This window comes from Miniopterus schreibersii, assembly GCF_964146895.1.
Source record: "Miniopterus schreibersii genome assembly, chromosome: 6".
Taxonomy (NCBI): domain Eukaryota; kingdom Metazoa; phylum Chordata; class Mammalia; order Chiroptera; family Miniopteridae; genus Miniopterus; species Miniopterus schreibersii.
The window spans coordinates 18,079,239-18,367,596 of record NC_138107.1 but is presented as its reverse complement, the minus strand read 5'-3'; the positions used below and the strand labels follow the sequence as shown (position 1 = coordinate 18,367,596).

Sequence of the window (288,358 nt, the reverse complement as noted above, 5' to 3'; positions counted from 1 at the left end):
TGAGCACTTGTAACTGCTTACACAGGAAAAAAAATCATTATGAGGTTCAGGCTATAATTATTGAATTGACAGGACACTCAGTGAGCAAGAAGAGGCACAATTACTGGGGATAAAATCCCCAGGGACACCTGGAGGCCCAACTTGTGGCTGACACACATCTGAGGCAGTGCTGGGCACTTGAGCAGGAGCTCAGATGCAAGCTGCTGCTACCTGTGTGTTGAGACTTCAGGGTCATGAGCAGAGTCCTTTGCAGAAAAATCTTCTATCTCAGCTCCTGGGAGGCACCCCATTAATGGCAAAGCCCCAAGGAAAGTAACTAATGGACTCAGGAGGGGCCTGCCACGTAATCTGTGGTCGTTAAATATTTATACAAATGAATGAACGAACAAACGAACGAATGAATGAATGAATGAATGAATGAGTGTAAAATGTCACTGTTACAAATAATCTGTAGCAAATCTTTTATTAAAATATAGACAATAAATATTATAAAAGTAACATAACATTACATAATTAGAAAATGGATATATCAAATACCACCCCAATAAAGAGTAAGGAAAACAATTACTCTTAATATCACTAATATAATAGCTATAACATCGCTATTCATAATTTAAAAATGTAACCCCTCGGCATATATCTTTTATATACTTCTCACTATACTTTTCTTTCTCTTAAAAAGTGTTTTCTAACACCGATAAATATATTTTTCCCACCAAATATATTATGAACATCCTACTACGTCAATAAAATGTATTTTACCAAGAAGTATAACAGGAAAGGAATGGGGGTGGGCAGAATGACATGAGACACGCTGGTGCTCAAATGGAGAAGACAGAGCTGGGGGTTGAGAAGAGCGACCAGAACAAAGGAGCCAAAGAAAAGGCTCCTTCCCGGTCTTTGGCAAAGTCCTTCCTACGCGCAGTGGAGGACCTGTGCTGACTGTGATCAAGGTTGAGGTGCATGGAAGATTGGTCCTGGGTTCTTGGCCCCTCCCCATAAAGCACTAGCTAAAGTCAATGACACAAGTTGGTGTCAAAACAAATTCAGCCAGAGGCCCTTTCTCCTGCAGGCTCCATGTGGGTAACCCTTGAAGGCAGTGGTAAAAATGGGCACACGCTCACTTGACAAAGACCTATATGAGCCATCCGTAGGACCTCTAAGTTTTTAAAAATTGTCTCTCCTTGCTTACGCTTTGTCAGGCTTAACACTAAGAAATTTGACCCTTAGAGGTTGACTATCGCAGTGATTGCGGCTCATCTTTCTTTGACATTCTTTGTTAACTTTTTGGGCATTTCGTGGCTTTCCATGTTCTTTTGGGGACACCCATGGGTTACACTGCTTCCAGCTCTCTCCTCTGTGTCATGATTGTTACAACCTCTATCACACCCATTTTCAGCTCCACTGGCTGCTGCTTGGTGTCAAGTAACTAATTTCATGAACTCCTTCATTTCAAGTTTAATGGGTGCTGATAGATTCAAATCTTATGTTCTCACATAATATATATTGAGAAATAAATTTGGGGAAAATGATGCCTTAAGGTAAAAAATGCTAAGTTTCAGAGGCCACAGCAGGCCAATGAGAAAGCTCATTTTGGGCAGAACACCTTCAGACAGTTTGCATAAATAGCCATCCACAGTGTCCACAGTTTTCCCTAACTCCTGCCTTAAACCACTGAAAAGGTAGCACATCAAAGAGAAAATGTGTTGCCTAGTATTTTTTGAAGCTAATTTGAAGACTGGATAAAGTTGAACTGTATTAGACTGTCATTCTTGATACTAATTTATTGTGCTTATTTCCTCTTAGGAGGTGATACTTTGCCATTCTTTTCTTCACAGCTGATAAATAGCCATTTTTTAAGTCCATTCAATTTAGACATGTGAGGTCTTGGGTCTGGCTATACCTCAAATTACCCCTTAATTTTTATTGTGGAATCATAGAGGTTTTTTCTAAGGTTAATCCTAGTAACAAAAATATTTATAACTTTTATGGGTGGTGAGGGTGGGGATGTTTTCAGATTTTTCTGTAATAAGCTGTTATGAGAATAGTCTCAAATATTTTTCATGGTCAAAAGGACCATTAATTAGCACATGTGAGGGTAGTAGAGTGTATTTTGTTGCTTAAAGGATTATGCTAATGTGAGTAATGTGAATAATCACATGTAATTTATGCCAAGAGGTTTACTTTATATGTTTGCACAGAATCATAAATGCAAGAAGAATCTTGAGAAGTTGTTTATTTTACTCTCCACTTTTACACAGACTGTTTCTCTAACAACACCCTCAACATCTTTTCTGAAATATTAGACTCTCCAAAGAAGTGCTTCTGGTGGGATGCAGTGTTTTCCCAGCAACCAAAACCCTCATTTCAGTTTAAAGTTATTTTCTCTAGATGTGATATGCTTTTCCAGTTCCCAATCACAAATGTGTTATTTAAAGTGTTGATTCTTTAATACAGTTTTACCAAAGCAGTATTTCCCCACATATGCTTTTCTTCCGAGCACTGGTACCATGAAATACTGTGAAAGAAAAGAAAGTTTCCATGGTTACAAAATTTGTCAGATTCTGCATAGTAGGGGACCCTCTTGGAAATGATTTTTTTGTAGCTATCACAGTCTCTGAAAGTCATCCCCATGACTTTTGACACCACGGTAGCTAAAGAACAACTAGAACACAATCGACAACGAACATAAACAGCAAAACTAAGTGTACAGGTGACTTGGATGTACAGCTGGTCGAGAACCATTGGTTTTGATTGTAGGGTGCTGTCCTAGGGACTGGGGGCTGTGGTGACGAGGGTCCTGAGCACCTGGAGAGGTAGAAAGGGACACTGTGTGCCATAGGCAGTCTTCAAGCAGAGGCAATAAAACAGGGGAGCAAATAACCAAGCAGCCTTCTTTTATTTACACAGTAAGGTAACTCAGGTCCACTCAACAGTGAAAAGGGAATTCCCTAAAACAGATCTCTGAACAAATAGAATCAAGCCTGTATGTAGCATTCATTATTTTAGGGAGTGTAGTTAGTATTATTCTATAGAACCCCTTGCGAGGGTCACAAGCTACATCCTGCTTTAATCCCATTGAGAAAATGAAACATAATGGCCATAAAGTAATGATGGAGATGCCATGGCCAATGCTCCTTCTCTAAGCACTGGCACCTCCCCCCTTTCCTTTAGGGCTGAAAGCTATTCTGAGCATATATAGGTAAACAGGAGAGGAAACTAAGTAAACTAAGCAGGACTAGGTGCCCCTCAGACTATTTTAGGGAGTGGAGAGAAGAGAAACTCTTCTCTCAAGTAGCTATTGAAGGAGCCAGATTTATCTTCTGAAGGGTGTGGACTTTGGACAGGGGCCAGAAGGTCAAGTAGAACTTGAATAGACTAGGAAGAAAGGGAACAGACACTACCTGTAGGGGAAACAACCCTTATAAAGTGTAGAGTTGTAAATGAGCCTTAGGATTGGGGAAAAGGGAAGAGTCCCCAAATTCTCTTTATAGTTAGGACTCTTTACCAACTTCTCTCACTCTGCTCCAGGAAACTACCCAACTCATGTTTTTGAAAATAATTGAAAACTCCTGCCCTCAAATATTTTATTGCCAAGTTATTTTTAATAGCACCAATTTTGATCAGTAATTCTAGAAAAAACACACCCACACATGATATGTCAAAAACAACCCATGCCAGGCATTCTAGGCCCCATAGAACAGAATCCCATTTTCCAAGCCAAGGTGGCTGTCACTCCTCACCAGGGGGACTCTATGCCAGTGAAGCCAGCCTTCTTCCATTCCTACATGCTTTATGCTCATTTTTGCCTCCAAACATTTGCTCATGTTACTTCCCCACTGAAAATACCCTCCACAATTATGCCCTTTAAAGCCCCTCAAAGCTCAGCTGAAGTTTTACAATATCATTATCAATACCAACATATTGAGTCTTACTTTGGAGGTCCATGGGGACCTCCAGATATAGAAAGAACAATTTTTGATATTAAGACAAGCACACACACACACACACACACACTTAATCTACTTAATTTCTCAGATTATAAATATTTGTTATGTATATAACACAATTATTTTATTGCCTTAAAAATTATTGTCTAAAGCAAAATAAGGCATTTTATTGTTTTACATTCTTGTGTTATTATTTTCTGGCCTATGCATCTTGTTTCTGTCGAAAAAGAAAATTATACTCCTTAAGTCTAGATAGCATGATACACATCTCTTATCCCTTCTCATAGAGTTGGATTTATAGTAGGTGGTCAATAAATACTTCAATTGTTACACAGGCACACAATTACTTAGCACAGGTTCCTGAGGAAATTTGTGATATAGTTGCTCTGTCTTCATGGGTGGGAAAGTTTGGGAAAAGCAAATGTCCCAGCACGTAATAACTAGACAGGACTCTCCATTTACAGTGTGTACTTTCAAATCCAGTATCCTATTGTTCCTACAACAAGCATGAGTAGTAAGTAAAACCATTAATACCCATTTTACAGATGAAATGATTGTGATTCAGAGAGTTGAAATAATCTGCTCCAGATCAGAAGGTGGGTGTCACAGCTGGACTCAATTCTTCATCTTCTGATTCTGTATCTAAAGTAGAGGACAGGACTGGACAGCCAGTGGGCAGGGGAAATCTGCAGTGAGGAGAGAATTTACCAGAAGGAGGGTCAATCCAAGGGAAATGAGGAGTTCTGAAGATTAACTTGGACTTGAGGCAGGTCTTAAGATGGGGTGGGATTGGCAGCCAGAGGTTTCTCTTGGAAGCTTCACTTCCTACAGTTCCTATGAAGAAGGATTTTGAGTGACCGTCAACCACATGACTGCCCTCAAGCTGTGCGTGGAAGTAGACAGGAGCTTCAGCCAACTTGGCACGAAGAGGGTGAAGAGTGGGTTAGGAAGTCATATTTCAGCTGTAAATTGGCAATTAGCAAGGGGCTAGTTAATCCGTGTCTTTTGGAGAAGGTGATTGGCATCTGCTGATCAGCCTGTCACCAGTTGTGGGTGCACAACTCCGAGTTTCACTTGCAGGGTGAGGTTCTGCCCCACGTTGCTTCCTACAGGGCTGGACAGTGACATCTAGTGGTTGATTTTGAAATAAGCAAGTTCAGAACAGGGCGGGTCATCCACGTTGGTATCTCTCCCCATGACGTGCTGGGCAGTGGGCTTTATCTCAGGAATCACACAGCACTCCAACTTTCATTTTGGGGGTATCATGTGACATATGTTTGCACAGGGCCCACCAAAGACTTTTTGTAAACTTCTGAAATTCAAAATTTAATAGAAACACTTCAAAGGCTTGTGTGTTTTGGGAGTTCCTCATTGCTCAAGATTTCATCCTGGAATGAGCAAACTTAGAGAGTGAATTTGAAGGGGTGCTGATGGTAAACAATGAAGTTGCTTTCTGCTTTGGGAAACTTGAAACTGAAATATTCCTGTGAATGAATTGTGAGTTACAACCAAGATTGAATTATTTCCTAAATGGCCCCTTGAAAAGCCAGGCTTTAACTTCATTTAGTGAAGTTTCTATGTTCCTTTGTCCTTAATACCCTAATAACCAACCTGATAAAATATAAAATATACTAAACCTGATAGAGATTTTTTCTGGGCAATTTCAAAATACAATAATCTGGAAAATTTTAAAATATTTTATATATTTAAAATATTGATGGAGTGATCTATCTATATCTATCTATATATCTATCTATCATCGATCTACTGTCTACCTATTGTCTATTGTACACTTCATACAATAGCTTCTCTTAGTTTAGACCTTTACAAAAATTGCTAAGAAGTGAAATGGATGAGATTTGACCTTTAACTTTATTGTCATTTCACCCAAAAGGAAGAGTGAAGTAGCCCAAAGAGGGTAGGTAGCATGATGAAGAAATGAAATAATGTAGGCTTGGGTAATCTGCACACTGAATAATTAAATACTGACATACTCGGATCATCGAAGAAAAACATGAAAATGTTCTCCAGTTATTAATTGGACAATCGAGCCTGACTTTGGGAACTTGTTTTTCATTGACAGCTTGGCTATGAGATGGTTCCAATGGTCTTATTCCGGCCTGTTGAGGTCTCTCCCAATTTGCTTTTCAGACTCGTGGTCGCCTGAGAACAGCATGGCGCTAAACCACACGGCCCTGCCCCAGGATGAGGGCCTGCCACACTACCTTCGGGACGGGGATCCCTTTGCTTCCAAACTTTCCTGGGAAGCAGATCTGGTGGCTGGCTTTTATTTAATAATAATCGGTAAGCTTCCTTAATTTTTCTGTGCAAAAGTTGCATCTAGAAAATTCATAGGCTGATATGTTGATTTTGCACAAAGATTCCCACACTCACGTGGACATTCTGAGGGGAGGTGGAAAGCGGGAGGAAGGCAGAAGATGGGGTGGAATCTCCATTATCTTTCCTATGCCTTTACTATTATCTTTCCATTATATACTAATATCTCTCCATTGTATTTACTCTAAATACCCCCTTGATAATCCAAAAAGTTGTACAGCAAAATAATTTACTTTGAGACTACATTTCATTTTCATTGCTTTGGTAGTAAGTCCTCTGAATAAGATAATTAATGATAATGAGATCTTATTTAAATAGAGTGCTTTTGCTTGTTAAAAAATGCTTTGCTATAAACAAAATATTAATAGGCTTAGAATGGACCATGGTAAAGTAATTTGGGTGAGAGTTGAAAAGATGAACTGGTAATAAATGGGAGTCAGTCCAAGGTCAAAGGCTTTCGTGTATAATCCACATCAGCTCCCAGACTGTGTCATCCAAGGCGGTGGCCACGTGGATCCTGAGGACCTGTCTGAACTGTGACTTTTCCAAACTAAGATGTACTATAATGTAAATACGCACCAGATACTGAAGACTTAGTATCAGAAAAATAATAAAAAATAGCTCATTAATCATTTTTTAAAGAATGACATGTCATACCCATAACATTTTGGATATATTAGGTTAAATAAATATTAAAATTAATTTAGCACTATTTTTACTTTGTTTAATGTGACTACCAGAAAAAATTTAAATACATATATGGCTCACATTTCTAGTTTACTTTATATTTTTATTGGACAGCACTAGTCTAGGCACTTAGAATTCAGCCATAATACTTTTCTGAAATTTAAAAATTTTGTTTCAAATTTGGGTAACCAGTGTACAGGTGGGTTATGTCTTTAGATGTGTCTGCCTTTAATCTTTTCAGATGTTGGGTCAAGCTTTTTCTCTCTTTCTTTCCCTCTCTCCTTCCCTCCTCACTGACTTCCTCTCTCTCTTTCTCTCTTTCTCATCTATTTATTACTGAATAAGAATTTTATTTAAACTCCTGCAATTAGCAGAACTCACTAGAACTGTCTGGAGACCCCTCTATGGTCACTGCGTGAGACAAAAGAAATCAAGATTAATCAGAAATTCTGCTGCAAAGGGATTCCCTGGGTCCTTGGTTTTATTATATGTTATTATGAAACTGATTTAAATCCTGTATTTTGCGAATGGATCTCCACATCCTTTCAAACACAAATAGACACTGAATGCCCATTTGTCTCTACTGTGTAAGTTACTGGGAAAACAGCAGTGAATGAAGTGGACAAGTAGTCTCTGCCTGCACAGGGACTATCTATCTGGCAGTAAAATCCCCATGGCATTTTTATTAAGCATAAGTACTTTCAATGATCAGAAAAGACAGAAGAATAGACATCATATAAATTGAATTTGTCTCAATCAATTGCAAGGAATGAATTAAAAAGTAGCATCTTTGACCTGACAAATTCCCCCAGGCAACACAAAATAGGGAGGGAGAGCTGTCCATTCCCCACACTGGCATGAGGGGTCCAGGGAAGAGAGGCAACCAGGGTGGTGGTGGGTGGGGGAATCCAGAGGAGAATTTCTCACTTAATGCACATGGGGTTGGAGCTAGAAAAAGAAGTCCAAAAAGAGTCCCCAAAGGGATCATCAAGTGACTCAGGGAGCTGGGGATAAAGCCAAGACCTGTTACAGAACAGTCATCCAATCAAGTCAGGGTCAGGTGGAGGGGAGTGAGCTCATCCTAGATCCCAGTCTTGGGCTTGGTTCTGTGTCTGGTTTTCACCCCCTCATAGGACAGGTTTAAGGGATGTGCCAAGATTCCTTCTAAGGAACCAGGATGGAACGACATTCTTGGTGAACTTTGCTAAATCCTGGAAGTCTTAGGGAGAACTGGGAGATGAAGAGATAAAACCAGGATGGAGGAGAGATAAACCAGAGACCCATTTCCACCCTCCCCTCTTTTACTATAAATACTTAGTTTATTATCAGTCTATATATGAGAGTTTATATTTTTGTATTCACAGAGTCAGGATTTTGATCATCTAAAAATGCCCCCCCTTTAGTCTTTACCTTCTTAATTTTCTTTTAACTATCCTTAAAAATCAGTTTGCATTCTCTTGATTGCCCCCCTACAGCTAAGATTGCCTGTGGAATAATCTACATGCAACTCATAGAGAGTTGACTATTTATGGATAATGCTTTGGGCACTGGGTGAAGCCTTACGAATCAGGGTTAGTAAAGAAAATTTAAGAAAGGAAAAGAGAATATTCTCGAAAGAAATATAGAAAGACAAAGGGTGTTTATTTATATTATTATTTTTTAAGTATGTCTATTGATTTCAGAGAGAGGAAGAGAGAGAGAGAGAGAGAAACATCAATGATGAGTCATTGATAGGCTGCCTCTTGTACGCCCCCTACTGGGGATCAAGCAAGAAACCCGGGCATGTGCCCTCACTGGGAATCGAACTGCAGTCTCCTGGATCCTAGGTCGATTTTCAACCACTGAGCCACATCGGCCAAGCTGTTTATGATTTTTCAAGTCATGTTTTCACATTTTAATTTCCCAGCTAGCCTTGCTAGCTGGTTTCCTTTCATGAGACATCAGTTTCACTTTAGTTGGTTTTCTCCGAAACTCCACAATCCCTTCTATGTTTAACTCTTCTGCCTTAAGAAAGCTAAAGAGAGTTTGAGGGGCCATTAGGCAGCCCTGCTCCAGGTATCAGAACTTCCTCAGAGTGCAGGGCAGCAAGCTCCTGGTGGTTTTATACCATCAGCAGAGACTCACGTCCCTGTCCCTGCCCCTGGATGGACTTTAGTGGAGAGGGAGAGATTAAAACAGAAAGCTCTGGGTTTCTCCTGTTAATACTCTCCTTATTCCTTACTACTGAAGGCAGCTGTACCAGATTCTCATTTATACACAGCCACACTATGAAGCAAGACTTCCTGAAGAAATCTACTCTACATGTTAAGCTATGGAAGTAGGTGTATTCTTTTCTTAAAGTCAGTAGGGATTGGGTCATTTTTGGATTTAAACTGGGTTTGTAAGGACTTTGGAACAGTTTCATTGTAATGCCAAAACCAATTAGTCATTAATGAAAGGATATTTTTTTTTAAAAAAAGTGGGAATACATTGATACCATTGTTGGTAGGTTGGTGGGTTGAGGGTCACTTTCTCTCCCTTTGGTGGGAGGGGGAGAGTCCGTATCACCAATTGTCACCCACTTCCCCCATGATACCTACTCCAGTAGCAGCTACAGACACCCAGTGTCCACATGTCCTAGGGAGATTGCCCCCAGGAGATGACCCTTTCCTGGCCAGGGTTTATGCCAGCTTCATCTGGCCCCTGCCTCTCCTAAATCCCTTAGGAGTCCACAGCAGCTAGTTCGGTTTGGGTCACTTTATCTTCAGGATTTATCAAGAGCCAAAGGGGCTAACCCTTCTTAGCAGGGGAAGGGAGTTCTATAAAGTCAATACTCCATAAAAACGCCTGAAAAAAATACTTCACCCTGGGGACCAGTACAAGAACTGACTTAAGATGCCCACACCCTCCTACCTTCACTGGGAAGTTAGTGGTTGCTTTTTCTGGGTAAGTTCAGTTTTATAATCCCTAGTTCCTATACCTTTGGAGGCAACCCATCCCTCAACTGTCACTCACAACTCATTCTTTTTATTTCATTTTCTTAATTTAGATTTTATGTAGAGTCCTCTCACTACCCTCTAAATCTATGGTGTCCATTTTTGAAATTGAGAAGTGTTTTCGTATTCGAATGAACTCTAAGTCCTAATTTTAACGATGGGGGTTTATATTTTTCTTTGTAGGGATTCTGTCCACAGTTGGAAATGGGTATGTCCTTTATATGTCTTCTAGACGAAAGAAGAAGCTGAGGCCTGCGGAAATAATGACTGTCAATTTGGCAGTCTGTGACCTGGGGATTTCAGGTAATACTATCATGCTGTTTCACTTTTTGGGGTTGAATTATGCCCCATTCTAAAGTCCTCACTGACTCAGGTATCACCCCCACCCATCCCCTTTTGCTTCTCTCTTCTCAAGTCATCTTTACAGTTTGTGGTAAGTCAACGAAGTGTGGTCTTTGACACCTCCATATGTAATGGGGCCCAGTGGTTCAGAAAACAGACCCAGGCAGGCTATAGATCACTGTTTCGAGCTCCATTACACCCCCTTCCCCCATATGGAAATCTGTTAAAATAAGCATCAAGGGGGCAAGGTCTGAAGGGTAAATGATGAATGAAGAAAGCCTGAGGTGAGGATAGGAAGAGAAAAGAGCTGTCTCATTAATGACACATTGAAGTGTGGCTGAAGGACTGACTGCAGGTACAGGAAGCTCCTCGTTCATTGGTTCTCAAACTTGGCTGTACAAAAAGTCACTTGGGGAACTTAAAAAAAATTTATGCCTGGGTTTCATACCCAGCAACTTTCATTTAACTGGTTGAGAATGTCATTGGATATCAGAATATTTAAAATTAAGATTTCCAGATAAGTTTAGTGTGAAGACAAAATTCAAAACCACTTCTTTGGCCTCTGGTAAAAGTTAGAGTAAAATTTCTCTTTAACTGTAGTTCATTTTTACAAATACGAATGACTTTGGGTAGGCCACCTCCCTTTGCTTTCACATTCCAGGACTGTCTAGATACAGTTTAATGTGCCTGCGGAGCCCACATCCTGCTATTTAGCAGAGGATCTTAGGTTACCAGTGTTGGGGAAATCAAGTTTGAATAATTCACATCCACTCCATTGTCTGCTGGAATCCTTTCAATAGTTTCCCATCTAAAGCATTCCCTTCTAAACATATTTTCAGGTATTTGTTTCTCTCTTCACAAGTGGATAGTCCTGCCACTGCCAATCTCTGAAAACAAGGCTCAGTACTAAGCCTCTCCCTACCAAGTCGCTACTCATCACACAGCAGTGAGGTTGTTACCCTCTCACTGAGTTTGGATCCTGTAGGTTATTTGGAAAGACTTTACTCAGTATGGACAGACTTAAATAGCATGAACTCTTATGAAAAATACACACACACATTAAGAGAAACATAACATGTCAGGCCCCCCTTCTGTGAAAATAGTCAAGATGAACCCCAGGAATTTTCAAGGCTGCAAAGTAGCTGCCATTTTTGCTATTGCCACGCGATGGCATTGTCGCAGCAGGAATGACAGCTTTCCCGGTCAGCTCATCCTCCTGACCCCTGAGGGTTCTCTTTCAGTTAAAAAGTTCGGATGGAGCCTATTTCAGCCTCATCTTTCACCATGGACTCATACTTAACTGATGCTTACGGCTGAATTAGACTAGGCTTGAATAAAAATGTCCTTAATCATTTGGATACATTGAAAATGCTCCCAACCAAGCAAGTCTGCCCTAGAATTGCACACACCACCTCATTAGTCTGCACGTGTCTTTATATAATTCACCAGGAAATATTTTCTTCCATGCGATAGCTTTCTCTGATTAACTTGGATCACTTTTTCACCTTCTGAGTACTATCTCTAATACACTTTCCCCTTCCAATAAACCTTAAACGTTCTTATGTCTGCATTATTTTTTTCTTGGTCAACTATATTTCATTATAAGCACCTTGAGCAAGCACATCCCAGAGACCAGGTGCCTATACATCTATACAACTAATATTTGTTGTTTACGTACCAATGGCTTACAATTGTTTATATGTATTAGAATCACCTGGGGAGTTAAAAAAAAAAAAAAAAAAGAAGTATGTGGATGCCTGGGCTTATTCCAGATAAATCAAATCAGGCTACCTAGGGATTGGCTTCCTAGACGTTGATATTCAAAATAAATCAAAACAACGCAAAACAAAACATAGAACAATTCCTTCCTCATTCAGAACTGCCGCTTCATTACCATTCTACTAAGCCTAGAAGGGAGAGACATTCTACACGACATTGCAAAGGCTCATCAAAAGCTCGCTCCAGAAGGAACCTTAAAATAGTTTTTGCTAATGGATCCCAGACTCAACACACACAAAATCCACCCCATCCTAGTCACTGTCACTGGTCTTTTGCTGCCTTAAGCAGATACTTAGCTCAAGCTTTGAAGTGGCTGTTTCCTCTGCCTGGAATATTTTCCCTCTAGATATTTGCCTGAGCTCTTTAGGCATCTGCCTCAATATCACGTTCTCAGCGAGGTCTCCCGTGATCCCCTGATGTAAAACAACAATTGCTGTCTATCCCCTCCCTGGGCTTTATTATTCTTCACAGCACGAATCACTCCCTATTATTCTACCATGTCGTATCTCACACTACCAGTTATTTGTTTCTTTTGTCTGCTCTCTCTGTTAAAAAAAATGCATTTGTGAATCTTGATCTCCACTTTGTTCTCTAGCACCTTGCTCTGTGTTTGTTGCATAAGAGGCACTGAATAATTACTTGTTGATTACAAGCAATTCTTTTCCACTGAGTTTCCTCGAAGACAATGGGTTAGACTCACTCTGATTACGAAGCTGTAAGAATATGAGGTGTTTAGACGACTGGAGGAGGTGTGTGTCCAGCTTACAGAAGGCATTAAAAAATATGTGTTAAGTGATTAAACTAAATAGGAACTTCTGTATACCTATGTATACCAAGGAAAGGGCACACTCGGGAGGGGAGGGGTGGGGCAGGCCAGCACCTGTGGCTGCATATATTGGTTATTTGGTTTTCCTCATGCAGTAAGGTTAGAAAACCCTCTTTTGATAGATTTATCACATAGAGACTTTGAAGAGCTTCATGAACACATTCCCTTCAGGGAGGGCCAAGACTGAATACAAGGACTGAATAAGGGAGTGTGCAGGGTGTGAATTAAAGTACAGATGCTCCTCCACACACAATGGGGTTTCATCCAAATAAACCCATCCCATATTGAAAACATCGTAAATCAAAAATGCACGGAATACCCTAACAGACTGAACATCATAGCTTAGTCCATCCAGCCCACCTTGAACATGCTCAGAACACTTACATCAGCCTACAGGTGGGCATCATCTAAGAAAAAGCCTATTTTATAATAAGAGTGTTAACTATCTCATGTAATTTATTACACATATCACTTTCACAGCATCATAAAGTCTAAATATTCTTATACTGAGCAGTCATAAGCTGGATCATCTTTAGAAGAATATTTTCTAGAAAGTAAACAACAACAAAAAGCTAATGGAGGAAAAAATAGTTTAAATCCCAGAAATCTAGGTCTGATTATAAACAAATTGAACCTAACATTTACTAAAATAGCCATCTCTCATTTGAATGGGATATAACTCAACAGTGAGTTGAGGGAGGTGGGTAGATGTTAACTGGAGGGAACTTCCCTTCATCAACTGCTTGGCGCTCTAGTTGTAGGCAAACCGTTCACGATCATCTCTTGCTTCTGTCACCGCTGGGTGTTCGGCTGGATTGGCTGCCGCTGGTACGGATGGGCTGGATTTTTCTTTGGCTGTGGAAGTCTTATCACCATGACTGCTGTCAGCCTGGACCGATACCTGAAAATCTGCTATTTATCTTATGGTAAGTAGGAAAGTTTCTCACTCCCTGATAGTCAAAGCTAGGTGGCTTGGCACAGCGGTCCATATTTCACCCATAGGCAATAAACAAAGGTTATTAATAACCTCAAAGAGTATGTCTATTATAACCTATCTTATTCTAACATATATTTAAAAGTTTGAGCTTTTGTCAATGTGGGTTTCTTTTAATGCTACATTTATAGGAATGTCTGGTGTTTGCTTTGAAAAGTATCCTTTCCTGTAATAAAGTGTGTAAGCTTCTCCCATGTTTTGCCATGCAACCAAAGGAAACAAAATGCATGGGGAGGACGTTAGGTCCATGATGTTTAGCTCGTTCCCACATAGTAAGTGTAATTATGTGGAAAGATGTTTATGATTCTCCTTAAGCACTCAGGCTCCCTGTGGTTGCAGAGATGAGGAATTCCAATGGTCTGCCTGTAAGTTAAGAGAGCCTTGCAGCTGTGTCTGCAGGAAAGGACACACAGACAGAAATGTCACTCAACGTCCTCTTTGTGGTATTGGTAGGTAGGTAGAAAGATGAGGGACTAAGAGAATCGATGAGGACTGAAAGAGCAGTAAACAAGTTTTCAGGAGCAAGATATTTTTTTTTAATGATTAGACTATTAGACTATATTACACATGTTAAAATAAATTTTTATTACTTTTACTTCTTGGGGTCCTGGGAACTTATTAAACCCACAAGAGATGCATTTGGGCCCTTAAGGTCAGTATTGAGAACCAAGTGCAACCAGGTAATAATATTGGCTCCCTCTGGATTCAGCTGCTTTGTCTGTCAACCTGTCAATCAGAGCAATTGTGACCATGGGGACAGAGCGTGGCCTGGAGCCTGAGGTGGGAAAGGTCAAGTCAACGTGATACTCTCAGTGTGGTGATTTCCTTTATATTTTAAAAGTTTACCGTCCCCAAATCCAAGGAAACCATGCACAAGAAAGGGGAGGGTCATCACCCACCATCTTCACAACCCAGCACTCCTTCATTTTTTTTTTTTAAACTTTGCATCTCCTTTTGTAAGTAGTTTAAAGCTTCCAATAGAAATAGCTTATATCAATATTTCCAGTAAATAAAAAACATACAGTTATACATATTCTAAATAACTACAGAGTCAAATTCTTTCTATAAACTTATTTTTGGTCATATCAGTAATGGAAGGAGACTTGACTTGGGGTGGTGAACACACAATGCAATATATAGATGATGTATTATAAAATTGTACACCTGAAACCTATAGGATTTTATTAACCAATATCACCCCAATAAATTCAATAAAAAAGAAAAACGTGAAGAAGAAAAAATACACACACACACACACACACACACACACACACACATACAAGAAAGCAAATGTTAAACTTCCTGGGAATATTTGAGGGACATGAAGCCTTAATGTCTCTGCTTTTTAAATATTTTCTTAAACTGAGGCTTTGTGTTAATCAAGAGATGATCCTCTCCATCCCAGAATGATCCCAGGGCATAACTCCTATGGGAACTGGATATATTTCCCAGCTTCTTCTAAGGTTGAACTCCCACGGGATGGTTTCGTCATTTGATTTGACGCACTATTAAACCCTCCACACAGTGTCTCAGCATGTTGGAATTAGGAGATCATGTGGGGATGTGTAGACCTTTCTCCCATGTACTGTGATGAACTGTTTTAAGGCATCCCTGACAGACAGCCACTTGGCCTCTTCTTGGATTATTCCAGCGACCAGTGACGAGGAGCTTACTACTGCATCAGGCAGCCCATTCTCTGATTGGTCTGCTGTCATTGTTACAATGTTATTCCTTATATTAAGACAAAACTGCCTCCCAGTAACCTCCACCCATTGGTCCTAGTTCTGACTTCTGGAGCAACACAGAACCAACCTACTAATCTACTCCCTCCTGTACTTGACAGCCTTTCACCATACTCGAATGTAAGTATAAAACACCTCACCAAGTAACCCTAACCATAAACGCTTGTAAGTATGCCTCTGCACATTCCGTAAATATATGTGATTATCCGTGCCCATGTCTTATCCGTTAGAACAGATAACCAAGAGCTGACATAGATTGCAGCTACATAATTGTTATCCCCATCTGGTTGGGCTCAAGAAATTTGCATTTTATAATGTAAAATGTCATGTATTTGAAAAAAATAGAGACAATAGAGTATACAAACAATCTGTTATATTTCTTGTTAGCTCTAAATGAGACAAACCCAGGAGTACAAATGTATGTTAATTTTGTTAGTTCTTTATAACTTGCAAAACAGGCTTTGCATTATTTCATTTAACTCTTATCAAAACCTGTAAGCAGTGTAGTCTTACTTCCTCCATTTAACTCCTGAGAACACCAATATATAGAAAGGTCACATGAAGAAGGTCAAATATTAGAATTGAGAAGTAGGCCCCCCTGACTTCCCAAACCTCATATAGTACTAAGCAGAGGCAGCCCTGAGTCTATGCCAACAGAGTCATTCGGTTTTGCTTTGTTTTTCAATAGATTTTGATATTCCTTCTCTGCTACTGTAAAACCAAGGCAGTAAGGGGCCACTTCTCCAACCCCTGGGTTCGAGGGGATAGGTAGGGTGTGGAGATAATTTCCCGTGTAGGTAGCAGCACTAGGTAAAGCCAGCTTGTCTTCGGTGGCTGTGTTGAACTTTGGAAAATGCTCTCCGCTTTTCTAGATGACTGCAGTATTTCCTCTCCTAGAACTCTCTTTTGGTTAGCAGACACTAGTGCTGAAGGATGGAGCTCATTGTTTTCCTGAAAATATTTTCACAGAATTGCTTTTGCAGAACATGACACCATCTACCTAGGTTCTCTCCTTCATCCCCTAAGTCTGAGTGCTAATAAGGTTTAAAATTTCAAAACCTGCTCTCACCAAGCAGAGTCAACCATTTCAATGTCGCACCACGCAGCCCTGATCATGGCCCACCAACCCCCACTCAAGAAGTGCTTAGGAAGAAAAATGAAATGAGAGACACAAAAGCTTTTAGGGAGAAGGGCACACATTTTAAAGACATAGAAATGTCTTTTCATTTGATTTTACCTTGGATAACCCACTAATCCATGCCTTTTTGGGCTAGGTCTACCAGTTGGCCTCTTGCATTGGATAGGACCTCAGAGTTCATTCTTGATGCTTTTCCAAGCTCCTCCACTGTCTTCAGCATCCTTTCATCTTTTTACTGTCCTCTTTCCCCAGCCTTTCTCACTTCCCCCTCCCAAGGCTCCCAGATGGCTAGAGAAAACCTTCTCTGTGAAATCACTTACAATTTCATTCTCTTGGAAAAAGGCCCAGCTCTGGAACTTTCCTCCCTTCCCTTCACTCTCCCTCAGGCCTCAGTTATCTGACCACTTCTCCCAGAAGCCAATGGAATAACTCTTTGGATGTGGAATTAGACATGTCCAGGGGAGGTATTTGGGTGGAGGGCAGATTATATCTTGGTAATGGTTTTCTTCCGCCTCCAGGGGTTTGGCTGAAAAGAAAGCACACCTACATCTGCCTGGCAGTCATCTGGGCCTATGCTTCCTTCTGGACCACCATGCCCTTGGTAGGTCTAGGGGACTACGTACCGGAGCCCTTCGGAACCTCGTGCACCCTGGACTGGTGGCTGGCCCAGGCCTCAGTAGGGGGTCAGATTTTCATCCTGAACATACTCTTCTTCTGCCTCTTACTACCAACGGCTGTGATTGTGTTCTCCTACGTGAAGATCATTGCCAAGGTTAAGTCGTCCTCCAAAAAAGTAGCCCATTTTGACAGCCGGATCCATGGCAGCCATATGCTGGAAATGAAACTGACCAAGGTAACTGCGGTAATCATTTACAGAGCTGTTTTCTAATCATTTAAAACTTCAAAGGGCAGGAAGGATAGGGAATGTTGGAGACTCAGAGAATGTAGAATCTCCACTGCTTGTGTCCTTCTGAACTTTGTTATTATTTATCTACGCCTTTGTGGTACCTCTTTTCTCTGTCTCAGACTCTGTCTCTCTCTCATTTATGCTCACACACACGCACACACACATACACACTTACATTCACAGGCATACACACAAGCAACAATTCTAATATCTACCAGATTTGTGCAATGCCTCTACCAGAGGCCTATTCTCTCTACTGAAGTGAATATTACTGGTTCTTATAAATTATTTTGGTAGTATGAATAACAACTTTTATGAATTATAAAATGCCTCACAGTATTTACTGCTTTGTATGGACTTTGGTGGGTGTGACTGGGAACATTCTACCCTCTCACATTATTTATAGAGTAAGAACTAACCACATCTGCTTTTCTATGGAAAACTGAACACAAGAGCAATCTCTGCAGGTTTGAGTCCCCTGGTATATGCTAGTTTCAGAATTGGCAGCAATTTAGATATTGTGGTGTAAGGAGAACAGACAATTTGAAAACAAACTAGGGTTTTAATTTCATCCTTGACACTTGCCAGGTTTGTGACCCAGAGCTTGACACCTTTAAATCTCTATTTCTTCACTTGTATAACAGAAATAGTAACATCTATCTCATTGGGTTGTGGTAGAGATTTAATGAGATAAAGTATGTTATCCTGTTGCCTGGTGCATAGAAGGTGTTAAATAAACCATAACTCCTTTTTTTTCTTACACTTTCATCACATCTCACCCTTATGGTAAAAATACTTTTCAGCTCATACTATCACTATAAATGACATACAGGTAATATCAAACTGTATTTTAATATTAACCCACCCAACTTTCCATCTTATATTTTAAAGAAAAAAAATAAATGTAGATGGCCCTGGCCAGTGTGGCTCAATTGGTCTGGCATCATCCCATACACCTAGAGGTTGCCAATTTGATTTCCTCTCAGGGAACATGCCCAGGTTGTGGGTTGGATCCCCAGCAGGGGGCATGCAAGAGGAAACTGATAGATGTTTCTCTCCCTCTCACTCCCTCTTTCTCTAAAAATCAATAAAAACTTATTTTAAAAATATATAAATAAATAAATGTAGATGGAAGTTCTAGTAATTCCTCCTGCTATCCCAGTCAATAATGCTGATTAATATCCCAGCTTCAGGTGTCATCACAGCCTACTTTAAGAACCATAGGTGTCAAGGACCTATAGTTCCCTTACTAGTTCCTTCTTGACGAGAGATGGCTTCCTAACAACTCAGGGCATTCATCTTAGTAATATTCTTCTCTCCAAATTGCTGACTTTTTGAAATTGTGCTAAGATCTCTTGGTTGCACAGTCGAGCTAGAGATTCTTTTTTTAAAAATTAAAGTACAGTTGACATCCAATATTATATCAGTTTTAGGTGTACAATCTAGTGAGTCAACATTTATATTCCTTATGAGATTATCACAATAAGTCATGTAACTGTCTGTTGCCATACAAACTTATTAAGATAATATGACGATTTCTCCTATGCTGTACATTACAACCCATGACTTATTATTATTTATTTTATAACTGGAGGTTTATACCTTTTCTTCCCCTTCCCCTTTTTCATCCATTCCCCACTTTACTCCCCTCTGGCAACCATCAGTTTTTTCCAGTTGACTTTTACTCCCTAAACTCCACACACTGAGCAGGAGGAAGTTTGAGGGAAGTTTTCATCACTCCAAGTCTACAATGATAACCTAAATATAGAGCAGTTCTTCATGGACAAAAATGCAGAATCACAAATCCTGATCTACTTCTCTCGTGTAATTAGCTACAAAGTAAGAAAAATATTTCCATAAAATGTAGGATCATGAATTAATTTATTCATTTTCAGCTCTTCCTTGAGCTTCTATCTGTGTTTTAAAAAAAAAAAATAAATGAATCTATGTTAAATGTGGGCTACATTTAATCCAAATTCTATTCTATATCAAGAGTTGTTCTAGAGATTGGGTGAATGCAACAGTGATAATTTTCCTTTTCCATAGTTGGTGGAAGTATACCCAGGGAAACAATGTGATGTCTATCACGCTATAGATTGATGATTCTATTTTATTTGTTATCTTCTAACATGTATACTAAATGACATTATATTATATATGTCTATATTATAATACATCTTATTTTTACATTTCATTTACATATATGAAATCTATTTTAAAATAACTTAAATATATAATGTTTCTAATTATTAACATTTGTGCAAAAAGTTTAAGTCAAAATTGAACTCACATTGAAAAGTAAACATGATGTTCTATTGTGGTGGCCCCTTCTGTACTAAATTAAAACTACTTGAAGCTACTATTTATTTTTGACCTTGATTTTCTGTACTGAGTAAAAATAAGAAGAAACAACCTCACGCTGGGCCCTTTCATAGCCCTTTTCCTCCATTTATCTACCTCTCAGGATTGGCAATTTGCCTGTTCGCTTGGTGCTTCTGATCTTCAGAACAGATTGGTCTAAAAGCTTATTCCTTAAAGGCCACCCCCAGGATTCCAGAATCCAACTCATTTACTTTTTTGTGTACTCTAATTACTTTTAGGTGGGTTATTACCTGGGCCCTCGCTTTGCCAGTCTGGCTTTGTCAACCTAAAAATTGATGTTTTATTTATAACCCTGTCTCCCCATTCTGGCTTCCCTCTAATTTATTTTAAAAGATGGTTTTGCTAGACTTTTGTAGCAGGCTGAAATTTCACACACTACAGAAATTGGAGAGGTGTACAGAAAACCCCCACAAAAAGCAAACAACAACAATAACAAAAAAAACCCCTAAAGAAACCAAAAGGGGGGAAAAAAGCTCTCTTTATATCTATTTCTATGACTTAGCATAATCTCATTTTTATGCCTGCATTTGACCTTGTAAAACAAACAATGTTAAACAATCAGGATAAATTCAGTTGAATTAAGGGTTTCTCTCCTCTTCTCATAGCTACGTTCTAGGGATGTCTTTATAATTCCCTGGTGCCAATGGGTGGGAGCTCTGGGTCCGGTTGTTATTTATTGACCCTGGTATTGCTGAGATATTTAAGGTTCCCTCTGGTCTCAGCCATCAGTTGTCGTGGGTCACCTTCCATCCTTTTGTTTCAACTGTAAAGTCTCTTTGGTTTCATCAGCAGTTCCAACTATTCCCCCATCCCTCAACTGCAAACCATCTGGTGGCTGTTGGGGGCTTGGTTAAGACCCTGGAAAGTGAGGCATAAGTTCTCTCCTCTCCTATCCCCAAAGTATTGAGGATTGCTCCCCAACCCCATCCCTGCCCCCTGCTCCCGGCCCCCGGCCCCCTGGCCCCCGCCCCCTGCCCCCTGCCCCATGCTAGCTCAGTGGAGTAGCTTCAGGACAGCTTCTCAAGGTCAGCTACCAGCTCCTCTGATGCCCTCCCTGGCCTTCGGGCTATAGGCTCTTCACCCTCGCTGCAGTGGGAATACGCTCCTATATCCATATGCATCCCTTAAATTGTTCATATAATAATCTTAATGCCCCGAGTCCTTCAAATCTCTGGCTATGGATACTCAAAGTCATTTTAATCCCACTCAAAACCCTCTTCTCTCATCTACTTTCTCTCTTGCAAGTTTCAAATTTCTTTTTTGAAACTCAAAAGCTGAGAAATGAATGTTTTATTTCGGTATTTGGGCTTGTAAAAACCTTCATAGAAGGCAGTGAATGCTCTTGCTGCTGCTTTCATGAGGGGGATGGTGGAGTCACTGGAAGGAAACACCAGAAGCATAGATTAATTTTTCCAGTTATTATTATGCTAATTCTATTAGTACTTCATATTTATTTACTTAACAGACGTAGATCATCTATAATGTCCCAGACCTAAAGTTAGTATCCAGATCCTGTGGGCATCTGGCTTTCTCTTAAGTTTCCTATTTCCACCAAAGCCTCCCTGCCTAGTTCAAATCCCTCTGTCAGCCATCAGAACACTTGGCACATTTATTTTACTGAATCTCCTATTTGTCCCTTTTTTTTGCAAGATAGTAGCTAGGTGAGGGCAAGCACTGTGTGCTGCTGCCCCCCGTTGCCTGGTGCCCGCTAGATGCTCAATCAAGATTGCTGTAATGAACACGTAATTGAATAAACTGTTAGCCTAATTACCCTGATCAGTGTGAAGTGCTCCCTTGACCCCTGACTTGAGAGCCTCTTTCCCTTTCATTCCTGAGGAGGTGTTCTGCTTTGCTTTGTTCTTTCACTGTGATTGTGAATTCTTTTTAAAACTCATAACCATGAATGTCAGCTTCCCTCCAGTGACTCCTCTCCTTTATTGTTTGAGTGTTTTTTTATCACTGAGGATTCAGATTCAGGGAGCGCCCACACCCCTGAATTCTAAGGGTCATTTGTGAGAAGGCTGAACTGTTTTATTTTTTAACCTCATTAATGAACTTCTTTCCTCTGTTTCTTCTTAGCTTAAATGTCACTTCCCAGAGAAGCATTCCGCAACTGAATTTGTCTTCTTACGATGTTTCAATGCTGCCTTTACATGTTGTTCTTAGAACATGTCACAATATATAATTAATTTACAATTACATACTTATTTTTGTGATTATTTGCTCAATCTTTGGTTTTACCACTAGTAATAAGACCCATGGGGTTAACAACCATATCACTTTCTTTACTTTGTGGCTAGTTTTGCCACCAGCCCACTGAGAAGTCTCACATAGGTGGCATTTGTTACTAATTTTGGCTGCCAGTGGTTGAACCCTTTTTAGTGTCTAGAATTTTTGGGTTGAGAAATTTCCAACATTTTGTGACTTGCTGAGGAGTGCAAGGAGAGCAGGGGGCAGGGGAACAAAGATTGCCTCTTAATTTAAAAGATACAGAAAGACCAGCTATTAATGTTCCAAGATTCCCTTGCAGTTAGAGTGCAGCTATGACCCTAGGCTCCAGCCACATCAGCCTGTCTCAGGATCTAGTGGCATCAGATAAAGGTGTAGGAAGGTCTCTCTCCAGGCCATGGCTGCAGCAGTAATGGTTTTGCATAAGGACAAGTCTGGGTCATAGTTTTGGTTATTATTTCTGTCTACTTGGCCTCAGTTCTAAGTCCAGCATTCCCAGTGAGGCTGTGTTCTTACCAACACATTCCTTTTCTGTCTCACTCAGCCAAAGTCAATTTCTGTTGCTTGCAACTCAGAATCTTGACTGATTCGCGTTAAGCCAAGAACTTTACCTCTCTGGGCTTTATTTTTCTCATCTCTGAAAGGAGGTATGGGAGGGGAATTAAATGATAACTAAGTTACCTTCTAAGAGTCTGAAATTCTAAGAAAATGATTGGATTGGTTGGATTGTTTAAGAAAATGATTGGATTGGTTGGATTGTTATGTGGTAATAGCTCTTATTTCTAAAACCACCTGGCCTCTCCACCTGAGTATTTGCCCCCCTCAAAATAGCAGTATCCCCATCTCAAGGACCTTGGTTCATCTGTAATGAATAGTGAACTTTCCCTGGTTCAACCAGATACTTATAAATTTATATTTTCTATTCTGTACGCCAGCCACTGACTAGTTTGGGAATACTGTGTTCAGTTTTAGACAAAAACTCTGAAACACAGATGCATGGAGTGACATGACCTAATTTGCATCCTATCCTTTTAAGCACAGCTTTTGCTTGTTTAGAGAGTAGTGGTATTTTAAGATTTGAGAAAACTGCAACTGGGAAGTGTGGAATTCTTCTTCTGCTTCTTTTTTTAAAAGTATGAATTAATATTCTCTACTTGGATCACAACCAGGGCCAACATATGGCCGACACACCAAAGCTCTGAAAAGTTTTTTCTATGTAAGTGTATGAAGGAGGGTCTGGGACAGTTGGCTTTATCATCATTCTGCTGATAACATAGAAGGAAGGAAGAAAGTGAAACGATATTCTTAGAGTTGTTGAAATACTTAATTTCTTGAAGGTGGTGTGAACGATGAATATTACCACCCTTGCTTTTATACAGATGAGGGGACTGGTGGGGAAAGCAGGTAGGTCATGACTATCGAGTTCTCTGCTTTCCTCCCTGCCATTGGATGTATCGCTCAGTGACAGGCAGCCCCTGCAGGTGGAAGGCAGGAGTCTTATAACTGCCGTTTACTATTGCATTACTGTCTTTTAATATCATTTCCCCCCTCCAGTTGGGAGCAAATCCATAAACTTGCTAGCTAGACCCAAGAAAGAAAAACCAGATCTTATTTCTATGCTCCTGTCAATTGTTCAGTCTCCTGAAGCAGGTAAGGACGCCCTCTCCCCCCCCGCCCCCCCAGCCCCATTCTCTCACCACAGATGTGGTGTTCTCTCTCCTACTGACAATATTAATTATGTGACACTGAAATGTATTTCTTAAGGGTAGTCTAGCTGCTTCTGTGATGTGATCTAATCTTGTTATTGGTGGGGAATTTATTCCATCTCTTTGGTCCTCCTGTTAAGCTTTCACTTCTCCACCAATTCCATGCCCTCTTCTCACCTGTTTCATTATTCCAGGTGGCCTTCAGCTTCCAAAGTTGGCTGAAGTCTTACTCATATCTGGGCAAAGGAGCCTGGTGGAAGGAACTGACATGGTAGTTGTTAGAGGGTCAGAGATTCTGTCTCATTCACATTGGCTGGTGGAGCTGAACCATGATTGGAATCCAAATCCCAGGGTATCTGCGTATCAGTGACTGTCCCACGATTCTACACTACCCTAGCACACAGAGAGGACAGGACATCCCTTCTTGGAAATCTTATCTGCTGGATGGTTCAGTTGTATTGGGTCCAAAGGCAGAGCCTATATAACTTTTTTACTTTCAGTCTTATTGTTCTATTATTGCTTTAATCAGTTAAATCACTGGACTTGATCAATATGGACAATATTAATTATGTGACACTTAATGCCAGTCTGGACTGAAGCTGAAACACACTGATATCCCTTGGTCTCTGAAGCAAGATGTATTTGAAAGGAACTGGGTTGCAGATGTGTGATTCTTTTGTAGAAGCTAAACACCTATTCTGTGATTTTCCTCCCACAAAAACTGCCTGATTTAAGAATATAAAGTCATACGGCTTTTCCAGTAAAGAAAAAGCAGTGCTGAAAGTGAAGCAATTCAAAACTAAACAACTTGGGGAAAGTAGACAAGTACAGGTGCTTATGTTAGAAGGGGCTTAAAGATACCTGGGAGAGAGAGTCTGGAAAACAGAAACAAAGACCTAGAAATGGGGAAAGTGAAGAACAGACTGAGGACACAAACACATTCCAAGTTGAGAGAAAGTTCTGAGAAACTGAACACAATATGAGAGTTTCATAAATTTTTGTAGAGTATATATAAAAATAGTTTTAATATTTTAATGTTTAATATTCTATGGAATATATTTTCACATGAGAAGACTATAAGTAATGAACGTGCCTCCTTTTAGCTTTGTATTCACTTCAAAAACATAAGTAACATCCTTCAATACCTTTAAATACAGGACTCCTTCACTTTTTTTGCTCTAAACTTGCTTTCTTATCATTTACTCTCAAGTATTTAGCTTTATCCCAACCTCAGAAAAGCCACTCTGATTTATTTGCTGTGTTTAAAAACACAGTACTTTAATTCTCCTATGCCCTTTTAAAAGGGATTACATAATGCGAATGTTTTAAGTCTTTCCTGTTGCCCATTGCACACTCCCATAAAAGTAGAAAATATGTAAAGTGTGGAAAATATTATGGACTAAGTGCCAATCTATTTTTCGTCAATGACTTTGGCAGCCAGACAGAAAACAGCTTTTAATTAAGATACTGTGAAATCATCACATGACTCACCGAAGGAGAAAGGATGGTGCTATGCTAAGTTCCCAGACATCTGCTAAAACAAGCTTTATTGATATAGTTATTGTTTATTTGGGGATTGAGGAAAAATACCCCCAGTGTGAGCCTGGAGGCCCCCATTCCATTTACAAACAGGATTCACACAGACCAAACCAAAGACAATCTCTCCTGGGTAACCTTCTGCAGAAAAATGGAAAATCAAACAAGCAGGAGACCTGTGCTTGTGCTGTGCACCTCATTTACAATGGTTCTAGCTCAGGACCTTAACGCAAGGCTGCGGGACCCCAAGGACAGGCTTCAGGACACACGGGAAGTCTGGGCAAATTTGATTCATCTCCTTGGGATTAGATTTTCTATTTGTAAAATGTTGTAAAATTCAATATCGTTGAGGTTTTTTTTGTTGTTGTTTTGTTTTGTTTCTGCTGCAGTTAAGTTTAGAGATGAGACTTGAACTTTCTGGGGGGAATTTCAGAACCTGGGACTTAAGGGTAGATTTACTTCTTTTTTGACACGTCCCATACATGTGGGGTTCCCAGGGCAAACACACACTATTGACAGACTGTTCACAGGTCAAGCAGACTGAGGGGTGTGGACCATTCATGCATCCAATACTCTGCTCCCACAAAAGCACATTGAAATGCACGTGTGCACAGATGACTTTGCTGTAAAAAACTTATCTAACTGGATTTCTATTATTATTATTATTATTATTATTATTATTATTATTATTATTATCTTCACTTGAGGATAGGTTTTATTGACTTTTTGAGAGGAAGGGAGAGAGAAACAGATGTGAGAGAGATACATCGATTGGTTGCCTCCCATATTGGCGCCCAGACTGCAGATCGAACCGGAACCCTAGTTATGTGCCCTGACCAGAATTGAACCCACAACCCTTGGTGTGTACGGGATGACACTCCAACCAACTGAGCTACCTTGCCAGGGATCCAATTGTGTTTCTAAAACAAAAAAGGGTGCATAAATATTGTTGCTTTAACTTTATTAATAAAACATTTTGTGTCTCATTACTCATCATTAATCTTCTACACCAGTTTGTCATGAACTTGATGTGGGAATTGTTATTTTACTTCTTAACTAAGAGGGTGGGGGAAAGAAGAAGTGGCCCCTGGCCTCAGGTAGTTCCATCCTTACCTCTTCCCAGGGCTTTAGGGAACTCAAAGGTAAAGGGAAGGTCCTTTTTCCCCAGAGCTCCCAAGATGGGTTTGATGATGTTCTTTCTAGTCATGTGCCCATTGCTGTTCCTACTACTGTAGCCAGGGGCATGCAGTCCTCTAGTCAACTTGGGTCACGTGGTGCCTGTTATACAAAGTCCATAAAACAGCACAGGGGCAGGAAGGGAGGCTGGCAATGCTAAGGTACAGGATATATTGAGAAGAGGAAAATAAACCCAAACAAACAAAGCCAGATGTCCCCTACACACAGGACTAATTTGAATATATATAGTTTCATTATAGCAGGTCCTTGAGTAGTGTTTTTTTCAATGTCATTTTGTTATAATGTTGATGAGGTGCCTCCGGTACTTAACTCTTATTTATATCCATTAGCCTATAGTAGCTATTTTTGTTGTAAGTAGTTTCCTTAAAGTTGCAGAACCTATTGACAATGTTAAGTGAGGACTTAGAGTATTTATCTTACAGAAAGAATATTCTAGTAGATAATAGTCTCAGCATACTTTGAAGCTAGTGTACTTTCTCTCAACTAGGGCCTGGAATCGCTCAAGTTTAAAATTAAAACCAAAGCTTGGACTTCACTTGCTAGTGTCAGTTCTCTAACTAAAATCCCTCTTTTTTTAAAAAAATAAAAAAATATATCTTTATTGATTTCAGAGAGAGGAAGGGAGAGAGAGAGAGATAGAAACATCAATGATGAGAGAGTCATTGATCGGCTGGCTGCCTCCTGCACACCCTCTACAGGGTATATGCCCTGACCTGGAATCGAACCTCTATCTCCTGGATCCTAGGTCAATGCTCAACCGCTGAGCCACACTGGGCCAGGCAAGACTCCTCTTAATTCTCATGTAGACTGTAAACAAACCTGCCAGGAGTAAAAATTCTATGTAGACAGGGATTGTGTCTGCTTCATTTATTGCTTTATCCTCAATACAAAACATACAAGAGATGCGGAATAATACTTATTGATCAGCTGGATAAACAATGACCTTTCTACCTCCTGGTTTCCTCCCCCTCCATTTCATTTTACAGGTTAATCTTCCTAAGCACAGCTCTCATTATCTCTCCTGCTCAAAACCTACTAGTGCCTCCGAGCATATGGAATTAGGTGCAAGCTCGGTTATTTTTTCTACAAAACCCTGCATACATGGATGTTATCTTTTTTCCAGCTTTATCTTCCTTTGTTGCTTTCTCATATGGAAAGTGAGTTGCTCACCAGTTCCTACACCAACCTCATATGTACCTGTCTGTGTCTTTGCTCACACTGTTCTCACTACTATTCCTTTATTTCCACTTGCCAACATACAGGTTAATGCTACATCCTTCATGAAACTCAGTGTGTCCCATAGCATGAAATTTTGTTCCCCCAGCACTTAATTCCCATTCAGCCTTGTTCTGTAGTTATTTGTATCCTAGAAGGATACAGTTCAGGCACAAGCTGTAAGGGTATATCCCCCCCCACCCCCCATCCCCGGGACTTGCTGGTGTCTTGCCCAAAGCACTTTCTGAAAAGGGTTTTGCTGAATCAACGTGAGATGATCTATACCAGGGGTGGGGAACTTCCGGCCCAAGCCTAAATCATTTGGTCTGGCCCTGCCAAGGTAACTGCAGGTGGGATGTGAAATTCAATAAATCTAGGAGCTTTTCTCATAGCTAATTTTTAAGTTGATAATTTTGTATGGCCGTTGAATAATGTTATGAGTATCCAAATGGCCCTTAGCAGGAAAAAAGTTCCCCTTCCCTGATCTATAGGTTTAAGTAAATAGTTACAGGGCACTAATTAGAACACATTACTAAAGGGACAGAATTGCAGATGGTGAGAAACTAAAGAGGATGTTTTAAATCCTATTTCTAATTATTCTTTGGTCTGAAAGTTAATATGCCTCTAAAGTAAATATAATTTTGTGTGAGAGAAGAGTGCTTTCTGGAAAAGTCTCATTTTATACAACTGTGTCACTTTGGTTGAAGCTCAGTGATTCTCTTTTACTTTGTAGCTAGTGAATTTCCATGATCTGAGCCTCAAACGTAAGAAAGACTTGAGCCAAAAGAAATAACATTTAATAGAAATCTCTAAAGAAGATTCATATTAGAATTTCAAACAAGGGCAGAGTTTCTAAGTTTCCCGAGGCAAATGTAGGTGATTTAAAATTTCATCGAGGTGAACACATTTTCCATCTAGTTTGTAACTGAATGTGGGCTGAGAAGTCTGGAAATTGCAGAAGCACCGATGTCTTTTTAGCATGATTTCCTGCCCAATGTAGGCACAATGGAGCAGTGTTTATAGGGTTAAACTTTGGGCCTTTGGGTACATTCAAAGTCTGGAGTGGAGAATAAATGAGGTGTAGTAAGTGGGGTAAAGAATTGTAATAACTTCTTCTGGCCTCACTTTTCAGAAGTTCATATGAAATGATTCATACAGACAAGAGAAATGGGAAGATAATAGACTTTCTTTGGTGTAAATAAGCTACCTGCCTTCGGCCACACCCATCATTCCCACCAGTGGTCTGGATTTCATTGTCTGCTGCTCTCTCTCACCAGGTGGCGATGTTGATTTGTGCTGGCTTCCTGATTGCCTGGATTCCCTATGCAGTGGTCTCTGTGTGGTCAGCTTTGGGAAGGCCAGACTCCATCCCCATACAACTTTCTGTGGTACCAACCCTACTTGCAAAATCATCAGCAATGTACAACCCCATCATTTACCAGGTCATCGATTACAAATTGGCCTGTTGCCAAACTGGTGGTTTGAGAGCAACCAAGAAGAAATCTTTGGAAGGCTTCAGGTAAAATTTCGGAAGCCGGAAATGAGTGATACTCTTTTGTTTCAGAGTCCCCTGGTGTTCAAGCCACTCTGATATGATATTCTGTCTTCTTAGAGTTAGTGCTTATCACTTAGGAGTAGCATAAGGAGGGCTTTGTCTTCTGTTCATCAAAATTCCTGAAATCAGGTATTGAGATATGTAGGAGAGGATGACATGAGAGTGAGAAAAGTAATTCTGGTTTTTCTTTTTTGGTATTTTGTTTTTCAGTTGCAGTTTACATTAATATTATTCTGTGTTAGTTTCAGATGTACAGCATAGTGTTTAGAAAATCATGTACTTTAGAGAGCAGTCCCCCGATGATGATTCTAGTACCCACATGGCCCCATACATAGTTATCACAATATTACTGGCTATATTTCTTATGCTCTAATCTACATCATGGTGACTATTCTGTAACTACCAATCTGTACTGCTTAATTCTTTCACCTTTTTCTGTTTTTGATTGTAGAGCAACTAAGATATGAAGCTACGTTCATTTGAAAAACCATTACGTTTCACTCTTCCTAATCTGGGACCAAGCCCATTTAACTCCAAGACTACTGTTGCACATAGCATTGATCCAAAATTATGTTCTCACAACAGAAAAGATTCTCCTATTTGGGACATTTCTACCACTAGCTAAGAGTCTGAGATTTGGGCAGGCAAAGATATAGGAAAGATGGAAGATGTCAGGTTCTTTATTTTATTTTCACAAGAGCCCCATGTTATTTCTTCTCTTATCTTTGTCAGATAAGGAAACTGAGGTTCCAGTAAGGTTAAGGGTAAGTGAGCCGCCCATGTTTACAAAGCCGGGAAGTAGCAGAGCAAGGACTTAAATTCAGGTCTATTGGGTTTCAAAGCTCGTTCTCATTCATCTACGCTGTTTCTCCTACACAATGAACAAGTGAATTTGAGATCCAGTACCATTTTTCCTAAAGGCTCAGGGTAGGTAAAGAGTTGAGGACTACAGGTGGTCTTCTGTGTCCACTCAGGGCCAGCCTGGACAGTAGAACGTGGAATACCTACCTGAATTCATGGTCTGTGGTGAGGGCTGTTGAGAAGACCCCAGGTTCCCTGAGCCCACTTTTTTCTTGCTCACCTGAGGTCTAGTTATTTTTCAAAACTATTTTCCTCAAGTAAGTGGAAAACAGAAAGGGGGGTGAAAGGTAGAACTAGCTATGAAAAGATTTCAGTTTTTGTCTTGTTCTTTCACTGTGCTTAAGTGACCAATCTTTTGACCTTTTGTTTCCTTACCGTGTAGGTAGAGGATCAAATGAAAAAGATAAAAGTACAAATAAAATGTGGTGTTTTCATTGTTGCTATGGTACAGGGGAAGGAACACACAATTTGGAGGTAGAAGACCAGCATTTAAGATCTGTTTTGCTATTTACAATAGCTCTATATTGCCGGGCTGGCGTGGCTCAGCGGTTGAGCGTTGGCCTAGGATCCAGAAGATCTCGGTTCAATTCTCGGTCAGGGCACATGCCAGGGTTGTGGGCTCGATCCCCAGTGGGGGCCATGCAGGAGGCAGCCGACCAATGACTCTCTCTCATCATTGGTGTTTCTATCTCTCTCCCTCTTTCTTCCTCTCTCTGAAATTAATAGACATATTTAAACACACGCACACACACAAACAAAACAAAAAAACAATAGCTCTACATTTTGTGGCAAATTAACTACTTAGAGCCCAGGATTGGGATGAGCTGATGGCTGTACTCTTCCTAAATTGTAAGAATTACACAAAATGCATGTGTGAAAAGGGCTAGGCAACAACTATTACTCCCGACCCCTCACATTATTGGTGGTTAATGCCTTCTCTGTTGAAATGAAAAAATTCAAATGCTAAACCAAAATGCATCTATTTTGGAAGTAATAACATTTTGCCCTTATCAACTTTTAATACTCTATTATGAATACAGGTAGAGAGAATACTTTTAGTAGAGCAGTTGTGAGAGAAAATAATGAGGCACCTTTTCCTCTGAAGGAGAAGGGAATTTAACAGGAATGGCTGAAGGCAAATTTCACCTACCTCATAATTATGCCTCAGACTGACTCTGTGTTCTGCACATTTACTCACAAACGTGAGCAGCACATACATATTCAACACTCAACAATGAAAAGAGAGAAATTTATGTGGAGGAAGTGACTTAAGGCTACAAACCTTTAGAGAAATCAACCAGGAAAGAGCTCAGTACACCTGCTGCCATTAGCCATTTGCAGGAATCATGGCCATTGCTCTGCTGCAGGAAGACAGCAGCTGCTTCCTTAGTGCAGAGTTTCAGCTTTGGGTGGAAGCAGCAGGCAGTCACGCTGAAACAGGGAGGAGCCCTTAGGTTCGGGAGGCCGAAGCATCTTCAAGGGAGGCCTGCTAAAGTGATATGATGAGTTGCAGATTTTAGAAGGATCTGCTTCAGACAAGAGGAGAAGAATGAGGAATGACCACCAGAGGTTTCTTTATAACTTTCCAAAGAAGAAAAACAAATTCTGTTTGTCTTCGTTGTTATTAAGAAGCTAAGAAAGTGGGTATCATGGAGGCCCACAGAGGGAGGTGAAGTGATATGAAGCCAGTCTAGAATGAGTAATGTCTCACCAAAACAATTAAATCAAATTACTCTGAATTAATTGATATCTGTGTTCTTTCCTTTCCTGAGTCTGAAATGTATTTGCTTTTAATGGGGACCCACTTGGGACATAGCTTGATTTCAAAGAAAAGAGCTAATGTATTGAATGAGTGACTGTAACAGTTACATAAGAGTTAACTCCCCCCCACACCCATGGAGTCCTTGAGATTTTGGTAGAAGCTAACAAAGTAATGGGGAAAATGTGACCAAGAGCCATTTCTGAAATTGTATTATTCACACAACTGACCCCAAGTACCCAGATGCAGTCTCCTGTATTTTGTAAATAGCATTTCTTCACCTCGCTGTGTGTAAGAGACCCCTGGGAAATTTCGAAAGCCTACTGCTGCCTGGACCTCACCAGCAGAGATTTGGTTTTAATTGGCCTTGATTGGGGCTGAGCTTCATTTGTTTGATTGTTTAACTCCCCCCAGGGTGATTCTCATTTACAGGCACTGTTGAAAGCCCGTGAACCAGAGCCTGGGAGAGGAAAGCATTAGTGCAGCTCATGGAGTCATAGGCCTTTCACCTGCCTGCATAGATGCCAGTGGTGATGGATTGCCAGGGACAGATGAACCAGACAGCAGATGCGAGGCGACTCTTGGAACAGAAAAGTTCAGGACATACGGGGGGAAGTATATGGTCAAGAACAAAAACATTTTACATTCCTAGGGTTTTAGTAAAGATAAAGAACAAAGAACAAAGCCCAAAATGTCACTATTATAACCAAGATTCCCCTGACCACCTTAGTTTTAATACAGTCTCAACAAAGAACGTTCTTTCACTGGGTGAGTCCCAGGGCCCCGCTGAATGGCAGAGAAGATGCAGTGAATTTTTTCCTGGAGGACAGCAAAATCACTAGGGCACCCAAAATGTGCCCTGAACAAGTGGCTTGTTTTTTGAAAGCTCTACCCAAGGGAATTTTTTACTTTGAAAATTCTAAATTGAATTATTACTTGGTGGTGGGTGGAGGTGGAAGAGGGCTTGAGGGGCTACATGGTAATAAAATAAAATAAAATTTAAAAAAATAATTTAACTCTTGTGCATATAATATTCATGGTAGTCAATGTTGACATGATATATATATATATATGTGTGTATGTATATACAGGGTGTCCCCCAAAAATGTGTATACGCTGTAACAGCTGGTAGCTCAATTTTGAAAATGAAAACATATTTTAATAAACACTGCCTTTATAATTATTCAAAGTGTATGTATACATTTTTGGGGACACCCTATGTATGCAAATAAAATACATATTGAGTTGTGTTTTCCCTTTCTGTCTAGGCTGCACACTATAACCACAGTCAGGGAGGCGTCTGCTGTGCTGGAAATTCACCAGGAGGTATGAAGACGGACACAGCATCACTTGGATACTATTATTCACATCTTTGCCTCTTCACTGCTGTTAATGTTTGATGGCAAACATACTCTTCTCTTTATTATATTTTTATATTTTGTACACTTTTTCCTTCATCCAGGATTTACTGGGGAAAATTCCAATGGTCATAAGGAATCTAGATGATAGGATGCTACTTTAAGAGTATTATTAGGAAGTCTCCCTAGAATTCTCTTTTTATTATTACTATAAAACCTATTGTGTTGCCAAACTGTGTTAAGCCTCAGATATTAAGAAAAATGTGTAAAAGCTTTATTTATTAGGGTGTTGTTTAATTCCATTGTATCATCATTGTTATTTCTTAAGGTAGGGCTGGGAGGCAGTTTCTGGGGTTCACTGAGGTGGGTCATCACTGGGACCCTGTGCTGGACCATGGCTTTGACTGGTAGAAGTTTTCATTCTCACAGCCATTCTCTTCTCATGCGCGCAGAGGGTCCCAGTCTAAGGTTAGAGATTCCACAAAGTCGTCCCCTAGGGAAATCTGTTTTGCCTTAAATCCCTTAAAAGCTCTTTGGTATTTCAGAATTTGAGGACTAAAATAATTCCAGCTGATGATAATTTTACCCACATGGGTTTTTCTCATTAAGTTCTACGTGCTAATATAGTGGGTGTAATAGGCCATTAGCAACTGTAATTATTCAAGGAACAAATTTAGAGAAAATAACAATATATGTGTTGTTTCTTTGTTTGTAACTATATTTTTTCTTGTGTTTGTTTTTTCTTTTCAACAAACACCTGTGAGGTTTACAGGTAAAGAGATAACAGATAAGAATGAGATAGAATAATTTCTTTTTTTATATATAATTTATCTTTATCTTTGGAAGTATTACAGATGATCCCCTTTTTCCCCATTAACCCCTTTGATAGAATGATTTCAAAGGCAGATAGATCCCTGTTCTTTAAGAGCTAATGAAAAGGCAGGCATGTAAATACTACTAGGTCCAAATTGGTCTTCAAGTCAATGTCTATCTAATCTTCTTTCCCAGTCCAAGGAGTATTTTGTAGTTGTTTTAACTCAAGCTCTAGGCTGGTGTTCTCCATTTTCTCCTGTTCCATATACCTCTACATTCTGCTATGAATCTAAGCCCTGATCACCAGTTCTGGATGGGACCTTTCTGATAACAGCTGGTGAGATAAGTGAGAAAGGGAAGTGCCAGTGATCAATGATAATCTCTCCAATCCTTGCATTCAGGTGTTTATAGAGAATGGGACTCTCTTCCAAGGTTCAGCCCTTGGTATAAGGACCTTCAGTTTCTTCTTTTAGTTTTCTCCAGAGTTGAGGTGGGGGTGAGGAATGAGCTGGTGTGTAGCAGTGGTTTAAGATCAGTGCTGAATAGATGCGTGTATAAAACAGATTTTATGATTACAGCCATAGGAGGGACAATTCTGCCGGGAGCTTGAGGCTACTTACCAATGTGTGGAGAAAAGAGGTCGAATTGTCATGAGAATAGAGAGGCAAGGGACTTTCAGGTGGACTGTAAAGTACAGAGGTGTGAAAACATGTGGTTCCAGAGGTGGAGGGGACACAGGTGTAGAGCAGAGTCCCTGTCTGTGTCAGCACCCACCTTGGTGCCCTTAGGCAAGCCTGTAAAATAGGGAGAGTAACAACAGTTCATTTACAGAATCATGAGGCTTAGATAAAAAAAAAAAAATCCATAAGTCACTTAGCACCGTGACTAAGGAAGCACCCCCTGCATGTCAGCAATTGCTATAATTATTATTAAGGTGGGTGCTGGTGGTCAGGCAAGGCCAGATTAGACACAAGGGGCTTTGTTTATGCTGTTACAAGAATTTTACCTTGAACATAATGGAGAGACCCTGCAGCATTTTAGGCAGGAGAAGGAAGTAATGAGATTTATCATTTTGGGAAAGACCAGTCTGATGGCAGTGTGGAGGGTGAATTGTCCTAGGTGGGGGTGGGGTTCAAGATTAGAGGTTGGGAGACCAGTTAGGTGGCTTTGTCAAGAAATTACAATTTATAAAGGCCTGAATTAAGGAATGGCAATAAAATGGAGATAAGAATATAGGTTTACAATATTTTCAGAAGTAGAAGATCATAGCCATTGATTACATGTGAGGTGGAGGAGTGAAGGGTGACAAGGGGATATCTTAGGAAATAGTGGCGATAGTGGTGTCTACAGAGGGGAAAGTGTAGGCAGAGGAGTGGGATAGGGCAGACAATTCATTATATTTGGGATTTGTTCAACACAGAGTATCCACAAACCAGGTGAAGCTATTTAAAATAGGTAGTTAAAAATAATCTAAAGTTATACCCTGTGATACAGGAAGGATAGGGTTCGGGAGTTAGGCCAGTAAGACAAGACTGTGAAAGGAGACATTGTCGTTTCAGAAGACCTGAAGGAGATAAGAAGGCCTGTTTGTTTATTTCTTTGTTCTGTTTTTGAGGAAGTGAATGATAGAAGGAAGAAGTATGAAGGGACATTCAGAGCAGTGTCACTTTGTCTGGAAGGTAGAATTTAACAGATATCCCACAGAAGTCTCTGAAGGTAGACCATACCCTGTCTTTTATTAGCTGTTTAACTAGCACGTGTTCTTTAACATACCTTTAAAAAGTATGCTTAAGAAAGGACTAGCATAGTTATGAGATGTTGTGAGGAGTAGTGTTTAAATACTAGGAGCTTTGGGGAAGATCCAAAAATTAACTTCTGTTTTCAATTTGAAAAACATGATTTAAAAAGTGATCCTTCATGCTCTGGTTCCACATTTTTTGGTAATATTCTGTGAGCTGGGAGGTACCAGAATAAGTAGGGAAGGAGAGAGCTGATCCTTTGGGTAGATGGAGAAAGAAAAGATTGGTTCTTGAGGGTGGCTTGTATGCACCAGGCTGTCCTTATTCAGGGGCTTCCAATGATTTGAGGAAGCTCTGTGTAGTTCCCAGACATGTCTACAAATTCAATTTAAGTTTACTTTACCTTTAAAAAAATGATATTTTACCTTTGCTGTGCTCATAGGGTCATGTGTGAGATAGACTCTGAAACCTTGAGCAGACACTATGCCTGGTTTCCTTTAGGTTCTTGTAATGGGCCCGGTGCCTCGCATGGGAAGGGTACTCAGAAATTGAATGGCTGAAATCAAAAGAGTAGCTGCAGGGTGTGATTCGAGAGGGAGTTAGAAGCATGTGATAGAGTATTAAATAGAGAATGTAAAATGCTAGATCCCTGATTTATCCTGTATTTTAAATTCACTTGCTTCTATCCACCTTTGTTTAAATATGACCTGTCTTATTAATGAACGAATAAATATATAAATTTGTGAAATGGGAGTTAAGAATAGAAATGCCCTATTAACTTGAAAGGTTAGGTTTCAGAATTACAATAAAATCCAAATATATTTTTATTTTTTTCCAAGTAGAGTGAACCAATAGGGATATATTATATAGGAAAAGCCAGTTATTTGAGTCTTAGAAATGCAGTTGCCTCAGGATTCAAGCTTTATACTTATTTGAACTAAAATGGTAACTAAAGTTTTTGTCTCATTTATTTTTCCCTTGAAAAACACCATACCACCTTTAATGAGCTTTAGAAATATGAACCCCAAATCCACAAGTGGGAATGCTTCTCCATTCAGTTATGGCAAATGAGGGAGAAAAAGGGAGGAGAGAGGAACAAAGGAGAGGAAGCTGACAAATGTTGAAGGAGTCACTGACATCTGCATAACCAAATGTCTTAAAGACTGCAGAAAATCCCAGGATGTTTTACACAGAGTGAGGGTGTTTGTCATTATAGAAGGAAAATAGAAGGTTAGTGAAGGTAGCATCAGCTTTTGATTCAATATCTAATTTTGTTGAAAGAGAGGCAGGCCTATTGCCCAGAAGACCAAAGAATTGATTCTTCTGCACTCCTCTCATGAAAAGGGGGCAGATGAGAAGAAATATAAGAGCTATAGGGGATTTGGTGAGAAAATACATTGGAGGGCATCCCCAGTCTTGAGACATTAGCCTCCACCACAGAGCAAAACCACTGGTCACCACTGTGACCTTGGATGATTTTTCGAAGATTGTACAACTTTCAACATGTATCTTTATTAGGTTATGAAACTTTGTGGAATATATTCTGAAAATAATTTTATCCAATAGATTTAAATCAAAACAAGCACTGGTTTTTAAAGTACTTTTCTCAATTCTTTGAATGAGTTTTCCTTAATGCCCAACAAATGAGACATGCTAGCAATTATATGTAAAGACTGGTTTGATGATAGACTATATAAAAATATACACATACACATACTACATTGTATATGTTATACATACATACAGATGCATCGTTGGTTTTGTTTTATTTTAGTTATAAGAGTCAAATATATATAGGCACATACTGCATACACTCATTAAGCTTTGAATTCAGGAAGCTTTTATTAAGTGCCTATAGTCTACCCTGTTCTCAGGAGATGTAAAAGAAGGGTAGGATGTGCTTTCAGTTCTTTAAGAATTTGGGGATTTGGCAAAGTCTTGACCTCTCTCTACAGTGTAAATGGCTTTAATAGCAGTGATTTTTAGATGGGGATCTACAGATATCAATAGGGTTTACTTTGATAGGATACTTTGAGAAACTGCAAAATTTCAGGACAGATCCTAGGAACTGATTTGCATATTGGCTTCCATGTCCCAGGTGAGGAGAGAAATATGGGGCTTCTGCCAACTTTTCTAAAGTGGAATTCATTCAGGTATAACAATCCCCTATAGTCTCTGGACGATTGAAGGCTTAGTTTTAGTGAAGGAAAAGTTCATGAATCTATTCTTCGCCAAGATACAACAAAATTGGACTGGCTGAGTGATTTAGGGCACTGAGGATTACACATTTCCTCCCAAACAAAGACAAGGGCATCAGGGTGGCAGCAGAGAATAGAAGTACAGAGTAGTTGCTGAGTCAGCCAGACCTGATCTCAAACTCAGGCTCTGTCATTTACCATCTTGGCTGGAGTGGATACATTACTTGATCACTCAGTCCTCAGTTGTCCTAGTTGTGAAATAGCAACAGCCTTACAACATTAGGATTTATTGTGAGCAATTAGAATAAAGTGTGTAAGTTTCTTAGGGCAGTGCTAGCTCATTGAAAGTATGCCATAAATGAAAGTAACCATCAATGAAAGTATACCATAAAGCTACCATTATCATCTTATTAGAAGAATCATATAATTATTCCAAGTGGGTCTGTGAACTCTTTTCTAAAGTGGTAGGAGCATGTTCTTTAAGATGTCTGGTTGCTATAGATCTGGGAGATGTCCCAGCTATTTCAGAAGGTAAGAAACATGACACAAAGCTTCTATGGGAGAGGCCAGTGGTATCTCTGCCACCCGGAGCTGCCAGTGTCAGGAACTGTCACCTTGGGAAGAGGCTTGCCCCTTTGAGCCAAGTTGGGGACAGAGGGACGTGCATGAGGCCAAGAGAGTAGAGATTCACTGTATTACAATGGAAGTTTTCCTGGGAGGAGAAGGGAGCCAGAGTACCTCGCCTGTTTAGCTCTAATGGAAGGATCAAGATGATCAACCTTTTGTAGACACTTCGTTGAGAACCCTATAATTTCCCACCATGAACCTCTGTGGGGGCAGAGGCAGAATCATAAATTACCTCTGGAGTTCAAGCTAGCTATAGAAATTTTCCAGTAGTTACCTGGCCCTCTGGTTCCTACCTAGAGAATACATTTAAAGCAGAGAAGATTCCATTTTGAAGGCTTCTGTAGGATTTTTAACCTGCTACTGTCTCTGTAGGGTGTTGTAGAAAGTGTGGTCTAAATCCTTCTTGCCCAGAGTATAGACCTAGAGCCTGGGTACTTCTCTGGAGCCGTTTAGATACACAGAACTTGGGCCTCATCCCCTGACCTACTGAATCCAAATCTGCAATTTAACAAGGTGATTTGCTTGTCCGTTAAAGTTAGCTAAGTCAGTGGATGTTAAGACTAAGGGGGTTATGGGTCTTTTCACAATTGGTTGTGGTAAGAATCCGAACTTGCCTGAGTACAGCACCCCAGCCAATGGGCAGCTGGCATAAGAGCAGGGAATTGGTCACTTGAAACTATTATATATATATATAATATATAATATATATATATTATAAACAATGAACAAACTGGGAAGGTCTCTGTATATAATTATTATAGTGTCTCATTCCTGTGGCATGGTTAAGGAAAGCTGGTTCAAAGCAAGTGAGAAAGTGCTTTAAAATATGAGTTTTCTATGAGAAGAACGCTCTCTAAGCTGTGTGCCACTCTCAGAGAGAACACCGTATGGTACCAGCTGTCTCAGGGGGAGACCTCAGATAGACGGACTCCTGGGGAATGCTGGAGACAAGGCCCCATCCTCTCCAAGAAACCCGGGGAGGGGAACCAGAGGCCGTTGGATGAAACAGCACACTCCTCACATACAGCATCAAGGGTTGATTGCTCAAGGATTGATCACTTGTTCAGAAAGGAGGATATTTTTTTCTTGATATCGTGTTACACTTTGGTAATTATTTTCTATTTTGAAAGAGTCATCCATTTGTAACACCCACCCTCCCCACATAGCACACAGACCCAAATGAACAAAATCTAATTTTGAAAAATCAGCCAAATTTGGCAGCAAGTGTGTGGGATTTATCCAAACCGCCTAGGACTGAATCTGAAGCTACAAATTTTGACATTTCATCCATGTAGAAGCAAAGCCACGTGTGAGCGCAGACTTATAAAAAGCTTTAAAGCTTTGGAAGTGAGGAACAACAGCATCAGGCAGCAAGTCAATTCCAGCACTCCCAGGGAGTGGAGAAACTGGCACCCTTCTCTAAATATAGGACCAGCACTGTACAAACACTTCTACGCTCGTGTTTTGCAGTCACTTGTGTTTTGCAGTCACTTGCTGCCGGTGGGAAACTGGCAAGGCCTTCATCCAAGAGATAATCTAATTCTGCAGTTCAGCCTGAATGTGGGGCATGGAGGAGGTCCTTAGTTTAGGGTGGAGATGAAACCAGACACTGTCCAAAGATGATACCTCTCCGAAGAAGGGGAAGATGCTCCAAGGTGAGAGAAACCCCTACCCACTTCTTTTGAGACTTTTCCTGTTATTGTTAGCTGAGACAGCTGGACAGGCACCCATGAGGAGCTTGCAATGGACGGTGTGGGCAGGGCGCATGAAAGCCTGGAAATCAGCTTGGGAGTCAGGAGACCAGGTAGGCGCTGTAAGAATCTACCAGCGCAAAGTAGTTTGCAGCAAGAGTCAAAGCCGAGGGAGTATATTATTTAGACCCAGAGCCTGGGTATTTCTCTGGAGCTGGTTAGAGACACAGAACTTGGGCCTCAACCCCAACCTACTGAATCAGAATCTGCAGTTTGACAAGGTGATTTGCATGTTCATTAAACTTGGCTAAGTCAGTGATTATGTTAAGACTAATGTGGTTATGAGTCTTTTCCCAATTGGATGTGGTAACAATTAGCACCCCAGCCAATGGGCAGCTGGTGTAAGAGCAGGGAGCTGGGGTTGAGTGGGTAAGGCAGAAATAAGAGGGAGAGCGGAGGTATACAGAGAGCAGAGGAGCATGGAAATTTCCTGTCTCATGCTGGATTGAAGCAGCCACTTCTGGTCCAGGCCCTGCAGGTGGGCACAGCCACTTGGGGGATCTAATAAGCTGGGGGGACTATGTGAGCAGAGGAGAATAATAACTTCTTCTTGGGAAACTCTACAAAAAGTATTTGCTTGCAAAAGTGGATATAAAAAGAAGGCAGATATAGCTTTTAAAAATTCATTAAAAAATATATTTATTTATATTTAGCTCCTGGAGAAAACACTAGAGGTGCTTAAATCATTGTACTCACAGTTGAGCAATACAAGCAACTCAATTAGAACACCTAGCTGTTGCCTCACCCTTCGGTGACCCTAAATTTCCTAGATCACAACATGAATGCCATGACTTGCTAATCAGAAATACCTGAATATTTCTGAAGGTTTTATATATATTTTTACTATAAATATGAATGTGATTCTGGAGGGAAAGAAGGGAGTGATTTATTCCATACTCAGCAGTTTAGTGGCTTGGTTTCATTCAGTGTCACCTTGGTTTAATTTAGCACAATTATTAATTAATGTAGTTTATCATTCAACACTAATGATTTTCCAATGAACAAAATCATTCACATCAGTCAGGCAGCTTCCATTGGTGTGTGTTTCCCATTATAGTATTTTTCATTGTTTTTCAAATTACGTTTTGTGTTTTGGAATGATTGGAATTACAGGGGGAGCTATATTATCCCAGAAAATATTCTATTGGTTTTACTTCTGATGATCAAGTAAATGAGGAGAGGTGGGAAATCATTTGACATCACTAGTCACAGACTCGGGCGCATTTTGTATTAATTCCAATTAATACAAATAGGTGATATGTATTCTTGTTATAGCGGGAGTCACATGATCAAAAGGTTGTATAAAAGGTCAAAACTCGAGTCATGTGCCAGGTAGTAAATTTCTTGAAAGAAAAATAATAACAGCTGCAATGATATTAAGTTTAACCTGGGCAAACATTGCTCTAGTGCACAGGTCAGCAAACTCCAGTCTTCAGGTCAAATTAGGCCCACTGCCTGTTTTTGTAAATAAAGTTTTATTGGAACACATTCATTGGTTTACGTATTGTCTATGGCTGCTTCCCCTTTTGAGTACTTAAGAAAGAAGGCTTACCAGAGCCTAAAATATGTAATTTCTGGTACATTACTGAAAAAGTTTGCCAAAATATTTTCTATATGTCTTAACAACTCTAGGGATATTCCTTGTCCCCAAAGAGGAAACTGAGGTACAGAGAATTTATGCATCCTGCTCAAAATCATACAGCTTGCCAATGGAAGAGCTGGGATTCAATCCTTCTCTGGCTGCCTTCAAAGCCTGTGCTTCTTACTACTGTAGGGGTTAACAGAGATTTATTCTGTACTTAGATTTTCTCCTTTACTCTTGCTTGCTTTAGCATCCTGCTCTAGGTTTCTTAGAGTTGTTCTAATTCCACGCCTGATTTATATGTGGAATGGTGAATTCAGGACTGATTTCTATTCCATTTGTGTTATAAGGGGACCAGTTGTACGGGTGCGTGTTGAGGTGATGCAGGTGAGAGCAAAGTCAAGCAAACATTATTTAACAAGTGCTTCCTATAGAGGAGGCTAGGCAAAAATAATGCCTCTCCTTGTATGAAAGGAGGTTATGGTCTGGTGGAAAAGCAGAGGAGTTAACATGATTTTAACACATCATAAGGAGTACTGTGTTAGAGGTTGCACAAGGAACTCTAAGAGCATACAAGGCCTCTCCTAAACCAGATTTGTAAGTAAAGGAGATGGGACCCAAGACATTCCTGGAGGAGGAAATCCCTGATAGGAGTTGGGCAGAAGGAATTGCTGGAGGGTCTTCAAAACCAGGAGGGCTTTGTGAGGAAGAGACACCAAATGTCATGGCACAGCAGGTTGGTTGTGGAGGCCCTAAGGACTTGGGTGGGAGGCCTGGAAGAAGTCATCTGTTCCCGATAGACTTTGGTCATCATGACCTCCTCATTTTCAGTCGACTGTGGGAAACTATATACGTGTTTTTAGTACATGTAAGTTGTTTTCAGATTTCCATTTTGGGTCATATATTTGAGGTGAGTGTAGTCCACATTCTCACCAAAACGTGGCAATTGGGACACCTGCATCAGAGTTGCCGGAGACGGTTGTTTAAAATGGAAATTGTTGGGCCTCTCTCCACACCTCCTCCATGACTCTCTGCGGAGGGGCATCTATTTAAATCTGTGTGGTGTTTAAATCTGGTGGTATTTTAAAAGATCTGTATTTAAATAAACATGCCTGGTGATTCTTAAACAGCCCACAGTTTGAGAAGCATTGAGAGATGGTTTTAAGGAAGAGTAGGGGAAATAATTAATCTTGATGAAGGCTGGTGGTCTGAGCCTGTGCTGCGGAGGGAAGGATGAATTTTAGAAATATTTTGGAAATAAAAATAAACAAGTGTTGGTAATTAGTTGCATATGGGCAATGGGTAGCAAAGGAAAAGGAAATGCCCTTCTTGCTTTAAAAAGTTCTGGCTTCGGTTATTGAAATGAGGTAGAGAATATTTTTCTCCCAACTGAAACTGCTCCTCCTCTTGCCTTCTCTCCCAGATTAAATCAGAAACTTGCTCAATAACTTCTGTGGCTTTTCACTCTGTAAATGAGCACTCAGCTTAGCTCCCTAGAAACTCAAGACTATGTCTGGAGTAGTTGGTTGGAATGTATATTTATTGGAATGAAGATCCTGATACATAATATGTTATATTTTTGAAATTGTCATGCCAAATGTGAAAAAATCTGGCAAGAAGAGCAATTCGGTTCAAGTAAGGAGCCTGTTCTGTAGACAGATGGGCCACTAGAGAGCTAATGAAGACTTGTTTATGAATGAATATCATAATAATTTTTCTCTCTGAGAAAATGTTATTTGGTTATTGTTTTTATCATTCCACTTGTCTGTTGATCAGACCCTCCAAATGAATCCTTGGACTCTACAAATCCACAAACTAGTTTGTCATAGAGAACCCAGAAGTGAGATAAGAGGTCACTCCCATGAATTTGATGGAGACACTTATGAGGGCACAGTTTGCATTGCCTGTTCTGAATAGCATGAAAGAATAGCACAAAACCCTGTTGTGATTCCAGCAAAGTCCCAAGCAAAATGCTTGCTGGGAAGAACAAGGGTAAGGGAGTTATCAGAACTAGGTTAGTTGTGGAACGTTGGCCCAGGATGTGACCGGTCAGTGATGTTGAATAAGATACTAATTTAGTCTTCGAAAAGCTTATTTTCCAGCAGGAAAGATAGTCAGGGATGGATATATGGTTGAGCTTCATGGGGAAAGTACCATGTGAACTAAAAATTAGGGGATAGATTAGGTTTTCAAGCATAGGGGGAGGTGGAGGGGTTGGCCCCTTCAGAGGCAGGACTAGAGAATATAGAGTGGTTTGTACTGGATGGATCAAAAAGTATGTAGGAGAAAATGAAACTGTACAGATGATAGGGAGCAGATCCTAGAGGGCCTCCTAGGTTAGTCTTAGGAGGTTGCATTTCATTCTAGGTAACGCACAGGAATAAAGACGAGGACATGAGTTGGGAGACTATTGCAGGTGTGGTAGATAAGAAAGGAGGTCTGGACTAGAATAGTGGCCATTAGAATATCCACAAGGTACAGGATGAGCTGCATCTGGAAAGTTCAAATTCACATGACTTAACTGCATCTGGAAAAAGGGAGAAAGGAATTCACAGGGAAACCGTGCTCAGCGACAATGTTCATCCCAATCCCTAATCCCTGTCCTTCTGGCCTATGTTTGTGTGGTATGATTAGGATCTAAATTTAGTTTGGGAATCTCTCCACTTACAGGTAGTTTGCTTCTCCCTGAAGCTCATTTTTTCTTCTTCTCTGCAACCTGAACAGCAGAGTCACTGGTTGAGAAGAGGGCCTCTAAGTGCTCATGTAGTATCTGGCACATGCAGGGAAGGTAGCTTACAAATGTTAGCTCTCACCTCCCACCCACGCCCTATATACCCTGCCAGGAGAAAAGTCATTAAGAAGGGCTATCAAAATAATGACGTGCCCTAGGAATATTGAAGTCAGGTATGTTAGCCAAATATTCCATTCTAGGATAATGGTAGAGCTACCAACTACAGTGTTAGAAACCTGTACTTTTAACATCCTCCAACGCACACCTCAGTCTAGTGCGTAAGGGACTCGCTTTCTGCAGAGCTGGGGCCTGTGAAAGCTGGTCTGGACGTGGTGGTGTTGGTTTAAGGACATCAGTCTGCGTCTCCACCTGGGGCAGCTTCACCCCATGTCTGTACTGTAATTTGGCTTGTTCTCTCACAGGTGAGTTGCTGGGCAGAGGTGAGTGTGTGTTGGTGAAAAGACATTTTTATATAACTGACAAAGCAATGCAAAGGATTCTTCTACTAAGAAGGGTCACCTGATTAGGGGGGCAAGGTTTGGTCCTGACGCCTTGACCACAGTACTTGAGCACCTCTCTGGGGTTTCAGGCCAACCCCAGCCTGAGGATAGTGTGGGCTCCCTATGCCCAGAAGGTGCCCGCTCAGTACAGTTCACGCACAGGTGATTGCCGTGTCCCAGCTGCAGGTGCCCGGGTGTGGGTCCCTTGTAGTCTGAAACGGCCCAATTCTTGCAGTTGAATTACTGCTCCTCCCTTTTCCTTGATTAAGCACCTCGGTAATGCCCCTGTTAGAAGTCATCGGAGAGTAAGTAGTCAAGCCAGGGCAACCTGAACCCAGTTTTTATAAAAAGGAGCATGGAAACCCATTATTATTATAATGCAACAGAATAGCTTTTCCTCCTTTCTTTTTTTCCTCTTATTTGGACTATACAATAGAGACAAAATAAGAAGCATTACCTTAATTTCAGGGCTACCTATTAGGAGAAGAAGGTCATTATGTGTGACCAGAGGGAGAGTGGGAGCAGGAAACTTAGAGGGTAGAAACAAACGTAAGCACCTTATAAATTTTGGATGGACTGTAAACACATAAGAGATAAGTAAAATCAGTCCACTAGGAGACTATTAAATGGTCTTCTTGGGAAATGAGTAATGCATGAACACAAATCTTGGTGACAGGTGGGTTAGCTATCGGTGAACTTTCTAAAGGTTAAGCGAATAATAATAGAATTTTGTTACTGCTCCAGAGTGAGTTTGAATCATTAAATACGTGAGGCAAATATGCAAGTACCTTTAATTGGGCATAATTAAAAAATAAGGAGGTATGCTTAAAATAATGACATTTAGACCAAGAGCAGTTAAGAAAAATTTGCCTATAAAGCCAAAAAGTAATATTTGTTTGGTGACTTCATTGTTATCAGTAAAGATAAAGCTCTTAATGTAACAAATCGGGCCCTTTGGCACGTGAAATCGGTTCTAGGTCAATTGCAAGTCCCTTGGATTCCCTGGCAGCTGGAAACCTTGGATTCTTGGTTGAAAGGAAAGATGTGCATCAGTCTTCAAGTCCAGCCTATTACTATTGCAGCAGCTCAACTGAATCTTTGATGCGCTCAGTTCCGTTTCTCAGGGGCTGATTCTGTTTTTCCTCCTGCCAAACCTTTGGTTGGTTTTTACTGTAGTAGCTTATCTTGAAGGCATATGAGAAAAAAAATGAAGTCAGCAGGGTTCTCTTTGACTCCTATCACTTCAGTGACCTCTTCAGGTACTTTCAGGTATGTGAAGAGCTTCATGTTCAAGTTAGTGAGAAAAGTAGCTAATTTGCCTTTGCTGGAGGGGGCTGTGAACCTCAGGAGATTAGCCATTCCTCTTAGACTTTGTGTGTGTTTTCTGGTTTGCTTAATATCTTTTCAAAAATTTTTATGGAATTTTTCAAACATATACAAAGGAGAAAGAACAGTATAATGAACTCCTGTCTATCCATTACCCAATTTCAACAATGATCTACACATGCCTTATGTTATTGCATGTATATATACCTCCTTCTTTTCCCTCCCCTCTGATTATTTTGAAGCAAATAACACCCTCTGATTTCACCACAATTTTATGAATATCTGATTCATGAGAACAAGATTTTCCAAAATAAAATCGACATAAATCCTGTCCTGCAAAGCTATTGCAATTATAAAGGGTTCTAAACAAATACTTTGAGCAAATGCTAGACACCATCTCTTCTTTGTGAAGAGTTGCCCTGTACATTAACACATGAATGGTTCTGAGAAGTATGCTTCTTAGAACTCATTTGAACCAGTATTTTCAAACTTAACTGGCTCTGGAACTCTTTATTTTCAGGAGATTTTCAGGAAAGCTATACCTGATGATATGAGCATCCTCTAGTGGCCTTGATATACTCCTGTTTTCTTTCAGTGACAAGGGAAACAAAAGTGTAGAACACCTTGTAAGAATCACCTGGCTAATGATTTTGTTTAATAATATATTTTTTATTTCGATTGTGCTGTGTATTTTTTAGATTATTCTCACATCTATTGTTTTAGGTAAACTTCCTAATGCCTTGGGGAAAGTGTAGGATCGGCATTATTTCTATTGAGCCAACAAGGCACGGAGAAGGTACAGGTCTTGACCAAGGTCACAAGTTCATTACAGAGCAGGAATTAGAACGCAGGTATTTATATCCAGTGCATTGACGAATGGGGCATGCCCCTAACTCCTGGCTATATGGTTGAGGTAGATTGGGAGGCAAAGAAAAGGGAGGTGGGGAGACTGCCTTAATCTAGAATTACTTGAGAGTAGAGAGTCCACAAGTGGTAATGCTCTTTTCAAAATATTCTAGAGGCAAAGCCTGGTGATTCCCTCAGCATCTAAATCATGTTTCTCATGTGTTATGGTAAGTAGGGCGGTATCTACAGATTTAGTCTTCATAGGACAACCTATGAATACCATTGTATCCCTCTGCTCTTTTGGAGCAGGGCAAACTACCAATGCTCATTATGATTCCAGCCCACCCCCAGCCCCTAACCTGTTTCGGAAGCTCTGGTCCATGCCTGCCAGGGATGGGAGGGGCTCTGTGGAGCCCCACAGTAGTTCTTTAGAGGAGGTGTCCATGATTTAGCCGGGGAAAGCAATGAGCAGCTTATTTATCATCTATCTCACTTTCCTTCTCAAGGTCAAAGTATTGCCTCCTAGAATACATGTTTGGTGTATTCTCTCCCGGTACAAATTTATGCAGGAAACAAAAAATTGTGCAATTATCTTCAAATGTATCATGTATATAAGAAGGACAGTTGTGTAATAGCTTCAGAAAATTAAGCACCAGCATTATTAGAGCTTTATTCTAATAGAGCAAAACACTTCTGATTACATGGACATTTATTCTGGCTCAGACACTCTTGCATGGAGATAGAGAACATTTTGATGTGCAGCTGAAAATAATGAACATTATCCCTTCATTAAGGTAGGTCAAGGTAAGCAAATGTGATAGGTTTTTTCCACATGCTATAATTACCAAGGGCAATTCAGTAGGTTTTAGTCCTGTATATATCTTGACCTTAAATTATATAATAAACAATCATTCACTGTAGGTGATTAAAATACTTGCCTCTGGATAGATTACAAGAGGAATGATTTCAGAGTAAAGCACCGTGATCTCATTATATATTATATTCCCTCTCATAATTAAGGAAGGTATAAATTTAAAACTTATTAACAATGTGGAGGCACCATGATATAACTAAAAGAGCTTTGGTCCTTAGATTAGACAACCAGGGTTAAGAAATTAATTGTACTTCTCACGATGTGGCATTGGGAAAATAATTTAATTTCTCTGAGCTTTGGTTTGCTTATTTAAAAATAAAAATGATAATAATAAACATTTAAAATGCTTTTCTGTGGATAAAATAACATGATATATGGACCTGCACTATCCTAAACAAATTATTAATAATAATGGCTTTTAAAATGGGAGCAATAAAGCCGGAGCTGGAAGGCAGCAACAAATGACAACAGAGTCCCCTGTAAGAGGTGGTGTATGTGGGTGTGCAAACATGAAACCTGCTCCCCTGAAACAGGGGTGCATAATGCTGCCTCTGAGCTCATTTATGAAAGGAAGGTTGGCCAGCCCAAGAGCAGTGATCAGGGCAGAAAAGAAGAGCCAGTCACACACTAAGCACCAGCCTGAGACATGCAGTGCATAATGACCTTGAGACCTGTGACACTAAGAACAAAGGTACTTTTTTTGGTTTTCTTCCTGGTCTGGCCACCTGGTTCATTATCCAAGTATGTGTTGTGGTAGTCAATGGTCACTGTCATGTGAGAGTATAAATCTTGTTTATTTTCTGGTTGGTTTATTTAGGTTGTGATAATCTAGAATGAAAAATGCCATTTTCATGCTCCTCGGGAGTTCCCACTCACACCAAACTTTCAAATCAAGGAACGTTTAAAATACTCCCTTGCCCTAGGAAGTCAGTCAGCCTTCAGCATTTGCTTCTGGAGGTGTTAGGCGCAGAGAGCTAGGCCCAAAGGTTCCCAGAAAGCGCGGAAAGCTAGTGACAGATCTAGAGGAGCCTGTGTGGTTCAAGGCTCTTCCACCTGCTCTATCTGCTGGAAGTTACATGAGTGTTTTGTAAAACATCCTGAGCATGACTGTTACTGCACAAAGAGAGTATCATTAAGAAAAAACATTGCAAGGGTGGGTAGACGTTTCTGGATTATGCTGAGGGTAGCTTTCAGAGGGATTTGTGGAGATCTGGTAAAGGAAATTAGAAGGTCTGTGGTAAATGCTTTCTAAATAAGCAGGTAGGATACATAATCTTTCCAAATTGAAAAGGAATGATGCCTCGCTGGAAACCCCAGGGGCCACACAAGGTTAGCGGTGGGAGAATGCATCTTATAATTTGGTGGGAAGGTGGAAAGGGTAGGTCAGTGGAAGGTGAGTTAGTTAGCACTGTGGGACATTTCATCTTAAGGCAGAGGAGAAAGAAGGTCTTTGTGGTTTTGGAATAGGCTCTAGCATTTCCCTCACCAGTAACTGTTCTTTTGTTGTTCTCATACTATTTAGGATAAGTTTGCCGTTTGAGACTCCCCCATTGCTAAATACTCAAAGGGAAATTCTCCAGTTGTTTTTCAGAGCATGCCTTGTATAGATTACAAATATTTTGAGTGGCAAGTTGAGTTGTTGGGAGAAAATTATTTCCTCTGTAATTAAGTTTGCCTCTTATGTTATAATGTCAAAATGGCAGACAACGTGGATAGATTTCAGTTCATGCTAAAGAGACAACGAAAAATGTTAAGAACAATTTTTAAAAGTTTTCATTTGTATTTTAAAATTAAAATAGCAATGCAGTCTCATTGGAACAATTGAAAAAGATTGCACAAAGACGTATAAACGCAAAGAAAAGGGATCGCCTCTCTTCCCGTGTTATGTTAACACTGAGGTGTTAACAGTGTGATATCCATCCTCAATCATGAATATGCAAAATAATTTTTAAAAGACAAAATCTTAGCACTAGAGAATCTCAAAGAGCTTGAGACTTTTCAGCAAGATCAGAGACAACTAGAACTACCTTCTTTGGGTTGAATCTTCTTATGAAAGTTGCTAGACTGAAGGCTTTGGTTCTAGAATCAGGCAGAGGTCACATAAGGGCACCGAGAGACCCAGAAGAAGTTATTTCTAGAACATTAGCCCTGAGCAGAATCCTAGATACTAGACTCCTCCCCTCAACCCTTAACCCCCATTTCCTTAACTAAGCTTCAGAGAAAGAAGTATCTGATGACATGGCAATTGGTGATTGTCCAGTATCCTTAGAAGAGCTCTCATCACCAAACTGCATTTAATATGCATCTTTGTGTGCATGTGAAGATTCAGTGTGAAGGTTAGAAAATCAACCTAAAGAAACATGTTCCTGACTTTCAGAGCACAGAAAGAGAAACCTAGAGAAACCAAGGGCCTAGGGAGAGAGGAACAAGTAAAGTCAGTAGCGGAATGAACCAAGGCCTTGATACATTTGCTGTGTGTGGTTTGCAATTAGTGGAATGGTGAGCGAGGAGGATCTGGAGCAGGTATATATTTGGACAAGATGGGTCTGGAAAGAAGTAGCTGCTTCAGTTCCAGACATGCATCTACCCTGCCTACTGAATATAAGGCAGGGAACTGTTGGAATGAAAAGTAATTTTCTCGTGCAGAGATAAAACTTCAATCTGAATCTAATGGAGCATAACCCCATAATGCCTGAGTTATCTCTTTAAGGCATTTGACTTGCAGTGTGTTATCCAAATTGTAAGATAATAAATACCATTATAGCTACACAATGTTTTGGTCCACTCCATGGGAGAATTTGAGGAAACAACCCATCTATCTGTCTGTCTATCTATCTGTAATACTTGTGGTGAGTAATAACTGCATTATTTCTGGAATTCTTTGAAATGGGGAAATTACATATTTCTTACTCTTGTGACAACTGGTTTGATTTACAGAAAGCTTTGCAGTAATTTCTTAGCTTAGAAATTTTACACATTTCTTAGTGGGACAGAATGCAATGGGCCATCCTGGTTTTAAGTTCAACTGGATTTGGACACTATTCATGGAGCTCTCTCTGTTTTTCATTCTTACGACCTACCTGAAGTTACTTAAGGCAAGCATGAAACTTGCTGCTTTGGAAAAAAAAAAATCAAACAACTCTTCATCTCCACCCCAGTGTCCATGGCTGAGATGTGTGTAAATAAATAGGCAAACAAAAGTCTGGCCTCAGAGAATATAGCACAAAGATTGTAGTGTCTGTATCGTCCTGCCCTCTGTGAATAGGTGTGAAAATCGCTTGAATAAATAAAAATCAATAGATATGTCAAAACTCGGAAATGTGCCGTTCCCTATATTGAGCAGGCACACATGTACTAGTGCTAGTGAACTGATGGAGAGAGTCCTGGTAACAATGGTGACTAAGACAAGAAGTAGGAAGCTGTATTCGGAGGCCAAGAAACCCTACATTCTTTAGTAGAGCTTCAGAAAAATGACCAAGTTCTAGCATATTTTTTGAAATTAAAAAATAGTGTGTTATTTGTATTAATTTTTTAAGCTTGAGATAATACAGGGCCGATGCTAGCTGAAGTGTTGTTACTGAAGTTTAGTCACCAGTATGTTACATATACTGTTAAATACTCTTCAGTCTTCACAGATGACCAAAAAATAATGACCCAAGATAGAAGGGACATTCTAAGCAATAGGAAGGCAACGGGTAGCTTTAGCTTTTCATTCATTGTGATAGCAATTGAGCTTCTTGATGCATTTATTATTGTAAAAATGTCCTTGAAACCACCAATGATTTCTTCCTGTAGATGGTTAGAATTCTGAATATTTATCTGGGAAACTTCTAGAAGCATATCTGTCAAGCCAGCTTGTACAAAGCATTTGTAAGTACTCTCTATGAGAATATGCAGAAAATGTTACAGCTTCTGACTCATTATCTCTAGCCCAGTTGTGTGTTGAACTGAAGGGTTCATTTGGCTACCGCACTGGGGAAAATGGATTAATTCTTTTCATCTCTGTCAGTTTCTCTCTACCCATACATTTAAAATAATTTATCTCTCTTTTCTTTTTAAGCCACATCTGTGTTATTCAGTGCATTTTTTTTTTCAATAAAGAAAATATATTGCGTTGACATTCTGAATCATTTTGGCTTTGTTGGTATTGTTTATTTTAAATCTAAAGATTCAGCAGCATAGTGGGTAACAAATGAGTGGCTTTGACAGAACTAAAATAAGGGTACCTTACATTAAAGGGACCAGCCAAATTGCACAATTCAGTAACTCTCTATTTGCTCATTATGGTGATTTGTGTAGACTTCTCTAAAACTACAAGGTTTTAGCAAAAATGCTCACTGGTTAGAAATATTTCCGAACATTTAGTCGCACTGGTAGTTATCCAAGCACCTTAAAACATTTCTAAGTTATATCACTGATTGCCTTGTCTAAACAAAAGCAGTTCCCCCAAGGTGATACTCTAAAAATTGGAAAATTAAATAAATGGTCTATTATAACCTTTCTGCTTTCATCTTAGGAGGTGACATTGTCTAGTTAGAAAAGCTGGTTCTTCAACTGACTGTAAGTAGAGCAGTCATTGCATATTGCAACAGAGGCCCCAGAAATTTAGAGAGACATGCTATCCAATAAACCCAACACCACAGCAAACATCTCAATCCTATATTATGGACATTTAAGAAAAACAAAAATATAAAAATGGGAAGTAATATTGAAAAAAAGAAATAAAAAGAGAAAACAGGATATGTGGGTAAGAGAGAGAAATAAGAGGGATTAACACAGACGAAAATAAGCTTTTGTGTAGTGACAGTCACATTTTAAAACCTTTTAAAATATTAAAGGTAAAGGAATTAATAAGTATAGATTGGTAGCTACAAAACAGTCATGGGGATGTAAAGCACAGCATAGAAAAGATAGTCAATAATATTGTAATCACTATGTATAGTGCCTGGTGGGTACTAGAAATATCAGGGGAACACTGTGAAGTATATGATTATCTAACCACTATGCTGTATACCTGAAATTAATACAATATAATATTGAATGTAAGTTGTAATTGAAAAAAAATTTTTAAAAATGAAATCTTCTAAAATATTGCTACTGATAAATTTTATTAAAACCAAGGCTATGCTCTAGTAATGACACACATGCAAAAAATCCCCCTAATCTCAGCAGCTTAACACAATAAAATTTTATTCTTGTTCAAGTCACAATCCAATGCCAATGGGCAGAGGCAATCTGCTCCACACAGTCCTTCAGGGTTAGGGTCCTTCCATTTTATGACATATCCGTCTTCAACATGCAGCCTCCAAGGTCACCACAGAAGGAGGAAGTAAGAAGGGAAAGTCAAGGGGTGAGATGTTATGGGTTTTCCCAGGAAGGGTTAACGCATCACTTCCACCCACTTTCCATTGGCCAGAACTGAGTCACATGGCCCAACCCAACTGCAACAGGCCTGGAAGAATGATTCCTCCTGCGTGCCCAAGAGGAAAATGAAATGGTTTTGTTGAACACAGGGCTCAAGTGGTGGTAGTTGTTTTGTTTTATTGGTCAGCACCAGTGAAGATAGCAACTCTTAAAATTACTGCAAGTCTCGTTTAGTCCTTGAGAAAATGTAGTAGGGGATAAACAATATCATCTATGTTGTAGGCCATTAGAAATAGTCACCAACTTGTCTCACAACATTTCCCTTAGAGCACCTAAAATAAAAACTACAAATAATAGTGGTTCAAATAAGTGACACATTTATTTATCCGGTAGGTGGTCTGGTGTTGCTCTGATGCATGGATTCACTCTAATCAGGGACCTTGGGCTCCCTCTGCCTTATTGCTGTGTCATTCTCAATGTGTAGTGTCCGTGCCAATGACCACAATGGCTCCTCTCACTCAGAAAAGTGTGAGATGGGAAATATCCCATCACAGAGCCATAACACTTATCAAATCCAACTACAAACATAGTGCCTTAAAACAACACAATTTAGTGTCTTATAGTTCTGGAGGTCAAAGATCTGAAATGGGCTAAAACCAAGGTATCAGCAGGGCTGCATTCCTTTCTAGAGGCTGTAGGGGAGAATGTTCTCTTGCCTTTCCAGCTTCTCGAGGCCGACCATAGTCCCTGTTTCATGGACCCCTTCCTCAGCAGTGGATGGCTGAGTCTTCCTCATGACACCATCGCTCTAGTTCTACGGCTCCTGTCTTCCTCTTTCCCATTTAATCCTCTTGTGATACTGGGCTCATCTGAACAAGTCAGGATGATTTCTTTATCTTTAGGTCAGCTTAATGATTAGCAAGCTTAATTCCATCTGTGAGGTTAATCCCCCACCCCTTGCCATATAACATAGCATAGTCATTGGTTCTGGAGATTGAGAATCATGGGGCCATAATTCTCCCTCTCACAGATACCAGGAGAGGAAGCTGGCAGGTGACAGCTCTTTAGGTCTTAGATAATGAAATTATTTAGTCCATTTACTCATTTATTCATTTAGGAAATATGAATTGTGTGCCTGCTGTGAATTTGGTATGTACCCAGGCCTTAAGGATAAATGTACGGTTAAACACACACACACACACACACACACACGCACACGCACATGCACACACACAAACCAAAAAAAAACCAAGCCTCTTCCCTTCCCTCGTGAGCCTTAGAATCTATGTGGGTAAACAGGCAGTGAGCAAGTCTGCAGCACAGGTTGGAACATCCTACTACAGGGGCGGCACAAAAGCTACAGGGGCAAAAAGGAGCAGACTCACCCCCAGGCATGTGGGGTGGGGGAACTGGGAAAGTTAGCCTAGGGATGGGAGCCTGGAGTGAAAGGTTGGGGGGAGCGGGATGTACCAGGAAGAGAGAAAATAACTGACTGACAACTCAGTGTACAAAAGTAACTGGAAGGAGAAGTTTAGGATTGTGGAACACAGAAACAGAATTTGGGAGGTGGAGAAGTAGATCAAGCTGGGCATGGAATTGGAGGCCTTACTATGGCCTTTGTAAGTGCTTTTGAGGTGCTGGCACTTTATTCTTAGTGATGGGAAAGGGCTAAAGGCTCAGAAAGTCTATGCAAGGTCACTGCATAGAGAAGTGCCAGGAAAAGGGTAGTTAAATTGGAAATGAGAGTGAAAAGGTAGGTTTGAGGCATGTTTAAAAAAATATGATGGGACCAGAGGGCTGACTAGATCTATGGATTAAAGGAGAAAATAGAGTCAGTGGCTTGGAGACATTGTCCTTGGTGACTAATGTAAAAGAAAATGAGTTTGAAGTGAGCTGCTATGTGTAAAATGCGGGGGGTCCCAAAAGATGATCAGAAACATTTAGCTCTCTACAGAGGGATCTTAGACAGACTTTGACAAATCCTAAATGAAAATGCTTCTTTTAAAAAAATTGCAACTATCTGTGGCCAATAAAATTGCCACTTTCTTGCATTTGTATTATAAAATGTCAGTAATATGGATTTCCTGTGATTTGAAGATCAAGTTGAAGGTGAACTGTAATAACAAGCTTCCCTTATGAAAAGATCCAGGCATTTTCTCTCTTTCCTCTTATGTCCAATCTAAATATTCAGTGATGAGGAAATTACTTTATCTCACTAGGCAAAGTGACAAGGGATGTCTTATGAAAATCTATTTACAGTAGTACATTTTCAGCCCCGTAAAGGTAAAGCAGCGGTACACCTCCGGAGGATTTCGCACTTTAGTAATTCATTATGTCACAAGTTTCTCTTGGTGTGGAATTCCTCTGATCAAGAAAAGCTGGTAGAGGCAGGAGAATGAAGTAATTCTCTTCTCCTCCCCTAAACAAGTCATACTCAGTATTTCTTCAAGGTCAAGTTCAATTGAAAATAGGACAGGGTGATAGCTCCTTGGATTTGTACTAATAGCTGGGTGTTCTCAGAAGAAGCCTTTTGGCAGGAGAGCAAAGTTAACTTATCAAAATGCTTAAGAAAGCAAAATTGCCTGCCAGATAGCAGATCCAAAAGTTTCAGGGCCCATCGTAACTAGATTTCTCTTTTCTACTAAGAAGAATGAGCCTAATGCATGAGCCTAATGCCTCTGTAAGTCTGATCTCAGATGCAAAGCACAGTGTTCTTCCTAGGGTTTTGTTTGCAATTTTATTTTAGGTGTTACCTTCCAACTGGCTTTAAAATATATTAGAGCCTGGCCGGGCGTGGCTCAGCGGTTGAGCATCAACCTAGGATCCAGGCAATCGGGGTTCGATTCCCAGTCAGGGCACATGCCCAGGTTGCGGGCTCAATCCCCAGTTGGGGGAGTGCAGGAGGCAGCCGATCAATGACTCTCTCATCATTGATGTTTCTATCTCTCTCTCTCCCTTCCTCTCTCTGAAAGCAATAAAGATATATTTTTTAAAAAATGCCCCACCTTTAAAAAAAATTATATATATATTAGAAAAATTGTGACAGGGACCAATGCCCTTCATCATGGGTGTGATTTTTTTGAGTGATGCCTTGCAGCATATATTAAAAGACTGAATGGCCCCTCCATTAACTTACCTTAACTCACCCTTCATCATTCTTTGTTGTGACCTGTTACTCAAAGCCTCAAATATCTGGAAAGTTGACCTTGGTTGCCTGTGGATTCAAGAGCATGTATGTATAGTCACTTTAACTCATAGCTGTCCAATAGGAGTTGATATTTTCACCACTGATACCAAATTTCTCAAACAGTATAGCATGGTTAAGAGGATAGATAGGCTTGGGTGTCAGCTCTAGGTTTAAGCCTCATGCCTACCTCTTCCCAGCTGTGTGATCTTGGCAAGTTACTTAACCTCTCTGAACCAATTTCTTAACCAGGAAAATTGGGGTAAGAATAGTACTTACCTCATGGTATGTTTGTGAAGATTAAAGGAGATGAGCTGTGGACAGCATTTCCATCACTGGTTGTTACTTAGTGAGCTCTAACCAGGAGGTAGTTATGTTTTTATTTAATCATGAGTTACAAGGAGAGAAAAGTGAAAAGAGACTCTCAAGTTTTGTTTTGTTTTCTTTTTTAATCCTCACACATGGATATTTTTTTCCATTGCTTTTCAGAGAGAGAGAGAGAAAGGGAGGGAGAAACATCAGTGTGAGAGAGACATGTCGATTGGTTGCCTCTAGCTTGCACCCTGACCAGGGCAGGGGATTGAGCCTGCAACCGAGGTACATGTGCCCCTGGCAGGAATTGAACCCAGGACTTTTCAGTCTGTGCACCAACGCTCTAACTACTGAGCCAGACTGGCTAGGGCAAGACTCAAGTTTTGAAAGAAATATTTTAAGATTTTCTTTTGCCTTTATAGTCGCTGATTGTTTTACAATTTGGAACCAAATATCCATCTACAATAAAGTGAATATGAAATTCTCTTAATGCATCAATAGTAAGTTTATATCTAAAGGGAAATCAATGAAGAGAGGGGATGTGAATGAAAAAATTATGTGTGAAAGAGAAATTTCCTGGTAGATGTTTGGATGTTCAAAGAGAACACAGAGTCAAGCCTTTGTGGCTTTGAAGTGCTGAACTAATTAGATCTGGAGGCAGATCCAGAGAAAACGCTGGAAGGAGAAAGGAGCCATGATTCTGAGATATTCAGAGCAAGAACCACCTATAAGAGGGCCCAACAGGGTAACTGGGGAGTGACAAAGAGGAGTGACAAAGAGGGGGGGAAATGGAAGATTAGTGTGCCTGGAATGTTCCCTTGTCTCTCTCTCCATCCTAATTGTTCCCATTTCCCAGGCCAAGGGAGTTCCTCTCTCACACAGGAACCCTCACACAGCACACACCAGCTCTCCCCTCCTGCTCTGCCCCCTGGAGGTCCACTGCTCTTGAACATCTGAGATCTGATTGGATACTTAATTCCATATTAACATTTGTTCCAGGTTGTTTTGATTTGGGTGATTGGGGTGACCATGTATGATTCTATGCCCCTTCTCATGGGCTTGAGCATACAAATGTTTTCCAACACTTTTATTTAATTTTTATATCTACTCGATGTGTAGTGGAATGCATATATACAATTCACTTTCCACAGAAGTAATTCAGGCTCAAGGAGTTTAAGGAATCTGGGAAGGCTGTACATCTCTGCCTTCCCTGTCATCTGTTATTGACTGCTTCTAACTACTGAACTAGTATAACTTTAATAATGTAATTCTTGGATCAAAGACTTTTCTTTCTGATTTTCAGGGGAAGGTGTTAGCTACTTTCTGGAGTGGGGGTAGTTGAAAGAACTGGACTCAAAGTCTCTAGCTTGGTGTTCTTTGCTTTTCAGTCCTGCTTCTTCCCTAGTAATTTCCCGTGTGTGGGCCACTATCTGTGTGACAGCTACAGAGCTGTGCGGTTAATGAGCCGCTCCCATCGACCCAATAAAATTTATCACTGGACCCCAGTGGAGGTTTAATAAACTGTTTTACCTCATGGTTCAAGCTAATGTCTTAAAACACTACAAAATCAAAGGCCCGGGTATTGTGCTGGTATATCTAACACACTACATTTTCACAGAAGAAGTAGTATGTTACTTCCTTGCCAAGAAGGTTTTTGGAGTGTATCTGACATGAATCCTCTGTCCTTCCCTCCTTCTGTGTCCTTTCCTGGCAATTTTCTTCTCAGTTCTCATGGCTCCCCTACAGTCCTATCTGATATCCTTTGCCATCTGTTCCCACCTTCCTATCTGTTCCCACCTCCCACGGCCTTCTTTCTCACAGTACAAAAAGTCTCTCATCCCAGCCTGGGACCCTGCAAACTCTCATCTGTTACAGCTCCGGTTGACTCCATAGGGAGGGGAGAACTCTCGTCATTTGGAGAATGACTGGGTGGGTGTGGGTGAAAATTTCAACCCTTGCTTTTAGACCCACTCACACCACCAGCTTGCATATTACCTGCTCTTCAATCCTGAGCTATCTAGAGTTCTGTGCTGAAAATCAGTTTTCTTCTTGTTAATTGCCTCCGTTATAGTCTTAGCTTTCCACCTCATTTTGTTGTTTAGATCAGCCATTAAATTTCCATCTGTTTGCAAGTTTTGTTGACATCTATCTGATGTTCTTGCCTGTCTGGGCTTGTGGGTATGTGCCTTCTTTAGACCTCAATATCTTGTTTGTTTTTAGGTTCCATGGGGAGAATTAATAAACCAGTATGATAAACATGCTATGTTTAATCCGAAATGTGGTCTTTTATTTTCTCTAATCTTCTTAGTGAGTTCATGCCTCACTGTAAAGTAGACTATATTGACTCATTATGTCAGTCTTTTCTGGTTGATACAGCTTACTATGGTCAAATGTTTATTAAATTTAACTTCCTATCAGTGTCAGTTTAAATAATCTCTTTTGAATCATATATATATATATATATATATATATATATATAAACACACACTCAGTTTTTAAGGTGTTTCCCTTTCTCCTTTCTGGCATATGGCCTCTGAGTGCATAATGGGGGCCTTGGGGTTTATATAGTATCCTCTGGACCCTCTTGGGCTTTTCCTGTGGGATGGTTGGTCTGGTTTGGCTCTTGGACTAATGACTGCAGAGATCTAAATTGTTCCATTTCACACTGACTGCTGAAGGCTGCGGCCCTGGACATTTTCTGCCCACAATGAATATTCTGTCATTTGGGCCCAATTTCCAGGTCCCATCAGACCACTGGCTCCCTCAACATCTCTTCATTCCATCCCAAGGCACTCAGGAGCTTGTCTGTCTCCACATGCCAAGGGCAGGCTATGCAGAATGCAGAAGTCATTTCTCTAGACATTTCTGTGAGCCGCTCTATTGTGCTCTAGTGCCTCATATTGGCTTTGAGCCAATCATCCCAGCAAGCAAGCTATTCCCAAGGTTTCAAAGTAGAACAAGAAAAAAAACTCCGTGGCTTTCAGCTTTCCCTAAGCCTCTATAAAATGCTTTTCCCAATTGGAATTTTGGCAAAGAGAAGGGAAGGTAGGACACATGTTTCCCATGACCTTCCTCTACCTTTGCCTCTCTCTACACTCCAATTAACCTAGAAAAGACAGGCTTTTCCTGCTTCTCGATTTCTGGCAAGGTATTTCCTCTTTGTTGTAATTCCATCTTGAGAACATTGTCATGGCTTTGCCTTGAGGGTGAGAAACTATTGACTTGAAACTATGTAAAAAAAACTTTCCTCTGCCAGTTTTGGCTTTGATATACAAGATACAGAACAAACAGGTTATAACTATGGATCACCAAATTTAAAAAAAAAATACATATACCAAGTATACAGGTTGGGGCAAAAGTAAATTTACAGTTGTGAGTATGCAAAACACAGAGTTTATTCTTATATTATTACTTATTATTGTATCATTTCCCATAAGAACAACTGTAAGCTTACTCTTACCCCACCCTGCATTATTCCTTTTACAAATGTTTGACTGGAATCAAAATATATCATGAATTATTTTGGGGGAAAGAAGATTTTAAATAAGTGAAATTTACTCCAGAAAAACCAGAGATGATATGAACCATGGAGACAGCCAAAAAAAGTTCCTAAATAATTTTAAAAAGGGAGGAAATCATATATTTTCTAGTTGTATAAGTTCTATTTCCTTGATAATAGGCAAGCCACTTAACTTCTTTGAGCCTAGTAATGCAGTTTATGAAAAGAAGTCTACCTTGATAGCCTCCAGAATTTCTAATCCTGATATTCTGCTTTGTATGATTTTAGATATTAGAGTGTAATGGTGTTCTGGTTATCTATTATTGCATAACAATCACCTTAAAATTTAGTGGTTTAAAACAACAATAATTTATTTTTCTCATGAATCATGAGGAAAACTAATCTTGGCTCCAACCAGCATCATCTGGTTTGGCTTGAAGGGGTGTAATAGAAAGATTAAGTTAAGGGGAAGGCAAATTCAAACTGAATTTTTGGAATTATTTAAATCATTGCTCATCACAACAACTGATAAAATATTTTACTTCCTGATAAATATGGACAATAAAATCAGTTTATCTGTAATTTTATTAACTAGATACCTCAACTTTCATGTTTCTACAAGATAGTGATAACTGGAGTTCCACTTAAGACTTCAAGGTACTAAAAAAGATTGCTCTATAATTAGTAGAGTGCTGTGGTGAAATGAGGGTTATTATCTCTTAACTCTATGATAGCATAAGAAGAATTGTCAAGTTCAAGCAGTCAAAAAGTTTAATATACCTGGTTTTCTCAAGATTGGGGCTACGATGAACAGAAGAGAAAAAACAGAAGGCAAATTGATCATATGGATACATGTTCAATGATCATTGGAGAGAGGTTTTCAAAGTAATGGAAATTTTTGTAGGCCTTTTCTCAATGGGAGTAACAATAATAGTAACAAGGACAATGGCTTACTCAACACCTATGTGATAAAGTCTGAATTAAGAGTTTTTCATTAATTACTTCACACAAGCTCATGAACACCAACAAGAATATATGGAATTAATGTTTAATGAATTAATAAGTAGATAAACAAATGGTAGATAGTGATCTCTCAACATATATTTGTTGAATCAATACATTCCCACTTAAGGAGATTAGCAAACTAAAGCAACAAGAAGTAAAATATCTCTCCCAAGGTCACACTCAAGCAGGTGAGTGGTCAATGTGAGATTTGAAATGAATCCGGATTCCAAACTCCGTGCACTTAATCTCTAAGCTACACTTCATAGTGACATACTACAGTGATGTAAAAGAATTAAAATTTGAAATTTGGAAATATGCAAATCCCTTCTCTTTGACAAAATTTCTGGCAGGGTATTTCCCCTCTGTCACCATTCCATCTTGAGAACACTGTCATGGCTTTGCCTTGAGAGCGAGAAACTACTGACTTGAAACTATGTAAAAAAAAACTTTCTTCTGCTGGTTTTGGCTTTGATATACATGATACAGAAAAAACAGGCTGTAAAAGGAAAGCTTTATCAAGGAAATTTTCATTCTTATTCAGTAGCATACGATGAAATAATCGCACATTTCTTATGAATGCTATTTATAATGTCCTATTGCCTTCTAAAATGGGTGTTCTGCTAGCCAGAAGGTTCTTTTTAGGTTTTTGATGGGATTAGAGTTGGTAAATTTGGAGGATAAGGCAGGGAGATTTTAAGAAAGCAAAGGATTGAAAGGTAGTGGAAGAAGAGTAAAGAGTAAGGAGGTCAGATATGTGGTGATGGAAGATGATTTGACTTTGGGTGGTGGGCCCACAGCGCACTATACAGATGATGTATTATAGAATTGTACACTTGCAACCTGTATAATATTATTAACCAATGTCACCTCAATAATTTTTTAAAAAGGCCTGAGCTACCAGAATTTGGGATTGGAGCCCCCTTGGAGAGTGGCTGAGAAAGAAACTCCAGGTGGACAGCACTAACTAACAGGACTTGGAAGAAAAGACATATTTCTCAGGGTTATAGGCTATGGAATTTTGAGCATAAACTGTCTTCCTCTCCTTTTTTCAATCTCCCCTCAATGCTGGAGCACATGCTCATGTTTTAGATATATACATATTTTCTTCTGAGGAATGAAAGATGTGCTGACTCTACTTCAGACTTGGCCAGGTCAGAACAAAGGACACATGCAGGGGCAGTTGACATCCAGGTGATACTTTGCTTTACTTTGAGGGACAGATGATGGCCTACAGGATTCTCTCATAGCCTGAGGAAAATATGCTTCCGATCAGACGGTTTCCTTACTTTTGAATCCATGCTCATCAAAGAAAACTTGTGTTCCTGAGGCAGCCCTCCCTGGCAGGGGGCAGGGTGATAGGGGTCGGGGGTGAAATCAGTGTCGGGGCTACACTAGGTCTATTCTAAAGAGACCTTCCTTGATGACAGTCAGTTTCCCAGGCTCTCCCTGTGAGAAGAGTCACACACTCCATGCCTACTGGTTAGAGTCTTTGTTTCTCTTTCCTTATAACTTTGCTTAGAACTGTAGACACACTTTATGTCTCAATCTCCTTTGGGACCTCAACCCTCTGCTAGGCTCCAGGGGGAACAATAGCAAACTAGACCATACATTCCCTGCTCACAGAATGTATGGTCTAGTTGAGAAACCTTTTCTGTGAAGCCTTACTCACCCTCACTCCACACCTCCAATCACGTAGAATTAAACATTCTTTCCTTTGTGCTTTTCCATACTTCGTACAGACTTCAACCAAGTAATATATTATTCCTTTTAGCACTTTTGGAAACCATGTTAGACTCCCCCTGCTACCATGTGTGGCTACTTAGACAGAGTGTTCATATCTCCAGAGCTTCTCCCAGAGCCTAGCATGGAGCAGGTGCTCAGTGAATGATTGCTGAGTGTAGATAACAAAATGAGAAACCGAGCAAAGATTTCAACACGGCAGTTCCATGGACCAGGAAAAGAACCAGTGGTCCTAGAAGCTGGCCTCCGGTCACTGTAGTGTTTCTCCACATTGTGGAGCCTGTCTGTGGCCAGGAGAGGCTGCAGCGGGGCTGTGATGGAAACATCTGACATTACATTACAATGCCTTTAGGCCATGAAGCTTGTAATGACATATGTACATCAGCTGATTAAATTTTACTGAGAGGTCAAATTCCAGGTAGCAGAAATGAAGCAAGAAGCAAGAGAACATTGAGTTCTAGGTACATAATTATTAAAAACCTATTTTGTTAGGCAATTTGCCAAACACAGCATGTTTTGCAAAGAGTCAGGATGCGCATGGAGGTCTGGGAGACTCAGAAGGCCAACTTGATTTTCAGAAATCCAATGCGGTTATGGGCAAGGTTCCCTAAGGAGCTTTTCACATGTAAGATAGAAGATGACTTCCTTTCCTATCTTAGAACAAGTACTTCAGAACCCCCTCTTATGTTTCAGATGCAGTAGGCACGATGTGTAGTAACTATTCCTATGAAAAGGATGGGAATAGGTGCATACCGTAGCGCTTTAAAGAGAACTAGTTGAATGTACTGTGATTTTGTGAACATAAAATTAAAATAAAAGGTGGGCTCTGGCTGGTGTGGCTCAGTGGTTAGAGCATTGGCCCACCCATCGAAGGGTAGCAGATTTGATTCCCAGTCAAGTCTCTCTCTCTCTCTTTTTTTCTCTGTCTTTTCCTCCCTTCCACTCTCTCTAAAAATCAATGGAAAAAACATCCTCAGGTGACGATTAACAACAACAACAAAAAAGTAGAAGGTGGGATTGTTCTAGTGCTCCTTTTGTCCTAGAAGTTATGAAGTATTCGTTCAACTCAGGAATTAACATTCTGATTATGAAAGAATGGGGATGATACACAATAAACATTGGTTGCCTGAGTAAAAGACTTGCTCCTGATAGAGCTATGGGCACTGAAATTGCTCTCAGATCAATCTGTGAAGGACATTACACAGTGTCTGAGTCAGGAAAGCTGGCAGGGAATGGCTTCTCTCCTGTGGCTGGCTTTGGCTTCTCAAGAAATTAGGAGCTAACTGCAATACGGCAGTGCAGGGCTTTTCTTGTCTCCTTTCCTACCAGTAAATCACAGAGGAGCGGGTCCCCAGAGGCCACTCAGTAAGTAGATAGCGGAAGAGCTTCTGAGATGCAAAAGCGCTCTACTTGTGTAATAATGGACCAACAGTGTGATTTGGCCACTGAGACAGATAATATGACCGTAGGCTGCACGCACGGGGTCATAAAGGTTCCCACTCACTGTGCAACAGTCAGACTGCAGCTGTGGCTCCAAGTCCAGTTCTGGGCAAGGTGCTTCCAGAGTGTCACTGGTGAGCAGGAGCATGTTCAAACAGGAAATCCTGCAAAAGGGGCTGGAAAACTGTGTCATCCGGGCAATAGTTGAAGGAGTTGGTGATTTTATCTTTTCTTATTTTCTGGAAGGTGATAGTCCTCAGGGGAACAAGAGTGACCTCATCAAATATTTGAAGATCCGAATGTGAAAGCTGAGCTAGATTTATTCTGCACGGGCCAAAGGGTAGACCTAGATATCAGATCAACGTAAAGAGGAACTGTCTAACCATTAACTGAAGATGGAAGGTGTTGCTTCACAAGGGAGTGAGCCTCCCATATGAGATGCGTGGGAGCAGAAGCTACATGTTTGCAGGGAGGATTTCAACCATGGGTAGGAAGTTAGGCTATAAATACTGGGTAGTGCAGAGTACAAGCTCACTCAGGGAAAAGGTCTCCATTTCTGGCATAGTACACATTGAGATAGGATATGAGAGTTTTCATTTGCTAAATTTGCAGAGGCTACACCTGTAGTGACAAGAGAAAGATGGAAGAGACCTTAGACACCATTAATGTAATTCGTTCATTCTATAGGCTAGGCTAACGGTTGTCACTCGGTCATTTAGAGGCAGAGATAAAGGAAATTTTCTTTGTGTGTTTTTTGTTTGTTTTTTTCACTTACCAGTGGTTTCCAATTTTTTTCTAGGTAGCTTGAAGAGTTGGAAATGGAGCTCCTGATCTCAGAAATGCTGTGCTTATCTGCTCTACACATGCAGTTTTGCATTGATTTTTGCTTGAAAAGAGAATTCTACAACTAAAAGGTCAGAAACTCTCATTTATACCTAATACCATCTCCTCTATCTCCTGCAATTCCCATAGTAGAGATAATGAAACTCCCTCCCTGCCCCTTAAAATGCTATCAGCTGCTTTTTCCAGCACCTATCACCATAAAAACCCAACTGAGAGTGAACAAGTTGTACATATTTTGGGATTTACTGGCTCAGATCTATTATTCCCTTCTGACTGGCTTTGCCACTGTGTGTCACTGCTCTATTTTTCCTGAGCCATGGCGTATTTTCATGAGTGCATTCATCTTGCCGCTTCTAATCTTTTCTCCCTCTATGGATCTTTTCAATTTGTCCCAAACATTTTGGGATTGAAAAAGGCAAATTCCCTCATTTTAGCAGTATATAAAAACTATTTCCATCTCTCAGTATCATACTACATGTCACCCCAAATGGCACTGGCCTCTTTATTTCTTATAAATCCTATAGATGCATTCTCAGCTTGCTTTCTCATATATTCGTTGAGCTCTGTTGGCTTAACTAGGTGTGTGTCTGTGTGTTTCTCCTAACCCCACCTCCAAACCCAGGTTTCTGGTACATTCCCTGTGTGTTTCTCAGCCAGATTCACTAGGTTCTTCAATGCTTGCATCTTTAACATCTTTATGCCTGTATTTCTTGATTGTCTCCCTTTGTGACATTTAGGAACACCAACTGCTTTATTATCAGTTGTACACTTGCTTTATCTTTGTTCTGAATCAATCATGAAGATATAAAACAACGTTTGACTCTAGGGGCTACAGATGACACCTCCCTTCAGCAAGATTCATTTCTATTCATTTGCTGATTCTGTCAGCCTTCCAACTCTGGGAATGTGCAGAGCCCAAGCAATTTGCAAGTAAGATTTTTGGAATATTATCCAAAATGTTTTCTGAAAGTCTGACTACATGGGCATATTGCTTATATATTCATTTTCTCTTCTGCTTGATTTGAATGATTTTTTTTTTATCAATATGGGGTCCTCACAGCTCTTTTTGAGAATGCCTAGAAATTTATTGATTTTCTCTTTACTACTAGATTCTTTTTTTTTTTTAACCGAACTTTAATTGCTACTTTACCAAATAGCAATTATCAGGATCTTTTTGCCCAATAAGCCACTTTTTTTTTTTTTTTCCTGTGCTACCTACTTTCTAAGGGAAAAATTCCATTCATTCTAAATATTAGTATACTGTGGGCCCCATTTAGCTTAGCTAAACACTCACTGTTGGTGACATGTGGACAATTTAATGTACAAGTGTTACCATAGTTAGCTAAATATTAATAAGAAGTGAGCGAAAGGAATAGGACACTGAGCCTGTTTGCGTCACTAGGATGCTACAACTTCATACCCTGAAGGGGATCAGAGCATCTTCCTGCTAAGGATTAGCACCTCTCCCTATCCCTTTCTGGTACTGGGTGGTTTGGGGGAGCAGGGAGAAGTAAGGACATACACAAAAGAAGTAAAAATGGCATAGGGGGAGGGGTTTGACCATAGAGTCCTTTCAGTTTAACCTGGGAAAGGAATCATTGCCTAGGGGGTGGACCCTTCAGAAGCCCACAAAAGCTTGGGTAGTTGATTGGTTATTTTGAAAAAGCTTCTGGTTGCAATCCCAGGTGAACAAAGGAGCTTTCACTCCCTTTCTGTCTTTCTCAGAGACTTGCACTCACCCAGTGTATTGGGGCATTCTCTCTCGCCTGGGAGCACACAACCATATGGGTCTATCAGCTACCAGGCCCTTGACAGACCCTATGGGCTCCAAAGGAGTAAATTTTAATATGAAACAGAAACTCTGGACACTGGCTTTTGTTCTGGCCTTGCTGAAGACATGGTGTGGGACATTTTCCATGGTGGGATGGACAAAGATGGGACATTGGGAACCCAGGAGGGGCGTTCTTCTATTTCTACCTGAATAAATCATCTTGCCACACCACAATCTCCCACTTGTGGGCCCCTGGAATTATTTCCTCACTGTCCCCTGAAAGAGCCTGATTTCAACCAGCAACACAAGGAATGATGTAGAGACCCAGAGGTTATAAGTTCTTAAACATGATGACTAATAGTGGCTAATAGCTTGCATAGTGTTTTCTCTATTAAATATCTACCTGGCAGCCAGTTGTACCATCTAACTAAGCAGCTTTGGTTATTTTGAGATTAGTGACCCTTGTGCTGAAAATACTTACAATTAATTGATTTTCAAAAAAGAAATTCTAAACTATGGTAAGTAAAGGAAGTGAAATTTAACTCACTTTAAACTTTCCTTTTCTTCCAGTTAGAAACTTTGACACACCATGATCCTTCAGCAAAAAAGAGACTCCCATTTTTGATAACCCATGCTAAGATGTTAATGAACAAATGTATAACTAAGCTGTAATGTTTGCCACCACTCCCAGAGACTTTCATGTTTTGATGGAGAACCCTTAAGAATGGTAAACTTTCAAGATCAAAGGAGTGAAATTGCAGTGATACATGGCCCTGAAATTCACATTTTTGGAGATGGTTTTCTTGCTTGTCAATCTTACAATTTATCTCGTAGAATCTGCTTCCAGAAAACTGGTAACACAGGCTCCTTGGAGCAGAAAACTTTTGACTAAAAGCTGTATCTTACAGCACTTTTCTTTTTACTTATCTGTTTCATGGGAAGTCTGGCAATGGCAGTGTCACTGTGTGTGATTTAGTGCCTGTCCTCACAGTTGCTCTTGTCATTATTTCCTAGAATATTCTGAGATTTAGTGATTACATTTCTGGCAATAGTAAAGTTTGTTTTCATTTGGGGTTTGGAATGGAATAACTAAGGCTTACAAGATGTAGAATTTGACAGCTTCGAGGGAAGGCTAATGCTCAGGAAATCATGTTAGTGTTTTCCCCGGACTGGGAGTAAATGGGAAGGGTGGCTTCTAAATAAGAGTGATTAGGCCTCCGCTGTGAAGAGCATAGACTTCCCAGTTTTAGCTTGTTCTAATGATATTCAGATACGCATAAGAGTTTTTTGGTTTATTTTCCCCCAGTAATGGGAATTGAAAATAGCCCCAAGTCCAGGTACGTTGGCTGCATACGATTTCATTTGCTTACCACATAGAAGAGGAGAGGAAGCCTGGACAGTATTTTGGGGATTTTAATAACATGCCTCCAAGGCAAGAAAGAGCCACACAATTCATTTTCTTGGACAAAACTTTAATTAGAAAACCAGACGCCTCTGATTATAAAAATTACACAAGCTGATAAATCTTGGTAAGTTATATAGAGAATAATTTTATGAACATTTTATACCTAATAAAAAAGTTAAAATAATTAACAGCATTCATAAGATTAATTTTGTTTTCACACAATTTTCTAATATAAAAAAAGCATATAGTCATCAACCTTTATATAAATCCATATATGTTTGTAGTAGCTTTTCATACTGGAAAGGGACAATATTCATATTTAAATAATGATCTTAGTAATAGGCAATGAATCAAACCTGCCGAAAGCTGAAGCATGATAGGATGTGTGATCGGAGTTGCTCAGGGAACCCGTGGTCTTCATCTGTATCCAGAAAAAAACATCTTTTGGAGAAAACCTAGACCCAAGAACTCACACTGTGATCGTATTGCCCCGCTTGAAAAAAAAACCTACATATGATCACTGTCGCTTTACATGTTTTCAGAAGAATCACTCTTTCTTTTCTTTCAACAGTTTCGTACCAGAGCAGGGATAACCATGTGCTGGTGTGTTGTGCTGCCTACAGAAAGTGGTGTCAGGTCAACAGTAAACCGGGAATCAGACTAGTAAGAACAGGTGCACGTCCACAACACAGTTTCATCTGAATATGCGGCGTCCTGCGAGGGCAGGCCTCTGTCCTGGAATGCTACTACATCATTCAAAAACATCTTCCTTCCTAAAACTTCCATCCTGGAGCCTCCTGACAATTGCCTCTTGGAGGGGTGAAAGAATGCCTCTTGTGTCCAAACGGGCAATGAGGAGTGTGGGCAGCATGGCACAGGCCTGTGTAATATCTACATTTCTTCTCTGCGCTCTCATTTTTCTCACATCGCATTGGAATGCCGACCCAGTTGCACACCATCGGCGAACCATTTTAACCTGTAGCATTGCAGTTCAAAGTGCTGCTGTGTCCTTGAGCTGGCATTCAGGTAGAAACGCTGTAAACGCTCATTTTTGCTGGCGACTGGCAGCAGAGCCGTCCTGAAGAAACCGCCTGGTCAAGGCACGCTGCATGGGCCCGTGGGTGTCAAACGCCCTGATGGCTCTTGTTGAGAATTCCTTTACAGGCAGGAACTTTAACTTACATCTCAAAGTTAATTTCATTACAACCGTCTCCTAGCAAACTGTAATTAGAACTAATTCCATATGGGTACCTGGAGGACTGAGGAGAATACATTTAAGGAAGGCCTTCATTTCATATCTCAGACTCAAATCCAAACACCAACATTTCTGAAATGTCTCGGTTGTTTTAGCTTGTAAGCCTGAACGGTAGAACCAGACCACCGATGACATTTAAACTTGAGTATTGTCCATGCAGCTTCTCGCTGTACCTTCCCTAGGAAGGGTTTTGCTAGAAATTATATACCAGGTGAGAGCCCAGAATAAATTCCCAGTGATTATAGGAGAAGGAAGGTTCTCAGATATACTTAGTTTTGTAGCAGGTGCCCACAATTTTAAACTGAGTCAGACAGAAGAAAATCTGATTTAGTGTATAATATTTATCACCTTGCTCCATGAATAAATTCTTTATATAGGACAAAGTAATATGTATGAAAGAAAATTGGATCAATTTATCTTACCTCAGCTTCAAGATTCAAGTGGATAAAAATACATATAAGTAGCATTTTCAGCTGAGAACAAGGCAGAGATGAAAACATTAATGGAAATAAAAGAGCTATCGCGTCAACTATCATGCCCAGCAACAATCATCTATAAAACTTAGAGAAAACTTTGCAGATGTCGAAACCTATTGGTATAACTAATAAACTGTTTTCTGCCTCAAACAGTGCAACGTTGCTTCATACACATAAGTTACATTATATTGGAGAAATTCTGACATGGATAGCCTAAGGCATACAGCCGAAAGCAAGAACATTCGAGCAAGCAACAAGGCTACACTCAGATAGCCATCTAATTCAGAATTTCTGTGGATGGCATCAAATAATCAGCCTGCTGATGTTAAAGAAACACAAGTTCTATACTAATAAAAGTTTAGAAAATGAGATATTTCTACCAGAAAGGAAAACACAGCAAATATCACAATTGTACAGAAAATGCTTTCTATATGTCTTCCTGAATTGATGAATTTAAACTATGAAATTTCTCCTTAATTTTTCTAGCCATTAGAGGACTAGCTAATGATCTTACAGAACCTGTGATTTAATTACAAGCATCTGTGTCTGAGACTAATTAGTGAATCATTAATGTGAGCTTGGAAACAGCAGATAGAATACCAATAAATAATTCATTTCGTGGGCAGAAGAAAATGTTCCTGAGCATATGATGATATATTGTACTTATGCTTATGTCAGGCTGGCTCTGGGTACTTATGTACATCATCCTAAAATTCTAGCTGAAAATGGCTTGGGAGAGTATCTTCGAGTTCCTTAGCCCAGTAGAAGTAGCACACAATTGCCATGATAATCTTTCACTTTTTCAACTGGATTCCTTTTTTGTTTTTCCATTGACAAGCTAGGATATGAACACAATTCCTGCTGTGTCAATGAAAACCATGGCTTTTGTTAAAATTTAAGCTACTAATAAATACTTAATAAAATGAAAGGCTAGATATCAATATTATCTGGCAAGGAATTCACAGGCAAGAAACTTTCAAATGTATTACTAAGTCTACCTTGAATTACTTAATAGACAACAAGATACATCTAATGGCTTTAACTCTATAACTGAAACACTTGGAGCTCTCAAGGTCCTCCTGAAATTGTTCCACACTTTGCTCTTATTTCTCCCTTCCCTCTCTCCCCACTTCCTACTTTCCATCTCCTCTTTCCCCCAAATACTTACTGAATGCCTCATGTGTGCCTGGCACCATTCTAGGGTACCAGGGTTACAGTAGTTTATAGAACAACAACAAAAATATCTGCCATCATAAAGGTTTCAATCTATTGGGAATAGACAGACAATAAACAAATACCATGATAAGGAGGCAAGGAAGCTGACTGTATTTTTAAATGGTGATGAAGGCCTTTCTCATGACATGATATTTAAATGGAAACCAAAATAAAAAGTGAAGAATGCCTATGGCTATCTGGGAAAGAGAAGCATTCAGGTTGGTGAGAAGAGCAAACACAAAGACCCATGGGAGTGGGGACATGGCTGGTTCAAATCGGACAAAGTGGCTGGGGGACACAGATTGGGTAGGGCTTCCCTCTAGTATACATCTTGCACCAGAATTAACAGCTTTGGAGAACTAACTCCTTTGCTTAGCAAAATCAATGCATCTTCAAGGTCTGCTGGAGGTAGCATTTCCTTTATGCTGGGTTTCCCTTTAATGTCAATAGACTCGGACACCCAGAATCTCTTAACTCTAAAGTATGAACCATGTAAATCATCATCAACCTTTTTCTGTGTTTTATCACTAATAGCTGTTTCCTCTTTTAACATCTTCAAATAGATCTCAAGCAACTTAAAGGTAGAAACCACATAATACATTTTCTCTATCCCTTATAGTGTAGAAAACTAAGCTCAAGGTAATTAAATGAAAGAAATACATAAAATTATGTGTTAGTTCAGGAAAAAAAAAACAAAGAAACCCACAATTCAAAATAAGAAATTCAAGGAATTTTGAGAATGTTGCCATGAAAACAGAAAGAATATACAGTAGGTTAGAACTCAGTTGATAAGACATATCTTCTGATCTCCCTGAAAAATCTATGTCACTGTCCATCCTAATCTAAAGATTATATCTATATATTTATAGACTCCTTCTTCTTCCCCTGCAGAAAATGGGACCCATTTTTCTTCTTTATAATATTATTACTACCCATTCCCCTTAATGACTGCCTTCATTTATGATTTATTTTCTCTGAATGTATATCTCCAGCTTCCCAGGGTATTGTTACTCAGCAGGATCAGGGCTTTCCATGGAGCAGAGAATTACAAATATGTCAGAGAGGAAAGCTACAGGGTAAAAATGCAGCAGGTCACTAGTTTATTTGAACCATTTACTTGTGATACACCTCTTTAAGCAGGGTAATTAGGTCACGGATTAACAGGAGTGATAAGATACTTCCATAAAAATTATTTCTCCTTGGGTAAGGTCTTTGTAATTTCCAGACTTGAGAAAACTTTATATACATTTTTCATCAGTTTTCTATTGAGGAATAAATGTCGATGGGCCCCATGCTAAATTGAACAAAGAAGAAAGAAGGTGCCACTTGATGCCTCTCAAACTATTGCTTTGGTGAAATATGTCAATCTCCGTGCAGAGCTTGAGATCTCACAATCCTTCCAGGGCTAAATGTCCAACACTTTGGAACCTAGCACTGAGAAGAAGCAAGACTGCTTTCTTCCACCCATAGGTGAACTCTTCTTCCCCAAATTAGTCATGACTTTTCCTTTCTTTAAGTCATCCTTTTGAATACGCCTATTAGTCATTGCCACACTTAGAAGTAAAAAGTGAGTGGAGGTGGCAAGAAGGCAGGAAATGACTCCTTCTTGGCTGATGTTCTCTCATAAAACAAGTTTTTCTGTTCGTGTCAGTATTTCTTCCACTGGGTCAAATTATGAGCTTTGGAAGTTGCTTATACTTATGGCTACTAACTTGTTTTAGTGTATTAATAACAAGCAAAAGGATTTATACCCTCAAGGTTTTACCTTCTGTATTGTTAATAACACTAATCCATCCCTTGCCTGTCCTTGCCTTCCTACCTTATCATTTTATTCAAAACACATCTAGCACTCATTGACACACATTTCCAACAAACAAAAGAATTAACAGAATAACTGCTATTTATCATGGCAAACAAATATTAGCCAAAATGTTGAACAACATTTGATTAGGCTAACAGCAGGTGAATAACTCTGCTCTTGCCGATGTTTCATAACACAATTGTTTCCATTAAAACAAATAGCCACTTTCATCTTTTTATAAGAGGCTAAGGTGTTCCTCAGAATTATCTGAACATTGCTTTGTCCCTAGCACAGCCCTTGGCCCATTACTTGGCACACGATAAGTACTTAATAAATGTTTGCTGGAGGATTAGTGAATGAATGGTATGGCTGGTTCATTCTGCCATTTACTTTCATAGTTTCCAGGTAACTGCTAATATTTCCAGTTGTTGAAAAATTTTTTCCAATCAAAAATTATTCTCTATCATTGGCAAATTACACTTGTGGCTTCCTATTATTGAAAAACAAACAAACAAATGAACAAACAAAATGAGTGCTCTAAGTATTAAGATAAAATACATTAAAAAAAAAAGATTGGCACATTTGCTAAGAAATCTTTTGCCTTTAGAGGCATTTTGAGTGTGACTCTGTTTCAATGGATTCTTTATTCTATCTGTATAACCATGGTGGGCTTTTGGGGATCTAGTAATGGTAGATTGTTTTAAAAAACAAATGATGGGTTTTTCAATTATTGCTTTTGCTAGACAATGGCTTAAAAAAATATCCCCAGTCTGGTGTACATCACAGTTCAATAGCTGCAATGTCGAAACCAAAGATCTGCTTAGAGCCATTTTCAACACACTATACTTTATTTCTTGGCAGATATTTTTCCTTTTTACTTTATAAAGTTCTCAGAGAAATAACCTTACTCAAGTGCTTTATTTATGACCAAAATTTCCCAATTATCCTAGAATGCCATAGCATTTTTCAGAAGGATGAAAAATAAAATACCAACCCCCTTTTTCCCAGACCATTTTGGCATGTATTTCTTCATATTTTACTCTTTTGGGTCTACTTCAACTTGCTTTCAACTTATTTACTTCCAATTTTCTACTGGAACCAAAGGGCAAAATCAGCTCTGTATTGTTTTTAACAGAAACCAGACTCTTGATAAAGTTACCCATGTTGATGAGTCATTTTCCCTCAAGGATTCTACTCTCTTGTAAGGACATAAATCACTTGATTATCTAGAAAGCAGCAATATTATTTAGGAAATGAGAACTAATTTCTACACAGGCCTGTTCAGACTGTTTCCCTTAGAAATTTAATAAATGTTCATCTGCACATCAGTATTAGAAATGAGCTTCTCTATCATGACATTTCCTAGTTTGCTCTACAGAACACGAGTTCTTTAAGAGCATGCAATCCCATGAACATAGAATCCCATGGTCAAATATATTTGGGAAGTGGAATTTTCTCTCCCCTTCACTGGGAAATTAATTGTACCCATCTAGGTTAATTTGAAGAGTAGGCTTCATTTTGCCAGTGTTGAAGCCCTTTGGACTTTTAGTAGCTCCTCTTAATGAGACAGGGAGAAAAAGACCTTCAAATGGTCTGGGCTTTGATGTACTTAATACTATAACCTTAGAGTTAGTGTATATCAATATCCTTTGTATGTTTTATCTGATACTGATAGTCCCACATACAGAGGCACATCAAAATTTTGCAGGCCCTGAAGCATATAAAATCTGGAGTCCCTTTGTACAAAAAAACCCCACAAAATTATCTTACATTTGCAAATTTTATATAAATCTATGGCAATGTGAACAAAGGGCCCTGAAACTTAAGTCTCATTAGTTACATGCTGAATCTGTATCACCCTCCTTGGAAATAATATTATATTATCATTTAATATGATATTATATGGTAAATGTTAATATAATATTGTTTCAGTTTCATCCCTTCTGGTTTCTTCCCACGTGACACAAATCCTACATTCTTAGAGTTGACAGATTCAGCAAATAAAAATGTAGAATGCCCAGTTCAATTTGAATTTCAAATACACAACTTTTATTTTTTTTTAGTTTGTCCCAAATGTTTCATGGGACATATTATACTAAAAACAAACAAACAAACAAATAAAAAACCAATTCATTGTTTATCTGAAATTCAAACTTAACTGATGTCCTGTATTTAACTGGCAACCTATGTGTTCTAGTCACAGATGAGTTAACACACACCCCCCCCCCCCGTCCAACAAATAAAATTCTATGTCAAGACTTCTCTGAAAATGATATATTCTTTCATACTTCATGCCTTGATTCAATGTTTCCTAAATTTTCTTCATAAGAAGATGCTCTTGGGGGATCTGTAACAAATACAGACTCCTCAGGCCCACCCCTAGTGAATTTAACAAGCTTTCCTGGTGAGTTTATGAACAGGCCGACTTGGCAAGCATGACTTATTTCAGGTAGTTTCATTTCCTCAGCCTGGAATGCCCTTTGGGTACTTTGATCCAGCCTTTCAAGCCTCTCGAGGAGAAGCTGTTCCTCATCGTCACCCCCTCGCCTGGGCAGATTTAATCCAACTGCTCTCAGGATGTCACTGCTGTTTACAGGCTTCTACTGCAACGGTCTGCACAGTGAAAGTGTGCTTCCCGGACCAGCAGCATTAGCACCTGAGAACTTGTTAGAAATATAAATCTTCAGGCCTCATCCCAGATCTACTGAATCAGCCGCTCCAGAGGCAGGACCCAGCAATCCTTGTTCTAACAAGCCTTCCAGGTGATTTGGATGCACGCTCAAGTTTGAGAATAAATCCTTTCTATTAACGCCCATTACCCTTGTTATAGTTATGTGTAGCTGTTGCACTTTTCCTTTGCTGGTCTAAATTCTCTGAGTGGTAGTAGCTGCACTGTGGTTTTGTTTTGTTTTTTGTTTTTCATTCTTTCTCTGTGCCTGGCACATAGAGGATATTTAAAACTATTTTTTTGAATGAAAACTTTGGTGACTAAACGGGCGAACAGATAATTGTGGAGTTTTTTGCAGTAAGCTATCTAGTAAAAGCTGTGACCAAGAGGGTATACCATAAAGCTAGTGCATGACTGAGCTGCTCTGGGATCCTATGGTGCGACATCGTGGCTCCAAGATCTAAATGATTTTACATTTTTCTCAATTTGCCACTTGCTCCCGCTTCCCTTAAACATTTTTGTTGTTCAATAAAATTGTAGGATATAAAGAATTCGTATGGGTTATTATCTCTCATAGTTTTAATGCTAATGTTAAAAAGCATGTATCTATAAAGGTGAAGTGTTTGCAGGACAATTACTCCATAGAAACAGTTTGAAATTAGAGACAGGCCATCTACAGAATTACATAACTGTGTGTAAGAACATGTTGTAAAAATTACACTTTATATACATATCCAACATTAACCAATGGTGATGGTTAAAAATGACAAGACCTTATCTTTACGATGGAATAAAAGTATTTGCCTTACACAAAGCTTTCAGAGAAGATGACTGAAAACCAGCTCTCTAATTGGGGGAGAAACAGTGATCTTGTTTTAAGCATAAATCACCTGAAATATTAAATCCCCTAAAATACAAACAAATTTCAAGAATTAAGTGCTAGTTGTTTTGATGTTTCTATCTGTAGATTAATCTAGATATTGTGAATTATTTAGGCATGATACATAGATACAGAAAATACCATACACTTGTGCAATCTAGCATGGAGAAAAGCACAAAGGATTAGAGGTCCCTATCTATTTTCCTAAAAATCTTCTTTCTTCCTCTTTGACTCATCTTTTTCTTTTCTTTTACTCTACTGAAAAGATGTCAATTAAGATGAACCAATTAAATCAATTTTTCCCCCAAGCTAGATAGTGGAGGGCCAAATCAACCACTCTGTGAAGAGCAACTTCCTGTTATTTTGTGGTAACAATAGGCAATGTTGCATATGAAAGCCGCAGGAACATGAATTTTAAACTGTGAGTTAGAGTATTAGAGTGAATAAATCATTCAAAGAGTAAGTGATGGATTACTGCAATACCCTATCACACCCACTAACATATTCAGTTAGAGTAACATAGGCTGGTGCTTTGGACACTCGAAAATTCTTGGGCATCCAGGCTACATTATGGACGTAGGGTTTTGTGCTATAGTATTGATTGCATTCGTTTCTTCCTTTTTATCTTCACTGCTACAACCCAGTTTCATGCATTATGATCATTATCCTTGGTGAGTAAAGTATCCTCCTAATATTTCTTTGGTCTAGGTCTCCCACCTCCAATCTCTTCTATGCTTATGTCATTACAGACTAATATTTCTTCTAAATCCTGACACTAATAATATTCTTTTAAAAAGTTATTCCAAATTCCATCAAAACAAACGTGAATTCTTTAGCATGACATTCATGGGTCCCTATACCAAACTTTTCCGCTTGTGCAGAATTCAACGCCCCCTCTGGAAACATGTACTCAAGCTAAATTTGAGCTCATTGATCCAGGAACACCTTCTGTGCTTTTGTTTCCTCGTGACTTTGCTAAGGCTATTCACAGCACATGGGATGCTCAGGTAAAAAAATCTGACCCCATCATAAGTGCTCTTAAATGCAATGTATTTCTACTAAGTTTGGCTCTACTAGAAATAATCTCTCTACACTGTAGGTACTCCCTTTGGCACTTTATAAATTCTTGCTTGGCACAGGTGCCTTTCTATTGTGACCTTTATATCTTCACTCAACATAAGGCTCTATCAGTATTTATTGGACTGAATTTATTGACTTGGCGGTCTAAGCCACTGGCTTTGAAATTTGGCTCCACATTGAACTCACTGAGGGAACTTACAAAAGTACTGAGACCAAAGTCCCACTGGTAGAGATACTAATTTAAATGGCCTGGAATGCAGTCTGGGTATTGAGACTTTAAAAATTTCTGTAGAAGGTGCTGCCAATTCTGGGAATACCCAAAATGTCTTTTGGAGTGTCTGTGGTTTCCACAGTCTCCTATGGCTACTTGGCTGGTGGGTTTATGTCCATTCCAACTCTGTGAACATGTAACTCTTGAACAGCTATAAAATGTGGCTTCCCTACAACTTCAACCTTATCTTTAACTCCCAGCAGCATTATAAAGAAATGCTTATCCCAGGCTTAAAGATTAAAATATGCTCCTCCAAACTTCCTTATAGTCCTGCTTGCTGGTTTTGGGGAACACTAATTATTATAATTCAGACTCTAATTATAAAAAAGAAAAAGGTTAGTGTATAAACTGATTAGTTTAAAACTATGTACATATATTATATCCCACTGTGATCTCCAAAGAAAGTAAAAGTGACTCTTAAGTATATGACTTAAAAAATAGTTTTAAGCATTTTAACTAAAGCATTGTCTTAAACTTTGCATTTAGAAAAGGGCATAGAGAAAAATCTATGCACATATTTTCATCACATATAATTTGCATTTGTATCCTTCTATACAGGCACCGTTCGTATTGATTTATGATGAAAAGATGATGTATTGCACCATAGGCATGTAGTACTGTTTACAATGTTTTCTTTCCTAAAGTAATCTATAAAGCAGGGATAACAATACCTATCCTATGAGGCAGATGTTATTTGAATCACTGCCAAAACTGAATAATATTAACTGAGATGATTAGTTTGAATTGCTTTCTGGGAAGGTTTGAATTCCAGTTGATCCATGTCAATCTCTCACTCTTGCACATTGAGGGGCACCAGGTGTATATGTGGTGACCAAGTGGCCACAGGCATCTATGACAGAATATGGTGTGCCATGAACAGGAGAATCAAACTCATGCCCTACAGTGGTTCTTGTAAATGCTATATTCTAAGCAATTAAGATTATAAATTTAAGTGTTGTTGCTTAATTTTTGGATCCTTCACTTTAACAGATAAAACAGTATCAAGATGTATATAGCTGTTGGTTCTAGCATTTCAACTTATTGGAAAGGACAGTTAGTTTCAACATACCTGAAATTTATCCTTTATATGGAGCCTTATTCCTGTGTAACTCATTATCAAGGAGAATTCCAGAAAATAAAATGAAACAACAGCCAAAACACCCACATTTAGGCCTTCACTCAGATTATTAAGTAACTCACTTTTCATTAGGTCACAGGCAGACAGGAGAGTTCTTTCACTTATTTCTTCACTGACTATATAATCAGCAAGTGTCTGCTAAGCAGATGGACCTGTTCTATATACTGTTTGCCTTGCCAGCTGCCATTATTAAAAGCAGTAGGGAATTTCAGATTGGAGCACATATAAATAACAATGGATAATTCTTTTCTCAAACTTTGGTGTTTGCAAATATGTTCACCTGGCCAGTTTAGTTTTCTAAGTCCTTATTTCACTCCTTTCTAGTCATGCTCATTCTTACCTAAAAGAAAAACATGTTTCAATTACTCTAAGAAAAATCATTTTAGAAATTTAAAAAAAAATTGAACATATTTAAGCAAAAAACAAAACAAAATAAATTAATGATTAAATTATTAAATTTAGACAGGAAAATGGCTATTGAATAAATCTAGACATTTCTATACAAAATTCTTGGCATCCTTGTTTAAAAAAATATGAAAAACAATATAAAATGAAATGTTATTAGACAGAGTTCTCGATTTAGTCATGCAAATGATGAAGATGACTTTGCAATGACAAAAGCTCCTACAATGGGTTGCCGATTATTACATTGCTTCAGTGTAATTTTGGCACCAGGCGCACGTAAATCCTGGGAATGTTGGTTATATGCACGCCTTGCAATGCCAACACATTTTTCATGAGAAAACAGTGGACTTGGGCATTTGAAGATTTGACATTCTTGATTTTAATATTTAGAAGTTGTGATGACAGCTCATGACTAGTTTCACCCAGACTTGGAACTGTCTCACATGCAGACTAAGGGATGTGCTTTTTGAGTGTGCCCCTGGACTGCTCAAGAGCCACCAGTCTATTATTGTTTCATCTCTGTAACTCTCACAGAGTAAAAAATCACTGGTTCAAGCACTTTACAGTCAATGTTCCTGCAGTTATACAATGTAATGCAGTGAGAAGATTTGAGCAGAGTTTTTGTTTTTGTTTTGAACTAACTATAAATTGCTTTAGAGTTGAAGTTAGTACAATTATTAGGGATCTTAAAGGGTCATCTAAATATTTCAATAACACTTTAATAATTTATGTTATAAAGATATTTGTGAACTTAGAGATTTATAAAAATATACCTCAGGAATGCCAAGCTAGTTTGAATTTGCCTTATCTTAACCATGTAGGAATAATTGATATATATTATCATGATACTACTTTTAATGCATTTATTCTTGAATTTTTAAGGGACAAAATTTATAAATATTAGAACTTGTGATTCAATAAAGGGCCTAAGAAGTATAGATTGTTACATTACATTGTGATGTCATGAGATGTTATGTTTAAGAAGTTAAATTCCTTGTTAGAAGAATCCCTAAAGGAGAGGAGGCCCAAAGATCCCACTCAGTATAGATGAAGAAGTCATGTATTGTGACATTCTGTGGGGCATTTCATACTAACAATAAGAAATGAAGAAGGGCCCTGGCTGCTGTGGCTCAGTTGATTGAGCATCGCCCAAGGCACCAAAAGGTCATCTGTTCGATTCCTGGTCAGGGTGCCTGCGGGATGCAAGTGATTGAGGTTTCTCTTTCACATCCATGTTTCTCTTTCTCTCCCTCTCCCTTCTTCTCTCTCTAGAATCAATAAAAACATATCTTTAAAAAAAAGAAAAAGAAATGAAGGAGAGTACAGTGAATGCATGGACAGACCAGCTTGCAGCATTTGGAATAGCGATTTAGAAAGAATTGGTGAAGTCAACTGACCCTGGGAACTAAAGAGTAAACACCTGTATCATCTATCACTATTTTAATATGCTAACTATTCCTTGTTATGACTAATGGTCCTAATTTTTTGTTGCTGTTAAAATAAAAGGACAAAATAGTCAGAAATACTGTAAATACCTTTGCCTAGTGGCATTATAGTAAATATACTGAGATGACATTTTTGTAAGTAGCTAAGACTTTGTTATTTTTCTTATGTTTTTACCTTTAGGCTTTAGACCATAGATTTCATAAACAGAGTAATCCTGAGGAATTTGATAAAATTATTATAGCTCTGTGTATCCAAAGGAGGAAAATAATAATGAAATACACAAGGAAATATTTGCAACATGATTCCCCTGGATTGAGTTATGAGATTATTGTGATCATTAAATGTATGTTTACATGTGCAAACCTATGAGGAATAATTTATTTTTATTTTTATTATAGTTAGGAAAATCTCATTTATAAACTGTATTTTCAGTTATAGAGAATGGAGGTAAATTTTGATAATGAACCAAATGCAGGCAATTTTGAGATTTTGAAGGGCTCATATGAGAATATTTGCTTCTTAGAAAGATCTAAAATGGGCACTCGGGCATTTCCCTACTTTGAAGATATTTTGGAATGAAAATATAACATGTAATATTTTTTATATTGACATTTTTGGTCAAAAAATTTTAAAACTTTCTTCAATAAGTAACTTTAGTTTTAGAGCCCTAAATACAGAGTGGTAAAGCAGAGAGACTTAAATGGCTTTTTAGTTTATTTGTATATTTTAGGAGTGATAAGTGAGGCTGTTTTCATAAATGAGATGTGGTAAGAACCAATATGTCATTGAATATTTAAAAAATAATGTTCTTAGAAGGAAAGACACCTGAAAATGACGGTTTGCTATTGGATTGGATTGATAAGACACTGAAGTCTTATAATTTCATACTTTTAAATCATTCTTTATTTTGTTAGAGAAATTAGCATTTTGTTTAGCCAGGATCAGGAAAAGAAATGAAAATACTCAAGGTTTACTTTCATTCCTGCAACTTGTCTATGTATGGGACAAGAGAGTTTCTTTTCTTCTTAGTAGTTTTCTTCTCACTGATTGTAACCCTTCCAAAAGTGACCCATGTTTCAGAACTCCAATTTAGCCAAAAATAACAGTAATGATATCCAGTGGAAAAGAAAACTTAAGTAAAATGCCAACTATTGGTAGCTTTGTTTCTTTCTATTTGTTTAGGGTAAAGAAGCAAATTGAATTTTCCTTCCATGAATAAGAAGTTCACTTGGGATTATTCACAGGTTATTTGAATATTGTGCACCTCACTCAATAGGCTCTGCCTCAAAGTCAATGTCAGGTTAATTATTCTTCTGAACCAAGTTTTGTGCTCTGGGACGTCTGTAGAGAGACAACCAAACAACTGCCCTGAGAGATTTCATATTAATGAATGTTATATTAACCAGAATGCACAAATAGGACTGCACATACGGGTATTTCTTTTACATTTAGCTTGGTCTCAACTTATAAAGTGAAAGAGCATCCAAGAGAGGTGATAAATAATATTGCTTTGTGGCTTTAATATATTGCCATTTAATCAAAGGTTGCATGCCATTTTGTCTTTAAATACCCTTATGAGGTAGCTTAGAGAGATCTCTGCCCTTTACAATCTGCAACAGATTTCCTATTTAAGAGCAAGAAAGTCTATTGCTGGAAAATATGCATAACTAACAAGAAAGTATAATAAGGTTGGTACTTAAACTCTGCTAAACTTTGAGCTATTTGCATTGATAAATTTAAGGTATAATTTATCAGTACCCAGCACTATTCTGTTTAAGAAGAAAATATGCCAGAATTTCTTGATTATACCTCAAAATGGATGCTGCATACTGCCACAGGGCTTGCGAGAATATAACAGTTTGGTCTTTTTCCAGCTCTCTTACTGTGGCTACCAATTGCCAGCAAATCAGTCAAATGGAATGATGAAAGATATTTCAGTTTCCAGAGGGAAATTCTCTTGGACATCTTACATTAGATAACTTAGATGCTCCCCACAACATAGTGTAGGCAATCTCTGCCAATATCCAAGGTCATAAATTTATCCAGGACTGGAAAGCAGCACACTTACACTAATCTCCACTTTTCTTTTACCCATGACAGTCTCTCTTAGTTATTCCTAAGGAGTTCTTCAAGGAACTCTTTCCCAAGTTCTTCCTGTGGGCAATAGGGCTGCTCTAATAACCATGAAGACAGAGGAAAAGGAAACCATTCTGCTCCTCTATCTGGCCCTGCCGTTAGCCATGTTGGAACCTAGAACACACTTAGAAATGACTCCTAAAAATCCCAGTTCAAACATGTGACATGAAGCAGGCACCACACATAACCAGTAGATGTTTCTCCTCCTCTGTTTCTAACATTTCCTTCTGATTTTTAAGACTTCATAATTAACATGACCCATGAGAACTGGGAAAAATAGTAGGGACTGGATTTCTATCATTTAAAAAAGTACAAATTTAGCAATGATTTTTATAAATACGCAATACATTAAAATTATGTACATTATAGAGGTTCTCAGTTTAGGGGATAAACCCATTTAATTTTGACAACATATTTAGAGGTGCAGAAGAGATATGATGTTACCTGTAGATTAGTCATCTGTCTTATTCTTGACCCTATATATTTCTTTCTTTGAATAGGTTTTCAATTTATAAGAAAAGCAAGTGACTTTTCTATGAGCAATAGAGAGGTCCTCATTAAGAACAGAGAAACATCAAAAAAGTATTAATTATGTTTCAAGGATGTACAAAATCAGATCAATGCCAACAGCCATCCCTGGGAATGAATAATGCTTATCTGGGAGCTTGCTTGAGGTTTCTGTTCAAGGAGTATTCCTAGTAACCCACTTTCACCCATAAAATGATCTAGGGCTCATGCTTGGAAATTCAGGTGCACTTTCCCTGCAAAGAACAGATTAGGAATCTGACAAATGAGAAAAAAACCTTCAAGTGGGATATATTTGCATATAATCAATTTGTTAGCAGTTAAGAATCTATAGTTTTGAGGCACCATGCAATTCTCTGTGCTGTATCCTAAACTGGAAAATATGTGGAATTTTCCCACCTGTCCATCACACCTCCTTATAGACATCCTAATTTCTAAGCATGTGGGCTCATTTCTCAACATCCTTTCAATCTTATTCCAAACATTGTCTGATCTGACTCCACAAAACTTCCAACAGAACACTATCTCTTGTCCTTCTAATGAAAACATGATGGTGACTCAAATCTTGGCCATGTAGCTTAGAAATTAAAGTAATTTATTGCTGCTATGCCTACATACAGTCCCTCCCATGCTGGACCCAATGCAAAGAGGCTTTGTTGCTTTCATTTGTGAATTTTATGCTTTCATTTGGGTAAATATATTTGTAGTCATGATTTTGGAGATAAATCAATGAAAAAATTAGCTCATTTTTTCTCTACACAATATATTGGCAGGTCATTGCTTACAAAGGGTTGGTGTAAATGCCTGCACCACAGTAATGATGCTGAGTTTTATGTTTAGATTCAAGGTAGGGAGATTTCAAGGGCATAACAATTCAGCTATAGATGGGTTTGGAATCAATGTCATAAAATTGGTCACAAAACTTTTTTGTAACACAGAAAAAGCTAAACATATATTTTTTTTCTTTTTTTCTTTTTTTTAAAGGAATAAAAGTTCTTCTAGATCTCTTTTGAAATAAGTTACAGGTTTCAGGTTCACATTTGAAAGGATTATCAATACCATTTGCAAACACCAACAAAATAGACTGAATAGAGAGATCTCTCTAGAAAGAGGTTAAGCAAATCACTGAGTTCTCCAATCCACAGGAGACAACATCTAAATTTCAGTTTCAAGGCATTGTATTCTCTGGATCACCATGAGATTAGCTAACACAGGACATTAAAGTATGCTTAATTACTGACTGACACAGAATCTGGTATGTCCTCTACCTGGAAGCCAGATTTAGCCTCTAGGATTTTCCAGAAGATACTCTAGAAGAGGTTGCTGCCATTGACACCCAAGGAAGTCAATTTTTAAATTGTTCCCCTTGGGATAGAACTTCCTATGGAATTTAGGCCCTTGGGACCAAAACCTACAAGGCATTTATTACTAGGTGATATGATAATTTTAATAAAAGTTGCAATAACCATGAAAATAGTGTCTTTAAAAATCTATGTACTATTTAGTAACAATGCATGCATAGTGTCAGGCATTCATAACTATTTGGTCATAAAAATATGTGACTGTAATTTTGATATTTTCAGTCAACTTATAAAAATACATGTAATTCTGAATGGCAATAGTTAATCCCTAGCTCTATCAACAAGCCTAGAAGGATTAGCTTATTATGAGACTGTGTAATGGGTAATTACAAATGGACAAAACTCTCACCCTCTTGAAATCAACATTCAAGAATGGTTATTCTAGCATCATGGAAGCTTCATTTGTCACAATTCTTCTTCTAAGCTCACAAGGTAAAACCAAAATTCTGTGGAAATAAATAGGAATGAAATGGGAAAGGAATACTCACACGATACAACCACAGTGAATAATTCTTTCATGGAATATTCATGCACAACTTTCAAAGAGGTTCACAGTCCCTAGAAGAATTAATGGGTTGACCTTTAAGTACACCCTTTCAAAAGAAGTCAGCATGGTGGAAGTCAGCACATGATGACCTTTAACTATAAGAGATTAAGAATTTAACTTGTAGTCAAATTTCTTTCTACAATTTAAGTGAGTACCTCTTTGAAGTTTTATTAACCATCATGGAGAGTAAGCTCTTATGGTCTTTCTAATTTAAATATAAATTCTGATGGGGAAAAAAACACAAATCCACATTTCAGTTTAGATTCAGAAAAGGTATGGTTATTACAAACTTGAAACCTCTCACTTTAAGGGGAAAAAAAACAGGTGCAACAAAATAAAATGTTCTACATATCTGAGACATTTCTTGCAGGTTTCTTCTCTCCTAGGACTTGACTGGCCATCTTCTAGCAGTAGATAAGTTCCTAATTCGAACACCATCAGTATTTCACAAGTGGACAAAACAACAAGAGTAAACTTGAAAAACCAGGGAGAGCTGCACACAAGCTATTGAAAAAGGCAGAGGTTGGGTGTTACGTGCAAATCATGATCTCATATTTTAGGATGTGTTTTGGCATTCAGTAAGCGGAATTCTTGGAAATATCTGTTTCAGAGGGAGGTTGGGAGGGCAAGTGATGCTATTAGATTCTTCCTGGGCTTCAGTTGCTTCCTGGGACTGAGTTAGGGCATTTTGAGTGGTATATTAACTCTTCCAGAACAAGAAATTCCATTTCAATAAATTATTGCTACAGTTCACTAAAGAGTACCATGGTGTCCTGGAAAAGATAATGTCCCTTCCAAAATTCCACACCTCTAGTCACTTTGTTACAACTTGAGCCATAAGAAATTCATATTTATCTTAGTCACTTTAACCCTTGAAGATATAAACCCCAAAAGAATGTTTTTTTCTTTTCCAAATAGACACTATGTAGATTAAGGAATTAGAACTACCCTAGGGGTTTGACAATATACCCCACTATCCCCATATGCATTTGGCGACGGGCATGCTTGATTCTATATAAATTACTCTGCAACTTTCTCTACATGTGAAATTGGAGGTAATTAAGGTACTTAAGGAAAAAAAGACCCAAGTAGGCAAGCTTTTTAAAAATTGGTAAGTGCTTGGGGGTATGGCATGTCTTGGAAAGAAGTAGAGTGATATAGTTAGTAGAATTTCTCAGGTGATTACTTCTCACCTTTTGAAAGGGATGTAAAACATATCTTCACAAATAATGAGTAAACTGTGAAAGAAGAATCCCCCTCGTCCCCAAGAAACACCCAACTCCTCAGAAACGTCTACTTCAGATATGAGATCATGGTCTGCATGGCTACTAATGCCAAACACCGGTTCATCCTAGCAGAGCAGTTCAAGAGGTAAAAGGCTAGGGTTATCTTTGACGAGACTTTACAAATAAGGTAAGACCAATAACCCTATGTTTATGGCAATTATTTTCCATACTCGATCCACTGATATTGTGCCCCAGTGAACACAATTGAAAAGACATGGATCATTCCTAACAGGAACTCAATTACCTCAAGGTAGGACAAAACAAACTCCACTTAATAAAATAAAATTTGGTTAAATGTTTTTATTTTAGAGACAGTTCCCCTTTCCCTTAATATTGTGGTAAACTCTTAATTTGTAATAGGTACACTTGTTACTTCATTAATCTATAAAATTCATTTCCAAAGACTACATCTACTGTATCACTTTTCTAAACTTAACTAAGTCCAGGAGATTAGTTTTTTAAAAAAATATTTTAATATTTTAAATTCAATTAAAATATACAACCAAAGTTGGTGGGAAACAGTTGCTCTTTTCCAAGGAAAAAGAGCTAACAGATGTTATGAGCGTTGGACATTTGTTCAGTCCTACCTGAAAATTAACATATTCTACTACTTGGCATGGGAAAAGGCATTTTCTAATAATTTTCTGTGACAGAAAGCACAGCATTAATCCAAGTGAGCACCCAACAGACTGAGTCTATCTGCTGGGGAGCAGTTTTAAACTTTAGCTCAATGAAAACATTTACCTCGGTACTTTTTTTGAGAGAGAATTCAGCAGCAGTTACAATTCATTGCCACCTGTGGAAAGCTACTATCACCCTAGAAGGTGGGCCAAGTGAGGAGCACTTCTCAGGTAACAAGAACAATGATACAGCAAGGAGCTAAAAGAACGGTATTGCTGTAGTTACAGTGACTACTACGACAGTGACTGTGGCCTGGGGTAATGTTCCAAATATCAACGCAAGGAACAAAATAGACTTTATAGGATTAGAATATTTTCTTCACACTGAGAACTTGTCGATGGCACATGATGAGTGATAATGGTCCATTTACTCTATTTCATTCTACAAGTTTCCTAGTTATGTCTCCTTTCTTTCATGGTAATTATCTCTATCCCATGGCAGTATATTTTCACCGTCTAAAATGAGAACACTATAACTATTGAATGCCCCAGTTCTCACACACACACACACACACACACACACACACACGACAAAAGCACACACTTATTTACCCTTATACACACATGAACAGGCAATATGTATTAAGTGCTCATTTGCAGTGGGTGAGCTTTCTGAAAGAAGCCAAATAAGTCTTTTCAAATACAGAAAACCATTAAAAGCCAATAAAAAGCCATGTCAAGTATTTAGCTCTGACATGAGATTTTTAAACTTTGACCAGGTGGTAATTAATTCAAATGCCTTTTGTGGGGTTTTTTGTAAACCATCCAAAGCAAGAATCTCAAAGATTAACACACGATATATAGAATCTAGTAGATTCACATCTCTGATTATTTTGCCTACCACAGTTGAATAAAACTGCTGCTGAAACACTTGAGTTGATTTTGAATGGCCATGAATGCTCCTGTATTTGGCTAAGTTTGACTTGACTTTCTAGAGAAAGGCCGGCTTATCTGCAAACGGACATCTCCCTCCACACACGTCAATGCACACTAAAGACAAATCTAAGTATATGTATATATAACACATATACAAATATATGTACACATAAAATGGATTGGGAAGTCCTTTGGTTTAGATGGGATTAAATATATACTTCCCAAGTGCATAGGTTTCCTTTGACCAACCTGTTCAAGAAACAAATATGAAAAGTGCCATGGCAACTTTGACATTTTCTATGTCTTCCCTATTTGGAGGCCCCCTTCCCTCTCTTCTCCATCTCTCTTAAGCATTTTATTTTTGAAAGCAGTTGGTTCTTTTAACCTTCTAACACTTCACTGATTCATCCATTCCTTGGAAGAGCTCTAAGGTCACATCCAGAAACTGATCCTTAGTAGAGAAGATGGTTCAAAGAATTTCCCCCCTTCTTCGATTCCCTCTTCCCCCCAAGAAGCGGACACCTTGATGTGCCATGAATAATTCACTCTTGATCTGACTTGCCTAGTTACCCCTGGCCAGCTCAAGCAGCTGAGGTCTGAGCTTTACTCGCCCTGCATCATTGTGCAATACTGGAAAAGAAGAGCAATCCGTTAGTCTACGCCTTCAGACTGTGGTGACGTGATCAGGGTTCTCTTGAATTTCTATGCATTCAATTTCCTCTCTCTCCTTTCGTTTGGCGCGTTTCTTTTTCTTGTGGTGCTTTTTGGAAGGGGGGAAAAAGGTTAGGAACACAGGTAAGATAACAAAACAGTGCAGAAGTGTGCAACCCCCGGTGAGCAGCAAGCATTTGAACAGTGTGAAGGTCAGGTTTGAAGGCACAAAGAGGAGGGGAACCAACCCAATAAGAAAAGAAGTAATATTTTGCAAAATGGCTGTCCCATGCTCTTGCAGGGAGTTTTTTATACACTGTGTTCGGGTGTGCTCAGTTGCTAATACAAATGTGTAAAGCAGTGGTGCACAGTGGTCAATGGCAAAATTTAAAGTGTAGATAAGGCACAAGATAGAAATGCAATCCATGTCGACGTTCCATAATGTCATTAAGCCCAGGACGCCCAGCTCGATTGAGGTGACGCTAAGAATTAGCCAGAAGTTTCCCAGAGGGTGGATCACTAGGAAAAAAGTCAGGATTAACACCAGGAGGACACCAAAGCCTGCGATCAGAACAGGCACTGTGACAGACAAGCCATAATGGTCCATGAACACAAAGGAGGGGTTGAACACTATGAACCGGATGCTCTTGGAGAGGGACAGGGGCCTGAGCTTTTCCAACACTTCGATGACTTCCTTCTGCTTGTCTCTGCTGGTCCTGGCCACCAGGTACAAGCGAGAAGCAATGATGTTGCTCTCATCGCCTGCCTTGGAGAAGATGATGTCATTGCGAAAGTGCTGGAACTCTGGCTTTTTTAAAAATGAGCCCTGCAGGACGCCGATGAAGTCGCTCTTGTTGTTGGCGCTGATGTTGCTGCCTTTCAGAAACTGGTAGTACTGCTCCACCCAGGACATGGCCGTGAAGCCACCGCAGAGCCTCCGGAGGTCCTCCTGGACGCTGCTGTTCCAGTACTCGAGGGGCTCATAGACATAGAAGCCAATCACGGGGCTGTAGTTGCTGAAGTATTTCTGCTGCACCGCCGCGTAGGAGACGCTCGGCGACTCGCTGGCCAGCAGGTTGACCACGTTGGCTCTGTCGCTGATCTGCAGGCACCCCATGAACGAGAAGGACGCGTAGATGAGATAGAGGATGACAACGAAGGGCTTCACGTAGATGTTGGTCACCCACTCGTTGTAATGCTCGCGCAGGAAGTGCTGGATGAAGTGGTGCTGGTAGGGGCTCGCGTCGTGGTGGGCTGCCTGCTGGTGGCCGTCGCTCATCACCGTCTGGAACCACACGGGCTTGCGCTCCAGGTACTCCGCAGAGGGGATTTTACAGCAGAAGACGCTGTGGTAGCGGTTCTGCTCCAGCTGGCCAGCGAAGACCAGGCAGGAGCCGAAGAAGGAAAGAATGTAGAAGTAGTTTAAGAGGATGGACACGCACATGTTCTGGCAGAAGACCTTGACAGCCTCGATGTTCGTGAAGGGGCTGGCGCCCATGCCGAAGGTGATGAGGTACAGGGCGCTGGTCATGGTGTAGGTGACCATCACGTCCGAGTAGGCGTCTGCCACCCTGTCTTTGAAGGGCAGATTTTCTCTGGTCCTCCGCCATCCAGACAGAAGCTCAAACACTCCTTTAGTTCCATGACCTAGTTTAAGAAAAGAAGAAAAATAATTGTTTTTGATTCCTCCTCTGTGAGTTCAAGTGAATTCCTGATAGGTTATTAAGGCTGAACAGTACTGTAAACACTAATCCTCCGATCAGGGTCCCAAATTTTGAGTTGCATACCAGGCCATAGTTGCTCTATGTTTCCACTTTAGGAAAGTCCAGATTTATTGGTAGGGTTGAGAAAAATGAAGCTTTGTTGTCTGTTCTATTAATTTGACAAGTTGTAATATAATGTGACATTATCTGCACACACATTGTCTCACTAAATGGATTATAAATTGGTGAGGGCAGGGGCTGTTATTTGTGCATTTTCAAAAGCCCCTTGACACCAATTCAGTGCTTGATCAACTGATATATTAGCTGATAATCCCTAACCTCCATTTCAGACTGATTTACATGCTGATTTAGGAAATTTTAAGATAATTTTAAACAATTAAAAATGGTCTTAAATTGATTTTACAACGTTAATTATCTGCGTGGTGGCCAAATGGCTTAGAAACCAATTCCTATAGGTTTAATTAATTAACGTTGGATGTGAGTAAAAAAATTTTTTTTAATGCCAGGTCACATAAAAGACAGGGCAAGACCTTTGGGGCAAAAATCACAGCAAGCATTTCCTCCGGGCTCCTCCCAAAGACTTTATTTACAGAGGTGTATGCTGACTAAATGTTTGACCGCCTCATTAAAATGCATAGAGAGTGCTTCTTTTTATAACCAACCCCTGTGCGCACTTTGAAAATGGTAGACAAAAAGTTTATTTGACAAATACTCCTTGAGCACTTACGTGTCAGAAACCATTAGACCTGAGATGTTTTATTTCAAGAACTTGACAGCTCTTAAGATACCACCACTTGCTTCTCTTTAACAAAATCAGAAATCATAGCCCTAGCCAGTTTTGCTAAGTGGTTAGAGCATCGGCCCACAGACTGAAGGGTTCTGGATTCGATTCCGACTAAGGGCCTGTACCTCATTTGTAGGCTCAATCCCCGGCATGTGCAGGAGGCAACCAATCAATGTTTCTCTCTCTCTTTCCCTTCCACTCTCTCTGAAAAGCAATGGAAAAAAATATCCTCAGGTGAGGATTTAAAAAAAAGAAAGAAGTCATAATGTTATCATACTATACCTGCCATTTCTCTTCTTTTCACTTGCCTGAATTAGCTCTGTCAGTTACCATCCACGATATATCAGTTGATAACTGTCTGAATGGGAATCTTCATAGGTCAATCTTGCCCTTGTAGCCACAGCAGTACCATACACAAACCTTGTCTATGAATGGACAGAAGCTGTGCTTGGGCTATTTTCCAAGAAATCCATTGGACAAAAATGTAGCATAAAGGTAACAAATGAACTAGTTTAAGAAAACCTGATAAATGGACTTTGTGTCGCGCCTAGATATTGGAGTTCTGGGTTACAAAAGTTTTTCCAATTTACTTAGTAGTGCTTTAAAGAACATATTATCATGGCTGGGGTCTCACTATAATCACTGATTTTGTGCTGTTGATAGAGTTTGCTAATTGGCCTACATAATTCCTTCCCTTTATTGTCACTTTTATTTGGGACAACAATGTTCACAATTTAAAACTATTTCTCAGCCTACCTTTCAACTAAGGGTGGTTCATGTGATATATTTTTGGATAATGTGATGTAACTGGAAGTCATTTAAGGATACTTATTAGAAAACCAGAAGGAGTTTTGTCCTAATTGACATCATGGAGCCACCACCAAGAGCCCTGGCCTACCTTCCTCTTGGATTCTCTTTAAAGAAAATCAAATCTCCGTTTGTCTAAGTAAGGCTGTTTTCTGCAGGTGAATCTACTCTTAACCAAAAAAGTTTTGTAGGCGAGTTAACATCTACCCAAACCTCTTTTATGGGGATCTAAGAATTCTTGCTTTATATAGTTGGACCATGGAATTTACAGATTTAAATGTATATAATGCTGATCTTTGATTTTAAAGTCACATTGGTCCACCTATTACTATTAACTATTATTGTTATTACATTGGAGTTCTTCTTATTCCAAATATAAAGCCCATTTATTTTCCAAAGTTCTCTCTTGTGGGTCTCCAGTCAGGGAAGGTCCTTTAACATAACAAGTAGAAATGGTTCTGAGAGCAATCCCTCTTCTGGGTATCTACCCAAGAACAAAAACATTTATTTACAAATATATATGCACCCCGATGTTCATTGCAGCATTATTCACAGTGGTCGAGACATGGAAACAACCAAAGCGTCCATCGATAGAGGACTGGATAAAGAAGATGTGGCACATACATACTATGGAATACTGCACAGCCGCAAGAAAAGATGAAATACTGCCATTTGCAACAACATGGATGGACCTTAAGATTATTATGCTAAGCAAAATAAGTCAGTCTGGAAAAGCTAATAACCATATGACTTTACTCATACGTGTGATACACAACTGAAACTCATAGATACAGACAAAGTACAGCGGTTACCAGAGGGAAGGGGTAGGAGGTGATAAAGGGAAAAGGGGCCAAATATATGCTGCTGATTTGACTGTGAGTGGTGGGCACACAATGCAATATACAGATCAAGTATCATAGAAATGTGCAGTAGAAACTTATATGATTCTATTAACCAGTGTTACCCCAGTAAATTTAATAAAAAATTACCAACCCAACATATATGTACACTGAGTTAAGTCTAATGATTCTTAACATCAGTTGTTCATTTCTATCTTCTGCAAGACTCCTTGACCAAACAGGATACTTGTTCTCATTCCCTTGACAAAAAAGGTAATATTAGGATATTCTTTAAGGTAATTAAAATCCTTAATTAGAGCACTTGTCTTTTGAAATGAGGACTTTTGCTATCTTTAGTAGTCACAAGGGGGGAAAGGCTACATGGAGCTATAGCTAAATGCAGCTTGCCTTTGCTAATGGTCACTCTATGGAGTATTAGGTACGCTATGTAGGCTAGAGTGCTGCTCTAAATAGCACGAAGGTCTGAATGCGTAGGAAGATGTGCTGAACTATATTAGGTTAGGTAACCCCTTTAAGTGTGATAAAGACTGAAAACGCAATTTCCAAACACTGTTTGGAGATGGCATGTTTTATCTCATCCATAGATTTAGGTATTTTACAAGGTATTCCTATCAATATTCACTCGTTAGAGTCTCATCATAATTAGGCAACTTCCTAGCAGTTTGGATCTCTTACCTTCTTCAAGCCAGGCTTATCTTCTCTCCCCCCATGAGCCTGCCCATGAATAGCCTTATCTACTTAGTTTTGTTCATGCAGTTTTCTCTGCCTTATAACATCTTCTCCTTTCTCATTGCTGGTTGTTTAATTGAAATTCTATCTATTGGACTGTTAAGGGTCAGCTCAGTTCTCACCTTTGCCAAGAAGCTATCTCTGACAATTCCAGACATATTGATTTTTTCTGTTCCTTCAACTCTATTGCAACTAATTAGTTACTCGTTTTGACATCCAACCATGTGCTGTTTTGCTCTGGAACAAAAAATGGCTTTCTTCAGATATGTTCTATCTCTTTGGTTAGATTGAAAATTCTTCAAGGTCAGAGAATGCATTTCATATTACTTTTATACTCTTCAGAACATCTGGCAAAGTGATAGATGCCCAGAAGATGCCCACTAACCTCTTATTGAATTAAATCAACTGTAATTCTTGATTCTAGATGGAATCAGGAAATATATGTATCTTTTAATTACTTATTCTTAATTATAAAAATAATATACTTGAAGCATATTTATTTGTGTCAAGAAGAGCTATATATTTATAGAAATTAATTTATTTTCCAATTATTATTGACATACAATCTTATATTAGTTTCAGTTGTACAACATAGTTATTAAACAATTATATACCTTATGAAGTGATCACCCAGGCACATCTAGTACGCATATGACATTATACATGGCTATTGAAGTATTACTGACTATATTATGTATGCTGTACTTTACATCTCCATTACTATTTTTATGACTGACAACTTGTACTTCTTAATCCCTTTAACCTTTTTTGCCAACTCCCAGCTTCCCTCCCATCTGGCAGCTATCTATTACTTTGTTTGTTTTGCTTATTCATTTATTTTGTTTTATAGATTCCACATATAAGTGAAATCATATGGCATTTGTCTTTCTCTGTCCAACTTATTTCACTTAGCATAACACCCCCTAGGTCCACCCATGTTGTTGCAAATGGTAGGGTTTCATTATCTTTAATGGCTGAGTAATATTCCATTGTATATACTATGTACCATATCTTCTTTATCCATTAATTCAATTTAACCCAATATATACTTATTTAGAGTTTGTTACACATGAAGACCTATTAGTCAATAGATTAAACACAAAGATCAATAAGAAACACAATCTTTCCAACATCTGTCAGTATAGAAATTCATTTTTACTTGGGTAGTTATGAGACAGAGTTCAGATCTAATAAGTATGAGTTTCAGATGCTGTCCTGTACATTTTTGATGTTTAAAAGCATTTCTCATCTCTATCCCCTGTGCCAGTAGCACACTCTATAGTTGTGACAATATAAAATATTGTCAGACATTGGAAAATGCTACTGTCTTAGGGACAAATTTCACTTGATAGAGAATTACTGGTTTATTCAAAATAAAAAGAAATAGCACCCACACACATCATAGACATATTTAATCACCTTTTCCTGATTATAAACACAGGACATATTTATCCATCCTTCCAGCCATCCAGATAGATAACTACTTAAATAATTAATTTACAGAACTAGGCTCCTACTAAGAAGAAATTAAAATTAGAGGTTACTCTTTTTTAAAAAAAAAAAATATTTACTTTTTAATTAAGTAATTAATTATTTCCATCACCATTTATCCCCTCTATGCCCTCTTTACATCAATGTCTTTCTCTCTTTATTTCTCTCTCTCTCTCCCTTCCCCTCTCTAAAAATCAATGAACATGTTCTCTGATGAGGATTTAAAAAAACGATTAAAAATCAAACTCCTTATGACCTGCTCCAGAGAAAGCTTTCTAATTTAGCTGAGGAGTTATATTTCTGCTTTGGTTAGCTATGTTTTCAATAGCTGTGTTTGTGGAAATCACCACTGGGCTCAGGTGGAAAAAAACATTTTGACTTACTATTGGGCTCTTAAGCTATGTGACTTCTGAATGCCAATCAAATGAATGAATAATAAATGAAAAAACAAAGTCCCAATCAGCAGAACCAGTGCAGCAGCTGACAAAAAAATCTGGGTACTGAATCAGCACTTCTGTTATTGTTCACTTTGGCGTTATATGGGATCCTTACCCATTGCTCCTTCTCTTTAGTTGACTAATTCTTACTGAGATTTTTAAAGATACCACTCAAACAAGACCTCATTTATTCTTTGAAGATTTTTTTTTTTTTTTACCCTCACCTGGGACATGTTTTTATTGATTTGAGAGAGAGAAGGAGAGATTAGAGTGAGAAACATCTATCGGTTGTCTCCCATATGCACCCCCACTGGGGATGGAACTCAAAACCTAGGGATGTGCCCTGACCAGAAATTGAACCTGCAACCTTTTGGTGCACAGGCAAGAAGCTCCAACCACCCAAGCCACCTGGCCAAGGCAAATAAATGGGCCATAATCTGTGTATAGTTTTTAATTTTAATTTTTTCTTGCAGTGTTTATTATTAACAGATCTTTATTCAGTATAAGATTTTGTGATATAGATAGAGTAGTTTGCCTCATTTCAATGAGAAGGACACCTGCTGAGTGTTACTCAATGATTCTGTGGCAGAGGTGGTGATATATATCAGTGATGTTCAATTGCAAAATTAGCATATAATTCATTAATTTGACTGGTTCAGCATTATAAATGTCTATAGGGAATGGAATGTAAAATTAAGGAATTTGCTTTAAGATGCCATTTGGCAGAGTATAAATGGGTCCATAGAGTACTCATGCTTCCTAAGATATGATAAATTTTTTAGACATTTTCTAATCCCCATGACGTCTAACCTAAAAGTGATGAATAGTGCATATTTGTAGAATGCCTGTTTTTAATTAACTCTCATCTAGGATAAATAGATGAGCTTCATGCATAAAGAATGGCCAAGGCTTTGGCCTCTTGGTACCTATAGAGCTCAAAAAGACATAGGATAGGAAATTATTCAACAGAATTTTCCAAGCTGCTGTTGCCAGGTGTGTTTGATGGTTTTGCCTGGAAATCTGTGTTGCTGCTGTGCAATGAGTGAGAGCCAAGCTTCATACTACCCTTAAGCAGGAGGTGGCTTCTCTTGAGATGCCCCATCCCATTGCAGAATGAGGCAGGCTGAAACATGGAGAGAGCGTAGTGTATGGAAAAGAGGAATTCAGAATGAACCTGAAAAAACACTTGCACCTTAGCACTTAGCAGAAGGTTAGAGGATTTTATTAGGTTCCTTATTTTAAAAGTGGAATTTAGCAACAGATTCTCATTGTATGGTTTTCAGAGGTGTTCTATATTTTATACATATTTTAATGCATAGGAAAGAGCATATATTCTTATTCAGAGTTTGCATTCCATCATTTTTGTAATTCTACATAAAGCTGAAATTTTAAAAATACATTTTATATGTGTTTGTTCATATATGTGTGTATATATATGTATATATATGTATATATATACATATGTGTATATATAGGTTGTTTTAAAATCTAATAACTATTACAATAAAAGTTTTAATACTCAAAATGGGCACAACTAGGAAAGTAACACTATTTGATATTGGTTAATAACACATTCCCCAGAGCCAGACAGCCTGAATTAAAATCCCAGGTCTTGCACTTCCTAGCTCTGTTATCATGGGCAGGTTGTTTTATAATCTCTCCATAACTGTTTCCTCAACTGTAAAATGAAATAACAATGGAGCCTACCTCATAGGATTGTGGTGTGTTTTAGAGAAGTTAGCACATGTATTGAGTACCCAGTAAGGACTGCAGGGTGCCTCGGTTTCCCAATGTGCTCCATTCCTGAAGCCCGTTCGAGCCCGAAACGCTCTAAAACCGAGGGATCCCCAGCTGACAGCTGGGCCTTGGGATCCTGCCCCCAGCGGAAGCCGCCTGGCATGTTCCACTTCCGAAGTGTGTTCGAAAACCGAAGCATTTCCTCCCGGCTTTACTGCGTTCCTAACCCCAAATGTTCGTCCACGGAGACGTTCGAAAACCGAGGCACCGCTGCATATTGAATGGAAAGGCCGGGCTGCCAGCTGCAGGCTGTCTGCCTGGAGGACGTCCCAAACCATTTGACTTTAAAGCCACCTTCTGAATGCAGCCGGCTTATTGCTCTTTCCCGCCACAGCTGAGCCGGCTTCGGGGTGCTCTCTTTTCAGCTCTCCCCGCTGCAGGCCTGGGAGCTGCCAACGGCTGAAGCACCCCCAAAGCGCCAGCTCACACATGGCAACGTGCTTTCTTGTTCTCTCCCTCTCCCTGGGGAAAGCACGACTACCAGGAAGCTTTCCATTTTCTTCTCAATGCTTTCCGCATCTCTTAAGTTTCATGAAAAAAATATACATTGTTTTTCAGAAAGAGAAATGCAGTCCTGACAGCTGAGTGCTGCCAAGTAGGTGTTGGTCCTGCCAGAGCTGGTCTGGCACTCCCAGCTTGAGTCCTCTTCCCTGGGGTCCTGTTGAGCAGCATCAGACAAGACCATTCTGAGACTGCGATGGACTGAGAGACCGCTCCATGATCATGACCGGGGACAAAGGAAGCAAAACATTGTCTAAAAGAGAAAATGGACCAAATATCCCCTTGTCGAAAATAGTAGGAGTGATTTCTGCTTCTTTACCAATCACCGTTTAGTCTTTATCTGGCCCTCTCACCTTCTAGGTATAAAAATTATTAGGATAACTGATCATAGAATTATACTCTCTTCTTGACAGTAATCAATCAGGCTGCCTTGAGCCCTCTTCCAAATCTACCTAACACTTGCAAAAATCATATAGGATGTCCATTCTAATACCTGCTTCTGGAAGTTCTCCATAGTTCACAATAAAGTGTGTTCTTCCTCATCGTAATGAGTCAACAATCCTAAATTTCTTCAATCATAGTAGTGTTCCTTTAGTCTTTGGCTTGAAGACACTGACATTATAAAAAAGTGTTTTGGGAAACAAAATTAAATAAAACTTTTGTTATTATTGTTGACTTTATAACTTGATTTCTTTGAGTATAGGTGTCAAAATAGCAGTATTGAGTAAAAGTTAATTGCTGGAGGATTTGAATTTCTAGACCATGTCACTCGTAAAAGGGATGGCTTCCTGGTGGAAGTAATGTTTTACTTGTATCCTCACTGAAAAGAGAATGCCATTTGGGCATATGGGAAGTGGAAAATGTTTTGAGAGGAAGGTAACATAGATATTAATGTAGGAGAGGGGAGGGGGGGCCATGTAGAACTAAAAAGCCATTGCTTTAAGCAGAGAAGAGCAATGAATGAAAGAATGGGTCATTGGGCATAAAATCTTTACAGTTGTCAAGAGAAGTAGATTGCTAGTTTATAAGCTAAACACAAGCATATGTTTAAAAAAATATCAAGACCTAGACTAAGAGATCATATAAAACGATAATAAATGCAAGAATTTATAGGAACAAAAATTAAGATTATCCTAATGTTTATTGAGGTAAATGCATTTAAATAACAAAAAATTAGTCAGAAAAATTAATTTATTCATATGAAAATATTTCCTGAATGCCTCCCATTATGAAATACGGTAAAATGTCATCCCTTTGAAGTTAATAACTCCCATTTGTCCCTCTTGAAAACCACATCACATCTATATGTCTGAATTTAGCAGTTCATTAGTTACAAGATTTGGGGTTCTTCAGTCCTATAAAGAGTCAAAGCAGTGATGACTTAGGATTTGTGCAACACCAAGATCTGGAAAATACTTTTTAAATGTCTGATTCAATCATTCAGTAACATGTTTGAAATTGAAGGAATCTTAGCAAATTAAAACTATGCAGTTTTGGTTTCTAATAAATATTATCAAGAGAAAAATCTTCAAAGTGGTAGCACAAATGCTTGATAAAAGCATAATGTTTCAAAGGGCAAGTTTTCTGGGAGTACCCAAGTTTTTTGGGTGGGTGGCTGCCTTTCTTACCAATGAAGATGAAATAAAAACATCCCATGGCTGGAATTCTCTCTGAACAGGATAGCCTGACGCCTGTGGAAATTTAATTAACCAGAAAGCTCAGGAATTGAATCATCTGAGTAGTCATTAAATCCAGCAACCAGAACTTCCTTTTTGATTCAACTTTTGTTGGTTGATTAACTTTATTGAATAAGAATTCTAAAATGCATTAGATTTGCACTTCTCTTCTGTGCTGTATCAAATCCTAATAAATGAAGGAAGAGGGAGGGAGGGAGGGAGGGAGGGAGGGAGGGAGGGAGGGAGGGAGGGAGGGAGGGAGGGAGGGAGGGAGGGAGGGAGGGAGAAGAAAAAGACAAGGCAGCATGAACAGCAATTAAAAGAATGTGCTCTGGAGTAACACATTTGGTTCCAGCTCTGCCATCACTGTGTGATGTGCGAGGTGGAGAGGATTAGTTTAAACTCTATGTGCCTTACTTTCTTAGTCTGGAAAATGGGGATAAAAATAGTACCTATTTTAAGGGATTAAATGAAGTTTAAATAAGATAATAGTTATAATGTTCTTAGAACAGTGCCTGGCACACAGGAAACACCCAATGAAATAACTACTATTATTTATTGAATAATACATTCCAGGTCATCATTTTCTCATGCACCAATAATCAGGAGGCAATGTGGCATACTGGTCAAAGCACTGAGCTCTGTGGGTTTATGCTTCCTTAATCCCATTTGTTAGATGTGTGATCTTGGGCAAACTAACAACTCCACGGCTGGATTTGACCACCTGTAAAATGAAGAGAATGACAAAACCTGCTTGAAGGATTGCTGCATTAAAGGTAACCTAGACACATGAATCCCGTAGCACAAATATCTGGCCCACAATTAGAGCTCTCTCAAATGTTTGGTATTATTGACTAGTATTACATAGTTGTGGGAGTGTAGGAATTTAGGTTGAATGTGTACCAGACCTAGAACACAAAGTTTAAAAGTTTTCTTCTCTGATTAAGATGCTGATTAATAAAGGGTTTTAGTTAACTGGATTCAACTAATTGCAGCATTCTGTACCTGTGTGTTCTTATTCAGAATAAGCTAATAGAATCGCTCTCATTTAGCAGGAGAGAAGCTGAAAGGGAGCTTTGCAGCCACTGATTTCTGTGTTCTACAACTCACAGGGCAAACCAGAGTCCCTTCCAGAAGGAGAGCGCAGCAGCGATGCTGGGCAGCGGGCTGAGCTCCACCAGCCCCAGGGCAAGGAGACCTTTTTCCAGAGGGTACCCTGAAAGTGACTGAATTGGTATCATTTCAATATGCCCCTGATGAGTACAGACTTCCTTTTCAGTTGAAAAGGCTCTTTCTTGACATATTTTCCTGTAACCTGTCCCCTTTCAGCAGCTCACACCTTAGCTTAGTCTTATGGCAACACAAATTTCTAGAAAGGAGTTATCTCAGAAAATGTTAGGTATTAATGTCCAAAGGCAAAAGACAGAGGACAGTGGGTGGGGCAGACAGTATCCTGGAAGAGGGGTCCCATAATCACGCTTCTGTGTTTCATTCTTGAAGATGTCCATAAAAATGCTAGCTTATCATGATGATATGCCAGGCCACCAAACAGTGTCAGTGAATGAAAATTGTAGGAAACTCATTACCCTCTTATGATAAATCTATCCCTTCTCTCCATCTTAATAACGCTTATGGACTTTGTCCAGCCCATTTCCATGAGTCAAAAATTAATCAAGAAACAACATAGCATCACTAATCATCAGGAAAATGCAAACCAAAACCAGAGTGAGATATCACCTCCCACGTGTCAGAATGGCTATTAACTAAGATCTGGAAACAGCCCAAGTGCCCATCAGTAAATGAATAGATAAAAAAGCTGTGGTACATTTACACAATGGAATACTATGCAGCTGTAAAGAAGAAGGAACTCTTTCTTACCTTTTGTGACAGCATGGATGGACCTGGAGATTATTGTGCTAAGCAAAATAAGCCAGACAGAGAAAGACTAATATCACATGATCTCACTTACATGTGAAATCTAATGAACAAAATAAACTGATGAAGGAAATAGGTCCAGAGGCATGGATGCAAGAACAGACTGACAAATCTCAGAGACGGGAAGAAATTAACCAAAGAGCATATGTGCATAGCCTGTGGACACAGACAATAGTGTGGTGAAGGCCTGGGGTAGGGTGGGGGCTAGGTGGAGGGGGGCAAACGGGAGGGAAATGGAGGACATCTGTAATACTGACAACAATAAATTTTTTAAAGAGACAAAAAACCCCCACAAGTGTTCCTTAGGATGCGGAGAAAAAGGACCCTGTGCTCTGTTGGCGGTAATATAAATTGGTGCAGTCACTATGGAAAACAGTATAGAGGCTCCAAAAAATTTAAAAATAAAACTACCATATGGCCCAGCAATTCCACTATTGGGTATTTTCCCCAAGGAAATTAAGATGCTAACTTGAAAAGATATCTACACCCCCATGTACATTGCAGCATTATTTACAATAAACAAGAAATGGAAACAACCTAAGTGTCCATTGATGGATCAATGAGGAATGGATTAAAAAAATTTAAAAGCCACAAAAATAAATGAATAAAATTCTGCAATTTGTGACAATATGGAAGGACTTGAGAGCATTATACTAAGTGAAATAGGTGAGACAGAGAAAGATAGTGTATAATCTCACCGAGAGAAGTGGAATCTAAAAACAAAACAAAACAAAACAAAAAACTCATAGATACAGAGAATACATTGGTGGTTGCCAGAGATGGGGAATGAAGAATGGGAGAAATGGGAAAAGGTGATCAAAAGATACAGACTGGTAATTATAAAATAAATAAGTCCTGGTGATGTAATGTACAGCATAGTGACTATAATTAATAATACTGCATTGTGTATTTGAATGTTGCTAAGAGAATAAATCCTAAAAGTTCTCATTACACACAAAAAAATGTAACTGTGTGATGATTTTAACTAGATTTATTGTGGTGATCACTTTGCAATATATACAAATATCAAATTATTTTATTGTATACCTTAAACTAATATTAATATGACATAATGCTATATGTTAATTATATCTCAATTAAAAAAAATAATAATCCTTCCAGATAGCTATGACTACAGAACAACCAACTGGATTCTAGGGTAGAATGATTTTTGGCCAAGTGACCATCAGGAAGTTGAGGCAAATGATCTGAAGGTTTCTAATCCTTAGAGATATAAGAAAACTCTAGGGCAATTTCTGAAATTAAAAAATTTGAAAACATGTCCTCATTATTTATTTTCAGAACATTTTTACTTATAATTAACTGATAACAACCCAGGGCACAGAAATGTTGAACAAAGAGCTAGTAAAAGAATGTCAGCAGCTTTTAAGATTTATTATCTCTCTGATACCTGAGGTTTCTCAAGGAGTAGACTGTATTAACAGTAACATGGGAATCTTCAATAAAAAAGCACACCTCTTAAAAAAATCAATCTATTAATCAGCAGATTAAGCACCTACCATATGCAAATCATGGTGCTACATGAGAGCACATTCAGCTCCCTCCGTGATGGGTACACTCTTTCCATATGCTCAAGGGTACATCCTGCCCAGGTACTTTCTGAATTTGGAAAGTTTTCCCATATTTAGTGTTAAAATTAATTACCTAAAATTTCTAAAATTTGCTTTCAATTCTATTGTCTGGAATATATGCCAATTTTCTGCCACATACCCTTAATTCACATATTGGCAACAGTAGCATAGTACCTCCCATCTTCTTGAGGCCAATCATCTCATTACTTTCACTGTTTCTCTGATGATATCTGCAGAGAATTCCATATAAGTATATAGCAATGAGAGTGCCTTGAAACCAAGGACCATGTGTTCATTTTTTTGTCTGTTACCTAGCAGTGTCATGGTGTAGAAGGTATTAAAGTAATACTTTCTGAGTCTAGTTTTGATAAAAAATTTATAGCTAAACTTGCTAAGCTTAGAAGTTGATTGCAGTATTACAGAGAGTAGCAGATGATAAGGCCTGCGGTCATCTCTGAGTTACAGTTAGGAAACCCAGCAGATGGACTCATATTTACATCATGTGAATTGTTATGCTCCTTCCCTCTTCTCCTGTACTTTAGTGGCTGATGGCAGTCTCTTCAAATTTGATGGTTGGGGTGAATTCTGAGACAGATGCAGTCAAGTTAGCGTTGCAGAAAGCATGTCCTCAACAACTGTGGCGGACCACAAAGGAAGCACCCATTTCTTTCTCATGAGGCAGAATATCCTAAGAGTACTTCTGGGTAGATTTATAAAATCTGTAAATAAACTAATACAGTGCATGAAAAAATAAAAATAAAAAGGAGAGAGACAGGTTTTCTATACTAGCTCTCCATGCAGCAGAGCTGGCCGGACTTGTCAGGAGAGTTGCCTACCCTTTTAGAATAATGCTAAGAAAAAATGTTACTGTGTGGAAAGCTACAAGTGGAAATTATTTCAGTATGCAATTTAAGGAATTAGTCTTCCATGAAAATGGAAATACTCCTGGGAAGATCCACCTTGTAAGCATAGTAATTTATTCCTTTGGATGAATGAGTTTTTCATATCCTTTCCTAAAATGAATATATGTTGACAAAGTAGGCTGGGCACAAAGGAAGGACCCACTAATGAGGACATACTCACAAAGAAGATCTTGAGGAATATCACTGCATATGAACCTCATGAACTCCTCCTGAAGCAGACATACCACCACTGTCCCTTATTTAATAGTCAGAAAACGGAAATGCAGGGACATGTGGCTTTTACAGAGTCATTTGGTGCTCAGGACCAGCTCCCACATCTTCAGCCTCTTACCCCAGTATAAATAGATCTTGAGGACAGTGGCTGTGTCTTGCTTTGATTTTTATATAGCCGTATCCTAAGGTAGTGCTCAGCACTCAGTAATTATTTATTGTGAAGAATGGATGTGTGCCTCTGAGTTTCCAAGATTTCTGGTGTTCTAGTATTTGGGGGGGGGGGGGGGTCTTGTTTCGCACTTCTCATGTTTCCATGAAGAGGGGGCTTCTACTCTACTCTCACTTTGATAGCCTTAGAGCACACACTTCCATTCCTTGCTTGATCTCTGTAACCTCTCTTCCAAGCACTGGTGGTGATAACCTGAAGACACTGTGACAATTTATCAGTGGGTCACCTACTATTCCTCTAAAACAGTAAGCTGACCCCCACTTCTCCGGTCTGCACTACCTGTATAATGGGTAAGTAAGAAGGGTCAGAGCTTGCCCTCCGCTTTCCCAGCCCCTGCAGGAGGCACTCCTAGCAGTGTTTCCATCCCTTAACCATGGAATTCTCTTCTGACAGCAACTGGATTCATGAGGCAAACAGTCTTTCAGGCAGTTGGCTGCTAAGAAAATCTTAGGGGAATTGCCTTGAAGACCTGACTCTCCATACAGGTAAGGGGCAGGAACCTAGATTTTGGTTTTGTTAGGTGGAGATTCCTACATTGGTCTCTGGCCCCTATTAAGGTCACCTCTCCATCTTTATTCGAGACTTTGGGAAATACCATATCTCCATTTATAAGGTTGAAAATTTGACTCTCATTTAGCTTTTGGGTGTATGTTCTCCACCTCATAGAAGCCAGAAAGGTGGATTGATTGAATGACTGATTTCCAGACACTCCCTGTGAGGTGACTAGTGAAAGAGCATCTCTAATCTAATAGTCTCGTGGTAGATTTAGAGTAGGCATGTCATAAGCACATATATTAAAGCTGCAGTTTTCTTTTCCTATAGTTATTTTCTCCCTCCCAAACATCATTTTACATTTTTAAACTGCATTTTTAACTATCATAACCCTGTGTCTAAAATTTTTGGTAACTTCCAGAGCCTTTTTGACTAATATCAATTTTCAAATATCTGCTTAAAGAGTACCATTTCTTTTATTACACCTGACCCTATAGGGAGAAATTAGGGAAATCTAGTTTAAAAGACCTATAAGACATATATTGTGTTTAAGGAATTTACCTCATTGGACAAGAATGGAAGCCTGAGGTTGGCAGAAGAAAGTCTCCTTCACAGTGCCGAGTTCAGGGTCAGTTTAAAGTGCACATGCTACCACCAAATTTCTTCTCAAGAGCTCTTGTAAATAGATTAAACAAAGACCTGAGCTAAGCAGCAATGGATTTACCAGGTTTTTTGTGGTAAAACTAGATGAGAGGACACTGGAGCCTGATACCCCCCCAACCTGGTATAAACATACTTTCAGTTAAAGACAGAGTCACTTCAGAAAGACATGCAACCTTTGCAAGGGAGGAGAGGGCATGCCACTGTGGGAAATAAAGAGAAATGCCAACAAGAGAAAGAAAGAAGGGAAGGAAGAAGGGAAACAAGTTTGCTTTTTAGGTCCCTTGTGGTCTTGGGGCCACTGGATGTTAGATTCTCCCTATTTCTCCAATTAAAGAGGATGTCCTCTTTACCCTGGAAAACAACCCAATGGAGGACTTGCATGGATAAATGGAAAGCTTTATGCCTTAGTTTCTTCCTGCAGAAGAATACTAGAAATATGCATAAGTGGAAGACTATTTGCTCCTACAGAGTTAAGAGGTAAAATACTAAAGCAGAACATCAAAGTAGATACAGGTCTAGGAGGGACTTTCCCCTTCATAGTGGAACTATAAAATAATACCATATATGCCACAAATCCTGGGATTCTCACAAGAATTTCTCACATATAATATGCACCTAATTAAATACTTTTTTATTGCTCCTCTATTGTTCTTGTTATTCTGCTAACTCCACAAAGTAATAGTCTATGTTGCTTTGCTCCCAAACACCTGAGCTTCCACTGTACTATTATTATCATAGATGCTTAAGAAATGCTTTTGATAAATTTAATAAAACATTTCCCCCAACTGCCACCAAATGGGATGGTATTTGTGAAATGGCTGTGGGAACAATAATACTCTATTGTGCTGCATAACTGTAATATGGCTTAATGTTTTACAGATGTTACAGATTTCTGAGTTTGAATTCATTTTATTGGTTACAGAAAATGAGTCCGGAGATCAAATATTTGCTGAAATAACTTTACATGTTGTCTTAATAGGGTTTTCAAATTAAATAGAAAAAAATATATGAAAGGTGAACCCCTTCCTTTTGTTTTTAACAACTTTACTGAGATACTGTATGTGCTATACAATTCATCCATTTAAAGAGTATAATTCAATAATTTTTAGTATATTAAAGAGTTGTGTAACCATCACCACAATTTTAGAACATTTCATTACTCCCTCCCCCAAAAAGAACATATCCATTAGCAGTCACTCCTTATTGCCCAAATCCATCCATTAATCCACCAGTCCTAGGTAACCAATAATCTCCTCTCTGCCTCTGTAGATTTGTCAGTTTTCTGGACATTACATATAAATGGAGTCATACCATAAGTAGTCTTTTGAAACTAGTTCCTTTTACTTAGCACATTTTCAAGGTTCATCCATACTGTAGTATATATCAATACTTCATTTGTTTTTATGGCCAAATATTACCCCATTGTATGAATATACCATATTTTATTTGCATAATTTTTACTTTTGGCTATTATGAATAATGCTGCTATGAACATTTGCATACAAGTTTTCTGTACAGACACGTTTTCATTTCTCTCAAGTATACACCCATGAGTAGAATTGTTGGGTCATATAATAAGTCTACATTTAGTATTTTTAGGAATTGTCAGATTGTTTTCTAAAGAGCTGTCCCATTTTACACTTCTAGTAATGTATGGAAGGTTCTAATCTTCCACAATCTCTTCAACACTTGTTATTGTCTGACTTTTTAATTTTAGCCATCTTAATAGATACAATGTGCCCCCTGAGGTTTTGATTTGCATTTATCTAATGACTAGTGATGTTGAGCATAGTTCATGCCTTCTGGCCATTTATCTTAAAATAAATATATATTCAATTTTTTGCTCACTTTTTAATTGGGCTATTCATCTTTTTGCTATTAAGTTGTAAGAGTTCTGTATATGTTCTGGATACAGTCTCTTATTAGACATATGATTTGCAAGTATTTTCTCCCATTCTGTCAGTTGTCTTTTCACTTTCTCTATGGTGTCTTTTGAAGCACAAAAGTTTTTAATTTTGAGAAAGCTCCATTTATCAACCTTTTTTTTTGTTGCTTTTACATTTGGTATCATGTCTAAGAAGGCTTTGTTTAACTAGGGTCATTAGGAGTTACTCCTATATTTTCTTTGAAGAGATTTATAGTTTTAGCTCTTTCTTTTAGGTCTATCATTCATTTTGAGTGAAATTTTACTTAGGGTGTGAGGAAGAAGTCCAACTTCATTCTTTTTCAGTGGATATCCAATTGTCCCAGTATCATCGGTTGAAAAGACTATTCTTGTCCCATTGAGTTATCTAGGCACCTTTGTCAAAACTCAATTGACCATAAATGTAAGAATTTATTTCTGAAGTCTCAATTCTATTTCACTGATTTCTCTATCTATCTTTGTGTAAGTGCCGCTATGTCTTTATTCCAGTAGCTTTATTGTAAGTCTTCTGATCTATGAACATAGAACATCTTTCCATTTACCCAGGGTCTTTTAAAGTTTTTTCCCCAACAGTGTTGTGTAGTTTTCAGAATACAGTTTTACACTTCTTTGGATACATGTACTCCTTAGGATTTTATTCTTTTTAATACTATTGTAAATGTAATTTTTTAGTATGTCTTTATTGATTCTAGAGAGAGGTAGGGAGAGGGACAGGGATAGAAACATCAATAATTAGAGAGTGATTTATCAGCTGCCTCCTGCATGCTCCCCACTGGGTCCGAGCCCTCAACCCGAGCATGTGCCCTGACCAGGAATCCAATCGAGATCTCCTGGATCATAGGTAGATGTTCAATCGCTGAGCCACACCAGCTGGGCCAAATTATTTTCTTAATTCTGTATAATTGATTTTTATATATTGATCTTGTATCCTGTAACCTTGCTGAACTTGTCTATTAATTCTTATCATTTTTGTGGGTGTGAATCTTGGGATTTTCTATAATAAGATCGTATCACCCCAAATAGAGATTTTTGCTGTATCCTTTCAATATGAACATCATTTTGTTGCCTAATTATCCTGGTTAAAAGTTCCAGTACAATGTTGAATAGAAGTGGTGAGGGCAGACATCCTTGTTGTTCCTGATCTCAAGGGAAAAGTGTTCACCATTAAATATGATGTTAGCTTTGTGTTTTTCATAGATGCTTTCATCAGGTTAAGAAAGTTCTATTCTTAGTTTTTTGTGTTGTTTTTTTTTTTTTTTATCATAAAAGTGTACCAAAGTTTGTCAAATGCTTTTTCTGTATCTATGAGATGATCATGTAGTTTTTTTTATCTTCATCATATTGATATGTTGTGTTATATTAATTGGTTTTTAGATACTAAACCACATTTGCATTTAGTCTACTTGATTATGGTATATAATTTTTTTTAAGTGTTGTTGGATTTGGTTTGCTAATATTTTATCAAGAATTTTTTGTTTTGCCCACCAGCATAGCTCAGTGGTTGAACATGGACCTATGAACCAAAAGGTCGCAGTTCAATTCCTGGTCAGGGCACATGCCCAGGGCTTGGGCTCGATTCCCAGTAGGGAGTGTGCAGGAGGCAGCCGATCAATGACTCTCTCACCATCGATGTTTCAATCTCTCTCTCTCCCTCTCCCTTCCTCTCTCTGAAATCAATACAGACATATTTTAAAAAATAAAAATAAATTTAAAAAAATTTGTTGTGTTTATATCCATAAGAATTATTGGTCTATAGTTTTCTTTCCTCCTGATGTCTTTGCTTGGTTTTGGAATCCGGATATACCGGCCTCATAGAATGATTTGGAAAGTGTTCCTTTCTCTGTGCTTTAAATTTATTAAACATAAAAATTGTCCCTACCTCTCACATCTTGCGAAGTAGCCCCCTTCGTTTTGTTTATAAATTACACGTAGCTAAATGCCCTCATCAGTCAGTACTTAGGAAGGTGCCTATGTGATTTGAACCGATTTATTCTCATCACAAAACAGTATTTATAATGCTCCCACATGATTTAAACTCATTTAGTTTTCCCCTGAGAGAAGTCAGGTGGGAGATAAAGAGAGACGGTGTGTGTTGCAGAAATGCAGCGGTTAAGCACAAGGAAGGAAGGAAGGCCTGGGGGACGCTTAACTTCTGAGGAGCAGAGAGCTAGGTTCTTAGACCAGAATAAAATCTCAGTATTTCACAGACCATTCTGATGATGATGATGATGATGATGATATTGTACCCTACCTTTTAGATTCTAGGAAAGGAGTCTTCATGTCTAATCTTTCAAATCTTTTTCCTCTTTCCCACCAGGATTTTTCCACCTCCCTTCCTCCCTCCATCCCTCCCTCCGCCCCTCTTTCCTTCCTCCTTCCTTCCTTTTTTCCTTCCATCCTTTCCTTTTTAGAAGTAAATTTGCTACTAGCTTGAGGTAAACACAGTGGGGATAGTTCATTGACACCTTAGAAATAAAATGAGTAAGTTAGTATCTAAAATTAAGAATAACTGTTATTTTCTTAGCTTAACTCCTATTTCTGGCTTATTGTTGTGAAAACACTGGATAATTAAATATTTTAAAAATAAAAAACAACAACAAAAATAGCAACAACAGAATAACCTACCTGATTATGGATGAATGAACACCTTCTGGCTCCCTTCACAACACTACTTTTACTTAAATGCTATAAAATTATAATCCTTTCATTCCTAATGTACATAAGTGTTTCTTTAAAAAAACAGAGTGCAGCAGGTATTTATTCAGTAACTAGTATGTTATAGGTATTAGAGATTAGAGGGGAAAGGAGGTTCAGATATTTTTTACTTTGAGAGGTTCACAGTCTCATTGAGGAAATGCATGTAGACCTGCCCAGTGTGGCTCGCTTGGTTGAGCATCCCCCGTGCACCTAAAGGTCACTGGTTCAATTCCAGGTCAGAGCACATACCCAGGTTGCAGGTTCGATCCCCAGCAGGGGTGGGTACCGGAGGCAACCTATTGGTGATTCTCTTGCACACTGATGTTTCTCTCTCTCTCCCCCTGTCCCTTCCTCTGTCTCTAAAAATCAATAAAAGCATTAAAAAACAAACAACAAAATGAGAGAACACATGTATTTAAGAAATACTTAAATAAGAATCCAAGATACTTTAATCCAGGGCAACAGGCACTTGTTTACCTAAGGTGTTCAAGGCACTGCATGTCTCTCGGTGGTGAAACCGTAAGAGCTGAGGGTAACAAACAAATGGGAGCGTTGAAAAGAAGGAAATGATGCTGGACTCAGAAAGATGATGAGAATACAGGGTGCTAAAGAAATGGGAGGCATTAAGGGTGATTTCACATGCAGATTCATTAGCAATCGTTTCTCTTCCATTTCAAACAAAGCAGCCAATTTAAAATCTGTCAAGTAATTTTCCTTACTCTGATTTCCTTTTAATCACATATAAATAAATCCAAATTCGAATCTTTCTCTTCTCTTTTGATGGGATAATTGTGAAAGATGTCTTACCTTGAGCCAATTTCATACGCTCATAAGTAATCTATGCACATTTGCGAATCTTAAAAGAACATGATGTTTCCCTTTGTTCTAAAGTACAAAGGAAACCTATATCCACACAGCACTTTCCATTTAAAGTTATGAAACTGAATGATTGTTCTTAGAGCTCTCTAAGGAAAGTTTTTCTGGCATTTTCATGACCCATAGACTAAAGGTCTGGTCTGCAAATTCACAAATACCCAGAGAATTTTTAAAAAACTTCTCAATAACTCATTCCTGTGCAAGCATTTAATTAAGAAACAAGGTGCATCTTTTTGAGTTTTGCAACTTAATTTCCCTCCTACTAGGTCCATCCGATCAATGGAGAGAGTCTGTTCAGAAGAAAAGAAGCAGTTAAAAACTTGTCTAGGTTTCTTGAATATTAAAAGGAAAGGAAAAAATTAACTGTGATAGTATCTTGGTTCAGCCACAGAAAGGGAGAGGACTGACATCCATTTACCCTTTCATCTAAGATGTACTTATAAAGTGTATACTAAGTGCTAAGCACTATTAGAGCTAATAGGAACACATCAGTGATCAAGGCAGAAGAGGTCCCTGCTCTCGTGGGATCGACATTTAGTGAAGAAAATAATAAGTAAGATAAATAAGCACAATATATAATGTGTTGTGTATTGGTGAATTAGGAAAATCTTATGCAGAAAAGAGGCTGGAAGCATCTGGCGTGGGGGATTTTAAATAGGGTGGCTAAGAAAGACCTTGCCATAAAAATGACTATAAAGATATCCAGAAAGAAGTGAAAATGCCAGCTGTGATATCTTCAGGAGAAGAGTATTCCAGGCAAAGGCACTGAGGCAGGGACCTGCCTGACATGTTCAAGGAGCACCCCAAGGCCAGCCAGTGTGGCTAAAGGGGACCGAAGAAGGGAAGGTTGATAGGAGATGAGCTCAGAGAGAAAATGGTGAGGAACAGAGAGAGGCTGGTAGCTCACAGTGAGGACTCGGGCTCTCATGTTGAGCAAGGTGGGAGGCCATTGGACAAGATCACCTGGGTTGCTATAATGAAAACAGAAAGCAGGGATGCAAGGGATAAATTATCAGTACCAGTTAGGAGGCTTTTGCAATAACCCGGCTATATAGATGTGTTATCTAAAGCTCTTCACTGATCACGTAGAGCAGGGCTTGGCAAATTACAGCCTGTAGGCTCAAGTCAGCTTGCTGCTTGTTTTGGAAATAAATTTTATTGGAACACAGACATGCTCATTCATTTACATATTGCATATCGCTGCTCTACCCCTACAACAGCTGAGACCATATGGCTAGCAAAGTCAAAAATATTTATAGTATTTGACCTTTTTTATAAAAAGCCTGCCCACCTCTGACTTAGAATCTCCTTGAAGGGGGATTACAGCAATGAAACTGCCTCCTGGATATGCAAAACCGCATAGGCACAAACATTGTTTCTCTTCATTACCATTCTATATACTCTGTGCACTTTGCAGAAGGTGGAGAAAATTATATCTGGGTTTTAGTGAAAGGAACAGTATGAAAATAAGATTTAGACTTTCAAAAAGAGATAATAAAGAATAGCATTCATTCAGTCAGTCAAGAAATATTCCTTGAAAATGACATTTATCAGTCACAAAATTTAATGAGTTAGAGAGACATCAAATAAACACACAAGTAAACATATAATTACAAAAACACTAAGTGCCATGAAGGAAAGAATTGGGTTCAAAGGAGAGAACAACAAGGGACATACTTTATATTAAGGAGGTTCAAGGAAATTCCATTTGTGCTGAGACCTGAAAGATACGTGGGAGTGAAAGATGGAGGAAGCATCTCATGTACAAAGAACAAAGTGTACAATGGTGGTAAACTGGAAACAGAAGAGCCAGGAAGAAAACACAGACACCCTCCCCCCCATGCACATGCACGTCCATGAATGGCTGGACATCAATGAGGAAAGCCATGGAATGGGTTGGACACATGGTCTGGATTGGAAAACACTGGGCTTTGTATATCATGCAAAGGAGTTTTGATTTTATTGTAAGTTCAATAGGGAGCCACTGAATGATGTAAGGCAAAAAAAAAAAGTCATGATAAGTTTTACCTTTTATATACAACTCTGGTTCCAAGAGGAATGTAGATTGAAGGGGGCTAAGAATTGAAGTCCAGCAACCAGTGAGGAGCTGATTTGCAGCGGCTCAGGAGAGAAATGATGATGGTAGCTTACATTAAGTTTCTGTGTGTATAGTTTAGTTCAACAGACATTTATTGTATTGTTATCATAAATAAAATAATATTCTTGGTTCTGTTTTGGGAGGGCAAGGATAAATGGGAGGCTGTCTCCGCCTTTAACAGGAATGTAGCTCTGAAGAGTAAGAAAATTATGCAAATATTTGTTACATGTAGTCAACTATGATAAATTCTAAATTCTGTAGGACGGCTTCAAGGGTACCATTTGAGCCCAAGGTGGAGAAGATTTCTACTGGCTTGATCAGTGAAAGAATCTTAGTCACCACCGTACTCCAATGCTAAGCACAATATCTCAGTACCTCCCATATCATCGAAGCTTGGGAGATATTGGGAGAATGACATGAATTATGTCTCTGCACTCTTGTCTTGTTCATTGTTTCCAGACACACTAATTTCAGTCCCTGATGTGCCAATTTCAACTCCTGTCTACACTGCTTTGTTGTTATCAGTCGGCCTGTTCCTTGGCACCAGACCTATATACCACAATCGGACATCCTGCCAGGATACCTATGCCCCTCCCTGAGCTGCCAGCTTGTTTGCTTTTATTCTGCCTATAGCCAGTTGGTTGTGTCTGGCTTCACAGTATAAAGGGGAGCCAAGAATCAGAAGTGACTGTGCCAAATGAAGTTGAAAAAGTTCACGGAAGTCCAGGGTCCAACAAGCTCATCTTGTACTGTGGCCAAGAGTTATGTGATTCATTTAGCCTCTGCAGAAGGGTTGGAGGGTCCTGTATCTCTTGCCTTGCACACCCTAGGTATTTAATAAACTTTAGTTGAATCAAAAAATACAAAGTAAGCTGCGATGAAGTTTCCATTAAGCCAGTTCATAATCATAGCAGTCATTCCACATAGTGAAGAATGTTCCAGTGTTTTCCTGCTGCTACTCAGAGAGTCTGCCAAACCCATTCTTTCCTTAGCCCTCCAAGCTGGTCTCATTTCCACTTGTGGGATCCATGTCCCCCAGCATGAACCAACTCAGGCGGAGAGTGTATTGCAAACCTCAATCTCACCAAGAGATGGAGCCTGAATTAGGCCTGGGATCATAGGATATGGGTCTTTGGGGGACAGGATAGACTACTGATTAAAGCCAAGTATTTGGAGCCTAGATTCTCCCATTCTTTCTCCTATATTCAGGCTGCGTAACTTTGGGCGAGTTTCTGAACTTTTCTGAATCCCAATTACTTCATTTATAGAAGGAGAAAAATGACATCTTCCATACAGGATAAAGCCCTTATTGTAAGCCTTGACATGAGATTGGTGTTAGAGCAGTGGTAGCTGTTGTGACATTCCTATGGCGATGGGTCATTCTGGAAATTTTGGATATAAGAAGATTGGAAGTTTCCCATATTAGGCTCATGCTCATGACTTCATTAACATTACAGTAGTGTGACTTGACGTTTTTGGACCCTACTTATAGACTTGTGATGGTTTTTACTCTTTTATTATCTATCGTGCTATGATATTATTACTCATGCAGAAACCTGATAATCATACGTCAGTATAGAAAAGAGAAAAACAAATTTCAACTCTTGCATATTTCCCCCCACTTTTGTTTTCTAAAGCAGGACCACTTTGATTGGCATACACTGTTATAATGCTTGTATTTTATTCTTTCCACCTAGAACACCCCTTGAAACAAACACACCTTCCAATGTAGAATGTAGTTACAGGTCTCTAGTAGCCAAGTGGAACTGGTGGGAAGGGATTTTGGAAATGACTGTACCATGAAATTGAGAAACTTTTCTCAGTAGAGGACTGTTTGCCTCCCTATGGTGTTAATAAAATTGCCTAAGATTTTGTCAGCCAAATGGTCTTTCTCTTATTTTACACTAGTTTGAGTTCCCAAAAGCACAGCCACAGGACAGAAAGTGTTTTGTTAAGGATTATAACGATTAATGTTGTTATTAAAGTGAACCTTCTAATTTTGGACAATATGGAGGATTCGTTTCTTGCTCTATCTCCTGTGAAGTGTAATTATAAAACCCTTGGACACAATTCAAAAGACAAATGTAAGTAGGCTCCGTGGGCGGAATGAAGAGAGTTACACTAACTAGAGACCTTGGGACTTCAGCAACATGGGATGAGCTCCCCACCCTTCCTTTTTTCTCCCTCACATCCCAGGCTGGGTGCTGGAGAAGCTCTTAACTTGCAAGTACCAGGAGGCACAGCCAAAAATATCCTCCCAAAGTCTGCTCTCTTAAACCAGAAGACCAGAAAGTGGTAGGTCCATCAGGATGGCAATACCTTAGAAAATATTCACCCTACCTCAGCCAAACATCATGAAAAAGAAAAAGAAGAAAAAAAAAAAAGCCTTCTTTCCCCACTCCCCTCTGGTGCTGGCGGAGGCTGAGTGGGGAGCCTGTACTTCTGATTATCCCGGGGAGCACCACGTGGCAAGGCCGGGGGCTGCTCCCTGACTCTCTGAAGCCAAGATGGTGTCAGCAGAGACTGGGGAAACCTGCACTCCCTGACATCATCCCAAATTGGACTCCCCCCACCACCAATTAGAGAGCAGGAAGGGGTGGAGGGATAATGGAAAGGAAGAGCTAGATAAACATTTATATAGACAGATTCCCAGCAACCCACACATGAAACTGATTAGAATTAGCACTGAAAAAAGTTTAAGGCAGTCAGTGTAGAATACTGTCCGAGTTATAGATTTTCCTCTGAGTAGCCACATAGAAAGCAGACTAAAACATCACTGCACAGGCTGTGAAGGCTAAGTTGTCATCGGAACCACATCCCACAAAGTAGGTCAGGGCCTGCATGATGATCCTAAAGAGAAACTCTGCTTTGAAAAGATTAGGATCCAGAATCTGATAACACGATGCCCCAAATATTCGGTTACTGTTTACTGGAGTTATCTCTGGACACTCTGATGGCCGTGAACCAGTTCTCCACATTCCCCCCACTCTTTAGCTCTTGCTCATTTGTCATGATCTATGAGATGGAATTTTGTCTTTCTTTTCCTGCCTAGAGCTCAGAGCCCTGATTCCAACCTCAGCCTGTGGGACAGTGACTAACATTCCCAGAAAAAGGAGCTGACTCTGTTCCTCATGTTCCTATCAGTGAATAAACTCTATGACTAGATCAACAGAATAGAAATATGATGCTGCCCCATTTACTTGCCCCATTCTGGGCACTGGGTGAGGGCTCTATGGACATATGCTCAAAGTTGCCCTGGAGCTGAGTCAGTTTCCCTGATGCCACTCTTTGCCAACTCAGTCTGGGCTGGGATTACGGCATCTCTTCACTAACCCATGATCTTGAGATCTCGCCATGGTTTCTGCCATGAGGAAATGTCATGGTTTCTATCAGAAATAAAAATGTAGCCCACAAAATTTTTTCATATCTAATTATGCCATGATTCTATAAATTCAGCCACTTATGACCCATATCTTTCTTACTAACCTCAATTTATGAAAGACCCATTTTAATAAACTTTTTCCCTACGAGTAAATGTAAAACTGTAGGTGGCTAATAGTCTGTTTGAGGAGGGTATAATATGTGAATAATGAAATAATAATAGCGATGTAAATGGCAAAGGCATGATGGTTTCCTTATTTTCAAAATCTCTCTCAGGACTGCAACATGAATTGAATGTCAAACTACCCAGCAGGGTGCCTGGTATACACAGTGGGTGCTATAAATGTTTACTGAAATTAAAACCATAAGTTATGTTTTGAATGATTTGTTCACACTAATGGATAGTTAGAATGCTGTTTCGATCATGATGGCCAAAACAAATCTAGAAGCAAACTATAATCCTGAGGTTTGAAATTATCATTGCAGTTTGAGACCAGGACCTTATGATGAAATTGTTTTAATATCAGAGAGAATACATATTAGACATCTAAAAACACAGATGCTGCAAAGCCATCCAGGTTCTATAATCTCAGGGAATCATTTACTTAAATTATTTTTGTTCTCATCTGAAGTAGCATCAAATGCTAACCTAATGGGGAGATGGAAAGTGTTTGCTCACATGATACTATTCTAATTAAGAATGGAGGGCACATTTCCTTAACGTGTTTACATTAAAGACAACTATCATATTTTGAAAATATTATTACCGTTACATATAACTTTAAATATTTTAATGTTTTCTATTGTTAAAATATAGTATTCTTTGTTTAGAGGTCAAGGTTTTAAAGCTAAGAAAATAGTTCCTATAAGCCAAATGACATAATTTTGCTATCCTCAAGCATCTGTCTAATGATGATATATGAGCTCATAGTTCAAAGCCAATTACTCTGCCATTTTTACTCTTCATTATTTCATCTCTAGGGCTCTTTGAAGTGAGCCAGTAATATAATCCCCCTCTGTTACAGATGACTAGCAAGCACTAACAATTAACTGATTGGGCCATGAGGTTAGCAATGGAGATGGAGATGAATAATTGGACTGTACATCTTACCCCTGCTAGGGCCTGGTGTCTGAGGCCAGTGACACTGGAAAGCCTTGCATGAGTGTCACATAAGAACAAAAAATAGAAATGGATCTTCAGAATATATGGGGTAAGCCATCTCTCCACGTGAGAGACATCCTCCTAGACCAGGAAAAATTGTTCTACCCCTTTCCGGATAAGTGAGATTGAAGTAGTCACTGAACATTTGTTCACACCTAGAATTTTGCACTAGGTGGTTTGTAAGATCACACCTGATACTCAATTCTCTGAAATAGCCTCAGAAGACAATAGCTTTCTCTGTTCTGAGGGTCTCTTCCTTTGAATGGAGGGAACTATTGAGACATTGACATTGAGGCTAGAAGAGTAGCTGAAAAGTCAAGGTGAGGTCTAGTGCATGGTGCAGGCATGGATGTACACATGCACACGCAGACACACACACATGCACACATACACACACTCATTCTAAACTTTAGTCAGTCTCTTGGAATTTGGTTGGGAGGAAGAGGTATATGTTCTATTTTGTTCAAAAACTAGAACATATAATAATTTTGCCTTTTACGTTCATCAGGTTTTCATTTATTTGTGAACTACCACTTTATCTTTCCATCAAAGCATGCCTTCGGTTTGAAGCTAGGTCCTTGAAACTGAGAACAAAGGAAACAAACAGCACCTGGTTTTCTGGTCCTAAACATTTGTGACATATTTTTCTTTAGGATGGGCTGTTCCACGATCACCTCAGAAAAACAACAAACAGCACTGCCGGGTGTGGCTCAGCGGTTGAGCGTGGGCCTAGGATCCAGGAGATCGTGGTTCGATTCCGGGTCAGGGCACATGCCCGGGTTGCGGGCTAGGCAGCCAATCAGTGATTCTCACATCATTGATGTTTCTGTCTCTCTCTCTCCCTCTCCTTTCCTCTCTCTGAAATCAGTATAGATATAGATTTTTTTTTTTTTTTTCAAAAAAAGAAAGAAAACAACAAAGAAACAAAAATAGAGGCATGGGGACTCATTTCTGGCTTCCTTTGGATTAGAAGCAACTGGAATTGCCAGTGACAAACTCATTCTGTCACACCTACATGCAGTCATGGTGTTTAAGGACTTTAGCAGAAAAGGAACAACCACAGACATTCTACCACCCACACCATCAACCTACTGCAGGTGAACTCAGATATCTCAGTCTCATGTTTTTCTTTCTCCGTTGGTCTGATTTCCCTCTGCAATCCACTTCATACTGCCATCTCTTCCCAATTTTATTTTTTCTTGGTTTTGCCCTTTTTAGATTTTCTTGGCAAAAATTGTTCTTCCTTTCTTCCTCCTTTCTCCCTTCCCTTTCTTCCTTCTCTTCTAAAGCATGACATTAGGTCATGACCTGTTGTGATAGATAATCTATGTGTCAACTTGACTGGGACACAGGGATACCCCGGTAGCTGGGAAAACATCATTTCTGGGTGTATCTGTGAGGATAAATCCAGAAGACATTAGCATTTGACTGAGTAAACAAGATCGCCTTCACCAATGCACGTGGGCATGGTCCAACCCCCTGAGGGCTTGAGAACACAAAGGCAAATTCACTCTCTCTGCTCGAACTAAGACAACCATCTTCACCTGCCCTCAGACACCTAGGCTCTGGGACTTGGGGACTTTTGACTCAGAACAGGATTTACACAAGTGGCCCTTCAACTGTAGGGGCTTTGGATTTGGATTCAGTCACACCACCAGCTTTCCTGGCTCTTGGCAGGTCATGGGAATTCTCAGCCTCCGTAATCACGTGAGCTAATACCTATAATAATTATCCTAAAGATTCTATTAGTTCTGTTGAATCTATCTATCATCTATTTATCTATATCTATCTATCTATCTATCTATCTATCTATCTATCTATCATCTATCATCTATCTATCTATCTATCTATCTATCTATCTATCTATCTATCTATCTATCCATCCCCTATATCTACATATAGCTTATGGCTCTGTTTCTCTGGAGACCCCTGACTAATACACATGTCACAGCCCTCGCTCTGACTTGGCTTGGGAAATGTCAGGTTCAATATCTTGAGTTTATGTATCCCGTGTTTTGGGAGAGCACTCTGAATGTTGCCATTAAAACTTAAATAAATGTTTTGTATCTTGCTGCTTTTAGGAGTTCATTAATAGCTAATCAATATTTGTGAAATCTGGCGAGAAGCTGTGAGCCCTGAGTGGGGGGCCATTAAGATGTTGTTACTATTGCTCTTTACTGAATGTGTAAAGCACCTCTAGGACCTTCCTGGTTGCCAACTTTGGTAGTATGTCATCTGGCCCAATTAACTAAATGTTGGTGTTTTTCTTTTACTATTTATTCACTTTATGATATTGTGGGTCAGCAGAGGGAACACTGTTTACCTCCTGCCTTACCCACCCATGATGTCTGTTGCCAGCAGGAGCTACTCAGAGCTCCCACCGTAGGATGGTGACTGGATCAGTTCACACCTGTGTTCGCCAACTCTCTGTAGTGTAGACAACCACAGCACAGAGGCAGGACACATTGCTTGTGAATGTTTATGTTCTTAAAAGCAAAGCTTTATTTTTCATTTGTTGGACTGTTTATTTTCTTTCTTATTTCTCCATAAAAAATTGAAATCAAGCTTTTTACTTTTAAAAAAAATCCTTAAAAAAAATCTTTTCAGTCCAAGTTAATTTCCTCTTCTTACATGTTTCTATATAAATAATAAAAAGAATGCATTCAAAAATACATTCTTTTAGCTGTACTAGAAACTCCTCTGATTCTCTAAACCAAGTTATCCCTTGTGAGCAATAAACTCATCACCAGTCCACACCTTTTCTACTTTCTGGTATGGCTTTATTCACAGTCCTCGCTCCCAACCCTGAGCATCCCTTTCTTAAATATCCTTTATTCAAAGAGACAGGTAGTCTAATCTTTTGGTCAAAATAATCATATGCTTCAAGATATTAAGTGGTTTTGAAGAAAGATAAGATCTTCATTGACATTTTGGATAGAAGGACGTGTCTTAAAAGTTTTGAGTTAAAAAGAACCATACATAGTGCAGTGTTCCAGGCACTGTTCTAGGCACAAGAGATATAAGATATATAAGAGGTAACAAAACACATCTACTTGAGAAGCTTACATTCTAATGGGGGAGCAGACGTTTAACAACAGCAACAACAAAAAAGTCTCTGAATCTACAAACAAAATCAAGATGTGATTAGTACTCATGGTGGTCACTTGCTTACTGCTCTTGGATCCATTTCTAGCCCTTCCTTCTGGAAAATATATTTTGAAGTTCCCTTGTCCTCTGGTTTCCAGCAAGTTTGGGCCAAAGGGATGCACTAAATGGTAGACTAGAGGGCAAGAGGAAGGGAAAATCTAGGGCATTTGTCCTTCTTTGTGTTTCAGGCAGTGTACCATATAGTAACTGCATCCCCTCTATATAAGCCACCTCCCCTCTCTATAATAGCCACTTTGAATCCACCCCTCACCCTCCTCCAAGGATAGCACTTGAGCTCTGGTGTTATCACCTCCTCACTTTCTCCTTGTAGTTCTAAGGGTCATAGCAGCTTCCCATTCTCCCTAATCTTTGAGCTGCCTCTCCCAACAACTTTGTTCCTATCTCCTTACATTATAGCTCTTCTTTTGGACCACTTAATGTGGGCTCTTATTTCCATATTGAACCTTGCCTGACGGTGCCATGAAGTATAACTGACAAGAGAACAGAGAGGGACGGGGATGCTGTTTTTGATAAGGTGGCTGGGAAAGAACGCTCAGGAAGGTGGCTTTGGGACAGACACCCAGATAAAGTGAGGATATGAGCCATGATTACATCCCAGGGGAGAATGTTCTGGGCTGAGGGCATTGCAGTTGTGTAGGACTTGAGGTGGGAACATGCTTGGCATGTGAGAGTAACAGCAAAAAGACAAGTGCTATTAGAGGGTAATATGAAAAGAAAGAGCTATAGGGAAATGTCAGATCAGGCAGGTCTGGTAGAAGTAATAAGGATAATTGGGGAGAGAAGAGTAAACTGAACTGATGACTCTGGAAAAAGTGTGTATAAAGAGACCAATTAGGAGGCCAAAGCAGCAGTCAGCCCAGGTGGGATATGATAGAACTTCAGGTGAGGGAGGTACAGATGGTGAGATACAGCATATATAGGGTGTATCTTAAAGATAGAGCCAAGAAAATTGGCTCATAGATTGGGTGTGGATTGTGAAAGAAAGAAGTCAGGAACGACTTCAAGATTTTGAGCCTTATCAACCACATGCACAGTGATGACATTGGCTGAGTTGGAGAAGACTTGATGAGGAGCAGTCCTGGAGGGGGGTCAGGATTGAAAGTTTGATTTTGGACATGTTAAATTTGAGATGCCTGATAGGCATCTAAGTCCAGGTGCCAGGTAGACACATGGATATGTGCATCTAGAGAAGACTGGGAGAGAGGACTGGGTTAGAAATAAATTCTGGGAATCACTAAGATATTGAGGAAGGTCAGGGGACTGGATGAGACCTAAAGAATAAATGTAGAAAAACACCAAAGAGCCTGGCTGGGCATGGCTCTGTGGTTGAGCGTTGACCTAGGATCCAGGCAATCAGGGTTCGATTCCCGGTCAGGGCACATGCCCGGGTTGCGGGCTCGATTCCCAGTCGGGGGCATGCAGGAGGCAGCCGATTAATGACTCTTCATCATTGATGTTTCTCTCTCTCTCTCTCCCTCTCTTTTCTTCTCTCTGAAATCAATAAAGATATATTGAAGAAAAAAAAAAAAAAGAAAAACACCAAACAGATCTTTGACTGAAACATTGAGGGCAATTCAACATTTAGAAATCAAACATTGAAGAAAAATCCAACAAAATAGACTGAGAAGAAACAGCCAAGGAGGTAGGGGGAAAATCAGAAGAAGGTTGTATCCAAAAAGCTCACAGAAAACAGCATGGTGATTAGCAGAGGGAAAGGGCGGTAAGGGGAAGTAGAAGAGAGTAAAGGGGGGGTAAAGGGTGATAAAAGGAGACTTGACTTGGGGTAGTGAACACTCAATACAATATATAGATGATGCATTATAGAATGGTACACCTGAAACCTATATAATTTTATTAACCGATGTCACCCCAATAAATTCAACTAAAAAAAAAAAGAGCCAGATGAAGCAAGTGTTTCAAGTGGGTGGCATGTTCAATTGTGCCAAATGTTGCTCTGAGGTTGATAAGAAGGTAGAGACTCTGCCATTAGATTAATTACTAATAATCTATAGCACGTGGTTAAGGGGCTGCGTCTTGCCCACCAGGGATTAGGCAGTAGTAGGCCTGGGGACCAAGGGGGAAAGCTGAGCCTTTGCTCTACTGGAAAACAGACATGTCTATTATTTGGAAAAGAAACAAATCCACCCCCACAGTCAGTGGAGAGTACCCTTCTGGAACTGGAAAAACTTACCGTGCCTTGTCTTATAATTCTAGGTTGAAATTCCTCAGTTGGGTTTTTCATACCATTCTGAGTAGGAACTTTCTTCACAGTGTGAAATGGGCCTGTGCATTTCAGAACATTAAGTATCCTTGACCCCTCTCTCCTCCCTTTTCTCTGACACTAAGTGCTAAGGCAGTTAAACTTACTGTGAGGCTCTCCTCTCTACCTGCTTTTCATTGCTGCCAACAGCATTTCCATTTCCTTAGTATAACTGATCATAATTGACCTTTCAAAGGAAAGTTCTGATTAATTCACACTAAGGATATGAATAATTGATCACTTTCCTTCATGCCTTCTTGGAATGTTTTCTTCTTCAGAAACAATAATTAAAAAAATTAGTGACATTATGTTTGGTATAAATAAGTGAAGAATTGCAGCAATGGTAAGGAGACATTCTGGGGTAAAATAAGCTTTTCTTCAGTTTCAAGTAACAAATGCAATTTTAAATAATAATAATAATAATAACAATAAATACCTACTGTCTGCAAGGCTTTGTTTCAGGTACAGCACAGAACATAAAGAAGGAAGTTTCGGTGACTAGTTTTCCTGGGTGTGGTCAATGGAAATGCCCAGCAACTCCTGGTTTCCCCACCCTTTGCTTTCAACCTTTGGCCTTGCTTCTCCATCCTATTGCTCAAGATGAAAATAAAGCCTCTCTTATATCCTAAGAACTCTGAAACATCAGTCAGAAAGAATATATACACCCCTATGTACATTGCAGTGTTATTTACAACAGCCAAGATCTGGAAACAGCTCAAGTGGCCATCAGGAGATGAGTGGATAAAAAAGCCATGGTACATTTACACCATGGAGTACTATGCAGCTGTGAAAAAAGAAGGGCCTCTTACCCTTTGATACAGCATGGATGGACCTGGAGAGTATTATGCTAAGTAAACTAAGCTTGTCAGAGAAAGACAAATATCACATGATCTCACTTATATGTGGAATCTAATGAATGAAAGAAACTGATAAACAGATCCAGAGACATGGAAGCATGGAACAGACTAAGGATTCTCAGAGGAAAAGGGGGAAGAGGGGAGAAGAGATCAACCGAAGAACTTCTATGCATATCTGCATAACCCATGGACACAGACCTTGAAGCCCTGGGGAGGGGGCCAGAGTGGGGAAGAGGAGGTCAATGGGGAATAAAAAAAAGGGGGAAATTTGTATTACTTTCAACAATAAAGATTTAAAAAGTCAGTTGTAGATAAATCACCTGCAGCTGAGTGACCAACACTGCTAAAAACTAAATTATCCTTACTTTTAGTTTGGATTTGTTAAAAGCCCAGGTTTCCTTCATTCTAACTGGGACCTAAGTCCAGCCCTGACTTTACATCTTACTGATTATGTCATCTTGTGCTTTGTACTTAACTGTGATTCATTTATTTTTTTTTTCATCTGTAAAATGGGAACCCAATAGTAGTACCTACCTCATGGTATTTTTATGAGCATTAAATAAGACCCCACTTTTAATGACTATGATATGTGATTTTCCATATGACCTGGTTTTGTAAAAATTTTTAACAAATTAATCCTTTTAAAACAGTCCTTATAGGAAAAGGCCTTGTTTATATACAGACATGTGTTAAAAAGACATCTGTAGGTCTTTTGCCCAGGTTATACGGTTCATAAATTTCTTGAAGGCACAGATAAGACTGTGTTTCATACCCAGCACCAGAAAATGGCACTCCCTAAGGTTGTAAATTGTGATAGCTTTGCCTGGAGCAAAATATGTGCTCAAAATGAGTTATTAAATTAACAAACTTCATGATAATTTCCAGAAAGTCTCAAAGCCAAAATATACCTGTCATTTAGAAGCAAAATTACTTGCCCAAAGCTCCCACATTAATTGCCATCACATTCAAGATGAATACATAAATAATTTAGCTTAATTTTTACTTGGTCTCTGTCTACCACTTATTTTTATACCCTCACAAGGGTGGTTTCTGTACCACACCGTGCTGACAGTGATTTGCCTCTTTGCTCTCAGCCCCCATTCCTTTGCATTCTACAGTGTATTTTAGCAGGTTGGTAGCCTGCAAAGTCTATTTTCCAGGCTCTCTTGCCAGATGGCTTCTGGCTGTGCTTTACCATGGGCACCGGTGGAAGGATGAAAGGCGGAAGGAGGAAAGGGAGAAAGGGGAGAAGTGGCTTCCTTATCCCTTGTGGTTTCTGATGTTTTTTTTGTGGTTGTTTTTTGTTGGGTTTTTTTTTGCTACCAGCAGCAGAGTTGACAATGACAGAAATGACAGCTACAAGAGTGGCTTCAGTCAGTGGTTTCAGTCCTGATCAAGGTGGCAATTCTGGTAGATCTAAAACCAGCTGTGGGAGCATCACCAAAGGTACAACAGGAAATGTGAGCTGTGGCTATAGCCCAACAATAGCAGCGTCTCATCTCTGGGTATCATGCCTGTCTCCTTTTTGCTCTTCTAGGTCCTTCCTTCTGCTTTTTTTCCTTTTTATTAAATGTATTGGGATGACGCTGGTTAAAAAATTCTATAGGTTTCAGGTGCACAATTTCACAACACATCATCTGTGCACTGTATTGTGTGTTCACCACCCCAAGTCAAGTCTCTTTGCATCACCATTTACCCATTTATCCCCTCATACCCTCTTCCACCTCCCCCACCTCCAACAATCCCCACACTGTTGTCTGTGTCCATAGTTTGTTTCTTTTTTTTCTCAATCCCTCCACCACCACCCTCCAAGGTCCTCAACCCTGTCCCCATTGAAAGCTGTCAGCCTGCTCTTTGTTTATGGGTCTGTCCTGATTTTGTTTCTTAGTACATTTTGTTCCTTAGATTACACATATGAGTGAAATCATTTAGTACTTGTCTTTCTCTGACTGGCTTATTTCACTTGGCATAAAGTTCTCCAGGTCTATTCATGCTGTCACAAAGGATAAGATTTTCTTCTTTTTTACAGCTGAGTAGTCTTCTATTGTGTAAATGTACCACAGTTTTTTTATCCACTCATTTACTGATGGACACGCTACTTCCAAATCTTGACTATTGCAAATAACACTGCAATGTACATAGGGGCGCATATATTCTTTTGAAGTAGTGTTTTGGGTTTCTTCAGAAATATTCCCAAAAGTGGAATGACTGGGTCATAAGGCAGTTCCATTTTTAATTCTTTGAGATAACTCCATAATTCTTTCCACAGTGACTGCACCAATCTACATTCCCACCAACAGTGTAAGAGGGTTCCCTTTTCCCCACATCCTTGCCAACACTTGTTTGTTGGTTTATTGATGATAGCCATTCTGACAGGTGTGAGGTATATGTTATTGTAGTTTTAATTTGCATTTCTCTCATTTCTCTGATGATAAAACCACATAATCATATCAATAGATGCAGAAAAAAAGCATTTGATAAAATCCAGCACCCATTTATGATAAAAATGCTCAGCAAAGTGGGAATAGAGGTAATATACTTCAATGTAATAAAGGCCATACATGACAAACCCCTCAGCCAACATCATACTCAGTGGCAAAAACTACAAGCATTTTCTTTAAGATCAGGAACAAAACAAGGATGTCAGCTTTAACCACTCTTATTCAACATTGTACTGGAAGTCCTAGCCACAGCGATCAGACAAGAAGATGAAATAAAAGGCGCCCAAATTGAAAAAGAAGAAAAACTGTCATTATTTGCATATGACATGATATTGTATGTAGAGAACCCTAAATATTCTACCAAAGAATTACTAGAACTGATAAATGAATTCAGTAAAGTAGCAGGTTACAAAATAAGTGTCCATAAATCAGTTGCATTTTTATACACCAACAATAAACTATCAGAAAGGGAAACTAAGAAAACAATCCCATTTATAATTGCTTCATAAAGAACAAAATATCTAGGAATAAATTTAACCAAGAATGTAAAAGACCTGTACTTAGAAAATTATAAGACACTAAAGAAAAGAAATTGAAGAAACACATAAGTGGAAGCATATACAGTGTTCATGGATAAGAAGAATGAACATCATTAAAATGTCCATACTACCCAAAGCAATCCATAAATTCAGCACAATCCCTATTAAGATACCATTGGCAATCCTGGCTAGTGTGGCCCAGTTGATTGGGCATGTCTGGTGCACCAAAAGGGCCCATGCCCAGGTTGCTGGTTTGATCCCTGGTAGGGGGCATGCAGGAGGCAGCCAATTAATGGCCTGCTCTCACTTTCATGTTTTTCTCTCTCTCCCTCTCTCTCTAAAAATCAATAACAGTAAAAAAAAAAAAAATACCAATGACATATTTCACAGAACTAAAACAAATATTCCAAAAATTTATATGGAACCACAAAAGACCCTGAATAGCCTCAGCAATCTTGAGAAAGAAGAACAAAGTTGGAAGAATCACACTACCTGGTATCAAATTATATTACAAGGCCATAGTAATGAAAACATCATGGTACTGGCATAAAAACAGACATAGAGATTAATGGAAAAGAATAGAGAGCCCGGAAATAAACCTATGCTTTTATAGGTAATTAATATTTGACAAAGGAGGCAAGAACATACAATGGGCTAAAGATAGTCTATTCAATAAATGGTGTTGGGAAAATTGGACAGATACCTGCAAAGAAAGACTACTTTCTTACACCATACACAAGCATATACTCAAGATGGATTAAAGACTTAACTATTAGGCCGGAAATCCTAAAAATCCTAGAAGAAAACATAGGCAGTAATATCTCCGACAATTTTCATGGACATTTTTTTTTCTGATATATCACCCTGGGAATGGAAACATTAAAATCGCTCTTTGAGATATGTATAGTTTGTCCCAAAAAATTATACACACACTTTGAATAATTACAAAGGCAGTGTTTATTAAAATACATTTCATTTTCAAAATTGAGCTATCAGTTGTTAAAGTGTGTATACATTTTTTGGGACACCATATATAGGTGATATGAATGGGGAATGTCTCAAATTCAATAACATGTTTCTATTTAGAAAATATTGCTCACATCTATCAAGAATTTGCAGGCATGGCCTTTGGTTATATTTAAATTCTTATATTTTATCATCAAGTGCTATAATTTGGGATGCCTCTGTCCTGCAAATTTTCAAAAGAAAGGCAAATCGTTTTGCCCAGCAGTGAACCAAACCCCAGACTCAGCAAGCGCAGTTTTGCAAAACAATGGCTTCACCAGGAAGCAATAATAAACTCAGCTCCTGTCTGTTTCAATATGATTCCTTTCTTCTTCTTGGCACAAGTAGATTTTATTATTAGTGGAGGATCCTGGTGGTATATGTTCAGCAAACTTCATTTTATGGTGCTCCCCACAGAGATAGTGTTTCTTATGACTTTTCCCACCAAGAAAAATTTTCTTCATTATCTTAATGAGGACAAGTATTTCACACTATTTAATTTCTTTTCGGTCTGGGTGACCTGTAATCTCAATTCTCATTTCCCAAAACTGAAACGATGTTCTGCTCTTTTTTTTTGTTACAACTTTTTTTTTCACTCTAGTAGTCAGAGAAAGAGAAGAATAGAGAAAAAGCTTTGCACTCTCCTGGTGAACTGGTGCTTGGTAAAATGAAATCGTGAACTCATTGTGAGGAATATATTGAAAATCCTGGACCAGGCTGGTGAAGAGAAAAACAGGACATCCCTTTGTAAAGTACTTTCCCCATTACTTAGTGGGCCCAGAGTTTAAGAACAAAGAGCATCCCAATTCTTTCTGCATCTCAATTCTTTCTGCACTGCTTCCCAGTTTTGGTTTCCAGTTACTTCAGATTATTAAAAAAAAAAGAGAGAGAGAGAGACTATGAGCAGAGATTCAAACCTTAGTGTGCTTGAGGCAATTGATGCTGCAGATGTAGCTCTTAAAATGTAGCTCTTAATGCTCTTTCCCAGACATTTTTCTACAGATTGAGCTGGAGTTCAGGAGTTCAGCTCAATACTTGTGTTTTTTTTGTTTGTTTGTTTGTTTTAACATATCTTTATTGATCTCAGAGAGAGGAAAGGAGAGGGAGAGAGAGAGAGAAACATCAATGATGAGAGAGTCATTGATCGAGCCCACACCCCGGGCATGTGCCCTGACCAGGAATCGAACCCCGACTGCCTGGATCCTAGGTCGATGGTCAACCACTGAGCCACGCCCAGCTGGGCAATACTTGTGTTTTTAACAAGTACCCCGGAAATTCTGATACAGACCATCTCTGGATGAGATTTTTAAAAGCTCTCTATCTAGAGTGCTGGTCTCAGATTATCTCAGAATATCCCATGTTTGCAAGTGTTTACATGATATTGATTTTTTTCTCTCCTATTTGCTCATAGCCAGTTTTTTGGCTATGCTGTACCCAAAATACGGACAACAATAAATAAATTTAGTTAATTTTCTAAATACTTGAAAATATCTGAATGTTTGGTATTGTGTACACAAAACATCTGTATGGATGACAGATCTTTTATGTTTCTTCACTAGTATGTCCCGTGTTTGATGCAGAGGCCACTGAAACATCTTACTGGCATCACTCTGATGGTTAATTTTACCCATACCATCGCATGGGGCGCCAAGATATTTGCAAACATTATTCAGAGTGTAGGTGAGGATGCTTCTGGATGAAATTAACATTTAAGCCAGTACACTGAGTACAATTGATTGCTCATTCCAATGTGGGTGGACCTCATCCAATCAATTGGAGGCCTGAGTAGAACAAAAGGGGATGTTCACTCTCTGCCCGGCTGTTTTCAGGCTGGAACTTAAGTCTTCTGCATTCAGACAGGAACTTACACCACTGGCTCACCTGGTTTTCAGGGATACAGACTTGAACTGGAATCACTACCAGCTCCCCTGGGTTCCAGCTTACACACAGTGGGCCATCTCAGCCTCCATAATCATGTGAAACAATTCCTTATTATTTCCCTAGACATACACTGGCTCTGTTTCCCTAGGGAACCCTGACTAATGCAGTCACATAAATCAACAAGGGAAAGAAATGAAGGGAAAAAGGGACAAATACGGCACAAACCCATCTAAGGAATGCATGGAGATGATTCATTATTTACCACGGGGTTCTCTCTCCTCTCCTCTTTCATCAACCTTGTCAAAATCCCCAAAGCTACCCCTTAAACCTTTATTAAAATTCATTTCAGATTTGGGGCAATAAAATATGTCTGACTAAGGTAGTGATTAACTGTCCATATTTAAAGGTCTACAATGGTAATTCCAGGAAAGGGAAACCTAATTAAATGTCATAGACTTTACTATCTCTCTGATTAAAAAGTAAAGCCGTGAAGAAGGTTACCTCAGGTTCTCCAAAATGCTTGTCAATATGGATTATAAAAGCTGATGCTAAATCTTTACACTCTTATTTGTTTAAGAAAATGATATATTTAGTCCGTTGTCATTCCTTTACATGACTAGGTGTGTTGATATACGTTTTAGGTTTATATTGTAATATTTACTGTCATTGAGGAGCAGTCAGAATTTAAGTATATGCCAAAATAGAAAAAAATTGTTTACGGAGGTCACTTTGTAATGATGAAAATGCCTGCTTATAGAGGGGAATAATCTATGGGTATTGAAAATCCTAAGCAGCTTTCATAGGGGCATAATAGCTACATCATGTCTGAACTAATTTTATAAAAAGGTTCCAGAAGTTTCTGAGTGTGTAGAACAGACTCATAGAAGATAGAAGGAAGATTCATTTTTGCTTATAAGAAAGCTGAAGCCAAAAAAAGAGTGAAAACTCAAAGGTACACACTAGAAGTTGGGCTCCCCATTATGCTGTTCTGTTTGTAATGAATTTGATAATAAATTGCAGTGCTTGGCATTGATAATTACTGTGTTTGTTAGAAACGGCTGGGACTTTTCCCATTGCCTCAGAATTGCTCTGTACTGGGAAGAAACACAACGTTCTTGAGGAACACCCTTAACTGGCACAAAATCAGTAACAGAATCTGAAAGAAAGCTTTGAGTATCGAAATGTGAAAAAAAGACAGGCAGGGATTTGGGGGCAGGGCTGGCTGGGGATGCTCCTGGAGAAGCCTTCACACGTGGCAGCTGGAAGGTGTCTGAGCTGCACGGTCTGCAGGCCATGCTCCCGCTGTCCCCCAGTGCAAGGGAGGGTTGCCTGGGAACGTGATGTGTGTGCGCCCCACAGTTGGGAGAGTGAACAAAGAGACTGGTGGCCGCTTCTGGTCTGCCAGTTCCAGAAAGTGCTGGGAGGCTGTGGAGTTGCTCACATCAGCAAAATGACCAGGGACTGGAGAGTAGTGCGGCTTGGGAGAGAGGGGTAATGCTGTCCTCTGTGTCCTTTGGCTCTCTGAAAAGGTGGAAGGAGACCTTAGCAGTTCCTCTAGTTCCACTGAAGGGGCGGGAAGGTTAATAAAGGAGGCAGGACATAGGCAATCAGAGCATAAACTGGCCAGTGGAGATTATTCCCCACCCAGGAGCCTACGTGCTGTAAAATGGAAGGGACCCCCTGTGAACCCACTTTGAGGCGATCCTCAAGCCACCCTCATCATCTCTGTGGAGGTTACCACAGCCGCAGATGCTTTCAGCAGCAGGTGGGACCATTCTGAGCCAGAGAAGTCTTCCTTCCTCCTACTTATATGTAAGCAATTGCTTAATAAGGTCTACCCTTCCTATGTCCTCACTTCCATTCCCAAATTTAGAAGCTAGACCTAGAAAAGGGAGCAGAAGCAGATATCTCCGAACCGAACCTTCCTACCCACCCCTCATCACCACCCCCACACACATACCCTCCAAGGGGTTAGAAGGAAAGGGGTTAGTTGGTGGCTAATGGGACAGGAAATTGAACATTTATAGTGAAACAGGCTGAATTGTAATGCCTAAAAATGACCTGAAATTATGGAATCTGTCTGAAATATTAGGGCTTATGTTGAAGGCAGTTATTGCAGAAAAATAAAACCACTCTGTGTTTACATCCTCTTTGGTTTGCACCCCCTCAACATATTTAAAGAAATTCTCTGACTTAAAAAATCTGAATTTAAATAAGCTCCAGTTGTTTGTCTTATAATGACCCTCTGAACTAAAACTCCAATATAAAGTAACATACAGTGAGCATTTCTGCCTTTAAAGCATGGTATTTTTCACATTTTAATTTATACTGATTTTTTCAATAATACATTTGTGTAAAAAGAGTACTATGTTTTTAAAGAATCAGAATAAAAGAATTAATCATTCCTTCCAAATTCTTACTCCACAAAGAAATTAAGTAAATTGCTCAAGGTCACATTTTAAAGCTGGTTTAGGGTTGAATACATCAGCAGTCAGCCTGCACAGCAGTTCAAATAACAAAAGCCAGGCTGATGAAAATGTATCAGTGAAACAGACAAAGACGCTCACATACCCAGATCCCAGGTTATACATATTATCAAGTAGGCAGATGCATAAGAGCACATGGACTCTTTAAACTGCAATGTGCTAGGCTTAAAAGTTTTTCTTTTTAGCCATCCATCTTGAAGGATGCCATAAATCTTTTATTTATTTGTTTATTTATTTTTACTGTTTTTATTGATTTCAGAGAGAAGAAGGGAGAGGAAGAGAGAGAGAGAGAAACATCAATGATGAGAGTCATCGATCAGCTGCCCACTGCACATTCCCTACTGGGGATCGAGCCAGCAACCCAGGCAGGTGCCCTGACCAGGAATTGAACTGCAGTCTCCCAGTTCATAGGTCAACACTCTAACACAGCCATGCTGACCTGGCTGCACAACTCTTTTTTTAAAAAATATATTTTTTTATTGATGTTTTAGAGAGATAGGAAAGGAGAGAGAGACAGAGAAGCATCTATGTGAGAGTGAGACACTGATGGACTGCCTCCTGCATGCCTCTACTGGGGATCCATCTTGTAACCCTGGCATGTGCCTTGACCTGGAATTGAACTGGCAACCTCTTGGTGCATAGGGTGATGTTCTACCAACTGAGCCACACTGGCCAGGGCAGGATGCCATAACTCTTTTAGAGTTATCATCAACCTATATTGAAGAAAACACTTGATTTTACTATATACATATTCTTTTGTAAATTTTCTCAAACTTAAATACATTGAAACATTTGCTTGAGAAAGAGATTTAAAGGCCCACAGTGCCAAATAAATGTACAGTATATATGTTTTAAATGTAGAGTTATTGGAAATTTGAAATATTTATCTCCAGGGATCTTATCTTACATTTTTTGGAGATAGAAGTTCCTGAAAATTTATTTCTATCTGAGTGCTGAGGGGACTTACAGAAAAAGAAAAAATGTAAGTCCAAGTGGCAAGATGCTAATACAGTTAAATGGTAATACCATTAAAAATGTACACGAAATAGAAAAATTAAAACCCCAGTTGAGCAGAATTTTATCTCAAGGAATAACTTTTAACTTAAGTTGCTGAAATAGTAAAGACAAATGGTAACTGGGGATGGCTGGGGCTACAGAGATGATTTGCCAAGAGGAGACAGGAAAAACTCTAGAGGAAAAAGATTTACAGTATGCTTTTCCTATACTAAACTTCTCCTAGAATTTACCTTTTCCATACAAAGTCCAGGGAAGCCTCTTCAGTGCCCTCCAATCCCAGCTGCAGAGGGCTTTCACATACCTTGGGAGTTGAGAAAGTTTATATTTGTATCAGAAAACCACTCTTTCAAATTTTCAACTTGCACAAATTAGTGCATTTCTAAGGGGGGGGGGGGGGGAAGCTAGCTAAAGCAATGGAAAGACGATTGACAAAGTCAAGGTAGTAAAGACACAATGCCTTTGCATTTTAAAGATTCAACCTGAAATCAGAGTTCTTTGCAATTAATCCATTAGCTCTAAATCAGAAAGAATCCAGATCAAGCTGGGGAAATCACACAGAGTGCAATATAGGAGAGACAAGAACCAGGACAACCAAATGCCAGAGAAGTTGAATCCAAACTAGGACAGAGATTGCCCTATACTATTTTTGCTAAGATATTACAGATAATTAAATGAAAGGGGATTGGTAGTTAATGTTAGAACAGTTGCTGGTCTTGTACTTGGCCAGCTATAAATATACTTAAGTTAATGCTGCAAATACAATAGAGGTCATTCCATACTGAAGGTTCAGTGCTTTTCAATGGAGTTTTTTCCCTTCTAAAATTCTAATTGGGAAAAAAAAAAAATCACTTCAATTATTATGGTAGAAATTTTTTCTTTTCTTTTTGTTTTCAGTATATCACCTCCGCTTTTATAATAACAGCACTCTGATTTTTAATCTTGAACCATAGCTACACAGATTAAGTTTGAATTTTTCATCAACTCCTACAACTAAGTGTGACTATGTGGCTAAGTTCTGGGCAATGGAATTTAAGAAGAAGAGGTGTCTTCAGCTTCTGAGTTTTAGATATAACAGGTTGGACCCTATATTCTCCCACCTGCTGGCTGGAATGTGAATGAGGCATGAGCCATGGTGAGCCAGTCAGGTCAAATCCTTAGTGCTAGCAGAACAAGAAAGAAGGGATGTGACGCTTTGACTCTGTGAAGCTGATATATTAGCCTTAATGTGCTTAAATCTGGGCTGCTTATATCAGAATTATTTACTTATGAGGGAAATAAGCTTCAATCATATTTAAGCTTCATTATTTTGGATCCCTTTTATGACAGCTAAACCCAAACTCATATCCAACTGTAACTGGTTACTTATTCATTCATTCATTCAACAAATTGATATTTTATGCATATGTTATATAGGTCTAATGATAGATTTGACAGTGAACACATTTTATACCAGGTCCTTGCTCTTAATAGAGTGAGGGATTTCAGGCAATAAAGAAATAAAATTACACATAAGGTAATATCTCATAATTGCAAATGCTATAATCAAAATAGCTCATAGTAATCTATTAGTAAGATATATTAGATGTGTAAGGGATGCTACTTTTAATGAGTTAATTATGGCAGCCTCTGTGAGGAGGTGACAATTAAGATAAGGTCAGAATGATATGCAGGGTTTAAATATCTAAATATATGGAAGAAGAGTATTTCACCAGAGGGGGCCAGCGTGTGCCAAAGCCCCAATCTAAGAGTGAGCTTAGAGTTGATAAGGGGAATCAGAAAATAATAAAGTACCTGTATAAACATCTAAGGTCAGAGAGACACACAGGTATTTGATCATATGTGATTTTGCAAACAGCTAAGAAGTTGGCATTTTTGTGTAATTACAGTGGGCAACTATTAAAAAGCTTCAAAGAGAATGGTGATGTACTCCGATTTTTAATCTATTTGAAAAGATGATCTAACTACTGTAGAAGCATGAAATAAGTGTGAAATAAAACACTAAAGAATGCTATGTGTTCACCAAAGCATGTTTCTCCCCTCCTGCCATACAGGAAGACTATATTACATAGTATTCCTTGCAGGTAGGTGAGCAACTTCTGGCCAATGGGATGTGAGTGAAAATGATACAGGCCACTTTAAGGCCAAAACACTAAAATTTCTCCTCTGAGGTGGTGGTGAAGCCACTACTCTAAGAAACTGAGGCCCCGAATGACTGCATGGAGCACAGCCTCCCTGGTAGAAATAATCCTTTATTAGGGTAAGCCACTAAAGTTTGGGAATTGTTTGCTGAAGTAGTCAGCCTAGCCTGATTGATACAGACAGCTAAATTGGTAGTGTGAACAAGAAGTGATAGTGGCTTGGACCAAAGGTAGGACTGGAGGTAGTGCGAAGTGATTGGGTTAGGGATATAATTAAAGAGTGGAATAAATGGGGCATACTGATGGCTAGAATAGAAATAACAAGAATATGAGCAAAATAATAAGTGGCTATTTAGGATTCTAATCTGAGCAATTGTTTGACTTGTGATTTCATTAGGTGAGGGGTTGGGTGAGAAGACTTGGGATGGGGCAAGGGTCTGCACGACAAGGGGAATCAAGCATTCTATTCTGGCTAGGATACATTTTTATATACTTAATTAGACACTGAAATAAAAATGTTGGATGTATAAATCTGATCCTAGAGGAGCAGGAAGGGCTAAAGACAAATTTTGGAATCATCACCCAATAGATGATGTGAATTCGACCAACATTTGCATTCACAGCACTTGTTCACAGAACAGACTGTTTCTTATAAGCATGTCTACTCCTCACCAATGTCTTAGAAAGACCCACTTACTACTTATAAAGATGCACATACACACATCATATTAGGAACGTTAGAAAGGTGTGAGCTTGGACACACAAGTTCACACAGTGTGAGGAATTAGACCAGGGAAAGACACATAGATTTTTATCTAAAATTCTATTCCTAAGAGAATAATGGCTATCACCCAAATGTCAAAGAAAAGAACAAGACAAGAGGACTTGGAACCTCCTAAGTATAGCTAAATAGATCGTCCAGATTGTTTTTGAGATTGTAAGAAGAGAAAAGAAGGAAAAATGACCACTCGACTGTAATTCCATTTACCATACTGTCAGTTTAGGTCACTAAGAAAGAATTAAGTCAGCTGCAAAAGTTAAATGAAGAGGCATAAGCAGAAACAAAAACAACAACTGGCTAACATTTAAAGAAAAGGTTATTATTGTCACTACTTTAAATTTAAGACAAGCTCTTTTGAAAAAAAATCATTTGTAGTTCCACTAAATCCAAGATAACTATTGTTAACCATGATGCTTTTCTATAAACTATTCAGCAAATTTCATTTCTTTTGAGGGGTTTAATTTGGTAAGAAAAAGTGCCATCTCTCTGCTTTAATTTACATTCCTATAAATAATAGTACATTACACATTTATGCTCCTATTTTCTACCCAGTTATATTTAGCTTTTGTAATTAACTGGGCATATCCTTGGACTTTGTTTTCAAATATCAACTTTTGTCTCTGTGTTAGAGACTACTATTTTCCTACCCAAATATCCATTTTCCCTCTTAGAACCACTAGTTATTAGCTGTGCTTAAGGCCACAATTTCCCAGCCTCCATTGTAGCTAGACATGGCCAAGTGACTAAGTTATAGCCCATGGTATACTAGTGTGTATAGCAGCTTCTGGAAAAATTCTTTATGAGACAATGGTATGCTTCTTTTTTTTATAGCTGCATAGTATCCCACAGTGTAAATGTACCATGGCTTTTTTATCCACTCATCTACCGATGGGCACTTGGGCTGTTTCCAGATCTTAGCTATTGTAAATTGTGCTGCTATAAACATAGAGGCACATAAGTTCTTTCTGATTGGTATTTCGGGTTTCTTAGGATATATTCCTAGAAGTGGGATCACTGGGTCAAATGGCAGGTCAATTTTTAATTTTTTGAGGAAACTCCATACTGCTTTCCATAGTGGCTGCACCAGTCTGCACTCCCATCAGCTGCACTAGGGTCCCCTTTCTCCACACCCTTGCCAGCACTTGTCATTAGTTGATCTGTTGATGGCAGCCATTCTGACAGGTGGGAAGTGATACCTCATTGTGGCTTTAATTTGCATCTCTCTGATGATCAGTGACTTTGAGTATTTTTCATATGTCTCTTAGCTATCCATATGTCCTCTTTGGAGAAGTGTCTATTTTGGTCCTTTGCCTAATTTTTAATAGGATTGTCTTCCTTTTGTTAAGTTGTATGAGTTCCTTATATATTTTGGATATTAACCCTTTATCAGATGTGTCACTGGCAAATATTTTCTCTCATATCATGGGCTCCCTTTTCATTTTGTTGATGGTTTCTTTTGCTGTGCAGAAGCTTTTTGATGTCTCATTTGTCTATTTTCTCCTGTTTCTGTTGCCCTAGGAGATGTATCAGCAAACATGTTGCTACTAGAGATGCCTGAGATTTTGCTGCCTCCGTTTTCTTCTAGGATTTTTATGGTTTCACGTCTTACATTTAAGTCCTTTATCCATTTTGAGTTTATTTTTGTGTATAGTGTAAGTTGGTGATCTAGTTTCTTTTTTTTGCATGTACCTGTCCAATTTTCCCAACACCATTTATTGAAGAGACTGTCTTTACTCCATTGTATGTTCTTGCCTCCTTTGTCAAATATTAATTGACCATAATGGTGTGGGTCAATTTCTGGGTTCTCTGTTCTGTTCCAGTGATCAATATGTCTGTTCTTGTGCCAGTACCAGGCTGTTTTGATTACAGTGGCTTTGTAGTATAACTTGATAGCTGGAGAGTATTATGCTAAGTGAAATAAGCCAGTCATAGAAGAAAAGTACTACATAATCTCACTCATATGTGGGATGCAATAAATAAAATAAACTGATGATCAAAATAGATCCAGAAATATAGAAGCATGGAACAGACTGAAGGATCTCAGAGGGAAGGTAGGGATAAGGGAGTGGGTGGGGAGAGATTAATCAAATAATTTATATGTTTATAAGCATAACCCATGAACACAGACATTGGTATGGTGAAGGCCTGGGGATGGGGTGGATACGGGGTGGAGGGTATCAATGGGGGGGAAGGAGATATCTGTAATACTTTCAACAATAAAAATAAATAAATAAATAAAAACAAATAACACAAAAAAACACAATAGAAATGCAAAAAAAAAAAAGAGAGAGAGAGAGACAGTGGTAGGGACTCTTTACCTACTTCTTCCATCTTGATGCTTAAAACATGGATGTGATGCATGAATCTCCATCTTGGACCATAAGACCAAGGGAACCCTATGTTGCCGGCTGCCAAGAAGCACATTGGGTTCCAGATGGCAGGACAGTCACTATGCCAGACCTGGACTGTCCACCTCCAAACTTTTATGTGAGAGAATAGATTTTTATTTTGTTTAAGTTGATAGTTTACAGATTTCTGTCACTCAAAGCTAAGCCAAATCTTAATTAATATAGGCACTGAATTCAGCTTTTCATTTTCAAATGAATGTTAGTTTTGAGAGACTCCTTGAATGCAAGATAGTTGTCAGAAAAAATTATGAAATAAACTTATTTTTCAAAAATTCCAGATTGAATCTTGACCTGATCCTGTCCCTCTGACTCTTCTTTTTCCATTATTTTCCATCCTACCCCTCCCCATTTTTCCCTTTCTTCCCCACCACTTTCCCATTCTGGATGTGTGCACCTGCTTTCCTTCACCAGGGCCTCTGCAAGCCCAGGTGGCCCCTTTCAAGGAATTAGAAGGAGACCATCTTCAGGGAGGCTGCAGTTCCACTGGTTCATAACTTGGCAAGAAGTGCTATTGTGGGAATCAGAAAAAGGTCCCCCTTCTTCCAGGTGGATCCATTGCACACAGAGCATATGGTTTGGCAGGCAGAACCTGGGCTGGATTTCAATCCCTAGTCACTCACTTGGCTGGGTTCCCTTGTGCAATGAACTATATGCCCATGTTTGCAGCCGACCAGTCCTTCATTAGCAGGCTCAGCTCATCTGCAACAAGACTCTGATACAAAGAAGTATATGAGCCCCCTTGTTTCATAGCACAGTTACTTGGACTTTATATCATATGTCATCTCTGTTATTGGTTTTCCAGGCCTAAGAAAGGACTCTCTTTGCTTATCTCATTCCCAATTACATTACAGTCAAGAGTCCTCCTGAGATTCATTTGTTGCCTGCATATATCTCTAATTACTGACAATGTTTCTGGTACTCCTGTTACCTGTGATGGCCTATCCTGTTATTTATTTTGTTTTTCCGAGCCCTGAGTATATATTTGGTTCTTATCATCTCTACTCTCAGCTTCCTTTGTGCTAATGTCTTATAGACATGTGTTGGCCAAAGCTGTAGAAGGAAACAGACACCAACCAAAGTAGCTGGAAAATTAATCAAATTGACTGACTATACCATCAGCCATTCGTTAAATATTTTAGTCATGGAAATGACATTTAAAAACACTCTTCAAATTTATACTGTAAGGGAGAAAAATGGGAATATTTGAAACAGGGATTCTTCTATGTGCTGTAGGGAGTGAGGTCTCATTTTCTTTACAGACCTCCTTCCTCCTGATTTCTGGGACTCGGGGTGCAGGGGGGGATTAGCACATTACACGCTATATTTTATTAGAAATTCTAGTTGTCATACTACCCTTCCCACCAACGTAACAGAAGACCTCTTGTCCTTACCCAAGTCACAGCCTTGAGACTTTCGATGTCTTCTTTTTCCAGAGTGCTCGCATATAAATTTAAACTTGCACAGATCATAATATGAAATCTAAAAACCAAAGCTCGACTTCTCTGTCATTTCCAACCAGATGCCTTGGTGTTAACAAGGGGACTCATGCTATCATTCTCCCCCTCTTGGCATAGACACGCGGGGTTGTTTCTGTGCCCTTCACTTGATTTTTTTTCTTGCCCTAAATGCAAAGAACATAGATGATGTCAAGTTTGAGATTGATGTTTCACATTAAAGATAATAGTGGCTATAAAACCACTGTTAATGGTATAGGCTCCTTGTTAGGTTTTCCTTGTCTTAACTTTTGTTTGCTGGATGGAAAAATTGGGTTTGAACAAGGAAGGATGCTTGATTGCAAAGTTAAAGAGGCTCCCTGGAGTTTGCTCAGGGGAACAATGTCACCTCAGTACTCTTGGCACATGCTCCATGTCCTAGCCAAGGGCAGTGATATATGGCAATTTCCTGACTTCTGAGTGACACTTCACAGTGCTGGGCCGAAGGCTAACATCACTAACAAAGTGTGAATGGAGAGCAAAAATCTATCTTTGGATGGCCAGCTCTCTCTCTGACATTTCCAGTTTTGATTTACACTGCCTTAAATATTTCTATTTCTGTCTACCTAGGCTCTGCATCCTACGGAATCCTTCAATTCCTGACTGATTTCTACATGAAATTCAATCTCTTGGTCAGTGTCACTAGCCTGTCCTTTGAGGCATGTCCTGCCCCTGAGCTGCTATCTCACCTGCTCAGCCAGGTGGTTGGTCCAGGCCACTCCTGGTCAGTATTGTCATCTGTTGCCCAGTATGATGGAGTCCTCACTGTGTGGAAAAGCCCAGAGAGAGGAGACTTATTTCAAAACAAGCATGAGGAGGAGGAGGGTGTCTAATCCTCTGTCTCAGCTTATCACCAAAATGAAGATTAAGATGGCTTTGAAACTCGGTGGCACAGAGGCTAAAATGAGGAAGGCTGTGTGGAGGGTAAGTCCAGTAGGTGGACCCAGGAGTGACTCTTAGCCTGCCACTTGCCTTTGAGTACCTTGGGCTGGCTTCTTAACCCTGTGAGTCTCAATTATCTTATTTTTAAAATGAGAAACATGATATCTCCCTTATAGCCTTGTTAGGATTACAAGAGATGAGGTCTGTGACCCACTTAGCACAGCGCCTGGCCATCGGCATGCATTCTGTAAGTGGCAGCTTGAAAGAACAGGTTCAAAAATCCTGGTCTTGGGCTCCCAGGAATTTTCATTGAGGTTTTGTTCAAAAGCAGCTGAGAGCAGATTGTTATATGTCTTCAAGTACAGAGCACAAATACAGTCCTTTGCCTCTGAGCGTTTTCTTTTCCTGTACTCACTTAATTCAAACCTCTGCTCAAATGTTGCCTCCTCAAAGCAAACTCTTCTGGTCACCTCCTATAAAGTGGCACTTCCCATCTGTTCCTTTCCTCTTGATTTATTTATCTTTGAATCACTTATAACCAGACATTGTATCATATGCAGTAGTTTCTCAGTAACATCATTAATAGGAAACTGTGGCTTTAAGAAATCACATAAAACAAAACAAATTTACTCTAGGCTAATGGATATATACAAGAGTCAAGTTCCTACAGCATATCGCTGGTCACAAAAATCACCAACTTCTAAATAAAGACCCCCAAACACTTCTAATATCAAACATTGAAATAAATGTGAGCTGAACATACATTTAAGAAAGATAAATAGAAACAAGTAAGATCTTATTTTCCAACCTGCTTATTCTAGATCAGGGTCACGGGAGACCAGATCCCATCCTGGCAGCTTAGGGTGCCAGGCGGGAATCCACCCTGGACAGGCTGTCCTTCCATTGCAGGGACCTCACCCCCCACACTCACTCAGACTGGGACAATACACATGTCACATGTCAGTTCAAACGCACGTGCACACCTTTGGGATGTGGGGGGAAACTGGAGTCTCCGGAGAAAGCCCACGCAGACATGGGGAGAACAAGCGAACTCAGACCGTGACCCTAGCTGAGAACCGATTTTTTTCGTCGATGTTATCAAGAAAACGACATTATTGGAGAACCTGCTGTGTACGTCTTTTGTTACTGGCAGTGGTGATCTTCACCAGTGTCTTCATGAAGGAAGAGACTTTGGTTTATTGCTGTGTGTATAGTACCCATAAAAATGTCTGAAGTGAAAGCATCTATAAATATGTGTTGATTAAACTCTGCTGAATATTTATGTCCTCCTTCATGTTTATTAATATAGTTAATATCTGTGGCCACAGACAGGTTGATGTATAGGGATGACTGGCAGGGTATTTTCCTGATACTCTTAGTTCTTCTCTAATATGTGGCACCAACTGATACAAACAAAGCAAAGAGTTTGTCCTCAGAGGACCTGACCTGTCCCTTTCAGACTGGCTGCAAACTTAAAAGTCCAGAAGCATCAGAGCTCCTTAATTGTTTCCAGTTCCACCTCTCAGAGCCCATGACCTGTGTCCACATCAACAAAGTTGGGAATTCACAAGACTGTGTGACTCTCTGTTGGCTTGCTCCTAGCCATTCCTTCCTTCCCAGCAAATCCATGCAGCTCTTCCTTCCTGTCACCTGCGCTGCTTTTTGTGCTTTCAGGCTCAGAGCAACTTCCCAGGGCTCGGCTCCCACCTCACTCCCAGGCGCACATGCCTCCCTCTTTGATTTCTCTGTTCTTCACCTGAGCAAACAACAGTTCCGAGGATTGGTGACCAGCCGTGCTTCCTGCACTACTGAGCACCTTGCTGGGCAGAGGCTGTGGTTCCAGGGGGGGCTGGCAGGAAAGGCGTCCAGCAGTCATGCAGATGACTCCTGCCCAGTCCCCTTTCCTCCTTCTGGAAAGCCCAATGAACACCAAATACCACGCTGCATTCAAAAGTGCTGGGGTTCAAGTCATCTGTGCCAGGAAAGGACACGTGAAGGAAATCCTCACCTCAGTACTGCAACTAAAATAGTGTACAATCCTTGACAGGGCATTGGGTTGAAAGTCACTCCCAGAGGAAAGGAGGGAAGGTGAGTGTTCCAGGGTGACAGTGGCCAATGAGCAGATTCCTCCCTTCCTTTATTCTTGGAACCTTCAGTATTTACAATGAAGTCTATAAACTATATATACAAATATGTAAGTAAGTATACATATAATGTTTTCTTCAAAGGGCTTAATGGTGCACAGATATATTATTCTAACAGAATATGACTGCTTTTGAAAAATGCAATTTATTTGATAAAAAAATGAGATATAACTATTCTTTATTTCTTAATGATAGTATCTCTGATTTTCTTTAACCTAAATCCCATAGAATGAGTGAGTTAGACTAGATTGTCCATAAGATAACTTTATGTGTTTGTAGTCAAAGTGTGATTCTTGGACAAACAGCATCAGCTTGACCTGGGATCTTATTTGAAGAGACTCAGGCCCCATTCAAGGTGTACTGATCAGAACTTGCATTTTTATCTGCGCCTACATGATTCATGTGCACGTTACAGGTTGTGCAGCACTGGTCTTCAGTGCTAATATTTGGAGATTCTATGGTTATATTTCATAGGTTAAATAATATAATTATTTAAATGTAGACAATAGCATGTAGAAAGAACATGTGTACAAAGAATGTGTGGAAAGAACATAGATCTGAATTTGGATTTCAGCTCCATCAATAATTATCTTTGGGAAAATAACTTCAGTTTTCTAATTTGTATTGTGGAGAAAGTAATATCTGTGTTCAGGGTAGGCTAGCACATGCAGTATCTGGCACCAAAACCTGATAATTATGATTATTAGGTCATTAAAATCTATGCAATTAGAGGATTCTTGAAACTTTCATTCAAAGTTCCGTTTGTGGAAGGCCAGCTCATTGTCCGATGAGTTTCCTCTAAGATCACCTTTCATTGAGCTACTGGAACTGGAGAGCCCTTTACCTCTTAGAGGGGAGGCTACACCCAATTTGATTTCTTATGGGACCGGGGATCTCCAAGGTCTCCAGGTGTTGGAAGCCATCATTTCTCAGAATGCTCCTAAGGAGCTGGCACTTAAACTCAACTACTTAGATCCTGAGACCAATAGGCTTATGTGCCCTCTACCCCTACCTCATACCTTCCCTATCATAAAAGGGGAACTATAGGGTGGCAAGAGCTCTCCATGGGGACAAGTAGCTTCTCTGAGGCCTTTCTGAAGAATGAAGATGTAACCACAGGGCACCCGTACACCGCTCGTCCTTTTGTCCTTGAGTCCTGGCTTGCTCCAAGTGATGTTACTCCCATTTACCTGAACCCTTTGCCCAGTATTATTTGGGCAAAGAATGAAGGGTGACAAACAACACAACTGCTTTTTAATCTGCATGTATAAGAGGTTGTGATGTAGGGATCAGAACTGGTTGTTATATAAAAAACTGAGCAGGAGAATGAACACTGTACTAAAAGTCGAGACCTGGGTCTAAGTCCATCTATACAGATCTGGCTCATCTCTTCTAGTGCATTTTAGAAATCCTGGCCTTGGGATTTCCATTTGTTAAGTGAGAATACTGGATTAAATGATATTTCCAGTATTTTTTTAAATCTCGTATGCATTGAGATGAATAATCTGAAGACTTTGGTGAAAATTTACAGATTTCAACATCATCTTTTCTATGATAAAACCATAAACCACTCCAACTAAAAGGCTTCTAATCTTTTTTATTTTATTTTGCTTTGTCTGCCATTCTTCATATAAAAATTTTATGCCCCATGTGAGGTTAAGGGAATCCCTCACTTGGTGGCTCTGTTTTTCCAGGAGATCGCACACACAGACTTGAAGATTTCCAGGTGACTGAGTTTTAAAACAATTGCTCCTGTGGCAGGGGAGGGAAGAAAAAAAAAAAGCGTATCCAAATCATTTTGCAAGGATCATTCCTAATACAAGATGAGCAAAAGATTTTCATTTAAACTTTACCAAGAAATAGTTTCTACGACTGGCTCTGGCAATTATTTTCATAAATAGGAAAGTCAGTGAGAGAGAAACAAATCTAAAGAAATGCTGAATTAGAGTAGATTTTAAGGCAGGGAACTAGGACTGGGGATGAAATTCCACAAAGTTCTTTCTAAGCTACTGAGGAAAAATGTCCAAAAGTACTTTTAGCATTTTCTTTAGTCTTCATTGATTTGGATTAAATCATACCAATGGATTAAGGTGTACCATTTAATTCAGTTCTCCCCTTTTAAGAATGCACCTTGAACGATATGATGTCCCTGTGTACTCCCAATCATGAAGAACCAATTCCTTCTATCTTCGTTTATAGCACTATGCTGTGTATATGACTATATGCTACTACGTAAAGTTACATATCACCTCATAGTGCCCCTCCTATTGCATAGCTATTCCTACTGGCATTTCTGCTTACACCACTTGGTTGTGAGTTCCTTGAGGACAGGGATCATGTCTTAATCATCTTTGCCCTTCCAGGGACTCAGGCAGTTCTTGTTGCACATGATAATAAATGTGCTTCTAATGCTGAATGAGTGCATTAATGTGCAATGTACTAATTTAAGGAACTTATAATGGTGCTTGAGGGGAGAAGCATTACAAGCAATCACGGGCTTTCCACTTTAGAGAGGAAATTTCTAAATGAAAACAAGACTTGAGCTGAATCCAGTCACATCTGGGGTATAGAGTGTTTTTAAATAGTAGGGCTCTAAATAGAGCTGCATTTAGAATGAGGCCCTTGTTAAAATTATGAATTGGTTCCAAACACTTGCTTTTAATAGCTAGACAATTTTAATATAGATTACGATCAAATGCTATGTAAGCACCTTGATATGCAACATCTTCTTTATAAACAGTACAAAAGGAAGAAAAAGAAGTTGGCAAAGCAAGGAAAGTGGTCCACAAAGAAAAGAAAATTTACATATCAAAATGAAAATGCTCATTGGAACTAAGGATTTTCACTAGGGAAGAAGATTTAGCAGAAGTAAAAAGATACATAAAAATACACTCAAACAAGCCACTGGACATCAAGAACCTACCTGCACCCAGGTAGTAAGTTGTTATTATAATCTTTACATTTATAATTAATACAAGCAGAATAGAAAGAGTATCTGATAAGCCCAAGGGAATGATTCTGAAGCAATGCATTGTGAATTCTCTTTCCTTGGACCTGCCAGCATTTTAAGTCCCTGCCTACTTTGAAGAAAACACAACTTTCTCCCTCTTCATTTTGCAGTAGGTAAAAAGGTTGTAAACTCTGACAAATGGCCACTGCGTTTTAGTTTACAACACCCCGGTGCCATATATGTCCGTAAATGTGAAACTGAATTTCCAGAGAGGAACTCCAGGCTGCTGTGAGGGGCTTGAATCACTGCCTGGGAAATGGGGCCCCGCACGCCCTGGCGCTGCAGCCGAGGTGATGCATGGACACTCAGAGTACAACTGTGTGCCAACGGCAGCCACCGGGACAGTCTTACTGCCTGGTGTTTGTGGGCGCTTGAGTGTGGCCCCTTTCTGGTCCCTTTCACTTTTCATTCCGCTCTGCTGGGTGTGGGTGTGCGCCTTACAGATCAGGGACTCACTCAGGGGCCAAGGCCAACAGAAGCCAGGCCTCCCGCTCCTCGCTCTGCAGCTCCTTAGGTTGCCTTTTCGGTGACAGAATGCATAGGCCCAGGCAAGGAACGTGTTTTGATTAATTCCATCCAGCTCCACACCTTGTGCTAGAAGCTGGGTCAGTGTCCTTTACTCAGATGTCAGAAAATAGTGTGATTTTTCTCAGGGGGATGGAAAAGAAAGAAAAGAGAAAAGTAGCAGTGAGTGGGAAGAGAGGTAGCACATGGGCGTCAGCACAGAGCAGCTCTTTGAAAAGGCAAAAAGGGCAGATGTTTCCCTGACATCCACCAATATTTTATACCTTGACATTCAATTCTATTAAATAATTCTAAAGATCCATTTGAAGCACATCCAGGGACCTGGGTGCACATTTTGCTTTGTGCCAGATATTTGGAATCTGACAGAAAGTCTGTAAAAGGGACATGGATTTTTAAAGTAAAATTGCCCCAAGTAAGGTTATTTTTCATCTCCACAACATCACTCCTTAAAGCAAAACTTGAGCTATCACTGTCTACTCTATTACTGTAGCTCTACGTATTCCCAGCACATATTCCCAGGAGCCTATGGCATACATTAAAAAATTATTTTTAGGAGATTTTCTTTGCAGAAAACCCAAAATGAACCACTCACAAGAGCTGTGTGCTTAGAAGGTATGCACAGTCCTATCAAAACACACTCTGAACAACGGCACATCATCAGCTCAGAATGCAAGTAAGTTAAGAACTTCACATGACGTAGGCAAGCTCTTGGAAAGATTTCTGCCTTCATATTATAAACATGGGTATTATAGAGAAGTTAGTGCACCTGTGACATGTAATATTATATCTTTCCTTTTAGCTACTGTGGGAGAGCAGGGGGTGCAGAGGGCTCCGATACCCTGTTTGCAATAAAAAACAAACAAACCCAAAGAATTGTATCAAAATCTGGATTTTCCATATTGTTTTTTATCTACTTGATTAAAAATGGTTGAAGATTCAGAAACCTCGAGGGGCAAGTACTTGGGTAACTGAGGACACACTCTGCTCAGCTTTGCATCATTCAGAGAAGTTAGGTTGGAGCGATTGCAATTTGACCTTTGTTTGTTTATTTGTTTCAAAGTATAATGACACTGTGCTTCCTGTCTCTTTAATGGAGCATGTTACTGAAGATAACTGACACACAATGGTGTGTCATGTGTGGTGGACTGAGCAGCCCTTTTAAAACAATTTTAAAGAAAAGAACCTGGCCTTTTATCTATCTGGGGGCCCACCACAGAGCTAGACACAACTGCTGAATAAATATAATAATGGGGATATTATTATAATACTCCTATTCAGCAAGACATTACTCCTTGAGGGACACTTTCTCTTATAAACTTCCTTAAAATGGGTGGATATGAAATGTAGATATCATTATGATGTATTTCTTATTACCAGAGAGAGGGAGTTCGGATCCCAAAACACAAACAGCAATATGTCAAATGTGTGAGATTAAAAGCATTTATATCCATGAAAAGTTGACACAGGAGAGCACAGATCCCATTTTATGGGGGGAGAGGTTAAGCTCTTCTTTTAAAGAAGAGAGCCTGGGAGGAGGTGTGACCCCAAACTATGGATAAGGCAGGAAGCGGTTCTAATAGAGGCGGTGACAAATGGACAGGGTAGGATCTTTTGTCCTTAGTAATTCCTCCTCAGTTGGAGGAGGCTGGACAGGATTCCTGGGCGAGCACCAGACTTCTGCACTCCAACTTCTCAAGACCTCTATCTCTTTGATAGTACCAAGAAAAAATACCTTTAAGGTGTGTGTGTGTGTGTGTGTGTGTGTTACACAGAAAGATTTCATAATGGGGCTTAAGTTGAAGTTGAGATAACAGTGGTGTGAATTGATTTTAGTCAAAATTTAATTGGGTCTGTCAATAGTAGATGACAGGTCACCAGGTCCTTCACAGTGTGGATACTCGGGAGGAAGTTAGGACTAGTAATTTTTATCCAGAAGAAACACCAAAGGGACCAGAAACAAGAGACTGGGGGCGGGGGTGGAAGAGAGAAAGAGAGAGACAGCTTTAATATTTTGCCCTGGGGAGTCCTTGTTTCTCTTTGCTGCAGCAAGACAGCTGATGTGCATCACGGGAATTTTGTCTTGCTACGAGAAATGAAATGGCAGCAACCCAACTTCACATGATTTAGGAAGTATATCCTGGTTTATTTGACACTGACTTTACATAAGAGAGCATCTCTCCTGCAAAATTCATTAATCAAATCCTGCGGTCCCTGAGTGAGATCTGACCTTGTCCTGCTTAGCCGTCTCTATTCATTGTCAGTTAGGGCCAGGACGCCCTTCTACAATGGTCACCAGCCCGGCCGGGCGCGGCTCAGCGGTTGAGCATCGACCTAGGATCCAGGCGATCGGGGTTCGATTCCCGGTCAGGGCACATGCCCGGGTTGCGGGCTCAATCAGTGACTCTCTCATCACTGATGTTTCTATCTCTCTCTCTCCCTCTCCTTTCCTCTCTCTGAAATCAATAAAGATATATTTAAAAAAAAAAAATGGTCACTAGTCTGACTCCTGTCAGCCACCCTGTTCCCAGTCACTCAGTAGCTTCTTGGTCTTACCATTAAGCATGCAAATATCACCAGAGTCCAATGAAAGTTATATATGTACTTGGCACTTTTTCTTTGATGAGTTTTTCCGTATTTGGAAAGAGAATTATTTCTAGATGGAGGAACATGGTGTTGAAGATGTATGGCTAACGCCAAGCGTTTCAAATGGCAGCTGAAAGGTTACGAATTAAATGCATCAATAAATGAGCACATTCATAGTGCTGATTTCAGATGGAGAAAGACAGGTAATTGTGTAATCATTACTGCTTCAAGAGCGATGAAATGCCTCCTTTACTTATGTAGTTAATATGCTCTTCACTTTTTAAAAAATGTTTATTGAATTTATTGGGGTGGCACTGTTTCATAAAACCATACAAGTTTCAAGTGTACGACTCTATAACACAACATCTGCATGCTGCACTGTGTGTTCACCACCCAAAGTCAGTCTCTTTCCACCATTTATCCTGCCCTTTCTCTCTTCCACCCTCCCCCAGCCCCTTTCCCTCCGGCAATACTATACTGTCGTTTCCGTCTAGAGTTTTGGTGCTTATTTGTTTTTGTGTTTTTGTTTAATCCCTTCACATTTTTTCACCAATCCTCCCAAAGCCCCGCCTATGAGAGCTGTCAGTCTGTTCTCTATGAGTTTGTTTCTCTTCTGTTTGTTAGTTTATTTTGTTCATTAGATTCCACATATAAGTGAAATCATATGGTATTTGTCTTTCTCTGGCTGGCTTATTTTACTTAGCATAAGGCTCTCCATGTCCATCCATGCTGTTGCAAATAAGATTTCCTTCTTTTTTACAGCTGAGTAGTATAACACTGTGTAAATGTCCCACAGCTTTTTATCCAGTCATCTGCTGATGGACACTTGGGCTGCTTCCAAATCTTGACTATTGTAAATAACGCTGCAATGAACATAAGGGTGCATATATTCTTTCAAATTAGTGTTTTGGGTTTCTCCAGATATATTTCCAGAAATGGAATCACTGGGTCATTAAGCAAATACTCCAAGTAGGATATAAAGAAACAATAAGTTCTTGTGTTCATTCAGGTTTGTATAAACAAACAGATTCCTCTTTGGTCTGCAGCTGATAAAAGTCACCATTAGCATAATACTGGCATAACAGCAGCAGGAATAAAAACAATGCTCATCTCTAAGGGGCCAGGGAATTTTCCTAGGTGGTGCTTCATGAATCCTTCCCCTGTGGGGAAGATAAAGGGCAGCCAGTATCCTAGTGATTTTACCAGTGGGGAAACTGAGGTCCAAAGGTGAAGTGATACAGGGACTAAAGGGCTTCTCTGGGACACACTGGGCACTTTCAAAGTCCATGTAATGCGGCAAAACCCGAGAGTGGGCTTCAGATTCCATGCAGCTTCCATCTAGCCCTCTGGCATTGATCTCTACCCTGAATCTCTCTCCTTCAGGAAACAGTCTCCTGCCCCCCTCCCCCCCAGCTCTGGTCTCCTATCTCTCTATTGCAGAAGGTGTGGGGGATGGTAGTTAAGAACATCAGCTCTGGAGACTGGCTGACTGGGCGGCTTTGCTCACTGTGAGACCTCCACAAGGGGCCTATTCTCCTGTAATCTCCATCTCCTCATCTGTAAAAGGGGATTAGAATCAAAGTCACTGCAGGGACTGTTGGGAGGAGTCAACGTTGATCTGTGTGAGATACCTGGAACAGTGCCCGGTCCATGCCAAACTTTATATGTTTGTTAAATGAAAAAAACCACTCATCACCTTTTGCTTTCCCTCACTTTTATCTCCAACAAAAGCAATTCTCTACAAAGTAGGTTTGCCTGCATGCCTTTGCTCCCGGTGTTTTCTCTTTCTGGAATATTTTCCCCTTGTAGACAACACCTTTTCCTTCTGTGGCCCCCACAGCTGACTCAGCCCACAGTACCTACAGGCATTCCTAGGAGAGCATTACTTATGTTGTGTTGAAAGTCCAGGTAGAATGAAGCCGGGTCACAGCTGGCACACCCTGGTCCCTCACGTCCATTACTCCTCTCCCCATTTTCTCCCCTCTTCCCGGCCCAGTTCACCTCTGCTGCCTTTTTGGATGCCTCTTCTCTACTCCCTACATCCCTTCCTCTTCTCACTAAATGTACTCTCTCCTAGATGCTCTCTTTCATTCCCTTGACTGCATATTTTTAAACTGAGTGTTTCTAAACCTATTTCCAGATCTTTCTTTGGAGTTTCTGACCCATAATATCAATAGTTACCACAGTCTCTTTACACACATGTTCCAAAGGCACCAAAAACTCAATGTGTTTGGAATAGCACTCAGTACTTTTCTCCTGTAACAAACCCCCTAGTCAAGTTGTCCCTCACCCTAGCATTTCTTTGAGGTGTCCCAAGCTCACAAATTACCCCATGTTCCTCTCATTCTTTCACTCAAAACTCTGATCCCCTAGCTAATCTCCCCAAAGTCTTAGGAAAGCTGACTTTCTTTAGTTGATAGGATCATATAATAGTCCTCCTAAAAATGTTTTCTTATTGGTCAAAATGAATCTCCAATATTGGGATAGTACTGGGAGAGGCATTTTGGAGTTACTTCTCTTAAATTATATAATTCAGTTGACTCCGGCCCAAACTGGATGGCTTGTTTCAAGATTTCTTTATGTATTATTAATTATGATTATGAGTTAGAAACCAGAATTTCACCCTTTTCTTTCATCTCTCTGCTTCCAGAGCGCCTTCCTACCACTATGGTCTTGGAAGGGGCTCTGTTCTATTTCATTCCTTTCCAGGCCAGATTGGGCTTGACTGTCAAATTTCCCCATTTCCCTTCAACTTTGAATGCAAGCTTGGTCTCCCGAACACCTCTACTGAGGAAGAGCAAATCTGGGTGGTACGAACTCAGAGGTGAAGTGCAGTGAGCAGTTACCAGACGTTCACTGTCCCTTAAACGCTTGTTGACCAAACACAAATGTTGATAACATTTCACATGCACTGGAATAGTGCATCTCTTTTTAGAGAACCATTCAATCATGGCCACACAAATAAATGAAAGTTTCCATCTTTACCGAATCTATTAGTAATAATTATAATGTGTTCTCATGCTTGCTCTGAAAAATGCATTTGAAGTTATGTAAAGAGGCACACATAAGAGAACAAGGGAGATAATTGTGGGAAAATAAGGCAGAATAAAAGGTGGGGTTAGTGCACAAAATACAAAGGGGCAAAGAGGAGAAATAGAGATGAAGGAAAATTTTGCTTGGAGGTTTTCAGTGGCTGGAATAAAGGGGTAAACACAGTAAGTTATGAGAATGAAATGAATGGTATTCACATGCTAAAAGAACAACAGTTTTGATTTGTTTGTTCTGATACCTGAGAGAAATGTCTTTTTTTAAAAGGATATGTGGTATCATGGAGTGAACTACGTTCAGAGCAATGTTTTTCAGTAAGTCCAATGGTGAGTTTCATAAGGCTGCTTATTAAGATGGCCCTCGATACAAAAGGTGGCTCAATGCCAAAGCAAAGCTAAAGAAAGGCACAGTTTTAGGTGCCCATGTACTCTGGTATAAATGCATAGCTAGCTGTGCATGGTACAATATACAGGTTAAGAACACAGGCTCTAGAAAGAAATTGCCAAAGTTTGGAACTCAACTTTGGCACTTCCTGGCTATGTGTCATTGAATGGATTATCTCTCAGTTTCAGTGTCGTCATCTGTTAAGTAGAGATGATTATGTAATATAGCTCATAGGTGTGGTTTTTTTGTTTGTTTGTTTTTTTCCTGAGGGTTAAATTAGTTGATATGTATAAAGGGCTGAAAACAGCACCTTGGAACAAAGCTTAAGTTATTACTAATCAGAGGAAAATGTGTAGAATATCTAGAAGGAAGACTACACACAGTAAAGACCCTCACAATAAGTACGATTTCTTACTGTGGCACTTCTGATCAGTTAGGAGGTGAGAGTTTGAGATTATACTTTCTGACAAGAACCTAGCCTGCAGAAATTCTATATGGCTAAAAGAGAAGCCGTATGCCCTGATAATCCACCAAGTGGAAGGCTGAATTGACATCTGAAATGTAAGATCAGGAGCCCAATTGAACACATGGTGAATAAAAGGCCATCCCTGCGCTGTTGAACAGGCAGGGCTACCTGTGAAGAAATCCAAATGTTTCACAGAAAAGAGTTCTGGGTCCACTAAGCTACACATAGATCTTCAAGGGCCTGAACTCTGTGCAATAGAGAGAGAGAGGCTGAAATTATTTTAGTCTGGAGAATTTTCAATGTGAGTATAAATATTTAACCATCCTGACCATGTATCTCTATAAAAACCTAGAAAACATTTTAAGTGCTTGCAAATTCCTAATGAATCCTGCAAGGTACACTGGATTCAGCTACGCTATCTCTAGATAACTGAGTTTGGCTTACTATAGAGGGCAATAAGACACAAGTCAATCAAGTGCTGGAAAATCATAGTTTTAGTGTTCGAGAAGTAATAAAAGGTCATTTTTTTTAAAGTCGTCAGTATCAGTTATTTATTGAGACCAATTCTCATTTGTGAAGAAAAATGTCTTATCTATAAATATAAAACTAATGAGACTTCCTTCATTCTCTGTTTTGAACAAAAACTTAGCTGGTGATTATATTCTTTTCTTGAACTATTTACCATTTATTTTGACTACCATGCATTATAAAACAAATGATGACTTATTCATAAAACATGTCAAATGATTAAATTGTTATGTTTCATTTGATTATTGCAGTAAACACTTAGGGCGTTGTCTTTATAAATTCTTTGTAGAATAGCATGGTTATCTGCTCATAACTTAAAATATTTATTTGTACATTATGTACACATACATCCATGTAGTCAAATTCCTCATAAAATGATTAGAGTGAATCCTATTACATACACGATCTTTCTGGATATTAAGCTAAGAAAAAAAGAAAGATTAATAGAATGCTTGATTTCCAGCATATTTTTAAAGATCCAAAACTAGTAACTTAATCTAGTAGCATAAAAATACATGAGTGACTTAGTTTGTTAAAGAACATATGAATAGTTAAGCTTGACCGGTATGACTTTTAGGTCACTTTTCAAAATTATTTCTTCTTAACTATTTTCCTTAAGCGCCTTCTAAGCTGTACCTTCTTCATAAAGTATTTGGGAATGAAATGAACCGGAGTGGCAGCTCTTCACTCCATCACTACCCCCAAAACCCCAAATTTACATTTTCATTCATTTTCTTCCTCACCCATTTTGATTGTTAACTTCATCTTTTGCTGAGAGATATTTGTGCTTGATTCTAAAACTTCCATCAACTTTGAGAAGAGAGATTTTAAATAAATTCTCTTATGTCTAAGTCTTTATAAAACAATTTAAATTATTGGGTATGCACAGTATTATTTACCTAAGTTTCTAAATACTCATTTGACTAAAATTAAAGAAGATTGTGTTCATGCAGCAAAGTAAATCCACTTGAAAAAATATCATATAACTGATAATTTAGTATTTTTTACAATGAATATTTCATTTCTAGTAAGTTGTTTTTGTGTGATAGTGTCACAGATTTACATATCAGATCTTTTAAGGAATCTTTTGTCACAGAATGAAAGCCATTCTCTTTTATGTTGTTCTCATTTACTGCACACAGCTTTACAGTGTGAGGTTGTTCTTAGGTTAAATACATAAATTAAACTACAAAAGCAACTGTGAAGTATATCATCCCTATGCTACTCTTCATTTGTAGCTTTAAATTGTATGTAGAGATTTATTCTTATGGTGAGTCCAATTTAGGGAAATAATTCATATGTTGGATTCTATTAAAAAGAGAATATGCTGGGGGCACTTTGCATTGTTCAGCTGTCTGCATGAACTCAAGTGGAGTAACATCAGTGGGCACACCCTGTGCTTTCTGTCACCTCTCGTTTACATCACCACCAACACTGTCTTAATATTCCCTTCCTCACACACCAAACCACATCAAGGGAGGCCTCAGACACTGTAAAAGCATTTTGAGAGGAATTCATCACAACCAATGCATTTGCATATCCTCACTTGCTTATTACTGCTTTACGCAATTTGACTTATATTTGACTTGCATTCAATCATGCCTCTAATTTCTTTCATCCATTCATTTATTCAACAAATATATCAATAGCTGATTAGGTGCCAGATATTGTTTTAGATGCTGGGTTATAGCAACAGAAAAAGAAGAGTTTTCACTCTTATGGATATTACATTTAAATGAGGGAGACAGAAAATAAATACGTATATACAAAGCATGTAGTGTTAGGTGATGACAAATGTTATGGAGAAAAATAAAGCTAATAAAGCAGACAAGGAGAGATAAAAGTACCAGTGGCAGTGGATTCAGAGGAAGGGCTTGCCATTTTATTACATGGGTAATAAAGTGAAATTTAAGCAGAGAGGTGAGCAGCATTGAGACATACGACTATGCAGGGGTAGGGAATTTCAGGAGGAGAAAAAAGTAAGTGCAAAGGCCCTGAGGTAGGCACATGCTTAGAAATTGGAGGAATAGCCAGGACCTTCAGTGGAGCAAGTATGGAAAGAAGTCATAGGAGAAAGGTCAGAGATGTAATGGCTCCTGTCGGTCATACTAAGTAGTTGAGTCTTTCCATGAGTGAGAGGCAGGGCCCCTGGATCATTTGAAGCAGAGGAGTGACTTGATCTGATTTACATTTAATAGCATTATTCAGGGTGATCTGGGAAGTTCACCTTAAAGGTAACCAAAGAGGACAAGGCAGGAGGCTATTGCAGTGACCAGGTGAAAAAAAAATGCTGGCTTGAATTAGGATAGTGGTGATGGTGGTGATAAGGATTATGAGAGTTCTAGATATATCTAGGTAAATCCAACAGGATTTGATATAAGATGACCATGTTCTAGTTTACATAGGACACTCCAGTTATAATTATCAAGAGTGCCCTCTTTCACCCTCAAAAATATCCCAGTTTGGATTAAATTATATGATCCACTATTTATAAAGCACTTTATATGTCCCAAGTATTTCCTCAAACATTATCTCAAAAACCCTGATAAGAGAGAGTCCATGATTCTTGTTGAAAGACACGGAATCTGAAGCTAAGAAAGGTTTAGTGACTTGTCACGGAGGCTGATGAAGAGTTGTTCAGTGCAATAATGGGCCTTGAGATTCTGTGTCTCACCAGCTCTCAGGTGATGCCAGTGCTGCTGGTTGAGGGACCACACCTGGAGAAATAACACTCTAGTGAAGAAGGGGAGGGACTGGCTTAGATAGGCCCAAGGGGAGGAAAAGGAGAACATGTGGCTACAGATGTTAAAAGGTTGGTTGTCTATCAGCTCTGTGACCTTGGACCAGTTGATTATCTCTTTATTTCTCTGTTTCCTCATCTATAAAGTAAGGCTAATAAATAAATGTACTTTCCTGTCTCAGTTGTTGGGAGAATAAATGGGTTAACAAATGTTCTAGAACTTTAGGGTGGTATTGATGCATGGTGAGCACAAACTCATCACAGTGGTACTTAGTATTTCTTCATTTCTTCATGTTCTTTGTTTAAGTGAGTTCTCTGGAAATTCCTTATCTGGCTTTGAAACTGATCTTTTGTCTCCAGTTTCATGTTGAACTCTATACTTTCCTTAATATTATTTGGAATTTCAATGAACTGGAGGAAGTTCCTTCTGAATGTTTCTATTTTCTCAATGAAATATAAAACAAAGTAATCTGATGAAAGTGCAGATGGGGGAGAAAACATTGGGTTTTTGAGCAAAGAGGAGAAGATGTTCCACAGTCATCTAGGTGAGTGAGGCAGTGAGTGAACTGGGGGTGATTAGCATGGTTGCCAGGCATCGTCAGGGCCAACTTCAGGTGTTCCACAATGAATTTAAAGTGAGAATAGTCACTGTGCTTGTGTGGGTTTGTTTTTTGTTTGTTAGTTTGTTTTTTGAGTATGTTCTGCTACACAGGTACAGGTGTAGAGTTGGCAGAATTAGATTTAACCATGATTATAGTTTTATAGGTGATGCCGGTAAAATGAGAGAGGGCCAGGAAGTTCAGCGTCTTCCCAAAAGAATGATTATAATAATTAACTATGGAATTTAAGCCAAGTAAAGAAGAAAGAGGGTGAGAGACAGTGCAAGTTAGTAGAATCAATGTACAGGAGATCCCAGTGGGGTAGAAAGAGAGTTCAGGGTACAAGAAGGAGTGAGTTGGAAGGATACAGGTGGTGTTCAGGCAGTGAACACATGACATTGAGATTATGGAGAAATGCACTGGGAAAGGCCTAGGTGATGGCCACAGGCCAGTGCCTGAGGCTGGGTGAAGGAAACTCACTGGAGAAGAGTTCGGGAAACTGAGACCAAGGAGGTGGATCACCCACAGCAGTGCTTCTCAAATTTCAGCTGTATCAGAATCCCATGGAAGGGTCATTAAAACTCAGATTGCTGGTCCCAACTCAGAAATTTTCATTCAGTTGGTCTGGGGTGGGTGGAACCTGAGAATTAGGTGGTGTTGATATCAATAGTTGGGGGACTATATTTGCAAAATATGTCCTACATGTGCACTGAAATCAAGGATTAAGAGAAAAATAACTTGGGAGAGAGCAACACTGAGTCTGGAGCTAAAACTGCCGAAACAAGGGGAGGGAGAATGACCCAGAATTTGGTAGCGAACAGTCTCCATGATGGGATTACAATGCAGTGCGAATGCTTGTTTTAGCCTCCTGCTCTTTATCAGTGACTTAAACTGAGGCTTCTGGAGTCAGGCTGGCTGTTTATTAGCTCTGTGACCTTGGACCAGATGATTACATCGTTATATCTGTTTCCTCATCTATAAAGTAGGGCTAATAAATAAATGCACCTACCTGTCTCGGATGTTGGGGTAATAAATGAGTTAGTAAATGTTCTAGTACTTGGGGCCGTAGTGATTCATGGTCATCACCAACTCAACACAATTGTACCTGTTATGTCTTCATTTCTTCGTGTTCTTTGTTTAAATGAGCTCTCCTGAAATCCTCTATTTGCTTTGAAACTAATCTTTTGTCCCTGGTTTGATGTAGAACTCTATACTTTCCTTAATATTATTTGGCATTTAAAAATCTGACTCCCTATAACAAATGACACTTGGTGATTTAGACATTCATTCCTTTGAACTAGAAATGTAGTAAAGGATGTGAGCATAGAATGAAAGCACCGTTCTTATACAGACATAATCTATAATTAGAATCATAATTGTTTTATTTCTGTAAAGGTCTTTCACCAAGTGTAGAAATAGATTTGACCACAGCTCTTTGGGAATCTTTTTGTCTTGGATCCCAAGTATGGCCACAAAGAAAATCATAAATAAAATTATAGAGAAATATATAGAAACATTTCAACTCCATGTATAATGTCATTATATAATCTCAGTGGACAGTGTAACAATGGTAACTAGTCTGTATATTGAGTTTAAATTACCTATATCATGTTTCCTGCACAATGCCCCATGCAATGTATTTAGGAAGAAGTATTAGGTGTCTGCTTAGCAAGCTTGGGGTCCACATTGCTCATGTATTTTCCCCCCAGTGGATGATTTTTAAAGATAAAATACGAGTGAGTGAGAGAGAGAGAGAGAAGCAATTTAACAAATGATTTCTTTTCATCTCCAAAGGGAGTTCCCCAGAGGCATTCAGCTGAACATTTTTCAAACTTTATACCATAAAGCATTAGCCTTTCTAGGTCACTGTATTGCATCCGAGCCATCTGAGCCTAAATTAAAACCATAAATACTTAAAGCCTTAACTTCCACGCTTTTTAAAAGCTGATGGAAAACAGGCATTTCCATCAGGCATAAGCACTTTACTGTGTTTATCTATATGGGAAAGAGCATTCTGAAAAATATGGCATAAAAGCAGTCACACAGAAAATAAGGGAATAGAAAAACCAATTTACATGTTTCCATTTTTCTTTCCCTTCTATTTATTCACTCCTGTCCCTGTGATTCTATATCCACTTTAAAGAGGGAGGAACTGGCCATCTCAAGCTAATAGTCAAATCAATACTAGAACATGGAAGGTGACTGTAAGTCTAATATCTCCCATTGCCGGTCCACAACAGAGAACTAGTGAATATTGATTCTCAGACTCTGAGTCTAATGTATAGACCTTTCATTATCTGGGCTGCCTAGGGAGCCACAATACCAGTTGTTTTGGAACAAACCTTCCCTGACTTCCAGTGTGCCTGCTGGCAACTCAGCATCTTTGTCCCCATTTGGTTCTCTCCTCGGAAGACAGGAAGCTATGTGCAAGGGGACTATGCTTTTCGGAATCTTTACAAGAGCAGGGTTGCTGATCGGAGCCTCTCAATCAGAGACACTTACAAGGTATCTGGGAGGTGAAAGAAAAGCAAGACAGCCCAGCCAGTGTGGCTCAGATGGTTGAGTGTCATCCCATGCACCAAGAGGTTGTCGGTTCCATTCCCGGTCAGGGCACATGCCCGGGTTGCAGGCTCAATCCCCAGTAGGGGGTGTGCAGGAGACAGCCAATCCGTGTTTCTTTCTCATCAATGTTCTATCTCCCCCTCTCTGTCTAAAACTCAATAAAAATTATTTTTTAAAAAGTGAAAAAAGCAAACAAATACCAAAAGACATCCTTGTGTTCTTCCAGCAGAAGTAAGACCTGTGTTCTTTGGCAGATGTGATATATCCATTGTGGAGGTAGCTGAGAACGCTGCTGGCATATCCTGCAGTCCTGATTCCCTAAAAGCTAGTGAAATGCTTCCTTCTAATGGTTTTGAAGCTCCTGATTCCTTTCTGGCTCGAAGTACCCATTTTCTTGATGGAACCTATCTGATATACTCAGATTGGAGGAAGGAGAGACATTGAGAGATGGAGGTTCCCCACAGCAATCCACGCTCTGTAGGTAAGTCTACTGGAGGACCTGGCCATAAAGCAGTAAAACTAATGCCATGTAGAAACATATTGAGTGGGAGATAATAAAAATAAAACTAGCTGTGTGACCTTGTATAACTTATGACCTCAGTTTTCTCATCCGTAAAATGTAGGATTATCTGCTTTAGTGAATGAACATTTGCAAAATTCATAGGACAAGGAATGGGACCTGGGTAGTGCTATATAACTTTTTGTTGAAGGACAAGTGAATTAAAAAATGCACACATCGACATTTCCTTAAACCCAGTCTCCTGGGGAAGTTCAGCACCAATTTCAATGTTCAAAGCATTCCTGGAATGTGGGCATTTTGGAAACTGTGTAGACACTGTCTAGCCGCCACATGAGGAAACTAATTCCTGACTCTGACCTATTCTGCTTCCTAGGGTGGGACACTCCCAAGTCAGTCTCTCTAACAGGCCATTTCAGTTTTGGCTGAGACATTGTGCTGCGACTTGGCGATTCACCTTGTTCATGCGCTGTAGTTCTGAATAATGTAGGGCTGCTCATACGAAATCGAGGGCACTCCCAAAGGAGGAAGCACTGCTACCTTCAAAAAGGCTCAAAACTGTGTTGCAGAAAACCCGAAGGGATTCCAACTGAGCCGCTGCAAATGCGTCCCAGACGATGGCACTGCCCTGGCCCAAGCTCACCGCCTCTCGGAATAACTTGGACAGAACTCTGGCTGATATATTTAAAGAAAAAAATCATTTTTCTGCTTTATAATAGTCCATGAGTATGTGACGGTTGTTCTTCATACATTTCCAGGGTTTGCAGTGAGAATCGAGAATAGCAAAGCACAACAGCAATGATAACAGAAACCCAAAATAATAGCACAAAACAGCTTCAAGGGCAGAAAACGTAAGCTACAGGGTCACGGCGGCCTTTCTCTGTTGCTCTTACCGCAGCTGGCAAAGGTTGCCACGGCTGCCCTGTTAGGCACAGAATTATACCTAAAAGTTCCAGTTGGGGGAAATGTCATTTCAAAAAGCAGGACTCCTTATTACCTAGCAAATCGGTGTTTGCCCTTGGATGCTTTTCCTGGCAGACACTGTTCAGTTTTGCAACGTTGAGACACACTTTTTGTTGCTGGCAGATGCCACCCAGGGGAGAAACAGGAAAAAATAATTTGTCTTGTCTTTTTTCTCTTAGATGCAAAAATTTTCCCTCTCGTTCCTTAGTGTTTCAGTAATCAGGTGAGAAATTCAGCAAGAATATGTCAGAAAACCTGAAAAATATTTTTCCAGGTGTTTATATTAACGTAGAATGAAAGCTTTCTGTTGTTAAACCAAAGCCTGTAATGGCAGTTTACAACTTGCTTGTGGATTAATCCCTTTGACATAGAGTTTCAGGAGAGAAATGATCTGGTTAATTAGTCCACTGCAATCCAGCCAAATAGGGATATCAGGGGTAGGTTTATCAGTGTATCAGCCTTCGGGTCAAATCCAATCTGCTGCTTGTTTTTGTAAATGAAATTTTATTGGAACACAGCCAGGCTCATTCATTTATGTGTTGTCTGTGGTTACTTTCCGGGACAAAGACAGAACTAAGTAGTTGCTAAAGAGAGGAGTTGCAAAACCTTAGAGTCTCAATTAGATCCTTTAGAGAAATTTGCCTCCCGCTGGTTTAGGTGATAATAATGGCAGATCAGGTGTCTGAACCCACCCCTTTAACCTTATCTTGTCAAACTTTGAGAATCACAAATATCTTAAAGTGTTCTCTAGTAAGTTTTTATTAGTAGTAAATATTGTCTATAAATTTCTTTTAAAAAAATGTTTGCAAGGTTAGACTAAAAATCCCCACCCCCAGAAATGATCAACCTTCAGAAGCAAATTCTGCTTTTGCACGTTCTCAGTTCATAAAGGGAATGGCAGAGCTGGGTAGCAATAAGTAAAATGAGACAATAGGATTATATTACCTCAAAAAACCTTCCAATTCCAATATCCCATAGCTCTGGGTCCCTGTAATAGTAATTTCATGGGTTAAAATTAAATAGAGCAGCTGGAGCAAACACAGAGAATGATAGTTTATCGAAATCAATTAAGGATTGAGAAAAAAACTGACTGCAATAGCACCATTAAAAATCCAAGTCCTCCAAATTTTATTTCGCAACAATAAGGATAACCCCTGGCCAACAACACATTATTTGGAGAACTTTGAAAAAAATCAATGAAAATAATTTGGTAGCATTCCCAATCCATCTCTGACATACATCAGATTCTACCAGGCAACTATGATGTGAAAAAATGCCCTTGAGGAGTAAAAGAAAAAAACCAACAGCAGGTCTGATGGCAATAATCATTTCTTCAAAGTACATGGTCTTGTGACTCATTAAGACACACAGTTAGTTTTAATGTGGGCTCTTGAGAACTGCCTGGAAGACTTGCATTTCAACAACAAGTATAGTCCTAAGGGCAGAAGAGAGACTGGAGAGGGCAGAGAGAATAGTCCTGGAGCCCTTCTTTAGCCTGCTGCAACCTGGAGCCCCTCTTTAGCCTGCTGCAACCTGGAGCCCCTCTTTAGCCTGCTGCAACCTGGAGCCCCTCTTTAGCCTGCTGCAACCTGGAGCCCCTCTTTAGCCTGCTGCAACCTGGAGCCCCTCTTTAGCCTGCTGCAACCTGGAGTCCCTCTTTAGCCTGCTGCAACCTGGAGTCCTTTAGCCTGCTGCAACCTGGAGTCCCTCTTTAGCCTGCTGCAACCTGGAGTCCCTCTTTAGCCTGCTGCAACTTGGAGTCCCTCTTTAGCCTGCTGCAACCTGGAGTCCCTCTTTAGCCTGCTGCAACCTGGAGTCCCTCTTTAGCCTGCTGCAACCTGGAGTTCCTCTTTTGCCTGCTGCAACTACGTGGATGTCTGCTGAGGAAAGTGAATGCCTGCTAAGGAAAGGGAAGCATCTGTCGTGCTTGTCATCCACTCAGCAAGCATTTATTGAAGTCCTGCTTTTTGCCTAGCACTGAGCTCGGTGCAGGAAGTACAACAGAGGATAAGGCAAGCTCGCTCCTCACTTAATGCTGCCTGTGGCTGAGTGAGGACAGGCGCTGAGCACTTGGAATAAAATGTGATGCGCCGGAGGGTGTAGGGGAAGGTCGAGGCCTGCCAGAACATGCGGGCCCTCCGCCTTGGCCTAGGGTATCAGAGTCCTTCCTGGTGAGTCACCTCAGAGCTGAAGAGAAGCGGGGATTTGCTGACTCTCCTCCCCTCCTTCCCTCTTTCTACATTGTATTGTTTACATCTCTTCAAAGTCTGAAAAAGGAAATTGGCCCAGGAGACATTTGAGAATGTGGTGAGCGTAGGGTCATGTATCCAGCAGGACTCATCAGTACAAGTAAACGATACGCAGGTAAAACAAATGGAATGACAAACCCGAAGGCGGCAGAATGAATTCACTTCTTCAAGGCAATGAGGTACAGTTGACTCTTGAACAACACATGGGTTAGGGACACTGAAACAGCCCAGTCAAAAATCTGCATAGAACTTTTGATTCTACAGTTGCTACTTTGCATCCACAGAGTCAATCAACTGCAGGTGGAATTTTTTTCTGGGATCATGATTAAATATTTGCTAAATGTTCTCATACCACTATGTATGTTCCTTTTTATCATAATTTTCGTCTCTGTCTCTTAGCACAGTATTCTGAAATCTCTTCAGCTCTATATTCCAGCTCACCTTCTCTCTAGCTCCCACCACAGACTTTTAAATTTAATTACTATATTGATTTTTTTTTTTTTTTTAATTTCTAGAAGCTCTGTTTGGTTCTTTCTCAAATCTGCCTCATCGATTTGTAAAATCTTGAAACCCTAAATCATTCTTTTAATATTCTCTTTTATTTTTTCAAACACGTGCAAAATGCTTAGTTTATTTCTTATACGGAATAATATGAAGACTGTAATCTCTAGGTCTGACTCTGCAGTCTGTTCCTTCTGTAACTCTCCTCCATCATTGTTTGTCATCATGAGCTTTATTTGAAACTTCAGTTTTTGGAATTATTTGAAGATAGCACTTAAAGTATATATTTTTAAAAGAGCATCTATGTTTGTTTCTGAGCACAGTATTAGAGAAAGGGATTCTCTCTCTTTTTTTTTTCCATTTTGTGCAGCACCAAGAGCAAAAGAGATATGTACTCCCCACTGTTTCTCTCTTGCAGAACCTGCTTTTCCCAGTTCAACCTAAAAGATGTCACTCTCCCAGGTGACATCTCACATCATGTGTGAGATCCCAATTTTGTCTTTTACCCCCCTCACTTGCCAGGCTTTTCCTCCTGTCTTACTCAGGCCTGACCCATTAAAACCCAAGCCGTGGCCATGGGGTCATCAGTTCCCCTTAGAGCAAAGGCTGACTTCAAGGCACAGTTACATCTCTGGATCTGAGCTTCCCCGCCATCTAAACTCTGATTCTTTTCCTTACTTTACTGCCAGGTCAGCTTTGATATAAAAAAATATTTTACAAAATGTTTTATCTAATATTTTTAGGTATTGATTCTGGATGTTTTCTTGAACATCTAAAATGCCATATTTCTGAAGAAAAGAAATGGACTAGTATAATTTTCTTTCTTACTCACCACAGGACAATACCTGAAGGAAATTACTGTGATGCTAATAGTGGTTATTGCTTATGTTGGACTTTTTTTTCTTAGTTACATTATTTATCTACATATCTTGACTACACATTACTTTGGTGATAAAGGGGGAAATGTTATTTTAAACAAATGCTAAATTCACTCTGAATTTCCTGATAGTAGTTGTATAAAATAAACTCCAAACTTGCTGCTGTAGATGGCATCTTTGGCAATTAAAAAAAAAAAAAAGCAATGTGCTCAAATAGATAAACTGAAATAGAAGAAATAATCAAAGTGGTAACAGAGACAAAATATAATACAAAGAGGTAAGACTGGTGTGTTGAACAGTGAGAATTCTTAGAATAAGCTGTGGGAGAGAAAGTGATGTAAGAAGTTAGCATTTGGGGATTAGGAAATGAGCACAAGCAAGAGGCTGACTCTGCAGATCTGATGCCAGTTTTCCTAGAGTTTTGATGGGAAAATCTGCTTTGGGGACCTAAAGAGCAACTGGACTCATTCAGAAGGCAGATCACACATCTGTCACCAGAACAAGGAGTGTGAGGAATGATTAATGAAGCACTGTTTTATGGGTTACTTCCCCTCCCCCCTTTCAACATTATAAGACAGAAAGCAATATCCTTGGAGAAAATGCATGTTGGGCTGGAAGACAGGTGAGATGGGGTGAACAAAGGGTTCTCAAATCAAAAAAGAGCTAAATCTATAAAAGGATAAAGAAGGAGATTAAAAAACATCGCAGGGGTGCTATCTTTCAATGGCAGCTGACTGGAGTTCAGCAGGACTGCCTGGGCTGGATAAGAACACTTCTCTCTAAGAAATAATTGCGCATGTGTTTCCTACAGCCAGCTTCTCAGGGCTCTCTGCCAGGTGTCTTTAAAATTCAGCTTTGACCACAGACTTTACTGGCCCCAGGAACTTGCTGCTGTTTCTGCTTTTACTCACCCATCAAATATTTTAAATAGGTGTATTTTTGAGAGACAATTCTGCCAGGTTGTGTGAAGCCTGGGGCACAGTGTGGAAGTGTTCCCACTATTCCTAGTATTAGGAAGCTCAAAGTCTATTTGGGAGAGATAAGAATCGAGCAAATACTTGAAAACCTGCTTTTATGACAATTATGAGAAGCACTCTAAAAGGAAACAAACTCCAAACCCGAGGGCAGAGATATGAGCCCTCGCTAGCCATTTGCCGTCATCTTCATTCACTCAGGATACTGCCCACTTCTGAAGCTCTTTTCTATGGTCTTCTTCTTATTTTTTTTTCTTTTAATATGCTGCATTTGTTATCTATTACTGTGTAGTTATATAACGATAAATGTGGAGGCTTGAAACACCACACATTCATTATAGCATCATTTCTGGGGGTCCCGAGTCTGGGGACTGCATAGCTGGCCCCTCTGCTTCAGAACCTCCGGAGGCTACAGCTGAGGTGTTGGCGGGGGCTGAGGTCTCATCTCGAAGCTGACCTGGGGAAGGCTCTACTTCTAAGATCACAGGGTTGTAGGACTGGGCCTCAGCCGGCAAGGTAGAAAGAGCCTCTCTACTAGACAGGACACACACCTATGTAACGTAATCAGAGTAGCGCATCCCATTAGCCTTGCTGAATTCCATTGGTGTAAAGCAAGCCACAGGTCCAGGAGCCGCCTGGAAGCAGGGGATACACAAGAGCATGGATATTCAGACTTGGGTAACACAGGGTTACTGTACAGTTAGTTTGCCCACTACATACGTTGTCTTAGTTTATTTTGTTTTACTACTATATATGTTTGTGTACAATTTAAATTTAAAACAGGAAACAGAAAGCATCAACCTAAGAAAGGGAGCTAGACCTGTTTTTCTCTTTCCATTCCTTTGTCTTTTGCCAAAATATCTGTAAAATTCTCCTAGCTGGCCTCTTGCTTTCAGTCTGGCCCCCCTCTAACCCAGTCTCTACACTGCAACCCCTGTGATATCTCAGCCTTGTATATCTAAGTAAGGAGTAGCTCTGCTTGTATCCTTTCAGTGGCTCCACACAGCCTGAGTATCAAGTCCACACCCCAGGTCTTGCCTTGCCTGTTCCTAGAACTTTATACGTCTTGGGCTGCATGTCTCATCATTCTCCCTTGTTTAACTGGAGTCCATACTCACTGAATTCATTACAGGTCATGTATTCAACAAAAAATTATTGAGTCTATACTTCAAAGCTCTAGGAATCAGGAGGAAACTAACAGGTGAAATACCTTCACACTTGGAAATGCCATTCTGGTCAGGGAGACGGACAATAAACAGATAAGTTAGGAAAATAAATAAACAGCCAAATAAACAAGTAACTCTGTTTCTCAGATCAAGAAAATTATATGAGGATAATGCAGAGGCTAAGGGTTTCGCGGTGGTGAGATGGGTTGGCCTTTGACTGATTTAATCAACTAATATAGATTCATGTATATTGAGAATTCTGAACGACTATAATGATTGTGGTGATGATGAGAATGGTAATGACGGTGGTGGTGGTGGTGATGTTAATGGGAATGTCAATGATAAAATATACCCTCTAGAACAAAGGAGTCCACACCTTAACTTCTGGATAATGGATGTTCTGCTGAGAGCTTGTGACAGCTTTGGCAACTGTATGCAGAAAAGAAATATGACTGTAACAATGTGCATGTGTTTGTGTGTTTTTACTGTGAGGTCCTTATCTTTCATCAGCATTTCTAATAGTTCCTATTAAAAAGAAAGAGTTAAGAATTCTGCTGCGTGGGGAAAATTCTGCTGTGTGGGGAAAAAATGCACCACTTGCATGTTAGTGTGAGATTTATCTCCAAGTTTGGATGAGATTTTAATTAAGAAGTAATATTTGTAACTGTGGTACCTTATTTGGAATATAAATAAAATTACTCCTCACTATATATCTCAGAAAGAATTCCACTAGGTTAAATGCTTTGAGATGTCCCTACAGGAAAGTTTCTAGTATAAACACAAAATGGCATTATATTGATTTTTATTAAAATCAGGGTGGTCATTGAAATATTGGAATCAGAATGTGAAGCATAAAGCACATAAAATGTGTTAGTGGAAAAGTAGAACGAGGCCAAGTAAATCTTGTCCAAAGTGCTTTGCATGTAAAAATATTCCATTAAGAAAAGGAGTATGTGAGTGATATATTTATGTAACTAGGACTATGAAATAATTTCCCAGGAAAACACTGACTGCTTAAATGGTATCATTATGCAACACACTATCTGGTCTCAATTGAAACCTTCCTTCAATGTTGAATGCTATCTGCCGAAATGGATAACAGGAGCAGAAACTAAGCATCACAGTATCTTCTAAATGTATAATTTTCTCCCTAACATCTCCTGAGGGATGCTTTTCATCCTAATTCAATATTTTTATACTAATTCAATATTTAAGAATAGCTCTACCCTTTTAAACCTCTTCAGTGTTTCCTAGTTCAACATAATCCTTTCACTTTGCCATTGAAGGATAACTAGTTTATTAATGAATTAGAATTGTTTTAGAAAGACATAGTATATTATCTTGCTTTGTTTTAGTTGCGATGATTCTAACTTTTCACTCATGCAGTAAACATGTATTAAGAGCCTGTTCTGCACTAAATCTTGTGCTAGGTTTTGAAATAAAATATGACTAAGACACAAATCCTGTTTTCAGGGAGTCTGTGTCCAGTCAGAGAAAACCAGAGAGTACACCAGGCAGTTACCACCAGAGGAGTATATTAAGTATTGCAGGATTAGTATTGATATACTTTTAATAAATGACAATACTAGTATTTTGTAGCACTAGCCATATTGCTAGAGTATTAATGTGGTAGAGAGCCAAAAATGGTCCCAGCACCATTTCTGGTCCTACATGTGTTTCCAGTTCTTGCTACTCCCACAGTTTTAGAACCATCTCCCACTTTCTCACACCTTTTATCTAAATTAAATTTTGTTTAAATAATTTATGGGGAAATACTTTTATTTTAATTAAAATATAATGAAGTTTTTATTATATATTAGTTTCATTATATATTAGTTCTCAACATCTGAGAATGTAAATCTAGCTCTTCTTTTTATGTTACTTCTGCTCCCATTCATGTTGTTTCTGGATGAATAAGTGCAGCATTAGAATACATTCTTTTCATCAAGAGGGAAATTATTATACATGGATGGAGAGAGAGCTTATCAATCTATGATATAAGCATTCAAGCTCTTAAGATTTTAAAGTTATTTTTCAACCTACCATCTGCTTTAGGTTGATCATCAAAGAAAATGCCAGTTATTTTTTTCAAAGAATTAGTAATTCAAGAAACCAACCGTATTTTGATACAGCCCTTTTGGCAAAGAGTATCACATACAAACAATTTTACACAGTTACCCCACTCTGATATACAATTCAACAGAATCAGAGATACGTATATGATTTTTTTGTAGCATTATCTATTATGGCATTTAAAAATAACTTGAATAAAAATTAGGAATTATTTCAGTAAGTTACAGACCTTAAAAATGATAAAATGTGGCTCTGAAATAAACATTTATGAAGAATCTATAGAAACAACTATCTATAACAATAGCTAATATTAAGTGAGTGCTTATTATGTGCCACTCTCTATTTTAAGTACTTTATAAATGTTACTCCATTAGATCCTCCAAACATCCTCATGAGGTAGTTAATGTTCTCCACATTATACAGAGAAGGCACAGAAATATAAATAACTTGGCCAGAGTCAAAGAACTAGGCAGTGACAGAGCAAGGATTTGAAGCCAGAGAGGACGGTGCAGATCTCAAGTTCTTGAAATACTATATACTATGCTATGCTATGTACTTTCGTTGTTGTTTTTGTTTATCTTTTCAAAGAAACAGTTCTTGGTTTCATTTATATTTTGTATTTTCTAAACTCTATTTCATTTGTTTTTGCTCTGATCTTCATTATTTTTTTCCTTCTACACACTTTGTACTTTATCTTCTTTTATTAGCTCCTTTAGGGATAAAGTTAGGTTGTTTATTGGAGGTTTTTCTTGTTTCTGAGGTAGGCCTTCATTGCTATGAATTTCCCTCTTAGAACTGCTCATAGATTTTGCACGAGTGTGTTTTCTTTTTTATATTTCTCAAGGTATATTTTAATTTTTTCCTTGATCTCCTTATTAACCCATTCATTGTTAGTAGTATGTTATTTAGGTTCCAAGTGTTTGTATGTTTTTCAGTTTTCTTCTTTTAGTAATTGATTTCTATTTTCATACCATGGTGATTAGAGAAGATGCTTGATATGATTTCAATCTTCTTAAACTTATTAAGACTTGTTTTGGTGCCTAACAAGTGGTCTATCCTGGAAAAGGTTTCATGTGCACTTGTAAAGAATGTATATGATGCTGCTTTGGGGTAAAATGCTCTTAAAGTATCAATGAAATCCATACAGTCTAATGTATTATTTAAGGCTGTTGTTTCCTTATTGATTTTGTGTCTGGGTGATCCATACATTGGTGTCAATGGGGTGCTCCAGTTCCCTGCTATGACTGCATTCCTGTTGTTCTCTCTGCTATGTACTTTTTGGTTTAAACTGTTACACACACACACTCACACACACACAAGAGTAAGGATTGAAAGATAATAAAAATATTTTTAAATGATTGTTTTAGGGCAGTGAGAATATGAATACATTTTACCATCTTTTCTAAATTGCCTATAACAGATTAAATGATTTTTAAACAAAGAGAAGAAAACAAAATTTAAAGAACGTAATGGCCAAGAGTGAAAGCAAGCAGAGTTTCATTCAAGAAAGACAGTTATTGCATAGGATGTGAATTCTCAAATTCCTCTTTGAGCCATTACTTAAGCTACATCTGTTATTGCAGGTCAAATTTCCATTATTTATGAGGCCATGCAGAAATATTATTGCTAAAGCTGTGCATTCTATTCCTGCTATGAATTTTCAAAACAAGTAACATATGGTGCATCTCTTACAAAGTTTAATCTGAATTACTTATTTATCTTCTCACCCCACTGCCTCCATCCCAAGGAATACTGTAAATGTATTTGTACTATTCAACTTTAGGAATAGATCCATATACTCCATGTACTCCAATGCTAAGCAGTTCTGTCCACTGGGGGTTGGCGAGAACCAAATTCACATTATTTTCCAAAAGTGTATTATGGAGAATTCTCAGAATTTGAGACAGTCCTCTCCCTACTAATAAAAAATCCGGTGTCCTTCTATAAGAAGAATGTTAAAGATGTTTTAAATCACTGTGGATTTTGTTTTTCAAATCAAATGACACTTTGATAACAGTCTTTCTAATTTGGTAATAATGTATATGTATTAGTCAAGATAGACTAGAGTATGTGGTGATAACAAATTAATCTTAAAATCCCAGTGCAAGCCACTTGACTTCCCTTTTGGCTGACGTAGAGTTACAGAGACCAGATTTATCATCTCTCACCCCACCTGAAACAACCAAAAACACTGGAGAAATGGTATGAAATAATAGTTTCAAGACAATTGTACATTAGACAATTAAAGACAGTAATCCCTGAGAAACAGGCAAAAATTTAAGCAGTAATATAGAATGTAAAAATGACCAAATTCTAAATTCTAGAAACAATAGCTATAATTTCTGAAATGAAAAATATACTGTATGGGATTAAGAGCAGTTAGACATAATGGAAGAAAAGGTTAGTAAATTCAAGACCTACAAATAGAAACTATCCACAACGAATCTAATTGAGAAAAAAAGGCTTAATAAATGGACAGAGTACCAGTGAGCAGTGAGGCACCTCTAAGCAGTAGGATATATATGGAATTAGAGTCCCTAAGGGGGAAAGAAGGGCAAAATAATTAAAGAAATGGCCAACACTTTTCCAAATCTGATGAAAAAAATAAACCCAACATCCAAGAAGTTCAGTGCAAGAAATATGACAAAAACTAAATTAAGGCACATCTTCATCAAATTGTACAAAACAAGGTTTTGTTCAAAACCAGATTTTCTTAAAAGAAAAGTTTTCTTAAGAGAAAATTTTAGGAGCAAAATGATATATACAGAGGAACAAAGATAAAGGTGACAGGAAATGTCTCATTGGGGAAATGAGAAGATAGTGGACCAACATCCTTAAAATACTGAAAGAAGCCCTGGCCAGGTGGCTCAATTGGTTGGAGCGTCGTCCAGAACACCAAAAGGGTGCAAGTTCAATTCCTGGTCAGGGCACATACCTAGGTTGCAGGTTCGATCCCTGGCCAAGGCGTGTATGGGAGGGAACTAATCGATGTCCCTCTCTCTCTCCCCCACCCCTCTCTCTCTCTCTCCCCCTTCCTCTCTCCTACAATCAATAAAAAACAAAGCAAAAAAAAAAAAAACCCACCCAAAAACATATCCTCTGGTGAGGGTTAAAAATATATATACTGAAAGAAAAAAAATCTGCCAATCTCAAATTTTATTATCTAGGAAAAATACCTTTCAGAAATGAGGCAAAATAAACACTTTATGGAAAATGTAAAAGGAAGTCCTTCAAAGGAACAAAAATGATAATAGATGAAAGTAAGAAACTGTATATTAGAACAAAAGACAATGTAAATTGTAGTTATATGGGCAAATATACACTTTTTTCTTATTTTAATATTTTTATAAGGTAATTGACTTTAAAAATAATAACAATGTAGCATAGGCTTTATAACATATGTAAAACACATGACAGAAATAATATAGGTTGTCCCAAAAAGTGTATACACACACATTGAATAATTATAAAGGCAGTGTTTATTAAAATACATTTCATTTTCAAAATTGAGCTATCAGCTGTTAAAGTGTGTATACATGAAAATGTTGTGAAGGGAGAAATGGAAGTATACTATTATTTTATTTGTGAAGTGGTATATCACTTAAAGGCAGACTTTGATGTTAAAGATGTTTACTATAGCCCTGGCCAGTGTGGCTCAGTTGATTGGAGCGTCCTCCCATATACCAAAGGGTCACAGGTTCAATTCCTGGCTGGGGTACAGGCCTGGGTTTAAGGTTTGGTCCCTGGTTGAGGCATGTGAGGGAGGTAACCAATTGGCTTCTCTTACATCTCTCTCTCTCTCTTTCCTTCTCTCCCTTCCTTCCTTTCTAAAATCAGTAAAACATATCCTCAGGTGATGATAAAAATAAAAATAAAAGATGTATACTATAAACTTTAGAGCAGCCGCTGAAATAATAATAAAGAAAACACAAAGAGGTATAGCTAATAAATTAACAGAGGAGGTAAGATGGAATAATTAAAACACCCAATAAAAAACACCAAATAAAGACAGGAAAAAAATATGAAAAAGGGAACAAAAGACAGGCAAATGATAGACTTAACTTAAACTATCAAAATGGCATGAAATATAAATGCTCTAAATGCCTAATTAAAAGAGAGTGATTGTCACATGGGATAAAAAAAAAATTAAAAAGATCAGACTTATAATGTCTACAAGAAACTCACTTAGAATGTAAACACACAAATCAGATTAAAGAAAAAGAACAGAAAAAGACATATGCTGACACTCACCAAATGAAAGCTGGAGTGACTACTTTAATATCTAACAATGTAAATTTAAATATAAACATTACTACCAACATAATAAAGATCATTTCATAATTATTCCTGGGTCAATACATCAGAGGGAAATAATAATCCTAAATGTTCATGTACCTAATGACAGAGCTTCAGAATGCATTAAATAGAAATTGAACTGCAAGAATAGAGATAGATTCATAATTATAGTCAGAGATTTTAGTAACCCTCTTTCAATAATTGCAGGAACAAGGTAGATGAAAAAATCAGTAAGCTGATAAATGACTGAAAGAATGCTACCAACCATCTCGACATAGCTGATATTTATGGAGCAGCTCACGATTGCAGGGAAACTTTATCAAGATAGACCATATTCTGGGCCATCAAAAGAGTCTCAATAAATCTTAAAAATTTCAAGTCAGGGAAAGTATGTTCTCTAACCAAAATATAATTAAATTAGAATCAATAGTAGAAGAACCTCTGGAGTACCCTTAAAAACTTGGAAACTAAATAATATACGTAGCTCATGGGTCAAAGAAAAAAAATTGGAAAGCAGTTTGAACTGAATAAAAATTAAACACACTACCAAAATATGTGCCACTAAATCAATACTTAGGGGAAGATTTATTGCACTAACTAAACACCTATGTCAGAAAAGAAGAAAGATCTCAAATTAATGATCTCTGTTTCTACTGTAAGAAAATAGAAAAAGATGAAATTAAACTTACGGTAAGCAGAAGAAAGAAAATAGTACATGAGAGTACAAATCAACTACATAGAAAATTTAAAACAAGTAGAAAAATCAACAAAAAACAAAATAGTGTTTGTAGAGAAGCCCAAAAAATCAATTAACCTCTAGCTGGACTTAACAGGAAAGTGAGAAGACAAAAATCAACCATTCTCAGGAGTGAGAGGGGTTATATCACCACAGAGTCTACAGATATTGAAGTGATAATATTTATTATTAAAATTTTCATGCCACTGGATCAGATAATCTGTATGACACGAACAAATTTCTTGATAGATACAAACTACAAAAAAAAAAATATGCCAGTGACTGGACACAGCCACAGTTCCCTTCTTATTCATGCTCTATGTGCTTTGCCAGTTAACAGAGACTTTGCTCCACTCGGTCACTCAGGCACCCAGGCTGCGGAAGCTCTAAGATTTGAAAGCTGCATTATGGCACTAAGGACTCCCTATTTGCTGCAGCGAAACAAGTGCAAGACTGTAAAACCACAGAGGGGTTTCCACAGCCTCAGCTCAGAAGTGACACACAGAATCCTTATGGGATTTAACTGGCCAGGTCTACTCACATAGGCTTTAACTGCATGGGGAGCATAAATTTCTCTGCCATAGACTGACAATAATACATCCAGTGTTACTACTAGAGAGAATTTTTTTTCTTTTGGAGCAAATGCAGATTGATAATTTTAAATATCTCAAATGTATTTCCAGATATGCATATGCTATCTAACTTTGGATACCTACAACAATCCTTTTAAAGTAGTTTCACCTTGGGAATGAATGGTTTAATCCTAACACAGTGTGCCAACACCATACATCCCACATTGCATTTAATAGTTTGAGAGCTGCAATAACTTTGCAATAATTAGCAGAATATACTCTACTCCAATACTAAAGTTTAGTTTGAAATGATAATTTTTCCCTATTTAGTATGTCATCACTGTGTTGAAGAGCACTGTGAAGACTGGGTAGAGGTGGAAGAGGGCATAGAGAAGATACATGGTGATGGAAAAAATTAAATTAAATCTTAAAAAAAGAAAAGCCTATGATAAAAATAAAAATAGCACACAGAGTGGATCTTTTTTGCAATGAACTTACCTTCTTGGGCATAGCAGTACTATATTGATAATTGTGGTTACACATTTCTATTTTTAATAGAGCCCTTCCCAGTCATTAGTTGGAAAATACTTGGTCATCATTACTGCATCTATTCATCATTATTCCTCTTATTATTTGGGCCTTTTGGATGGGGTACTAATGAGAAAATATTTTTAAATAAAAAACACCCCTGGTGTAATTCCCCTGCAGTCTGAGTGCTTTGATAAGCAAATCAGAATGCCCTGAACATGTGTTAAATTGGGTTGAATTTTAATTGAAACCCATTAGAATACTATATTTGTGGATAAATAATTTTTCATAAAGACCAGTTACAAAGGTGTGATATCATTTGTAGATATCACAGGCTTGAAATTACACTCATAGCCCTGCTGTTCTAGAAGTCTTAAAAGCAAAGCTGTACCTTCTTAAAAATCTGGAGAAAGAAGTATTTCTGTATTACTCTCCTTATAAAGGTTTCCTAATAACTCAAAATATTACAGATGTGTGAGCCCCTTGTTTTAATAGGGACTTGATTATTTTAAGTACAAAAAGAAATGTAAAGAAAAAAATCAGTGATCTTATTTGTAAATATGTCTGCCACCCTGCTGCCTAATAAACTGGGTGCTTCTCTGAATTCCTTTTCAGACAGCAATTTTAGGACCAAATGGAAATGGGCTCAAACAGCACCTTTTCGATATGTTTGAGATGGCAGGAAGATGGACAGAAAACACTGTTTTGGAAACCTGAAGGAAAGAAGAAAAAAACCTCTTATATAAATACAAACTAGAGTCTAAGACCTAATCCGGGAAAATGTAAGAAACTCAGAGAGAAGGGGTAGGGAGAAAAAATGACATATGTTATATTAAAGTACCCAATCAATTCATTCCTAACAATGGGCTGCATATGCACTGATCTCTGTGGTTCTTGTTCTGATCTCCAGTGATTTGATTTATTTCTCTGTTAGATTCCCCTCTTCTGATTAACATGCAAGGTTCCTATTGGTAAAAAGACAAATGCATTGCATAAACTTTGTAAGAACCCAGAGCTGTTTATCTCTCACGGTTTGAATTCCATTTCATATTGGCAACACTTCTTGCTTCATAAAAATTCACTGAATCGTGAAGAAACAAAACAAACCAAAGACAGGACTACATGTTAAATTTAGGCAAAATGAAAGAAACTAGGGCCACTGATCACCTATTTATCCCTTAAACTTCAGGATTTCAGGAGCACAGAGAGAGCCTGTTTTATTTTCACATACTTGTATTTTCCTCTTGAATGCTTCTACTAGTGTCTTACTTATGGTGACAGAAGCAAAAATGGGGCATGAAATCTGACAAGTATGACAGCATTTGATGGGATCCATTTTTGCACTCATTGGTTCAGATAATATCTTTGGGCATCTACTACCATCAGGCATCACAGCAGAAAATCTGAAAAAATATATGTGTTATATCATTATTGACTCTTCCTTAAGAAGATTTTTAAAAAATTACACTGCCTACCATAGATAAAGTTTTATGTAAAGTTGAAAAAAATCTACTTAAACTCAAGAATTAGTAAACATAAGTATTAAAGTTGTACAGTAAACACTTCAGGTTAAATTTTGCCAAAATATATTTTTTTTAAAAAAATAAATAAGAAACATAATAAAACTACATAGCCATTAGAAGGAGATTATTTTCAGGAAACTTGAAGAATTTACTGATAGGATAGGTAGTTTTGTTTTTATCTCAAGCTAGGATACACAAAACTTCAAGGTATTTAAAATTCTCAGTAATGGGAATTTCAACTAAGATGGAAGAATGCAATTTTCTAATCCAATCTCTTTCCTTGAAATTTACCAGTATTAACAGAAAATGAAAATTATGGAAACCCTGTTTATCCCAAGAACATACCTGCAACTCAACTTTATCCAAAGACATGCTTAGAGAGAGGAGATGGAGCGGGGAGAAACATCGATGTGACACTTGGTTGCCTTTACTAGGTGCCTCATGTGCCCTGACCGAGAATCAAACCGGCCACCTTTCGGTGCACAGGACTATGCTCAACCAACTGAGCCACTCCAGCTGGGCACACACAACCCCTTTTAAAACCTTGAATAGGTCACATTGGTTCCTAAAAGTAAAAACACCATCTGAACACATATAAGAATGCTAATGTGTTCAGGTAAGATAACAGAGAACTGCTCTCATAAAAGAGAAGCTATATGCTTATGGTTATGTCCATTATTTATGACTTAGCTTTCATTCTAACCTAAGAAAACTACCTGGTGGGAAGGTAAAGAAGGAAAAGGAGATTTCTAACATGGTCACGTGCAGCTTAGCAATGAGGATATATTCTGAGAAATGTTTCGTTAGGCAATTTTATCACTGTGCGAATGTCAGAGTCACTTACACAAACCTAAAATGGTATAACTGACTACACACCCAGGCTATATGGTGTAGCCTATTGCTCCTAAGCTACAAGCCTGCACAGCAGGTTACTGTACAAAACAACAAGAGATTAAATCAAGCACAAAAGAAAATGATGTAATCAAGAGACACAGTAAAGGAGATGTATGAATCTGCTCCTGGCATAGTAAGGCATATTGTTTTACAGAAAACTTATTTTTACAGGTAGAAAGAGTACACTCTAAAATAATGATAGTAAGCATAGTATAGTACATACATGAGCCACTAACAGTCATTTATTTCATTATCAAGTATAATGTACTGTACATATTTGCATGTGCTATATTTTTGTATGACTGGCAGCGCACAGGTTTACACCAGCATCACCACAAACTTGTGAGTAATATGTTGCATTATGATGTTTCAATAGCTATGACATCGTTAGGTGATAGGAATTTTTCAGGTCCTTTGTAAATTTTATGGGACCACCATCCTATACGTGGTCCATTGCTGACCGAAATGCCATTATTTGGACAGTAACTGTAAAACATAGTAGATTGAACACATGCATTTATATGTGTTCCCTCCTGGAGCCCAACTAAATGACAGTTTTAAAACAGGAATAGATACAATAATGGATGAAATGTTAACAAATGGGGGGAAATGGAAAACATGTGGAAGAATGGTCATTAACTAAACGTGGGGAAAGGTGAACCCTATGTGCCTGAACAGAAGGATACCAGTGAAGACTTAAGCTGTAGAGACCTTAGAAAGATTTGGGAATTGGAGGCCAGCAGTACCTCAGGGGGTAGGGATGGGAGGTTGGGCTGAAAAGATGAGGTCTCTTTGAAATCTTTAATAAAAAAGAGCTAGATTTCTGGGTAGGGTGAGGTTTAGTCTCTGATGAAAGTATTAGAGGGACTGTAGCTTGCAAGACGCTAGGTAAAATGAAGGTCTAGATTGGGACCTTTCCTAAAACAGAAGGTTTTAGAGAATGTTCAGTACTAAAGAGTGAGATTCCCAGTCTGATTCCTTGGTTCTGCTCTGGGTCACAGATGTATCCCTACTGGGTGGGGAAATTGGATTGAGCTGAGTTTTCCCTAAACCAGTGGGTCTTTGATTGTAGGCCCAGGATCAGCAATGCAGCATTACCTAATTTTTTTTTACAACTCTAAATTCTCAGACTCTACCTACTAAATAAAAAATATCTGAGGGTGGTGCCTAGCAGTCTGCATTTTAGCAAGCCTTCCAGGTGATTCTGAAGCACTCGGGTTTGAGTCTCAAACTCAGATTTGAGAACCACTGCTCTGGAGTGTTGAGGTGCCACTCAGATCACTCTATCCAGAAGCATGCCAGTTGGCTCCACCCAAGCATGCCGACAGAGCTTCCAACATGCTTTCTAAATACCTGACATGCAAGAGATCACAAGATATTTGAGGAGAGCCTTGAAGGGGAAACACAGAAATAAAAAAACAAGAAAAAGGACATATAAGTATGATATTGAAGAGAGCAGGAAAAACTTCCAAAATTATGAATGATAACTTCAGAAAGTTAAGAAAAATTGAATTCAAGAAACCAGATAAAATAAGTAAAATAATAATAATAATAATAATAATAATAATAATAATAATAGAAAACAAGAAAGAACTATTTGGAAATTGAAAGCGTGATTGCTAAAATTTAAAAAAAGAAAACCTCCTGGAGGAGTTAGTTGTGAAGGTTACCCAAACAGAAATGACCCACTGTGTATCCAGCCCAATAATGGGAAAAAAGTACCTCCACTGATTCAGAACCTGAAATTTCAGGACCATAGGGCGCAAGAGGGTGAAGAAAAGTTATATATGAAGCCTGTGGAATCAAAATGGCATCTGGTAACTGTAGCAGCCACAGTGGAGAACCTAGGAGACAGTGGAGAAATGCCTCCAAATTTCAGAAAGGAGTTTCTACCTGTTGCCCAGCCTAATTCCTTTTAAGGTGTAAGGATAGAATAAGAACACTTTCACATACACAATTATTTCAAAAATTCACCTCCCAAGCTCCCTTACTCAGAAGGTACTCTCTGTATGTAAGAAGACAAGATTTGGAAAATAGGGCCCATGTCATAGGACATGGAAGAAAGGGATCACATCCAACCAGAGGTGACAGTAGTTGCAGTGAATTTAAGAGAGTAATCAGTTGACTGGCTCAGGGGAACAGAAGGCTGCAGAAGCAACTTCTCTACCTATCTTATCTATCGAAACATCCATCCGTCCACCCACCCATCATGTCTGCCTAAGTACATTAAGCAACGTATACATCAAGGTTCATCATCAGTTGTTAATGAGAATTGTTCTGAGCGGTGAAACTTGGAATTATTTTGGACTCTTGTCTGTGTACTTTTTGTATCGATTGGACTTACGAAAATAATAATGACATTATTATTAAAATATCTTTAATTTTTGAAATTCAAGAGATATCTTTTAATAGATTTTAGTGCTTGAAGTTGAATGATGTCATTCCCTATTTATCATGCTGGTTTATTAAATCTCTCCTATGGGTTTAGGACTCTTATAATTAAACCACTTATTTCATGTTGCTCATTTCCTCATTTACTATTTTTTTCTCCACGTAAACATCATTGTTATACTTTTTACCCTTAGGAGTCAGAAATTGTGCTTAATTTATACCATTATTTAGAATTCTCTAGGTATTTCACATTTGAAATGAATATGAACGGAATAATCACATTTTTGCCCTGGATTTTTTTTACTATAATTAATTTTTTGCACAAAAACATAGGTACAGTATATATATCTTGGAACTTAAAGAAAGATACTGTGGAAGATCGAACTTTGGTTCATATCTGAGGTTTCCTATTTTCCTTGAAAACATTTAAACAAATACCTAGATATCAAGGAAAAGAAGCTTTCGCCCTTCATTTACTTATTGGCATCTAAGGAGATAAGCACCACCTCCACCAATAATAATGACAGAACAACTTGGCAAGAGTTGTAGCTGGTGATATAATCAAAACACTATTCAAAGTATTTAACAACTTGGGGGGGGGGGGAGGTGTTGGAATCAGCCATTCAGAGCAGAAGTGGGAGAGCTCCTACTGGGCAGTTATTGACCCTGTAGTTGAACTATAGGGAGATGAGGAAGGGTCCTGGGGAGGGGTCACTGGAGATGATGGTGAGCTTTCAGGGGGCCTAGAGCAGAAGCTCTGTATCAGTGTAGAAACTGTTTTAGTACTTTATCCACTGCCAGTGGTTAACTACCACCAGTACTGCAGCCAAGAATGAAGACCAACCTTGGCTAAAGATTCTTGCACTTACAGATTTAGAGTTTACATACAAACTCAATCCAAAAGAACAAAGGCAAAGTGTTCTAGTAAGTGAGTGCTTGAAATTCCACCACTATTTATCAAGAACTTTGGATAAAGCATTAATATCTTTCTTTAAAAAATGAAAATACAGTGATCTTGTTTTCTAGAAAGAAAACAAGAAAAAAATGTTTGCTCCAATATTTTATCTCATTTTAGCAGCAGGGAAATGGCGAACTCTTCCATGCATACTTTGTTCAAAAGCCAAAATCCATTTTCTCATCCATGCCTTCTACTACATTTTGTTCAGTTAAAGAGCCAAATAGATTTACTGTAATAAAAACACAGACTTTAAGAGCTAGAAGAGTGCTAAGCATTCAAAGATAAAACCATCTTTGATAATCTGTGCCAAATAAGTAGAGACCCTGATTTAAAATACCCAGGATTTCTCAACCTTAATGTTATTGACATTTTGGGCAGGATATTTCTTTGTCGTGAGGGCCATACTGTGCACTGTAGTATGTTTATCAGCATCTTGGTCTCTACCCTCCACATGCCAGTAGCATTCATCCTGTCCTGACAGTCAAAAATGTCTCCAGACACTGCTGAAGACCACTTGGGGAGGTGTGTGTGGGGGGATATATTGTCCCTGGTGGAAATCACTGCAATAATCTAAGAAAAAGATTTGATTTTAGAAGGCATAATGTTTTCATTTCTTGCAGATTTTCTTGCTAATTGTGTTTAATGTAGACTGATACTAACATTGATTTTTACTTACTGATTACAAATCACTGGCGAACAGGGAAGTGGGCCATTAAATGCAAAAATATCAGCCAAAAACAATTTGGAATTTAAAACATTTCGTAATAAACTATATGTTTATAATCAAGTTGTGGTAGCATCATTCATTCCTTTACTTTCCATCAACAAATATTTATTTACTAGGTATCATCCCAGATACTGGAGATTCAATGGCTGGAGAAAACAGTTGAGTCTGGTCTCTCATGGAACTTACATTTCTGTGGCTGTGCACAAATATTTCAGTAAAATGTGAACATTCTCAATATGTTCTAGCCAATCACTGACTCTGATTTCTCACTGTATTCACAACAATTTAAAATAGCATTCAAGAAGTGTACTTATTTTAGTTCGTGCCACTATGGATACAATTGTTGGTTAAAAACTTTTAAAATCCAATCAGTTACAACCTGCTTCCCTTGTAGGTTCCAGGTTGTATTCACACCAAAATACATGAGGTTTCCTGAGTGAGTCCTCCAAACTCTTTCTCAATTCCATATTGTGGTGCATTCTTGCTGCCCCTTTCAGGAATTTACTCTCCAACTCTCCTGCCTCAGCTCAAACAGCCATTTATCACAATTGCCCTATTTTTTCATCTTCTCTGGGAAGCCTTCACCACCTGGGTTAGTCTTTTCCTTTGAAACTCCTTTAAAACCTCTTATTCCATCATGGCCTTTATGTTGTATTGTGTTTGCTTCTGAAGTTTAGGACGTACCCTATTCACCATCATATGCCCAGTGAGTAGCATATTCTGGCACATGATGAGTGCTCAATGTACAGTTACTGAGTGAGTAAATGAATGACTGATCCACTTGGAAAATGTATCCTGCTATAGATCCCAACATATATGACCCATCCTGGCTGAGGCAGGTGTTCATCCCAATATCAAAATAGCCCTTTGCTGTTTCCTAATATCTGCATTCCCAATCGTCTTGGCTTGCATCGATTGCTCAGTTTTCAAGCCTGTCTACTAACCTTGCCTTGCCTTTGGCATATCCTTCTTACTTTGTGAGGTTCGCCTTGATAACCACAGTGCACCCCCAATCATTACTTTCCATTCCTCTATTTTTCCAAGCATCATGCATCATTGCTGTACCCTCTTAGGCCTTTCCTAATTGTTCTACTACATCTATTTTTTCGTTAAACTAGTAATATTTCCTGTGTACCTATTATGAATTTGACATTATGCTTTGTGTTCTGCATAGAAAGATAAACATGGAAACGTCTGTTCTTGGAAAGTGCATAGTGAGCCATATACTGCTTCAACTTTACACAGAAATCCTGGGTTATTGGTAGACAAGACAAGTGCCGTAAGGGATAGAGCTTATTTTTAAGATTAGTCCCCAAACAAGTCTTCAACTCCTCTATTGTCTGATCTCATGTTTGCCCTCTTGCAGTCACTGTTCAACTCTCAGATGTCTTGTCTGTCTTGTCCTTCCAACTTGGCAATACCATTTGGGGCTTTTACAAGACACATCGCTCTCCAATTTATGTTCTTTACTTTGATAAAGCACTTCCTGAAACTGCTATCCCATTTTACACACTCCACTCAGCTTATTGCTGGAGTCCCATAACCTTAAAAAGCCCTTAATAGGTATGGTTTGGCACCTAGAAAATAAATGCTTTCCTGGCTGTCTTCCAAGAGCAGGGTCAAACACACAATTCTACCTTCGCAGAGAGAAATGATGACTTCCTCAGAGCCTTCTCACCTCCCTGCTCCTAGGTGGGAAGTGAATTCTGTCTGGCTGCAAGTCTGCTCAAATCTTGATGCATCAATACTTCCAGAGGCATTTATGTTATGAAAGTAGATAATTGCAAATTAATAATTCAAGTAATATATCCCACTTTGAAATGAAAAAATAATATAAAATATAATTCACACACACAAAAAATGTATATTGTCAATAAGGAGATTTAAAAAGTTCAGCGTCTGATCCAGCAATCTCACTTTTGGGTATTTACCCAAAGACAATGAAACAAACACTAGTTCAAAAAGCTATATGTACCCCATGTTCATTGCAGTATTATTTACAATAGTCATGATATGGAAACAACCTAAATGTCCATTGACAGATGAATAAAGAAAATTTGTATAGATATTTACAATGAAATATTATTCAACATAAAATGAATGAAATCTTGCCATTTTCGACAACATGGACAGACCTAGAAAGATTATGCTAAGTGAAATTAGTCAGACAAAGACAAATACTCCATGTCTCACTTATATGTGGAATCTAAAAAACAAACAAACAAAACAAAAAAACTAACACCCATACCGAGAATATATTGGCGGCTGCTAGAGACTGGGAATAGAGGAATGAGCTAAATAGGCGAAGGAAGTCAAAAGGTACAAACTTCCAGTTACAAAATGAATACGTCATGGGGATGTAATATACAGCATAGCAACTATAGCTAATAATATTCTATTGAATATTTGAAGATTGCTAAGAGAGCAAACCTTGAAAGTTCTCATCAAAAGAAAAAAAAAAATTCTGTAACTATGTATAGTAATGAATATTTTTAAAATTATTTTTATTGTTGAAAGTATTATGGATGTCTCCCTTTTCCCCCCCATTAACCCCCTTCACCTCACTCCCACCCTCTCCCCAGGCCTCCACCCCACTATGGTAATGGATATTAACTAGACTTATTGTGGTGATCATTTCCCAATACACACACATATCAAATCATTATGTTGTATGAAGTATGTTCTGAAACTAATATAATATTCTACATCAATTACACCTATTTTTTTTAAAAGGTCAGCCTTAATAATAAAAAGCACAAATTAAAATGAAAATATAATAGCATTTCTTGCTTTTTAAGTTCTCATCAGTTATTAAGAAGAAATTACCCAGAATTGGTGAGAGTTGGAGGAAACAGACACTGACTGTCACGCCCTGCTGAGAAGATAAATTAATATAACCTTGTTAGAAAGTAATTTGCCAATGTTATTAAAAGTGCACATATTTTTTGACTTAGCAATTTCACTTTTAGGAATTTGTCATAAGGGAAATAATTAGAGAGGTGAATAAAACTGTGTGTCCAATATTGTCACATCAGCATTTTAATAACTGAAATAATAGTGATAATGATGATGACAATAATAATGATAACACTCACTGAGTGCTAAGTATGTGTCAGGCACTGTTCTCAACTCTATGAGGTAGTATTATTGTTAGCTCCTTTTTATCAATAAAGAAATTAAGTTTTAAAGAAGTTAAGTAAGTGCCCAAAGACTCACAAATACTAAATGGTGGGACCAAGATTCCAACCCAATCAACCCAGCTCTCGATTCTATGTTCATAATCACTAAGAATAAGTGGTAGACACACACAACCATATGATACTGCACAACCATATGATAAAATGTTATACAAGCTTTACAAATTTTTTAAATATCTGAGTGCACTGGATAATATCCACAGTATATTTTTGAGTGAATAAAGAAGGTTAGGAAAACAAGTTTTATAGACTGGTATCCGTTTTGTTAAGATTTGGGTGTATCTATTGTCATAGGCAGACTTCTAAGGGGACTCCCAGTTGTCCCCACCTCCTGCTATTTACATCCTTTAGTAATCCGTCACCTTTGAGTGTGAGCTGGTCTTAGTGATTTCCTTTGTAACAATAACAATAATAATAAAACAACAACAACAACAAAAACTAGGGTAAAAGTGACGGAATGTCACTTGTGTGATTAGGTAACAAAGGTCTACTGCTTCCATCTCGCTCACGGACTCCTTTGTGTGCTTTCGGGAAGCACGCTGTTGTTTTGAAGAATCCCATGTGACAAGGAACTGAGAATAGTCTTTGGCCAGTTGTAGAGAGAAATTACAGCCCTCAGAGCAACAGTCTTTGAGGAACAGAATCTTACCAACAATCACTAGGTGAGCTTGGGAGGGATCCTGCCCTACTTGAAAGCTGGTTAGAGCCTAATAAGAAATCCTGAAACAGAGGGTCCAGCTAAGCCATATGGGGGACAAAAGAGATTCATTTGAAATGTGGTATTGGAGCACCACTACGGGTACCCTGGACCACCAGAAAGACAAACGAGTGGGTCCTACAACAGATTAAGCCTAAAACATCACTGGATCCAAAAATGACAGAATGCGCCTTACTTCAGGCGCATCCTGAGAAGTCAGAGTTCTTTGGAAACAATTGTACAGGGTGAGGCAAAAGTAGGTTTACAGTTGTGAGTATGTGAAACACAGAGTTTATTTTTGTATTATTATTTATTAATTATTGTATTATTGTCCATATGAACAACTGTAAACCTATTTTTGTGCCACTCTGTACTGGGGAAAATAGAAGACAGCGGGAGAAGAGGAAGACCAATTAGAGATGGGTTGACTATAAGAGAATCTATAGGCATGAATCTATAGGAGCTGAGCAGGGCTGCTGGGGACAGGGCATTGCGGACATCACTCATTCACAGGGTCCCCAGGAGTCAGAGCTGACGCAAAGCAGGTAACGCACGTGAAAACAATTTGCTGCATGCTGTGCTTGTATAGTTCCATTCAAAACTTCTTCATATTCATTTCATCTTGCTCTGTATTCTTGATCCCAGTTTTTTATTCTTAACACTCTTTTCTCCATACTGCTCGTCTTACTTAAAAGATTAAAAATTCCCTCTATCATTCAATGAATTTTCAAAGAAATGACATTTGATTCTACAAAACATTATTTTAAATCATATTTTAGATACACTTGTCTAATACCAATGACAATGACTGAATGATTTTGGTAACGTAATGGAATGTTACATTTTTTTCTTTAAATATGTGCCTCAGAATAAATCTCTAAACTTCATATGGCATGCTTATAATTATAAATTTCTAAAGAATCTTTCTAAGCAAAAATGATTAAAAAGTTATGAAAAGTTAAAATATTAGGTCTTTTTTTAAAAATTTCATATTTCAGCGGTGAGCACTATCTGTATATTCCCCACTTTGAAAGGCAAGAGGTGCACACAGTTCTTCCCTCCTCCCCAATTCTATTATATATATTTTACATTGTTGAGATTTATAAGAGTTGCATTCAATTCTATATGCATAATTCTCAGAATTGGTAACTTTGGTTCTATATTTACGTAGCTTTCCCATGATTTCTCAGTTCTGAGTTCTAATTTAGATTCTTTTTAAATGACATTTTATAAAGGATCTTCTATTTCAAGAAGGGGTCATGTTTGCTCTACTTCCTGAGCTATTAGACACAGGAGATCATCTGTCTTTAAAATTAATGCTGGAAAGACAATTGGGATACTTATGACTATTTTATTTCTGTTCCATATTTCTGCATTTTTTCTTCAGAATCACAGCTTATCATTATGTTGATTCCTTTGTCTCCAGCTTAATCATCTCTCTAATTGCTTTCCTATTTTTGTTCTTGTTATTTCATTTTGTGTGATTTCCTCAATTTGGTGCTCTACGTTTCTAAATGTGTTTTCACTCGTTTGTTATATATTTTGTTCCAATAATAGTTTTAGTTTCCCCCCCCATCTCTGCCGGTTTGTTTTTCTTCTTTTTGCTGTCTCTTCAGTTTTCGTCTATTTTTCACGTTTTGTAACCCACAGAGCGGTCGCTGTGTTGTTTCCTTGGAGCAGCTTCGAGGTTTCTCGTTTCTGTGATGAATCGCTCCTCGGGTAGAGTCCCACCATCTGCATCTTGCTCACCGCCTTTTCTCCCTCGGTTTGCGAGCTGGCCCCCTCGGGCCACAGAAGGGGCGCAGTTCTATCAGGAGCAGCAGGAGGGGCCAGCAGGGAGGCGGGCTCCCCTTCAAGCTGCAGTCGGAGCTGGGCATCCTAGACTCTCCCTCACTAACCCCTGTGTCCTCTGTCCTGGACCCCCATTTAGCTCCTGGCACTGAAGAGGTCCCGATGGCTTGCTGAGACCCCCCCTGAAAGGATGGGTTCCCCAGATTACAGACAGTCCACACTGCTCCCCTCCAGCCCGCACCTAAGCTTTGCTTCGTCAAGGAAAGCTGCTCTTTCCTTTGCTCCATGTTTTAATATTTTGCATTAGACTGAGTTCTTAAGGGACATTCCTCTGACTCTCCCAAGGCTGGCCTCGGCTTCTACATCTCATCCCAATATTAGAAGGATGGTGTGGTGGTGTGAGCTCTCCTCAGAATTGTGACGTTTAGCTGTCAAGGCATCTGAAGCCTTCCCTAAGACCAAGGAGCTGGATACATGTTGAGTCTTTCCAGCTCCTCTCATTTTGTTCTAATAGAGCATAGATTCACAATTTATGGCTTGGGGTGTGACTCTTTGGTTGCTTTCAGTAGTTTATAAGGGAGGGAGGGAAGCTATTAAAAGTGTCTATAGCAGCATCTCTAATTAGAAGCCTTGTCTATCTAGGAAGCTGATACCAAGTCCTACCTCCCCTTGAATTTTCTTCAACAAATCAACCACAGTCTGATCTTTTCTTTTATGGCCCTTCCCCGGAGCTTACTATTTTATCTCTGCAAAATATCTCAGATTACATCCTAAATCAGTACTTACTTTTCCATATGTGTAAAAATTAAAACTAACCTCCACGAATGAAGAGATCACATCAGTTTTGCCTACCCCCCCCCACTGTCTAGCATTGTGCCTAGCAGATAATAAGTGCTCAATAAAAATTTTGAATGAAACAATGAATTAATTCATGAATGTAATATAAACTGACTTTCAAACAATAAATATAGTATCTTTGAAGGGATCCAATGCATGTCAATATAAATAATTTTGAAAACATTTTAAAAGGACTATAAAAGAATATATATTATGTACATAGCAGCAGAGAGTAAATAATCTAATGAACAAAATAAACCAATGAATAAAATAGATCCAGAGACATAGAAGCATGGAAAAGACTGACGAATCTCAGAGGGAAGGCAGGGGGGTGGGGGTGAGGAAAGATTAACCTAAGAACTTATATGCATATATGCATAACCCATGGACACAGACAATAGTGTGGCGAAGAACTGGAGGTGAGGGGTGCGGGGTGGAGGGGATCAATTGGGGGGAAAAGGGACATCTGTAATACTTTCAACATTAAAGATAAATTAACACATAAAAAAATAAGCCCTTAATGCCTTGAGAATGGAATTGAATTAAGTAGTTAAATGTAATTGAATTAAATTAGTATAATTAAATATGTTAAATTAAATTAAATATAGGGATACATTTGGAAGAGCACTTACATAGATTATATATTTCTAAAAGTTAAGGTAAAGTAATGTAGTCATCAAAAGTAAAATAAATGACAGATAAAGGCAAGAGCATTATGTTAGAGGTAAAATGGAGGAAGGTAAAAAGTTGTTTGGATACTAAAGTTTGTGAATGTTTTTATTTTTATTTTTGCTTGTTTCTGCAACAGAAAAATCAGTTTTAGCATAATAAAGATGACTAAAGGGCATTTTCATGATGTCTTATAATGCCAAGGTTGGATTTATGCATGATTCAGAAAATGTTTTGAATTTCAGAAGAGAAAGATTTAGTTTCAACCTCTTAAATATTTAGTTTTCCTACAGTTCAAACAGCCAAACAATATAAAAGCATGACGTTAAAAGTTTAAAAATATATGTATATGTTTTTTCTACTTAGGAAGGTACATTTGGTATTTCAAGATTTGAAGAGCAAATAACCATATGACAAAACTCAGTCTTTGTGTGTAATAGGATAAAATTTTGGTAAATGCCTAAAGTTATTTTACTATATTAAGAAAAAATAAAGAATACAGGAAATTACCAATAAACTCAGCAAGCTATGCCAACAGCTTAAAGGCTTATGAAATTCAAATAAAATAAAAAAATAAAACAACCTCTAAATATTATGGTAATCTAACAAACCTGTCAATCTAATCTTAGAACCTGGTAAAAAAAGGTAATTCTAGTTTTACATTTATGAAATACAATAAATCATAAATATCAAACACTTGGCAGTGAACCAAATGGCATTTGTACCCAGTTCCTGTGTAAATTTATGACAGTACCACATATTTAATATTTAAACAAAAAGAATGACATATTTCCTTCACTTTGTAGTATGGTATATTTAAATAGAAACAAGAGGCTCTATATGAATAGTGACATAAATCATCAATAAATGTTTGGTTATAAATATATTTGCATTAGTAAAGTTACTCAGTAAGTATATTTATAAATTGATAAATATCATTGACTTCATAATTACTGAAAACTACAAAAAAAAATCAAGGATTCTCTACTTTGCTATATATTAAATTAAATCTTAAATACAATGTTTTAAGGGTAATTGCTCTAAAACTGATTCTTTTAAATAAGAAAATAGCTATTTAATATAAAGTTTCAGAGCAGATCAATAGATACTTGAGATACATCTAACATTCTAAACAATCTTCATAACAAACTTCTAAACATTCTTCTTAGAAAAATTCTTTGTGTACTGAAGTATGAAAAAATTAGTTTTAATTAAATAAAATTAATGCTGATTCAATTACTATTTGTGTTGTATATCCATATGGGAACAGTTTCAGAAGATATTTACCAATGATTATGCATCAAAGAAAAAGAAATGTTAATAAATTATAAGTGTGGTTTAATTAACAATTTAAGGGACAGGTACTTTGCTATACTCACACCTATGATCTAAAATAAAATAAAAGTAAGGCATAACTTAGGTTGGAGAAGTTTTAAAGGCAGGGAAAACAATTACAAAATTTATAATTTAGGATTTTTTAAAACTTGTGTCTAAAGACAAATTTTAGCATTTTATATTGTGTTAGAATTTTCTCTATGAATTTAATGTGAGTATAGAGTTAACTCAGTTCTCTGCAATGAAATGCATAATACGGGAATTTTAAATATAATTGTGACCATTCCAACACATTCATTTACTTATGACAACTGATTTCTATTCATAAAGCATAACGTATCTCTTCTTGTGATTCTTGGAATTATTCTTAGGACCTAACTTCTTACTGACTCCTGCCTTCCTTATGCACAGCTCCCATTATTACTGCTCCTTTAAGCTGTCATAGTTGAATAACAATTATCATGCTGATAGGACTGGTTCTCTGTGCCTTAAATAAATACTGAAAAAGACCACACAGCACAAATAAAGAACATTCTAAAAACCTATAAACCGTATAAGAACAAATGTCAGGACACATGGAATTTTAGGCAGTAACTAGCTAAAATGAAATAATATATTTGGATAGTAATACAATTACTTGAATAACAAAGCATACTCATTCATAGCAAAACACTGTATAAAAGCCATTTATTTAGTTAAAATATTTTAGCATTATAAATTTAGAAATTTGTAAAAAATTGAGAAGGAACAATTTATGATATAACTATTCTCAATTTCTTCTTAGAAGAATTCTTCATTTAATGAAGTGTGAAAAATTAGTTTTAATTAAATAAAATTAATGTTGATTCAATTACCATTTGTGTTGTATATCCATATTTAGATAATTTTTTATTGCTGTGCCCTATTTTTTACTGTTCATTTAATGTATAGAAAGCCTAACACTTCAGCAAAAAGATTTTCATCAAACACACTGATAATTTTAGCAATACCTATGGAGTCTCCAATTGTGAAAAAACACTTGTGGTAATGTTATACTGAGTTGAGATTCTCTACATAAAATTTTGTTTGCTTTTTTTGGCTTGTTTTTCAATATCTAAATTGCTTTTCCATAGAGGTCAAGCAGACCTGGCTCATGCTAAATTACATGCTATACTGAGCTGAATAATTGTGTGTTTATGTGTAATAAGTTAATATTCTACTATGATACATTAATCTATTATATTAATATTATATACAATCTCTTTCAGATGGGAAATATGTCTGAGTTTTTCAGAGAATCTTGTAGATAGTATTAGTTTTGTTTATAGAACTTTAGTCTAGTAATTAGCTACTTATAAAGTCATAGGGAGACAACATGCCTAGTGCTAGAGAGCTAAGATGGAGCCAGGGCCCCTGTGTTTGTACCCTACCCCCAATACATACTATCTAATGTGACCTACAGCCAATTATTAAAATTCTCTCAGTCTCATTGTCCTTATCTAAAACAAAAGTTTTTATGTAATTGATTATTGTGAGGATGATGTAAATTAACACTATAAAAGTGTTATCACTGGGTTATTCTAAATCCTAGTTGTTATTAAACTCCATTGTGAGTTTTCCTGGCTCCAGGACCGACCACACAATCTGGTCTGCAGAAGTGTCTTACGTAGATGATGCATTTTTAAAAATCACATTTCAATGCTTTTTGGCAGTGTATACATTCTCTAATTTACAAAATCCCCACATTCCTCACTGTCCCATAACAGTATATTGCACGTATACATGTTAGCAGCCTCTCTCCGGAGGCATTTGGGTCTAGAACATTTTGATATGGAGATACATGCGCCTGCTCTTAACTGTCTCCATCTACCTCACAAGAGATTCTTTATATTTTACTGTCATCGAAGCACTGGACCTGTTTTGCTTAGTGAAGCTGTATTATGTTTTCTATAAATCTGGTCTAATCAAATTCGAACCCAGAGTACTCCAAATAATTATATTTTTTAATTGTAAACTCTAAAAATCACCATGATCATTTTATCTGTTTTCTCTCACATTGTACAGCATATTGTGGGATAGAGTTACTGACAATATAGTCTCTTAATATAGTAGTTGGCATCCTCTCAACTTTCTGAACATGGATATGAAAAGTAAGTCACTGTAAGGGGAAAGCCCTTGATGAATGTCACACTCTGGTAATACAGTAGTGTCATACTCTGGATAAATTCATTCTACTCATCTTGCATTTTGAAATATTTTGCTTCTACATTCAGGTTAAAATTTTCGTAGTGGCAAACACTTTCCTTTGGGAAGGAAATGGCAGTGTTTCAAAGGAAAGATAATAATTGGTCAGTAGTAAAAGTAGGCTTGAGAAAGTTTATATCTGAACATTATCTATTAAATAAAAAATTAAAGATAATGAATTGCTACTTGCGAAATTATGCAAAGAACAAATTTGGGTTGGAAGGCAGTTAATATTGATATTAGGTACACAATACATATATATCAAGAAAAAGCTAAAATGATGATGGTTTAAAAACAAGGCTCAGAATAATATGTAGCCATTAAAAGTAAAACTGCAGCTGCTTATGTTTTCAGATATTACAAGATTGTGTTATTTGGATCAAGCCGTTAGCTGAAAATGCTGGATAAAAAGTAAACACAAAATACAAAAACAAATCTCATAGTTGGAATATCACTAAAGTGCTACAACTTTAAAGCGGAACTTTAAGGCCAAATTCTTGGGGAAAGATTGAACCTAGAGTGCTAAACAGAATTTCATAGCAATACACTTTTTCCTTGTGAGGTTTTTCTCTAATACCAAACACTAAGACATCAGATCAAGAGCCTCAAGGGGTAAGGGGGAGATAAATTAAATTCTATGGACTACTAAAGGTGAGATGTTATATTGACACAATTTCTCCTCCTCAAGCTGGGATCTCAGGGGCCACGAATTTAGAGCAGCACTGCACTAGAACTCATCTCCACCCTTCACTTCAAATCAAAGAGCATTTTAGAAATGTATCTGTGCTGAGCAGAGTAGAAGAAGAAAAATTGAAAGAAAAAATAATATCTTATAAGTTTTTTTATAGATGAGTCTTTGTGTACATCTATACACCGGACGCCATATTCTGGGTAGAGCAGGGAACCTCAAGCTGTGAACTATATTTGAGATGGTTTCTAATTATAAGTGCTCCCAAGTGCAGGACAACTACAAACACAAACCCCCTTTGGAAGAGAGAATACCATCATTGGAATGTGAATATACTCATATACTTTTTTTCAGTGATAATGACTACCACACACTCAGATAACTGGGCATAAAACAAAACAAAGTGATTGATTTAAGACCGTCCAAACGACATACAGCAGCAGAGCCACAGAGACCCCAGATAATGGAATGATTATAAAAGGCTATCATTATGTGAATTATTATATAGAAGACTATGCTTACTTAAAATATATATATATAATCTTAAAAATATATTTAGATAGCACAAAATAGATAGAGACATAAAAGGCTCAAAATCACCCTAAATCAACTGTGTAGAAATTTTAAATATCCAATCATAAAAAATAAAATTTCAACGGGTCATTTAGCAATAGCTTAGGTGCATTGTCTTAATCCATTCAGGCTGCTGTAACAAAAATACCATAAACCAGGCAACTTATGAACAAAAAACAGTTGTTTTTTACAGTTCTGGAGGCTCAGAAATCCAAGACCAAAGTGGTGGTAGCTTTGGTTTTGTGGTGAAAACCATTTTGTGGTTCATAGATGACCCCTTTCATTGTGTCCATCATGTGGTAGAGGAGAGAAGCCAACTCTCAGGGGTCTCTTTTATAAGAACACTAATCCTAATCATGAAGACTGGAACCTCATGACCTAATCACCCCCAAAGGCCCCACTGCCTAATACCATTACCTTAGGGGTTAGGTTTCAACATGTTAATTTTAGAGGTAAACAAACATTCAGACCAAAGAGGCAGCAAAAGACACAAATAGTAAACATCTCTAACAAAGAGAAGAAATTATTCAGAATGCAGCACAGAGAGACAAAGACAAAATGCAAAAGGGAGGGTAAGAGTCATGCAGAGTTACAACATATGTTTGATTGGAACTCAGAGGGAGGAAAAATAATTAGATGGGAATAATTTTGTAATCGATAAAGCAGATAGGTTTTAAAAATTTATAAAGCACAATAATCTATTAAATCAGAGGTTCAGTGAATCTTCAGTGAGATAAACACAAAGAAAGCCACATGTAGATATATCATAGTGAAACTGCAGAAAACCAAAGACAATGAAAAATATTAAAAACAGTCAGAGGAAAAAGACTAAAGAATAAAGATGATAGAGAATCATTATTTTCAATGTAATGAAAGAATTTTATACCTAGCAAAAATAACTTCCGAGTATGAAGGCAAAAAAAAGCATGTCCAGGAAAACAAAGAAAAAACTGAGTTTTTCACCAGCAGAGCATCTCTAAAGGTAGTAAATTATTTCCTTTGAAAAGAAGAAAGTGATTTCAGATGAAAAATCTGAGATGTAAGAAGAAATGATAGTAAAAATAATAGTGTGTAAGTAAATGAAAAAGACGATGAAGTATAAATTTAAAAATATATATCTAGTGAGGTTAATAGTAACATTAAAATGAGAAACAGCAATAACATATAAGTCAGAAAGGAGTGTAAAAGGAGTTTAAATGATCTAACTTATTTATTATATAAGGAAGAAAAATGAAGGTTTTGATGAATTTTAAATTTTTATAAGTATGAATATTGTAATTCCTAGAGCAATTACAAAATTAAAAGAAAACATTTAACTTTCAAACATGCAAAAGCAAAAAAGGTATAATAAAATACATTAAACCAAGCTGAAAGATGACCAAAAAGAGAATGAAAAAATATATAGATAGAAACATATATGGGACATGTGAGACAAATAGAAAGCACAAAATAAAATGGTAGATTGAAATTCAAAGACATATGAAATTATATAAAAGGGACTAAAGGGACTAAATTCTTCAACTAAAAGACAAAAGGCATTTTACTGGAAAATTTTTCACATCCGACTATGTACAATATACAAGACATATAGAAAACCTAAGAAAAACCAAAAGGTTGTTTCTAAAAGAATAAAAATGCATATACTTAAATATGAACAAAAGATTTTGATGAAGCTATATTAATATCAGAAAATAGACTTTAAAGCTAACAGCATTTCTAGAGATTGAAATTCATTTTATACTGATAAAATATTTAGTTCATGAAGGAGATATAATGACATATATTTGCATGCAAGTTATAGCATAGGTAGTGAAACTATAAAGGAAAGCTAAGAGCTGATTATCTTAGAAGTCAAGATAATGTTTATTGCAAAGGAGGACAGTGTGATTAGAAAGAAACACTCAAAGGCTTTTGGAATGCTGGTAATGTTCCATTTCTTCATCGGAGCAGTATTCACACAAGTGTTACCATATAACTGTTAAAAATAGTATAATATAGGTTGTTAACATTTTCTATAAGGATGGAAATTCTTGAGTTATCCAATAAAAAAGAACACTGAATAATAAATACATTTTGTTCTGATTTATACATCTACATATTTATCTGTAGTCAAAAGATACACATTAAATTTTTATCAGCAATTATCTCTAGATGGTGGTTTTGTACTTTCTTTTTGTTTCAATGTTTTCCTCTAATATGCATTGCTTTTGAAATAAGGGAAAAATAAATTTTAAAAATACTACCATTCAGGAATAGAAAATAGGGTTTCTAGAGAGAATAAAGGTTGGTAGAAGGATGTGTGTCAACCCTGAAAATGGAAAATGAATAGCCTTGTGGAAAGTGAGACATAGATACTCAATGAGAAGGAAATACTTGGAAAGCAGCAATGCTGAAAATGACTTCAGGGTGAGTATGGACAGCAAATTAGATAGAAGTTTGCAGTGTTATGTGCCAGGAATGAGAGCCAATGTTATTTATAGCTGCAAAAGCACAGGCACCATGGCACAAAACAAGGACAGGCAGCCTCTTTTTATATACATATTTGGAAAATCTGACTGTAAGGCAACAATTTTATAGCAAACTACTTTTAGCTTTAACTAGGTACAAGGAAGAAAATAGCCACCATGACCTAAAAATCATTATGGTGATACAAAATTCTCCAGTGAGACAATTTCTCACTCTGGTTTGTAAAGGGCATAGCCTCTATTAATGGCAGCCCCAAGCTTTAAGAAGGGTGATGTTAAAAATATGGATACTTGAATTATTTTCTTTAGCATCTTTCTCAAAAAAGTCATATCACAGTAGGCATAAAATATACAAAAATAAACCTGCATAGGAAGCTTGAATGCCCTCAAGGATTCAACTTATTGAAAAAGAAAAGTACAGACATTATAAAATTAGGAGAACTGGATCCTGATACAAGACTGGCCTTTAAAAGTAGATACAATGCACCATGTCCAAAGGACACTGTGAACTGAAGATGCTCAATAGGACACGCAGAATGTGGCAGCAGGTATCGAGGTGTCAGTTAATAATCAACTTCAGATATGCAATGCAGGCTGCTCCTGGGTCAAGGGAGGGCCAGGGGTTGGGTTGATCGAGAGTAGGATCCAGTGCCCTGGAAGAAGGTTGGTTGACCAGAGTTAGGCAGGAACTTAAGGCAAGCAGATGGACTTTGGGGCTGGACTTCAAGTCCAACAAGATATTGGGGTACTGTTCATAACTTGCAGGAGGTAGAGAGACTTGACAAGATATAGATAGCCCTCAGATCGTATAGATAAAAATACCTAATTGAGAGATTACCTACAGAGGTATGAGCAGAGCCATAACAACAACAAATAACAAGGAATGTTGAGGTACGCAGAGACTATCAAGAGCAGGAAGCTGTTAGCACTTTAAGTCTAAAGGAATACGGGAGGAAGCGGTATCACCAGGGTCCAGCAAGAACTGGATCCTGAAGAGTTGCTGCCTGTCAGAGGCTGAATTTGTTGCCAAAGAAATAGTGTCAAAATAAGGAGGAAAGGAGCAGGAAAGAATGACCTTGATCTCTTTATCTCTGCCCTACTATCTGCTGGCGATACCTCTTATTGACCAAGCTCAACCTAAAACCAGAGGACAAGGGAGTCTGGGTGATGGAAGCCATAAAAATCAGCCTTCCCGTGCAAAGATCAGGGAAGGGAGAGTAGAGAAGAAAATCTGTTGGTGAGGGTGGGGAGTGCAGACAGAGAGGAACCTGCTCAAGTGTTATACAAGGAACTCAAGGTGAGGCCAGTTATCCAGAGTGGGCCACTGTGACAGAGCTGCCCTTCATTCAGTCAACCCAAAAATAATTTTAAAATACTTTCTATATTGTGCTAGAGTCCCTCTACTAGTTGCCGAAGATACAAAAAAGTACATTGATCCTTTTATAATGAAGGTTTTACAGCTCAATATGGAAGTGAAGATACAGTGTAAACAAGGGTCGACAAAAGAAGAAATCAGTCCAGCCGGCATGGCTCAGTGATTCAGCATTGACCTATGATCCAGGAGATGGCAGTTCGATTCCCATCAGGGCACATTCCCGGGTTGCCGCTCGATCCCAGTAGGGGGCTTGCAGGAGGCAGCCGATCAATGACTCTCATCATTGATGTTTCTATCTCTCTCTCCCTCTCCTTTCCTCTCTGTGAAATCAATAAAAAACTATATTAAAAAAAAAAAAGAAAAGAAAGAAATGAGTCATTCTTGGGCTTGGAAGTCAGTAAAGAAATGTCATAGAGCAAAAAACATATAAGCTTTGAAAATCAGAACACGGGAGAGATTCAAAGGAATTTTCTGGAAAAAAAATCATGAGACATGAAAACAGCCTTGTGCATTTGGGCATATAGCAGTCTGGTTGGAGCAAATTATGCGAAGGAGATTGGAATTAGAAGCTACATAGCAACTAAGCCCCTGTGTCTCCTTGATGAACCTCTCTGCCTTGGACAGACTGCTCTAGAAACACAGCAGTGCTGAGCTGAGTAGATGGCATATTGGTAGCAGGTTTGGGTAGGGTGGGGGAATACAGGAATGCTCACACAAATGTGCCACTGCTTTAAGGTTTTCATGTCTCAGGATAAGATTAGGAAAAATTAGCAGAATTGGCCAAGTGATATACAGACTGGAATAAACAACATAACCAAAAAAGAAAAATATCATCAAAAGCTCACAGGAGGAAGAGAAGGGAAGAACCATCAGAAACACTAATTAGTTCATTTGCTAACATAGTCGGTGGCGTTGATTCATCCTAGAAAGTTTATCAACAGAAGAAAGTGGCCAACATAGAATGGTAGGGTCCTGCAATGTGAATGTCTGTATTGTGCACACAGAACATTCCAGGGGAGAATGACACCGAATCTGGGAGGCATAGGTGGATATTTGGGAAGCGTTCTTTGAGAGGAACAAGGAAATTCATCGGACATCACTGTCTTTTAGGTTAGGTTCATCACAAAGCCTTCTAAGTAATACTTGGTCTTTTTTATATATCTCAAAAGAGGAAGACTAGTTAGGGGATATATGTAAACCACTCTTTGAAAAAGATACCAGAACAGAGATTTTGACTAATGTGTTATCTCTTGTCAACTTAATGGGCTTCTTTAATTGAGAATTTATTTTTACCACTGTGCCTTTACAATACAATTTCCTGATCTATAAGACAGATATCCTAACCTGGAATACAGTAAAATTACAAATAATTCTACCCTTTGGAGTCTCTTGGCAGTTTCACTCAGTTTCCCCTGCCAACCATACAATCTCATTGCCTCCATCCCTTTAGATTTTCTGCATCTTAAAAATAGGTTGGCTTGTCTACAGAGAAACTTAAGGTCCTAAGTGGAAATCACACCTCTAGAAACACTTCCATAAAATGATGACAGGAAGTATGTGGATGTGACAGTTGAAAAAAATCACAGCCACCCAGGCTGTAAAATAAACTTAGTTTATCTCAAGCTTAGTTTTTACCTTCCATTATATTTTGAAGGAGGCACTACAGAATGGTAGAGAGCTAGCAGTTTTCAAACACTTTTTTTAATCCTCAGGAATTTCTCCTGAAACTAAATCTGCATGAAAATTGTCATGGAAGAATATGAGTGTGAAGTGCACGGTCAGAAGCAGGAAGGAACAGCCAGGGGTTCTGCTGGCTCAATTCTTTCCAAGGCTCCTAGTTCCCCAGCACAGCCCAAGGAGCACCGGGCTCAATGTGAGAAGAGAATGGAGGAACCTGGGAGGAAAAACCGAGTAATACAGATTTGTATCTTGACTCTGTGGAGCCTTGAGAATAGTTCTGACATAGGGTATGTGGGGAAACAACTGCAATCAATAAAAGCTACAGAAACTGTTAACAAGGAAGTAAGGCCACCCCCCACCGGATTTATGGCTTAAAACTAGCAGAGACCAGCTTGATCCAGCATGGAGACTCATGTCACCTAAGGGTAACCCCTACGCTCATTGTGATACATCAGCATGCTAAATCACACACCTGCGTCACCATGATGGGGTAACTGAAAATCCATGTAAGGGCTCGAAGTGACTGAAGGAGCTCTTTCAAGAAATCTATACCACTTTCTCAGGAAGATTCTAAATATCCCTCCCCCTTATTGAGCATCTCTCCCTCATTAAAGAAACCACAATAAAGGAAGCAAATTCCACTGAAGGGAGGCTGCTCTGTCTGTGGATTAGCTCTCTGTCTCACTGTTTCACTAGCAAACTCGCTTTCACTTTACGCTCTATGCTGGCTGGCATTTGAATTCTTTGCAGGGCAAAGTCAAGGACCCACAGTGGTGACTTTATTTCCTTATTTAACAGATACAGCTGCCTTTCTTACTTCTGGACAAATAAGGAAGCCAGTTCCATGATAAAATGGCCATGAGAATACTTTTAAGTTGCATGAAGCACCAAACAAAAGATTCAATGTTTAAACTAAACTCTCAAATTTGGAAATCCAAAATTCCCTCATTTACATTATCACTTTCAACGGCTTTGTTTAAAAGATACTGTTCTAAAATTTTCAAAAGAACACACACAATTTCATATCCATATTTATATCCATTTCTAAAACACAAACCTTTATCTTTTCTATGACCTAGTGAAATTACAAGTCATTTATTCAAGAGATAATTGTTAAGCACTTATTATTCATGAGACATTGTGCCAACACAGTTAAATATATAAAGTTGCTTTGGTGCTTAACCATGACAGAGGAAAGAAAGGTGAGGGTGATAGAATTATAGAGTGAATTTGTCGATTTACTGTTAAATATTATGAGTCCTCATTATGTTGGTCACAGTCTCACCCAAAATCTACCAGTCAGGAATCTTTCATCGTTCTCTCTTTTCTGTGTGTAATCTTGATTGGCTTATCCTCAATGAAATGAGCCATCTACCCTGTTTCTTCCTCTCTCCCTTCCTTTTTTTTTTCTTTTTTCTGTTTTGGTTTTCTTTTATTCCCCCTAAAAAGTAGTTTAACTTAATCTTATAACTAGCTCTTTCTGATGAAGTTATTTCCTTTCCTTCATTATTTGGTTTATATCATTGACTATTATGGCTATACTCTATGCTTTTTATTTAAGTCATCTCAAATACACTTAGTAAATATTCTTAACTAATAGTTTGCTGTTTTATATGATTAAATATAATATTTAGCTTAGGATGTTACACTTAAAGTGGAAACAATCACTGGAAATATTACTGGCCAGGATTTTTCTTATTCCCATTTAAGCCAAGTTAATATGGGGAAGCAGTAGGAAAAATAGCAGCATCCTCTTTATATTAAGCATGAACTCTAAGGGCTTGAGTAACAGAGTTTTACTGTGGTCTGGACATAAAACTATGGCAGACAGTTATTCAGTGCATTTGGTACATAAACCACAGTGTTCCAGGAAGGCAGGTGGGAATCAGTGCACAGGGATTCTTCAGTTCTTGGAAGCTTAAGGCCGGCCTCTATGATCCTCAAATCAGCATAGGACTCATGTTTCTCTGCAAATATTCCTTTTTGTTAGATAGTATCTGGGTATGAAAATACTGGCTTGAAAAAGAATTGAATCTAAGAAGTAAGTTTCCAATTTTTAAACAATTTTTATCTAGATAGGACTTTGTTTTTTCTAAAAAAAAAAAAAAAAAAAAAAAGCAATGGCATAAGCCTTGATGTCTTTTCACCCTTCAAGTTTCAAGAGTTTAAACTGCAGCATTTACCTTGATGCAGCATTTACCTTGATGGAGTACTGCAGAAAACCCCATTCTGGTTGGCAACTGCAGCTCTCTGCATTGGTAATATTTTTTCTTGGAATGTTCTGACTTGACAGTCAAGTCAACTTCAACTACTGAGGATAGTTAAGGTTGCTTGTGATAGATATGTATTTGAGGAAGGTTTAGATGTCCATGCTGGAGAGTGGTAGTGTCTGATACATTAATAGTTCTACCACGTGCTAGGTAAATTGATCTTTCTCATTTCCTCATCTGCTTAAATATTCAAGCCTGATTCATGATCTGATTTAAGAGGTAAAACACAATAGCAGAACATATTAGCCAGCATACGGCTTATTTATGAATCTTTCCATTTTAAAAGTCTAAACTAGCATATCAGCTACTCCTGAGATAAAAAAGATCACCAAAATGGGTCCATATGCCTCTCATCTGAGAAAAACTGTATTATGTAACAGTTCTCTTCCCCATTCCAAAACTCCAACTACCACTGGAGGAAGCTCATTAGCAGTAAAAAGTGCAAAAATGGAGGTGGATTCCAAAGAAAATGCAGAATCTTAAGGAGTCAGGATATAATTACTACTAATGTTGGACAGTGCTGTACAGTAAAAAGTACATAATATTCAATTCTGCCTCAAATACTTGACATAGTTTAACTTCTTACTTGTTATGCCAAGATCTGTTCCCTTCCCACCTTCTTCAAAGTCTACAAAAACTGATTAGTTAGACAATATCTTAACTCATTAAAAATGTCTGATTCGGGAAGTCCATGTCACATCTACAATAGAAGAACAGGTCAATATAGCAAAATTAAAACTAAAGAATAACATAAAAAAATAGGGACACTAAGCTATCCAAGCTAAAAACAATCAAAACTTTAGATTTTTCTTGTTCTAAGAACTTTAACAGTCACAAAGCCATCAGTAGGTCAATGTTTTGCAAAATGCATACTGTATAGGATTTGGATTAGACATGGAAAAGATGCCAAGTAGACCCAGTTCTAGCCCACAATGAGCCAAAAACCTAAATGAGGTGACATATAGCCTAAGTGTCAAATAAATGATTCACTGATTAAAGAGTAAAGGTGGAAGAGATGTTAAAGAACAATCAGTCCAACTTCCTCATCTTATGAAAGAGAAAACATGGGAGACCCAGAAAGAAGAAGCCACCTAATAAATGAGAGGAAGGGACTGAACTGGACCCCAACTCTTATGACTCTAAGCATGTAAGCATAGGGGTTTTCACATCATTGGTGGACACTTTTCCAAAAGAAGTAACCTTATCACCAAAAGCAAGGAAGCTGCATTTAACGTGGCTGAGAAGCAGCTCCAATTGAACTCTCTTGTCACAATGAGGTCATTTCTGTTCCAGCAATGGAGTTATTTTAGGAAGGCTTTTGATGGGTTTAATGACCCTAAGTAAAACAGGCCCCTAGGCAAAGCCAATTGTTTTGTTGAGAAACAACAAATTGTTGAGAAACATTTCCAATACCATAACATAATCATTAAAGAACTTCAGTCACCCATTAAGGCTTAGAGGCCCATTATATGCTATTTTCCTGGTTCATGCCTGGGGAAATAGAAGTGCCCAAAAAGTAACACCTTATGTCTCTGGTTACCCTGCCCCTTTCTAAATGGAGATAATGCCTCCAGCAGAACCAAGAGGAGCTGCTACTTATGCTTGTGATGAGTTTCCCCAACAATAAATCTCCACCTATCTGCATAATCTGCTTAAGACATTAGTCCAAAAAAGGTTCTATGGTAATTTTCCTAAACATTTTTATTGTGGCCCACGTTAGGAAATACATCTTACATCATGATCTATTATACACACAAATGTTAAACTGAAACAAAAAGTTTGACACAATAATACTGTACCACTCAACACCTTCTGATACTTCCTATTCTTTTTTATTTTAGTCTTTTTTCTTGAAGTGAAATATAAATGTGAATTATAATACATTAAATTGATTTAATGGCTCTCTAATAGATCATAACCCATTTAAGAAACACTATGAGACCATTTACTCATTAATTTCACATATATTAATTACTGTCTACCCTAGGCCAAGTACTATTTGAAGTATTAGAAAACACTTTTCTTGAAGCCACCATGTAAGAAGTCTGAATGCCCTGAAAACGCCATGCTGAAGAGGCCACGTTCAGATTCAGTTTTCAACAGTCCCAGCTGAGATCGTCCTTCAGAAATCCTAGACTTGGTACCAGCCGTGGAGCAAAGAAGTGGTAGATCCACCCCATTAATCCAGCCCTCCGACATTCAAGTCACCCTCAGCTATCTAGATCATCTCAGCTGAGGCTCTAGGCATCACGGAGGTGGGAAGAGCTGACGCCACTGTGACCTTACCCAATTACTGGCCCACTGAATGCGTGAGCATAATGAAATGGCTGTTGTTTTACACTACTAAGTTTCATGGTGTTTGTTTTACAGCAATATAGTGCAGAACAGGCTCCAACTTCAAACAATTTTCTGACCCCACAAAGAAATTTAATAGTTTGACCCAATCAGCTTTTTACTATGATGATGACGATGGAGGATGAATCCTCATTGCCTTTATGGTTTGGCTTAGTTTATGTGGAAGAGGCAATTGATGTTCTTAAAATAATCTATTTCCTCTCCAACCTTTTCTGCACATTCCTGTAGCTAACTGGTTGCCATATGTCCAGTCCTGGCCAATAGTATATGATGAGAGGCAGATATATCACTTTGGGTACAGTGAGAAGTAGGAGTGGTTCCTCTAACTGTTCTCTCTTTTGGACTAGGCGCACAGACTCAGAAGACGAAATTGCGAGATGAAGGTATCCTGGGCCACTGACTCTGTTCATGAAGAGGTGCTAGAGAAAGCTTCCTGACCCATACCAAGCTCCAGTGTGAACAAGAAATAACTCTTTGTTGTGCTAGGCTCTGTAAACTGAAGGCATTACTTATTATTGCAATATAGTCTAGCTAACCCAAACCAATATAATTTTCATAATCTGTTATTATAGTCACTCTGCATACGCCATAACGACTCTTCTTTTTTTCTGGGATTTTTTTTCTCATCAAATTCATCTCAATGCCTACTCAACTCCTCCCTGGAATAACTATACAATAAGGCTGGGCAGGGAGGGGAAGGGACTCAGCAACCATGCTAACTGATTTCTTATTTTAATTCATGTACACAGACTTCAAATGGACCTTAGTGCTTCCTAGTTATTCTCTTAAATATTCTTTAATTCATTCTCCAGTTTTCCAAAGTGACTCTTTCAAACTCCCTTCACCTTCTTCAAATCAAATTTATTCTTTCCCCAAATTTATTCCCAGCTGATGACTTACTTCATATTTTACTGACAAAGTTGAAGCCACAGAAAAGAATTTCCACACGCTCCCACCCCCACATGTACCAATCTATCTGGATCTGCCCATATATTTTGCCTTCCTTTTGCTTCACTGTGGATGAGCTGACTATGCTCTTACGTAAAGCCAACGACTACTTAAGCTCTGAATCCAGGCCCATCTCTCCTACTCAATGACATTGCTTCTGCAATTTCCTTCTCTCTCTGCTTTACTATGAAGCTTTCTTCCTTTACTGCACATTCCCATCATTGTACAGTCACTGGTATTTCCCTTTAATATGAAACTCCTTGAAAAAAATTCTCTTTATTCACCATCTTCACATCCTATTCTCCAAGTGTTATTGAACCTCTTAAAATTACCCTCAGCACTCCCCCAAAGCAGATCCTGTCCAAGTCTCCAATGACCTTCAAATTGCCAAATAAAAAAAAATTCTCACTTCTCATTGGACACAATTTCTTAGCAGCTTTTGAAATAGTTGATCCTTTGCTCCTTCATGGAACACATTTTTTACTTGGCTGCTGGGACACTGTTCTCTTTTGCTTTTCTGCTATCTCACTGTCCGATTGTTCTTAGTGTCTTTTTCTGAGTCATGCTCATCTTTCCAACCTCTGAGTGTTGGAATGGTCCTAGGATGAGATTTCAGACTTCGATTTTCCATTTGCATTGTTCTTTCTAGTTGGTCTTATCAAATTCCATGTCTTTCATTATTAGGGGTGCCATGATTAATCCAAAATTTATATTTTCAGCTCCAACTTACAGATTTTACTTCTGAACCCGATCTCCATACTGCTCTTACAGAGCTAGCCCCACATTTTCCCATTTGGAAGCTGAATAGGCATCTCTGTCTTAGCAGATCCAAAACTAAACTCTTGATATTTTTCCCTGCAATTTATTCCTCCCACAATCTCCCTGACAGTAAGTGACAACTGTTTTCTATTAGTTATTCAGTCTTCAAAGCTTGGGGTCATCCTTGAGTTGTTGTTTTTTTCTAACACACCATATCCTGTCCTTTAGCCAATCCTGTCAATTCTATTTTCAAATATATACCCTGAGTCTAATCCCTTTAAACAATGGTCATTGCTCCCATGTTATTTCGAGCCACCATTATATCTTATGAAGATTTTGCACTAACCTTTTACACAGTTTCCCTATAACCATTCTTGCTCTATTGCGGACTAATTCCCATATTGTAGTTGAAGATACTACAACATAATAGTTACAATGTGTAGCTCAAAGATGCTTTAAAGTATAAGTTAGATCACATTCTCTTGTGTCAAAAGGCTTCAGATCGCTCTCCATCTAAAGTACTAAGTTCTCGGTGCCCTACATGGTCTGGCCATACAGTACCTCTCTAGCCCCTACGCAGAATATGCAGACACTTGCCCACCCTGCTCTAGACACTCCCCTTCTTGCTCTTTTTTAACTTCACCAAGCATGCCCATCTCAAAGCCTTTGCATGTGTAGCTCTCTTTGTCAGGGAAACTCTTTTCTGGGGTTGCCACATGGCCCCGTCTTCACTTCATTTAGCTCTCTGCTTCAATTTCATTTCTTAGAGGAGCTTTTCTCTGACCACCTATGCTCTCTATCCATTATCCTGTTTTATTTTTATATTTTATATCACTTATCAATAATATAGCAATAGTTTATATAGATCTGCTTATTGTTGGATGCCTCCCCTCTGCAGGCCTAGAAGGTAAAAATCCATACAGGCAGCAACTTGATCAGTTCTATTTGATACCTTTTACTATCGAACCCAAAATACTTGGAACATAGTAGGTGCTCAATAAATATTTGAATAAATTAATAAATAAATGAATATGAAGCTCAGTTTTAGAAGATGAATGAAAGTCTCATATGTGGAAACTCTGAGTCCCTGTGAGGAAAAACAAGTCATCTGCATGTACCTAGTATCAAATTAACTAAAGAATGACTCCTGAGTTATAAAACAAACTCAGGATGGGCAGAAAAATAATAATGAACCAAGGCTATTAATGTAGCCACAGAAGACCAAAAAAATACAGCAGGATCCAGCTTGGCATTTGTGTGCAATATTAGCCCATATTTCTCTTTGTCAGAAAGAGAAGACATCCACATAAAGCAAATGTGATTAAAACAAATGTTGACAACTGGTTATAAATTAAATTAGTGGCCTTCTCATTGGTTTATGCTTGTATAAGGAAAGGACATTAAGCTGGAGTTAAATGGGGCCATTTTGGGTGGTTTTTAAAAATTATTATAAGTCTAGATTTCTCCTTCTGATATCTTTTCTAGAGAAAATAAGTATGTCTAAAATCATCTTTTCTAAACCTAAATATATAATATACAATTAGACAAACAAATTTACTTATGGAGACACTAGAACAAAATAAAACATTGGTGCAGGCTTTAAAAATGCAGGATATAGGGGTACAGAATATATGAGTCAAATGACATTGGGGATATTAAGAAGATGAATGGTCACAAAAAAGAGCACGCAGGTGCAGTATAGAAGGAAGTGGGGTGGTCAAAAATAAGGTGACTGAAGATCAGAACACCACAAGTGACATACTCAGCTATAGGAATAAATTCTAATGAGGATGAATGGTTTGAATCTGGAGCATAATAGAGCGATGTTCACTACATTAAAGAAATCCACGTGGGAAGATGGGAATAGAAATAGAGGTTTACCAAAAGAATCAGGCTTCTTTCTTTTACACCCAACTAATTTTGAATTATGCAGTTTTGACACCTTGTTACCTGTAATTATTTAAAGGACTAGTTTAACCAATGCCATTGAAAGATAAATATCTGCCAAATGCAACTCACTGATGCTCAACATCACATTCCACCTCGCCATCTTATTGAGATGTGCTTTTTGTGTCTCCCAGCTTTGTGTGTCCAAGGCTCTGCACATATGTGAGTGAGCACACCCACACTAGCAGTCAACAAAGAAGAATGGAGATTAAAGACTTGAGGATAACATATACCTTAAATGTTTTCATAAAGGAATGATAAAATTCTAACCTCAGTTGAAGAATGAAATAAGTAAGATTGTAGGATCTTTGAAATTTACATCTAAAGAATTCAAACCTTTCATTTACTATATGAAAAACTCAGACAAAGGGGCAAAAGACTACATATAACTTGCCCCATAAAGCATATGAAGATACTGGAAAAGCTGAGATGAAAACTCAGATTTCCTAGCCCTGTAGAGTGTTATTCCTTTCATTTCACTAGTACCCAGTCTTGGTAGCTTTACTTTACAAACAAACAAAACACAGCACAACAAACTCTCCCTTGACAGAGCAAATATTTTAAATAAGTATATTCTTATAGGTCTATTATTATGTTTCATAACCTAGCAGAAAAGTTTCTTTTAGAATACTTTAAGGGTTTGAATTACAGGAATACTGAAAAATAACCATTCACCAGGCTACCTAACTTCTGCATGTACACTGTCCAGGGTTGATTTACGATGTAAAAACTCGCTGAGAGAGGAGAGTGAAAAGTGTGTGTTGCAGCGACTGGCTTTTCCCTCATTGTAGCTTTCAGTGCTTTTATTATTTCTTTAAAGAATGGAAACACCACTCTGCTTTCGTAGGGTTTATGTTACAATTCAGCATCACTAGAGACAAGTTTTCTCCTTATTTGTATGAAATGTAAATTTTGATGTATTATAGAGTTTTCCTGATAAATCTTTCCATTCTCTAATTAAATTACCACCAGTGTTAGAAAAAACCCTAGTAGACCTTAAAGCATCTAATTTGTCAATCTTGAATGAGTCATGTTTCTTTATTATTATTATTATTATTATTATTATTATTGTTAAATTTATTGAGGTGACATTGGTTAATAAGATCACATAAGTTTCAAGTGTACATTTCTGTGATACATGATCTGTATATTTGCACTATGGGCCCACCACCCACAGCCAAATCATCTTCCATCACTATCTATTTGGCCCCCTTTACCCTTTACTACCCACCACCTCCGTTTCCTCTGGTAACCACCATAACATTGTCTGTGTCTCTGAGTTTCAGTTTTATATCCCACAAATGAGTGACATCACATGGAATGAGTCACATTCCATCTGTGATTCATGCTGTAAGATTCTTATGAATCTTATATTATTATTTCAAGTCAAGAGACTGAGCTTAAAGAACATAACAAGTGTAAATGTTTTTAATCTAGACTCATTCTTGTGACTGGTAAAAAAAAATTTGTATAGTTCTTAGGGAAAAAGAAAAGCACTTTTTAGTAACAAGATGAACATGCATTTAAAGATGATATACAAAATCCAGGAAGACTTTCAATTTCTTGAAGCCAAAGGCCATTTCCTATGCATCACTGAATCCACTACACTTAACACACGAGCTTGACCACTAAAACGCACTGATACTTATTGAGGGTTTACTATGTGCTATTAGCTTTAGGTACGTTCTATTAAACTAAACAAACAATCCTTTGAAGATGTTATAATTATTATCCTCATTTTATGCAATAAGAAACTGAGGTTCAATGACATGAACTAACTTAATAGGGTCACAAGGAAGTTGGGTTTCCAGATAAAGAAGTGTGGCCTCAGGACCTACAACATGAATCCACTTTTCAGAGTTGTTCTCAGAAAAGTTTTGGTAAGGTGAAAACAAAAAGGGCCTGAGTCACCTACAAGACTTTGTGACCATATTCCTGTGTCTTTTTCATCTAACAATAAAACTATGCTTTAGAACTGATTTTAACCTGGGAAGTGAAAAGCAATTGCTTCACAGCTAACGCTCTCCTGCTCATGTCAGTTCACCACCTAGAGGCCATTTTTCCAGCTCATTCTCCAAATTGCTACATGTAGGGACTTATATCACATCTGACAGAACTCTTTTGCAGTTCCACAGTTGTCCCCACTATCATCTCTTTTCTGATAAGCTCCATCAGTTCTGTTGCTAAGCCATCACTCACTTTTCTTCCAAGATTTGATCTTCTTGTTTGCAAACACACACACACACACACACACACACACACACACACACACACACACTCATGTACCATTTTCTAGACCATGTCTGTCTGGGAAGAAACTTACAAGAAGGTAGAATCTTGACCAGGGATGCTCATTAATTATTTTCACCGGAGATGAGCTCATTTTTAAGTGGCAGGAGGAAGATTTTAGTTTATATAGAGGTGGGAAAATGGAGTACATTTCTGCAAAAACTTTGAAATGACCTCATAAAATTTAATAAAGAAGTTCTTTGAGATCAGAACGTATCAGAGATTCTCGGAATTTTCATTCTATGGTGTTCACTCTTTATCACTAACAACTTGAGGATGCCCATAAATATAAACTATAAAATTTTGTTTGAAAATGTTAAAGGTTTTGGATATCCTTAAGCCTGTACTCCATAATCCCTGATCTATCATTTTTATTGTAATTTTAGAAAATTACAATATTGTGCAAGTTAAAATACTTGACAGCATTCAATTCCCTGACCTAAATGGGAAAGCGGTCAGCCCATAACTTCCTGGAAGGCACAATGAGGTAAAGCTGACCCACCCCGAGTAAAGTCTTACAGAATCACACAGACACACCAACGCAAATTTAAAACAGATTTCCACCCGAGAATTCAAGACATATACTACCTGCCCCGAACAAGTAAGAATCCGATTACCACAAGGATGGATAGTTACCCATGGCGAAGAATGGGATTCCCAGCAAGGTGGAGTTGTACTTCCCATCAGTGATGAAGAAGATCCCTGCGGCCGTGACGATGGAGATGCACACGGTGAGCACCCCCAGGAGGCCCAGGAAGGGCTTGCTGCGCAAACAGTCCTTCATGGAGCTGGAGAGGGTGGCTGTGGTCAAGATCAGCACGAGGCTCACCAGGACCTTGCTCCTGGCCAGGATGCTGGTCTTATGAAAGTCTCTCCAGAGGCTAAAGGATACTAGAGAGTAGAGCTGGAGGTCCTGGTGCTCACCCTGGAGCTTCCTCATAAGCTTACAGAACTCATTCTCCCACTTCTCCCCTATGAGGTCCTGGGTGGCAGAGCCATAGGTCTGGAGGTAGTAGGTGATTTGAATGGCTCTGGCTGACTTGACCCGTTGGTCCTTGCTGTTTGGCACTTCCACTACCCCGCCTAGTTGGTGTCCAATAAAACTGTTCCTCCCATCCTTGAAAACAGAAAAAAGGGAGACTTAAGTTACAAGGCAGATGCACATTCCAGAGGACAGATTCTTACTCTTAAGTGAAGGGGCACAAGGAAGGCAGCAATTGTGGAGCTGATGTGGGTGGAGTGACATGTTAGGATTTTATATTCAACCTTTTGGAGCCACATGGGATACCATGCAAGATGATCAGGATTAGGAAAGATGCAAAGAGTGTTATGAAGCTGTACAAGTCTTGCCACATGCATAGGAAATGTACATAAATATTACTTTGATCTCATTCCCACCACTGCCTTCTGTGGCAATCTATTCTAACTCCTAAATGTGGGATCAAGTTTTATGATTCAGTTCCAGCCAAAAGTGAAGCATGGCCTGAGTTAACATTTCAAAAGTTAAACTAATTATTCATTTAATAAATGTGTGCTAAACTTTCCAGGGTTAACACACACACCTACACCAAATACACACAAACACACACAAACATTATAAACATCCATACTCGTCCTTTCCATTGTGGGGATACAACTGCATATGGCAGAACAAGTAGAAGGAATTATTGTTTTTGCTTTTACAGTTAATTTTATAGTGTTAAAATGTTTTTGAAACGTAATGTGAGCACCTAGTCATTCATTATAATTTCCCCTCCAAACACTTGCCTCAGTCTTACATTGACCTCTTTCCCATAGAATGCAGTGGACGAACTCCCTAAATGAGACTGATAAAATTTCAGGTGGGGTTGTTAAAAGGCATCTCAACTTCAGAATTTCACATAAGTAGACAAGACCATAAGAGTAGGATATTTATAAGAAAAGCAATCCCTCCTGTTTAAGGCACTCCTGAGGTGGACATTGATCTGTCTAAACAGGTTGATAGCAGTAATTTTCATCCAGTGTGCCTTAACACTTAAAACAAAATCCCTGACAGCCATCACCAAATTTTAATCAATTAGGTATTGTTTGTTTGTTTCTGGGTTTTTTGTTTGTTTGTTTATTTTTTGGCCACACTCATTTATTCCAGTGCTAATGGTTGTCAGATGAAATATTGAATGCAACAGCAGGTTGCAAGATGGAATATAGCATTGAAAATGTGCTGCAGGTACTGAGTGGGACACAGGAATGAAGGTAAATATATGCCATAAATAGACTGTGTTTGTTAGATCAGGCAAGCCATTTATCTCATGGGGGTATAAAAGAGGAGAGTCAGAGCAGAAAACAGTTCTTTCCAGAAAGAAGTGCAGGAAGGCAACAAGCCACCAGTGTGATAACCGTGGTTGTTTACACCAAACTGTGAGGTTTTATATACTCATGTAGACATGTGTAACAATTATTGTGGACTTGTTTAGTCCAGACATCTATATCTGAGGTCCTTGTTTGCATTTTTAACATGCACCAAAAGAAACATTAATACTTGAGAGTGTGTGGCAAAAAGAAAAGTTTGAGAAAGTTACAGAGAGTAAAAATGTTGTTACTTGGAGAATCAAGAGAGAAGGAAATTTCATAGTGACCCCACATACCCATATTCTCCCTACATGTTCAATAAAAGCAACCTTTCTATTTAACTCAGCCTGGCCAACTGTAAGTAAACAATGTATTTCTAAATAAGAATTTGATTTAAGGGGCTTTTTTTCCTTTACTTAGTTTATCTTCCACTTCCAAGTCACCTTTTTTCCTTATAAAAATCAAACCAAAAATCCAGCTGTAGGTTCACAGGGCTCTCTCCCCATGAAACCCTGTGGGTCCTCCGATGAGCTGAAAGTAAAAGGGTGGAAAAGCCTTGAAAAAGGTGTGAGAATCCTGACTCAGGACTGAGAGACTGTGAAATATGGTTTCCAGTCTATCAGTCCAGGACACACAGCTCCTCAATTAGGCTTGTTTACTTTTGTTTTAAGCTTGGTATAATTTTAAGTTCCAGTCTTGTTTCCACTTCTTTGAAATCCCATCTGTGATGTTGAGTTGTGCTTTTGATTATTTGAAAGACAGAGTATTTTAAAAGCTATATGTATTCACTTGAAAATGTACAGTTCCATGTGTCTTTACTCATTTCCATAATCAAAAAGATTTCTCAGGGATCTTTAGCAGAGGAACAAAGATTTATGCATCCCTCAGGCCTCATTTGGAGATTATAGTGGATCAAAAAGGGGGCTGATAATGTGTCTGGAGAAAAGTACAAATTTAAAGAAGGCAAATATAGATTATTAAATAACTGATCTTCACTGGCTCTGGCTAACTGTTCACCCCCCTTTTGAGGTGGTATAATTTTCATTTTCTACAAAAATTATTTAATAAAAAAATATGGTTTCATTCCATTATATTCAAATCAAAGTGACAATGGAATGAGTTGCTCTCTTAATCTGCTTTACATGAACCAGAACAAAATAAGCAGGGTCTCTGGAGGTCCTTGAATTGAAAGCTCTATTAAACAGTCCACATCAGAGATGAGCTGTTGGCCCAATCATCCTGCTAAGTACAGCCCTGAGAAATACACTTTTTACATTATTTGTAAGGGGAATTCTACTATTTTGTAAGGGGTGGTGGAAGTGTTCTTCAGTTTCCCAAACAAGTTCATAGGCACCTCTATGTAGGAGAAACAAGGAAAAAATATAACATATGTTGTAATTATCCTCTGGACTTGTAAGAAGTTAGGTGTGATTAATGGAGACAATACATAATCAGGAGTCATGTGACCTGGGCTGCTGTGTGCATCTCATACTAATTAGACAAGAAACCCTTGTCTGGTTCATGTCCCCTTCTAGGGTTCAGTTTTCTTATCTATAAGATGAGTACATATGAGTATAAGAGTAAAGGTTTATATGATATTGAAGACATTTTCAGCTCTATTATTCTATGAAAATACTGTCTATAAAGCTTTGAAGAGATCTAAATGTCAGAATGATATCACTATAAGTAATAGAGCCATAAATTGATTATTTCTATATCTATTCCACTCACTGGGTAGAACTGTTTGTTTAATTAATAGCAAACCTGGAGGCTCAGTTCGAGAGGGCAAATCTGCCAGTCAAAGGGTTCTAACACAGGCTTCCAACTCAACTGAGACCTCAATTCCAGTATTTTCTAGAATCCTATGGGGGTGACTTCAGGGAAACCACACTGGCTCCCATTCTCCATAAACCGCTCTTGATTATTAAAACTATCTTATATGTAGATGCCCTTTTCCCAATATTTTCCTCTCCACTAAACCAACTAGCAACCATTTAACACAGGTTCATTCATTTTCCTCCTTTCCCAGTAAAACCTCCTACACAAATTCTGAAATCCCTTTAAGTGCAGAAATCACTTTTATGTCTCAATGAAGATAAATCTTAAAATAAAAATATGACAGGATGGTAACAGATTACTTTCAATGCTCTCCTGTTTCAGTGTTTCGCTGAATTGAACTGTCATCATTAAGATGAGATAAATTGAAACCCCTAAGTCATCGTTACGTCCATTTCCGTTCCTCCTCAATGTGCTCTCCACATTAAAACCAGAATATATTTGCCCAGTTCTAAATGAGATCACATCATTTCTGCACTTAAAACCTTCTACCGGCTTCCACTTAAACCAGGAATAGAGTAAGAACTTCCTACCAGGCCCCCAAGGCCCTGCCTGGCTCACTGCTCGCTGAGCCCTCAGCCCTCTCCTCCTGCTCCTCCCCCCCCCCCCCCCCCCCCCCCCCCCCCCCGTGAACTCGGCGCCAGCCCTCCTGGCCTTTCTTCCTACTCCCTGAACTTACTCTTCCCCTCATGGCCTTTGTACCAGCCCTTCCCTCTGCCTGGAACGCTTTTCTCTATTCTTATGGCCTGGGCTACTTTCTTATGGAGATATTAACTTCAAAGAGGCTATTTGAATCACAGGGTCTAAACTAGACACTTCCTTCCTGGCAATTACTCTATCGTAATTTTATCTTCTTCCTACTAATCTTTTCTACCTGAAGTGATCTTTATGTAACCATTTAACATTCCTTTTCTGTCTCCTCCCTGAGAATGTGTGCTCATTGCAACCTGGCACCTTTCACATCTAGCTCACTGATAAGCTCCCTGTGCCTAGAACAAAGCCTGATATATAATAAACGCTTCATAATATTTATCTCAATGAGTTCACTCTGAGGGGTAGTAACTAATCATACTTTATTTTTTAGAGATTACTTTGCTAAGAACGGTAGAAGTAAGAGACACAAAGTGTCTGAGGACAGTAGGACCTCAGATGAAGAGAGGTATATATAGACATTAGAGATTGATATAGAAGAAAACGGACTTTATTCTTCTTTTAATCTGCTTAGTCTAGTGAAATATTTCCCCCAAATATGTTGTCTCTTCCATTTCCACTGCACACCAATAATGTGCAACACACTAGTCAAGAGTAGGGGGACTTAAGAGTAGCTAGAAAAAGGATTTGTATGCACTATGGTTGAGGCAAAACACAGCTCAAGATGTTCAAGGAACTACAAGAAGTGACGGGTTTGATTAGAGAAGAAAGCAAGGCCTCTTCTGTAAGGGCCATGAAAGCCTGGCTGAGTTGGACTTAACTGTCCTGCGGCAGGAAGCCACTGGTGAGTTTTAAGCAGAGGTATCACATGCTCTACTTTCGGGAGAGCTCGTTCTCATTGCACTGTGGATCATGATTTAGAGAATCGGGTGACTCTAAAGGAAAGAGCTCAGTTTAAAAGTCCCTGCAGTATTTCTGGTTCTTGATGCAGCATGAATAAAATGTCAGCTGAGTCAGTCTCTGGTAGGTAAATTGTCCCAAGGTGAATCAATGGAAGTATAGGTCACGACGCTGTCTCACGGCTGTGAAGCATCTCATCACATCATCTCTCCAAGAGCAGTAATGCCAGGAAAAAATAAATCTTGGGCTCTTTAGGTCTTTTTTCATTTACAGTTACTACTTTTAGTTTATAGTTACTACTCTGCAGCTCTAAAAATTACTCCCACCCAAACTACACCTCTAGTGTGGAAAAGAAAATTAAACTCTCAGAGATATGAGCAAATAATAAATTCTTAAAGAGATACAAGAGGAAAGAGACATTAATGTTATAAACAATTGTGCAGAAAATAAATTACTCAATGCTGCTTTGAAATTATTATAAGGGAGTAAGTGTTGTATCTGCTCAATAACTGTGCTAGGTTGACATTAAGATACTTGCTGTGACTGCAAGAAAATTGACAACACAGCTCTTGTCCAAGGAAATTGTAATTCAAATTTCATTCATTTTTGATGAGATAGACCCTGCAAGAATGTTGGAAACTTTTAGATGGTCAGTTGTCTTTTATTGTTGAAAGGAATACTTTCCTACGTGTGGTAGATAGTGATATTTCTAAAGGAATTTTAAGGGGTGTTTTGTTTTGTTTTGTTTTGTTTGTTTGCTTGTTTGCTTAAATAATGTTTGTCCTTATATGTATTCCCTAACATATTCTCTGCTTTATTCTCAGTAGCAAGTACACACACAAACTAGGATTAAACAAAATCATCAACAATCTTGACTTTTCTCTCCAGAGCTTCCTGTTTAGTAGAAACAAAGCAAATTGTGAGAAAAGCAAATTCTTAGGAGATCTTTAATGAAAAAGAAAGTCGTTTTCAAAACGGAGGCCTTAGAGCATTAACATGCACTAATAAACACTCAACTAAACTTCTTATGCATATTACTTAGCTAGGAGAGTGCACTCATAGATTTCTATTTTTTCCAAAGAGGAAGGTTGAAAATAAGGTTTCTGTGTTGCTGAAATGAAATAAGAGCTTTAGCCAACCAGAATATAGAATATGTCTAACACAGTGCCTTAGCATATCAATTAACTGAGACTTGGTTGAAAATTTTTAACACATGGCCAACTCAGTTTCAAAACTTAATAACTATATTTGCATTATCCTGGGAAACTCTTCCAGTCACTCTATGAGGGGGTGCTATACCTGAGTAGCCTCAAATCACTAATGAGGACATAGGGGCTGAAGAGGGGCAGAGTTTGTTACCCCAAATACACCTCTTTGGGATATGGCTTATTTTAAGCTGGTTACTTGTAAGGCCCTAAAGACTCAGGAAGAAACTTTGACCTTGCCTCTAACTGCCAAAAAGAATTTAAGATAGAAGACCTGTTCCAGAAAGGAGCTAGCACCATAGACAACAATAGCTTGATCTGGGAAGAACCTAGCAAGGCCCTTTGATCAAAGTCCTTTCTATGTCACATTGTCTCAATGTCCCCAGCAAACATTTGTTTATTAAACATTAACCATTTTCATCTCCCAGGTGAGGTGAATTGCCTTTTTCCCTTGAAAGTCCCAGACCCTTACCTCCTGCTTCTTAATCCAGAATGTTATATGTATATATAAACAGCAGGTCCTCAAATAATGTCATTTTCGTCAATGTCATTTTATTATAACATTGATGAGGGGGGAAAATCAATTCCTGGCTGGGGCTACTGTCTGTGTGGGTTTTCTCTGGGGACTTAGATTTCATCCCACATCCCAAAGATGTGTGAGTGCGGTGAGTGGACTTGTCTAAATTGTCTCAGTCTGAATGCGTGTGCGTGTCTGTGAGTGGCCCTGTCGTGGAAGTGTGTCCAGTCCAGGATGGGTTTCATCTTGCTCCCTGAGCTGCTGAGATGGTCTCCAGCCACCCACCGGAAACAGAATAAGTGTATGGAAAAATCATAACCTTACTTATTTTTATTATTTTTTAATAGATGTTTTACTCACATTTAATTCAATGTTTAACATAAGAAATGTTTTGGGTCTTGATTAAGAAGTTTGGTGATGTTTCTGTGACCAGAAGTATGTCGTAAGAACCTAATTATTGTTTATATCAATTACCCTGTAGTAAAGTTGGTTTCATTATGTGTCATTTCACTTAAAGTTGCATTTTCTAAGAACCTATTAAGTTAAGGGAAGGCTTAATGTACCTCATTTTGCCTTACTGTCTTTGGAATTTTCATGCTTATGTGAATTCCCCTTGTATACATAGTAAATTTTATTTTCTCTTGTTAATCTTCCTTATGTCATTTTAATTATTTGACAGCCAAAAGAACCAAGAGGGGTAGAGGTGAATCTCCCTTCCCTCCCCGACAAGGCCAAGTGAGAGGAAATAATGTGAGTAAGGTTATAAAGCTCCTAAGAGGCACAGCTGGTCATTTGATTCCTGTTTCTGACTCCAGTGTTCATGCTCTTAACACAACTGCGCATATGTTTGAATAATGTACAGAATATACTTGAATAAAAGGAAGCATATAGCAGTAATGCACACAGATTCAAGAGTTCAATGGTCTCCCTTAGAGTCCCAGTGTCAACACTGGACAAACTGTCGAAATTTCTCAAGCTCTTTAGACTTCAGATTATTATTGGTTAAAATAAGAATCATAAGCATCATGAGGGCCAAATGTGTTAATACATATAAAACATTTTGAATAGTTCTCAGAAAGTGTTGGATATTACTCTTATTAATATGTGTCATAAATAATATTTGAATAAGACTATCTATTCATTTAGCCATCTAAGATTATTCCACATTTTTTGGCCAACATCTGTAATAGGACACTTGGCTGTAAGTTCCAGTTCTGCTACTTTACAGCAGGGCGACAGAGGACATGCTGCTTGACTCCTCTGAATGCCAACTCCCTCATCTCCAAAATAAAGGGTTTGGCTTACATTCCCTCTAAAGGTCTTATTAGCTCTGTATTTAATGATTCATCTGTGGGAAAGTCATTAGACAATGCAAAGTAGGCTGGAGAAATCTGCCCTAAGGGGGAGGAAAAAAGAAATAAGAAGGAAGGAGAAGCACAAGATGACCCATGTTCATTTCCATAGAAACAAGAAGATTTTCTTGTCTTTGAATTTGGACCAATAGCTTTTTCTTCTGTCTCTTTGAATAGTTTCCAGAGAGAATTCTTATCAAACAGAAAAAGATCAAGAATTTGCCCATTTTACCCAGATGTAAATCATTTCTCGGTAACCCAGATGAATTGCTTTACTTCTTGGTAAATTTCATCTTAGCCTCAGTTCTCTATTTAATGAGTATCATCTCCACTGTGTTGGTTTACTTAGGATAAATATTTGTAATTTCTCCTTTACTTATGTAAAATATTTACACAAATTTATAAACAGCGTGTGGAAATAGAGTTAACATTTACATTAGATGTGAGGCATACAACAATGAACTTTTTGTTTCTTTGTAACTCATATTTGTGACTCTATTCCAAAAATTTCCATAAGAAGCAATATTACTATTTTATGTGATCCTTTCACAAAGGAATTGTTATCATCCTAATTAGCTAGTTTATTAATATTAATAATAGGATGAGAGTAAAGGGAAAGACAGACATTATAGGCATGGTCATCTGGGCCGCTTCACCAGGAAGCGACAGCTTCACACAACATTGTTCCTCTAAGGGCATTAACACCCCTCTCTTCCCCTATCCAGTACTGGATTGCTTGTGGGGGAAAGGGGGAGATAGGATCATGTACAGTGAAATCGGGGTGATATAGAGAAGGTGCTTGCCTCTCTGTCTAGCCTGGGGAACAATGGATTGGCTAGGGGGTAGACCCCATCAGAAATGTGTGAAATCTTGGAAGGTTAAAATCCCCAAAGAGTTCCCTCTCTCCTTGTTCCCTTTTCTCTCTTGCTCCATGACTCATACTATCCCTGCATTCCTGTTTTCTCTCTCCATAGCCATATGGCCTTAAGCAGCCACATGACCCATTGCCATGCAGACTCCACACACAATGTACTGCAACTGGGAACACAAGTTAAGCTAGCCATATGTTGGACTGGGCTGAACTTTAATATGGATCAGAAACTATGGGCAGTGGCCTTAATTCTGGCCATGCTGAAGACAAGACTGGACTTCTTCCATGGCACGATGAACTGAGATGGGACCTTCAAGGGGGAACTCCCTTAATTTTACATCATCAATAAAGCTTTCCACAAAACCCCATCCTCCCATGACGGCCTCAGGAAATTATCTTCCTAGACGCACTCCAGGAACTCCAATTCCACCAATAACAGAATCACAATAACCATTCATGGGTAAGTATTCCATATCTAGGAACATTTATTTGTGATGCTGTTTACATAAAGGAAGAATATACATCCCTCTTGTGGGAGCATTTGAGGAATGCAGAAAGGCTCTAAACAGAGAGACTGAAAGTCCCCTCCCCCAGTATAGCCTCCCTTGTTGGTTAAGAAACCCTCTCCAACAAAGACTCTAATTTACAACCGCATGCTATATAACACTCTAATTTAGAACCACATACTATAGAAGGCAAGTGACACCAGGGCCTTTAGGATCTCTAGTGGAAAAGTAGATCAGACTGACAACCTAGAGGCAAACCTCAGAACAGAGCTCAAAACATCCTCGCAGAAATGGGAAAGTTAGGGCAAATCAAAAGTATAAGTACTGCAGATACCTGCATGGGGCACTAGTGTGGTGAGTTCCTGGGGTGCCTAGGACATGATATACAGGTGGAAACTGGCAAGAAGAGCAAAAGTATTCATTTACTCAAGAAATATTCAGTGAGTACATTCTCTATGTCTCTGTGTCAGCCAGCTGTTAAGGACAGAACGGTGAACAGCCACAGTTCTTATCTTCAAAGAGCCTATGGCCCTGGGTGGAGTGGGGGATGGGGAGAGATAAGCAGACAGGAATTTAATACACACACTATGGTACTGGATAACACAAGATGTGAAGGAAGTACTAAGAAGAAATCACCTAGCCTAACAGGGACTAAGAAGACTTTTCAAAGAAGGTGACATCTCAGCTGAGACCTGAAGCATAAGTGATAATTGTCCAAGTGCACAAGGGGAATGGTTGGTGGATATGAGGAGGAATGGTCTTCTTCCAGACGGAGGGAAATGTGCAAATGCCTAGAAAGGAGGGTAAGCATGTTGTGTTCCTGGGACTTTGAGAATGACTGAAATATACAATGGGGGCTGCCAAGAAGGGTGATGCAGAGATGGGTACTGGTAATGAGTATGGAGATTAGCTTATTCAGAAGCTCACTGTGTGGGCAGTGTAAAAAATAAACTTTAGGTATGTATTGAGGATGGAGATGGGCACTAGAGAGGGGGCATGGGATCACTTTTTGCCTTCCTCATAGCTTTGTCTAAGCCAAGACATACCTAGCTGATTGTGAAGGCCTGGAGAGAGGGGGTGGGTGCGGGGTAGAATGGGTCAATGGGGAAAACAGGGGACATCGGCAACACTTTCAACAATAAAGATAATTTTTTTAAAAAAAAGACTTTTTAGATTGTATGGAATGCACACTATTCTGAAAATAAATTTTCCCTGCACCCAGAAGCATGTCTTCTGGGGCGCTGAGGGATTCTTGGAGAAAAGCTTACTACCTAGAGGTGCAGGCATTGTTGAAAGTGATCTACTTCTTCTAATGATTCCCATAAATCCAGTAAATTAAAACAATATCTGTGTTGAGAGCCTGGGAAGGCAAACAGTTAGTCTATGTGTAGAAAACAAGATAAGCGCAAATAAATAAAAGATAAAGTCTCTGTACTGAAAGAGTTTATACTTTTGTTATAGAAACAAATCTCAGAAATAATATGGCAAAAAATAAAGCAGCATAGAGCATTATAACATATCGCTGAAGAATCAAGATAATTGCTGAGAGCTACAAAATTATTTACATATGGCATGATCTCAGCCATGTAAAAATAAACATGCACACATAAATATTCAAAGGAAGTCATCAACATTTTCACATTGGCTCTTATTTGGTACAAAAGTATAGATTGCATCTGTTTCTTGGTTGGTTAGGCTATTTTATATTATCTTTTTAAAAAACGTATGGATCATCAAGAAAAATAATAACAAGTGTGTTAAGGAAACTGAATAAAGGGTAAATAGGAATGAGAGGGATATTTTAGATACAGCTTCTTATCAAATATCACTTCTGCATTTGGGAGAGGAGAGGGGGCCAAGAATCAGGACTCCCTTATTTCCAGGCTTTAAGTTATAAGCAATCTGCTTTGTGGCATCTCAGTCAACTTGAGATGTGATGTTTCATTCTTCATGAGGGACTATGGTTTTGTCCATTAAGACATAATGAATAATAATTTTTCTATTGAAAGTTATAGGTAAGTAACAGCAGATTCCTGGGTTCCAGGTTAGGGGAAAATGCTGACACACACTTAAGTCAGGAGCTGATTTGACCTTGCACGTGGCTATGGGTTTTCTTTTCAAAGTAAAGAGTATAAGGACCTTAGTAACTCAATGCTGTTTTTCTTGTATTGAACTTGAGTTCCAAACTAGCCCTGATGAGGTTCTTTTTAATATTTGTCTTTGTATAATTTAAAAACAAAGGCCAAATTATTTGGTCAGATGAAAAACCAAAAAAAATGTTAGTATGCATAAAGCATCATTCTAAGCAAAAGTTGGCTTATTTCTTGAATTATCCAGATGATTGTAATTGAAGAGGTTTAGGTTACAGGGTCGATGAAAACTTCCAGGAAATATGCCATTAATTTATGCCATTTGAAGACAGTGTTGCCATGTATGAACTCCATTTTTCTAATTTCTATTTTCCTTTGATTTCCAAGACTGTTTCAAGTTTTCATTCAAAGAGTCCTCTTCTGATAAAGAATACATGTTGCCTTTTACCATTGCTCTCTGTTTTATCGCTCCAACTAGATTTCCAGATTCAGAGAAGATAGGAAATGAAGGTTGTACCTTTTGCTAGCTAAATGAAATACTTGGGAGCACAGGACTCAGAGAAATGTAGAATAGATACACTGCGAAAGAATGTGAGAACAGCGCAGCATTCATATGCAGTCGTGGATGAAGTCAGTGTCTTAACCTTTTGATAAAACAAAAGTTGACACCCTGTATCTCTACTGAAGATGAATCAGATCTTAATATCTCATTGTCTTATAAGAACATCCCCCCTGTCTCTTCCTGGCTCCATCTCCTTCCGCCCCTACTCCCCCTGCCCAGCTGTTTCTCCTGCTCTCTCTTTTTTCCTCTCTCTCTCTCTCTCTCTCTCTCCCTCCCTCCCCTCTGACCTCTCTCCAGTCTCCTCCTCTTTCCCCTCCCATCTCTGTCCTTTCATTATTTAAAAGACAACTACCAGGAAGCCACAGTGAGTGGTATTATTGAACTATGTCAGTAAAATGCCAGATAAAGAATAGAATGTGTGCTTAAGTCCATTTTATATTCACTAAACTACCTTTTCTTTTTAATCCTTAAAAGGACAGGCGGGCTTTGAAAGGATGGTGTGTGACACATATTCTAATGAGGTCTCTGTAATTGTTCTTTACTACAACCAAGATATTCAGCCTCAAAGATATAAAAATAATTGAAAGCCTCTTGATAAAACCAAGAAAATAACTACTCTCCTATCCCTTGCAGCTCCATGTGGGAGTTAAATACTACTTCTCTCAGCACAGGACACGAGGATGTCAAGGCTCACCTTTGCAAGTGTGCTAACATTTTCTGGGTTGATGTGACATGGTTTAGTCAAGTGCATGAGATCATCTTTGAATTAAACTGTATATTCTCATGTGTCAGGCAAAGGAGCCTTTGGGAGGTAAAATTTTTAAAATTAATAAAACTTTTGCCCGGCCGGGCATGGCTCAGCGGTTGAGCATCGACCTAGGATCCAGGAGATCGGGGTTCGATTCCCCATCAGGGCACATGCCCGGGTTGTGGGCTCAATCAGTGATTCTCTCATCATTGATGTTTCTATCTCTCTCTCTCCCCCTTCCTTTCCTCTCTCTGAAATCAATAAAGATATGTTTAAAAAAATAAATAAATAAATAAAAATTAATAAAACTTTTAAGATATACCCAAATGAAAAATTAACTCCAAAGCAAAATATCTTTTTTTTTTGGCTTGATAATTTAACTTACTGAAAAAGATTGTTCATAAATCTTTAAGGATATAGAAAATAATTTTATGTTTGTTTCTTGAGAGAAAAAAAAAATTGCCTATCTGGTTGTCTTTCTTTAAAGCAAATACCCAAGTTGTTTTTGTGTAATGGTAATATAAAGCTAACTTAATATTAAGGTAATGTTAAGTTATATATAGTAACAGTGGACTTCAGCTTTAGTACGGCAAGTTAAATTTCATGGGTTTTTAATTATTTAAATAAAAACAATTCATAGAACACTTATATACATGTGTTCTTAGTTTACACCTATGTGAGGTTTTTTAATTAGTAATATTTATGAATTAAAATCCTTCATTTGATCACATATCCCCATTTTTGGTTCAGAACATATGGTAACCTTAATAAGTTAGGTGGTAGTAAGTTACAGTGAGTAAAAGCATACTGATAAAACATCCCAAAAGGTTTGACCATTGATTTGCTTAGATTTTTATGCAACAGAGAAAAAGGTTAAGGTAGGCAGTCTCATTATAACAAAAGTAATCATCACTGTGAATTTACTACTCTAAATTAGGTCAATTTTAAGAGGGTCAACCCACATTCCAGCCTTTGGGAATTTAATTGCTTCTGCTACATAAACAAGATTGCTGCTTCTTCCAGCCTCACATAAATATTCCTCTTAGCTCTGTCAGTTCTGATATCACCCAGTCCTATTTCATCAACTTTGGAGGTAACTCTTCTAATCAAAACTGCACTCCTTGTTTTAGGTTGGTTTCAATTTACATCTGAATATTTAAAAATAGTGCCAAGTTTCAGCAGCACAATTTCTAATAATTTTGACAATCAGTATATATTTTTCTTCAACAAATCCTTTTCTTTCTTTTCAAAGGACAAACTTTAGCCTATAGAGAATTCTCTCAAGCCTGTTCTCAAGAATTGTTAAGAAACATACTGAGATCTCCACCCCATTTCTCAGAGGAAAGACCCACAGAGCTCAGTAGAGGTCACCTGACCTGGTTGCCATGGCAGTGATGGCAAAACCACTTGGGCATCACAGGCCATATGGCCAGCAATAGTTTGCCTTTAAAGTTTGGAGAACTTGGGCTTGAGTGCTAATTTGGCCACTTATTACCACTGTGACTTTTGCAAAGTTACTTAGATTTCTGAGCTCTTCCTTTAATCATGAAATGGGACTGTCTAGACCATAAGCTTTATTTTAAGGAATAAGTTTGATGATATTTGAAGAGAAATGGCTTCATTCCTTTGTATGTTATTTTGCAACAGCTCTATCAATAGTTATTATCTAATTACAAAATAATGATTGAGTGATTCAGTTAAATTAAAATGAAATAAAAACAGGCATGGCCCTTGGCACTGAAAACATTCCATCAACACTCAGTTTATACCACAAATACAAAAAGTGTCCAGGGCCCCTAATTTGGGTATATTTAGCTAAAAGGGGGGAGAGGCGCAAAAGATGCTAACTCTCTGTTCCAGTCCTGGGGACCCACTCTGTATACAACCTAGAGCTTGCTCCCACCTCAATGTGATTTTAGGAGACAGATTGTATCTGGTATATTTAGAGGAAATCTAAAATTGCTGATTCAAATTTCTTTTAAATATTCTCTAAATGAACACCTGGACGTGGGCTTTCTTTAACCTGGAAAACAATGCATTATCAGAGCAAATTTCTGGGACTGAGCTCTTGGGGTTTACCCTCCTTTACCCTAGGCTTCCCAGGATTCACTGGGTTCAGGAATTGAGTCAAGCCTGTGTGTCATCACTGTCATCTGCTTTTGCTCTGGGCATCAGACAGGTAGAGCTTCCACTTGTGACAAATGTCATGGTGGAAAGAGGGCCTGCGGCTTTGCGGCATTCTCTGCAGCCAGGAAAATGATGGAAATAAGAACCAACTCTGCAGAGTCCATAATACAGAACCCACCCCCTACTCCCGAAGGGTCCTGTAGCTAAAAGCACCTGGTGACATCATGAAGGAGCCTCACTTAGTTTCCTTATTGTATCACCTGTCTTTACATTTTTTATATAAAATGCCAGCACACAAAAGCCAGATGAGCTGATTCTACACTTACATGGTTTCATTTTGTTTTCTGATCCATCATCTGATAACCCTACTGGATGGTTCAGAGGAATATAATTCCATCAGAATAAGTTAGAGAAAACTTTGATTTCAATAGATTTGTTTCAGTACCATATTTCATGCTTGCTATAGATATTAAATGTTCTCTTATTCCGTAACATGTTACAGACATCACTGACAATTGCTGAAGAATGCCAAGAATACTGTTTCTAGCACAGTGTTAATATGATTCCAATGTATTTCATCTTCCCTACTGATAGCAAATACCTTCAATCAAATGACTCGATTAAAGTGAAGAGAAAGAAAAAGTACAGAGTTAGAAATGAAAATATAAAAATGTTACCCAGGGACATTACTTCCAACTTAACATACTCAACAAAGAACTAGTTTTTTAGAGCACTTGCTACAAACCAAGTTATTTTACAGGCACAAAAATATAAAAGGCCAGTCTACTGTCCTTAAGAACATCCGCTGTCACTCTCTGCAGCACAGATTAATTCCGCATAATTTTGCAGTAGTCAAAATTCGAGGTGACTATGTTACGCCTATTCCTTATGAATGGGTGAGAGGCTCTCTTTTTTGCAGAGATTATGTAAAGAAAACCATCTGACATCCTTCATTTACATGGAGGTAGTCTGTGGAAGCATCATTAGCTTGGATCAGGGCTACGTGAAGCCACTGCAATCAGTTATATAAGCAGGTATTTATGGGAGACTTTTCATATGCATATTGCTATATCAGTGCACTGCTGAAAACATCAATAGCCACACAAGCATGGAAAACAACACTCCCTCAGAATGGGCTGGCAGCATTGGAGCTGTTGGGACCACATTGGAGGTGTTTACAAGGAAATGCTGAGTGAAGGTCCAGGGAGTGGACTGAGCTAGCCACTTTGGAATCATAAAGGCCTCTTTCTGCTGTGAAAGGGCAATGAGCCCCACCACACACCCCAATCGCATCTGAGCAATGCTGTTTGTTTTTGCTCAGCCGAAAGAGAAAAGAATGATGAAGAGAGGGAGGCATCAGAAGGGACTTGTGTACCATCCAAAAGAAAGTGGGATGGTTGCCATTGAAAATCTTTAAAACAAGAAGTGACCTGATGAGATATATGTGTTTGAAGTCCCCTCTGGTAACAGTATGAAGAATGACCTGAGATGTGTGTGTGTCTATATGTGAGTGTGTTGAGATTTTACAACAATGCTGACAGGGAGATGGATGAGTAGATTCAAATAGACATCAGGTGAGAGATAATGAATTCCTACCTTGAGCAAGTGGCAATAGAAAGAAGAGAAGGTGAGTGGATAGAGGGATATTCAAGAAGTATAACAGCTAGAACTTGGTGAATGACTGAAAGTGAGAGATGAAGGCAAGAAAGGACAAATAGATGATGACTCCATGGTTGTTGCTTAGGAGCCTGGAGGACAACAGTGGTATTCACCGAGCTGAAAACTACATTTGTGTGGGATTAGGGGAACTGGAATTGAGCTCTACGTATTGAGTTTTAGGTACCTGAAAGACATCAGGGTGGGGATACTTAAAAACAAGACAAATTCTGAGTAAATTGATTAAGACACAAGCTATAGATGGATACTTCAGAGGTATTACACAGCCAGTGGACTGTGGCTAAGGCCATACTTGTCCAGAGGAAGAAACTAATGTGAGAAGACTAGAAGCTGTGAGGGGAATCCAGAGGAAGGAGGAAAAGAGGTCAGGAAAATCAAGAAAAAGGTGAAACAATGAAGAAAACCAGCAGCACTTCCTATGAAATCTATACTGATGAAACATTTCACCATCCCTGATGAGAAAAATATAGTAAACAAAGGAGGAATTATAACGGATGGCAACCCATTGGCTGACATTTTTTAATTATCTCAGAATAAAATTTTGTAGGACATGTGCTTACAGCACACTCAAATATTCTAATTCAGTGAAATGAAAGTGGTTCCAATCCAAAGAAGAGTCTATAGTTGGAATCTTTTCTCAGTGCCTTAATAGGAAATTAAGTCAAGTGAAGGTGCATCCTGTTCAACCTTTTGGGATGAAGGATTGGCCTTTTAATGAGAAATTTGCATTTCATTATAATGATGTAGCCTCTGTCCTTGACTTGGGTGTTCTCCACAGAAGCAGAAACTTTTTTGGACCACGTGCTCAGCATATACTGACAGAATCCAGAAAATTTATTTCAGACATTTAAAAAGAAATAAGTGTAGTTAAAAGAAAGCAAGTACAAAAAAACACACTCTCTTTTGCTGGGTACAATATAAAGAAAGTCCTTAGAGGTGACCTAATGAATTTCCTGTTTCACAGCCAGGCATCTAGTCATGAACTAGTCGTGAAAAGAGTTGTGTTAGATTAAGTCATTGAATATGCTAAGAATTCTTTGTAAAGGGGAATCCGATCATTCGGGGACACATGAGTCAGCAGTATATTTAAAGCAGGAAATTGCTGTGGGGAGGGGGGTTTGGGGGATAAGAAAAGAAGTCCAAAATCCTAATTTAATTTGACATAGTAATGTCTCGAATAGACAGAAATTAAATTGAGTAATAAAGAATTAACAAAAATGATCTATTTTTGAAACAGTGTCATATTGCATTAAAATTAACAACTTAGTATGTTTTCTGGATATAATAAAATAGTAAAATGGACAGGTTTTCAAGTTGGATAAAATGACCTTCAAAGTTTCAGTATTTCTGAGAAAATTTCAGAATTACCTGAGATAAGTCAACTTATTTGCAAGAGAAATTCTTATCTGTGGTAAACAGAAAGTTAAAACTAACAAAAATTGTTCAAGAACCTTAAACTGGAAGAGAGCTCTTTACTCTGAAGTGTGATATTTTCTGGATTGTTCCTATGACATAATTATTATATGTTATTTTCATTAGGTTTCTTTATACCCTTCTTTACTAGAAACTCCTTGGAGTCAGACTAAGTGTTCGTTTGTTTTGTTTTGCAATTGCCTGCCCTATAGTATCTTCTTAAAAATCACTTAATGAAGTGATATGTACCTTAGCTGAAAACATTTCTTTTTGAATTGTGTGGAGACTTGTAATACCAGATCACAACAATAGAGAAGGGCAAGACATTAACGTTGCAGGCAGATGGATGGAATCCAGGCAATTCATATTTTTCTCTGTATGTCAAAATAGTAGCTGGACCAGTGCCAAGTATATTTATGTGGTTTCTGCCTTCTCTCAAATCTTTCCCATTGATGGTCATAGCCTTGTTTCCACTTATATGGGCCTAAAATTCTTACTACTATCATATATTAGACAACAAAGGAAGTGGGGGCAACATTCCCCAAAAAATCACCCTTAAGAATATTAATCCAGATGGGAATTACTAGCTTGGATGCTATTTCTTTCTTACCAGCATGTCAGTCCAGAGCAGAAGTCTATTACTCTGGGAAGCACCGAGCAAGAGCCTGAAAGAATGATCCATTAAATAAACAGTCTTTGAAGAGTCAAACAGAGGCATCCCTTGAGAAATTGTGAGTCCTCGGAGACATTACATTTTATATGACATCCTGGGCTACTGGATGTTGGAGAGAATGAGGCAGCTTGAGCGCACTGCATACTTTTGAATGAAATTCGCTGATGAATTCTTGCTGTTAGATAGATGTAAAAGTTATGGTTATTTTATGAAACCAAAGCAAACAAGCAAAAAATTCCATAGGTACATATGACCTAAAATGGCAAGTTTTAAGTAGGCAGACTTAAATGACTTAGACCTCAATGATTGGCATCTTTGAATAAGAAGAGATGTCTAAGGACAGTCATTATTAGGTGACTAAGTGTGGTTGACAAGGTAGAACCTGATAGAGGGAATAGGGCCTAGAAGTAAAGATAAGCAGTTGACTATACTGTACTCTCTTAATTTCCTTGGAAAAAATGAGGATCACCCAGTGACCCTTTGGTTAACATCTTATAGAACCAAGCTGAGGGTGGTGAAGCATTTAGAAATTCGTAGTTTATGATTTCAGATGATTAGAGTATTTGAATGGATGTTTGGAATATTAAAAATACTTGAAAAGTTTAACAAGGAGAGTGGAGTGAGGAAAGGGTGTCCTCAGACTAACTGCTCTCTGTTCCTTTGCTGTGTCCTTCACACTGAGCCTTGGCATACTGTGCACTTCTCCAGGTCCCTCTGCAAGTCCATCACTCAAGACCTAATTACTGAAAGCACCACCTCTTATCAGAATAAACTCCCTTTTTAGTCAATGAACGTTTTGCTTTTTGCTCTTTAATCTCCTCATTCCCCAAACAAGGATTAGAAGATAAAATGTCTTGAATTATTGAGTTTTAATAAAATGCTGGTTAAAGGGGAGTGAGCCACCTTATCAGGGACAACGAAGTACCTTCCTTGTCAAAATAGCTGTTACACACATACTGCATTCCCTCCCCACCTAAAAAAGGGGAAGACAAGTCCTCAAAGTACCTAACCTCTTCTTCATGATGCTCTACCATTCTTGTATACTAAAATGCGTATGAAATGTAGCCACTTCTTTACTTTTCTTTTAAAAATCACCTCATTTTCTTACTATCTCGTTGGTAAATATCTCTTCACTTTGCAGAGATAAAATCATTAAAATATCATGATTTTTCCTAATACACATAATACACCATTGAAACCCTTCCTTGGAAGATGGCAGCATGTGAATCCACACTAACAGCTCAAACTCTGTCATTTATACAGTAACAAATAGGAGGATGATTTGGGTTACTCTGAATTAGAAAAATCAGTGCTTCAGAAAATTCTAATATTTCACTCTAGTACAGTGATTTCCATAGTGTGTCCCCTGCACCAGCAGCATCAACATGACCTGGGAACTTGGTAGAAATGCAAATTCTCTGAATTCCCATTCTCTGAAACAAAAACTCACAGCAGGGCCCAGCAATGCGCATTTTAATAAGCCCTCAGGTGAGTCTTATGCACCCTCAAGTCTGAGAACCACTGCCCTCAAAGAACTTATCCTGTGCTTGTAAAGTCAGCTTGATGGTGATGAGTTAAATTCCACACCAGAAACATGGTGAAAAGTTTTTGCTGTTGTTGTTCCTAAGAAATTAAGTACAGTGGTACCTCGGTTTTCGAATGCAGTCCGTTCCAGAAGACCATTCAAGTTCTGAAATGTTTGCAAACTGAGGGACCCACAGCCGACAGCCAGGCCTCGGGATCTTGCCCTCAGCCGAAGCCGGGTGGTGTGTTCGACTTCCGAGGCGTGTTCGAAAACCGAAGCATTTCTTCAGGGTTTATGGCGTTCATAACCCGAAATGTTTGTCAATGAAGACATTCAAAAACCGAGGCACCACTGTATGTGTATGTCAGCAAAGAGATTAAGGGAAGGAAACCAAGCGAGATACAACTCAGGGAGAAAGCTTTTGCCAACAAGACAGACCGAGGCTCATGAGCAGCCAGGAGAAAAAGTGAAAGCACTAAGGCGAAGAAGGAAGGAAGTATTTAAAGATGACACGTTATACTGGAGAAACGGAGAGGCCCACAAGCTTCAAGGAGTCTAGAAGTCCTTTATCAGAAAGGAAGTGTACACAGATTTGTGTCCTTTTCTTTGCTTTTTAAAAAACCTCATTTTGGTCAAGCTTGGGCTTAGTCAGATGTGCACTGTGAACTTCAGAAAGGAACACTCCAAGGGTGTCGAAGAAGTGGACAGACTCTATGACAGGTAACTCCATAAGAGAGAAAGAAAGCTCAGAGTCCGGTAAAGTCTTAAAAATGCTGTTCAGACTATGCAAACAGAAGTAATGTCAATGAAGAGAAAAAAGGGAGAAACCTACAGAAAGTGAGGTGGCACAGAATCTTCTCCAGTGAGTTTAGCTTTTAAAAGGAGACGTCCAAGTAATAATAATAAATAAAAAGAGGAGATAATTTAAAAGAACATCATAGATCTATAAGAATGACGTTCAGAGGCTAAATTTAAACTCAACCATCAAATGCTAAGGGTAAGAAAAAAGTTCTTTTTGTTTGTTATTGTGACTTATTTTTCTTTGTTTGGGTCAAGGAGATCAAAGAAGAAATAGGCCAGCTGCTTTGGGCTCATAATGTAACTCTTGGTTGCTGATCAATAAGAAAAAATGAAGCATACAGCTTCTACTTCGTTTCTGTCTTCCCTTTCCATGGGAATGGAAGGGTGGAAAGAATATAGAGGAAAGGAATTGATGCTGAGGAAGGAACAGAAGATGATGAAAACATTTTTGAATGATGCCTTTAAGTTATGTTTTCTGACCTGGGTTAATGACCACCCACTGTTCCAAGAAAGCACCAGAAGGAGCCTGCACTGCCAACAGTGATACAGTGAGCAGAAGGGGGGTCAGAAGCCTGGGCAAGCGCAAATGTAATCTGGGCTTAAAAAACGAAAAAAAAAGAGATTTTCTCAGAGACATTTATAAAAAGTGATGTTGATTTCAGTACTGATATTTCAGGCAGTGGTAGGTGAGCAATTAAGATAAAAAAGATAAGGATTGCCTATAAAATTAGCAAAGATTTAAAGCTATTCTGTTATGGCAAGAAATGGGTATATCCATAAATTATTGAAGTAAATGTGAATTTGCAAAAAGCAAATCTGTGATTGCTATTTGGTGATGTATCAAGAGACATTTTTAAATACTAATAAAAACAAGAAAGTAAAAAAAAAAAAGATAAGGAGATGCTGGTTTGAGCTGGTTTTATTTCTTTTTTTAAATAGGGGTCACAGATAGCTATATTAAAGAGGTGCAGAGGACCTAGTATACCGGGACTCCATGAAGGCAGCACATGAAAAAGTCTTTTACGGGCAGTGACAGGATGCTTCCAGATCCAGGAGTGAAATGACAGAACCACTCTGGAAAACCTTCGGCATTATCGAGTAAAGCTGAAGACCCGAGACTCTGGGATTCGTTTCTTAGCCAGGTAACCTGGACAGATTTTGTACCCATGTCCCGGGAGACAGGTACACAGATATTCAGGGCAGCATTGCCTATAATGGCCTCAAAGAGCGAGCCACATATATGTTCATACACATTACAATAAATTGTGAAATTAGTGCACAATGACATATCGTAAGAGAAATGAAAAGAAACGACTGAAAGCTCAACTAATCAACTAATCACAAATATAAAGTTAAGTGAGGTTAGCCAGGAAAGCATAGCATAGAACTCTTTTTATATAATGCTCGAAAAGAGGTGAAACAGAATCGTATTATTTAAGAATGTATCCGTAGATGGAAAAGCTATAAAGGAAAACAAGGGAAAGTGGTTATCGCAGCAGTCATACTTTCAGCGGTTATCACTAGATGGGAGAAAAGGAGATAGGACCGGGCACAGCTGCCCGGACTACTGAGTGATTTATGTCTTAACCCTGGTGCTGTTTACATGGTGTTTGCTTGTTAATTATCCTTTAAACTATACATACAGGGTGGGGCAAAAGTAGCTTTACAGTAGTTTGGATGGAAAATAATACAATAATTAATAAATAATAATATAAGAATAAACTGGGTTTCAAGTACTCCCAATTGGAAATTGGAAACCTACTTTTGCCCCACCCTGTATATCTTTTATGTATTCTTCTGTGTGTACGATATATTACACAATTAGAATGCCAGAGAACACGTCTCTCATATTATTGTGAAGGGGAAAAAGAAATATTTTAGGGTGATATTTAATTTGGGAAATTGTATCACTGAGTAAGATGCCATTTGAATCACTGATTTCCGACTAGGTTTGGGAGAGTTTCTGAGAGGTGGTGAAGGTGAAGGGTTCTGCCTTCCTTCTTGCCCCCTGCTTCAATGAACACTTTTCATCGGGGACTCAGATGAAAATATAAGATATATGTATGAGATTTAAAATTTACATGAAAATGGAATGAGTACAGAACTTAACAGTGTTTTCCAAGCTATTGTGTGCACAGAAACTACATGGGAATCTAGCAGAAATGCAGATTTTGATTAAGAATTTCTGACATGGGGTCTGAGATTCTGCATTTCTCACGCATTCCAGGCGATGAAGGTGCTGTGGATGAGTGATGTCACTTTGAGTAGCAGGAAAATAGGCAATTTTTAAAGTCCTTCTCAATCCTAAGATTTAATGAAGCTATGACTCTAATTCTTAATTTAAGTACACGCATGAGTCAATCTCCTACTATTGAGACCATGCCACCCACAGGGTGATGAGACTGGTTTGTCAATCCAAGCAGCCTCACTGCCTTCTTTTTCTGCATTCTCTCTGACATTTTTATTCACATTTTCTATCCTTATTTACAATGATCCTATTTTCACCCATTCTGAAATGTAACAATGGTTCCCTGGTAAGCATTCATCCTAACTTTTTTCTTATAACCTATGGAGGAGCAGAAACACGGCCACCATGGTCCCTCCATCAGTGGCACCGCAGTGTGAGTAAGTTAGCTTTTGTCTCAGAGGAGTCAGGAAGGAAGGAAAAAATATCAAGTATGTCTTGCTTTCTAATTCTCATAATGAGTAAGTTATAATGATCAATTAGAAATTTGAGGGCCAACAGGATGGTTCTAAATTATGAATAATGAGTGTTTTATGAAAAAATTTATAGCATGGAAAAAGGTGGGTGTAGAGTAAGGAAGAAAAAAATAAAACCTAGTTGTTAAGTTTGTGCTGTACATCAGATATATTGGTAAGTGCTTTCCTGCTTTAATTCCCTCCACAACTCTGTGGAATGGGTACTATCAGTATTCACATTTTATAGAGAGAAGTCAAGCGGCTTGCCCAAAGCAACAGTCTCATAATAGATGGAGTCAAGATAAGAGTCCAGAATAATGCCCCTTTAGGCTGATTTCATTACCTTACTTGCAGCTCCTAGAAAGAGGTAAATATCATTTTGGTGAAGCATGGATGAGAAGTTCCATGCATTTTAGGCTATTTAGAAATGCCTTAAAAATTGAAATTTTGTTATATATAAAAATTTATGTTAATGATTATGACAAATATTCATTCAAAATACAGTATCAAATATCAACCCCTTACATGAAGTTACTCATTTCTCCAGATTACAATGAGATGAGCTTTGTTTTTAAAACTGGTTCATAGGGACAAGTTCAATTTAGTGAGTAAACTGATTGATACAGAATAGAGATGAAGTGGGCCTCTCTCCAGTTGAGAATCTAATTAGGCTCTTAATTTTCATAATAGAATATCATCCCTGCTACTACCTCTTCTGGTATCCAAGTGTTTACTCTCCCATACTTGTAATGTAGGACATCTCAAAACATGTGACTTCAGCCCTGCCAGGTGTGGCAGGGCAGTTGAGCATTGTCTAGGATCCAGGTGATCGGGGTTCGATTCCCGGTCAGGGCACATGCCCGGGTTGCGGGTTCGATCCCCAGTCGGGGGTGTGCAGGAGGCAGCCGATCAATGACTCTCTCATCACTGATGTTTCTCTCTCTCTCTCTCCCTCTCCCTTCCTCTCTTTGAAATCAATAAAGATATATTTAAAAAAAAAAACAAAAAAACATGTGACTTCAAACACTCTTAAATCCAGCTCTTAACTGAACATTTAGCTAAATAAAATAACACTTGGTAGAGACTGTCTAAGGGACACATTGCCCACTGATTCTGTCAGATTTGTTAAAATCTCTCCTTGGTACCTATTAGAACACAAGAGGTCTACAGACCATGCCTTCTCAGTTTAGCCCTCTCATAGAACTTCCATGAAGATGCTGTGGCTGAGTGATGCCATTTTGAGTAGCAAGAAAATAGGCAAATTTTAAAGACCTTCTCAATCCTAAGATTTAATGATGCTATTACTCTAATTCTTAAGTTGTCATTAAAATGTTTTAGCACTATGCTCTTAATTTTTACACAACTACATACAATTTTCCTCTGTGCTTACCAAAAATGTCACTGGGATTTTCGTCTAGTACATCAATCCTTTAAGATCCAGTAATAGGAAAGGCTGGTAGAATCCTATCCTTCTTGTTGAGAGGGTCATGCTTTTTTTAGTTATGTCTCCTAAATCGGAACTTGAAGTTGAAGCTTAGGGACCTTTTGACCACAATTGCTAGTGTATGTGTAGGAACATCTTTATTCTCTCCTTTTATTTTGTTTTCTTTATCTTTTTAAAAGTCATCTGACATTTTTTGTGAATATTTTTGTAAGTAGTAAAATATTTCAAAGTCTTTAGATTGCTGGAAGAAAGGGCAACACACTGTAAAATTCCTTTGCTGATTGGTATAGTTTAAGACACACACAGAAACATATTGATGGACTGATTAGAATCTTGGTGGTCAAGGTCACAATGAAGAAACCACGCAGACTGGTCTGCTCTTAGAGTTCAGGGCCTGTGAATGGTCCGGATACTAACAAGAGGCCAACGATTTGTGCTTAGGGATAAACACTTTCTTCTCTTCTAGTTGATTAAATCCAAGAGAAAGAAAACTTATCACTCCTCACTCTTTCTTTATTCTTTTCGTTTACTATCACCACCCACGTTGGGCCATTTTTAACTCAAATCTAAGCCCATAAATAGGGGCTTCCTACTTGGGAGTAAAAATGGATCCACATAGCTTTCTATCAGGCTGTGTGCAGAAAGGCTAATGCCATGAACTTGGAGATGGAAGATTTGTGTTTGAGTTCACTGTCTCCCAGCTTTGCGCCTTTGGAGAAATCACTTCATTCCAGGAATCTTAGTTATTTGATATTGAAATGAGGGTACAAATGCAAATGCAATTCAAAATAATAGAAATATAAGCTCCAACTTATATCTGGCCTAGAAGGCCCCCTGCTCCTAATAAAACAGGTTTTCCTTTTTTTAAAAGTATGTTTTTATTGATTTTTTTAGAGAGACAGGGAGGAAGAGAGAGAGAAACATAGATTGATTGCCTCCTGCACGCCCCTCCCCATCCTAACATGAAACCCAGGCAGGTGCCCTGATGGGGAATTGAACTGGTGACCCTTTGGTGCATAGGGCGATGCTCAACAAAGTGAGCCGCACTGGCCAGAGCAAAACAAGTTTTTCGCAGAGGCTGAAAGGTGTGACAGAAATATCAGCTCAGTACTCAGAGAGAAATGGAGTTGACCAGGATGCAAACAGCTGCCCTTCCCCACACAGTCACTGCCCCAGTCTTGTTTTTCTAGATGCTGTTTGCTGGACCGCTCTTTCAGGGACTTCCCCAGGCCACTGCATTGCAGTTTCTTCCTTCCTATTTCTTTACCCTGCAGTTCTCTTCTTTAGTTTCTTAGTGAAAACACTAGGCAGACATCTGACACCGTGGAAAACTTAATAAATATTACATCAATCAATAAAGCAATTAATCAGAAACAACTGCCAACAAAATTTAGCACCACAAAGAGTTGCCTGTATTTTCTCATTTGCTTCATTTTTACCCAAGGAATAGTGGCCAGGAAGAAAGACTGCCAATTTGCTGTCTACCCTGATTTCTGATGAATGTCAGTGCTGTTGGGTCTAGCTCTTTCCCTAATGCATCAAACATATTTGTTGAGTTTCTACTGTGTACTGAACTATGGGAAAGTATTAGTGACTAAGTTGAAAATATGAGGAAACAAATATTAGAGTTGGGACAAGTTAGAGAAACACAAGCACATGTTTTAAAAGGCCTCAAGGTATAAGCAAACACACCTATTAAAGGTTATCACTACTAGGTAGGTATGAACGTGCCTTTAGTATAGATAAAAATGCACAAGCACTCTTTGCCTTTTTCTATCATTTCAATGAATTTCCATATCAATCCCAAGCTTCCCCAGATGGTTTTCCAATAATTTTGTGATCCAAACTGTCCTAGTATCTATAGCAATAACAGTAATGCCCAGGTGACTATCTGAAGCATACACCTCACAAAATTGCTAGATGAATATTATTCATTCCTTATCAAAACATTTAATTATTTTTTCCAAGCTAAGAAGCTGCATTTTCTGTTGTTCAAAATCAGAAGACTATGACTGAGAATTCCAAGGTTGTATTTCTTCATTTTCCCCCTCAGCCTCAAAGTTTTGTCTCAAGCATACTTACACTTCCTGTACCTTCCTTCATTCTTAGATTATGTCACTGGCATGGTAACTTACGTCGCAGGTTTACTCTAAAGCATGCTATAGAGTGCCAGGCACTTACATGATCTCAAACTCGAAATGTTATCACTCCTTAAATTCAAACGCCTATGCTTGCTATTCTCACTACGTACAATGTCTCTAAGAATGCCACCAAAAATAGGTGCCAAACTCATAACAATGTTCAAAAATGAGAACTGTGGTTCCAGATGCCAAGTATTTATAAGAGCGAGGCTGCCTGCCTCCTCGAGGGGACAGAGTTTATCAGATGCACTGTTAGCAGCTCTACCGAACTCTTGCAGATCTAAAGAAGAGAAGCTATTTAACCCCGAGGCACAAGCTGAGCTAGTTCTCAGGCTTAGAAGCTTGATCCACAACCTAAAGTAAAATTGTCTCCAATATATGAGAATTAGATGCAACAACTCAGGGGTTTGGGGAGAAGAGAAAGAAAAGGGAGAGCCTCATTATTCCTGACTGAGCCTGATTGCAGGGCTCGGTATGTCTTATTTTTGGCTGCCTTTTCCAAGGAGAGTGTAATGCTGCTCCTTCATGTGTTTTCATTAATATTTTAATCTTGGTACTTGCATCCTGAGGCATTTGCACGAAGGGAACAATTTTAGGCATGGAAGAGGAAGAATATGACATTTTCTTCTCCCTGATGCTAGAGAGTTGAACACACCAGAAAGATATTCTCATGCCTCCAGGGCCTATGTCCTTTGCGCCCAGCCTGTCTGTGTCCACAAATTCTTTCTAAATTGAGTGCAGGTTTGTAATACAAACTTGCAATACATTTGCCTAATTTTCTTTCTTTTTAATTTTTTTTTAAATTTATTGACTTTAGAGAGAGAGTGAAAGGAAGAGAGAGGAAGAGAAAGAGAAACATGGGCCTGCTGCTCCACCCATCCATGCACTCGCTGGTCGCCTCCAGTATGTGTCCTGGCCCAGAATCAAACCCGAAACTCTGGCATATCCGGAAGATGCTCTTTCTGATTTCCTTTGTATATATGAGTCTTCCTAGTCTAAGTGCAGTTCTAGATGTTCTAGATCCTCCATTGTAAAGATTGGAGGAAAATATAGATATACAACCTAAATTTGATGTGGGGGGTCTGATACTTGGCAGAGGAAAACATTATTAATCTCTTAAAAATGGCTTGAAAACAATTTAAATTGAGGGTTGGGAAACTACAGCCCACCAACCAATTTGGCCCTTGCCAGTTTTTGTAAATAAAGTTTTATTGGTACGCAGCCACTCACATTGGTTTACGCATTGTCTGGCACTTTGAAGAAAAGTTTATTGACACCTGATCTAGAGCATCCAAAACAGGTATCTGTATATTACAATTGTATTTTCTCCCATGTTTTATTGTGCTTAGAATCCTTTTGCATTGAAATGAGCAGTACTAACTTTGAAAATGAAGGAACATAGGAATTTTAAGGTTTAAATTTTCAAATACTTTTGACAAGCATTCCAAATGACAACGTCTTCAAAATCCTGTCAAAAAGCACCTTATTAACTAAAACGCTGTCAGGTTTCAGTGCACTAGCATAACATCTGGAGGCTACAATTCTAAGCAGAATTTACAAACAGAATTTATATGTTGGTGTTTCCGCATCAAGTTTTCAAAAGATTATGCAATTCCACACATCACAGATTATGTCCCACTCCTTATTAAAAATGTAACTGCCACCTATTTCTCCTGACCTTTTACTACCTCATTTCCATCTCTGCCTCAGTGGTTTATTGTCTGTTGTCAACTCGGCGCATCAGCCCTACATCGATCACAGGAAGAGAGAAGATCCTAAAGATTTCCTCTCCGGCTCCAGTCTGCCCCGCATGCAAATCTTCCCTGGAAGACAGCTGCATGGCGTATTTCTAAAAATACATTTGTGAGGCTGATAAATTTCACTAACAACCTTTAGAATCGGGAAGTTTTCCTTAGCCCTGATCTCTTACTGTAGTTTAATTTGATTCCCTCCTCTAACTCAGCAGAGATGAGGAACAGAGTAATTCCTTCATCTCATCTTAAAGTTTCAGTTGTAATATTTCAAAATTTGTGTGTTTGACAATTCCAGCAATGCCTCCACCCCCACAGAATGGTGCATTTTCATTTTTCTTATTCTTGAGGTGCCAAGAGGTCCCTTAGTGTCCCCGCTTTAGAGATCTACAATTTCATTGTGTTTATTTTTTTCAATGTGTTTCTTCCCTTTATAGCAAAACACTAACATTTTCTCATTGTTTATTTTGGTAAAGTCACTGAAAAGTGTTTCTCATTTCAATCCTTCCAGTGCCCTAAAAGATAGTTTCCATCATTATCCCGTTTTAAATTGAAGAAGCCAAGGCTTAGGGAAATAGTCATTTATCCAATCTCCCACAGCTAGTAAGTGGCAAGGTGAGAATGCAATCACAGAGCTGGCTGAGGGCAGAGATGGGGTTTTTGCCCACTGATCTCTGCAATGTGGAGAGCAGGGAGTGGGTTTACTGCCCTTTTGTTTCTCCAGAGTCCAGCATACGTTCTCCCATGTAGGAGAGTATCACTAAAATGTATGTCAAATGAATAAATGGCTAATTAAATCTTAAACAAGGAGTTTAAAGTCTACATAAAATATTTAGCTATATCCTTAGCAGTTGTTTTGTCTTGGCTTAGCTGTGACTGAGCCAGCCTGACTACTTCACAATTTGTTTGAACAAGTCATTCAGATATTCAGAGAAAAATGAAAAATTAGAAAGCGAATACTCACATTGACAAACTAAATAACACCAGGGAACAAATAAATATAGGTTATTTGGGAGAATAAATGAGAAAATAACTCTAAAACTTTCCATCTCAGAACTCATTTACTTTATTTCCAAATGTCTTCCTCATGATGAAGTCCTTTTCATCCCATATTGTTGGGTCATAGATTCCCAGATACACGCCAATGTTTAAATTTGTTTACCTCATTCATGCCTATTGGAGATGTTCCTTTCCAGAAGTAAAAGAATTTAAGATGCAAGTCCTACAAAGAATTTTGAAAGAACTCTCCCAGTCACCTCTGAATGGGATTCAGACAGATTTAAAAGTGTCAGTTATGTTCCCAGCACCATCATTTCATTTTAAATTAAGCAAACATACTTGTAACTGATAGGATGGGTTGGTTCTTTTTTACCTTTTTATATTATTTATAAACTAGTAGTTGAGCTGTGTTAACTATATTATCTGTAGGAATCCTCATTATGAACTTCTCCAGTAATTTCTATTTTCCTTCCATTGTATGCTTCCAAACTTATTGATATTATATTAAAACAGCTATCTCATTCTGACTTTTAAAGGTCCTACACCTCATTTAATAGTACATATCTTATCATGCAGCATGATATCTGATTTATGATACAATTTCTCAATTTTCAAACGAATGAAATGAGGTTTCCCAAGGAAGACATATTTGAAACATAATAAAATGGAAGCTGGCTTGAATTAAATGCCTCTCTTTGGGATATTAAAGTAAAAGGTTATTAAGAAGCTAGAATAGCTCAGGTTACATTGCTAACTTCCAAAGAAAACATCATGAAGGGGGAAAAAAGTGTGGATGCTCAAAACACCTCCCCTGGCACCACTGCCGTAACTGAATATTGCTTGGGATTCTTGGATTCATAGTCAGAGCTTGAACACTGGGTTGCCTGGCCCATGGGCCCAATCACCAGAATGGCTTTTTGTTCCCTCCATTGTTCTTATGAGATGAAGAAAGACTTTAATAAATGAACCCAAAATGAGATTTTGTTTATTAGAACTCTCCTGCTCTTCCCTTCTCTCTTGTTCTAATGACTACATATTTTTCAATAGAACAGGCCTGTGACAAATCACAGCAGGCCAATTTCAGTTGGGAAACGCAATATTTGTCTATCTATGTATGCTGGGAAAATCTCCCTGGATAAAGAACTACATTATCATTTAGAAATTTGCATTGCCTGATGACTGCAATGGTTGCATGCAGGCTTCTTCCATTCCTTTCACCTTCGTCTACAATTACTCCCAGTGGAGCTAAACTCAAAACGGCAGAGCCTGGCCAATGGAAAAATTTGAAGTTTGGTAGTTTTGATTGCTTATATCATATGGAGTCAACCACTCAAGCAGCATAGATTAAAACATAAAGCTCTCTGCAATCCCTGAGCATTATAAATTCTCATTAGAGTCCCACAATGAATAAAACTTGGTTGAGCTGAGCATGCATTGTAGTAGCGCCCATAAGAGCCCTGTCATATATGAAGAAGAATATTGTCCCAGTAAGATAAAAAACAGGCATTCTGGTAATAAAGTTACCTCTCTCAGAGCACAGAAATAAAAGATCCAAGATTGTTACCTGAAATTGTATTAATGAACTACTTTGGAACACTGTTGTAGGAGCTGTGCATTCCCGAGGGTTTACTGCAGCTTCGACAGTAATAGGAAAATCCAAGATGAGCTTGAGACAGGCACTAGGACAATTTGGACTAAAATTGATTATGCAATAAATTGGCAAGTGTGAAAATAGAGCCACTTAGGAGAAATATGTATCATCAAGCAGTTGCCCAAATGTCATCTATTTTCTATAAACTGCAACAGAGAAGGTGGTTCCCCATTTCCATGAATACCTTCTGATATCTGGGGAAATTATTTTTTAGAAGGGTCAAAATATTTCACATGAAAAATGAACTATATGTATGAGTGGCACAGGCATGACAACAGAGAGCATGTAGAAAGGCTGATTTTGCTTAATGGAGTTTCATGACATTCTCCTGGGGCAACCTATCTTCCCCGTGTTACCAAAATGGGGAATGAGCAAGTTGGCAAATAGTATTCTCTCTACAGCTTCCCCGAAAGCAGTGTGGGGTGGCTTCTGTGGTTCAGTAGGCCTTTTCCCTCCTTAGTGCCAGGGACTAGGTTTTGCAACATTACCTTGAGGATTTAGCATCTCAGCTCATCTGTCTCTGACTCTCCAAAATGAGGAAGATAAATTATTTAACATCCAGGACGCACCAGCTGTGCTCTCTCCCCAGTGCTGAGCTTTCCCTACCAACGGGATTTACAATTGAAATGGGTTTCTAATCTAAAAAGGACTACAATTTTGACAAGTGAACAAGACCAGAGAGTATTTCCTCAGTGGAGAAGAGATATTAGTGAGCATTTCTTAGTGGCTTTTGCTATGCATCCTGGAAATTCTCCAGAGATTGAAGCCCGGTGTCCTGCCCAGTGGTCCGAGTACTCTTGACATGAAAGGCACACAATCCGAGGCCACCGAAAAGGCGGATGAAGTGCAATGTGAGGGACTTAGGTTAGGTGCAAAGGTGACTGTCCTGAGAGCGCAGGATGCTGCTGAACATCCTACAGTGCACAGGACAGCTCCTCACAACAAAAAAAGATCAGGCCCAAAATGTGAATAGTGCTAAGGTTAAGAAACCCTGACCTAGAGAACTCACGAATACTTTGAGTTCCCTTCCATGCTGGCATACATGGGGGTCTTATAATGAACTGTCTTAAGAGGGCTTTCTCTGACTCTAATTAGCCTACGTGGGCCAGTTCCAGGAAATAAAATAATTCTCCCCATGTGTTTAATGAGAATAAACACGCGCGTGGCAGACTCTAAAGACTGGTTCTTCTCCCTGTACTTCTCCAGCTGATTGCAACCCTTGTTTTGAGAACTACCTCAAGTCCTACTTCATCCTAAGAGCCTTAGGGAAACTCCTTTCTATAGCAAGTAGTGTCTGCATCCCTCCCTGAGCACTTACTGCCTTATATGTTCACTGTACATATGCGACATGTCAGCTGAGTTGTAAATTCCTTGCTGGTAGTGACTGTATTTCATACTTCTTCAGAAACACACAATCAATTATTATCTTACTATCTTGCCCATAGTGAGAACTCTATAAATGTTTATTCATCATATATTCATAATTCTTGGAACCCCCAGAATGGTGGTTATGAAATAAAATGAGAAAGGCTTCGGCTTCCAGTTCTCCCCAATCTAAATTTGGGGCAAGAAAGGGTCATTTTAAAATTACATCAAATATGTTTTCATTTACAGTGGTTCTTATTCTGCAGAGCCAGGGTGAGGACTTTGATTTCTGGCCTTCATAGGAAATAGGTACCTGCATGACTTATTAGAAAAAGAAGAATTCTTCAGGGTCATTCTATGTTGTTAATGGGAAAAGGAATAATGGAATATATAATAGAGAGATAGTTTTATAATAGAGAAGTGTCATTATATTAGTCAGGTTTATTAGGCATTAGAGGAGTATTCCAAGAAAAGAGGCAGAAATTCAATCAATTAAATGAGGTGCACATAAATTGTACTTAATAAAACTTCCTACATTGCTTCGGGAAAAGATGCTATAGGGAGAATATACTTTTATGAGTTCTGGGTAAGGATGACGTTTGATGATACAGTGAATCTTTTTCCACTTTTAATCTTGAGTTTCCTATGAAGACCATCAAGAATAACTCTGGAAATATTACACGCAACCAAACTAAAGATTGAAGAACCTATGTGGTCAATGTGTGACCAATGGTTTAGGAGTAAAATGTAGGTGCTGCAGTAAGAATACTGGCTTCACTCCAGTTTGAGTGGGCTTTGAGAAGTTGCTTAACTATCTGTGCCTCAGTTTCCTTATTGTAAAAATAAAGATAAGCCCAGCCAGCATGGCTCAGTGGTTGAGCATCAACTTATGAACCAGGAGGTCACAGTTCCATGTCCAGTCAGGGCACTTGCCTGGATTGAGGGTTCAATCCCCGAAGCCGATCAATGACTCTCACCATTGATGTTTCTTTCTCTCCCTCTCCTTTCCTGAACTCCCTGAAATCAATTAAAAAAACATATAGAAAAGTAGAGATAATATAAGGTAGTGCCTCACCGGCTTATAGGTGAGGACCAGAAGAGTTTCTGTATCTTATTCAGAACAGTGCCTGCTGCAAACAACGCAAAATAGTCTGTGTCAGTGCACATCACATGTGTGCTAGAACTTCTCCCACGGGCCCACATCAGCTATGCCATTGTCTGTCCTTGCCTCCACAAAATTAAACGAGACTTGAAGAAAGAAACTTCCTAATCTTCTGTCTTATAATGTCTAAATTAAAACATGTAACAACAACAAAAAATGAAAGAACTGAAATAAGTAAAACAAAATAAGTGTTGCCGTAAGGCAGGTAACAATAACAATGACTGAACACACTGGGCAATTATTAAATGCTGCACTGCACTTTGCTAGTACAGATCATCTTCTGTTTCTTAACACAGAGGCTTAGAGTCCTACAATCTGTACATAAACATTAACACTCAAAAGCATTCATCAAACATCCTTGGAACAGTAAAGATGTGAGATACCTTTTGTTGATTATATTTACACATCCTGTTTTAGACAGATTTATTGTGACCTTTTGTTAAAGATATAAACTAATTTGTTTGATGGGAATTAGAATGCTGATCTATTACCCAAGTGGGCACTAAATCAGAGTTTATTAAACAAGATGTTACCCTAAACAAAAGTGAGAAGTAACTCTTTATTTATTTTTTTGTTATATTTAAAATGCTCAGCCTTATAGCTGTGGTTGCTTCACAATTTACAAAAGATGCTTTAGAGTTGTAAACATGCCTCATTTCTGCTAGTTAAATAATCCCACAGTTATCTATGAGTTACTACATACTAGGGAGGAAAGAACCGATGGTAGGGTGATTTGGGAGATCATGGAAAGTTACACTATCTAACAATTTTCTGTCCAGGGCTTGTGGATAACTTACAACCCTCATGTTTTTTCATCTTGCTATTTCTTGGTCCATACTCATAAAAATTTTCCTGCTTTGTGTTCATTTTTTAAGTCTGTAGCATTATTGGGATTTTATGCTGACTTCATAACCTTCACAGTAATTGATCATAGCAAAATATTTCTCTGCTTATGGAGAGCAGCTCTCCACTGACCTCAATTTTAATGAGTACATTTTGAAAAAGAAAACATTTATTAGCGATTAAAATCAATGTCTCTGAAAGACTTCTCCCACCAGTCACGAGTGTTTGTTTTTATTACAGGGCCCCTGAGGAGGCTGGATGTGATGTAGCACCAACTCTGGATTATTTAGAATTCTAGATCGTTTTGGACTAACCTTTAAAACCCAAGTTCCCATGCTGTACTAATGTTTAATTTCCTGTCTTCCTCACTAGACTGCAGGTTTCTGAAAAAAGGGGGTCTGTAATTTATCTCTGTAACCCCAATGCCTAGTCCATTGTTTGAAACAATGTAAGCATGGAATCCATCTCTATTGAGACAAGCCATTCCCTTGAGATAAGGCAAATATACTGAGGGGTAGGTTTGGAGCAGGGAAGATACTTGTATATCTTTATAAAGGACACAATACGTGTTGAAGATTCAGGAGACATATCAATTTCCCAAACTTAAAAGTTTGCTAAAACCATGAAGGCTGGGAGGTGGGGAATGAGGTCTATGTGTGAGAGAGTATTCAGCCAGAGAGGAGAAGGCCAAGAGAATATAATGACCATTTCCAAAGTCACAGGTAGAAAATCGTTCAAAAATGACAGTAATGGCCAGGGTTCTCCTTTACTTAAGGAAGAATAAATAGAATCCCTGATGTAAAGAGATTTAAGGAATAATTTTCTTCCAGAGAGACACTAATTATTATTATTAGTGCTTTTAATATGTTTTTAACATATTTTTAATACATTTTTAATTGATTTTTAGATAGACAGGAGGGAAAGGGAGAAAGAGAGAAATATCCATGAGAAACATTGATCAGATCAGCTGCTTCCTGCCCGCCCCCTACTGAGGATCGAGCCCACAACCCGGGCATGTGCCCTGACCAGAAATGCAACTGGTGACCTCTCAGTGTGTGGGATGACACCCAACCAACTGAGCCACACTAGCCAGGGCTGGAGAGGCAGTAATTAGTGAGTAGGTTATTAAAGCAATTTATATGTAACAGGGCTTTCTGAAGTGTATAGATCAGATAACCTTCCAAAATCTGTCTCAATAAAGCCTTGTGAAAATATATGCACATAATACAATGCTTACGTCAAACTCATTCAAGGTATGTCACAATTACTTAATAGTGTTTTTAAAACAGTAAATAAAAGAGGAACCAATTCCCTATTTTATATGGCTCTGCAAAATATAAGGTGAGTATGGATTCAACTTTGTAAAATGCTTTTACTTTTTTGCCAAGGATAAGGTATTTGATATAAAGGTGGCAATGGGGAACCAGTGGCCTTCTTTGTGTCAGGCATAATTTCCAGTTACCAGCGGCCAGTGATGCACATCACATCGTTCCTGCTGACTAGGAGCACATCCTTTCACCTCACTGTATCAGTGATTTATAATTCCCATTTAAAAATAATAAGAGAGGGAGTATAAGATTTGCGAACCCACCAGGATGCTAATGGAAAAGCTTTCTACTGACCCAAGAAGGGCACTTAGACTGTTATGACTCCTACGTAGCTGAAATTACTTTCAATATTTATTGCACTTTAATGAACATACTTTTCCTTTAATTAGACATTGTGTTAATACTGTTTTAATGTGGACTGACTTGCCACACTGGTCTGGGGAAGCCAGGATTCACATATGAATGAGTTAGAAGTCACAAGCTTGCTAAAATTAGTACTTAACCTTCCGAGAACTCATATGCCTAGAAAAGAAATTTAACATTATTTTCACAGGTGAAAAGATAGATGTGGGAGTTGGCTGGAGAGTGAGTGAATTTTGGCTAAGCTAAGACTGAGAGTATTTTTGAATTTTTTAATGTCACACTTTTAATACTCAAAATGTGATAATTAAAAAGCCATTCATACAGCACATATTTCTTTATCTCCTATGTGCTTATCAAGAGGATGGGCTAACCAAGGATAGCATTAACAAACTGGTTGCAAATTAGCCAACGCTGACCACCTCAGCATATGAAGGAATTTAGGTTATCTTCATGGAAATCAAGGCGTTAATAACAATTTTTAAAAAGTTGAATCTATTTCAAGCCCTAGTATTATACTTTTTGGAGTTATCAAGATTTATTACCTTTGGTTCTATCACCATAATAATAAATATTTACTATGTGCCTAAGGTTTTCTTTATTAATCTCCTTGCAGAAATGTATTAAGTAGTGATGCCTTTTAAAGTGTCAAGGGATATATCTTCCCAATGACTAGCAATCTAGGACATCTTTGAAGCACAGCAAATTGATTAAGACATCATATTTCTGGCCAGTCAGTATCAGATCAGGGAATCACAGAAAAGAATGAGTTGTTCATTTTAGCTACAGAGCTTCCATGGAGGCAGTTTACCTGGTGGGGTGAGGGGCATTGTTGGTATCAGGGTGAATGCTCTCCCCATGAGACCCCAGACTCGACTTGACGCTGAGGCTCAAGAAAATCAGATTATTCCCTTATTCTCTCAATCTACACTTCGAAGCAGCTGGGAAGGATGGGGGAATCTCTTTCTGGACCAAGGTCCTTTAGTGTTTCTCAATCAGGTTATCCACAGGAATCATATAAAAAGCTTCAAAAATATCAATTCTCAGGCCCTTTCCCCAGAGATTGGGTTTCAACTGGTTTGAGGAAGGGCCCCAGGCATCATATAATTGGAAAGTTCCTGAAGTATTTTGTATGAGAACCACTGAGCTAAACCAAGCGAAAAGAGGGAAAAATTACTTTATAGTAGGATAAGCCACAAGGAACTCTTAGAAGCTTCGTCTTGGATGTGGTCCTTAGCAAAGCAATTTATAGCATTTAGAAGTGGGTCTATAAATAAACTAGGCCCTTCTAATTTTTAGCCAAGCGCTTTCTTAGGACACCTGCTCCCCTGGAACTTGTTGACCTATATCTGTATCTTGCTTTCATAAGTGCACAGACTTACGAAAGCGACATTTTAAGTCACATAAGAAAAGGCTCTTCTCCTACCGCTTCTGTTGACAAGCCAGAATATTTTGCTTTCTTCCTTATGCTTGTTTAAAGATTGTACAAAAACACTGCCCCAGAAATATTCCAAAGATAACAATAAATGAACAGTTAAATAAATTCTGTCAGAGTCACTCGCCAGAATTTCAAGCAAGGAATAAAATGATAATTATGGAAATGCTCGTGAAAAAATGAAAACAAACAGGATTGAATAAGACATACACTGTACAGTTTGCAGTGAAAGATGAAAATAATTGTTTATAGAATCAGTGGTAGGATTGTGAGTGATTTTTTACTTGGCTCTCTAATCATTCCTCAGTGTTGTTATGATGCTGGATTTATAGAAAGAATAGCTACAATTCATTAAGAAACTACAAAGGGCCAGAAGTTTTAAAAATCAGCAGAATGGATATTAGTAATACTATTTTTAACATATAAGAAACAGGGGCAGAGGCATTAAGTAACATGTCTGAAGTCATACAGCTAGCAAATGAAGAAATTAAATTCAAACATAGATTTGTCTGTTTCCCTTTTAGTGCCCTTTTCTTCATTATTTATAAATTTTATTTTATTATTATTTTTATTGATTGATTTTAGAGAGAGAGAGGAAAACATTGATTTTATTATCCACTTATTTATGCATTCATTGACTGCTTCTTATATGTGCCCTGAGTGGGTATTGAACCCACCTTGGCATATTGGACTGACCCTCTAACCAACTGAGCTACCTGGCAGGGCTATTATTTACAAATTTTAAAAGAGGGACTCAATCAATAAGCAGTCCCCTATCTCAATCCATTAAGAAATAAAACCCACCACAGTAAAAACATTTACTGTTTTAGGCTAAATTGGCCAAATTGTCAATGCTTATAATTTTAATATCATCAATAAGGTTTAAGGATAGTGAACTGAGGGAAAGATGAGAAGTGAGGGTCTCTTATCAATTTAGTTATCAATCACCAAAATATTATTCGATCTGGAACAAGACAGAGTCACATCAGTTTATAAACAACTTTTGAGATAAGTCAGCTAAATTACAAACTTGAACATTGTTGAGTGAGAGACATGCTGATAAGATGTGGTTAGTTAATAAAATAAAATAAAAAAGTCACAAGTTTCTCAGTCTAGAAAAAACCCAGTTCCTTAAAAAGTAATCCCCAAGGTAAAAATGGTTGAAAAGAATGAAATGAAAATAAAAGCGAAGCTCTAGTGCTGGCTTTATGTGCTATTCCCTTAGAGAGCTGCTCTGCCTCTGAAAAGGGGTCATAAACTAGTTCAGACCCTGAGCTCGCCCCCCTGGGAGCTCTAAGAGGGTGCGCGTCTGTCTCGGGGGGCACTTACTGGCGCCCCACTAGGCCTGTCCTCACGCTCCGCTGCTCAGGCCCTGCCTCGCCCCCCAGGAACGCTTTACACAGATCAGGGAGCCCTGGCTCCTGGGAAGGGAGAAGTGACAGGCTAGACTTTTCCCACGTTTCTTTCAAGCTGCAAATGTGAACAAGATAGGATCCCCGCCCTTCATAATCTTGAGGGCAAGTAAGACGGGTTCTAACTAGTACATATACTTTATGGCTGCTGTTGTACAGATATTTAACAAAGAGCTGCACCTCCGTGTCCACTGCAACATTTCATACATGGAAAGGGGAACCTGGCCTGTCTACCGGCTCAGATTTCGGGGGGCTACATTCCCAGCCTACAGATTTCCACTAATCTGCACCCATCATCTCTTTTCTTCCTTTTTTTTTTTTTTTTTAAAGGGGAGGGGGAGTTCTCTTCTTTTTTACACAATTCCCTATGTTTTAAGAAATTAATTTCAATCTCTGCCTTTGCATGAATAAAAATGATAAAATCATCTCCTTTACATTTCATGACCTCTAATGGTTTTGCTTATGAAATTCTCAATCCTACTATACAGTCCAATGACCAGCATGGGCAGTTAAATAAATAATCTTCTCCCCAATCTAACAACTTTTAAATTTGAGTAGTGATAGAGCCCTTACTACAAAAGAAAAAACCTCCTGAACCCCTGTGGTGACCTAAATAATGTTATTTATCATAAAAAATGACTGTTTTAATATAGATAAGGTTCTGGCTAATATGGGTAATTTCTCTTTAAAATGTTTAATTGAGATTTAATTGACATATAACATTGTTTTAGATGTGCAACACAATGACTTGATAGATGTATATACTGTGAAATGATCACCACACTAAGTTTAGTTAACATTCCTCTCTTAGCAACTTTAAAATTTACAATACAGTATTGTTAACTATAGTTACCATGCTGTACTTATTTATATCCTCTAGGACTTATCTATCTTATTAAATTTCTTTAATTAAGTTTTTAGTATATAAATATTTTTTATTTTCTCATAGATAAAATATAAAACAAAAGACATTCCTGCTAAATGGAATCTTTATCCAGTGTAGTCTTTGGATAAATTTTTCATTTATTCACTCATTTTTATTTCACTAGCAAATAAGCACTCAGGACTATTAAAACTGTAAATGTAGCCTGGGTTTCCTAAGGCCAGAGTATACACATGAGGACATATTAAAAGGAACTTCAGTTTCACTCGCTTACATCCCCACTTGAATAGGACAGGAAATCTGGCCTCTGCAAACTCTCACCCATGCATTTCTGGGAGTCCTTAGGATATCTTTACTCTTTCCCAACTAGACCTTTCGTGGTCTTCCTTCCCAGCCCCTGACCAATGGCCACTACTATGAGTTACAGCTGGAGTGGATCCCCATGACACTTGGACGTTTGTGCTGGGTCTTCAGATGTGATTCTGCGAACTCGGAGTGCTTAGCTGCCAGATGAAATACAGGACACCAAGCTGAATCTAAATTTTATATTAAAAATGCAATATTTAGGACATACTTATACTACAAAAGTATTCTTTGTTCATCCAAAAATTCAAATTTGATTGGGTGTCCTGTATTTTTATTTGCTATACCTGTCGGCCTCACCTGAACTGAAATCATGTGTGTGCTGTGGGAAAAGCGTTTCTCTCTCCCTGTTCTGGTGGCTCTTTGTCTCCTAAGCCCAAACCTATGTTGCTTATGCCTCAGGTATCTCAGGACCACTCACGAAAACAGTTTTTAATGTCTTTCTGTGCCCATCTCCCTTTCAGGTTGAGGCACAGCCTAAGAAGGTCAGACTGAGACTGGGATGGGCTTGTTTTCTGTCCCCCTGCGACTTGCCCCAAGGGCTTGCCCTACAGACCTCCTCATTATTGGCTAGCGTCTCCCAGGCAAATCTATTTATGTAAGGAAGGCTACCAGCCTATTGGTCTGTTAGGCACATGCAGTTATACTTTAGCAGACTTGTGACAAATCTATAATACAAATTATACTGTGATTAAGGGAACTGCTTTCAAAGTGTCTCCAAAATGCATGGAAGTATTTTCTATCTTTGGAAGCACTTAGAGAAGCTTCATGGAAAAAGTAGCTTTGGGGCCTCAGCTTTTAAGAGATGTGTGTGAGTTTGACAGTGTAAAAGAAATGCCAAGTAAAATGAAAAGTGTAAATGGAGGTAAGAAAACAGGAAATTTCCCAAGTAAAAACAGGGGTGGCTTTACTTTGGTTTGGTTGCAATAGATGGTGTATTGCAACCTGAAACTACAAGTAAAATTGGGGACCTGGCCAAGAAAAGTTCTCAGTGGCCATGGTCAAGAGTTTATAATTTCTTCTCTAGGCAATGGGAAAGCCCTTGCAAGATTTGGTTAATGGAAAATATAACCAAGAAATGCAAAGGATCTTGTTACATAGGCTAGGTTCCAAGTGTGAGAAATTATGTGAGAGAGGTTAGATTATCACATAAATAAAATAGGTAATGAAGACTCAAAGGAAAGACAGTGAGAAAGAAAAGGAAAAGAAATTTGAAAAGGAGACCTTGGTTCCCTCCCCACTTGCTAATCCATTATAAGCAAAAGACGAGCATTAAAAATCCCCATGCCCATTCTCTTCCAGACTAATTAAATCAGAATCTCTGAAGATGAGACCCATGACATCAGCATTCTTAAAGCTCCCTCCTATCTCAGCCAGAATGGAAGCACTAATGCTGTAGAACTGTGGTTCTCACACTTCAGCAGGAATCAGAATAGTCCAGGGGGCTTGCTGGGCCCCAGCCCCAGAATATCAAAAGATCTTAAATGGGGTCTGAGAATTTACATTTCTAACAAGCTCCCAGATGATGGGGATGCTGTTGGTGCAAAGACACATTTTGAGAAATTCTGCTGTAGAATGAACAGGACCTGGTTATTAATTAGGTATTACCTTGTGTATATTTCTTGGCTGGGTTGGAGAGGAAGAGGGAGTTAATCACAGGTGACTGAGATTCTGAGCCTGAGTAAATGACAGAATAGAGATGCCATTAAAAGTTATAGACATGGGAGAAATAGATGTTTGGCTTGAATGAGAATATTGAAAGAACGGACAATGAAAAAGACTGTTTCATGGGAACAATTATAAACATGGGGATAGTGAGGGCAGTGAGCCAGCAAGAAGTAGAGAACCAACAAAGACACACAAGAAAAACCAAATGTCACAGAAGCCAAGAGGGGAGAAAGTGGTCAAGACTAGCTCTATTGAGACATCACAAAAACGCAACCTCTTCGACACTTCCAAACACAGTGAACATCTAAGCACATACCACGCTTTCCTTATCTGCCCTTTGCTGTCCTTAGCAAAGAGATGTCACTTTCATAATGGTAATCCTGGACACAGCTCAAGCTTTTTAGTGCAAAAAGCAGAGGGATTTATGTCCCTCGTTCTGCACTTACTAAGGAAATACTAACAACTACCGTATGATAGATTTTCAGCTCTGAGGGTTGAAGAAAAAAGGGTTTTTCATCAAACTATGATTTCACAAGAAAGCCAATTAACCAATTCTAAATAAGGACAGGGAATCAGTGCTCAAGGAGTTAAACCACCAGCATTTAAGAATTTACAATGAATCAAGGGCTATTCTAAGGTTGTATTCCCTTTCTGCTCAGAGGGTAGTTCACGGACCATCTCAATCTCTGGCTGACACAGTTTGAGAAGCACTGCTTTGGGTATCATGAACTCACTAACCCACTCAGCGCTAAGAGGTAGGGGCTATGATGAAGGAACTAAATTACACGGTCAAAATATTTGTGCAAAGTCACAGAACTAATGGAGCAGAGCAAAGATATAAACCTAGAAAAACTAGATTCATAGACTCTGTTCTCGCTTGTGTTGCACCAACTCACAAGAAAGTCTTACCATGGCCCTTGGCACCCTTACTGTCGTCGCTCTTTAACATCCATCCACAGTGGCCTTTGCTAGGTGCAACTAAGGGACCATGTCATCCCCATTGTACTCTTGCTTCTACCATCTAACCCACTCTTGAGGGTGTGAACTCCTTTCAGATCTCAGCTCACAGTCATTTCCTCAGGAAAGTCATTTCTAAAACCCCAAGTCTTGGTATTCTGCTCTCACAACACCACGTATTTTCCTCCATGATAACCCATAATTATGAATTTACCTATGTGACTTTTGTTTTTTTCACTAGACTTAAGCTCCTGGAGGGCAAGCAAGCGCCACATCTGTTTTGTTCTGTGCTGAATCTCCAATGCCTGGAACACAGCAAACACTTAAAATAGTCACCCAAACGAACATGTATATGAATGTCTTGCCCACATCAGTATGACCTGCAGTGACAATCAGCCTGCAGTGAAATTGGAACTGAATATTCTCTCCCTCTATGTAATCAAGAGACCTGGTGGGGTAAGAGAACAGACTGAACATTCAAAGGGGAATGTAATCTTTGAGGCTGAATCCTCAATAGCCAGTCAGGCGTCCATCTGCCATGAACACCTGGAGCTGCTTTCAGACCTTCTGAAGTTATGAGAACCCGTTAAATAGGTTTCCACTTTCCAAAACCCAGAGCCTGTACTGTGCCTTCAGCCTTTGAGACAGCCAACTTAGAGTGGCCCAGGTGTGGCCTCTCCATGTTGAGAGGGTAGCTCTGGAGAGAAAACACTGGCTGTGTTAACACAAATCCTGTAACTAAACACGGTCCATTCATTTTGAGTGCTGCTCATCAGGCAGCTTTCAGAAGTCCTGAATTCCCCTGAATGACAGAGAATAAGCCTTGATTTCAATGAATGTCTCTGCCATAATAATCCTCTCTGAGGAAAGCGTGGATTGCAGGGCCACTTTCAAAATACACACCACTGTAATTGTGTTTCATTGTCCCCAAATACTCTTGCTCCTATGTATAGTTCCTATACCTTGCCTTCTGGTAATATTAACATAATTAGTCTAACTCGGGTTTAATGTTGCTACTATTGTGAAATAACTACAAAGAGGCTTGAGAAAAATGCTGCTGATATTTTTTTCTTACAGAGGTAGATTTAACTTCAACATTTTTGGAAAATGTTGAACAGTAATCAGGTTTAAGTTTAACCAGGTGACAGGCTCAGTTTCAGATGATAGGATTGAAGGTTTCTTGGTGTAGAACAGCTGCTCGATAATTCTTCAGGGGTTTCTTCAGTGTCTCTACCACACCACTAAATGATATGGCTATGAGCTCAATTACTCAATTTTCTTATGGTGCTTTTGTTGCTTTAAACTCAAGCTATGACTAAGGTCAACCTTTGTGTTAGACCAGAGCTTCTCAAACTCCCAGGGAGCTTGTTAAAATGCAGATTCTGGTCTGTAGGTCTGTGCTGAGACCTGGGGAGTTTTCATTTCTAAGAAGCTGCCAGGTGCTGTCGCTGGTGCTGGTCCATACACAACAGTTTGAGAAGCAAGGTCTTAGAAAACATGACAAAATTTGTTTTGTGTCAAATTAGTTTTGTGGCTTGCAATGCAACTTAGATGCTCTTAAGTTCCAAGTATCGCCTAAACGTTTCCATGGGCCAGGGCTGTGATGAAGAGAACCCTGTCCACCTGGCACGGTCACAAACCATCACAGAAACGAGTCACACCCATGATTGCACCCTGGGGTGGGAGGGCTGAGTTAGGGAAGAAATAGACCTGCTGTCCAGTCTAGAGCTGTGTTATGCAAATTGAGAATCTTGGAATTTCCAGAAATCCTCTTGAACAATGTTTCTATTGAGGGGACAAAGAAACGTCTGGACGTGTCTGGGAAAGGTTTAAACATATGCAGACCAACTCTAAAGCTGAATTCAAAGCAAGGTGGTCCAATCAAGGTGTACTAACTAATGGGTTAAAATAAAAAATATTCTCCAAACACAATATATTCTGAAAAGCACATCCTAGCTTGTTTCAGTTAGAATGATGTTTAAAATAGAACTGATTAAAAGAAAAATGTTTGAGTTAACTATTGCTTAACATAGCAGGAGAAGCAAAGAAGTGGGTTTTCTTTGGAGGGGGGAGGGGGGCCTTAGTCCCTTCTACATTTTCATCCTGCTGTGTGTGTCTTTGCGTTCTCCTCACTCCACACCCAAGCCATTGGTGATCCTGGGCCACTGAGGAAAAGGCCATCAAAACAGCTGATGGTAAGGAAATGAGAACAATGGAGAGAACCATTTATGTTCCATTTTTTTAAAACCCTCCCTCAATTCTTGAATTTCAAAAATGGAAAGAAACATAAATACAAAAATTATGTAATTCAGTTTAAAGCAACTTTTTGTTGGAATCAAAGAGCAGGATCTAGATCCCAATACCAAGCAAGTCTTGTGCCTATTTGTGTGCTCTGAAAAATTTAATAAACAAACATATCCTGCTACAGTGGCTAAGAAATATATGTGCAACGATTTAGTTAGGAAACTGTGGTTAATACCATTCAACAGCATAGTTCAATTCTAATCAAGAAAAATCTTTACTCGGGAGGAAAATTATTTGAGAAGATATCCCCAAATATACTGTGGTGGTACTTATTACTACATGATGGAACATTACAGAAGAATCTTAGAACTAAAGATTGGTGATGGGGCAGGTCTAACGTCACACAACTGTTCCTTAAAGAACTGGGGTTAGAGTTTAGGTTTCCTGAATATTTCTCAGCTTAGTCCTCACTGCATTATTGTATTATCCGATGCTATCTCATCAATCCTCTTTTCCTGATGCCCACTTAAGATAGAAATACTCAAGCTTGCCTGGCACACAAGTCCCTGGCTCAGAACCTTGGGTCACATTACACGATTCCCACTTTCAGTTGATCCTGGAGCCTCACTCGAGTTTGTTCTGAATTGATGCGATTTTACACTAAAGGTGAAATCATGTGCCAGTGAGGAATTTGCTAAACTCTTTGTGGCAGTTTTCACAGTAGACACCTAGTGGAAGTTTTACGCCCTTACGGAAGATAAGGGATGTGAAGCCTCCCTTCATCCTTAGGACTGGTCTCTCTGACCGAGCATGGGGCCTGCTGCGAAAGAGTGCTCGTGGTCTTTTACATGGACTTCACATGGCTTGGGATTTACAGCCCTGTTCTTTCTTAGTACAAAGGGCTGCTGCTACCAAGAATGGCGCAGGAGGTACTAGGACCTAACATAGTACTGTGGTTAGGAATATAAAGTTTAGTACCAGACAGACCTAGATTAAAATCCCAGCTTCGAAGTGTACAACCTTGGAGTCCTAGAAGCCACTTAACTTCCTGGTCTTTAGTTCCTTACCTCTAAAACGTAAATAAAGACTCCCTCTGGCCCAGACTTGTAAATATGACACGGTATGTATAAAACACTGACTTAGGACACAACCTGAGCATTAAGTAAGGTAGTCATGGTTTCCCCTATTAATAGATAGAAAAGAAAATGTAAGCTTAAATCTAAATACCAGAGAAGATCTTGACATAGATGTCTTATGAGGTTTTAGAATGAATTAGGGAAAGAAGTATATGGAATAATTCTTACAGTCTTTAAAAATAACGTTAGTCTTCAATTTCCATGTTGGCTCAAGTTGCCCTTCCATTAAGATAAAAATCTCAACAACTAATGGCAACATCTTCCAAACCAGGAAGATGCATTCCAAATGTACCCAAAGAAACATTTTATTTTGTTTAAAAAGCAGGAAGTGTTTCTTTGTTCCTATTCTTAAATGTGGAACATTGATGCACATACACTCCACTTAAACATGTGTCCAGAGGTGTGGTATGAATGGATTTTTAATAGGAAGAACAGGCTCCTGGGGAATCAAATCCATGCCATGCCTTTCTCACCATTTGCCATGGACCACACTTGTCTGCTTCTTTATTTGTTTTTTTACTGTGGCCAAAATAAAGAATGGAAAGTGTGGTCATGATGGCCTACCTAAGAGGTAGGACAATATTACTTGCAACCACCTGAGCCCCTTGAATTGCAATGAAAATACATTTTGGAGTCCCAGAGTTGTTCCTTACTTAATGATGTTGAGTGCCTGTCTCATTTTAATCAAGAAACTAGTTTCAACAATACGTTATGTATTTAACTAAAAAATTCAGTCTGGCCACATTGTATTAACTTACACAAAATGGATGTTTGAATAGGTGAAAAAAAGATGCCCAAATTATTGGGGTAAAAAATATTTTATAGAAACCTGGAAAATCTAGAGAATGCCTTTAAAACAAAAGCATGCCACAGAGGTTTAAAAAGTGATGCTGATTTTGTGATATTACAGTATAAATGTACAAATTAATCAACAGACTAATCATTGATGTGACCACCATCTACAAAGAACAAGACAAGGGTGGGCTGGAGGAATGTGAATAGCACAGAAGGAATATAAGATATGGCCTGTGTGCCTATTCAGAGATATAACAACATAAAGATTATAATGATAGGAACAATAATAGAGTTCATACTATCTAGGTGTAGGGATTTCAGATTTTGGACCCTTTTCTACACAGCTTTTGAAAATGTGTATATGTTTCATTTCTTGAATTGTAGCATTATCTTAAGCTGACTGCTGCTTTTTTCATGCCAGTGTTATCTGAGCCTCTGTTTAGAATCCTATACCAGCAACTTTCTGTGTCCCTGCTTGTCTGAATCACCTTGTCAAGATAGTCATGTTGATCAGAAGTTCTAAACCTTTCTGTGCTCAGGACTACTTGGGTGTCTTAATAATATTTGGAAGATGCCCTTGTGATTGTCATAAGTAAGGTTTTTGACCACTCCTTTCTGTCAATCAGTATTTATACATCTTCAGACTATCTCTAAGCTGTATGGTGTCAAGAGATTGCCAATTCCTGCTCATATTATCCAGCCACTGCTGTTTAATTTGCATTTTTCTTCCACTTGTCATTCCTTGCCCACCAACAGAATCTTCCAGCACTAAAATTTTCCATACTGTCCAGAGTTGGAAAGATTGGTGATCCAAGTATAACAGAGGGAAGCAGAATGAATTCAAGGGCCAAAAAATGTACCTATAAAAATTTCCCTCGTCTCATACGCCAGAAGTTCTCAAACTTTAGCTTGCGTCAGCATCTCAGGGACACTCTTTGACTATCACTGCCATACAGGAGTTAAAATTATTTCCAAATAACATGAAATTGAAACGAAAGGCCATCTCACTTTGCTCTGTGCCAGGGAGTTCTTAACCTGAAAGTAATTTGAGGTCCTTTGATAGGATTCTAAGTGTCCATGGTCCTCAACCAATTATATTTTATATTACATTGCCTTGTGTGCGATTACATCTGGATGCTTGAGAGGGCCCATTGTTCTCAGAAGATTCATAAAGGATTCATTTACCCAAACATAGCTTGAGGACACCACTGATGTCATGGAGAGGGAGTCAAGCCAGCACATTTGAGGAGACATTGACATTAGAATATAGCAGAATAAGGGCTATGCAGTTTATAGAGCCGATATATAATTCAGTTCTTTTTATCGCTAGTGGAATAATTCTACTCTTATTACACTGACCTTCGTAATCAACTACTCCATTGCTTTGTGATTATCCACTGACTCCAACCAAGATGCAGATCGACCAACCAATCAGGCAAAAAGTTTAGACGGAGACCCTATTATAGGCCTAGCATGGTATTGGTTCAATGGTGGCCCCCAAAATTGCAGAGTCCCTGCTTAAGGGTAACTCTGGGTGAGAACACTGACATCTACTACTTTTAAGCCCCATGAGGGTAAGAACTTTGATTTTCATGCCTCAAACTCTGTCTCATGTGTTGAGAGGAGCACCTAGTAAATCATAGGAGCACAACTAATGATAATTAAACGAGTGAATTAAAGGCCTCAGGGGTCTATACTACAATGTCATAATGATATTGTCAAATAAACAAAATTTCCACAGTGGCTGGTTGGACAAAGCTCTTACACCTAGAGAATACTGCTGAATAAAGGAAATAAAGGACCCAAATAATAATGCATATCAATAAACCTCAAACGAGCCTCAAGAGGGAAAACAAACTGAAGTTTAAAACACAACACAGTTTCAAACCTTTCTTTACACCAGATGTTCGGCATAGGAAAGAACTCAGTTAAAAGGCTATAGGCTGGGAAGATCAATCACCACAACCTTTTCTTTAGCAAGCAATAGTGCTTATGTAAAGGACTCAGGAAACGAGCAGCGTGCTGCCCAACCACATATATTCATCATGCTCCTTTCAATAAGTGTGAAGCAGACAAGCCCTTACCTAGATTTCAAGCTGATGAATCGTCTGTCCATTTTCACTAAACCTCAAGGGGCTGTTCAACCAAACAAGGGGCTGAAACGCTGTCAGCCTCCAGATGCATTTAAATAAGGACATGTTAAAAGGAGGCAAGTGATGAGGTTTCCTGAGGAATCTCTAGTTTCTAAGTGCATTAAATCTTCATTCAATGCAGGAAAAAGAGCCTTTGGATCTCAAAAATCCTGAGAAAATTATTTTTTGTGAGTATAGATGCTCACTGTATCAGATAAACAGAAATATTAGTGATTTCCTATATTTAGGCCATCCATTTATTGAAACTGGGGTTCCTCCTATTCCATTATCCCCATGGGGAGCACACACACACATCCTAACACACATTAGAAGAAAATTCCTTCTTCTGGGGAAACACCTGTCTTAGGAATCCTTGGTTGTGCAGCTTCTGACCCTGCAGAGGGTCGAGCATACAAATGGTGCAGTGACTCTTTTGGAAGTCACATTTGTCCCTGAAACTTCAGTCACCTGGAGACTGCATGCCTCATTGCCTGCAGCAGCTCAATCCTGACAGTGTAGGATGAGTTCAGAAGTCTCATTTGAGCAACAAAATTCGAATTGAGCGTTTAAACAGCACAATATATTTAGCGCTGAAATATCCATTCTTTGCAGTTTTTGCTGACTGTGGACTTTTTTCTTTCCTTTTGCTATTATAATAACCTTGCTTTGGTTTGGATATTTTAACGGGAGGAAAGACTCATAGACCAGTACATCAGTCAGCTGCACATTTTCACACAGAGAAAATTTCTGCTTCTTTTGCTATGCAAACACACACACACACACACAATTCCTGGAATCCCAACTCCATTCACACCCACTGCTCTCAGACACAGACTCACACAGGGCACTGAGACATAAACTCCCTGCATGTGAAAATCAAGCCAGGCTGAGAATGCAAATAGGTGGATATGGCACCAAGTGGATGTGTAATCAGTAATAAGAAATACATCGAGCCCCATAACGAAAAGAAATCCCCCAAATTGTTCAGGATTCCCCCGCCCCCTTCCATTCACTGATTTATTAACCCTGAACAAAGATGTAATTGCAGGGTCTCAGAAACAATTTTTTTTTTTTTTCGTTTTCCCCTCATTTTTGGCATTTGTTTTGTTTGGCTTTGAATTTTCTTAATATCTAGTCATTCATTCATTGCCTGTTTTCTTCACTCAGTTGCCCATCTTTCCCCCACCCCACCCCCCACCCCCAAAATGAAAGAAGCATCCGCTTCTGAGTCTTAAAGGATGAGACCTCTGCATTTTCTTTGCTTGTTTAGGGCAAGAAATGAAGTGCTGCCTCTTTAATTGGCAGAAGCATGCAGGAGGAGCATACCTTTAATTTAGTGTTGGGATACCTCACTTGCACCCTGGCTGTTGTCTTATTGGAGACGGCAGCCTGCCTGAGATCCTCTAGCACTGAAATAATATCATCCAGCACGCATTTCTTATCCTGATTTCTCAACACACACAGATGGGAAAAAGTATAATTATAGCCCTTGTGGTTCACCTTCATTTCCAGCACGGTTCGGTGGGTCTGCAGGATCCCCTCAGCCTGAAGCAAAATATTATCCCCGGGTGGGGCGAGCAGGATCACCCTGCCATACCTCCCGGGGGTGTGCAAGTCCGAATAGAGCTGGCTTTTGGACTGGTCCAGGGGGAACAGGCTGCTGGCCAGGCTGCGCTCGATCTTGGCCAGGCTGTGGCTGGGAGCGACCAGGCGCTCCAGGTCGCCCTCGGGCTGGAAGTGGTTGAGCGCGCTGAGGCCGAAGGTGATGGTCAGGACGGCGGGCACGGTGAGGAAGAAGACGGGGTGCCGGCTCACGCACAAGCCCAGCCTGTGGCAGAACGACTGGAGCCCTCTGCGAAGCACCTGCCGCAGCAGCATCCTCCACCAGGTCCAGCTCGCGGGCGCTCCCGGCCGTCTTAAAAAGCACATGTGACAAGTGTAAGCGCCGGGCGGCCGGGTCTCCGGCATCCCACCCCCCGGGGGCCAGCCCCCCGCCGCGCCGCCGGCCCACCCCCTGCGCGCTCGCCGCCGCCCGCGCCGCCCGGTCTTTCCCCGGCCCCACCTCCATGCGCTCCTACTACTCTTTCAAACACTGCAGCAAGTTGCAGTGAGGCGCGCCAATGCCCACGGCGCGCGCGGGGGCGCACGGGGGCGCGCGGCGGGCGCCGCGGGGGCGCACGGGCCCACCCCCCGCGGCCTCGGGTGCCCCGCCGCCCGCCCGCGCCCCTCTCACCGCGCGAGCCGCGGTCCCGCCGTCTAGCCCTTCATCCCGCTGCTGCAGTCCCCGGCCTCCCTCGCAGGAGGCGGTTCCGCGCGAGCGTCCCACGGAGCTGGATTTCCTCTCCGTCCTGGCGGCGTTTGGCGCCCAGCTGGAACCATGTGCCTCGGTGTTGTAAGAAGCAGACATGTGCCCCATACGGAGCGGGGACGGGGGGCGGAGTGCCAGGGACGGGGGGAGGGGGCGGGGGGGCGGGGGAAGGGCAACTAAGCTTTTCTTTTTGGGAGATGCTGACAGTTATTTTTAGAGTTTTGTTTTCCCTCTTTCCTCCCCGCTGGAGTGAATGGGAGAGGCAATGGGTGCGGGCGCCGCTGGCCCATTGGAGCGGAGGCAATTAGAGCCCGAGGAAGGCGGGGTGACGGAGGGGGGGGCGGGGAGCTCCTTCAGCCGGCAGCAGATGTGCCCCTCCGGGTTCCCCGTGCCCTCCAATCCTGCTTTTCGGCTGAAGAAAGGGAACAGGGGGGATGATGGTGCATTTTTAACCTACCACCGAGCGTGCAAAGGATTCCCCCGCAACCCCTTCCGCGCGGTCGTTCCGCAGACGATGCGCTGCGCAGCGAGGGCTGCCGGGGACCCCATCCTCCCGGCGGCGCGCTGGGCTCTAGGGATCCCCTCCTTGCTCTCGCGATTGGGGGGGTGGCAATTGCCTAGAGCAGGCTCCTGTGTGTGTGTGTGTGTGTGTGTGTGTGTGTGTGTGTGTGTGTGTGTGCGCGCGCGCGCGCGCGCGCGCTCGCGCGCTGGAAGTGGGGATCCACATGCAATATATGGCTTCTCATAAAATATTGCTTTTACATTCTGTACTTTTGAAGTTTAGGACAAAAAGTTCTTAAGAGCTGGTTTCAGTTCTTCCCCCATTTTTTCTTCCACCTCGCACCCCTGAAAACAGTTCTTGCCTGAATAAAGAGGGCTAGATGGGGAGGGGGAAGCACCTTGGAGTCTCTTGCTGTGTGAAACAGTGAGTCACCTTCACCATTTAGGAAAGAAAACTCTCACCAGGTAGGATCCCGCTCTCAGTACACAAAAGTGTGAAGGTGAGGAACTGTCACCTGCATCAGATCAACCTCAAAAGCTTGTATATTAATAAGTTCTCTGCGTGGGTTATTTCTTACCTATTAGGGTTTTCACAAGTTTGTGTTCTGCAAAGTATAGCAGGAAATCTTGAGGACAAATTCTAAAGTTTGATTGTGAACCGGAGACCTGCTTCCCCAAGTCTCTGTTCTCTTTGCAGTGATGTCATAGAGAAGATTGAGTTTCAAGAGATGATTTCTTCACACTTTAGTGACAGTGACAGGACTTGCTCTTTATCAGATGCTTGGAGAGCTACCCATCCTTGCACACAGGCAAACCAAAGGACACATACTCCTTTATTTTTGCTAGTGGAATCTATTCTTTGGTCATCTAGAGACCAGTGAGACAGCAGAGAACTCAGAAACAGGGGCAGTGCTTATGGGCAGTAGTCTAAAGGGTAGTGTTAGACCTAAAATTAAAGAAAAATTCTAGCCTTTTAAAATGGAAAGTGAATTTGGAGACCATCAGTTTGATTCCTACCAAGGGCAAGAATTGCTTCTAAAATATCCTGATGATTCTCCATTGAGACCATGTTGCAAAATCTCCACATGTAAGAGCCCACTCATTTTTCTAGGAAACCCATTCTATTTTTAGACAGCCCCCTCTTTGTGATTAGCTGAACTCAACCTCCTTTCGACATTTATAGACTAGCCCTCCCTCTCCTTCAGTGAGAAGCGTCCCCTCCGCATAATTGTCAGGTCTTCATGTTATTTCATATAATATATTCCATTATATTGCAACATGATGGGAAATTGTTTTTGGCTATATTGCAAAAAGGAAATGTATGTATCATCCATTTTCTGCACCCTCTTTTTTGTATCAAGTATGCTCGGTCATGTTCTATACATGAAATTTTCTAAAAATGGTCTTTTTGCAAAATATATACCAATAGACTTTAGGAATGGACAGTCGAATAAATTATGTAATTACTTTTATAGGTAAGGACACTAAGCACTGTAGAGGTTAAGTGAGATTAATCATGCTCCAAGTTATTTGCAAAGCTGAGACCAATGACCAGGTCCCATTGCATTTTCCCTGGCTACGTTGGACCAGGTCCACCCCTCTGTTTTTCATAATGAACAAATAGGTCAAAATTGCTTCCTCTCTTCTTACAGCCTCCATTTCCCACATCTCCTTCCCCAATAAATTCAATGGAATTCGAGAAGAATAAAGACAGCAATGGATAATTGACTAAATATGTGATGCATCTTAAGATGAACTAGTCTAATGTAAATGCAAATCATGTTGTAGAATTATAATGACATCAAAATACATCCACTAAATGTTAAATGAAAAAGTATGTACAGCATGAAGCCACTTTGAAAAACATAAACAGACACTGGAAAAAATAAAATCTGTGTTAAAATGTTTCTTTCTATTGCTAGATTATGGGATCATGGGTGATATTTTTTAATCCTCACTTGAAGATATTTTTTCCACGGCTTTTCAGAGATCGTGGAAGGGAGAGAGAGAGAGAGACAGAGAGAAACATCAATGTGAGAGAGAGACATCGATTGGTTGCCTCCTGCATGAGCCGCAACCTGGGCTGGGGATCAAGCCTGCAACCAAGGTATGTGCCCTTGGCTGGAATTGAACCCGGGACCCTTCAGTCTACAGGCCAATGCTCTAACCACTGAGCAAAAGCAGCTAGGGTCCATGGATGATTTTTTAAACAAAAAAACCTTCTTAAATTTAGAAGTTTTAGGTTATAAATAGTTGCAAAGATAGCACACAGAGCACCCTTGTACAACACATCCCATTCCTATTATTACTATCTTGAATTAGGATGGTACATTTGTTACAATTAATAAACTGATATTCATACATTATTATTAACTAAAGTAATTACTTTATCCAGATTTCCTTAGTTTTTACTAATATCCTTTTTTAGGTTCCAGGGTTCCATTCAGGCTACCACTTCGCATTTAGTCATCAAGTTTCCTTAGGCTCCTCTTGGCTGTCACTGTGTCTCAGGCTTTCCTTGTTTTGGGTGACCTTGACAGTTTTGAGGAGTAGTGGTCTGGTATTTTGAAGAATTTCCCTCAGTTGGGAATTATCTGATGTTTTTCTTATTATTAGACTGGGGTTAGGAGTTCTGGGGAGGAATAAGACAGAGGTGAAGTGCATTTTTTATTATATCATATCAAGGGTACAATCTATCAACATGTCTATATTACTGTTGACGTGAACCTTGATAACCTGCCTGAAGCAGTATTTGTCAGCTTTCTCCACTGTAAAGTTACTCTTCTTCTACCCCTCTTTCCACGGCATCCTCTTTGGAAAGAAGTCACTATGTGCAGCCCACACTTAAGGAGTGGGAGCTATGCTCCACCTCCTCCCTCCTTGAGGATGGGGGTCTACATAAGCTATTTGGAATTCTTCTGCATGGGAGATTTGTCCTATTCTACTCCATTCTACTCTTTTATTCTAGTCTACTTTATCTTTTCAACCTCTATTTATATTAGTACTGACTCAAGGATATTTCTAAACATTTTCTTATATTTTGGGTTATACTTCGATATTTTGTTGCTCAAATTTTTCCAGTGTTGGCTATTACTGGGAGCTCTTCCGATTGGCTCCTATATCCTTTTGACATATCCCATTATTGTCGGGTGCTTGAAAGAAATTATTCCTTATTTTGTTGCACTATGAGATATTCCAGGCTCATCTTGTATCTTTCCTGCTCCAGTCCTAGAGTCAGCCATTTCTCCAGGGAGCCCTGGCTTGTTTTCATTAGAAAATGGTGCTAGAAACAAAGATCTGGGTGCTTTATGTGCTGCTTGCTGTGTGGTGTTATTGCTTCTACGTCCTCTCAGCTGAAAACAAGGAAATACTAATCTGTGTACATGTCTATCTATAAATAGTTCTTTATATAACTCTCCGTATCTGTATGAAGCTAAATGTGAGTTTATAGTTATATCTCCAACTCTAATCTATTGCAACATGGATCATTGTAGTCTTTTCCCCTTACTTACCTTTAACCTCCCACTCCAAAGGTGAAAAATTGGCTCAGTGGGTGATTTTTAAATAGGTATTCTATAATAAAAACATACGAATATTTTATTAGAAAAAAAAGTTTAAAGGAAAGAAGAAAAAAATGGATCCTTAATTTTTATACCATACATAGATGATACCAAATAGTATTATGCATTCATTAGAAAGATAAGTTATATGCTTAAAGAAAGAAAAATATTAACAATATTCCAAATCAAACTACAAAGTGGTATTTTCCACAAAGACAGCAGTGGATATCAATGACATGATAATTCTAGTATATTTATTTTAAATAAGGCTCAATATAAAGCTGAACACAGTGCATTTAGGAACCAATCAGTAACAACACAAAAATCCATAGTGTTCAGTTCATACAGGAGTTGTCTTCCTTGATATATCTTGGTCAATGTCATTTCTCAGCACTTGGAAGCAAATTGGATTTTATCTGCTTGTCCTTTTGCAGGATAGGACACCAGAAGAACAGGAGCTTGGATAGGGAGCAGCTGAGTTCTAGGAAACCTCCAAAAGTTACCACCTCTGTGCTTTGGACAAGATACCCGACTCTCTGATCCACTGCTTCCCTACTTGTGAACTTGGATTATATTAGCCCACTTGTTAATTCACTCATACCTCTATTCACCAGAACTCTGTAACAATACTGTATTATCTGTTGCTGTAATACTAGCAGTTGCAACAAATAACCCTCTAAAACTTGGCAGTGAAGAACAATAGACATTTGTACAACTCTCCGTTAGCAGTCCATTATGGATATCCCTGCTTGGCGGGAAAAGGTAGAGCACAGAGCCTTCAGTTCCACAAGTCATCTGTCCACCTTCAACTCACAGCTTCCAAGGTCATTCCTGAGGTCATTTCCCGGATAGCCAGCTGACAGGGGGGGAAACCTGGGAGGTTTTTATGGCTCAGTTTGTAAAGTGGCATGTGTCACTTCCTCTTACAGCCTCTGATTAGAATTTAGTCATAAGAGATGCTGAATAATGCAGGTTAGCCATATGCTCAGAGAGGGGAGGGGACAAATTCAATGCTCAGGTGGCAAAATCCCTCACCGTCTTCCTGGATTCTCTTGCCTTGTTTACCCAAAATTCCTATTATGTGTTCAAGGTAAACATCAGATGCCCTTCTGTCATTTCACACAGCACTCATTTAGCTACTGGCATTTATGCAATGCTGGCTTTGGGGATTTCGGAAAATGCTCTTTGAGCTCATTTTGTGATAGCTTTAAGAGTTTTGCATTGGATCGCCCACACCTCTTGGTCAGGCTTGTTAAGGGTTTTGCATTGGATCATCTACAGCTCTTGGTCAGACTTGTATACAGGAAGGGCACATCTGAGAAAGTTTTAGAGGCAATTTTGGCCTTAACATTTTGTATGTTTACAGCTGCAACTGGTGTAAGTAATAAGGACATTTCTTATCTCACATAATAAGATGTCCAGAAGAACAGCAATTATAGAGCTGGTTAATTTAGAGGTTCAAGGATGTCATTAAAAATCCAGGTCCTCGCACTGGCCAGTGTGGCTCAGTTTGTTGGGCATCTTCCCAGCACTGAAAGGGTCCCAGTTTGATTGCTAGTCAGGGCACATGCCTGAGTTATGGGCTAAATCCCCTGTGGGGGGCATGCAGGAAGCCGTTGGTCCATGTTTTGCTATTACATCCCTGTTTCTCTCTCTCTCCCCTCTCCTTTCCTCTCTCTCTAAAAATCAATTTAAAATCTTAAAAAATTAAAAATAAAACAATAAAATCCAGGTCCTCACCCTCATTCTGCTTTGCCTGTTTCGGGACCAGAAGGCTTTTACTCTTGTGGGCAACACATCCAAGAGAAACGAGACCCTGAGGACAAAGAGGCTGCCTTTTTCTGTGCATCTCTTCTAACAGTGGAGAAACCTTTCCCAGAAGACCCCCCAAAAACTTGCTCTTGAGTGTCATTCCCCATGCCCATGTCTAAACCAGTCACTGGTGAGAGGAATGAAGACACAGTAATCAGTTTAGACCAATCTGGGCTCACTAGGGGGCTGGGAATGGGGCCAGCTCCCTCTCTGAGAGCGTCACCATGTGGCATATTTGGTAGGGTTTATTTTGTTAGTGTGTTTTGTTTTAAACAAAAGTTTCTTTAGGAAGAAACATGGTGTGATGGAGGGAATGTTTGGATGTTGGACAGCTGACAATAACCTGGTGCTGAGTTTTATGTATGGAACAAATTAGTTTCTGGAGACCATGCTTTCTGAATGAAAAATAGAGCTATAATCTGTCAAAGGAATTGATTTTCTAATTTGTAATTCATTTAGGCTAAAAGCTTTATAATGGTACACAAAAGAAGTATAGGGATATTTAATATTTAAAAAATTACCTTCATTTCAATAGCTTACAAATACGTAAGCATTATTCTGCTGGAAAATCCACTATCTCTGACCTTCATATCTATATAGGGTGGAAATGACTGACCTGAGGAGTTTATGCAATTATCTTGACTTAATTAAAGTTGTAAAAAATTTAGGTAGGATTTTCTTCAATTGATAACTTAAAATTCATCATATGTAAGGTTGTGCACAAAATTTGGCGTGTAAGTTCTGTCTCATTACCAGGATCTTCTGGAACTTGAGTTCATGGGGTTCATTTGCATGGTTTACTTCATCCCACCAAGAACAGCTTCTGATTCCCCACTCAAGTCTCAGCCTCCCTTTCCTGGTCACTGGTCACGCAGTGTCAAACGCATAGTCGCCGAGCGTTGGGAGTGGCCCGGCGCACAAGGAGAGGCAAGCTTTAGTATTGGTCTGGAAAAAAGAAAGGCTGGAAAAATACTTGGAATAGTGAGGCCACAGGGGACTAGCTGCACTGAAGATGAAATACCGCCTGCCAAAAGACAGGACGGTGCAGGCAGAGTCTTACTGAACCAATGCACAAAGATGACATGGCGCTCTGTGCACATTTGATTTTCAATCGCTTAAATGAACATTTTCAAATTTGGGAAGAAGTAGCCCATACTTTTTTTTAAATCATCTTTTAATTTAATTTTGTTTCTTCTTCTTAAATACAAGTGTAATACAGGTCAGTCTGCCCTGCAAAAAAATGGAAGGATTTCCTACATTTTCTTTCCTTCCCTCTCTCCTTTCCTTCTTCCCTTCCTTCCAATAGTAGTTTGTTTTTCTGAAATGTTCCTGTCAAGGTCTTCTTCAAATTTATATATATGGTCTATTTCTTCTGAGTGAGCTCAGTGGTATATTGCTTTCACATTGTTTGTCACAAAGTTACACATTTTCCAAAAGCTTTAGCTCAGATTCAGATGGGGCTGTTGGTTACCAAACTGGGTTTTTGGTGGTGTTACGACACTCAGAGAGAAGCCTGATCCTGAAGGATGAGTGTTCATTAATTTCAAACATGACCATGAAAATGTATCCTACTCCCTGATAAGACAATTTTCCCAATCAGATTCCAGAAAAATAAAGAATTTTGTGGAGCTGCCTGTGGTGTGGACGTGAGCATGGGATTCGCCGTGGAAGAGCCACTGGAAGAGGGAAGCAATGGGTTTGCTGCCCCTTATTAGAGCTCCACATTTATTGTTGCGTCCTAGATATCACCTCGATATCACTCCCAACAGCAACAGAAGATAACACCACTGCCTGTCTCTGTTAACAGCAGCCCTTGCTCAGTAGGGTCAGGGACAAAGAGAGACGTAAGTCCCTAGAAGAGGACTTTTCCTGGAGACAGTCCGGGAGGAAGATTTTACCACAGACGTCATTTAGAATGACAGTATATGTTGACAATAAAAAGCAAACTGGCTTTTAGTCAGTTTTATTATTTCTTTAATTTTCCTACAACCAAAGATATTAGGAGCTATACCCGAGGTGGGGCCCTCCCACCTTTGCCCTCCCCCTTGTACCTCTCCCGGGTACATCACTGCCCCCAGGAGTTGCAACTGTGATTTCTGAGTAACTTCCCATCCTGCATGTTCAGTGCTGAAAAGATGTGGGTGGACTTACAGTCGAGCTGGAATCACAATATGAAAGGCACAGTTGTTCCCTCATGTGATTGTAACCCGCCCCTTACGACACCTTACTCTCCTCATAATGCTCTAGACCTTGAGAGGAAAGAAATGGAAGAACTTGACTGCTGGTGCAGGCCAACCTGCATATGACTGGACTCCAGATTGAGTTTTCACGCTGTGGAAAACAGATTTCTTCTGTAGATATGTGAGGGAAATGGCATTGGACAACAGACAAACTCAGACTATCAAAAAGTGTGTTTGACATTCAAAAATTTGCTCTTCTGCCTGTCAAAATGAGGAATTTCACTGTGACCTTTGGGACGTGTTCAGCCTTTAGCCAGGAAAAACAATGTAAACAAAACAAATTGATGTCCAAATGGGAAAATAAGGAAGTTGCATATGACCATTTGCATTTTATACATAAACAACACATCTCCAGAAAGCATGTAGAGTCCACATCTGCAGATTCAGTTGCCCTGTGGACATGGGCAACATCAGTAGACACTTTGAGAAACTGCAAGGTGTCAAAGGTTCATGAACAGCAAAACTCAAACCCATGCATCATTCAAGTGGTAATTAGTAAAATTTATTGTGCACACAGCAAAAGTCTGGTTTGCAATTGGTAGTACTCAAACCAAAACATGGAATGAGGCTTAGAAAAGTGACCAAATCAGGCAGCTTTTATATCTTTTAAACAGAGAAACAATTATTTGTGAAAAATCGTCAAAAAAGCTCTGGCTTGGAGTAGCAAATAACTGAAGAAGTGACAAGTTTATTTATACAGCTTTCGTGTCCCTGAATTTCCTCTTTGGTGATAGGATGCCTCTTTTTCTCTTGGTATAAGGAGGGTTCCTTTCACATGGGAAATTTATTTCCTGCTTTCAGGGGGAGTACAGGAGGGTGAGAGTGGTCTCCTTGCCCCAGTTGTTTCGTAAGTAACTTTTATTCAAAATAATATATATATACATATATATGCTATACATATTGATTATTCAATATATAGTATATATGTGGGGGAGGCCTGTCCTGAATCCCATAAATAGTCTTGCAAAATAAGCTAAGCTTTAGCCTAGCCGGTGTGGCTCAGAGGTTGAGCATCGGCCTATGATCCAGGTAATTGTGGTAATTCCCAGTCAGGGCACATGCTCGGCTTGCAGCCTCCATCTCCGGTAGGGGGCGTGCAGGAGGCAGCCAATCAATGATTCTCTCTCATCATTGGTGTTTCTATCTCTCTCTCTCCCTCTCCCTTCCTCTGTCTGAAATCACTAAAAACATTTTAAAAAAAAATAAGCTAAGCTTTGTTTGTATAACTAACCTGGTTTGTCTGCTCAGAGAATTTTCAAGGCTGGTCTTCGTTTGTCCTTGATTTTAACAGATGAAACCCCTTTCTGGGAGCCCTCGTCTCTGGCAGAGTGCCCCTCCTTTGCTGAGTAGCTGTAAAATTTAGTGTAGCCTTCATTCTACTGTATTGAAATGATCTGTGCCTCCCTCCTCCGTAGACTGCGGTCTTCGCGAGGGCAATGCCTATTACCCTCTGGCCTCGTATCCTCGGCGCTAGCAGGATGCCTGGCACCTAATAACCACATAATAGCATAATAGCTACTTAACACATTCCAGAAGAGCTCTCCTGATGTAAGAGAAGTGTGAAAGACTCTGAGGAAGGTAAAAGAGTATAAATGTCACTAAGAAGAAGACACAACAAACTACTTTTAATCCAGAGGTGCGGGCCTTGTGGCTACGGCATGGGCCTGCAGTCCTGTTGGCTTTGTGCCCATTGCCCATTTTCCTTGTATTGCCAGCTGTCTCTTTGCTTGGCCGTCCTAGCTGCCCTGTCACAGGGCTCAGCTCTCCTGGTATCGTCAGATTGTCTGGATCTTGAAGTTCACCTTCTGCTTTGTCAGCACTGTGTGTCTCTGATAACTGTTTCTCTTTTTGGTGATTTCCAGGATCTAAACAATGTTCATTACAACTAGAGTGTAAATTCAGCGGCAGGAGTAGCAAAAGATGAGGCCGAGAGAATGAACCGGTGCCAAGAGCATGAAGAAGCTTGAAAAACAGCTTCACTCAACACATTGACCAAAGGCTTCGTGAGGAACCAAAATGTACAGAACCCTCCCTTGCAAGCGGGCAAGGGTTGCTGCTTTCGAGTTTCCATTTGAGGGGGAGTTAAAGAGTTAAAGCAGCGTAGAATTAGGAACTGCTGCAAGAGCAGACTGGGCTTCAGACCACAGCTCTGCACAGTGTAGGGAAGGAGACTGGTGACCATTTAGGAGGCTGAACAGTTCGAACTATGGCAAGAGCAGACTGAACCAGGGAAATAAGGGCAGGGATGGTGGGGAACAAAAAGCTTTGGGTGTTATTTAGAAGTGAAAATAGATATACTTTGGTGATGGGCTATATGTGGATGTGTACACTAAAAACAGAGAATGCACTTAAGAAGATGAGCATTAAAACAATTACAGAAACATTTCCGCTCTGTTCTGTGGGTGAGGGCTATATAACATAGTAACTGTCTAGGTTCCAGACAGACGCATCCAGGTTCAAATCCCTTAAATCCCTCTTCTGCCACCAAAGTTTTGCCTTGGCCAAGTTATTTAACCACTCTAAGCGTTAGCCTTCTCACCTGTAACAGTGAGATAATAAAAGCTCACACCCCATTAGTTTTGTGTTAAGTGGAATATTGAATGAAAATATTCAAATATTTTAATCGAAATAGGATGCATACTGTATGGAGTTATACAAGAATAGCTAGATGTGTTCTTGCTTTCAAAATACTTATCAAAAATGAAAGGAAGGACATAACTACTTGAAAGTAAAACATAATTAAATTAATTTTCATGTATTTAAAAGTTATACCTAAGCATATACAGATATGTTTAGATACTATATGACTGAAGACACTAAAAAAATTGTGGTTTGGTGAGAAAAGTTTACAATTAAAGGCAAAAAACCTTATCTATGTTTAATTTTCACTTATACTAAACATTTTGCTAGTTATATTTATTGTTTAATTAATTATTTTAAAACTCTGTGACATAATATCACGTACTCACCATTACAGATATGAGAACTGAGGTTCAGAGGGCTGGGAATTACTGGAATTTGGAATCAAGCCTGAAGACTCCAGAGCTCCTCCTCATCCCGATATTCATACTGCCGAACAGAAGAATTTTCTGTGTTCTTAGCATGTCTTAGATATCCCCTTGTTTAGAAACAGACTATTTATTGACTTTTTCTTACTTTGCCTATTCATGTACCCAGGTAGCATAATCTATTGCTTGTGTCAGGTTTGGCCTACGGGGGAAAAAGACCTTTGCTTAAAGATTTCTCTTCTTGACCCAGCCAGTGTGGCTCAGTGGTTGATTGTCTAGCCTTGAACCAGGAGGTTATGGGTGGATTCCTGGTCAGGGCACATGCCTGGATTTCAACTTGATCCCCAGTAGGGTGCGTGCAGGAGGCAGCCAAGCAATCGCTCTCTGATCATTAATGTTTCTCTCTCTCTCTCTCTCTGAAAATATAAAAACATATTTAAAAATAAAAATTTCCCTTCTCTTGATGGGAAGGGAGGAATTTCTATAGCCAGCAGAATCCAGAAATCTTCTCTAAAGAAATGAGGATAGAAGGAAGACATTAGAACATGAAAATCGAAAGGAAAAACATGAACTACAGCATATTCTTTTCCAGTCCTGTGAGATTTCATTCAGTTTGTGTTTTATTCATTTAAGCTCTGGCCTGTTGGGTCATAGGGAGCAACCTTACTAATCAGCTCTACTCTCAGTTCCTTAGTCATTTCTGTTTTGTGGTGCATATTGATTTCTCAATGGAAGATTCACCTCCACCATACATTTCTTAAAAGAATAAACTGCACACACACCTATATACAAAATGTCATATTTTTATGCTTCTATTAAAGTAAAATCAAGTAGTGTGTGTGAGCGCATGTGCGCATGTGCTTTATGTGCCACTGAGTCATCTCTGATTCCTGGTGAATCTATGAATGAGTGATGTCCACAGAGTCCTGTCCTCAACAGCAATGCTCAGCTCCTGTAGACCCATGCCTATGACTTTTTTTATGCAGCCAATCCATGTCATATTTGGTCTTCCTCTTTTTCTGGTGCCTTCAATTTTTCCCAGCATTATTGCCTTTTCAAAAAAACTCCTCCTTCTCACGATGTGCCAGAACTAGGACAGCTTTAGTTTTGTCATTTTTGCCTCCAGTGATGTTCAGGCTTAATTTGCTCTACGACCCACTTGTTCCTCTTTCTGGCAGTTCAGGGTATGGTGAGAGCTCTCCCTAAACACCATATTTCAAAGTCAAATACCACATAGGCCTTATAATAAGAAGCGAGAATCCCTGCTCCACAACTTCCAACTCTCAGTCCCAGTCCCGAGGGACAGCTTTCATCATTTTTAGCCCTTACTGAATATTTTTCCATATCTCTAAACAATATATAGAGAGCTCTGCTTCAGGATTAATTACTGTAGACCAAAATCTTTTTTATTGCTTCCTTAATGTTCCCACAAAATTAAGTCTATTAGTTTTAGAAAAATATCTTTAATTATAGTTATCTCTTCAAAATGTAATAAATATGCATTACTTAAAAATATTAGAATGCATATCATTAATAACAATAAAATAGCTAGTATTTATATTTATTATAATGTAATTTTAGTACCGAACGGATTTACTCTAATTTATTTAACCATCCTGTTCTTAGTACATACTTAGATTAGCTCCAGATTTCTGCTTTATAAATGATGCTGAATAAACAAAAACTATTGCTAATACTGAGTACACACATGCTTAGTGTCATAGACAAAATTCTTAGTAATATAATTTCTGGTACTTTTTTGTGTGTGTTTTGTTTGTTTGTTTTATTTTTGAAACAGTTAAATTTCCTTCCAGAAAGTCTGCACCAATTAATTTTTCTACTAAAACAGGTTTTGGCAAACTTTTTTTGTAATGGGCTAGATAATAAATATTTTAGCTTTATTTGCCAAAAAGAAAAATTGAGAAGACTAGAAAGCTATTTATATAACAAGAATAAAACATAAAAATGTTCATACATTTTTAACTAATAAAATTCAAAATATGATAATTATTATTATAATTATAATAAAATATAATTTTGTAACACAGATCTGCTAATAATAAGAATGAAATTCTTAAGAATGGAATAATAAAAATGGAAAATACCAGTTTGCTTGCTTGGATTGGTGGCAGAATCATGGCCCGACATATATGCTCACATTCTGCTCCTTGGATTTTTTAATATGTATATAGCAAAAAAAGAAGTTAAAGATAAGGTTGAGATTGTGGATGTTAAACTAGGAAGATTAGCCTGTATTGTCCAGGTGGGACTTATCTAAATAAATGAGCTCTTAAAGGCAGAGCGGATGCTCTCAGTTGAAGTCAGATTCAGAAGAAGTTGTAGAGATGAGAAACATGAGAGGGACTTGACCTATAGTTGGTGGAGGGGCCACAAGGAAAGCATGAGAAAGAATGTGGAGAGTATTTAGGAGCAACGATTGCCCCTGGCCAACAGTCAACAAGGAAATGAGGGCTTCGGTTCTACAACCATAAGGAACTAAATTTGTGAAACCATCTGAGTGATCTTCAAAGTGGGATCAGAGAGGAACAGGGCTTTGCTGACACCTTGATTTGGGCCTTGTGAGATTGTAAACAAAGAATCCAGTTGAGTTTTTCTGTAACTCAGACTTCTGATCTACAATCTGTGAAATTGTAATGGGTATTGTTTTAAGCCACTAAACTGTAGTAATTTGTTATAGCAGTGATAGAAACCTCACACATTGGGCTTTCAAATTTAGTGTTCTCTATCATCAAAAGCAGTCCCTTTCAAATTTAGTGTTCTCTATCATCAAAAGCAGTCCCGAATGTCCATCTGTTAATGTTGAGCTGAAACGAGATTTTGTATATTGCATCTACAAAATGTCTTTTCACATACACTGGTACTGCCAAATGCTGAAAGGAAATCCGCAGGCATATGATTTTAATTGAACATACTCATCTCTTGGAAAGAATTTATATGTTTCTATTAGATTCTCTTTTTGACATTTGCCTTTTAACACGTCATTACATTGCAGATTAATCACTTCCAATTGAAGGCTAGATGGAAGCTCTTCAGTTGCACAGTTAAATGAACTTTAAAATATAAAAATTTCCCTTACATTTCCCTCAAGATCAGAATAATGCTACTGTAACTGTAGTTTTGTCTCAGTATTGTAGGTCAGCCCACTACCAATTTGTTTAAAAATGGAGATCTAGCTTATTGTTTTAACTTTTGACAGCATAGGGCTTATAAAAATATATTACTTGTGATTCAAACAACATCAGTTGTAGAAATGACTATACTGAAGTATACACTTCACATATAAACACTCCTTTGTCTTTCTTAATGTTCATTAAAGAATATTATCAAATCCATAGCAAAAGCTAATTTCAAAGGTGATAGTAGTGTTTGAGAGAAGTTCTTGTTATTCAGAAAAATTTCATTCTTGGTCCTGAGTTCAAAATCTTTCAGCTGACTATGGTTAAGTCCGTAAGACTTAATGAAGTATACTGTTGACACTACGCTATCAATAACTTGGATGGATCCAGATACTTCCTGCAAACACATTCATGAATTTTTGAGCTAAAACCTTTTCTGCTCTAATATTCTGCAACCATTCATTATAACACATCTTAGCAGATCCCACTTCAAGTGTTTTCTCAACTTCTTCAAAAATATTCTCACCTATATTTGTTCCACAGACTATTCATAGATGGTAAATCTTAAGTCACTTCAAACTCATCATGAACTTCTCTAATAAGCAACAACTCACTAGTATTCCACAGACATATGATTTTAATTGAACATACTCATCTCTTGGAAAGAATTTATATGTTTCTATTAGATTTTCTAGTAATGGTAACATCTTTTGACTTAACCAATAGTCAAGAAAAGACACTCAGGGTAATTAACATTGTTTTTATTTTTTTCCTTATCATTGAATTTATTGGGGTGGCACTGGGTAACAAAGTTATACAGATTTCAGGTGCACAATTCTACAGCACATCATCTGTACACTGTATTGTGTGTCCACCACCCCAAGTCAAGTCTCTGTCCACACCATATAGCCCCTGTATACCCTCCTCCACTTCCTACCACCCCACTTCTCCCTCACCCCCTGGCAATCCCCACACTGTTGTCCCTGTCTGAGTTCTTTCTCTCTTTTTTCTTTTCTTTGCTTAATCCCTCCATCTCTCCCACCTAGCCGCAGCTCACCCCCACCCAACAACTTGTTAGTTCATTTTGTTCATTAGATTCTACAAATGAGTGAAATCATAGGGTACTTATCTTTCCCTGACTGGCTTGTTTCACTTAACATTGTGCATTGTTGGTGGCAAGTTGGTTCAGACATTGTGGAAAGAGGTATGAAAAAATAAAAATGGAACTGCTTTATGACACAGCAATTCCACTTCTGGGAATTTATCTGAAGAAAACCAAAACACTAATTCATAAGAATGTATGCACCCCTTCACTGCAGCATCATTTACAATAGCCAAGATATGGAAGCAGCCCAAGAGTCTATCACTAGATGAGTGGATACAAAAGCTGTGGGACATTTACACAATGGAATACTACTCAGCCTTACAAAAGAAGGAAATCTTACCCATTGCTACACCATGGACAGACCTGGAGTTCATTGTTTTTAAACTGACTGTTGATGTTGCTTCTGTTTCAACTCTTTGAGAAACTGTTCTTCAAAGAAGTTGATAGTTTGAATTGCTTTCTCTGGTCACGTTTCTTCAATTGTTAAATTAACATTGGTAAATAGATTTTCTTGCTTGCCTAATAGATGAGCTTCTGAGAAATTTAGTTGCAGCCTCATTTTTGTCTTTTATTTTTGTGAAGAAATTCTTTTGTGATATTTTGGACACTAATAAAACTTTAATTGTGGACCCTAACATTTGAACTTCATAAAATTTTTTCATGCCACAAATTATTTTTTTTCTGATTTTACTCGAAGCATTTAAAAAAGAAAAACCCATTCTTAATTTAAAATCTGTAAAAAACAGATAGAAGTTTGGATTAGGCTATTGGGCTATAGTTTGCAGATCCTGGTAACAGAAGAATATCTTTTAATAATAAATAAAAAATTTCAAATTAACTTAAACCACTAAATATTCACCATTTTTTTGGATACTCTTCAGCAGGGAATGGTAGGAAGAGTGGAAGGGAAAGGGGAAAGACAAGCACTTCTTTCTCAGAGCAAAGTTGCTTATAAATAAACTAAATGTTCTATGTCCACCACGAAGAGAGGGCAGTAGAGGAAGTAAATAAAAAGAGGCACTTAGATATTTCCCTTAGATTTTATTACTTTAGTGGAGGGAAAGAAAATGCTTCAGATTAAGAAAGTGAGAATGTCTATGGAGAAAACATCACATACAGAGAAAGAAATGAAACATTCCCACCATGACTCTGCGGTTACTGTGTGTGTGTGTGTGTGTGTGTGTGTGTGTGTGTGTGTGTGTGTTTCAGTCATTTGCACAAGTGACAAAATTTGTCTTAGTATTTTTTCTTATCCCTGCCTTTTTCTAAAAGTGCACATATGAATTCCTTTACATTTATATTCTAATGATCTAAAAGAAGTAATAAGAAGAATCCCTTTACCTTAATATTCTAAGTCAATTCGTTTTTGTTAATTTTCAAAATTATATCATAAATGCACAAGAGCCGCTTGTTCCAATGCAGGCTTTAAGCAGAGAAGCAGCCTAGTAATCAAAGCACTAAAATGGGAGATATTAAGGCTGCAGATATCACTTACCCACCTAACCAGCCACCTCTTTTCCTCTCCCCTCTAAGCCCATCTTTGTCTTTGTAGTGATGTGGCTGAGCATTTATTTGTTTCAGGACAGGGCTAGCTCCTGTGTAGAAAAATTGTGAAATGGGATTTGGCATTGGTCCCTGTGACCTTCCCTCCATGCTTCCCTCCTCTGGCCTATTCGATCTCTTCAGAAACCCCTACACCCAGAGTCTTATATTTAGCTCTTGTTTCCGTCCCCTAGCAAATTTACTTAAAATGGTACCTTTATGCTTTTAAACTATAAAATAACAGATCTGATAAACCAAGTTGTGCTATGACAATACCATTTATTAATAAAGCAATTACAGTGCCAGTGATGTTAATCATAATAATTAACATTCATGGCACCCCTACTAAAGCCAGGACCTTTCCAATACACTGTTTTATTTAATCTTCACAAAGTCCTGGGGGAGCAGTATTAATTGTTGTTGGGTTCTAGAGGAATTGAAGCTCCAAAAAGATAAAGAACTTTAAGATCTCATAACCACTAGATGGCAGAGCCAGGATTCAAATCCAGATCTGTCTTCCACCAAAGTCTATATATTGATTTAAAGAGAAAGTGGATAAGGTAAATGAAAATGTAGTAAGTATTAAAAAGAATTAGAATTCTATTGTGTGAGCTATCATTTCATTCAGCTCTCAATTATTAGTGAGTTAGGCAGCCAAGACAAAGGTCAATTATAATGTCTATGTATCTCTATGCTCAATGGAATTGTCATATGGCAGCCTCTTAAGAAGTTAAATCTCATATAAAATATATAATATACAGAACTTATTGATATAAAAACAACTTCTAGGTTAAAATATCAATGCGGATCATATGATGTATAACCAGGTGGCTGCAATAAGTTGAGAGTATAACTAATAATTATATTTATTTCAAAACCAAAATTATGTTTTGAGTTGTCATGGTAGGTTATAAGACTATCAACAGGAAACCCAGGACCATAGATTCCTTGTCACTTCTTATAGGAAGTTTTACAGGGAAGTATCCAGTGTTGGATTCATCTGATAAAACACAAAACAAATATTGTTTGTATTTTTTAAAGGCCTCCATTGATAGAACTGTGGTGTGTACCACTTGGAAGGGTGGGTCTCTGGCTCCAGTCGGTACAGATCAATTTACTTCACTTTGCATAATTTAGAGGCTCAATGAATATGTCAATTTGATTTAAGAAAATCTATTTTATTGAAAACCCCCAATTCAAAAATGGGTACGTAATTTGTAATTAAAATGGTTTTTTAGTTCATAGAAAGCAATTGACTTTTTGGACTCTATAATGACTATGAGCCAGTTGTGTTATAGATGACTATTGAGTAGATCAAGCAAAAGCAATACATGAAATGATTGTGTAAACATGAATGTGAGTTGCTGAAGATGACTTATTATTTCAAAGCAGTGATAAAAAATTCAGTGAAGTATAATATATGCTGTAAGAATATCATTAAGTGTTTCAGGTACTAAACAACTATGGTTTTATTTAGTACAGTGGAAATGAACATATTTCACAACATCAAATGGACCTGTTTTTTCTTCCAACACATAGGTTTTGCCCAAATCTTTGGTTTAGAGAAACATGGGTAACCATCACACTCATGCAAGCTTGCCCACGTTGAAGGCAGAGTTATATCGATGAGACCTCAATAGCAGCAAGGCCAGAAGAGGTGGAAATTCCCAAAAGACTAATCATAATTAAATGATGATAGAAGAACAATTTGCAATGTATTTAATCTAAGACAAACAAGGCTGTTGTTTCTTTGGTTTTTTTTTTTTGGTTTTTTTTACAAACACGGTTTTAAGAATGCACTAAATATTATCTATTTAATACTTTCCATAATATTGGTCCTTGTGACTCTGCGAATTTATAGTCACAAATAAAGAGGTGGAATGGATACATCAAGGCTATCAGTCTGTCTCCATAGGAAGAAGAATCACAATTAGCTATACCCACAGAGAACTTACTGTTTTAACAGATTATAACTATTGGTAATAAAATATCAACACATTTTAATGTATTTAATCATATAGTCATTGTAAAGACAACTAATAATCATATAACTAAAGCTTAATGATGAATCTTTTGAGAATGAACATAGAGATTATTGGTTTACTTTTGGCACTCATTGTCATGATCCCCATTGTAGTCTTGTGTAAGATTTTGTAATTTTTTGTTCTTGAACTTGAATTTCCTTAATCATCTCTTTAAATAGAGTAGATATCTAGTTCAGCAGATTGAGAAAACCTTTTCATCGTGACAGCATTCAATGAATTTTTCAGTTGCATTAGAAATTCTTATTCCCAATGTCATAAATTGCAACTTTCTGTGCCATGTGTGTTCCATTACATGCCTTCCATGTTCAGTATGACTTGTTATTTGTTTGCATCCTATAACACCATATAATTAATTTGCCTCTATTTTCATTTCTATCTGTTCTCTTTCTTTCTTTGAAAAATGTGTTTTATTGATTTTAGAGAGAGAGGAAAGGTGAGGGAGAGTGTGAGAGAAACATCAATCGGCTACCTCCTGCACACCCCCTACTGGGGATGGAGCTTGAAATCCGGGCATGTGCCCTGACCCAGAATTGGACCAGTGACCTCTCAGTACATGGGAAGTGAGTGGCTCAACCAACTAAGCCATACCAGCCAGGGCTGTTCTCTTCCTTTAATATTGTCCATGTACTCTCTTTGATACAGAAGTTTGTTTTGGTTGAACAATTTGATGTATCCTTTAATGTCTTATGACTATTTTTTATATTTTCTATATTTTTATATAAATTAAATTTATATTTGATTTTATAAATTTTAGTTTATTTTAATACTTCTTAGTACATTACCCTTTGAATTAGTTAATATGAAGAACCTCTACTGTTATTAAAAAATAATTATTATGTTTACTGTTTAATGTTACCTTGTTTAATGTTAGTTAGAAATTCCAAACTTAATTATGAACAATAATAAGTGAACATGTATTCAGAAATGCACATGGTTCTTATAAATAATCACAACCCACAATTGTGTGTATCATTATAAATTAACAAGACTTATTTTCACATGATCATTGGATATATCACTGGAGGGAAAGTCATTCCCAGGAAGCTTATAAAAACATGGCCCCTCCAGAGAAAATAGCTGCTATCTGCTGGGCTCTTCACAGGCTACTCAACTTATATGGTCTCTAATCCTCACAACCACCTTGTGAAGCAGGTATTTTTAGTGTCATTTTTTCAAAGCAGGCTCATAAAATGCATCCTGTTAATAATGATCTATGCTAGGATTTGAACAAAGAGCTGCTTGATTCTAGACCCATGCTTTTTACACGCTAGGCTTCAAAAAATCTCAGAAGGGGAAAACATTCCATGAGAAAATCAGGCTGCCAAGGGCTGCAGAATCCCTATACCTTGTCATCTCTCCACGCATGGGGCTGGCCATTCAGTAATGCAGATAGTAAGTTATAATGTAGGATGAGCATTGATAGCTAGACAGAATCCATAAATGTTCACATCACTGAAACAAGTCATGTGTAATATTTATCAACTGTCCCACTTCAGTCTTAATTTTGATTGCTTGATTTTTGAGAGAAGTAAAATGACATTAATGTGTTAAGTCACTGTTTAAAACAGCATACTTCCATGGTACTTAAATATGGTTTATTCACACCAAACTTTTCAGTTGACCACTTATTTTACAAACAAATGTTTAGCATAACGACTTTTTCTATTAAAATTTCCCTGAAAATTTCACACTAAGCAATTTCTGACAGTATGTGTATTAGAAAAGCTTACCATATCCTTCTGGGTTGATCATGTTGAACAGCAAAATAAATGGGTAAAATTAAGATAATTTGGGATAAGTGAGGTGAAAACATGAATAAACAGAATATTTATATATTTTAGCACATTTTAGTTACTTTCATCTTTTAATATTTTGTAGCTTTTACCTAAAACAAAAGCATTATTATTTTTCATAATTCAACATCTGGTGTTAGCAATAATAAAAATGAAATTATAGAAGTCATGCTGCAGAGCATAGAGCAATAGTACGCAAAATATGGCCTTCAATCAGTCTGCCACACATTACTGGGGGTGTTTGCTAGATGTGCAAATTCTCAGACCACACCCCAGACCTACTGAATCAAAAACTCTGTATAGATTCTGGGGTAGGGGCCTGCAATCTGTGTTTAATCAAGCCCTGCAGGTGACTCTGATGTATGCTCAAGATGGAGGAGCATTGTTGTAGAGCATTGCTACTCAACATGAGGTCCTCAACTGGCAGCCTCAGCATCACCTGAGTGCAGAAACTTGGACCACACTCCAGCCTATTGCAGCAGAAGTTATATTTGATAAGATCCCCTGTTATTAGTGCTTACACTAATAAAGGATCTCACTGGACAACTACATTCAAAATATCCCCTACATCTGTCTCTTGTCCTAGAATTACTGATGTTCATCTACTGTAAACAAAAACGACTCTATGATTTTGATGGGTTTAATTCTAACCTCACCATTCCATATATACAGAAAATGAAACCTAGAGAGGAATTAGAATAGTAATCCACTGATGGGCTAAGCCTATTGACCATGATTCTTCTATTATCCCTAGATGGTGTGGTGGAGTTCACACAAACTCTTCCAGTGGTGGTGTCTAATGTCTCTTCAATTGGCCTTGCCAGGTGCTAGATTATCCACTTCATTTAATCTTCTGTGTTAAAGTAGTAAAACTTTTGTCAGCATGTGGCCAGGGAGTCTGTTATCCTTTCCTCAGTCAGTATCGAGACTAGAATTCATTTATAAGATAATCTGTGGTGAAAGAAGCACTGGTTATGCTACTCAGCCCTGGTATAACTATACAATCATTGTCATTTTTTATAGTCCACTGACTGCTCTGAGGCTTAGTTTTTAATATAAGAAATATAAAACAAAATTTGAATTAATAAGTTGCCTTGAATTCCCCACTCAATCACATTAGTTACTTAGATGGGCAAACTGGGGTCACCCAATGGGTTTGCTTTGATGGGGCAGAAGGAGTCAGGCAAAGAAAGGTTCAGCATGAAGGGAAGTCACTGTGGGTACATTGTGTAAGCAGGTGTACAGAGATACCAGCAATCCCCTTCCCTGGCATGTGAGTGGGTCTGAATAGGGCCATCGAGGCATGGACTCTTTTTTTCCATAAGCATGAGTGTTCGTATGTATGTGTTCTACTCACCATGATTTCTGGCTCCATTAGTGGAATTCTTGTTCCTTTTTCCCCTTTTGGAGGCTGTGTTGGCACAAGCAGTGCTGAGGACACTGACAACAGCTATCCCCAGGCACAACAGGCTTCCCTGACATGCTTCATTTAATAAAAGTAGTTTGGGCCCCTGGCATAAAACCATTCATCCTTGAGTTTTAAGTTATTTCACAAACATTAATTCTAGTTGAATTCCTGCAAGGCACACATTATAGAGTCACAAATTCATAGAGAGTTAAAGATACAAGGAACTCCAGCAACCATCCATTTCAAATCACCTTGTGATTTTTCAAGTGAAAAAAAAAAAAAAATCTCAAAAGGTAAAGTGACTTACCTAAGCAGTTCTTTTTAAAAGTGGGAATTCAAAATAGGTGAAAAACTCCAGGCCATAACATAGAAAGCATTTTTAATTACTGTAGAAATTAAAGTTTAAGTTGCATTTACTGGTCTTGGGAAGAAGTTCATTCTACCTTTTTGAAGGCAGACCTAAGGGGTGGGAAAATGGATAGAGATTGCATAATAAAATAATGAGTGACATTATAAAGCAGTGTACTAGTGAGCAGAAGAAACTATGTCATTTCTGCTCACTTCACTTTAAGGTATGGGAGGAGAGAAATTGCTAGAAATGAATCTTTCTATATCAACTTTGACAACCTCTCTTTCCATCCTTAATTCTAGATATATCCAATCACCTGTTATTACTTTGCCGCCCACTGTTCCTACCTCCATATATGAATTGTCTGTCACTTTAAAGAAACAAGGAGCTTGGAAGAGATCATGGAGAGACTTACTGGTCCATGAGGAGGTGTGGTGGAAAGATCATCATGGAACCTTTTGCATTTGTTCAGAGAAAGGAGAATATCACAGAAGCTCCTGAGATAATAATATTTATCCCATTCATGCAAAGCATTTTCAAAGATTCCAGGTTGCCATTTGAGAGAGCTCAGGGGCAGCAAGAAGATATTATATGCATACTTAACCTTACCATAATATCAATGGGACTAAATGTGTAATAATGGTGCAAATAAAGCACTATGGGAGCACATGGAAACAGATATAAATTCAAAATGGGTGAACTTGGGAAGACTGGGGGAAGAATTTAAAGTGGTTTGCAAAATGAGGTTGATTGGGAAAGGACATTCCAGGTAAATAGGAATATATTTTACCATAAGCATCATGTTCTTTTCTTTCCCTGAAAGACAAAAGCAGACAGAAGAAAGTCCCAGGGATGAAAGACAGTACTGTGTTGCAGCCAAAGGACTAATTTGTGAAAAAACAATGCAAGGGAATGAAGATATGAATCATGACTAGTGGCAGCAAGAAGATTTCACTTGAGAGAACTTATTTGGAGTATTTTGGGAACATTTACTGCTAGTTGATGGATAAAGTAAAGAAAGGGGAAATAAGGTTACACAGAAAAATGAAGAAATAATGAGATCAATTAGAAGACAAGGGAGTCTGCAAAAGCCCCATTGAATGCTGGGTAATGCAATCAACTAAGAACATCACTGACAGAATATTAGAAGGTATATGGATTTAACCAAATCATAAAATGATTTTTCTTCTCTAAATTCTTGGGGCTAGCTCTTTCAAGCCTTTTTGTCAAAGAGACATGACTGAATCTATAAACGTATCTCTCAAAGGACACAATCAAAACTGTGATTGATGGCTTAAGAAAGTAAGAAAGAGTTAGGGTCCTATAGTAAAGGTGAGTAGATAATGGCAATATTTTAATATAACAGATAAGTGTGGTTTTTCCTCCTGGAAATCATAGCAGGTTAGGACAAGTAGTGACTTTAGGGTTTATTATTGATATGTATAACATCATAGAGGAATATCAAAATAATTATATTGAGTGAAAGAAGCCAGGCTCCCCATCCCTTCCCTAAAAGGGCACATACTGTATGAGTCCATATATAAAACTCTAGAAAAAGCAAACTAATATATAGGGACAAAAATGGATTAGTGGATGCTTGGAATAGGGTCATGGTAGGGTAGATTATAAAGGGGCATAAGGAATCATTGGGAAATTATGGAAATTTTCACTATTTTGATGCATAGTTTTATAAGGGTATACATGTGACAAAACTTATCAAAGTATACACTTTATATGTGTGCATTTTCATGTGTGCCAATTAAACTTCAGTAAAGTGGATTAAAAAATAATACAAATGACAGAAAATCTATTTGCACCCAGAATCTATGATAATATTGGCAAATCCTGGATAACACCTAAGAATATATGCCTCTGACACAAGATATCTCTTCTTCTCACGGAACAGGGAAATTTATTTTATAGTGATTTAAAAAAAAAAAATTAACTCATATGTTTGAAAAATAGAATATGTTTGCAATTCACTAGTAGAGCAGGAAAGGCCCTGGAACCTCTTGTCAGGATGCCTACTCTTCTGCCAACTATGGCTTTGGTTTACTCTGTGATTTTGGAACTTAACCTCATCTTATTACCTGCAAATGGGATATAAAATATCTATGCCACACTTTACTTTAAAAAGATGAAATTATTCAGAATTAGAATATATATATATATATATATATATATATATATATATATATATATAGGCACTGTGCAAAGCTATGGGGATACAAAGGTAAATAGAATGTATTTTTTCTCTTGAAGGTTGTATTCTCTTTCTCTCTTCCTATATAGCTCAG

At 38.7% G+C, this 288,358-nt stretch overlaps 2 protein-coding genes across 4 annotated transcripts; one reads left to right on the top strand and one right to left on the bottom strand.

Moving 5' to 3' along the window:
* Window positions 1-6,124: 6,124 nt before the first annotated feature.
* OPN5 (opsin 5) lies at window positions 6,125-33,449 on the top strand (the record flags this gene model as incomplete). The annotated part of the gene is made up of 6 exons (XM_081140608.1): window positions 6,125-6,254; window positions 10,133-10,252; window positions 13,652-13,822; window positions 17,289-17,623; window positions 29,220-29,461; window positions 33,386-33,449. 6 exons carry the CDS (start codon window positions 6,125-6,127, stop codon window positions 33,447-33,449), a joined length of 1,062 nt encoding a protein of 353 aa, XP_080996734.1.
* A 55,824-nt stretch (window positions 33,450-89,273) lies between these two features.
* PTCHD4 (patched domain containing 4) lies at window positions 89,274-263,662 on the bottom strand (the record flags this gene model as incomplete). 3 transcript variants are annotated; one of them, XM_081140064.1, is made up of 4 exons in its annotated part: window positions 89,274-91,369; window positions 211,339-211,819; window positions 262,754-263,168; window positions 263,487-263,662. In XM_081140064.1, 3 exons carry the CDS (start codon window positions 263,129-263,131, stop codon window positions 89,736-89,738), a joined length of 2,493 nt encoding a protein of 830 aa, XP_080996190.1. In that variant the 3' UTR covers window positions 89,274-89,735. The 3 variants fall into 3 exon arrangements, with proteins under 3 accessions (XP_080996190.1, XP_080996188.1, XP_080996189.1); XM_081140062.1 differs by lacking the exon at window positions 263,487-263,662 and having other exon boundaries at window positions 262,580-263,182; XM_081140063.1 differs by lacking the exon at window positions 263,487-263,662 and having other exon boundaries at window positions 262,754-263,182.
* Between the last annotated feature and the right edge of the window lie 24,696 nt (window positions 263,663-288,358).